Below are 247822 nucleotides of genomic sequence, written 5' to 3' on the forward strand. Positions count from 1 at the left end.
CAAAAGGGACTTGGGAATTAAGCGAGGACTGTGGCTCCTGGGACCTGGCATCTGATGGGAGGATCTTTGCCTTTGTCTCTCTTCTTCCTTTCTCAAGCTTCAGTCCCATTCCCACCCCTGACAAAGCTCAGATTGGCGTGTTGACAGTGAGGGAGGCACAGGGGTGCTTTTTACAGGTGCCCCCGTCAGGTCAAGGCCACTCCCTCATCTCCCTCTGAGGCTGGTGTGCTTTGACCATTCCCGTTAGCAGAGTTGGCCCTGCTTTGGAGAAAGGTATGGAAATGGGGGCAGAAACCCTTCCTCCAAAGCTGGGAAGCCTGCACGGGGTAGATGAAGAAAGCGGTTTCTGTATGGCACCCAATCCTTTTAGCCTGAAGTATGCCTTCCTCAGGGGCACAGGTCTCTGCCTAGGGCATGAGCTGTTTGGGGGAGGAGGCTGTTTGGAGACCTCAGGATGGCAAGGCCTTGTGTTGCCTGTGATCCATCATGTAGCACTCTTCACTGCGACACAGTGAGTCAGTTCTGTTTTGTCCCCATTTTACTGATAAGGAAAACCAAGGCCTAGTGCTAAACTGCCCACCCAAGGCTGAAGACTGAGGCGGCATCCAGTGTGGCGTCTGACTGCAGTTCTTGTGGGTCAGAAAGGCTCACCTCACCAACTCACTCCCCACGAAATGCGGTCAGTGCTTTCCTCTCGAAAATAAATGAGGCCCTGAGGGACAAGTGTCAGCTACGGCCTTAAATGCAGCATATGTGGTGATCTTGTGCAGCCACGGAGGGGTCCCAGGAGGGCAGCCCTGATGCCCACACCCAGGGTGAGCTCTGGCTCCACCAGAACCTGGGCCTGCTCTACCTGGTCAGTTGTGACAAACACCCTCACCATTACCAGTTCACATCACTCCGTCCTTCCCTGGTTTCTCTCCCATGAGACATCGGCCTGGCTCTCGGCAGAATTGCAGGCAGTGGCAGAAGGAAACAGGGCCGAGGGCAGGAAAGCCTTGGTTTGTCTCGCTGGAAGCTCAGCCACTTCTGTTTATAAGAGGCCATTGCCCTCATTCAGATGTCAGGGCGGTGGCAGTTTTGTAGTTACATTTAGAGAGCTGTGTGCCAAGGGCTAGGCGTGCTCATGCATCTGACTTCATCTGTGCAGCCAAGCACATCTGTTTAACCATGCCCGGGATGGTTGCTACACAGGTATACAGGCTACACAGCGGCTGTGGTGTGTGCGTGAGTGTGTCACAAGTAGGAAAGCTTCGTGTGGGGGGAAGGTTAGGCGAATGGGTCTGAGGTGACCCTCAGACCCCCCCCCCCGAACACCCTTCTGTACACCCCAGGCCTTTATGTCTCCACACGGTGGCACCTTCAGCTTGTCCCACTTAAAATGCCATCTTTCTCCACCCCTCCCCCATTCAGTCTCGTTCTTGGAACCCAACCCCAGGGCCCTCGTCCAGCAGCTCTCCCTGCCTCTCTGCTGCAACCTACCCCGGACCAGCTGCCCTCCACCCCCACCCCCGCCCACTACAGCTTCCACTTCCCCTATTAGAATTCAGACAGCTCCATCCGGCCCACTGTCCGAGGCCTGAGCACTTCTGTGCTGGGCTGTGAGTTTGGTTCTAAATCCTGGCCTGTAGATAGTGTCCAAAAGCTCTGACCTGATCCAAAACACAGAGAGAGAGAGAGAGAGAGAGAGAGAGAGAGAGAGAGAGAGAGAGAGAGAGAGAGAGAGAGAGAGAGAGAGAGAGAGAGAGAGAGAAGAGAGAGAGAAGAGAGAGAGAGAGAGAGAGAGAGAGTTTTTCCCTTCCCAAATACCCCCCTCCCTCCCCAAAGCGACCTCCCTCAGAATGTATTCCCTCCCAGGCTATGCTGCTCACTGTCCAGCAGGGGGCAGCAGTTCAGCTTAAACCATCAGTTCAAGCGCTAAAACTGGCAGTACAAGAGCAGGGGGCCACCTATTACACGCACAGCCAGTGCCCAAGAGGGAGGAAGTGGTTGACACAGAGCCAAAGGCAGCTGCCTGAACTCTAAGTAAGGAAGTGGGAACTTCCGGGGGGCTTGGGTAGCTGGTGCTGGGTAGGTAGTGGGACAGGGACAGGGAGACCTTCTGGGAGAGGTGTCCCAGGGATTACATCATGGCTTCTGTGATGCTAGACTGAACTGCAGCTCTGGGACCAGCCCCATCCCTGTAGCTCAAACAGCTAAGGCAGGACATAAAGATCAAAGGGAGCCAGACCCTGAGGGTCCTAAGCCAGGCCATTGTGGGGATAGGCTGGTCACTGTCCTTTGCAGGCCTTAAACTTTTTCCTCCACAGAGGTAAGTGATTTCCAGCTTGTACGTGAAATGTCAACACGAGGAGGGGCTAGATCAGTTCCATCGTAGAGCTGTTAGAGGGAAAGGTTCAAAGGCAGAGTTGACGCTTGAATCATAAGCTGTGCCGCTGGCAACAGCGCGGAACACCAGAGTGTGGATGTGCCAGGCTGGCAAGCAGCTGGCACACATGCGGCCCTGGGCCTCCCTTCAGATCCCTCTCTTTCCAATAGTCGTTGAGCCCCCAGCACCGCGCACTGCTCTACGCTCATGACGGACAGGGCGAGCAGGCAACAAGCCTCAGCTTCTAGCCAATGGGAAGAACAGACAGCCGCAGGCACACCCCCCAGGCCTGAGCCGGCTCCCCCCCACCCCCACCCCGGGCTCAGAGGAGCAGGGCCTTCTAAAGAGGTGACATTTCAACTGGGATCAGTCAACTGACCAAGCGGCCAGGGTGGAAGTCAGTGCCAGGCAAAGGCAGAGCCTGGCAGAGAGAGCTGGCTTGGAGCAGCTCAGGAGCCAGTGAGCAGGAGAGCAGGCGCGACGGAGAAGGGGGGGAGGCGCAGGTGGGGGGGTAGGTTTACCCACCTAATCTTGTCTGAGGTGGAGAATCTGTGTGTGTGTGCGCGCGCGTGCGTGTGCGCGTGTGCATGAAGGGCAGAGGACAAAGACCTAGGGTGTCATTTCTCAGGCCACCTACCTTGTTTTTGAGACTGAGCTTCTCATCCACCGACTCAGCGAGGAGGCCAGGCTGGCTGGGTGGCAAACCTGAGAGATCAACCCTGTCTTCACCTCCTCTGGGGCTGGGGTTGCACGCGCACGGCACACTCCCTCCCATTCTTTTGCTGGGTTTTTCTTTGTTTAACGTGGGTTTTGGGGATCAAGCCCGGGTCCTAACTGAGTGATCTCCATAGCCTGAGATTTTTTTTTTTTAATTTTATTTTTCCTATCCATTATGACGCTTGAGTGCCAAATTAGCCCTAGATGTTTTTAAAAAAAAAAACAAAAAACCCCTATGATGGCAAGCAAGAAGTAAGACACTGCGATATTCCATCCTGCAATTCCGAAGTCCGTGATTCTTCCCAACCCTGAGCTGCCTCTGCTTACATGACCTGAGGGTTCTCCTGCAGACAAATCGGGGGCCTGCCCGCCGGACGACAGACCCTGCACCCAGGTGACTCCGGATCAGTGCATGAACGACCGCCAGTGTCCCTCATCCTGGAAGTGCTGCTCCCGAGCCTGCTTCCGCCAGTGTGTCCCGAGGGTCTCCGGTAAGTGCCCACTTCACTGTACCGACCACCCAAGCCTCAAGCCCCAGGGCGTGCGGGCCCAAGTGAGACTCACCCAAGCCCCCGTATTGCAGTAAAGTTGGGCAGCTGCCCCGTGGATCAACTCCGCTGCCTCGGTCCTACGAAGCACATGTGTAACCAAGACTCGGACTGCTCAGGCAGGAAGCGGTGCTGTGCCAGCGCCTGCGGCCGGGACTGCCGAGACCCCAGCAAAGGTGCCATCCCTGCTCCCCCTCCAGCCCCCTCCCCCCTCGCTCTGGGATGTCCTTCCGGGTCAACCATCTCAGCAGGATACCTCCCTCAGAAGCAGGTCTTCCCAACACGTGGCCACAGCTGGAGACGTAGGATGCAAGGGCTCCCATCAGTGTGGCAGGAACACAGGGCTCAGAACGAGCTGCGCCACGGAGGCCACATCCCTGAGCCGCCCTGAACATCAGTTTGCCGTTCTGAAGGAGGCTGGGGAGTCACGATGATGATCTTAGCCATCATCGGCGTTAGACTGATGGGATGTTAAATGGAGGAATCAGGCCTAGAGCCCTGTTACAAAAGAGGGCGTAACCCTTTCTTTCCCTCTCTTTAGGCTAATTCCAGCTTAGGATCTGTGGCTCTGCACCCCAGGTGTGGTTCCCACCAGGAAGAGCTCATGATGGCGGCCAGGGATCCCGCCTCCCAGATCACCTCTCCGGAGACAGCTGCCCTGTTGTCACTACCCCTACAACTCCCGCCTTCTCAGGTCCCCACCTCAAAGGCACCCCAAAAGCACCCTGTCCCACTGCCGTGATGAGCTTCCATCCTAGCTCAAAATCATTTTTACATCTTTCCGTAATTGTTTCCTCCACTTAAAATGCCAAGTCGGGCAACCCCTTCTCTGCGGAGCCCTGAACCCACCTTCCAGCAACCCTCCCCCACAAAATGTATGTCCAGTGGAATTCTTTAAAATATCAGTCCATCCACACGTGCTGTTCCAGTCTTCCCTGCCCCTTGAGAATCACACCAGAAGCGTATAAAGTTGTGTAAAGTGCCCCTGTCCATCTAGCTACACGATGTTTTCATTTAAATGGCCCTCTTTTGGGTGAAACAATTCCTTTACAAAGGATGGTGCAGGGGAGGGGAAGTATGGCCTCACTAAGGTAAATCAGATCCAAAGGATCACCGGCCAGACGCCGAATGGAACTGTGAAGCCAACCGCAATGAAAACAGTAGCTCCATTAAGTTAATCCATGCTTCATTTAAATAACATCATTAGACTCTGGCTAGATAAGGCCACCTGCCAAGACAGAGCCTGTCTCTGTTTTAATAAATGGAGATTAACAAGGGTTAAAGAGATGTCAGAGAGGCAGCGCTCTGACTTCAGACAGCTCCCTGGCAGAGTCGGGAGGAAACAGAGAGCCTCTCACTCAGGGAGTCGATGCTGTTTCATGCTGTAGCCAAGTGCTTGCTAAGATCGCTGGGGATGCCGCACCCAGGGAAAGGTGGCCCAGCATTTTGGGGTGTCATGTATAGAGTAGGTCTGTCTCCATGGTTGAGCTGCATCTCACTTGTCTTTATTCCCCAGTGGGGGGGAGGGTTGCCTACCATCAGGGCCTAATTGGGATTTCTTGAGTGGAGTCAGCAAGGCTCCATCCATTCCTTAAACCCAAACAGCTGATTCCTGACTCTCCTTCGCTCTCTTGCTGTAGCCCCAGGCCAGTCCTTCGCCACCTCCTTTTGCAGTGTAGAAGATGGAAAGAGTCCCCCTTTTTGGCTGCCAAAGATCCTATCCCTAGATTCAAATGCCTGAACTGTTGACTCATAGTAACAGTTGCTAACAACAGGGATGCAAGGTGACACCCAGGAAGGAAGAAAGCTCTCTGGACTCAGGGACTCTCTGCGATCTTGGCTCTTTCTCGGCCTCCTTCTGGGCTTCAGTCTCTCAGCCCATCACATTAGCACAGAGAACACAGAGAATCCTAGTCTGTCCACCATGTCCTGTCTCTTCCAGATTCCCTAGGGGATAGTGTAATGTCCCACATGTGTAATGGTTAGTTTATAAATTGCCAGCTTGGCAGAATCTAGAGTTACTTGGGAGACAGGCTTCTAGACACCCCTATTGGAGATTATACTGATAGGCTAATTGATGTAGGGAAGACCCATCTTGAATGGGGGCGGGACCACCCTCCCCTAGGTATGGGATCCTGGTCTGGACAAAATGAAGCAAGTGGGCTGAGCATAGCCTGCACGCGTTCCTCAAGTGATGTAACAAGCTTCTTCAGGCTCCTGCTGCCTTGACTTCTGGGCCATGAAGGCCTGACTGTATCATGAACAGTGAGCTGAAATGAACCCTTTCTGTCTCCCATTGCTTTTGTCAGTGCGTTGTCAGTCATGGCAACAGAAAGAGACACTAAGACAGCACCCCAGTTAATCTGGAGCCCAGCTGGGAGCCTGTTGGGGTAGAACCAACAGCCATAAGGCAACATTCTTCCAGAGGCCTCCAGCCTCTGCCACAAGAAGAGCTCATTGGAAAGCCACTGTCTAAAGCTGTGCTGTCTCAGACAAGCCTCACACTCGGTGTGGGGTGGAGGGGCTATTTGTGGTAGGAGGTGTTGAAGGCCTACCAGATAGCTTTTGTTGTTCCTTGTTTCACATATGAAGAGAGCTCAGGTACGAAGAGGTTAATTTGGACAAAGTCAAAGGAGTTGTACATACTAGAGGTAGGATTCAACCCTGAACAGTTGGGACCCAATTCTTTATCGCCCTATTAAGCAGTTACAGTAGGTCTTTGAAAAGTCGGTCCTTCCAGCCTTAACAACAGTGTCCACAGATGGAAAAAAAAAAGAGAGAGAGACTCATGCTATCCAAAGAAGGCTGTGTGAACAGGCTGGATCAGACACTTTGGAAGCCATGGGTTTCGTTCTGGAGGGAGAAGAGGATGAACATTCTGAGGCTTGGTAAGGACACTCCCACATAAACCAATTAAAATTTGGAGGCCAGCAGTCCCACCCATGGCTCTTGAGGGCTTCCAAATTCTGAGTTAGGTCCCTGTAGTGACACGGGGTGCCAGATCACAGGCTGCAGCTTTTCTGACTACAGGGGGAATATCCACACAGCCCCTCTGCTCCGGTTCCTGACCCACTCACCATTCTTCGTGGAGACTATTGTCTATTCAAGTGTCTCCTCAGTTCTCAGCTGCCAAACCCCTGTTATAAAGGCCTGGGGCGGGGCTGGGGGTAGTGGGAGGATACTGGAGGCCACAGAGACCTAATTCACCCTGGAAGCCCAAGCCCTGAGATTTAGTAGGAGTGAGAAAGTGTGACGGTCATCACCCATTCTCCCCTCCTTCCTTTTCAGCAATAGCGTCTCCAGTTAGAAATATAGTCCGCACTGCTCAGCTAGCTATTGGAATGCTTATGACCCTCCACAAAGTTCCCAGGCCAACATAAAGGCGGAACCATGAAATGTTAGTTCAGCCACAACTGTATATTTGTGTATTTTAGTAACATTCTATAACAATTTAAAAAGGTAAATGACCTTAAACATTTTTTTTTCCTCTTGCTTTCCTTCCAGCTAGAGATGTCCAGGAGGCTCAAGACTGGCCAGTCAGAAGCAGGAATCAGTCCATCGGGCAGGCCTTCCTAGGAAGCCATTGTTTTTCCAACTAATGAGACAAGGTCAGCCTTTTGCTCCTCCCCCAGGAACCCTTCACACTTCCTGGAAGGCAGCTGCTACACCTGCAACCTGGAGACCTGTCGTGGGCCCCCCAGTAAGAATTCTGGTAGAAAGAGTCATTTGCTGGTTCCAACTTAGAAGTGTTCCCTCGGGGGCCGAGGAGAAGTACCCCAGAAAGAGAGGAGGCTCGTGAGAATGTGACAGAGGCAAGGCCCACAGGGAGCAAATGTAGCTCTCCCTTCACCTCTCCCCTTGCTAGCCACACAAGGCTTTGGCGGCCTGGGTGAAGGTTTAACAAACAGACTGTAGCTTTGTCCAGAGGGAAAACACCCCAGGAGCCAGTGTGCACAGAAGGCTAACAGAGCCTCAACCGTTCTATGATCCTATGCACAGAGAACCAGCAGCACCCCCTCCTGGGATGAAGGCTCCACCAGAGAATGGAGGAGGGAGTCAGAAGGAGCTGATCTTCAGCGCCTGCCGCTCAGGAGCAGCTGCAGCTGCTGCGTCCTACTGTAAAAGACAAGCTCTTCTCTAGTGAAGCCGCTTGGAATCCATTTCCGTTCCAGCAGCTAACTGAGCCTGAGACAGTAAAAGCAGGAAAAGTTATTTGTGGGGATGGCACAGCATGTGCTAACCCACTCTGAAATCCAGAAGGAAGATACTGTTCCCACTTTGCACATAAGGAAGAGAAACAACCAAGAAGAGACGCTTGGCCCAAGGTCACACAGGAATCCAGGGGCAAAGGCCTTATCTATTGCTGGGTAACGAATTGCCACTAATGAAGTGGGTTAATCAATGCACAGTTATTAGGTCATAGTTTCCTTGGGTTAAGAAACCCAGCACAGGTCCTGCATTTCCTGGGGCTACAGCCGCATGTCGGCCTGGAAGGGCATGTTATCTGAGCCTCAGCTAGAGAAGGCTCTGTTAGCAAGCGTTTGCTGGCGGCATTTCAGCTCCGTGAAGGCGCAGGAACCAAATACCCAGCTGCCAGTGGCCAGAGTCACCCTCACTTCCATAACCTTCCGGCCTGGTAACTTGCTTCAGGAAAGCCAACAGAAAATCCTAACTTTGCACAGTCTAATCACAGAAGGGATGGGTCATCATCACACTTTAAAAGCAAACCAGTAAGTCACACACCCAAACACACACACTCACGCATACACTCATACTAACACATATACATGCATGTATATTAACACACTCAAGTACACACGCTCACACATGCTAACACACACTCACAAACAGACATTAACACACAACATACATACACATATACACACATACACTAACAGCAGACACACAAACATGCTAATACACATTTGTACACACACACACACTCAAGCACACACGAATCAGTACAGTGTGTAGCTATGCCATTCACATACTCCTGATCTAAAGAAACAGTGGGATGACAAATTTGTAAGGTTGGGAGCTGCCAAAATTATGGTAATTTTTAACACATTTTGCAAAAAAACAAAACCAAAAACCCTAAAATAAAACATCACCAAAAAAAAAAAACAAAAAAAAAACTAGCATACTGCATTTTGAAGACTTAGCCCAAAAGTGAATATAGAAAATATCTCGCTAATACTTTCTTTATTGATATCATGTTAAAATTATATCTGAAATATATTAGATTAAATAAAATACATTTTTTTTTCAAAAAAATCATCTGTATCTTTTTTTAAAAGATGTTTGTTTAGTATACGGGTGCTTTGTCTTCCTGTTTATCTACACAACGGAAGAGGGCATCAGCTCCCATGGGACTATAGTTAGAGACAGTTGTGAGCTGCCATGTGGGTAATGGGAATTGAACCTAAGTTTCCTGGAAGAGCAGCCAGTGCTCCTAACTGCTGAGCCATCTCTCCAGCCCTCCCCTCCCTTTTGTAAGGCACTATCAGAAAGAAAAGAAGTTGAAATATGTATCTCAGCTGGCCTGGAACTTTCTATTCGACCAAGGATGACCCTGAACCTCTGATCCCCCCCAAACACACACACACACACACCTCCCTGACTGCTGTGATTATAGCTATAAACCACAGTGCCTGGTGTGCTTGCAGTACTGGGGTTCAGCCCGGGGGCTTCATGCCCAACAGGCAAGCAACGCCACTGAGCCTCACTCTCAGTTCATAACTTGTAAATGGCATAGGTGGGTCCCATCGTTTCCGTTGTGCACTTGGTGCTAACTTCAGCTACGTGACCCTGAGAGAGTCCTCCTTCTTCTCAGGCCTTACACATCCAGCTCAGGAACAGCACCTCAGCCACCCAACTCACGGGTTGAGACGGCAATGATTCGGGGCCTGTGTTGACCCAAGGGAGGGGCCTATTTGTGAGCATTGCTATGAGTGAAAACACACACAGCAGCCTTCCAAGAAATGCTGGGGCAGGGTGAGGGTTCTTTTAAGTTTTCAGCACTGTTGTCTTTGCCGGCAGGCAGTCCTCCTGAAAGGAAGTAATCAGGATTCTCCCACGGAGTGGGAGTTCTGAGCCTCCGGGACAGAAGGATGGGTTTCCGGCTTCACGACTCACTTGGAAAAAGAGAGTGCGCTAGAGCCTACTCAGGCACAGCCTGGGGTCTACAAGGGAATGAAGCACCCTCCCCCGCCTCCTAACTCAGACCGCCACAGTCCCGAGCCAGTACTTGGGCGGCACCTATAAAACCAGAAGCTGAAGACCTTATCGCTGCCAAGTTTGTGTCAAACGTGACTGGGCTAAGTCCTTTGAAACAGTGCCTGGCACGTATTAATCACTAAATTAAGCAAATTGTGGTCGCTGCCATTCCTGGGCCTGAGGTTAAAACCTTTCTCCAAAGGTGTCCCCATTCCCTAACCGTCCCATCCTTCCAGGCTCTGACTTTGAAAGATGCCCCCATCCATCCCAGGCAAGAATAGAAACCACCGCCTCCGGCCGCCCGCGGCCTCCCTCCCTCCCCCGGCAGCAATCGATGCGGCCTCAGCCGCGGGGGACGGGAACACAGGAAAGGAGGGGGCCTCGGGGCCTCCGCAGTAGTGAGGCGCAGCGGGGCAGAAAAGAGCTTGGGGGACAGGCGCGCTGGATCCTTGGAGGCCAGGACAGGTAAGCAGCCTCCCTCGGGGAGGGGCGTGGCTGGGGGAGGGGAATGGCCTGCGGATCCCTGGTGCTGGAGTCCCTTCTAGGAGACCTCCAAGGAGGGACAGCCTGACAGGGCTGGTCTCGCTTGCACAGTCTGTGAAATGGGATTCAGAAAACCTGGGTGGTGTTAGGATGAAACTGAGCGCGCTGGGTGTGAGGAGCTCCGGGAAGCGGCGGGCCACAGGGGTGCTCACAAAAAGTATCAAGAGTGCTGAACCAGTCCCCTGAGAGGCCCAAGGACAGTCTGAGTGATCCTGAATAAACCACCCAGTGTTTCTGACTGACTGGGAGTCTTAACAAGAAATGTTTGTGGAATTAATTATCCTAATTCATAGATCAGGGAAATGAGTGGCAGATGTGGGCAGGGAGGATGCTCCAAATGGAGCTTCTAATGGGCGAAAGAAGTGAACTGTATGTTTGGATGCCAAAGCCCGTGGAGGATGCGAGCACTCCTCAGTGATGGGCCAGGGACTGCACTACCACAAACACTGGGCCTGTTTAATCCTCAGAGTCTCTCCGGGGCAACTCCAGACTGTAGAGGGAATCAGCAGCTCAGAGAGGGCAACGGGTCCCCTCAGGTCGACAGCTAGCAGTGGCAGAATTTGAACTCAGAGCTGATAAAAAGAAAAGAATGAATGGGAGTTTGATGTTTACTGAGCACCCAGCATGTGCCAGGGACTTTGCACGTATTCTCATGACAGTTCATCCACAGTGCTGTGCTATTCCTTCTGGATAGGAGGGCTAATGTACCCAGAGCCAGCAGACTGGCCTGGGTTAGCACAGGAGCCAAGCTAAGGATAGAATCGCAAGCCACCTAGCGTCAGTGAAGGGCATCTGGGCTCATATGCCCTCCATCCGCATCCCCTGGAAGAAGGCATCACTGACCCTTCGGTACAGGAGGGATTGCACAGTTCTTGGGGCAGAAGTGAGCCCCCAGGGGTCAGGGGCCAGCGGGAAAATCTAGCATTTCTGGAGTATCCACCGAAGTCAGAAAGCTTCCATAAACCGTCTTAGCCCTCGGCTATCCCTGGAATGCATGCTCTTATCTGCATTGTGTATTCTGCAGGAAAGTAAGATCTGGAGAAGAAACAGTTTAGTCAAGGGACAGGACAGTTAAGGATAAAGTTACATTCTGCCTCGCCTGACTCCGGTAGACAAGGACCTGGGTGGATAATTCGACAAAGTGAGCCAGGAAAAGATACTGGGCCACACAACCACTTTAGCCCCGGTTCCAAGTGGATAGTCTGATCTCTGCTGGCAAGGTTAAGAGGAAATAAGTGACTGCTAAGACAATGCAGAGACAAGGTTTAAGGTCGGGTCTGAAGGACACCACAGGTGTTTCTCGCGTAAGTCTAGTCCAGTAGTTCTCGAACTGGACCTCGTGTCAGAGCCACCCCCCAGGCCTCTCAAAACAAACTGGCCAGGTGCGCTGGCGCCTGTCTAGAATCTCAACACTCAGGAGACTGGGTACAAGGATCAAAAGGCTGACGTCGGCCTCAGTGGGCTGCATGGTGAGAACCTGTCTCCAAATACACACACACATACATACATAACATACATACATACATACAAACATACATACAATATGAAAACATGGAGTGCAGCCTCCCACCTCAGAGGTCCTGAGTCGTCAAAATCAGGGCAGGCTAAGACTGCTGCATCTTTGGCCAAGTCCTGTGATGGGGATGCTCCTAGTCCTTGGAACACACTCTGGGAATCAGGAGTCTCAGCTGACTTTCTTAATAGTCCTAGATAGTACTCCTCAATCAATCCCATCTACGGACGAGGATCCTGAGGTTGAGAAGAGCCACCGCAGACATCTGGCTTCCTAAATCCAAGCTTGTCCTGGAAAAGGAGAGATGTCCTACCCTGGCCCCTAGCAGATGCCAGGCGACCCCACCATCCCATCGCTTCTATAGCCCTGCCAGGTAGGCCTCCCCATTTGCTGTGCCTGGAGGAAAGAAACTGGGAGTGGGGAGGATGACTTAGTCAGTCACCCCATCTGGGGGTCAAGGGTATTCAGACCCAGGCCTGACTTGAGTCCTCGGGGGTGGGGAGGGGCATTCGACATCTGGGCCCCTGCTCCATGCCTGGCGTTCCAGCACCCTGCGTGGTGGATGGCGCCTGGGATTTTAATCCACAGGCACACTGTAGCCATGGTGAGCGAGTCCCCGGGTCCGGGCTCCGGGGTGCCCTGGCGACCAAGAGACGAGGCCCTGCGCGTGAACGTGGGCGGAGTGCGGAGGCTGCTGAGCGCGCGCGCCCTCGCGCGCTTCCCGGGCACGCGGCTAGGCCGCCTCCAGGCGGCGGCGTCCGAGGAGCAGGCGCGGCGCCTGTGCGACGACTACGACGCGGCGGCGCGCGAGTTCTACTTCGATCGGCACCCGGGCTTCTTCCTGGGCCTGCTGCACTTCTACCGCACCGGCCACCTGCACGTGCTGGACGAGCTGTGCGTCTTCGCCTTCGGCCAGGAGGCCGACTACTGGGGCCTGGGCGAGAACGCGCTGGCCGCGTGCTGCCGCGCGCGCTACCTGGAGCGGCGTGTGGCGCGGCCCCGCGCCTGGGACGAGGACAGCGACGCGCCGAGCAGCGTGGACCCGTGTCCCGACGAGATCTCCGACGTGCAGCGGGAGCTGGCACGCTACGGCGCGGCCCGCTGTGGCCGCCTGCGTCGTCGTCTCTGGCTCACCATGGAGAACCCCGGCTACTCGCTGCCCAGCAAGCTCTTCAGCTGCGTGTCCATCGGCGTGGTGCTCGCCTCCATCGCGGCCATGTGCATCCACAGCCTGCCGGAGTACCAAGCCCGGGAGGCGGCAGCCGCGGTGGCGGCGGTGGCCGCGGGTCGCAGCGCCGAGGACGTGCGCGACGACCCTGTGCTGCGCCGCCTGGAGTACTTCTGCATCGCCTGGTTCAGCTTCGAGGTGTCCTCCCGCCTGCTGCTGGCTCCCAGCCCGCGCAACTTCTTCTGCCACCCGCTCAACCTCATCGACATTGTGTCCGTGCTGCCTTTCTATCTCACGCTGCTGGCGGGCGCGGCGCTCGGTGACCGGCGTGGAGCCAGCGGGGAGGAACTCGGCGACCTGGGCAAAGTGGTCCAAGTGTTCCGCCTCATGCGCATCTTCCGCGTGCTCAAGCTGGCGCGCCACTCCACGGGTCTGCGCTCGCTGGGCGCCACGCTCAAGGTAGGACGCGGTTGAGGCCGGGTTGGGGCAGAGGGAGGATGCAGAGCAGGATGCGTTAACTGAGGCATGTATAGCCTAGCCACATCCAGGTGCCCCGTGGGATGGACGCCACCCTCGAACCAGGCATAAGTCAGGAGGCCAAGATTCAGCTCAATGCAACCCCACAGCTCTTTAGAGAAGGCCTTGGAAGTCATGACTCGGTTAAGAGTCTTCTTCACTGATCCTCTTCCGAAGGATCCAGGTTCTGTTCCTAGCACCCAGGAGTCAGCTCACAACCACCTGAAACTTCAGTTCCAGGGAATCCGGTGCCCCCTTCTGGCTTCCGTGGGCACTGCACCCATGTGCACAAATACGCATGAGGCAAAACATCCCTTCGCATAAATAAAAACAAGTCTCAAAAAGAAAAAAGACGGGCTTAGTGCAGTGGTTCCCAACCTTCCTAACGCTGCGACCCTTCAGTACAGCTCCTCGTGTTGTGGTGACTCCAAACCATAAAATTATTTTCCTTGCTACTTCATAACTGTAATCTTCCTACTGTTCTGAGTCGTAAATATTGTGGGAAAAAGGCTTGTCAAAGGGATCACGACCCAAAGGGTTGAGAATCATTGATTTAGCACTAACTGTATTTCCCCAGGAGAATAAAGAAAAATGTGTACACACACACATACACACACGAATACAGAAAACAAAACGGAGTGAACCATAGCGCTGGAGAGATAGCTCAGTGGTTAAGAGCAGTGGTACTGCTTTTGCAGAGGACCCGAATTTGGTTTTCAGCACCCACATCAGGCTGCTAATGATCACTTCTGACTGCAGCTCCAGTGGACCCCAGCACCTCTGCAGGCACCCAGACACACATGCCTGCATATACAGGCACACAAAGTTACACATGCATGTAATTTTAAATAACTCTTTTAACAATTAAAGTGAACCACTATTGTCCACTCCCCCCCAAAAACAAACAAACAAACAAAAAAAAAAAAAAAACAGAAAGAAGGAAGAGAGGGAAGGGCTTTTTGACGTGTCTATCAAATATCACATAGAACACAGTTCCAAGCAATCGGCAGAGTGGGAATGTGCCATTCTTCTGGCATCATCGGAAGGCACAGGTAGTCACAGGTCGCCTCGGAGCAGCCTACAGCTAACACTTACTGGACACAGAATGAGTGTTCCTGCCAGTTTCACATCCATTATTGATTAGTCCTTAGGACAGCCTCCTCCGGAAGATGCTATAATTTATTTTCTTCCCGTAAATGAAGATCCCGGGGTGGCGAGGCTGAGTTTTATAAGCCTGGTTGCAGTGTATTGGCCATGGGCCCCGCCCAGGGGGTTGAAATTAGCATGGTTCAGGGAAGGAGGCAATGTGAGCGACTTGTGCCAGGGTCTGCTAAGGAAACAGAGTGAATGTCGGTAGAGGGGAGACAGAAGGAAGAGACAGCTGTGGGGTTGAGGTGCTGAAGGACATGAACTCTGGACCCTTTTTTTTCCTTTTCTTTGTTCCAAGGGCTTGGGGGAGCTTGTGAAGGACTTGTATTGTCACTGCTTCACAGATAGGGAAACTGAGGTTCTAGGAGGCAGCACTACAGGGACATATGTTATCCAGATCCCTTTAATTCAGAACCACCCTAGGGAAGAACCTCACGCTCCCCAAGCCTTGCTACTTGGCAAAGAATCAGAGCTTGGGGGCTCCTAGCTACAAGGAAGGAGAAGAATAGCCAGGGCTATCAGAGTCAAGACATGGCCGTGACATAGTCGGGGGGGGGGACCTGCTACTAAAGTGATGGCCCCCGCCATCAAAAGCCTCCCCAACACTCAGCAGCACGCCAGGAAGGCAGACTCTCTGGCTGTAACCCCAGACCTACTTGACTGGGTTTGGGCTTTTAAACCGAGCCCTACATAATTACCGTCTGAGAGATCCTGCTGCACAGGGGGCCCTCAGCATTGACATCATTTGAGGACAGGTGATTCTTCATCAGGGAGGGGAGTGTTTTATGTTCTGTAAGATGGTAAGCCTTATCCCTGGCCGGCATGCATGCCAGCCTGTTCCCACTGTGACAGCCAAATATGTCTCCAAGTATTTCCAAACCATCCCCGGTAGGCGGGGGGGGGGGGGGGGGGACAGAATTGCCTTGTTTAAGAGCCAGGGACCCATATACAAGTGTAGCCTTTAGATGGTTTAAGGAACTCATGTCCGCTCAGTTTCCTTGAGGGGCAGCCAGTATTTTTGCACTTGTCAGAAATATTACAGAGCAGTTCAAAGCATGAAAACCATTCCTTGTGTTATGACATATAAACTGTGGTCCTCTTGGTTCTGTGAGAGCATAAAAACCATCATGACCCGAATCACTGTGGCCAGGCCTGCACCATGTACACAGAAATCAGGCCTGTGATCAATTGCAGCAAGTCTTGTTGCTTACTGTATTTGGAAGAAAGTCGGGATCTTGGCACGATTTCTCGCATTCGATGTTGGACTTCCCTTTCTATTCTGTGAGCCTCCGTTTCTCCTGACACTAGGTTTGTAAGTCCAGGGAGCTCTGACGTGGGCTCATGCATTTTCTTTCAGCACAGCTACCGTGAGGTGGGCATCTTACTGCTGTACCTGGCCGTGGGCGTGTCAGTGTTCTCGGGCGTGGCCTACACGGCTGAAGAAGAAAACGTGGGCTTCGACACAATCCCCGCCTGCTGGTGGTGGGGCACCGTGAGCATGACCACAGTGGGCTATGGGGATGTGGTGCCGGAGACTGTGGCTGGCAAGCTGGCGGCCTCGGGCTGCATCCTCGGGGGCATCTTGGTGGTTGCGCTCCCCATCACCATCATCTTCAACAAGTTTTCCCACTTCTACCGGCGCCAGAAGGCCCTGGAGGCGGCGGTTCGGAGCAGCGGCCAGCGGGAGTTTGAGGACTTGCTGAGCAGTGTTGACGGGGTGTCCGACGTGTCTCTGGAAACGTCCCGAGAGACTTCTCAGGAGGGGCGCTCTACAGACCTGGAGACCCAGGCCCCCGGCGAGCCTGCTCAATCTCAGAGTTATTAAAACGTGGCATCCCCTCCCCCACGGCCTTGGATTGCGCTCACGTAGAGCAGAGCCCTCCCCTGCTTCCGCTCCGCATGGGAGTCATCCACCTGAGCAGTGTAGGGGCTAGCGATCTTTCTCGAAAACCCCAGGGCAGGATAGTACCGCCCTACCTTCCGGGAGCCCCGCAACAACCTCCCCGGAAGTAGGTGTGCACCAAGAGGAGGAAGAGGGCGGCCTCTGCACAAGCCTTTAGCCCTGTGCTGGCAGATAATTATCCCCATTTCACAGATGAGGGAAGTGAAGCTCACCCGAATGTCCCAGTGAAGAAGTCAGCTTTTAGCAAAGTCTGGGAAAGGAGCTGGGGGCTGAATCCTTGGACAATCTGTAGCATCAATAGCACAATCATCTTCCACACCCACTTCCCAGGACTGACTTACAGAGAAAACCTGAACAGACCCTTCTGGGACCTCGACCCAGCTCTATACCTGCTATGGGAGAGGCGGCCAACCCCTATTCCCAGAACTCGGTTCCAGCCAATCACTCACAACTTGTGACCCAGGGAAATTCCTGAGGAGGCTCTGCCTTACATAGCCAGCTCAGCTCTGAACTGTTGTCGGCGGCAGAGGGCTGCTTTGCGTGTTCCTGTCCTGTCTGGTTTTTCCCCAACTTAACACAAGCTAAACCTACCTGGGAAGAGGAACCTCAGTTGAGAAAACACCGCAGTCAGGTTGCCTGTAGGCAAGCTTGTGGGATGTTATCTTGGTTAATGATTAATATGGGCAGGCCCAGCCCACTATGGGCGGTACCAGCCCTGGGCAGGTGGTCTTGGGGTTTGTAAGAAAGCAAACTGAACAAGTCATGGGAGCAAGCCAGTAAGCTGTGTTCCTCCATGATCTCTGCTTCAGCTCCTGCCTCCAGGTTCTTGCCTTGCATTCCTGCCTTGGCATTCCTCAGTGGACTATGACCTGGGATACATAAGCCAAATAAACCCTTTCCTCTCCAGTTGCTTGTGGTCATGATCTTTATTATGGCAGTATAAACCTGCCTACCATGGCTCCCATCCCACCCTCAAAGGGCCCTGTCATACTTGATGGAGGCAAGTCTTTTATACCCTCCTGCCAAATCTGCTCTTTGGCTGAACAAGTTGGGAAGGGGTCCTGCCTTCCACACCCTCTTACATGCTGTGGCTAAGCATCCATTTCTATATCATTGGGGTCTCCTGGGGCCCTGTTTCATCACACTGGCTCATCCCTGGGGCAGGGTGGATATTTGGTGAATATTGTCCAGACTGAGCAATTGCTACAGCCTACTGGGAAGCAGGCCCTGGGACGAAAGAGGAAATAGACAGAGACCTTGCTCTTGAAAGGGTGTGAACAATACTGAGAAGGAAACCCACTGGGCAGTCTATTCCCAGCCCTTCTTGGTTTGGGGACCTTTAACAATGACTTCGTCATGGTTCTTCACTCTCCCATGTAACATCATTATTGGGAGAGTCCCAAGCTGAGGCTTCCCATGGGTCCTCAGACATGTTTTCTTTAGATGAATGGTAACTTTAAGTGCATTTTAGACATTCTTTCAATACCTTTGGAGGAAGAATGCACTCTCCAATTTCCCATAGCTTCTCTTCTGTCTCCTCCTCTCCTGCTCCACACTGACCCAACCCTGTCGGATTTGCCTTGACTGCTAGGTCTCTTACCTGTTTACCAGGTTCAGGAGATTGTCATGGTAGAGAACACAGATGGCCCTATACTAACAAGGGAACTAGTCAGGGACAGACCCAGATGTGATAGTGACAGTCACAATAGTTAACTAACTAGGTAGGAAGCCATGAGCTACCAAAATCTGTGGCCTGAAACCATCGGAGAATGCTTTCCTGAGTGACAGTCTAACCGGCTATAATAAGGATAAATAACAATTAGAAAAAAAGGGGAAGGGGGTTCCAAGGAAGAGTATTCCAAACAGAGCACACAACAGACGCTCAACACATGCATTCCCAGCCTCCAGGCTGCAGCCGAGACAGACGTTAAGCCAAAGAGCCTCTCGGGAGCTCACCATGCTCACCTCTCCTGCGTATTCACCTCCTAACATCTGTGTCCAGCTGTGCCCAGATGAGGGACAGACTGGAGGGCCTCCCACACCCTTCTTTGTCCTGGCTGAGCACACATCCAGACTCACTGATCCTCCAGACAAGACTGTGAACGTGTTATGGGGACAAATCAGGGAGAGCCGTCTGCCTGGAGTCTGCTGTAGGTTCTGTGCCGACCGAGCAGGAATGTATTGGCTCCCTCCCACGCCAGCGGGTTGGTAGACAGTGTTACACAGAGATCCCAAGCACCTGCCTCTGCTAGCCTACAGCTGACTGCCTGATTTGTTCTGAGTGCCGGGGGAAGGTGGGCAATCAATAAAATGGAGCGATTCACGATCCACATCCTCAGAGGCTTTGTCTGTGCAGTACCAGCCAGAACCATTTGCACGTGACAAGAATCCCGTTGGAATTAACATCGCTAGAAAGTATAACTCGCCAGGCTTTGAGGCACAGGCATAGAACCCTAGTGACTAGGGAGGCTGAGAAATATCTCAGGGTCTGGGCTCCAGAGTGAGTTCAAGGTCAGCCTGGGCAATTTAAGTGAGATCCTGTTTCAGAATAAAAAGGGCTGAGATTGTAGGTTAGTGAGAGGGCACTTGTCTAGCATACATGAGACCCTGTGTTCAGTTTCCAGCAACACAAAAAAGAAAACAAGTCAAATAATCAAATAATGAAAACTGTGAGTGACCACAAGTATAAGCCTTCATACTGGCTTAAGCAAAAGTGAATGAACAGGAAGGTATGTACATTTTCAGTGGTTCTGTAACAAATTATCACAAAGTTGGTGGCTTTAAACAAACAAACAAACAAACAAACAAAAAAAAAACACGTTCTTACTTAGCTCCCAAAGCCAAAAAGTCCAAACTGAAGGTGTTAGCAGGCTGTTTCTGGGACCTGCGGGAGGAGAGCACAAACCCCGCTCACAGCTCTTGGCCTTTGGCATTCCTCCCGTGCTGCCCCTGCCATAGCATCACATTTTCCACTGTGTATTACATTTCCCCAGACCTTTCTCCTGTAAAGATACTTGAGGTGGCATTTATGGCCCATGGGGGTGGTCCAAGATGATATCATCTCAAGATCCTTTGAACCATAATTCCAAGGAAGACCCACATACTGAGTAAGGTGACACTTACAGGTTCCAGAGATTTGTGTGAGGACGCTGGAGGCGACCATCCAAGAAGAATACATCAAATCCACCCAGTCGAAGGAAAAACTGACAAGGCCTGGGGCAACAGACCAATGAGGAGAGTTCTGGGGAGCCCAGCAACAGCCCAGAATCCTTTGTCTGGGGATATTGCCTTCCAAACATTCACCTCTAACAACCAACCGTCTGTGCCCGTGTGTGTGTGTGTGTGTGTGGAATGGGGTGTGTGTGTGTGGAATGGGGTGTATTGAGAAACCCAAGGTTGGAATGTAGTGGACACCTGTTATTTTTGTCCCCTCTTTAAGTAACAACACATGGCCGTGTCTTGGAATTATTCATTTTGTTCCGTCTGTTGTACTTATAAAGCCGGCACTCTGCCCTCCAGCACCACCAAGAAAAAAGCAGATGACTCAGCCAAACCCCTATCCTTCCTGGATCTGTAGGAAGATGATGCAGGAGAGTGGGTCTGCGGACGCTTCAATGGTTAAGAGCACTTGCTTCTATTCCAGAGGACCCAAATTCGGTTCCCAGCGCCCAATGTAGGCAGCTCACAAGTGCCTGTAACTCCAGCTCTGGGGAATCCAACACATACACACCTAGGCACAGTCACACCCAGGCACAGTCACACACCCTCGCTGGCACACACGCTCACACAGATATTCTTCCCATACACTCTTTCATATATGTTTCTACATAAGGAAACTGTCACACGTAACCCAAACACTGATCTCTCTCTAAAGGGAAGACACCCCAAAGCCATGTCCTGTTGGATGGATCCAGCTTGCAGGTTCACTCGCCCTTCTACTAGTGCCACTACAGTAAGAGCTGTTACCGGGCGCTCTGTGTACGAGACTGGAGGAGGGATGGAGATGAAAAGACAATGCGAGGAAGACATCACAGCTTCTTCCCGTTGCTGCAATGTGCAGTGGCTGCTGCTGGCACTGGGAATATGTTCTATTTGCCGTGTCATGGTCACCCTGCCTTTGGCTGGCACTTCAGATGGTTGAGATTCACTATTTGAGAGTGGCCTAACCCTTTATTCCTAGAGAATCTGAACCCTTAAAGTGCTGGGAACAAGAAGATGCCTCAGGGAAGTCCCAATGTTACACAAACTCCCTTATGCCTTTTCTCTGGGTAGCCGTAATGGAATTTCCCCTTGATGGCATAGCTGGTTACCCAGGACAGCACTGTAACTAACTCCCTTTACTCTTGTGTTCCTGGGAATATGTTCAGAAATACCCAAGTGACAGACTCGGTCTCCAATTCAGGGAACTCATTGCTGTATCCATTAGGGAAGCACTCTGATGATGGGCACCAAAGCCTTGAAGCTTGCAAAATTCAAGCCTTGAAGACAGGCGGCAGTGAATCTGCAAGTGGGCTGTGGTGCTCCATTGGAAGACAGACATACAATTTCCCAACTACAACCAGTGTACATCAAGGGTCCACTTGAGCCCTGCCCACTGAGCTCATGGCCACCACTTGGTGTTTGAGTCCTTGCCAAGCACCCTTGACTTTCTGTCTGGGTGGAGGACACAGTGCCCAGTATACAGTGGGGCACCTTTGGGCGCAAGGTTACTTGATATCCATATTTAGCCTGATGTTCATCCTCAGAGCCCAATAGCAGAAACTGACAACAGAGCCTTTGCATGAGGAGAGTATGTGCCTTTCACAAAGTGGGAGATAAATGCAGTGTGCATCCGTGAAATTCTACCATTTCCCTCTCTTTCTCGCCTCTCCCCTTCCCTCCCTTCCTCCCCTCTTTCTGGTGTTTGTGGAGGTAACACATGTGTGTGCATATGGAGACCAGAGGTTGATGTCATCTGTCTCCCTTGATTTCTTTCCACCTTGTATTCTGAGACAGGCCAGTACTTGTGACCTAGACATTCTTCCAAGCAAGGGTAAACATGCTCTGGGTTCAGTGGAGGCCATACTTGGTGGGATTCATGGGAAGAAAGTAAGTCCAGTCCAGCGTACTGTCTTCAGAAATCTGTTACTCCCTTCCTCTACAGGATGCCAAAGGATTTGGATTATGTAAGGCCCAATTCATGTGGGCTAGCATTTGGTCCAAGTTTCATTTGCCATCTCATCTAGTTGCTAGAGTGCAGCCAGCTCCTGGAGCAAGAACAGAGGAGGCCAAATCCCTGCTTCGAAATTCCACCCCCAAATCAGACCCGCCCCAAATTACATTTCCCCTCAGAATCAAACATCACACACACATCCTGCTGAGAGAGATGGAATATTCTCTAAAGATGCTCGGTTTACAGTCTTCAGCCCCATATCACAAGTCAGAGAGCCAGAGAAGTCTTTATGGCCATAGAGGGCAATCCCACACCTGAGTCCCTTTTCAGTTCAAATGTAAGCCAAGCCAGCTGTTACAGTTCAAATATGAAATGTCCCTGATAGGCTCTGAATGCCTAAGCCCCAGCTCTGGTGCTGTTTGGGGGAGATAATGGAAACTTTAAAAAGCAAGGCCTAGCTGAAATAAGTCACTAGGGGCCTTTAAAGGGCAGCCCCACTGCACAAGACCTGCCCAAGATCAAGCTAGTCAACATTCCAGTAGGCCCCACCCCTATTGGTTTAGATGGCAGCTAAGGGAGGAGGGCTCCATTTTCTTCAGGCCCCCTGGTAGGTTGACTGTGTTCCAGCGGATGGCCCCAAGCCTGTGCACTAATTGAATGCAATAGGTTATTTTAAAAAAAGAAAAAGACACAAAAATGGTAATGGGATTTGGTGAGGGCTCTGGGATGAATTAAAGAACAAGATCAAAATACATTGTACACATGTATCAAATTCTCAAAAGTTAAAAACATTATATAAGATTGTTTTCCAATTGAACATCAAAGGTTTCTTTGGTTTTGAACTTGACATCATTAGAACTGTACAATGTAGATTCCTTTGTGCCTGCTTTTTTGCTGTGGTGATGGTAAAATGTAAATGAAATTTGCCATTTTGGTCATTTTAAATATAAAGTTCAGGGGCAGAACATGGATTCATGCTGTGACATTACCATTTACCGCCTCTCCTCAGACCTCAGCCTGCTGAACTAAAACTCCTGCCCCTATTCCTCCCTCCCTCCAACATTCTACTTTGTCTATGACATATCTGACGACTCTAGGACCTTGAAATGAAAGGAGAACTATGTTCTTTTATGACTGGCTTGTTTCACTTACTGTCATGTCTGGGGCTTATCCACGTGGTAACATGCATGAGGGTACCTTTTCTTTTTAAGACTCAAGCAATGTCCATTATGAACATAAACCATATTTGTCCATTCATCCAACAACGGACATGTCTCACTTTATTCTGATGTCACAGAGATCAGCCAGGCTTTTGTGTATAGTGAGAGACTGAATGTACAGGCCGACAGTGGAGAGCCCTGACCCTCCACCCACCACAAACTACCCAGAAACCCTGCTCCATGCTTGTATACAGCCCAGGAAGCCAGCCTGCCACTGGCTAGACTTTGAAGGCAGCCAGCTTGCTGCTACCTCTAATGGCAGTGGAAGAAACTGAACCATAACTCTGTCACAACCAGCTGACAACACGTTAGGGCTTGATTAGTAACTGGGCCCCCTTAATTTCTGTCCATTTCCAATGAGGGACAATCGGCAGCTTGTCTAGAGCACCCCAGCCCAGGGCTTCCAATCAAGGCGGAAGCCTTCTGTGCATTTCCACTGCAGAGTGAGGTCCCCACTCCTCCTTGCTGCCTTTGAGCCTCTGCACAAGTCTTAAGAGTGACAGAGCAAGCTCTACACAACCTTCGCTTTTCTTTCTCATTTGGTCGATCTTGGCTTTCTCCACAATGGCTATCGATGATCCGTTTGCAGTGCTGTGTAGTACTGCACTACATGACTTGGGTAACTTATCAGTTGTCACTGGGTATCTGGATGGCTTCCTTTTACAAAATAAAGGACTGCCATCATAGTCCCATGAACATACCTGGCCTCTTCCCGTCTCAGACGCTAAGCAGAATTGTGCCAGATTAGTTCATGGATAGAGATCATCTGGGATACCAGTGTTCCAGGCTGACAACACAGCTACTCATGAGGCTGAGGGGAGATTGTTAATTCAAAGCCTGCCTGGGGAAAGCTTAGACAACTAGTGAGACCCTGTCTCAAAATTAAAAAAAGAAAGGCTAAGCTCAGTGGAGGAGTGTTCACCTAACATGCTCGAGACACTAGACTACATGAGACTCAACGCAGTTCCCAGCACTTCGATGCTTATAGCGCTATGCAGTTTGAGGAATTACCCGGAACTGCTGGGTCTCAGGTCAGCTCACCGGTATTCAGGAAACTGGCTGCTCCACATCCTCACCGACCTTCAGCAATTCCACTCCTGGTTTGAGCTGCTAAGGTGGGTGTGCAGCGCCAGCACACTTGCCTTGATACACTGGTGATTAAAGCTAAGTATTCTCTCGTAACGGTGCTACAAACACGAGTCTTCACATACTAGTCTCTTCATCAAAAATGGGAATCTCTCTCTCTCTCTCTCTCTCACACACACACACACACACACACACACACACGACACACAGGCTTCCACTTACCTGTGGTTCTACCCCAGCAGGTGCCCTCCCATCCCCCAGGGGCTTCACACAGCCCTCTCAGTGCTGCTCCCCATTTTGTTTTCCTTAGAGCCCATTACTCTCTTCTGAAAATATCATTTATTTACATTTTATATAGACTTACTATGGGCATGAGTTACAAATTAAAGCAACCAGTGTGCTGTCCTGTACTCATGACTCAGAACTCATGAGCACTGCTGCCTTCGAGAGCATGATTGTTCTGGAGGACAGACATCTCTTGGCAAAGCTCCAATGAGGAACTCCAATGAGTGCCTGCATGTCTACCCAATCCTCTCTTCTAAAACCAACAGTAAACACTCAGTGCTTTGTGCTCAGTTGCAATAAGATTTGGTTCACTCTTGGCTATTTATAGTGGGTTTTGTGTTTTGTTTTAAAGCATTTGGACATTATACAGGCCAACCAGTACACCTGTCCCTGCCTGAGACTCCGCCATGGCTTCTATTGCGTCATGCTTCTCCAAAACCACCCTTGTAGGGAGTTCTGTGGGCTGAGAGAGCAATGCAGACACCGGAAGGAAGCAAGCACTGAGTATCTAAAGGCTCTGTCTGCATTGTCTTGTCATATGCCAAGTGCTTAGCAGAAAATCGCAGCACTGTTCCTCTCTCTGGTCAGACTGAGAATCTGACAACAGGAGTTGTCTGTCAACCCCAGCAGGGGTCCAAACGAGATGCTTAGTATTTCGGGGAGTGAACACATTAGGCAATAAAAATGCCATCACTCCACTCCTAGAAAAGCAGAACAGAAGAGTGACAGCATTAAATATTACAGCACAACTCAACTTGCAAGATCTGCATTTGCTCTTCCACATGAATCTGTTCCCTCCCTGCTCCTGGCTGACCTTTTTATGACTAAGGGTCACTCCAGTTTGGTAATTCCTGGATTCGGATTCACCACCCAAGGGCAGGGTCCTACTACTTCATCTTGAATGCAGGCCCATGTCTGACCGGGCTCTGTGTGAGGATTCCAGAGTGGCCCTGCATCAGGCTCCGGCCCAGCCTGTCTTTCCACATGTTCATCCCTCCCTTCCTCTTCACCCTGTGCTGACCAGGCTGCTTCTTCCTTACTTCTCAAGTTTCCAGATGCTTCCCTGGTGTCACGACAGCACTGTCCCTCACTCTGCACACACAGTGGTGCTTTTGTGCTTAGCTAGCCCTCAGGCACTCTGTGAGGTGTCCAGTCCTGAGCCAGAAAGAAACCTATTACTGCTGTTTTACTCAACAGTTACATTGCTAACGGGCCTTCTAAACACGCAAACCCAAGGTTTAGTGCTGTGTCCGGCTTTCCTCAGAAAAGCTCTTTCCTACAGCTGGCAGTGGTTAATGCAGAAATCTATAACTGGCTCAAGTGTTGAGAGTGGAGGTGGAATGCTTGGCCCCATGTGGGACATAACAACCCCTCCAAAGCTCAGGGGACATCTCAGAAGAGAGGTGGGAAAGAACGAGAGAGGCAAGGCTGGGGAGATATGCAGTGAAACGTTACCTTCTGACGTGATGCAGTGTTGCATTCAGGAACTCACTGCAGCGGTGGTTATCTGCCCAAAACCTACACAAGAGTGGACCCATCAATGCTTCGTCATGGATAAGCAAGGGGACCTGAGGCCTCATTCCTTCTGGAGGGACTATTGGCAATTAATGCTCTGAGGAGGAGTGTTGCTTTCTTCAGTAGCGTAGCTGCAGTTAAGTCAGCCTTGCTCCACCACTAACTTTCCACTCAGGCAAGTGACTCTAATTAAACTCAGTAAGCCATGCACAAAAGTAGAAGGGGCACTCACTGAACAGAGGCGTATCTGTGGAAGAAGGAAAATGAGGGAGGGAAATTGGGGGGAGGGGTGTGAAAATGACTAAAATCCATTACGTAAATGCAGAAAACTGTCAAATGAAAAAACAACAACATAGGATCCATGGTAGTACAGTAAGCAGCTGGGACGCCGCAGAGTTCCTAAAAACTTGTTCTGTTCTGTGTTTCATAAAAACTTTTAATTGTAAACTGGGTACGGTGGCACATGCCTGTAATCCCAGCACTTGGGGAGGCAGGGACAGGCAGACTTCTGTGGGTTCAATGCCAGCCTGGTCTACAAAGCAAGTCTAGGACAGCCAAGACTACACAGAGAAACTCTGTCTTGAAAACCAAAACAAAAACCTTAGTTGCATTTGTGTGCATATACACATTTCTGTTAATATGTGTGTGTGTGTAAAATCTATGTTCATTCCAGTTCATTGCCAACAGCACTGCCAACCAGCTCTGTCGTAAGTGCCAATCAGCTGACCTCCCTCCCGGCTCTGGATCCTAGAATATACACTCAACAACACCAACATTCACAACACTGCATGGCACTGACATGTATGGAAAATCTCACGTTAAAAAAGGGATAGTCTGCAGTCTAAAGACCAGTTTATTTAAAACAAAGGTGACGGGTATTGGGGGAAGAATGAAGGAGAACAACTCTAACAGAAAAGCACACAGGAAGTACCTCGAGTTAAAAACAAATGGCAGTGGAAGAAGCTAGGTCTCAAACATACAAACAGCTGACCTCCATTATTTACACCCAAACCTTACAAAATAGCATTTCAAGTCAGCACTTAAGCCAGTGTTATTAGTTTTTGTTACAAAAGATTAAAGCTACAAACTTCACATTTTTAAATTGTACATCAGCAACAGCATTTAGGATTTTTTTTTCTCTCCAAGTTGGTCTGAGTGCAGGCTGGTGGAAGAGACTTAAAGAACATGGATTCCAAAGATGATGAAGGTAATCCTAACAAAAATACAAACACAGTGCTTACAAAGGGCGAGGAGTGTGGTTTGCGCAGGAACACTCTCCCCAAATAAAGAACTGTAATCTTTAGAGGCAGCAAGGTATGCTGGGAAAGACAGTGGAGGAAGAACCAGACCCTGCTACACTCTGCTCTCATGACTTTGAGAAACAGACCTTACCAGAGCCTCGGTTTCCTGGTCCTTAAAATGAAGAGCTACCCACATCTCTCAGAGCCACTAAGTTTGGGTAGAAAGGGGGCTGTTTGGGTTGCCCATTTCTTCTTGGAGTAAGCCTTGTTACTTTGTAATTTTCTGGGCATCTGTCCATTTCACTACCACCGGTGAATTTGTTAGCGTGAAGCTGTTCATAATATTCTGCTTAGTCTCTGACCGTCTGCACGGTCTATAGTGATGCCATCTCTCTCATTCCTGACATTAGACAGGGGTACTGAGTTTTAAATGGTAAAATAAACTCCTGGCATACAGGGTGCTACTGTACAGTGTCAAAGACTCAAGACTAAAGGCCCGAGGGTTCAGATTACTGCTCCTATCTCTCTACTTACCGAACAACCTTTCTCTCTCCCAGCCACTCAAATACCTTCCAATCAACTGAAGTTTAAGAAAAAATATACAGGAAAAAAAATTGAAAGGTGGTTTGAATGAATGAATAGGAGCACAACTACAATATTTTTAGAGAGTGTGAGGTTTTGTTTGTTGAAAGGAAAATTTAGGTGTGGGCCATGGCTTCTTGGAAGCAGAGAGCCCAATGTCCTCTGCAAGCCTGAGTCACAAATGTTCAAGCTCAAGGGAAGCAAGATACGATTCCTTGAAGTTGGTCCTCAAGGAAAGGATGGTTTGCTACCTTGCCTGTCACTGGATAACACATACATCTTTCCAGGAAATGGCGCTGCTCAGCTAGACTGCCAAGCACCTGACTGCCAGCTGTGTGGTACAGACATGCTTGCAACCCAAACAGACTCCAGATCTAGGATCATAGCTGCAGAATAGTCACAGGAGAAACTATTTTCCTGTTCTTGAATCTTGCCGTAGGCTTTCTCCATCTGGCTGAGCTCAGAGCACTTTTCTTCAAGAGAAAAGAGCTACAAGGCTGAGAGAGTAAGTAGCACAGCAAACGTAATGCATGCCAGATGCTCTGGGCTTTTAAAAGCTTACTTGACTGGGAGACTATTAATTCAGCTGGTTTTTAACAAAAGAAAAGAAAAGAGAGACAGACTTAGACTTAGTCTTCGCGAGAAGCCATGCTCACTTCACTCTAAGCAGTTAGGACTTTCCTGGTCCTGTGACAAAGTGATGCCATGGATCCAGATCCACAGTGTCGTGGGAAGGAATCTTTCAAATTCATTTTACCATATGAGAAATAACTTAATAAGCCCATGGGATTACTATGAAAGCTGCAGTGCACCTAGCTCAGTGTCTGCCATGTGCTACCCAGGGAATGCTAGCTGCCATTTATCATTCCAGCAAGGGCTCCGCAAACTATCCTCTGATTCTTTCTGCCACAGTGACTTTGCCAGCCAGGTCCTGCTGCCTCTTACATTTTTTTAAATGTAAAGAATATTCTTTGTTTTAACTGCAAAGAACAGAATCTGGTCACAAAAGGGAACATCCCCTGCCTTTTTATCGACTCTCAGGTTAGGGAGCAAAAGCAATTATGGAGTTGAATTTCAGTGTCCTCGGGTGCAATCCAATCATGGCTTGGATCAGAGGGAAGAAATTAGGGGAAAATACAAGGACAACTGTCTTTCCAGTTTCTTCTGACTGCAGTCTTGAGCCAAAGGTGTGGGAGAACTGCCTTCTGCAAAGCCCCCTGGCGTGCTTCAAACCTTCCACAAGTGCTTGTTTGTCTCTGGGAGACACTGCAAGAAGCCTACTGATAAGCTGAGACAGAATGACATGGTTCCTCTGAGAAGCCTTTCCATAGCAACTCAGGTACCAAAGGGGTGAGACAAGGCAAGAGCAGGGGGTCCCTGGGACAAACTTGATGAACACCAGTAGCTTCGTTCCCTCAGTGAAGAGGCTCTTGGTCCAGTGGCCCAGGAGAAAGGCCCTGAGTTCCAATCCCTACTTTTAGTCTAACTTGACTGGTGACATTGGCAATGTCACCTCTCCTTTAATTGCATAACACAAGATCAGACCCACTGACTGCTCACGTCCCTTCCAGCTCTGGCAATTCTTGGTCCAACTAAGCCTCCTGGGAGTGAGTGTTCTGGTGTTCATTTATCCTTGCCAGATCCTCCGTAATGAATGAAAAAAAAAAAAAAAAAAAACTAAAACAATCACATGTTTGAACGTGGCCACAAAAGCAATGCCCTTTGTGCTGCATGCAGGAAATGCAGAGCAGAATGCCACATGTGATTTTTCACAAGAACAGTGAGATTTTTCTGGACTGGATGGACGTGGCCCTGTTGGCTAGCTGGTTCTTCGTAGGCTGTCCTTTCACCAGATGTGTCTCCTCTTAAGGCACTGGGCAGTATCTGGATGTGACCACAGGCAGCGGGAAGGGCGTAGGCAGATGAAAGGCATTGAAACAGCAAAGGCTAGTTTGCAAGGAGGGTGCCAGGCTTCTCCTGGGACTCAAAGAACATTCTCGAGTTCTCCAGGCTTTTCCCTGGCATCGCCGACAGCTTCAGAGGCCAGTGATAAGGGCATGAGGCTCATCACTGTGGTGGCACAACCACCCCAAGACTAATTCTTCCACACACCCTGCCATGGCTGGGGCTGGCTCCCGGGGCTGAGTGGCCACCAGAGCTTCCCCGTGTCCTCTGCTCTCTGGCTGCAGAGTACCGTAAGATCACAGGAAAGAGGCAAAGTGTTGGAAATTGTACCTGTACAGAGACACCACCACACAGAGTGGGGATCTATTTATAATTTATATATATATGCATATTTATATATTTTAAAAAGTCTTCCAGAGAGGGTAACCAAAGACTATTACTAGGAGGAAAACAAAAAGAGAATGTAAAAAATTTCCCAGCTGTCACTCAACTAGGAGTCTCTGTTCCTGGGATCTAAAATTCTGAGTTAAAAGCGCCAATACAAACCCTTCAAGATACACCCTGCTGGTGTAAATACACACACCAGGTGACACGACTGTCAAGGTAGCCCTGCCCACTGGCGCACATTCCTGAGGTCACAAAGGTGCTGTGAAATGACAGAGCAGAAGTGCTGGCTAGCAGATGTGACACTAGCAACCCCAAAGCCACGAAAGGCCTGGGCTGGTGTCCTCAAAAGTTCTGTTGCCTCCTCTTCTTGGCTTCAATAGCATCCAGGATTGGCTGCCGCTTGGACCGGTACTTCTGCCGAATCTCTTCCATCTCCTGTTCCATCATAGGGTCAAGGGCCAAGAGCCTCTTCTGAAGGTCCTCCACAGTCCAACTCTTAAGCTAGAAGAGAAGTGAGGAGTAGAGTCACCACAATGTCTGAGCTGAGAAGCCCACAGAGCTGTTGAGGCCATGCATCCCTTAAAAACTGAAGAATGGTTTTAATGTGCCCTGAATGAGAAGTAAAGCACATATTTAGCATATACAGTAACTTCCTGTATGAAACTAATGGCCGCCTCCCAATTCCTGCCCAGTCCCTAAGAGGAGCAGAGACAGTATGCATATCTCTAGAACCCCAGAGGCCAGAGTTTAGGGCAGGGGAGCCACCTCCCTCCCTTACCCCTCAGGGTCACACACAGCCATACTAACCCCCACTAACATTCTCTAGAGTGAAGGTGAAGCTAAGCACTCTGTGTGGGTCATCTACACGTGACTCCTGAACACAAAGATAAAACCTTTGGCTGGAGAAACCCTGAAATTACCAATATCAAGTTTATAAACAGAGAGAAAAAGACGACATATAAGGATGATAGCAAGACCTGACATGGTGAGCTCTGGGGAGCAGACAGACTGACTCCTTTAATGAGAAAGGATACGAGTGTTCTTTTACTCCCAGGCTCTGGTGGACAAGTGAGGGAGGAGTGACTGGATAATTGGCCAACATCTCCCGGCTAGCACATGGCAGCATCAGAGTGCAACCCAGCACGATGGCCCCACAGCCCATGCTGAGCCAGCTCTGCAGAAAGGCAGCACAGCCTTCTGCAAAAACTCATGTTTCAAACAGGGCTCCTGAAATGCCAGGAGACTGGCAAGTTATGGTCGCAGGCTGGTGTGGTGGCACACAGCTATAACCCCAGCACTTGGGGTCACAGGCAGAAGACTACTGAAAGCTAGAGACCAGCCTGGTCCACACAGCCAGTTTCAGGCCAGCCAGGACTACATAACAGTACCTGTCTCAAAAGAAAGGAGGAAAAAGCAATTTACCAATCTCCTAAGTTGTTTGTACCTACAGAAGGAGAGCAGTGACAGTTTATGAGGAATACTGTAAGAGTTAAATGAAATCTGCTGCCCTAAGTGTGAAGTGTTGCAGATTTTACACAAGGACGGTCCTGGCTCGCAGACGGGTGAGTGAATGCCTGCATTATCCACACTGGGTGGTGAGAGTCCTTCTTTGCTCCTAAGAAGTACAGTGTTCCTAGAACTCAAAGGCTCGCCCAACTTGCACAAGGAGTCTGTTGTGCCACATTTATAAACCTATCATATCCTCCAGTCAGCCCTTTCCTGAGGCCTCCACAGGAATGCATTATAGAAGGTAGGTGAAGGGAGCCCCTTTCTGCCCACCTTCCTCAGGAGGTAGGCTGTAAATGAGTGCTACAATGGTCTTCCTAGAAATGGCTCAGTGTGACTTATCACCACAGGAATTTTCTTTGGCTGGTTTCAGGGAAGTTTTCCGAGAAGTGAGAAAAGCCTACCAGGTTAAGACGAAGCCACCTTTGTAATGGGAGAATGGAAAAAACTTGAAAGTATGGGGAAATGCTGGAAAGTTGAGCTGAAAAAAAAATATGTCTTTTTTTCCAGGCTGTGGTTTTATACCAACTTGGAGGTTGATGTTTTTGGCCCAGGGACCCCTGAAGACTGGTGTTTGCCTAGTCTTTAGTGTTTTCAATTCCTCCTCCAAGAGAAAACACCCCAAACCCAATACTGAATGTTGCTGGTAGCTAAGAACTTAATCCTTAGATCACTGTCTGTACTGGCTGTGTAACCCTGAAGAATAACTTCCCTTTTTAGCCTTAGTCTCCTCCGAAAATGCAGGTGGTCTAGGTCCTCCCGATGGGGCTCTAAAGGGCTTCAGAGGAGATCCCAGGTGCCACTGATGCCCAGATGCTACTCAGGTATTTCTTATACATCCTCAAAGTGGCAATAGTGACTCTACATCTGCCTTTCCACTTATCTGTTAGCAAGATTCTCACAGAATTGCTGCTTGATTTAAAGCTTCTTAGAGGTTCCTAGTTTCTAAGCAGCTTTTTGTCCTTGATTCTAACCTGGAGTAACAGATACTCTTGTTTTAACTCAGCCACCTACATGGTTGCCCTTAGTCCTCTGGGGTTTTTATGCCTGCCCCATTAGGACACAGCCAGCAGGGCTCAGCTGAGAATTTGATCACACCATCCAGATATGGATTTTTCTGACAAACAAGCTCAGACAATGGTTTTACGACGCCAGGTATAGCATTTCACCTTCCTGGTCCTTGGTGACATAAATAAACTTCAAATGGATATTTTGCAAGAAAATATCTGGTTCTGCAATTTTGCTATAACCAGCATCCAAAGAATCACATTTTCAAACCAGCAGTCCAGTAAGTGTGAATGGTTTTCACCAGACGGGAAGGCTGAACAAGAGCATCCTTCTGGGTTTGCACATGCCCTCTGTGCTGTGTCTCCCTCATATGCAGCCCAGAATCCACACCTGACCTCCAGAACAATGATCTAGATCTGACCTTACTAGCTATCTTAGTCCCAGTAGTCACCGGAGCCTGTGGTCTACACCAAAGAAGCTCTGGAGTACTACCCCACCTTCCTCCTCACATCAGGAAATGCACACCCTTCTCTCAGGCACTCAAACCCACCCTGCTTCTTCTTTTGCCTCCCCACCCTCCTGCCCACATTGGAGCTTCATCAGGCCCAAGGAGCTCATCTCTGGTATGCTGGTGTAATTCAAACCCCATCAGTGTTTTCTGTTTCTGCCCCAAGTCCAAGCCACCACCACAGCAAAAACACAACTAAAACCTGAGTAAATCAGATCTCACTGCCTTTAAACTTCTTTCCCCTAGGAAGGCCTCACCTCGAACTCAGCCCCACACATATAACTCTACCCTTTGTTTGGACTGTGGACAGTTCACTTGGGCGGCCTCAACTGTCCTATGTTTCTGCAGCTTCCGGGGCCTAGAACACACTTTTGTCTCCATAGCTTGTGCTCAGTTCATTCTTAGCCTTCAGATCTCCACTCAGACATCACAAAACTTTTCTGAGCAGATTATCCACCACTTTGTTTCTTTAAACATCACGGTTCAGTGAACTTGAAGAAGAGGGAAATATACATGACTAAATGATTAGATTAATTTTATAATGAATCTGTTACAGTACAAAGAACCTAAACCACACAGCCACTTCTATCAGGATAAAAAAGATATTTCTGTAAATTCCTGTATTTTCTGTTTCATTTCCTTGTTAAGTCCAGAGTAATTTAATTTCATGACTAGGCAAAGGCTGCCACATGTCTTCTCTCTTAGGTAAATACGACTGTTCATAAAAAAAGTACATCTTGTTATTTTTACTCATTCTACTTGCTTCTCTCTCTAAGTTCCAGGAGGGAATGAAATGGTCTCATCTTATTCACTCTGCTAAGCCTTAATGACTGAAGGGAAGAATACATGAATGATTCTTCATTTCTGTTGATGGCTTCCAAAGATGAAGTCATCAACCTTGTGATCCAGGAGCCTCTCAGCAGCACCACCAGCCAGTCTTTCACCACGAGACCCTTTGTGCAGGGGGTGGGGGCAAACCTCATGCAAACTGTAACATCCTCAAAGACAAACAGTTCAAAAAATATGTCTGAGCTTTCTGCTGATGAGAAGCAAGTCTCCAGTCCCAGGTTAGTTATGGGTGAAGGGTGTGCCTAATGTAGTTTTTTCCTTCAGGCAAAAAAAAACAGCTTCTACTATAACAATGTTCTTGGAGAAAACCAAATAATCAAAATATTAAGAAACAGAACCCTTCTGGACAAGAACTGACTCAATGGCCACCCACAGCTGCAGGCTCATTACTGAAGGTGAGAACAGCCCACACAATTAGACTCTTGTTCAAAAAGAGCTCTCATTTTAGGTGGAGAGCATAGAATTAGGCTTTTGATGAAGGGCATTTAGAACTTCCGAGGCCACCTGAAGGCTAATCGACGCATCAGTTCTGGGTTGATGGAAAAGACTGGGCAGACAGCGCCAGTATTCTGTGCGTGGCTCACTCACTCCAGTCTAGCAAACACCCAAACACCATCTCCTTTTCCCAGTCTGATGGTGTATGTTGTGTGTCCACGGATCTCTGAGCAAGTTAACTTTGACAACCTCAGGACAGGTGCTGTTTGTTTTAACAACTGGTCTCTAAAGTGTGTTTTTAGATTTGTTTTTAGCCAAAAGTTCAATTTTACCCCTTTTCAGCAAGATATGATGTTCCCTTATTACTGAACTCCACACTTATGCATGTAAAAATATGCTAATTACAGTAGTATTTGCCATGTGTTAAGCATTGTGTTTTATCTACACTGATTCATTTAACCTATCCTTAAATGGTATTGCTCTCCTTTTACAGAAGAGGTCAATATGGGTTAAGAGTGGGTAAGTAAGAAGCTGGAGGGATGGCTCAGTGGTTAAGAATGTGTACTGCTCTTTCAGAGGACCTGAGTTTAGTTCCCAGCACCTGTATCAGGTGATTCATAACCATCTGTAACACCAGTTCGAAAGGGATCAGACTCTTCTGGCCTCCAAGGACACCTCACTCACATGCTCATAGCCACATATATATACATGTATTTTTTAATTTAATCTTAAAAATTAAAAGAATGAATAAGTAACTTGCCCATGATGACATAAGTTACTGAAAGAAAGCAGACGAGTTCTGAAAATGAGGCAGTGAAAAGTGTGAAAACTCAGGAGTTATTAACTTAACTAACATTAAGTGTGTCAATGGCCCTCAAGTTCAAAATGCTGCTGCTAATGCTGTGTGTGACTTTAGGCAAGTCACTGCACCTCTCTTGAATTAGGTTCCTCATCAATAAAACTACGTTGGTCTTGCTGTCCTTCTCCATACAGGAACTAGGAAGTGCCTACTGTGTCGTGTGCTGAAGTGTAGTGAATAAATACAATCGGAGAGCTGAACATTTAAGTCCAATCAGCCCACTTTGCTACAGCTTTACTGGGTGAGGAACACTGTTGGCACGTTACCCAGCAGAGGAGGGACTATCAGGTAAGGATCTAACGTTAGTGCTGCTGAACTCAGTCCTCTGCAGCTCTACAGTAACGGGCATGTCATCCAGTGTGTGCCTCGGAGGATAACAGCATGTGTTCTACAAGAACACTGGATGTAAATATTGGCAAAGTATATACAGTAAAGCCTGGGACATGGCAAAAGAGTGCACAAGTAGGAGCTACTGCATCAAATTCATTGGGGGAAAGCGAGAAGTAGATAATACAAATAGTGTCTGCAACTGCCTCAAGATGAACTCAAAGTTCATCTTAACCTCACACAGAGGCATCTCTAGAAAACCATGATGGATCTAGCTCATTTCCTCTGGGTGAGGCCACAATGAAATCCTCAAATTCCAATATGAGGAGGAATACAGACTTATTTCCTCTCAAAATATCCTTAACAACTAATTACGATGCTCTGAGGAACACCATGTCACTGTGAATAAAGACTTTACAAGAATTACATAGACAGCATATCTCGGATCAACAAAGAAAGCTTCACCCTGCCTTCTCAGCAAACCCCACAGTGGGAAAGCAGGTATCCATAGCCAAGGCAGAGGGTTCACAGCCAAGACACAGTGTTCAAGGCTGCCTTAAGTTCTTTACTTCTAGGAACTCTCATCTGACAGCACACTGAGCACAGCATCAGGAGGTGTGCATTCCATACACACCATGCCGGAGCACTCCCACACAACTTGCTCCCTAAATGAAAGGTAAGAATTTTAATGAAAGATTTCCTCTATTCAAATAATAATCATGAAAACTCAAGGGCCCATCAGGTCCCTAGAAAATCTCCCTAATGCCATGTGTAGTGGCCTGTACTCACAATCCTAATCATTGATAGGCTAAGGCAAAAGAATCTAGAAGTGGAGGCCAGCCTGGGCCGCACAGAAAGACTATCTTAAGGCCAGGGGTGGGGTGAGTATGGCATACGAATTCACGAGGCAGAGGCAGGAAGACTGGGAGTGTGAGGTCAGCCTGATTTACACAATGAGACCTTATCTCAAAGAAAATATATAAATAGAATGACTAAAGAAATGCGGTTGACTTGGGGACTTCCCAAGTCTGTGCAAACACTGACCTCTGCGCCCCTATACTTCTGCTAACTCTGCCCTTTGCTCAGGGGATTGTCCACTCAGCATTCCAGCCCTGGCTCCAACTTCCCTTGTCCCCTAATACTGTTCTTTGCTTATTTGAGAACCATCTGAGAGTCGGTAGCCCTAATGTATTCCCAAGCCAGCAGGAAAGAGTTCTTAATAAAAATTTAATTAAGAAATCTATCCTTACACTTTAAATCTCTATGTAAAAACAACATTGATGAATCCTCTTGGGCACTAGGAAGACCCTGGGCTATACAGACGTTTTAAAAGTATATCATCAATAAATATATAAGCCTAAGAGGACAATATAGGTTCATTAAATAACATATCAATTATTCAAAATGGACCCATGCACTCTAAAATTAAAACAAAAGCTAGCTCATTTAGTGTCCTGATTATGATAAAACTGTAAGGAAAGATTCACTTGGAAGGGGGGTTTATTTCAGTGGTAAAAGACTTCTCAACCATTCCTAAGACCGTGGTTTGACTCCTGGCACTACAAAGAAGAGAAGAGCCACTCTGGTCCTGCTTGCTAACATTACTCTTTAAGAAAAAAAATCTATTTTAAGAGTAGCTCTAAATTGGTATACAAATTTCATATTAAAAAGGTCAAACTATAAGAGGTTTCTTTACAAGTCAATAGAAACACTAAGCCCCTTGAATAAGTGTGAATGCTGAAGGTGGAGGGTAAGAGCGGCGCAGGATGAGACATATGCTCCTGACATTTGAAAACACTAAAGGGAGACACTGAGACTAACGTCACTCTTGCAGCAATATTAATCTTTCAGAAGACAGGAAGACCTAAAACACCAGATGCACCAAGCTGCTGTTTTAACGCAGCTTAATAATTTAAGAAAAGAGTTGGCCAATCACATAAAAATCCCTGCATGCTGTGGCTCTGCGGACTTCCTTGGGCTGGAAATTTCCAAGAGAGTAGGAAGGTCAGACTTTCTTCTCTCTTCCTGTCAAATAAAGGAAAGCGCATCCTCTGCAAAGTTGGGATATTAACAGCACACAGCTGTGTGTGGCAGTGCCCGCCTATAGTCTTAAGTATTTGGGAAGCCGAGGCAGAAGGATTAAAGTTCAAGATCTAACTGGGCTACATAGTAAGGTGCACTCTCTCAAAAATTCAAAGCCACTATCAACACACAGACATTAATTTTTAAATTAATTAAAAAATATTCATTTTTAGTAAATGTGGCCTGAACAGCACCTCCAGACAAAAGAAAGATCCAACTTTACACATAAAACGTAAATTGCTTGCAGAAAACTAATAAAAAGGCAAATAAAATAGCTCACAATACAGCCTGTGATCCCAGCTACCCAGGAGACTATGGCAGGAGGATCACATCCAAATGGGCTACAGAGTGAGATTATCTTAAAATAAAAATAGAAAGCTGGGGTTGGGGGATAGGAGGTGGGGCATGCCTTTAGTCTCAGCACTTGGAAGGCAGAAGCAGGCAAAGCCCTGTGAGTTCAGAGGCCAAACTGATCTACAAAGTCTAGGACAGCCAAGGTTATAATGAGAAACCCTGTCTGGAAACACACACACACACACACACACACACACACACACAGAGGAATGCATACATGTGTGTGCGTGCATACACACAGGCAATATGCTGCAAAAGTAAAAAATGTCCAGGGTTAATTGTTCAATGGTAGAGCACTTGCCCAGCCAGAATGCACAAGGTCCTGGGTTCAATGTCTAGTACCACAAAAATAAATACATGCAAATGTAATAATAAAAAGTAAATAGAAACTAAGTATAGCACTACTTTCTAGAAAATCAACAGCCTGACAAGACCTCCTCCTCCTGAACACTCCTATACTTAACGAGGAATAAGAGAGTCCCAACCTAAAGGATTGGAATACACAGATATTAGAAATGATAAATTCTCTCTCGGGGCCAATGAGACGGTGCAGCAGATGAAGGGTACATTCTGTCAAGCCTGAAGACTTGAGTTTAATCTCTAGGACACAAAGGACAGAAGGAGAAAACTAGCCCCACAAGTTGTCCACACACATGCGTGGCATTCTCAGTTTTACAAGAGCCGTGTAATCTTAAGTAGGGATTTTCATCCTATATGTCGTGTTTCCGGAACACATCTTCTGAAAAAGATGTGTTCAATTTTTATTCTATAAAACATTAGCATATTTATACCTCAGATATTTTGAAGTAGTGGATCATTTTTCCTACAACTGCTTAATTGTGATTGAACATGGGTTAATTTATGCCAAGTAAAATGTTTCAAATATGTATACACTCATAAGAATACAAACATTCTTTGTAAAGTTCGAGTGTCCTGGCTTTTCTGTTCAGATGACTGGTCATCACACAATCCAGAAGTAAGTTCATCTAAAGTCAAAGCTACAAACACTTAGCTTCAGTTTCTGTGAACTCAAGGTCAGCCAGGGCTATACCGTGAGACCATCTCGGTTCTCCAGTGTAACACTTTCCTTACTATCTGCACCCCAAATCCTTGCTACCCCTGTAAGCACTTTACAGAAAGAAGTCACCTTTAAACTTGGAAGCCACAGTGACTAGGATGGCCACAGTGAGAGCACAGCACGTCTTGTGTCGCCGAGGAGGTCCCGCAGCAAGATGAAGTTCAGTACTCACATGATGCTTATGAGTCTGTGAACACAGCATTTGCCACCTGAAGCTCTACACTGCAATTTGCATATATTCCTTTCCTTTTGTGAATGGTCTGACTGCAGACAACACACACATGTAGCTTTTACTGCCTTTGACTTAGCACTTCTTCTAAAGAGGCCAGGGAATGTGTGTCAGTGAGCAGTTTCTTGCCTTTCAGATCCATACGTACCTTCTCCATGTGCTCTAGGACAGTCTTTTGTCCCAGGAAACACATCTTTCTCCTGTGTAACCTGTTCTGGGGTTTTTATCTCCTGAACTATTACAGGAAGAGTGTAAGTGAACATGTGTGATCTCATGAAAACTTTCCAACATGACAAACCCCAAACAAAAATTTAAGCCTGAAAACTGCCAGCATTATTTTAAATACAGAAGAGCTAGAATCTGAATTTATAGCCTAGGCTGGCTAGTTCTGTGTCAACTCAACACAAGCTGGAGTCATCTGTGAGATGGGAACCTCAACTGAGAAAATGCCTCCATAAGATCAGGCTGTAGGGCTTTTTAGAAGAGCTGGCCGAGTCAAGTAAGCCACACACAGAGGCCAAAGATAGGATTCTATTCATATACCTTAAAAAGGCAAACACAAACAAAAACCAGGCCATGAGGAACCTTCAGGGTGATTTAATTATGGTTATTTATAAAACTGTATATATCTGTCAACGCTCATAAAACTATGTAACAGGTATAAATTTTTTGTTATGTAAATTAAATCTCAATGAACCTGACTTTTCAAACTAAAACCTACATATCAAAACTTGCTGGTAAGGTAAGTTTTGTAGAGTAACAATGTAAGAAAAATTTACGGCCTTCCATGTATGCATTAAAAAGGAAAGTGTGACTCTACCATCTTCTATCTTACTTCTGCAGCTGCCAGGCCCGAGTGAAGAGCTTCACACAGGCTTGACAAGGGCTCTGTCATTGAGCTCAGAGTCCAAACTTGATGCCAATGCATTAAAGACTTAAGACAAAACCAAAATTTCACGGGGGCAAGACCCAGATTCACCTAGAATGAAATGAGATTAAGGACTAAAAACCTGACAACAGTGACAAAGCAGGATGAGCCAGACTTAAAGCCTCAGATGAGACTCACAAAGGCTTAAAGCAGAGATGACCACGGCGTTACATTACTAAGGGAGGGGTTTCCTCTATGAGCTGCAAACGTTACTACCCTAACTTCAGTGCTGTCGATACAGCTAACTACTTAACTGTGAGGAATCCAGAGCACCATATACCACAGTTCTTTGTCATGATGCTAATGCTGTTATCTCAGCAAATCAAAATGACTAGAGTAGACCTGCAGAAACACACACAGAAGAGAAACCAGCTAAAGAACAAACAGAAATCAACACTATTCTGACCAGGAGGCAAGATTCAAGGACCAAGCTATCTGGTGCTATTTATTTATTTATTTATTCATTATTTATTTGTTTGTTTGTTTGTTTGTTTGTTTTAGGGCAAGGTCTTACTATTTATTTATTTGTTTGTTTGTTTGTTTGTTTAAGACAAGGTCTTACTAGTTATCCCAGGCTGGCCTCTTACTTTCAGCACCCCTCCTTCCTCAGTGTCCCCAAATGCTAGGATTACAGCTGGGCAGCCAGCTCTGTACAGTAGAAAACTTAAAATGTGGCATCTTCCGGGCTTCTGCCCAATGATCCAACCTATCTTCCTGCCTCTGGAATTCCCAGAGGCTTCTAAGAGGTTATCAAGAAAGCATTGCATGATGCCTCTGCCAGAGCTCTAACAGGAGCCAGAATATGGGCCTTTAGGTCCCCTTACTCCTAAAAGGATGTCATTCCCAGACTGACAGGGTTGGAACTCAACTAACAACTGTGCTTCCTGTGACACCACAGGGAGACAGGGAAGTGGCCTCGAGAAGGGCCTTGTAGGGTCTATGGTGCCAAGACTTGTTTGCAGTTAGGATCCATTTCTGAAACAGTCTGGACTCAGATATCCAGCTGTCTGTGTATCTGAGATTAAAATGATCCTTTAACACCAGAGAATGTCAGGGCAGAAGAATGAACTTTAAAATAAAAGAAGCCAGGCAGCCACGGGTCAGGCAGTCTCAGATCCCAGCGGGACGAATGGAAACAGCATCAAGCTGGTAGCAGTGTTGTTGAGGAGTGGGGGGTGTTTAGTATATGTTTTGTTTCATTTTTGCTGTGCATTTTAAGTGACCCTTGGGATCACAAACCACAAGCATTTAAGTTCTGTTTCCAATGCCATCTCAGTAACTGTTATAAACGGAGCTCAGATCTGATATTGCAATCAGAGCAGAAGCAGGCAGCTGTGGGTTCTAAGACAAAGACGACATTCACTAGCTATGCAGCTTCTCAGAAAGCATATCTGTACAGCAGCTTTCTCTGGCGAGCCTGACACATGTCTTTTTCAGATTGCTATTTTTGACCAGGTTTATGAAAGTAAGAGCACAAGATCTCATTATATTCCACAATACAAATGAGTTCAGTCTCAACCTACTTCAAAACTGGCTCTATAGAAAAAGGAAAAAAAAAAAGGAAGAAGAAGAAGAAGAAGAAAAAAAAAAAAAAAAAAAAAACCTCAAGAGGTTGAGCAAAAACAGTATGCCCCGTCAGGAGTCATTTACAAGAGTCTTCTCACTAGAAACTGCTCTGCATGATCACCTCTAGCAAAGACCCAGTAACATGCAAACAGTATTTACCCTGGCTAGCCCCTGGGCACTCACTTGGCACTACCAGGCCAGAGACCTAAATACTACTCAGTCTCCATTCAGCTTTCTTCTAGCCCAGGAATGTGAGGAAAAGAAACATCACCTGAAAATGATTAACAAGTAAACAAACATGGGCAAACCAGAAAGCTGGTGGGAAGAGTTTGAAAGCACAGTCTCAATGGTTAACATCCTGGACACTTTACATATGTACCTGGGAGAGGAGGAGTCCCACCAGTAAAAGCAAGCACAAAGAGCCAAAACTTAAGCAGCTTCTTGTGGGCAAGAAGAATTCCTGGCTTAATAAATTGGAACGACTAACCAAAAAGCCCCAAATACAAAATGCCAAATAAAGGAGAGTGATTAAGTCAATCAAAATAATACAATGTGGTGGCTATTATATGACCATAAACAAGTATTTTAAGCCAGGAATGGTTGTAGCTGCCTATAATGACAACATAAGGGAAGTTGAGGCGGGAGGATCATGGATTTGAAATCAGACTACACTACACTGCTAGACTTTATCTTGAACTATATTTTTAAAAAGATAGTTCTAGGGGGCTGGACGGATGGCTCAAGAGTTAAGATCATGTACTGTTCTTCCGAGGACTGAGTTCAGTTCCAAGCGCCCACACCAGGTGGCTCACAGTTGTCTGGAACTCCAGTTCCAGGGAGAATCAACACCTCTAGCCTTTGCTGGCACCTGCATTCCTGTGCACACACCCATATACTTAATTAAAAACAACAGTTTGTTAAAAATAGCCCCATAAATATTTTTAATTATGCAATAAAACAGGTTATATTAGCTAAAAAAAATTAAAACTACATGCAGAAAGATTTCAGTTGTGTAAGATAATGAGCATAAAAAACTGGAAGGAAGCATTGCAAAATAAAAACTGTAATTGTTGCTGGGGGGTGATAAATAATAAAAGACATCTCTACATTTTTCTTCATTCTCTAAACTTTCTGAAATGAGGATAAAACATTCTCTTCATGGTTGGAATGGAGCCAGTATAACATCCTAGAAGATCACAGCAACACTAACAACCAAGCAAGAAAAGAACATTTATCAAATGCTTAATGCAGGCAGAAACACCTACATTTTTATACACATCACATCAACTGGTACTCACTTGTTCCATGAGAAAAGCATTACTTTAAAAAAAAGATGTGAGTGTGTGTGTGTGTGTGTGTGTGTGTGTGTGTTATTGCCAGAAGACAATAACAACAGATCTTGAACCAAGAGGCCAGAAGAGGGCAACAGATTCCCTGGAGTCATAGGAAGTTGTGAGCTGACTATGAAAGCTGGAAGTTCAGCTAAGTGTTCTTAATCACTAAGCCATCTTTCCAGCCCCAAGAAGTATGATTTTTATCCATGTTTAACATATAAGGATATTGAAGGGTTAGGCCAGTGGTGATGAAGATGGCTGCAAAGGCCAACAAAAAGACTGCAGTGGCTTTCACTGCTTCATGTACTGACCTTTGACCACACCGGCATTAGCTTACTTCCTTTGCTTAATGCCTTTTTGCCAAGCAAAATTGATTAATCCTGACCAAATGGCAACAAACTGAAAGAAAGAAAAGCAGCTCCTTGGCTTACAAAACTTACTTTGAATGGTGCTACAGCAGCTCAGGAGACTCTGGCTACAAAGAACAAACCTACAAAGGTCCTAGAGCAGTGGTTCCTAACCTTCTTAATGCTGTGACCCTTTAATACAGTTCCTCATGTTGTGTTGACCCCAACCATAAAGTTATTTAATTGCTATTTCATAACTGTAATTTTGCTACTTTTATGAATCATAGTGCAAATATCTTATATGCAGAATATCCGATATGTGATTCCCAAAGGGGTCAAAACCCAGAGGTTTGAGAGCCACTGTCCTAGATACGCAGGGAAGCGATCAGACTGGAACTAAACACACGAATCGAAGAAGAAACTGGGCCAGGTATCGCTGTGTTGGAATACATACCAGCACAACAAACTCAACCACAGCAAATGCCATGATACAAAAGAAAGCTAGAACTGACTGTCAGGGAAGACCCCTCGTATCTATTCATTGAAATGCCCAGAAAACAGACAGACATCTAAAGATACAGTCATTAGCACCAGGGCTTGGAGATTGCACTGAATGAGCACTCCAAACAGCCCCCAGCAAGAGGACACAGATCAAGGCTGTAAAGCTTAAGAGAAAATTCAAAGCTCTACACCCAAAGCCAAAGCATGACCTGCACAGCCAAGGAGCTGCTTTTCTTTCTTTCAGTTTGTTGCCATTTGGTCAGGATTAATCAATTTTGCTTGGCAAAAAGGCATCAAGACATAGAAGAAATGCTTTGTATTAAGTTCTGAAGAATCAGCCTGTTTGAGATGCATTAACGTGAACCAGTATGGTACTTCACAGTTCCTTTCTTGAGGCTTTTAAGAACAGGAATACTGAAACTCTGAGTCTCAAGTAGAAACTTTTTCTCTGTAGAAACAAGCCACTTTAGATGCAGACGCTGTCATAAGCTGAGTCCTTTAAATTAAGCACTCATTTTGAAAATCCTTGGCTGTCAGCAAAAGAAACTAAGAAAGATACAAAGCTGGGTAGCTATCATCCTCTTTATACCAAGATAAACTCCAGATTACATATTAGAAAAGAAAAAACTAAAACAAAGCAGTGGTTAATATTTTATAGTCTTAGAATATGCAAATTTTTCTAAATGAGATGACATTCTACAAACAGAAGGAAGTTAATAAATCAAAATACATAAATTTAAAATGTTTGAATAGTTAGATACTAAATAAAGCCTTTAAAACTACAAAGAGGGCTGGAGAGCTAGTTCAGCGGATAAAGCAGTTACTACACAGCATGAGGACCAGAGTGCAGGTTTATAGCAGTCAGCTGTAACTAAGCACTTGAAAGGCACAGACAAGGATCCCTGGGCAGGCTAACAAGCAAGACTAGCCAGAAATGGCAAGCTGTGAATTCAGTAAGAGATCCTCTCTCAACAGAAGAGTGAGCAATCAGGGAAGCAAACACCACTTTGTTAGCTCTGCCCACTCCCACATAAACACGAGTGAACACATATACGAGCACATTCTCTGTGTGTGTGTCTCTCTGCCTCTCTCTGTCTTTCTCTTTCTCTGTCGCTATCTCTCAGGAAAACCTGAGACAGTATCTTTATCACATATGCTACAGGGTTTATGTTGTTTATATTTTTATTTGATATACAAATCTTTAAGAAAAATGAGAATTGCAGAAAAAAAATCAGTAACAAATTAAGTGGCAATTCTCTCATAAAAATAACAAAGGAAAAAATAACAGACTATCACAATTTCTAATTTATACTCTGCCTAATAATTCTACCTGCAGGAGTTAATACTGAGTGCATGATATGCAAGGCGGTTCCTTTAAGCAATGTTTACTAATACCAAAGGCTCAGCGAACCCTGCAGAAGAGGGGAAGGAAGAATTATAGGAGCCAGAGGGGTCAAAGACAGACAACAGGAGAACAAGGCCCACAAAATCAAGCAGGGCTCACAGGAGCTCACAGAGGCTGAAGTGGCAACCACAGAGCTTCGTGGGTCTGTGCTAGGTTGTTAGCTTGAATTTTTGTGGGACTCCAACAGTGGGAGTGGAGGTGTATCTGACTCTTTTGCCTGCTCTCAGAACCTTTTACTCCTACTGGGTCGCCACATGCAGCCTTGGTATGAGGATTCGTACCTGCTGGGTTAGGCTCATACCCCTGGAGGCCTGCTCTTTTCTGAAAGTGAGTTTCTCCTGGCTCTCCCCAGTGGATCTGGGAGGGAAGCAGAGATGGGGAGGCCACTGGGAGGAGTGGAGCGAAGGGGAACTGTGGTCAGGACCTATTTTATGAGAGAATGAATTAAAAAAATACTAAAAATTTAGAAGCCACCCAATACTGGTTTTAACTTGGAGGTTCATGACATCATGGGTCACACAGACAGATCACAAAACATGTTTGCAGTGTCTGGCACAAGGTAGGCAGGTGTGGCAACCTTATAGGAATAAGTCCAACATGCAGTTATAGAGACACACAGGAGGTATGTTTGTGCTGTACCCAGGTTCACTTTAGCAATCCAAGTTACACTTATCCCACGTGCCATCGGCCAACTAGCTCTCCTTCCCCAGTCCCATACACTGAATATAGATGTGTCATCTAAAGCTCTGGGCCAAGGCCGCTGCCTGCTCTCTACCAGCTTTGGAGGATCTAGATGCAGAACACTCGTCTATCTATTCTACCATATCTGAGTGGTCACTGGAGCTCATCAACAGAGTATCACAGACCCTCAGGATGGGACCAGAATGCTAGAAGGGATGAATTGGGGAATAAGTAGGCCAGGCTATCCTGTTTGATTTTCCTTTTTCCTTAAAAACACAAAAACAAACAAACAAACAAACAAAAAAAACAAACAAACTTGAGCTTGAAGGAGAACAAGCGAAGCTGGGAAAGGACAAATTCCCATGTCTCACGTAGCTTCCACATAACTCAACATAAACTCACATATTCACCAAATATCATGAACAGAAGCACTACCTCATTTAACACCATTCATGGTTCCCCTGTTAAACATTCCTTCAGCAATAAACTTCTGGACGCTTGATTTTCTCATTAACTAGGTTGGTGTGGGGAAGGCTGCCACAGATTAATGTGACAGATTATGGATGGTATTTTTTTCTGCAAGATCTTAACTGATCCCAGAAACTATTTTAAATTCATCCTAGAATGGCTGTAGTTTGTGATTACAGCCTCAACATCTCTTCCAAAAGTGGAAAATCTCCACTGAATCTAGAATGGAACATCTCTCCACGATGTGTGAAAGCAGCCTTTGCTCACCCCTGCATCTGGGAAGAGCTTTTGGGAGGGGTAGGAAATTTCCTAACTGCACCCATTTTAAACACCACTCCCATAAGATATTTTAAACTCAAACTACATACAGCCATGTGTGAAGGCTATAAAATCCCAGAATAGTTTTGCCACAGTTTTTCTAAATAAAGAGCAAATGGGAGAGCGTGGTGAGTCTGTAAAGAGGACATGAGTCTGTTCTTTCTCAGTAATTGGCCACCTTGGGATCCCAGGCTGTGCAAAAGTTTAGACACAAACAGGGCAGCTCTGTGGCCCTTCCCCACTGTGCTGTACCCTGCCCTTTCTTACTGTGCCATCGGGATTAAAATGGCCACCAGGATTAAAACCTCTTTGAAAAATGTGTATCAATGTGAGAACCTTCCAGGTCAGAGAAAAACAGATTGCCGGTGTGTCAATCAGCATGACTGATACTTAAATCCTAGGAACATGAATGCCAGAACTCAGCTGTGTGGGGTATTAAATAAGTGCTTCAAAGCAAGGGCTACCAACAAAATGGGAAAGGAGTCTTAGAGCTTCCTTCTACCCTCCTTTTGGGGGGACAGCTTACCTAATTAAACCCTTTCCCCCTTTTGATGGTTCACTTTTCTTCCCTAGCTTAAGTGTTAAACTTGTACACAAACTTTACTAAATGTTCACTCTGCTAAGTACTTTAAAAGCATTTTTAAATTTAATATTTTCAATAATCCTGAGGCAAATGCATCCAGGACGTTCACTCCAAATTAAGCATCTACCACAGCTGTGGATGGACCTCATGAGAGAACCAAGCAGGTTCATCTGTTCTTGCTCAGTTACCCTGACTCTGGTGTTATTTTAATCCCCTGAGGGCCCAAAGCATCACAAGAAGAAACCTGTAAACCCTAAACATCTTCTACATGCCACCTCTAGCCCTTTTCGGACTCATACGGCTGCTGTGAAAAATACTAATAGTTGCATTTTATAGATGAGCAAAGACCAAGAGAATTTGTGAGAGCTCAAGGAACTTTTGAAACTAGAAAGGTAAGGGACCTGACAAGAACACAAAGATAGCTACTGTCAGACTTGATTCCTAACCCACTGCTCTCTTTATATGTAAGCCTCATATTAATAACAGAGTAGAATACCAAGCACTTTCTAAATGCTCAATATACTTTATCCAACTTCGATCCGGGAGATTCCCAACACTGCAGTTCTAATCAATGTGCTCTACCAAGGTTTGCCAAAAGAGAGAAAAAGAAAAACAAACAAAAACCTACATTCTACATCTGTCATATTTACACCCTACGTAACACGATCCTATAAACATAGGTGAAAATCTATCACAAAATGAAAATCTCCACTTAAATCTACAGTTCTTCAAGGAATGTATAAATGGGCTAAGATGACAGAATTGAGTAACACATTCTGAATACTTGTGTGATGCAGCTATTTGCCATATGTTGGGCACATCAGAGAAAGACAAGCACAGCACCGGAACTAAGCACAGGTTCAGGAGCAACATACATTTCCGAGGCAGAAACACATGTTATCCAAAGGATAATAACAGGCTCCACATGAAAGCTGAAAGCCTAAGCTTACCACTTACTTACCATGTGCTCTGTATGGCCCACATACATCACCTAGTGTTTCCAAGCCTTGCTACCAAATAAATAGGAATAAGATCTACCCTGAGAAAAGTGAGAGAAATGAATGGTACAAAATGAATGGGGGCCTGTACACAATATGCACTTGACTATTTTCATCCCAAACTCTACAACCTAGTCTTTTTTTTAATGTTTATTTTATTTTATGCGTATGGATATTTTATCTGCATGCTACATGTCTGCCTGCCAGAAGAGGGTGTCAAAGCCCATGGAACTGAAATTACAGATGTTTATGAGCCATCATGTGGTTGCTGGGAATTGAACCTGGGTCTTCTGTAAGAACAGCAAGCGCTCTGAACCCCTGAGCCACCTCTCCAGCCCCTACACCCTAGTCTTAAGGTGGAAAGCATCCCTGCAAAGAAAGCAGAAAACAAGACAGGAAAATAATCAACACATACACACTGTTAAAGATACTCAGTATCTGTCACTGATGTGGACCATGAGGGGAGGGGAAATTAGCAGAAATAAGAGATAAAACATGAAAGAAAAATTCAGGAGCACATTCCTGAATGAGATTAATAGGCACATTGTGACAGAGGTACCACCAGAAAAATCCATCAAAATCTTTGCTATAGCCATTAAGACTCCTTTACAATAGGCACCTTTGTTTTGACAGAGCGTACACTTGGTCAAAGCTAAAATGATGCCTAAAATAATAATGTCCTTTCAGTTAGCATGACATTTCCTAACAACACACTTATTGTAAAGCCCATGGTTACAAAGTAAATAATATAGAGTAACAAACGATTGCGTCAACTTGGGGAATCACTTACCTAGATGACCAACAAAATGAAAAGTCTGTCAGTCTTTGTATTCTGAATAAGTATGAAAGCCCACTCTGAGTCCAGGATAAATGTCCCTCTGCTGTCATCGCCCCTGGTTACGTCAGTTCCCATTACATATTAAAAATGACCTTTATTCCTGGCTCGTAACACAAACTAGGTACCGAGTATAGGCTCACAGCCTTGACTGTTTTCAGTAAAAGGAAGCATACAAGAGTTAAGAGAACCAGGAAAACACCTGGGACCTGACTCTGTCATGAAGAAAGAAAACTGGCTTGTTTATAAAAAGGCCTCTAGGCTTCCATTTCTCAAACTGTTAAAAAAATTATGTACCTATGTGCGTGTATAAATAACCTTATCTCACTCTCTCACAAAACATGTTATCAAATAAAAAAAATGCTGACTATACTTTAATTGCATCAGACTTTGTACTAAATGGTGGCAACATTACAATCACTGGGCATGCATTACCAATGCTTTGGCCTTCTGTTGTTCCTGGATTATCTCTCCTCATTCAAAGAGCTAATACTATTTTTTACAGAAATATGTGAAATAGAAATAAAATACTTAATATACAACTCAAACATAAGCAGCCTTAAAATTCTATGCTAACAGAATTTTACGGATCTTAAGGTAATTCTGGTTCACAAATCCAATCTATATTGCCTTTGATTCTTTCTCCAAACAAGAAGAAAAAAAAAATCAGGACAGGATGGGGGGGGGGGTTCATGCTTGACTTCTGCAAACCACAAATCTCAAGTTCAAAGGGGAGAGCCACTCACTAAGGCCCCAGCTAAGGCTCTCTAGCACCTGAGAGATCTCTGTTGTTTCTTCTCAAGAAATCTGGTCTGGATGGTGAGGTACTCGTTTTCAAGAAATGTTATTTCATACAAAGTCAAACTTCAAGACTGGTAAATTAATTTTGTCATGCACTATGCATAGCGGGCAGCCTCTGTCACAGACTGCACCAGCAGCCGGCACAGGAGAAGCAAAAGGGTGCCATCTACTGGCCAAAGTGTGCTGTCACAGGGAAGAACTTTGAGAAATATCCCTAAACATCAACAGTTCATGAAATGAGGGGAAAGTGGAAAAGAAAACAAATGGAATAAATATGTAAGAGAGATGAAAGGAAAGTTTGAGTGAGGAAAGGAAGAGGCAGGAGGAATGGGCAGAGACAATCTAAAAATGAGGCCCAAGACTTCTGATATTTCCCACTGGCAGAGTTTAAATTCCTTTGTTTTGTAAATGAGCCTGTTTGGATTCAAGTGCTCTTTGGGGATGTGTCTCTACTCTCATAAGGAAGTCAACAGCCAATCACTGAGGAAAAGATTTAAGTAACTACAGCTAACTCTATCGATAATGATTCAAGAAAAGAGAGAAACAGGGAACTGGCATTTACAAAGTGTTTGCCACAGTGCAGGCAAATCAGATGCACTGCCCGATTTACTCACAGCATCACAGGCTCTTCTTCCATTTTACAGACAAGAGAGAGGAAACTCATCACATAGTCAAACCAGAACCTGATACTAAAAGCCCAACTCTAGTGGGCTTGACCGTCTTGCTGCCATGTAACTGTGCTTTGGAACGTGAGACACACCGTCTTTGATGCAGAGGGCCAACTGCTATCTTATACAACCTCCCCTTCCTTCCTTCCTTCCTTCCTTCCTTCCTTCCTTCCTTCCTTCCTTCCTTCCTTCCTCATTCCTTCCTTTCTTTCTTTCTTTCTAACACTTTTCAGTCAAAACTCCCCAGACTTTGGCTGTGCAGAATCACCAACACTGCTGGCCGTGGCTTCTCTTAGATGTAATGAAATCATCGACCATCCGTGAGCTCTTTCCTCTTTGAATCCTCTCAAAGAGGATTTCCCCACTCTGCCAGCTGGAAATCTTAGTAACCAAACTGTAACTGAGCAGGTTACAAGCAAGGAAAAGTGTGTCCTCACCCCAGGGTTATCAGTGGAGTAAACTGCTGCCCCTGCAGGCAGTGCCCGGCTTCGAAGGTTTGGTTGGCAGTGGCGCATCAGGAGTTCTAAGCACAGTGACCACACTGGAACAGAGAAGCTGACATGCAGGGGACATCTTGAGATAGCACAACAAGTTCCACTCGACTTGACCCCCTTCTTCCAGAGGCCCTGGGCATACAAGCACATGAGGCAGAAGAGGAGCAGGCTCTAGTTCTCTATCTGTGGGGGTCTGGCCAGCCTTGAGCTCCATCCTCCTGATTCCATCCCTACTTGCAGAATTCTAGTAGACTCTGACTTTAGATAGAAGTGAAAAAGCTGTACTAAATCTCTCCTTTAGTCTTCTCAACATCTTATGTCCTGGGAACATGGACCTTTGAAGTAACTGAACAGTTAGGAGCCCACATGAGAAAAGAAATGGGATGTAAAGCTGCAAAGTTTGGATAAGGTATTTCTGACACACTGAAGGGAAAATATGAAAAAAAACTGTGTCTAGGTGAGTGAGATCACAATGCAGTTATGGCTGCAAGTCCAATAATAAAGAAATAATTAAAGCCAGATAAAAATTAAAAATGTTTTTTAGATCAATAGCTAATTAACACTTAATATATCTTCCAGCTTTGGAAACTTCTTGACAAATAATAAACAACACAATTTAGTTGTTTTTCTTTTTCTTTTCTGACTTCATGGGACATTAAAGTAACTGAACTAGATCTGGTCCTGGCTGTTAGGAGACTCAAACTCTGAAATGTCAGGCTCTGATGACAGCACTTAGGAATTCTAGGCCTCCAGGACCTCTTCACTTGTTGGCATCAAGGTGATTGATGTCTGGGGCAAGCTAATGATGTCTGGCCAGGAGACTGACTGCTCATTCTGCTGTGGCACATATGTTATGATTAAATTAATCTTATGGATTGGGTGCTTTATATAAACAGCAACAGGCTGGCAGAGGGGAATCCTCTGAGAAAATTTACTCCTTTCTGGAAAAACCAGAAACCTAAATAGGCAATTTATCATGCCACTCAAAACTGAAACACAATAAAAACCAAAGGCAAAAATTCTAATATGTATATATGTATATAATTCCTAGTTTATGACTAGGCTTATGTATTAACTTTTTGTTTGTTTGTTTTTCAGGACAGGGTTTATCTGTGTATCCCTGGCTGTCCTGGAACTCAGAGAGATCCAGCTGCCTCTGTCTCCTGAGTGCTGGGATTAAAAGTGTGCACCACCTCCACCTGTCGTATTAATTAACTTTAAAGCCACACCAGCAGCCCGAGCGAGAATGTGGCCACAGGAGGGGCTGTGCTAAGTGCAGGACATCCTCAACAGGACACCACGCATGAAGAAGAAAGAACTGGTTCACAGTTCTTCCTACAGAGTGATCACGTAAGTCAACAGAGGCAGAGAAAAGGATGTGGTCTCCATTACCACTACCACAGAATAAGAGAGAGAGAGAGTATGTTTGGCATGTGCCCTCAGCCCCATCTGTGAACATAACAAAAAGGGGAAGAAACAAGGTTGGAGGCCTATGGTAATGAGCTAACAGCTGAGCAACCTTTGTTTTATGGATTTCCACTCAGAACTGTAGGTCTATACAACCAAAGAGGAAATTAAAAAGTAAACTGTGAAAACAGAAAGCCATGTTAAACAAAGATCTGCCTGCTCACCAAGGATCAGCCACGTGGCAATCAGAGGACAAAGGCCGGCAGCCTGTGGGAGAGAGTGCTGGTGTTGCCACTCACTGTGGAAGGTTAAACAGATACTAGTACCAACTGGCGAAAGGAGTTACAGAGCTCGGGTAAGTAGAGCACTGAGTATGTAGCCTGTGCTTAGCGTGGGAAGGTGTAATAGACATAAACCTTTGTCTTGGTCACTGAAAAGGCCTAGGAAACGGTGCGACCTGACTGCAGTGAGCACACCTTTGTCAAGACTGGTCTCTACAGCCCTTCCTACTAAGAGAAACCAAGAATTTCATCAAGAACTGTCTGTCCCCAGGCTTAGCACATGTGTGGTGGCCAGAGGTTGATATTGTCCATTTTTGTTCTCCTCTTTAAATATTTTAACATTAATTTTTTTTTATTTTTTTCCCCAAACAATGACAATATCAATAGACATATTAATGTGGAAGTGGAAAATTTTTATGGGATCCTACCTCTAAACAAAGTACAAAGTCCACTAATGGCTACCAGGAGAAAGAATTAGCCTCTCCTGGGATGAGCCCCTTTATTGGATATTCTCTTTAATTTTTGAGTCAGGGTCTGTCTTTGAACCTGGAGCTCACCTATTAAGCAAGACTAGCTAAGCCCCAGATATGCTACTGTCCCTGCTTCCCCCAGCTCTGGGATCAGAGGTGTAGTCTGCACCACCCGACTTACACAGAAGCTGGGATCTGAGCCCAGGTCCTCATATTTTGCACAGCAAGCATGGTGCACCTGGCTCCCCAGCTCCCGTTCCATTCTTTATGTCTCTTTCACTTTTGCTAAGGATTAGGTGGCTGTGTGGACTTACTGCCCATTGTGTTTCACGAACTGCTTCGGTGTGTTTATGCCAGGGCCATGCTGCTGGTGTTGGTTTTAAGACAGGATATGTGGTCCAGGCTGTCCTCAAACTCACTGTGTAGCAGAGGATGGCCTTGAACTCTGAATCCTTTCCTTAGTCCTAAAATTATACAGTATTATCACCCCACCTTAAAAAATATATATATTGAAGGGCTGGAGAGATGGCTCATCGGTTAGGACTACTGGCTGCTTCTAGAGAACCGACATGGCAGCTCATAGCCATCTTTGTAACTCCAATTCCAGAGGAATTCAATACCTCCTTCTGGCCTCCATGGACACTAGGCATGCACATGGTGCAAGGGCAAATGTGCAAACACTCATACATAGAAAATAATAATAATAAAAAGAAAATTTTAAAGGTTAAATCTTTATAAAGTTTTAAAATCTCTTTATGATTTAAAATCCAAATTTTATGAAAGGTCTTTTGATTTTCAGTGCGAATTAATTTTTACAAAACATCTGCTGATACCAAGTCTGAATAAAGGTAACTGTTAGTATTTCTTTCAAGTGGAGATGGTGGCAGAGAGGACCATCACTCTTCCCACAACGATGACTACCACAGACACCTTCAGACTTCGGGCAGTCCACAGTTCTGTAAGCAAGGATCAGCAACTGTATGTGCTTTCCTCCAGTAAACCTCGGAATGAGACAGTGGCTCTTGGAAATACATCAAACCCAGTCCTTGAATTACCTTCAAATCAACCACAAATACAATTCAGCCAAACAGTTCAAGATGCAACTTCTTGTGGTTGGGTGTATTGCTCAGTGGCACGGTGTGTCTGCAGCATGCACAGGGTCCTCGGTTAATCCCCTGCGCAAACCCCCACCAAGAAAAACTTTTGCCTTTATTGTGTAGTAATTCAGATATAAGCCACACAATCTTCTTCCCTTTGCCTTTCCCTACCTTTTCCTTCCTTTAACTTTCCCTTTAAGAGAAAGGGCTTCATGTTGCCCAGGCTAGCCCTGGACTCCTGGACACAAGTGGTCATGTCACCATACGTGACAGAACTGCATTTTCCCCTTCCTCCCCTACCTTTTCCTCTTTCCTTGTCCATCTTCTCCTCTGTAGTATCCCATTCCCTGTGGGGACTTAAACCCAAGACCTCATATATACTAGGCAAGTGGTTGGCACTGAGCCACATTCCTGTCTTAGGCTCTCTAATGATCTTTTTATTAATCATTATGAATTTATAAGTTTCAGAATATTTTATGCATTTCAATTAAAATTGCAAACGTCCCAACACTGTAACTCAGTTCTTTTTAAATATGGCTTATTGGGGTATGGTTTATGTACATTGCAGTAGATCTCAAGAACTTCTTTGCTTTCTAGAATGGCAAAGTATTCCCTGTTCATTTAATTTTTTTTTCCTTTTGAGAACCATGTGCAGGCATGCCCCTCCACACATGCACATGAGCAAGTACACATGCACAAGCCACATGCCAAAAAAAAAAAAAATGAAACTAGATTAATTCAGACATTCATGTAAAGTCTAAAATGAGACAATGAAAATTCTTCAATATGTAGGAACAGCAAGGACTTCCTGGGATAGATTCTAAGACTTCAGGAAATCATCCCAAGATTGACAAAAAGTTTCTGCACATCAAAGGAAGCCAGCAGAGTGTGGAGACTCTACAGTGGGATCAAACCTTGGCCAGCTATATATCCAACAGAAGACTGCTATCCGGAATCTATAAACAACTCCAAGAATTAAAGGTCAAAGTTATAAATCATCTACTAACTAATTAACTAAACACACAGCTTTCAAAGGCAAAAATAAAATCAGGCGACGATCTGTCATTCCAGTCCCTGCAGCTGACCCTTCGTTCTTCTGGCCTCCTGGGACACCTGCACACAGGTGCTGCACAGAAACTCACACAGGCACACCCGCACACATAGTTTTTTTAAAGAAAGAAAACAAATTAATCAGTAATAAAAGCTGATGGGGGTTGGACAGAGAAGAATGGTTACATAACCCTGTGGGGCCTGCAGCTGGGAAGGGTGTAAACCGGTGCGGCCACTACAACCTCCACATGGACCGTCCACTAAAAACTAAAATCAAGCAGTGCTTGGTGGCACTCACCTGTAATCCCAGAACCTGGGAGGCTGAAGTAGGAGGATTGCTACAAGTCGGAGGCTAACCTGGGTTACAGAGGGAGACCTTGTCTCAAAAATACAGACGCAAGCAAGCAAACAAGCAAATTCTAAAAACTAAAGCCAGAACTATCATATGATCCACTTCTGGTATATCTAGGAGGCAAGTGAATTTATCACAGAAATACTTGTATATCAGTATTTACTGCTGCACTGCCATGTCAGCCCAGATAGATGTCCATCAACACAGGAACAGATACAGAAAATGCAGTGCATGGACACAAGAAGATTTTATTCTGCTATAAAGAAGAATGAAGGTAGGCCATTTGTGGAAAAATGGGTAGAACTGAAAGTTGTTACATCAAGCAAATAAGTCAGACTCTGAAAGACAAATACAGAAATGCAGGACATGAAAGTAAGAAAGGAATGAGAAGAGCAAGGGTATAACCAAGAGGAGATGGGATGAATGACATGAAAAAAAAAAAAAAGAGTGAGTACTACTTGGGGGAAGAAGAACAGCCAGGGTGGAAGGGAAGAAAAGGGAGCACAGCATGAGGGGGAAAAGAACCAAGCAGAATGGTACCTACATGAAAATCTCACAGTAGGATGGGCAAGATGGCTCATCTGGCTACCAAGCCTGGCAACTTGAGTTCCATACTAGAACACACATGGTGAAAGAGAAGAGACAACACCAATTATTTGTCCTCTTACTTCTATACAAGTGCTTACAATACATACATATATACATACATACATACATACATAAAAATGTAATTTTAAAAAAAAGAAAATGTCACAATAAAATGCATTTCTTTGTATACTAACCAAAAATTAATTTTTAAAGAAAAAAAACTTTAAAAAAAATTGCTAGCCATCTTTACATAATAGTAGGGAACAAAATAGCTATTTTGAAAAATGGCAAATAAAGGAGAAAGTCTAATAAAAATTTAAAATATAAATATTTTCTAAACCAGAAAACTAAGCCACAAGTGTCTACATCATTAACGAAATGCTTACTGCTAGAACTTCATAAGATAAACAGAGAAGTGGTCAGTTATCACAGTTTTGCATTCTTGAGTAAAATGGCACCGAGGCAACTGCCTTCAGTAGCTTTTACCAAAATAAAAGAGAGAAGACTACTGCTAAACCTCAGAGGAAGAACACAAATATACCATGAAATGTCTTTGCCAAAATGCTGAACCTGAGCCTACCCCAGCTTGAGAGCCCAATCAGCAGTCCCTCAAATATGGCCATGGAGCCCTCTCTTAGGTGTCTCTGTAAGATCAAACTGTCTCAGTCATAAGACCTTCTGTGGCTTTGCTGTGTTGGCACTTGGACTGGCAGCAGAAAGCGAGGACTGGAAGTAGAAGTGCTAACTTTATTATTAGACAAGAAGCAGCAACAAGCAAGCAGTTACTGTATTTTTCGTGGCTATAAACTACACTTGAAAAATAAAACACCTTAAAAAATTAAAATTTATTCCTTTAGGACGCTTTCAAATGAAGTAGTAAAAGTACTAATTTAATTACAGCCTTTTAAAGTGGTGTCCACCATCAGAAGGAGAAAACAGGGAACAAGTCAGGAGCCTGCCACAGAGAACCTCTGAAAGGCTCTACCCTGAAGGGTATCAAAGCAGATGCTAAGACTTATGGCCAACCTTTGGGCTGAGTGCAGGGAATCTTATAAAAGAAATGGGAAATAGTAAAACCTGGAAGGGACAGGAGCTCCACAGGAGAGCAACAGATCCAGGTCTTTTCTGAGACTGATACTCCAACCAAGGACCATGCATAGAGATAACCTAGAACCCCTGCACAGATGTAGCCCATGACAGTTCAGTGTCCAAGTGGGTTCCATAGTAATGGGAACAGGGACTGTCTGACAGGAACTGATTGGCCTACTCTTTGATCACCTCCCCCTAAGGGGGGAGCAGCCTTACTAGGCCACAGAGGAAGACAATGCAGCCACTCCTGATGAAACCTAATAGAATAGGATCAGAAGGAAGGAAAGGAAGACCTCCCCTATCAGTGGACTTGGGGAGGGGCTTGTGTGGAGAAGGGGGACAGGGAGGGAGGAAAGGATTAGGAGGGGAGGAGGGAGGCAGCTACAGGGCAGATACAAAGTGAATAAAGTATAATTAATAAAAATTTGAAAACCATAAAAAAATAAAAAATAAAAAAATAGTGTCCATGATTAATTTTTTAACTGAAATTGACTGCTGTATTAAGCATAGCAACTGCACAATCGAGATATGATCTCAACCAGCTGCTTTTTCTATTTCTGCAATGTGAACTGCACTTGAAAGAAACATTACCAAACTGGTTATGCAGACTTGAGTATCTAGCAGACATTTCCTTTAAAAATGAAAAAAGTAAGTCTAGCACTTAAAACAGCTGACAGACAGTGTTTGCCGCCAATGATAAAATTCCAACTTTCAAACAAAAATCAGAACTTGAGAAAAACTGATTGTGCTGTGGTGAGTTTGACAGCTTCCCCTACACAGACACTCTGTAGATGAGATTGGTTATAACGTCAAGGAACATAATCTTCTTGTGTTGTATAATGAAATGCCAACACTTTGGCAGCTCTCTGTAATGCACTGAGCCAATGTTTTCCAGATGACCAGGCCACGGTGTTACAAAACCATGAGCAAGTAAACCCTCATCCAAACACAGGCTCAACGCATTCCCATATGCAGTTCTGGAACCCGAGCAGCTCACGGATGGACTCAGATTCCACATCGCTAACCTTTAAGAAACCACCATTGTTGGGGCTGAAGAGCTAGCTCAGTAGAGAAGAGCATCTGTGGGTCTTTCGGAGGACCCAAATTCAAGTCCAAGCACCTAAGTCATGCAGCTCACAACCACCTGTAATTTCAGGTCTGAAAGATACAATGCCCCTCCCTGACCTCTGTACTGCAGCCACAACCACACAGCACACACACACACACACACACACACCTAAAAATAGGATCTTTTTCAAAAGGAAAAAACCCCGTATACAAGGTAGAAGAAAAATATCTGCAATTATCTGAACAAGCTATTACAATGCATCTCCCTTTTCCAATCATACATCTTTGTTTGGCAAGACATTCTTCACACAAAACCACACATGACAGACTGAATGCAAATTCTCACATAATAACCTAGATGTCTCCCTGTTGGGGTTGGTCTGGTGCTATGTATTCTAATGCTGATCACTAGCCCCCAGGATCTGGTTGCTATCCAGATGAGCACATTCTTACACATGGCAAGTAATGTTGTATAAACCTTGTTCCCCAATTTAAAGTTGGTTAATAAAATTAGCTAAGAGCCTGTAACTGGGCAGAAGAAAAGTAGGCGGGGCTTAGGTTTCCTGAGTTTAGGGTCAGATGGGGACCTTGAAGTTGGGAGGATGGGAGGAGAGAGAGGAAGCAGAAGAGATAGCAGGAGAAGCCAAGAGAAGGAAGCAGAATGAACCATGAGCACATGGGCATGAGGGGCTAAGCTGATGGAATATAGCAGCCCAGGCAGGAACAATTATGGCAAATAATTTGGAGTGTATAGCTGAGAAATAGAAAAATAGCTTGGGATTGATACCTGTCTAGTTATTTTGCCTTGAAGCGTTTATAATTCTACAAGGTCTCTGTCTCGATTATTTGGGAACTAACTGGAGTAGAGAAGCCCTCTAGAATCTAATATCCCTTCTATGACATCTCTTATTCATACAGATTTGAAAATATACTCATACTGTCCATTACATATTTTTGCTATAGAATGGAATATTATTTTTCACAAAAATATTTATATTAATGCATATTAGGTTCACTGCTATCTTAAATGAACCAATAAATCATTTTATTCTGCTTTAGAATAAGAAGAGATTCTTAAAATTGAGGATTTTTTTTGGGGGGGAACACTTCAACTTGCCTTGCTCATGCTATTATTAAGCAAGAGTGCTAAAACTGAGGTTGAATTCTATCTATTTTAGTTTTAATCTTGTCAAGTATCAACAGGTAAAACCCGCACACTATTTTGGGAGTGAAGTAGAAACCTAGTGTATGAAATAAGGGTGACCCTAGCAACAACTTCTAGCAATGGGGATACAGATCCTAAACCATCCTCTATAACCAGGCAAGGCCTCAAGTGGAAGGATTGGGACACCAACATAGGCACAAAACCTCTGACCTGCAGTTTGTCATGCCTACAGGATATGCTGGGATTTAGTATAATCATCATCAGAGAGACTGGAGAGACTTTAACCAGCCATTGATGGGAGCAGATGCTGAGTTCCACAGCCAAATAGTAGGTGGAGCTTGGGGAATCCTATGGAAGAGGGGAGGAAGGATTGCAGGAGCCAGAGGCATCAAGGACACCATAAGAATGCAGCCCACAGAACCAACTGACTGGACTCAAGTGGGCTCAGAGACATCAGGGGGCATGTATGAATCTGACCTAAGTCCTCTAAATATATGTTATGGATGTGTGGCTCCGTGTTCTCTTGGGAGTCCTAAAAGTGGGAGTAAGGGCTGTCCCTGAATCTTTTACCTGCCTTTGAGACCCTTTTTTTTCCCTACTGGGTTGCCTCATCCAGCCTTGGTGTGAGAATATGTGTCTGGCCTTATTGTAGCTTGTTATGTATTTGGTTGATGTCCCAGGAAGGCTTCTGAGAGGAGGTGAAGTGGGGCATTAATCCAGGTTAGATGGAAGAGGAAGGGGGGGGAGATCCTGGGAGAGGGGAAAGAGGAGAAACTGCATTCAGACCCACACAAATAAAAGCTCTTTGAGGATCCCAATAATTCAGAAAAATGCGAAGGGGTCCCTAGAGCTGCTGCTATACACTGAACTACCCACATATAAGAAACTTCGAATATACTAAAAGGATCACTTAGACATAATTGGAAATATTCAGAAATCTGACCAACTATAAGGAACAACCACTGGTATCACAAAGTGTGTGGGAAAGAGAGACTATGGAAGAAGTGATATAAGAGGCAGCAACTATAATGACCAATCATGGTTGTCAACCTGACTATATCTGGAATTAACTAAAACCCAGGCAGTGCACACACCTGTGAGAGATTTTCCTTGGTTAAGGTTGAAGACCCACGCTAAATCTGGGCCACACCTTCTGGTGGCAGCCCACATAAAGGACATGGAAGAAGGAAGCTTTTAGTTTTTGCTGTTGCCCTCACTCTGGCTGAAAAATTCATCTATCCTGCTACTGAGATGCCCTTCACTGGTATTACCTAATTTTTAAAACTCCAACACAGACTGAAAAACAGTTGTTCTCTAGTACTTCTCTGGGACTCCTGAAAATTCCAGTCTCATGGACTGAAAAACTACTGGATCCTTGGCTTTTCCATCAGGAGACAGCCATTTGTTGGACTACTCAGACCACTGCCTGTAAGCCACGCTAATTTAAAAACATAAGCGTGCATATATGTATTATATAATAATTATATATACTATATATAATCCAACCAAAAAAATACTGCTTTATATATAATAATATATATAAGCCAACCAAGGAAAATTCCTCACAGGTATGCCCAGCTGCCTGATTTTAATTAATTTCATATATGTGTATTTATGCATGTATGTATATATATATATACATGTATAAATCCATGTTCATTCTATTAAACTACTCCTTTAGAGAACCCTGATTAATACAGCAATCAACTACCACATAAGAATCTTGTTAGAGTTCTAAAACAAACTTTGAAAGATATGATTGGAGAAAACTAAACAGTAACAAGTACTTTATGACATCAAATAATTATTATTTTTAATTTTAAAGGTGTATTGAGTTACTATATTTAAAGAGGTCTTTAAATTTTTCTATATGAAGATATAAAATTCTTATATTTATACATACATGCATACACATATAAAAATTTATAAATAATACAATGCATACCCACCTATGATTTACTTGAAAACAAGCCAAGGGTAAGGGCTAGGGAGTGGAGACAGAGGGTTCAACAGCGTGAACTGGCTGCTGTAACTAGATCATGACAGCATTCACTAGATTTTATCTCACCAAGGAGACAGGCATGTTTAAGAAAATAAAATAATTTTTAAAATTCATATAAAGCAGATGAAAAATAAGCTCAAACACAATGCTTTAGAATATACTTTTGTCTCCATAAAATAGCAGGTAAAGGCTTAAATTGCAGATATTTGGGTTCCCAGAAAACATGACAATGTACCCTTGAAAGTATTAAGTATGGCTGCCCAAAGCATCCCTGTCTCAAAGTCAAACAATGGTAAATCTCACATCTCAGTCAGTGTCTAGTTTCTAAGGGGTATACATAGTTAAAAGTGAAATGTGAAACGTGTGAGCGACAATCCAGTAAAACCTCTTTATAAAATCCTAAAGAAATCTCAACTTACAATCAGGTTTGGAGCCCTAATAGTTAAGATAAAGTTTCAAAAACTCCTTGCTAACCTCTTGGGGAAAATTCAGGGCTAAAATTAATGCTGTCCTCCTACAAATAGACAACTTACTGGCTTATAGTTATCTAGGAAATCTGAACAATCAACATTCAGGTTCTGGTACTTTCATAAATTAATTCTCAACTAACAGCTGGTAGTCTTTAACACCCTAGAGGACCAATTATCACATCGCTTCAGAGAGGTATTAGCTTTGTGCTGCAGTAGGCTATTTTTAATTTCTCCAAAACAGCCAGGAAAATCCCTAGATATCCTGGGGGGGGCAGCACACCGGGCACTGACTGGCCTCACCTCAAGGTCTCCTTAAGGCCATTTTTCTATCTGCTCACACCCACACTCCAGTCATTTCTGTGGGTGGTCCACACTACCCTGATCCCCCACCTCAGCTCACACCTTTCCCTCCCCCGCTAGCTAGAAAAAGCCCATCCATCTTTCAAAACGCTCTTCCAGCCAGATGGTAAAGCATGTCTATAATCCCAGCATATATGTAGTCAAAACACTCATGCATATAGACTAAAAATAAACCTTTATTTTAAAAGAAAAAAAAAAAGGAAGGACCCTTCAAGTGAGACCTCTGGATGCCTTCCCTAGGTTCCTGCTCTCTCCTGAGCTGCCTGCCTGCCTGCCTGCCGTGATTCCTGCTTTTCTAAGAGAGGTTTGCCATGTAGGGACTCCACCTGGTGCAATTTCTCATGGATTATTATATTATGGTGTTTCTTATAGCAGTATTTTTTTTTCCTGTTTTCTTTGTTCTATTTTGTGCATAGTGCTGGGGACTGAAGCCAGAGCTTCCTGCAAGCTTGACAGGCTGAGGCTACACTGAGTACTCCAACACGAAGCCACAGCCCCAACCCTACAGCATGCTTTATAAACACTTTATGAAGACAATTTACTAGAAGGTGTAGAAAGAGGCCGTGCAGAGAGGATATTAAGATGGAACACTACATAAGCTTTTTATACTCAATCAAAGCCAAGTCCCTCCCACAAAATGACAGGTTTGTGAATTAATATTTTTCCCATTTCATTGACTTCTGCTCTTATTGTTACCCTATTTAATGTTTTAGCTGCAATACTGCTTTTTGTTGTTGTATTCTATATGTTCCTGTCAGGTCTAAAGGGTATTCTCTTCTCCCCTAAAAAAGAGCAGGCCCACTGACTAGGTCTAAAATAAAACCTAGGCCAAGCTCAACCTGGACCATAGGAGGTTTCTGGTGTTTACATAAGAGCCAACATTCCTCAGAAACCAGTGAGAGCAGTTTCCATCTGCCAAATGAGCCATTTCCCTTACCTCTGAAGGAAGGGACACAGGGCTCCATCGACATAGCCCTATGGTTGCCTATCAAAGCCCATGCTGGCTTCCAGAACCACTCAGTCCCTACTCAGAAGTACTTACACATTTCAAAATCCACACTAGCCTCCCCAGGCTCCCTCCTCCCAGATACCCATCTGTTCTCTTTATAAGAACAAAGTTTTCCCTGCCTCTGCTACACGCTCACAAACAGCCCTGACCACGTCCAGTCTTCTTTCTCCCTCTGCTCTCAACTCTTCCAGATCCCTCTGGATGTTTCTCTCTTATTGATAATGAAGATCTAAGACACACCATGAAATGGTCATGTTGGCAGTTTCTTTACTCTGCACCCCTTGCACACAGTTCTGAACCACAGCAATCCGAACTGTCTATGGGTCATTTCTCAACAGTTTAGTCCTTCTGTGCTGATGTTTACATTTTCAAGTATGACACTGTAGCCTGGCCACTTTCTTACTGTTAACTTCTAAACTTTTGAATTATAGACAAAATAATATTGCCTCATGCTGAATGAGGTGTCTCTTTCAGCACTTTAAAAGTTTTGTTGACTATTTTGTTTTTAAAGTTTAATATTTCTTTGAAAAGTTTTCCTTACGCTATGAATGTTGTGAGCTGTGTTAGTTTTGGTGCTGGGGCCCAAACCCAGTGTCTTGGCATATATTAACTATATACTCCACCATTGAGCTGTAGCTCCCCCCTGAAATGTCCAGAGTGAGAGTGTGTGCGCGCACTCTCCTGTACTCGTGTACACATGCATAAGGAGGCCTGCACACAACTTTGATTTGTATTCTTCAGGGACTGCCTCCTTTTTTTTCAGACTGGGTGCTCATTGGCCTGGGGCACAGCATGTAAGCTGCTGACTGGTTAGTAAGCCCCAGGGAACTGTCCATCTCTACCTCCCCAATGCCGGATTTAAAGCATATACAACAATCTCTAGATTTTTTTTTTTTTAATGTGGTCCCAGGGATGAGACTCAAGTCCTCAAGCACTTTGCTGACTGAGCTATGTCTCTAGCTCCTGAAGTGTCCATTTTTGGGAGAATGGTGTTAATGCCATTATTATATTTCTATTGCATATTAAAATTGGATAGTGAGATATTGATGGATTAACCATCCATCAATAGATACACATAGCAATGAAAAGTAGATTTCTTCCCATACAATGATCTTTGGTCTTGAACTGTTTCATCTTACTGCTGTTGTTTGTTGTCTGTTGTTCTGTTGTTTGTTGTCTTGCTATGCTGGCCAAGATGAACCCTTCCCCCTAGCCTCCCAAGTAGCAAGGCCTACAGGTCCACACTACCACACCTGATTCCTACCTTAGTTTTAGGGTTTACATGGTGTATCCTTTCCTGTTTCTCTATTTTAAGCTTTGTAGTGACTCTGTCTTAGATTTATCTTTTATATAACAGGCACTCTTAATGCAGCCACATTTACTATGATTACTGGTGTGTCTGTATTTCCTGTCTGTCACTCAGCTCTAGCCACTATGATTTCTCTCCTTCCTTATTCACCCCAGCTTTGTCTGTGAACTGCTCAGTCCATGAACAGCTTCCTTTCCTTCCAACGGCTTGGTCTTACTGTGTCTTTGCTGGATGTTCTGTCTATACAAGGCCTCTTCCATGTTTTCCCTTGACCATGCTATACAAAATTAGCCAGTTGTACCTTAACTGATTTTATTTATTGAATTTACTGGGTTTATGTTTGTTTCCCTCATTATGAACTCCATGAAAACACAGCTGTCTGTCTTGTGCATTCACTGTGGGCTGGCAATACTTTAAAACTGAAGTATTATGGGTTGGGTTTTTGTTTTTGAGGTTCATGAACCAAACTGGATTTAAATTTAAGGCATTTTATGGCATATGGAACAGCAGAGTAAGAATGTGTGAGTTCTCATAAAAGGAATATTTGTTTAAAAACTGTGATTTGTTTATAGAATATCAGTTTTAAAGACGACTGTATTTCTAAGCACTGTTTTTAAGTAATCACTACATCTTAAACAGTAAAGGGAATCATTGTAGGTTTTTTCAAGTTGGTAAATAAGGCAATTTAATTTTAAAAATGGGATAAGAATTCAATTTCAAAGGAAAATATGAAGGATTTTTTTTTTTTTTTAAGTATCAAATTCTGCCACTACTTATTAAATTATTTCCTGATTCCCATTTTGGGCAAAAAGTTCATTTCAAAAAAAAAAAAAAAAGCAACTGCCTTGACAGAAGCAAAAAGGGCATTTTTATATAATTTCCATAATTAAATACTGCTTGTCTGGACTCAGAAAGCCTCTCTCTGAGGCTGCTGAGGTAAACATATTATTCAGCCTCACAGTGCATCTCCTAAGCTTGCTAAGACTGTCCAGACAGTCTTCCTCAACACAGAGCGGCTCTGCTGCTTAGAGGTTTATGGACATACATTCTCCACGCTCCATCTGATTCTTGACATTTCCAATTAAAGTATGAGAGACTCAAAGGGGGGTTAAAATTTAAAAAAATCAAGCACTGTTGACAAAATGTTAGCACACTTATCTTTGAACTATGGTACCCAATTAAAAAAATAATGATTCACTGGAGTCTGAGAATCTTTTAGGTCAGACCTTCACGGCTTAGTGTAAGCAGAAGGGCAGGCTGAAACACCACTTGGTGCCGCCCTCAGAGACTCTAGCTCAGTATCTCCTGGTTGGCTGCTCGAATGAGGACCACGCTGTGTGCCACCTTTTAGACCACCACTCCAAATCCTTGCCTTAGGATTGTGGTTAAGGGCTATAATCCAAGGTGTCAGAGGCAGCTTTCCCACGATCTTTAGCAATATTTCAAGTACATCCTAATTCCATCTTGTTTCATTACTTAAATATGAAATGCCCTTCAAGAATTTTAAAGAACAAATTTTCAGGAGCCTGGAGAAAACAGCTTAGCAGTTAAGAGTGTGTGTGTGTGTGTATGTGTAACATGAGTTCATTTCCCAGCACCCACATCAGGTGGAGTTGGTATTTCCAACTCCAAGGCATCTGATGTCCTATTCTAGCCTCTGCAGACAATGTATTTATGAGCATATACTCTCACACAGCTCCACACATAAACAAGTCTTTTTTTAAATTGGAATTCTCAAGCGGCAAGATGGCTCAGCAGGTGAAGACACTTGCCACCAGGCCTATGTACTTGAATTGGATCCCAGGGAGCCTACATGATAGAAGGAAAGAACTCGTACCCTCAACTGTCCCGACCTGCAAATGCATACAGTGGCGTGTGTGTATCTTCAATGAATTCTCTTGGCATTCTGAAGGTAAGCACAGAAATTTCTATCAGGGCAGGTTGGCTCATGATATACAACTCCAAACTTGGATTTGGAGCAAAAGCCCTAGTCACAAGCATCTCTAAGTGTGAGATAGGTTGGACTGTTAATAGAAAACAGTGAAGCTGGCCAGATAAGTCAGGAACGGGAAAAGCCATGCTCAAACAGGGAGCTGCCACTGAGCCCAAATAACCAACATCCAGTAGTAACAAGGCGTGTGGCCAGATCTTCCAAGTTTCCAGATAAGCTGGAAATATAGCGTTTTATATAAAATCTCTCAAGTTTTAAACCCAGGCAATGGGTTTAAATTCTGTAATATTATCCAGGAGTCTCAGAGTGTGTGCAGGCCGGATGCTGCTCCAGCCTTTGGATTAAGAGAGTCTTGGGTGCAGGACAGATTAGACAGGGCTAACCTATTCACTTATGGGATCCAACTCCACTAGCCATCACCTTCTTCCAATAAAGTACTCTCTGGGGACCAGTGGAAGCCTCCCTGTAGGAAGAGCCTTCCCATCAAACCAAGCTCTCTGCCAATGACTCACTCGGCTTAAGAAAACCAGGGCAAAGATGAAGGAATTCTTCATACTCTACAACCACTGACCTAGGAATGCTGACAGCACCTGAAAGACTGGAATCTCAAGACTACTATTTCTATGGCGTCTGAAAATGAAAAAGCAGACAAACAGATTAAGTGCTATTATGTAATATATGGCAACAACCATGTGATCTTCTGGCTGAAATTCAGACAGACTTGCTTAAAGAACCACTAAACGAAGAAAATCAATCTTTACAAATCAATTGAAGACAACTCCACAGGCAACATGAAGGAGCAAGTGGCGCATCTCAAAGCTTGTGGGTTACTCTGCCTCACAACAGCAGACAGCGCTGTAAGAAGCAGTTACCATCAACCCAAAGACTGGGAAAGGCAATGGCCGCAGGCCTGCCCCTATTTGTGGCCTCCTTTGCAGAGTAAAAACACTGTAACCAAGTTCCTCCTGCTGCATGCTAAGAGAGGCACCAGAATACAAGTTTCAAAGTATAAAGTACATTAAGGCACCTCTAGCCAAGGGATTCCCATGTCACTCAAGAGGAAAAGCTAAAGTCTCTGACTTAGGATCTTTGCATCAGTCACTTTCAGTGCCTGAAAAGCTGTTCCTCTGGAGATTTACATGGTTCACATCCTCATTCTCTTACCTATGCTTTACTTTTCCTTCAATACCCAATTCTTGAAAGGTATACTCACATGCACATGCTACACATACACAAACACACGAATACAAACACATACACACCGCACACACACCACACATACACACACTACACACACCCTTGTGTCTCCTAACCCAGTTGCTTTGCATTTTCTACAATACCACCATCAGACATACTAAATGTTTCACTTATATTCTTCATAAAGAATGACATTTCCAAGAGCGATGGTTTTCACCTGCCTGTTTACTTCTACAGGCCTCTACAATAGTGTCAAGCACATGATAGTACTCAAAAACCACCATCTTGATAAATGGGTAAACAAACTCCCAATAAAGCAAATAAAGCTGGGCTTTGGCACAGGTCCAATGTCTAAGTTAACTCAGATAAGTCATTCTGGTCTTCAAAAAACCTTCATCCTTAGTTGTATAAAATTTTATGACAGCGCAGATGAAGTTATAAAAGGACAGCACCACGTCTGTATCAGTCAGCAGTTAATGGAAAGAAGGACCAGATATGTCCCTTAGAGCTCAAAGCCACTACCAAACTAAACTCTTTTATAAGGACTAACAGAATTATGATACAACTGAATTCTAAAGCACACTTTAGAATTTAAGAATGTAGCCAGGCAGTGGTAGTGCAGGCTATTAATCCCAGCACTCAGGAGGCAGAGGCAGGCAACTCTCTGTGACAAAAAGGAGGGAAACATCCAGTTTTACATAACGAGCTCTGAAAAGGTTTAGAACAATCTTCTCAGTCTAAAAAGAATAACTGATAAAAACAAGCCTAGTGCAACCCATAAAGAGAAGACTGCAATCCCAAATAAACTATGAAAGACGGATGCTTCTTTATTTGGTTATGAAATATTTCTTTTAATCATTTCAACCTAGACAAAACAGAAAATAGAAAGTGAATGGAGGATTTTTAAAGGGAAAAAAGTCAGATATCCTAGAATTTTTCAAATGTCAGTAAAAATGTCTCAAAATAGTGAGGCCCTTGGCCTTGGGGCTACTGCCATGGGCAGTTACAGGGCCTCGAACTTTATAAGCAAATGTGCAAGGCTCAGGCTGTCAACAAGTTGCCTAGACTGGATCTGTAAACTGCAAACCCTTTCCAGAAGACACAACCGTTCAGTTCAGCACTACTCACAAACTCATAGTCTCCATCCTGAGGTATTTTCCAATCTGAAGAATTTTTCAGAGAGCCAGATACATTCTTGCCAAAGCTGCTGATCTGGTTTTCCCTTTCTTTTTGTTCAAAGTATTCAAGGAAAGATGGTTTTGCAGGCTGCATGGTCTCATCTCTTCCTAAAAACCAAGAAAAGCAAAAGGTGAAAAAAGAAGACAGACACACGTGTTGTCAGGATACCCACAGAACTAGAGTCTCCAGGTCAAGTCTGATGTTGGATAAGGACCTCTTTATGAAAGACTCTAATAAAGTTAAAGAAAAGCACACAATTTCTCACTCAAAATACTTCTTATGGAAATAAAGGTTCCGAGGTACCCTGTAATATTTGTAAGCCATTTCCCAGAGTCCTTATGTCTAAACAGAAAGGGCTGGGTACTGCAATGATTCTGAGAAAACTTCAAGCAATAACTATATTATTATTGTTGTTGTTCTTTTTATTATTATTGGTTTCCTATATGTTCTTGAAATACTTAGACTGGAAATATTTCAGAAGGAAACAAAAATATCTGTTCCATTGTATTCATTAGTGTCTATAAGCATCACAGCCAACAGGGGATGATGCGGGAGGAGCCTGCTCCTTAGTAAGCTCACATTCTTGTCGAAAGAATATGCATGAAAAAAATACAAGTTAAGGACAATCCTTCAACTTGTGAAATATTGTGTAACATTCTTCTGCTACTGAGGAACAAAACCAAAGCCTTGAACATACCAGGAAAGTATCCTACCACTGAACTATACCCCTAGCCTTGTATAACTTTCTTTTCCATTTTCTTTTCACTCCTGTTTGTTTGTTTTTTGTTTGTTTGTTTGAGGTAAGTTCAAGGTCTCCCTTTGTAACCTTGGCTGGCCTGAAATTCACTATGAAGACTAGGCTGGGTCCAAACTTGGAGATCCTTCTGCCTCTGCCTTTCAAGAGCTGTTATTAAAGACTTGCAACCCCATGGCTGGCCCATAAATAACTTTTAAAATATTATTAACAAGTGATTTATATGGGGTACAATATCATATGCATATCATGAGCTGAACTGGGTAAAATCATATACACAGGAGAAAAATAGACCAAAATGTTAAATGAATCTCTCAGACATTTGTCATCTTTTTTATCATCAACCATTTCAACCAATGCCAAGTTTGTCCACTTCAGATATTAACAATGCTTACTATTCTTGCTTCTAAGACCTGCCAGTCACCCAAAAAGGGCATGATGTAGTGTTGTATGTGCTCTATGTAAAACACAAGGCACTTCTTAAATTTGCTTTGTGAGTTTTTAAGCTTCATTTTATTGCATACCGAAGTATTATGAAAACTACAATAAAACAAAACTTGTAAAACTGTAGCACTGGATTTGCTGAGGAGACAGGAAGCCATGTTCTATGCTCAGTCCCTTCCTTTGGGAATTCAAGGGGATAGACTGGCTCTGGAACAGCTGCACACTGACCCTTCACTTCATCCTACCACAAACAAGGAGAATCAGAAGACCTAGTGCCAACTAGCCTCAGGGCTGCTGAGCTAACACAGTCAGACCATGCTAACTGTTCAAAATACTTAAGTTCCCTGGGCATGTGAACAGAAAATCTACAAAGTCTAAACCATCACATAGCTGTTTGGGAAAAGATTACATTTGTTATGTATCTCACACCCCCAAACAAGGAATTTCCAAATGGATAAAAAAAAAAAAGCAAAAACAGATACTATAAACTCTAGAGGAAAACGTGAGAATGCACTTAAAGCCCAGCTATGGCAAAGGCTTTCAAATGGTGATGAAGGAAGAAGGAAGGAGGAGGAGGAGGAGGAGGGAGGGAGAGAGAGAGGCAGGGAGGGAGGGATGAAAGAAGGAAGGAAGGAAGGAAGGAAGGAAGGAAGGAAGGAAGACAAGCTACTTCATGTGTGTGAAGGAAGCAGCACAAATTTTAAAATTATTGAATAGTATAAGATACATGTTTTAAGACAAACTAAAAGGCAAATTATGGAAAGAAAATGTTTGCAACAAATACAGTAAAATGTTTTAAAGAACTTCTTTTCTAAAGAAAACTGTGAAGATACTTTGTGCATCTGGGAAGATAAATAATCAATATGCAAACAATTTTTTAAAATGAAAGGAGACTCCAAAAAGGGAATAGATAGTGGATTAAAAATAAGTAGCACACACTAAGCTACCAACCACTCCATACAAAGGTTAAAAAAAAAATTGCTTTGGTTCACTTAGAAGAATTTAAATTAAAGCCACATGTGGTACCATTTCTTAACACTTCAACTGGCAAAACTTCAAACCTAATAATGCACTCCTGGGTAAGGCATGGGGGTCACCGTGCCTGAACCAACTGCACAGCATGCAACCGCTGTCTTCAGACTGGCACTGAAGCGAGGAACCAGAAGCACACATGAACAGCCTGTATTGCTGAGTCTCAACTGGAGCTTTTAACATGGTTTTTTAAAAAGATCCTAAAAAAAAAAATAAGTAAATAAAATAAAAAAGATCCTGTCAAACTTTTTGATACAAGGACACCAAAGCCACATACCCTAAGACCAGTGAGCATCCCCAATGCAGACCTGAGTAAAATAAATAAATAAATAAATAAGATCTCTCTTAATGAAAAAAAAGGACTTAAGGGTAACAGTGAATTCCAGGTCTAAGAAAGAGCCTCCCTATTTTTAGGTAGGCAAATACTAAGCTGCACCCATGGACCAGTACATCACACGGCCCTCATCAGAGAAGCTTCTTGCTGCAGTAGACAGTGATTAGCACAGATTGGACAGTATAGACAGCAAGAGACTCTGGAGCTTTGGTGGAAATGGGATGTCTTTATCAGAACCTCTCCCCTCAAGGCTCAGCAGTCTATGAGAAGAGGAGGGAGATATGAATTAGAATTCAAAGCTTCCCCCCTCCCCACAAAATAACTATGGTTTAGGGTTAGACAATTTTTTAATCTAGTCATATATTCAGACATAGGCTGGGAGTGAAAGTCATACCTTTCTTAGGAATGTAACTACAGTAAACAATCAGTTAAAGTTTACATACATCAAATTACCAAAGAGGTAACGATGATTTCAGTTTGGGCAGGAGTTGTCTAGGGCTGTGGTGTGGGAACCAAATCCAGGGCCTGTGCGTGGCAGGAGCATCCTACCAACTGAGCTATATCTCTAGCCTCCAAAGATAACTTTGGAAATAGCACAATAGACTACTTCCTAGCCTGGGGTTTTATATTGTGTACATTTTACTACAACACTTTTTTAAAACTGAAAGAAACAGCCCCTCAACCAGAAGGTGGAATGATTTAAGCTTCTGGTTCTCACTACACATAGCCAGACTTTCAACGTCTTCTGCATTCCACTTCCGTGCTAATAGACCCCAGTGAGCCCCCGTAGTAAAACTGAATAGCCCGGCTGCTATTGCGCCAGCTGACCATAGACTTCAGCCAGCCAAGACCAAAGAGATATCCAAGTACAGACATTCGCTAACCTATAGAATCATGCTTTAAATAAAATAGCTGCTTTTTTAATCCACTAGATTTTTGAGTGCTTTGTTACAAAGCAAAAGCTAAATGATTTAACAATCATTTTCTCTCCTTCTCTAACCTGTTCACTTACACACTACCTTATGTCCACAAAAAGCATTTCCCTTAGACACCCAGATGCAAATTACTGAACATCTGGGTTTGAGGCTTTTACATGACTTTCATCTCAACTTCCTGACCACCACAAAAGGTAAAAACAGAGACTTGTGCATACTAGGCACCTGTGCAGTGCTGCACTTAGCACGATGAATTTTCACTAACTCGTCACAGAATCTTTTAAAAGGTATTATAAATCCTGTTTTATAGATGAGATATTAGCCTAAGATTTTATAGCTATGACAACAAAGACCAATGTGAATGTCAGCTGTCAGGTTTTAAGTCTGGTGAGCTGTACCTCATCCACTGAGTTCTCTAAAACCAAAATGAAGATTCTTGATATGTTAGCTCTGCCATTAAGTTCAGTGCAGAAAGAGTGAGCCAACGGAATTTTCCCAGGAACCTTATCTTTGACCCATTCTTTCAGTAACCTTGAACGAGATGATCAAGTGCTGGGCAGCAGCCTGTCAGAGTTGAAATGCATAAGTTGAATCACTCCAAGTGATGAAAGGCTGGCTGCCCTGTCTTCTGGCTCCCAGGACTTCAGCTGGTCAGGGGAAAGTCTGTTTCAACTCTTAACTAGAGTGTTTTTTCAGATGCAGCACAGGAAATGAACCAGCTGAATGATAATACAGGAAACCTGAAGCCAGGAGAACGGACTAGGCAAACCACATCTTGCTTTGATTCTTTTATCTGATGCAGGAAATAAATGTGCTCCTACAACGCGGTGGCCTACTTCTCTGTAAGACCCACTTATAAACTGAATGGATGATCTGTCTAAACCCACAAGCAAAGGAGGGAAATGAGGAGCTTGCTCCTGTTGCCTTGTCTCTATTTTTCTTGGGAAAAAAAAAATGTTACATGAAAACAGAAAGACATAATCCAAATGTTCACCAACTCATGAGCAGGTATGTGGTATATCTACATACTAGAAAATTATTCAGCAAAAGAACTTGAAGAACAGGCTGGGGGGAGATGGCTCAGTTGGTATAGTGCTTACCCCAAAAGTATTAGAGATGAGTTCAGATCCTCAGCACCCACATAAAAAGATGTATCCCAATGCTGGGGAAGAGGTAACAGGCAGATCCCTGGAGCTTACTAGCAGCCATTCTAGTCATGTCTACAAACTCAATAAATAAAATGGACTCCCAGGGTTAACCTTGGGCCTGCCCACACACACACACACACACACACACACACACACACACACACACACACACACACAGAGAGAGATACACACTGGAACATGGATAAACCTTGAAAGAATTATACAAAACAAAAAAATGCCAAACCCAAAGAGAAGCATCCTGTCTGTATCCATTTACATTAAATATCGATAACAGTCAAATCCATACAGACAGAAAGTAGATAAAAGGTCAGGAAGAGGTAGAGGAAGAATAAGAAGTAACTGACAATGGGAGGAGAGTTTCTTTGGTTTGGTTTTGTTTTCAGGCCAGGGTTTCTCTGAGTAGCCTTCACTATCCTAGATTTGATTCGTAGACCAAGTTGGCCTCGAACTCAAGAGATCCACCTGCCTCTGCCTCCCCGAATGCTGGAATTACAGATGTGTGCCACTGTGCCCAGCTGAGAGTTCCTTTGGAAGTGATCAAAATGCCTGAGATAATAGTCCTTACACTTGTAATACTTTGTCAATACACTAAAATCTATGAAATTGCATGCTTTAAAATGATAAACTTTATAAATTATACCCCAGTTTAAAATAATAATACTTTTAAAATTAAATACTGGTGGTGGTTGCACAACTCTGCAAACATACTAAAAGCCACTGTATACTCTACATGAGTAAACCCCATGGTTCATAAATTATCTCAATAACTCCCATCTTGAAATAAAGTGACAAAAGCCCTTCCTCTACGATGTGCTCTATTTCTGGGTTTCTGAAAACTATGAATTAATGCCAGAAACAGGCGTGCTAGAACGGAGAGAGCCCTTCCATCCCAAACCTTCACTTTGGAATTGTCACTAACTAACCACAGCTCAGCCTTGCCTTAGTTCCCACAAAAATTTGTTCTCATCTAAGTAGTAATTAATTCTCCTAAAGTAATTTTCTTCTGGGCTCAGTGCATAAATATTTGCAAGACAAAAACTATAGCAATACCGCAGTGCTTCCCTCTGCTTTAAAATAATGTGCTATTACATAAATGCATCAGAGAGGGTTTGATTTGTTTTTGAAATCTAACATTTATTTATATGTAGTTTCTGGTTTTCTTTTTGCTAAGGAGCATTTCTGGGTTTCAGATGTATCATTTACATAAAGTCATTATCCAAGTCTCTGTATCCATAAATTTTGGATGTTCTTGAAACCACTAAGAACTGAGAGTTTTAAGATACGCTGGAGCACAGAACACTTTCTTCCTGGTTAACAGGGTGACTGCATCTCTATGAACTGACTTGTTTTCCAGACAGCGGCTCACAAGCCATCTTAATACCACATATGGATTATAGGAGAGATCTAGCACTGGGGACAGCCATCTGAAAAGACACAACAGTTACCAATGAGTATGATCTATCCCTTGGTACTGCAAGAATCTCCTGAGACTTGGTCTCACCTTTCCTGGCCAGAGTGTCTTGGTAGTCCCCCTTAACAACAGTATCAAGTTCAAACTCCTTACTGGGCACTCAAAGTCGCTTTAAAAGCTGACCAATGCCCATACCTGCTTTAGCCAACTTCAGTATTCAATATACCCTCTTCATCTTTCTGGCTTTATATCTGCCTGGAGTATTCTTCCCTGACCGTTATTCTTAGAAATGTTTTTAACATCCTTCTCACAAATTCTTTAACCTTCTTCTATAGCTTACCTGGCCTTTCATATCAAGTGTTTTGTTATCTTCATATGCAGAGGGCCTCTCTCCTCAGCTAATCAAATCACTACCAAGTGTCATGATCTGAGGTATGTTCTATACATGCAAAAGGCTGAAAAAAACAGTGACAGCATGTACAGCACTAAATAGTGATAAGACACCACCTAAAAAAAAAAAAAAGACACCACCTGACATTTTTAACCTGTAAGTTCCTTGTCAAGAGTTAAGTGTTTCATTTGGTCTCTGTGCATGACACAGTTGTGACACAGGGTAAATATCTAGAAACTATCTCATGGGTTGCACTGGATAACTGTTTTTAACAAATCCTGAAATTGGTATTTCTTAGAGTAGACATACTTACAGAAAATCATCTACTCTTTCTTATAGACACACTTCAATATCAGAGTGGAACTCCATCTCTCTCTAACCAAGAGCCAGCTCAGAAGAGCCTGAGGTAGAGCAGAGCGCTAATGGATCAAGCTGACCTGTCTGCCTCTTATGCCCACAGCCAAAGCCTCACTTCTGGATCCACACCTTTTTTCTCACTGCTATTGCACCACTCTCCTCATTGGGAAAATGAAATTCCTCATGGCTATTCTTGGCTCTCCTCTGACTAATATAAGCATACCGGAGTACCTTATATTCCAAAAAATATATGCCTTGAGCCCATCACCCAGGTCACATGGCGATCTGGACCTTTCATATCCTAGTATGTGGTCTGGCTGGACTCTTTGGATAAATATTCAGCACCAAGCTCTGAGGTTTTGGCCTCAACCCCGGGAGCCAAAAAAAAAAAAAAAAATCAAGAATGTTAATGGTTTCCAAAGATAAAAGTGAGCCCAACATGTGGACACAATAAGACACACTGCACAAACAATTAGGAGTTAGTCTCCATTCTGGAAGGATGGCCTTGAGTTATTTGTGAAACTGTGAGAAAAATTTAAGTACCAAAGTCTGCTTTTCTATTGTAGTGCTCACCCAGGAGAAAACTTCTCATAAAACACAGTTCACCACGGAGATTACCTTTCAGGGATGGAAATAAAGGCAGTCAGTAATAAATCCCACGGTGTTAAGATAAGAGTTTGAAGCCTTATAAAAGAGGGCTCAAAGAGAGCCAAAGTCTGGCATTCTTTAAATCTGCCATCTTGTATATTGAGCTGTTTAACTGGTTCTCGAAATAGCTGTCATCTTATTGCCAGGGAATTTAACACTCTGTGAGTGTATGTGTGTGTGTGTGCGCTTGTCTTTCTCTCTGTCTGTCTCTGTGTCTCTCATTTCTCTCTAAATGACTGTATGAATAAATAAATATAATAAATGCTTATTATGACACTTTCATCTTTGAGCATTAAGACACTATTTTCTATGTAGCTCTTATTTTAGTTTGACAAAAAATACAAAAATTGAAGGTCAAAAGGGGAATAACCTCCCTAAGGAGATTCCATCTATGAGACCCAGAAATACACTCCAAGCCAAAGACTGACTCAAAAAAATTATTCCACTTTTTTTTTTCTTCTCTTGCCCTCCTGCAGAAATACAACTGCAAAAAACTTAAATGCTGTAACCTTTTCACTCTAGTATTTGTAACAACCCTCAGGCTACCCAGAACCTTCCTCTGGTATTAGTTCAGAGTGGCAGGTACATGGAAGCACTCAGTTCTGTCTGGTGAGTTTTAAAGCAACCAGAAACTGGACAATAAAACTATTGTTGTAGAAAGGAGTTTCAAAACACATGCAGTGCTTACATTCTAATTACCATACTTGACTATCATCTAAGTCAGAGACTGACAAAGATAGCATAAGGACAATGTTCTAACAACCTCCTTCCGGAAACTGCAGGTAGACAGAACTGGGCTGTGAGTCAAGAATTTCTCTCTTACCCAGCTCTGATGAATGTGTATCCAACAATGTAAAAATGAAATCTTTTCAACAAGGGCCTGGACTTTGGTTTTAAAAGAGGAAATCCAGCAACAACAGATGCCTTCAGTCACAGAGCTTCCTCAACTTATCTATGCCATTATGCTATAAAATTCTACCTCAAAGAGATTAGTGTGGCTACTGCTCTAGGAAGCAAATTAGAATGCTGGGAACTAAGCACAATTTATAAAAAAAAAAAAAAAAAAAAAAAAAATTCATCACACTCCCCTCAGTTCACAGGGTCTAACTAGAAAGGCCGGAGTCAAGGATGAGAACTTAGTAAGTACTATTTCACCTTCTACCTCCACTGAAAACAAGACTGGAAAGGGCACTGGCTATACATCTCGTGGACATGAGGTGAAAACAAGGCCACATCATCACAGCCACCAAGCACTGAGAGGGAGAACCAGTGCTGCCAAGCTGCAGCAAGTAGGTACCATTACTTCTCAGACCTACTGTGCTTAGTGCTGTCAATCCCTCACACAGGGAAGTACTGCCAAGCTGCACATCTGTGCCAACTCCCTTCTTCCATATGTCGCTGTTACTGCTGTTTACTTTTGTCTCTGAAAAATCAAGTATCAACAACTGGTGGAGAATGGGCAATTTAAAGGCAATCAACAAATTAAGCTGACTAGATATAAATTCCTGTACCAAACAACTAGAAAATACATATTCTTAGGTTGGCAAGATGACCCACAGGGTAAAGGTACCTGCTATACAAGCCCATGGAGCTGAGTTAAATTCTCAGAATTCACAAAAGTTGTCCTCTGACTTCTACACCATGGCTTCACGGTTCACACATGTAGAGTTTTAAAATATTTTCAAAAGGAAAAAAACAAAACCTTGCTAAATCACACAAAGACTATTTGACAAAAATTCACAACAAACATGCCAAGCCACAAACGTCTCAAAAAGTACCAAAGAGCTGTTGCCATGCAGGCATGTTCTATAACCACAATTCTCTAGCCCATCACCGGTTAAAAATTTCATGCACTTAGTTTTAAAAACAGCACTTCTGATAATTCACAGGCACAGTAGTACATGACTCTACCTAGAGAATTCAAAAAATAGAGGTGAGGAAATTTTAAATTTGAGGCCTGCCTGGGTACATAGCAACTTCCAGACTGGCAATGGATTCTTGGTGAACAAAATTCTGTTTCTAAAAAACAAAACAGCTCTCAGAGCTTGGCATGCAGCTACATGCAGGATGCTGGAGCAGTGCGCTGAGGTCCCTGGGTTCAAGGCGGCAGCAGACGGAGGAAGGGAACAAAGAGCACATGTTCCATGCATATAACGAAGTGATGCTAAGGGAAAAGCTACCAGCAATCAGACTGGTAAGCAAGAAAAATCAAACCACAAAATGGTAAGCAATGCTACACCAGTTCTGTTACAAGCACTCTAAAGCTGCAGGTAAAGATTCTTTCGTGTAAGGAGTTGTTATGATTCTGTTGCACAATCAGGCTCAGTATGAAGATATTAGAAGAAATTTCTCCAAGGGGACAACAGGACAAGAATAGGCACTACTATTCAAACTGTATTAGAGAGCCGCATGAACCAGAAAAAAGGTGTACAGATCAAAAAGGGGGAGACAAAGGTCATAATTCACAGACAAGGCCCTCTCAGAGGGTAACGAATAAAACAGTACACTGAAAAACATCAACACACTAACTAGAAAAGTAAAATAAAAGACTTGCAACCTCAGTGAAAAGACACTTGCTACAAGCCTCAGGTCGATGCTCTAAACCCTCATGGTGGGAAGAGAATGGTTGTCCTCTGACCTCCACATATGTGCAAGCTCTCTCTTTCTCTCTCTCTCTCTCTCTCTCACATACGCTCTCTCTAAACAAAAAAGATAACTTTTGAAAATATGGAAACAAATTTAATAACTTAATAAAAAATATTTTAAGGTGCTAGGGCTGGCACCAGGCAAGCACAAGAGCCTGAGTTAATCCCTGGAATGCACATACAACAGCCAGGCACTGTACAGGCATATAATGCCAGAGAGGCTACAGACTGTCTGGACTCACCAGAAAGTCAACCAGCCCAGTAGCCCAACCAGCCCAGCTGGCTGAATTCTAGGAACTAGTGAACTCTAGGAACTAGTCTTTAGAAACACGATGAAGCTCAGCAGTTACTGCTCCTTCAGAGAATTCATGTTTGGTTCCCAGCATCCACATCAGGTGACTCCCAAGCACCTTAACTGCAGCTCCAGGGATCCAAGTCACTGGCTTCCTGAGGCAGCTGCTCACAAGTGAACATACCCACACATATACATATAATTTTAAATACTAAAAATAAAATATTTTTAAAACAGAAAATCAAGTTGGACAGCTCCTGAAGAACACCACCCAAGGGTGACCAACTCTGATCTACACTTGAACACACATGTATATACACAAACACACACACAAACTACTAGGTATGTAAGTACATACCTGCAGTTGCAATACTCATAAAGCTGAAGCAAAAGGATCAAAAGCTGACACCAGCTTGAGCTATATAAAAAGGCCTCATCAAGACAGATATGGCAGGCAGCAGTGGCACACGCCTTTAATCCCAGCATGCAGGAGGTGAATCTCTGTGAGTTTGAAGCCAGCCTGGTCTACAGAGCAAGTTCCAGGACAGCCAGGGCTATAAAGAGAAACCCTGCCTTGAAAACTTGGGACCACCCCCCCAAAAAAAAGATAGATAAATAGACAGATATACACATACACAAGGATATAGAGCATGTCTGTAAATAAACTATAATTTTCTAGAGATATGATAGGTAAATCAAGTCACCATGTTTGTTGACAGAACTAAACTATGTATTCAAAGCAATCAAGTGAAATCAAAGTATAATGCAAAATTTAATACATTGATCCTGAAATTGATATGAGGTAACTGTCACAAAAATTTCAAATAGCAATCTGTATGGGAAAAAAAAAAAAAAAAGGAAGGAAGGAAGGAAACACAGAATCTATTTTAGACAAATGGCCATGAAAGAGACATGAAAAGGTGACTGGAATATATATATATATTCCATATATATATATTCCATATATATATATTTGACTGTGATGAGGAAATACGGTTTTCAAATGAAAAAATAGAGCAGGTAAGTATAGCTCACAGCATACACAGAAAGAAATTCATGACCTACATTAAAGAACATCTGTAAACGATAAAACTTTACCACTGTTTAAACATACACTACTTTTAAGATATCCAGGTATAAAGAAATTTCTTTTGTTTTTTCTTTTGGTTTTTTGAGACTGTTTCTCTGTGTAGCCCTCGCTGTCCTGGAACACACTCTGTAGAACAGGCTGGCCTCGAACTCAGAGATTCACCTGTCTCTGACTCCCCAGTGCTGAGATTAAAGGCATATGTCATCACTGCCCAGCAAAATTTCCTGAAGAACACACACACACACACACACACACACACACACACACACAAAGATATAATAATCTGATAATACGATAATCTATAATACGACAGAATAATCTGATGTCATGAAAACTACAGTTATTAAAAATGGCTGCAAAGTTAAGGGCACAAGTCATGAGCTAAGTAAAATAATTACAAAGTACAAACCATATGTCAAAAGTCAGTACCTAAAATATAAGGAAATTCTGCAACTCAGTAAAAGGCTATTCAGATTACCTTTTCTGCATAAATTAATCAAATTAAAATTATATATATAATTATATAAATATAATCAGATTAAAATGAGGTGCCATGCAGCTCAGCAGTGCACAGCTGGTATGTAGGAGGCCCAGAGTTCCAGTCCCTGCACTTCTAAAACCAAAATCAGAATATACCAAGCAACAAATGTTTATAAAACATCTTTAACACTTGTTTTTCTACATGGCATAACTTTTCTCCAAATCACTTCTGCACATGAGTTGTTTTGAAGTCCTATCCCATTATCTGGTTGGGACTGATGACATTTTAAAAGTTACATGTGGCACTGTGCTGAAGAACACCAAAATCAATTCCAACGAAAGTCTACTAGAAACTGGAGGAGAAAGACACTGAGGTGCTTCACCTCTGCCAACTTCTCCTAACTAAATGAAATAAAGGCCATGGCCTAGTGCTGCTGTGGTGACTCAAGATACACTTAAAGGTGAGGGTAGAGAGGGTAGAGAGATGGCTGAGCAGCTACCATCACTGATTGCTCTTCCTGAGGACTGAGGTCCAATTCTCAATACCTACATCTCACAGTAACTCCAGTTCCAAGAGATCCAATAGCCTCTTCTGGTCCCTGAAGGCACTAGGCGTGTGTGTGCAGACATACATGTGGGAAAAACACCCAAACACATAAAATAAAATGAAATATGCATATACATATATACTTAAAGGTAAATAAATAACAGTTTTGATCCAAAATAAATCCTGTCAAAGAACGGGTATCAGTGAACATGAATGGGAACGAAATTCAATTCATAGCCTATTACAGAGCTCCCTCTGCTGGCACAGAGGATGTACAACAAGCCCAATACTGACAATTCACACAGAAATTTAATTTTCATTCCTGACCAAGTGAAATTCTTTTAGGGCCCTCATTCAAAAAAATGACAGAAGAGTCTGCCCTGAACGTATTCTACAAACAACTAAATAGAATTACCAATATGTTTTTAGGCAAGTATAATTAGCTAACATCAACTCTCCTTCAGACTTCAGCTAAGGGCTAGGTCTGTACCTAATGTGTGTGTGTGTCATCTACAATACCACTTTTGGGAAAATTTTTTAATTATCTTCAATTATTTTCTTGGGCCTAGTTTTAGTAGTGGAATTTCTCAGGTCAAAGGTTTGACCTTTCCTTTTAGGATTTTTTAAAAATGCTCTGTATATAGCAAGAAGTTTGTTTATGAGTGACTACAGGTGTCTTCAAAGTCTAGAAAGGGTATTGGATCCCATGAAGCTGGAATAACAAGTGGGTGGTTATGACCACCTGATATGAGTGCTGGGAACAGAACTCAGGTCCTCGGTAAGAGGAGCAAATGTTCTTAACTGCAAGGTGATCTTCCCAGCCCCAAATATGAACTTTTAAATGCCTGATACACAATGCATTCCAGAAGTTTTATCAATTTATGAATCTACCAATTTAGCATTACCATTCCTTTACCATCTCAGAGAAAACTAATCTGAGCCCCAAAACAGACTATTCTGCCTTTGAAAACAAGAGGTTAGTGACTACCCTGCAAATCATGATCTGAAAGGTGAAGAATAGAGGAGACGCACGAAGACACTGCCCGCAAATGTCCCTCTCAGCCACAAGAAGCCACCCTGAGCTCAAGTCACCAGGCTCTTGGTGACGCTCTTGTGTGAAGTGCACCCTCTGCTGGAACCTCCACCGACCACTACCAGGCTTGCTGCCTTTCTATGAGGAGCCCCAGTACAAGTTAACAACCTTTTATGATACTCTGACAACACCCTCAGCTCACAGCAATACTAGAACTCATTCCCTTCACTGAACTTGATGGCATCTGGGATCAACTAAGAGATACAACTATGAGCCAGTCTGTGAGAGAAGTCTCTCCCTGATAGTGCATGGCACCATCTGACCATCAGCCCAGATACTAGAGCTGTCTGAGGCAAAAACATCTTGCTTGCCAGCCTGGTGCTGCTACAGCCACTATCACTGCCATCCCTCACTGGCCTTATACCCCAGTTTCTCAGTCTTTCAACATGAATTAAAAACTACTGACTCTGGGAATCTTCCAGGCCCTCAGGGCCAGATTGGGACTGCTGAGACATTCAGCTTTCTGGACTGAGGAGCTCTCAGGTTCTCAGCCTCTCCAGTCTGCAGCCAGCCACTGTTGGACTATCCAGACCCTACACCTAAGCCATTCCAGTAAGACCCCACTGCTTAGGTTTAAAGCCCCAGGTCTCCTTGATCATCTTTTTGTTCTTTCTCTTTAATTATGCGTATAGGCCAACTCACATAGGAGAGTACAAAGTGATAACTGAGGTGTACAAGTTCAGTTTAGCCTAAACTTTGCATCCATGTAAAGGCCTGGCTCTTCTTGGTCATCTTTTTCCCTTCCCTTCAACTCTCTAACCCCATGCTAGGGATCAAACCCAGGACTTCACTTGTGCTAGCCTACTGCTGAGCTATGTCCTCAGCCTCCACTTAAATATTTATGGCTCTTCTAATCCAGGGATCAGCAAACCAGTCCCTAGGCTAATCTAGCTTGCCGCCTACTTTGGGTAGTAAGGCTCACCTGGAACACAGCCATAGCCTGTTCATCTGCTGCTTTCACCTGCCTCTGTACCTGTGAAAGACTTGCCTCCAAGGCCTAAAGTATTTGCTCTCTGTTCCTTTATAAACGGAGAAAGTTTGCTGGCTAGTAGATCTGACTAGCATGCATGGGGCCCTGGGTTGGATTCCTATGGAGGGGGCACAGGTCCTTTATCTGTGCTTAATATTTATAGGCACCCCTCCGCAAAACACACCTAGCAACCTGTTAGCAATTTAGGAGCCGAATCTACCAGGGTACATGCACTCCCTACTCTGAACAATGGAATAGGCTTTTCCCTCCCTTTGCCAATCATCAAACTCAGACAAACACTCTGCAGTCACATTCTCCTTGTTCAAGCACAAGACAAGAAAGGCAGATCTGGCAGGAAATAGCTTTAGATTCATGCACAACCAGGCAGCAGTGTGTCCTCAAGTGAACTTTTAGGGAGGCGGGACTCCCCTATAAACCAGCTGCATTATAGAAAGAGAAATGCTCAGTAGGGTGATCATGTGAACTAATCTATCGATCAAAATAGCAGAACCACCCAAAGTACTTCCCCTGAAAACCAGTCCCGCCTTCCTCTAGACTCTCGGGCAGGAACTGTACCTTCCTGCGGCCTACTCTTCTCCTGCAGTGTATTCTGACCTGTGCTTTGTCTAAATAAAGTCGCCTTGCTACTCTTCAAACAATGGGAGCTTTTACACCATTCCTGAATACAATGAGAAAAAAAAAAAAACTGGAAACACAAGCCTACACTCTGACCACAGGCAACAGCTTGAGCCCAGAAGCTTGAGATAAGCCTGGGCAACACAGAAGACTATGTCTCGGAAGACAGGAGCATTGATTGGGTAGGGGTGGAGCTCACTGGCAGAGGCTTACCTAGCATGTGGGAGGCTCAGGGATCTAATCCCCAGGTAAGGAAAGTAAAAAAGGGGAGACAGGAAGAGTGAAGGGAGGAAAGGCGAGAGAGAAGAAAAGACACACAGCAGAGAAAAAGAGAGGGAAAGAAAAAAAGTTTTTTTTTCTGAAGACTTAAAAAACTTTTAAATCTGCTCAATAATCTTTGATCAGCTATCAATGTCCCTTGATTAAACAGACATTTAAGATAAGTTCAGAAGCTGGGCATGATGGCGCACACCTTTTTTTTTGGGAGAATGGGGGGTTCGAGACAGGGTTTCTCTGTGTAGCCCTGGCTGTACTGGACTTGCTTTGTAGACCAGACTGGCCTCAAACTCACAGAGATCCGGCTGCCTCTGCCTCCCAAGGCTACACTGAGAAACCCTGTCTTGAAAAAACAAACAAACAAGGGCTGGAGAGATGGCTTAGAGGTTAAGAGCACTGGCTGTTCTTCCAAAGGTCCCAAGTTCAATTCCCAGCAACCACATGGTGGCTCACAACCATCTATAATCAGATCTGGTGCTCATTGAGGCAGAATACTGTACAATAAATAAATAAGTAAATCTTTAAAAAAAAAAAAAAGGGAAAAAACAAACAAACAAACAAAATATATATACAGCATTTCAAATTTCATTACATTTTGAGATGCATTGTGTCACAATATATATGACCTCCTCCTGGAGTACCTTTCGATGACAACAGTCAGATGAGAGGATAGCCACTGGGGTTCACAAGCAAATTCCTTCCCACAGCCCAGTGCCAGCTTTCTTCGTCCCCAGCCTCCTCTTCCTCCTCACAGCCCTCCAACAAAACCTCCTACTGAGCAGCTCACTTCCTCTGAGGCACCCAAGACTAAGATAGCGCCGGCTATGAGAACCCATCTCCATATCAGTTAGTGTGTCTCCTCAGAGCCTCACTTTTCATGGTTCCTTCCTCTTCCTCATCCTCCGTGTTGATCACCATGGTGCCCAGCTGTGACGGCAATGTGTCACCATGCTCAATCATAGTACTGGCTCCATCGCTCATTGTACTGGCTACTCGGACAGTGCCCATCTCATCACCAGTGGCCCGAACCATTGTGCCAGAATCCATTTCATCCTCCTCCTGCAAGTAAACAGAATCTCAATCTGAAGCTAATTTAATCAAAAGGCTTTGAATTTTCTGAATTATTGCTACTCATCTTGGGACAAATAATATTCCTGGATTTGACACCTCTCCAAGTTGTATACACACCTTGGAAGCTGAAAAGCTCTTATTTAACTAGCTATGATCATAAAGTCACCCTGTGACAGCTACATATCTCATCTAAAGCAGCTTCCTCCTTCTCCCTTCTCATCTGACTTCTAGCACAGACCTAAGAAGCTGACACAAGTACCCTTAGAATCTCAAAATCCTGGGTGACTCCAGAATAAAGTATGAAAATTTTAGAAGACCTTGGGAGGACCAAGTCTCCAAACTTGGAGATGTGTGTCCATCTGTCCACCCCCCCCCCCCAATAAATAGATAAATTGGATCTTCAGGGGCAAAATAATACAATGTGTTTTAAGAAACAGTGAGCAATGAGCAAGCAGAGACCTAGCAACATAGTGTCCAGCAACACTGAATGAGTGAGATCCAGGACAAAGTGCTGTTAGAGTCTCAAGCTCCAGCCTGACACACCTATCTCACTTCTGTGGCATTCATGACCTAACAAGCATTTACTCCTGAATCCCACCACAATGCCTGCCACTCACTGAGTTTTCATCCTCTTCCTGGTCCACTTCCCTCTGCTGGGCTTCCTGGCGCTTCAGTTTCACATCCATGGCTTCGTTTATTAAGTCTCGCAATATTGATACTCCTTTGGCACTCTTGACAAATGGGTGCTTAAGTAAGAAAATAGAGAACAAGTTAAACCATCTTTTGCTTGTTTCCCAAAAGCGGGTTTCTCTGTGTAGTCCTGGCTGTCCTGGAACTTGCTCTGTAGACCAGGCTGGCCTCCAATGAGATCCTTCTACCTCTGCCTCCCAAGTGCTGGGATTAAAGGCATATACCACCATCCGGCCACAATTTTTACTTTAAAACAGTGCATGGCACACAGTAGAAATCTGGCAATCTTTGTCATATAAATCAGTGGATCTAATTTTTCTCTTCAAACCTGGGTAAACTAAGCCACACTCACTTCACAACTCTAAGGAGACAAATGACCAGTGGACCTGTGCCATTTCTCTCTCATCTAGAGCTTCTTTTGTCTTTATTTCATTGAGAGTCTGTCTCCCCTATATCAGTTCCAGCATCTTAATTCAGGTGCAGGCCTGAGGGCAGGCTTCTTTACCATCCAAGATATCTTATCTGGCACTTTTTATGTTTTCCGTCTTTGTGGAGCAACAAGAAGCCCTGGTAAGTTAACGTTATGTATAGAAGGTTACCTATACATCCAAACTTACTCTGACAGTACCCCATGTTTCCTCCTTGGAAGAATCTGTCCCTAATTGCCAACAGGGTATACGTCTCCAAACCTTTGCTAAGTACTCTAATGACTGGAAGGGTGCTTCAGCATCTGGTGGAAACCACAGAAGACCCTTCCACAAACCTGTCATCACTCACCCAGGCAGATTTGTTAATACACTCAGAAGAGCCAGGTTGTTAGCAGGATATCACGTCACCTTGTTCTCTGTGCTTGCAAAGTATTTAAGATCATCTCCTTCCACTCTTGCACGCACATCTGGCCTGTTATGACTTAACATCAGTCTTGAGCTATTACCACCCACTCGTTTTCCTGGTGGTAGCAATGTTTCTGAGGTTCTTACTGCTCTTAAAATCTAAACTCACATGCAATGCACTTCCTCATGTTACTGCTCCATTCTGCAAGTTAAGTATTTTATGTCCTTCCATCTCAATAGCTTTAAACCTCTCTTGTGGCACCGAATGTCTTATACCTCATTATTGTCCCCAAGCAAGTGACTTAGCAGTGCATGAATGGCTTGGAGAGCTGACTTATACCTGCAGGAGCTGTGTGGCTGTGGCTCTCTGCTCAGGGCTTTTTACCAGACACTGCTTCACAAAATCCATGAAGTTGTCCGACCATAACTCTGGCTTACGGAATGTGGGAGGAGGGTTTGTAGGAATCATGAATATTGCCTAGATTTAAAAAAATTAGGCAAAATGAAAATGACACTCCAATACAAACAACTACATTTGCTTGGTAAAACAATTTTTCACTTATACAAATACAGTGTGTCCACTGGAGCATATCAACCATAGAATCTGGTAACTGTTCTCCTTCCCTTTCCCTTGCTCACACGCAGTACTGTTCTAAACATTACACTGTCAAAAATAAAACCTTTCCTGTGTGTGTGTGTGTGTGTGTGTGTGTGTGAGAGAGAGAGAGAGAGAGAGAGATGCAAGCGTAGTATTGGACATGTCCGTGCGGGTGGGGGTACAAGTACATGTGTGTGCGTGTGTATGCATGCAATGGCAGCCAAGGATCAACATCAAGGGTCACTCGTGAGTGGGGCTGTAGCTTAGAGTTAGATAGTTGCCTCACAAAAATTAAACTCTAGGTTCAGTCCCCACTACTAACAAAACAAGAGTGTTATTTCTCAACAACCATCTTGTTTTTGAGTCTTGCTGGGACCTGGAGCTCAATGATTAGGTTAGGCTGGTCATCAAATCCCAAAACTCTATCTGATTTTCTCTGCCAGGGCTGGCATTATAAACATACATCATCACACCTAGCTTTTTCTGTAGGTGCTAGAGAATGAACTCAGATCCTCATGCTTGTAAGACAAACACTTAAGTGAACCATCTCTTCAGCCTCAAACAAGTTTGGGCCAAAGGGTAACCATACCACATTGGTTTCAACCTGGAAAGAGACCACCTATGAATATCTTTCCCCTCAAATCATCCCTCTGCAGAAAAGAAAAACTAAAATCAAGCTACTATAATAAAGTACATTTAAATTCTATATTAAAAGACCAAGGTTATTACTTATTTTATTAGGGCTGGAGAGACTGTTCAACAGTATCACATACTGCTTTTGCAGGGGACCTGAATTCCGTTCCCAGCATCCATGTCAGGCAGTTCACACCACTTGTAAATCTAGCTTCAAGAAATCTGACACCCTCTTTGGCCTCCAAAGTTAGCATACAATTAAAATAATAAATCTTTTTAAATGACTATTGACTGTTGAATTTTAAATGATGGAACCCCCCCCCACTTTATGAAAAATAAAACTCTTTAAACAGTTTAAATATTCTTTTGTTTGTTTTGTTTTTCAAGACAAGCTTTCTCTGTGTAGCCCTGGCTATCCTGGAACTTGCTCTGTACACCAGGCTAACGTCGAACTCAGAGACCTGCCTCTGCCCCCAAGTGCTGGGATTAAAGGCACACACCACTACTAGCTTTCTTAAACCGTATTCTTTAAATTTAAAAGTATAACCATGTAAATGCTCCACTCCCTGCCTCTTTAGTCTCACAAAAGAAAGAAAGGAATTTGTCTTTGGACATATGAGTACTTTTTAAAATAGCTCAAGTCTTTTTGAGAAAGAATGAATGAATTAAAGACAGAAAATAACTTGTCGGGGAGGCCTGGAAAAGGCTGTGGAGTCTCTGTGGAGTGGGGTCTTTCACCATTGCGTGTACTTGAAATGGGTAAAGTCTTAGGGTTTTAGCACTGAGACAGTCTGAGGGGAGGTGCAGCCTTTGAGTCTTAATGCCTAGGCAGCTGTAGGCTGCAGAACACAGTCACAAGACAGAGTCTGCGGACTCACAAACCAAAATACCTAGAGTTCAAGCATGAAAAAGATAATATATGAACCAAAATGGTGGTTAGTGATGTAAGTGCAGAAACACACTGAAGAAAACACTGTAACAAGTGGCATCTGACACTTGGGTCACCCAATGGGGAGTCACAGAGCATGATTAAATAGAAAGCCCATATGTTTATAAAGTTTAAAATGTGGTACCTGAGTTATTAAAAGATATATATAACAGGTAAGTCAACTTACACATTTCTATAGCCTACGCCCTTCAAGGAGACTATCAAGACATACACTCTAGAGCAGAGAATGAACTACATTCAAATTAATTATTGACTACATCTAACGCCAGGGGAAGAATTTAACCTACAGTAAGCATTTATTGCTATATAAATTAGTTCATTTCCTGTTTGGAATGCAACCATGGAAGTTGCCAAATAGCTTTCTCCTGGTAACCAGTAACTAACTACCCAACAGGCTTTCTGTCTCCTTACCCTCATTGGATGGATATCAGCATATGGAGGCTTTCCTTCAGCCATTTCTATGGCAGTTATTCCCAGAGACCAGATGTCTGCCACGCAGTTGTACCCAATTTCCTGAATAACTTCAGGAGCCATCCAAAATGGTGTTCCTATCACTGTATTCCTCTTTGCCATGGTATCCTAGATATGAGACATGAGACAAGTCACTAAAGAAAATCAAATGAATAAGAAATGTCAAGATTCTCAATCAATCATTAAAATTAAAAGATTTAAACCAATACTGATAAAATCATAGGAAATTAGCAAATTATCACTGGAACATGACGTAGTACAACCTCACAAGCGGGCACTATTTAGTAAACTTTTAAATATTCATACCTACCTATCCAAGTATCGTTCTAGAAATCTACCTTACACACAAGGACCTCAAAACATGCACACAGATTGCAAAATGTTTGTAGTAAGAGAAGACAGACCAACTAAAGTGACTAAGCCAGGTACCTTAATTCCAACTACTAGGGAGGGCCACTTGAACAATGGAGTTCAAGATCAGGTTGAAAAATACTGCGATACTCCATATCAATAAATATATTTTTAAATCACTTAACACTTGTAACTTAAGTTATATAATAATAATAAATAACTTTTTTAATTGACACACAAGTACCTAACATTTGTAACCTGAGTCCTCAGGGAGATGAGGTAAAAAGATCACTGAGCGAATTCAAGGCAACCTGTACACAGTAAGTTCTAGAATGGCCAGGGCCCTAGAATGAAACCTAGTCTCAAAAACATAAATAAGTAAAGCCAGCCATGGTATCACAAGCCTTTAGAGGTAGCACCCAAGAAGCAGAAGGAAATGGATCTTTGTACATGCTTTCTAAGGCCATCCTGGTCTACATAGCAAATTCCAGGACAGCCAGAGCTACCTAATGACACTCTATCTCAAAAAGAAAAATAAGTACGTATTACAAAAGATATTTATATAGTGAAAGACAACATTAAAATTTTTTTAAAGAGGGGTTGGAGAGATAGTTCAGAGATTAAGAGCACTGGCTACTCTTCCAGAAGTCATGAGTTCAATTCCCAGCAACCACATGGTGGCTCACAACCACCTATGATGAGATCTGGTGCCCTCTTCTGGCCTGCAGGTATACATGCAAAACACAACATTGTATAAATGATAAATAAATAAATCTTTAAAAAAAATTTTCTAAAGAAGCAAGCATGCTGAACACTCACATATAACCCACGCACATGAAAGACAAAAGCCAAAGGATCTTAAGTTTGAACTAGCCAGGACTATACAGCAAGCCCTTATTTCAAAAGGAAATAGGTATGAAAAATATGTAAGTTACTGAAACACCAAACAAAACAAAACAAAACAAAAAAGTTTACACAATAATGGAAACAGCTTTACTTCTGTAAAAACAAAAAAAGACCACGACGATGTGACAACCAGTAAATAGAACCGCCCCGGTGTAGCAGAAAAGCAGCCTACAGTGAAAAGCAGCACTATTAACAGCAGTCACATGTCGAAGGCAGCATCTCTTATTTGTTTTCTGTTTCAGCCTTATGTGACACTCATGTGCAATTAGAAAAATCATTTTAAAGCTTAGATATTAGAAAACAGCAGCAAGTTTTCCCTGTAGTGTAAAAAAGGGTATGTGGTACTTACAGCACACGACACTAACAAGCATGTGCACACTTTACCAGAATGGCATGGTCCCACTGAGAGCCTTGCTACAACTGATATACCTTATGGAGAGGACTTTCAATCACAGCAAAGATGCAAAAGAACCTCTGTTCCTATTCCCTATTCCCGCACTCCTTAAGTGCCTGTGACTTAGGTGACACCAGTCGGGAGCAACAACTGGTATCACCTAAGTGACACTTCTGAACTAATCTCGCACTGCCTGGCATATATAAAAAGCCAACAAAGGAAACAACTTGGGCTTAATCATGTCCTTGCCTCTGAAACCTCAAACTTTCTGGGATGTTTTCAAATGGCGATCCCCAAAGTTGTTTTTACTGGAGGACTTAAACCAGAAATAGATACTTACATAACAAAAAAATGTTTTGAAGATAAGTGACCAGTGTATCCTAAACTCCAGTTAGACCTACATTAGAGTGTTACTAAGTACAACAGAGCAACAGAGAAGTGAAGTGCAGAAAGAAACTGTGCCACATACAGCTATATATGCACACAATCAAAAGCCAGTCAGCTCCATATGGCACACAGACAACTTGAAATGCTTTCACAAACTAGCACGCAAGGGACAGAATATTCCCACACTACAAAGCACTGGCTAAGTGTAGTAGCACACACCTTTAAACCCAGCATTTGAAGGTAGAGGCAGGAAAATCTCTTTGACTTCAAGGCCAACCTGGTCTATATCAAAGATCTAGACCAGACAGTACTACGTAATGATAATGTCTCCAAAAAAGAAAAAAAACTAAATCTATAAAAGTCTAAAGTTAAATTCTACCTTATACTTTCACCAAATTAAGTTCAAAGAAGTTAATCCCCAAATATAAAAAGACAAAACCCCGAAGAATTCTGCAAGTATAGATGAACTGTTATATGATGCTGGAACAGAACACCAAAGACAAAAATCCAACGGGGGATGTATGTGTGTGTGCATGTGTGTGTGCGTGTGGAGAGAGAGTCACTAAGGGGCAAAGAGATGCTCAGTGATTAAGAGCACCTCCCTGGCCTTCTAGAGGATCCAAATTTCTCTCCATGTGGAATGTCTCAGCTACGTATGTAACTCCAGCTCCAGGAGATCCCAAGCCCTCTTCCAGCCTCCACAGGCACCTGCACTTACACACACAAATAATCTTTAAAATAGAAATTTGAGACTTCTGTGGGTTTTTCTTGTTTTGTTTTGTTTTTGTTTTTTGAGACAGGGTTTCTCTGTGTAACTCCGGCAGACCCAGAACATACTCTGTAGACAAGTTTAGCCTTGAACTCAGAGATCTGCCTGCCTCTGCCTCTGCCTCTCGAATGCACGGGACTAAAGGTGCACACCACCACCACCCGGCAAGACATCTGTGATTGTAAGCCCATCTCAAAATAGAAGACAACTAGCAGAGATGACTGTTTCAACCATGGAAGACGGGTAAAAATTTAACAGTGTCTAAGTTCTGGGTTCACCCTTCTAACATACTTATCTCTCTCTCTCTCTCTCTCTCTCTCTCTCTCTCTCTGTGTGTGTGTGTGTGTGTGTGTGTGTGTGTGTATCTGAGTGTGTGTGTATCTGAGTGTGCCCAACTCAGATACACCCTCTGGAGACAGAAGCAGAAAGACTGACACAATTTTAAGACCAGGCCAACCTCAGGAGGGAAGGAATCCCAGAGTGATGAAGCATGTACTTGGGAGGCAGAGGCAGGGGTCTATGAGTTTCACAGGCCACACAGAGATACACAGTAAGACCATGATAATTAAATAAATAGGCATTATTCTAAGGACAAAAATCAAAGAAATGCTAAAACAAACCTTAAGCATCCTGATATTAACCACAGAAGGACCTTGTGGCAGTGGGAACTTAGAAACCAATGTTACTGAACACCCACTATGTAAGAGGGGAAGGAGCTGCATCAGAAAGTGAGCATGAGAGCTAATCCTGTGCTGCTATACAGCAGGAGGCTGAGACAGAGGGATGGAGCCTAATACCAGCCTGAGCTACAGAAGACTGTCTCCAAAACAAAAAAAGAAACTAATTACAGATTCCTGTTAAAGATTACAGACTGAACAAATACTTTTTTTTTTCATTTCTTCCCCAAACTGTCTAAAAATGCAAAGCAAACCACAGAATTCTGTAAGCTGGGAAAAAGATGGCTGAACGGTAACTAACCGAACAGGCAATCAAATGGACATGTGAGTCGGTCACTGGGAAAACTGAAAAACACCCTAATTCCAACACAAACCCTTCCAAACCACTTAGAAACCGCTGGCTGTAAGTGAATGGTACAAGTGGACCTCAGAACAGCAATGCTGGCTGGAGAGATTCTGAAGAAGGATTCAGAAAGCCAGTCATTGGCACAGGCATTAAATCACAGCATTCAGTACACTGAAGCAAGGGGACCAAGAGTTCCAAGACGGCTAAAACTATCCTGCAAAACCTTCTCACAAAAATAAGTGAACGTATATACAGAAAGGACTAGAGGCTGGCTTGGTCATTAAGAGCACTTCTTACTCTGTCAGAGGACCTGAGTTTGTTTCCCAGCACCCCCATCAGGCAGCTCGCAAATGGCTGTGACTACAACCCATGTGGCTCCTCTGACTGCCCCAAGGGCACCTACACTCGCGCACATGCCCACACAGACACACAAACATACACATAAACAAAAGTAATAAAGATAAGCTGGCTATCATGGTACACACCTTTAGTCCTTGCTCTTGGGAGGCAGAGGCAGGCAAATGTCTCTGAGTCCGAGGTCAGCCTGGTCTATATAGCAAGCTCCAGGCCAGCCTTGCTACATGGTGAGACCCTCTCTCAAAGAATTTTTAAAAAATAATAATAAAATATTTTTTTTAAAAATAAACTGTATAAAATGAAGCTGCTCCCATAGGAAGCACTGGGGGGAGCACTGTGAGGCAAGAACAATGTTAGCATTTCTGTGCTCAGTCACCATCACCACCACATCCCGGAGGGCAGCCAGCAGGACTGCAGCCTTTGGTAGGACAGCCACAGGAGACCCTGACTTAACAGCGCTGGAAGCCCAGCCAGTTCATTATAAGCTATGGTCATACTTTGAGTCAAAAAACAAACAACCAACAAAAATCTTTTTGTTTTTCGTTTCTTTAGCAAAACAATACATGTTCACTGCAAATGTTTGAGTGGTTTTGGGTGGGGGGGCTGCCATAGGAATCCTCAGGTGCCTGAGGAGCTGAGCTCTAACCCAGTGAAAGCTAGGCTTGACAGCCCATCTGTAAGCCCTATGTACCTACTAGAAGATGGGAGGTGGAACACAAGAGAACTTCTGGGATATGCACCACAAACAACAAAACAACCCCGTCTCAAGCAACATGGAAGGCAAGGACTGAAGCCTGGGTTATTCTCTGAAGCCCAAATGCTTGCCTTACCATAGGATGCAGGCATCCACACTGTAGTCTCTCTCCTCCTCTCTCTCTTGTGCACTCTCTCACACAGACTTTTTAAAAATGAAAACTAACAATAAACAAGCTCAGTGACAATGTAGGCCACAATATATAAAAATCAACTATACTCCCATACATTAACAATGAATAATTTGAAAACAAAGAGTGTTCCAGTTAAAACAGTATCAAAAAGAACAAACTACTGAAGAATAAACTAACCAAATTAATGCAAAATATGTAAATACATACTATACAAATTATATAATACTGATGAACAATCAAAGACCTAAGGCAAATGCAAAAACATCTTGGGTCTATGGAACAGATGACCTAATAGTAAGATGGTAATGTTTTCTTTTTTTTTTTTAAGATGTATTTGTTTATTATTTATACAGTGTTGCCTGCTTATATGCCTGCAGGCCAGAAGATAGCACCAGATCTCATTCTAGATAGTTGTGAGCCACCAAGTGGTTGCTGGAAACTGAACTCAGGACTTTTGGAAGAACAGCCAGTGCTCTTAACCTCTGAGCCATCTCTCCAGCCCTAAGATGGCAATATTTTCAAGACTGGCTCACAACTCAATACAGCGTTCCAAAATCCCAATGATCTCTTTTGCAAAACTAACCTACTAATCTGAAATTCAGGAGAAACACAAGATCCCCAAAGAGAAAAACAATCTTGAAAGAGGACAAAGTTGAAGGTCTCCCATTTAACCAAAGCTGTAAAGTCAAGACAGTAGTGAATCGAATCGACATAATGACCTACCCACAGGCCAACAGAATACAACCAAGGTCCCAGAAATAAGCCCATACTTGACTTTCATCAAGTACCAATACATAATTAAACAGAAGAAAAACTAAAAGCTTATCAACAAATGGTTAAAGTAAGTTGTCAATGATCAATTATAAATACACAAAAGAACCTATCTGGATACCTACCCTCATGGCATGAAAATTAACTCAGACCTCAAAGCAAATGTTAGAGCTAAAACCACTAAACACATAACAGATCTTACACAAGGTCACAATTTCTCAGCTACATATAACACCAGAAGCACAAGCAGCAAAAGAAATAGAAACTGAACATCACCTAAAGTTAAAAGGTTAGTTACGACAGGCACACACCTTTAATCCCAGTACTTGGGAGACAGAGGCAGGCAGAACTCTATCAAAGCCAGCCTGGCCTACATAGAGAGTTCTAGACCAGCCAGAGCTACATAGTGAAACCTTAACTCAAAAAAAAAAGGGCTGGAGAGAGCCCTGAGCCTAAGAGCACTGACTTTTAAAAAAAGAGTATTCTTTTTTTTTTTTCTTCATACATATTTTTTTTTTCAATGCAGTTTATTCAGGAACCTTGAACAATCCTCGGACCCTGGGGAAAGCCAGCCCACAGCTTAAATAGCCTCTGGGTAGCCAACCCAGGCATGCCACGTGGGCAATGCAGATAGGTCCACATACATGGAAGCAAGCCAGATCCTCAGCCTTAGCCAAATGTGGAATTGTTCGTGACAGAGAGCACTCGCAAAGAGGATGGACATCAGAAGAAGAAGAAAACAGGAAACAACCTAGGAACCTACCACAGAGGGCCTCTGGAAGCCTCTGCCCTTCAGACTATCAAAGCAGATGCTGAGCCTGATGGGCAACTGTTGGGCAGAGTGAATGGAAAGAGTATTCTTAAAAAAAAAAATGGTAGGCTCTTTGACCTCCCCACCCCCCAAGGGAGGAGCGGTCCTGCTAGGCCACAGAGGAGGACTTTACAGCCAGTCCTGAAGATACCTGATAAAACAGTCAGAGGAAAGAGGAGGAGGTCCTCCCCAATCAGTGGACTTGGAAAGGGGCAGGGAGGAGATGAGGGAGGGAGGGTGGGATTGGGAGGGAATGGGGGAGCAAGATACAGCTGAGATACAAAGCTAATAAACTGTAACTAATAATAAAAAAATTAAATTTAATTTAAAAAATAACCATAAAAAACATTTTTTTTCCTCCTGTTTTGAACAGTTCTTTTCCTCACTGGCAAGCACTAATGAGAGAAATCAAGAGCCAGCCCTGAAGCAAACAAGAGTGCTTCTAGTACAACAGCTGGGCTGCCGGATGGGAGGCTCTGCCTTGCTGAAGGACAGCAGCCTGGTTTAATCTGTCCTCCTTTTATGTATCAGATATGCCAGACCTGAACTCATACTCATTTATGTTACTTTTCATTTTTATAGTAGTTAAACCACAGAATCTGAAGCCCAGAAAAGTCTAAAACTCCTATTAGCCCTATGATAAATCCTACAGATTTCTAACACAATTAAACCAAGTATTACATTAAAAAAAAAAAAAAAAAAAAGAGGGGGCTGGGATGATGCCTCTGTCAGTAAGCATTTGCCATGTAAGCCTGAAAACCTGAGTCCAGCTCTCCAGCACCACAGCCTGTAATCTCTAACTGTAGACACAGACACAGATTTCTAGAGCCCACTGGCCAGCCTATCTGAATCAGTGGCCTCCATATCACTGATGGACATGTCTCAGAAAGTAAGGCAGAGAACAAATGCAACAATCAATATGGACTCGGGCTTCCACAGAACGCATATATGCACATGTGCCAACAGGCATACACATAAACGCACACATGCACACACACACACACATACACACACACACACACACACAAATGAATAAATAAACTCACTTAATAGAATTGCCTTCCCAGGACACAGCCTAAAGTATTGATTCAAGTCACCATTTGTACTTACTGTAAGTTGACCTGCGACTCCAAAATCTGCAAGCTTTGCATGGCCTTCTGTGTTTAGCAAAATATTTCCTGCCTTGATATCCCGGTGTATTTTTCTCATAAAATGAAGGTATTCTAGTCCCTTAAGAGTTGATTGCAATATTGTAGCTATTTCATCTTCTGTTAACTGAAAAACAAAAAAATGGTAAGGTATCAACACTGTTTACATTACATATCAGAAAAAGGAAAGTTACATCCAAACTCATGCACAGCTGTTTCTAGCATGCTGTTTTCCTGGCTGTTCCTTGCAAGCTCCAGTCCCTTGGGCTTTCTCACCTGCCTGTTCTCTCTACCTCTAAGGCTCTCCATCCGTACATCTGTATACCGCTTGGCTTTCTTCACTGTCTGCCCAAATGTCACTCATCAGAACAGCAGAGGCCTCCCTTCTCCTCACCTGGGTCTTTCTCTGTTCTTGTATCTTACCTTGTCAGCACAGTAACAGTAACTATGTGGTCTTCCTTATTACAAATATACATGCCCCCCAAAAAAGTCTCTAATTGTTTATTCTTGTAGCCCTGCATCAAATGGGAACTGAACTAGCTCTAGAATGGTAGTGCTGGAGGCTGACACGGGCTTCTGGCCATCAGACTCAAATTCTAAACAAACCCATCAAACTCTCACACAGCTCCTGGTGTGACAAACAACTCACATTCAGGAGGAAGCTGTAGATATGAAGGACCCAGGATTAGAGGACCCAGCCTCTCTTATACTTTCATTCTAAGACCTAAATTTGCATAATGAGAACTAATAAAGAGAGAAAGCATCAAACCAAGAACAAAAAATGAAACTCGATGGAAACAGTTTAATGTGTAGAAATGTACAAAAGGAGGTAGCACATTATCAGCAGCACTGACAATCAAAAGAAGAAACACATCTGCAAGTGAACTGGAACAGCAACTACCCAGAGATCAGAATTGGGAATTTAAAGTATCTCACAGGTAGTCAAATCTTAATCCAATTAATCATGACTTTTTAGGTTTTAAATACAGCCAGCATCCTGGATTTAATTATAGGGTGATTTTCTGCTTAAAGTAGGAGTTTTTCCCTCGTGTGGGCCCCTTTTTAGTTTCTCAGCATCTTCCCTTCCTCACCCCCACGCAGAGACTGTTTATAAAGCAGCAGAAGCTAAGACCCAGGTCAGAGAGAGCAGACAGTGTCTGTCATTCTCAGCCTGGACAACCTCACTATAATACCCTCATTCTACCATGACATTTTTTTTTGTTTTTTGAGACTGGACCTATCATGATAAGTATTTAAAGTTTTTATATCTTTCTGTGGTCATATTTCTTCAAATTTAAATAATACTTCTACTCCTCTGTGGCTAGCAGTAGTCACACTAAGTAGTTTTTATATAACACATAACAAGATAATAAATAATTGTCATGTAGACTAATAAACAAGTATTAAGTTATCAGAAATCGCCATCAGAGTTAATTCTGGACTACTGAGATGCAGGAACAACTCAGTGCTGCAAGCAAAGCCCCGGGGCTTTAATTTTAAATCAACAAATCAATCAAGGTTTTGGGCTTCTCTTTATTTCATTTTCTGAGATTATTTTTATATCATCTCCCCTTTCCCTTTCCTCCTCCAAAGCCTCTCAAGTTCCCCCCTTGCTCTCTTTCAAATTCATGGCTTCTCTTTTTATTAACTGTTGTTGCATTCATATGTTTATGTATATATATATATACATTACACACACACACATATATACACATTTTTAATACATAAATATAACCTTCATCTGCATAATGTTATTTGTACACATGATTTCAGGGTTGACCATTTGGTACTGGAAACATATTATCAGAATGCTATTCTTGGCTAAAAAAAAAAAAAATCACTTTCTAATCAAGAAAACATAAACTCTCAAAATAAGAAAAAGAAAATGATATAAAACAAGATTTATAACTGGGTTTCAAAACAGCCCTACCTTATATAATATTTCATGGTTTACAGTATATTTTTGTACCCTTAAGTTAATTCTTATAACATTGCACACACCTAATATGGGGATGCTCACTTCTATTCTTAAAACCAAAATTTTTCCATTTCGACAGCCTACACAGAAACTAGAATTGGTTTTCAAATCGCATGCCAGATGACTCACTTACTTCTTAGAACCTAACATGCCCCCTCTGTATCTGGACTAAAACTCGCCTACATCATCATGACCTACAAGATCCAACATCATAAAGCCTGTCCACCTGTCTAACCTGACCTCCTGAGGACCCCTTCTCTAATCCCTTCTGTCCCAGTGGCTGTTACCACCTTCCTTCCCATCATCTGGGGTGGTATGAATAGGTATGGACCCCATAGACTCGTGTGTTTGAATGGCTGGCCCATAGAGAATGGCACTATTAAGAAGTGTGACCTTGTTGGAGGAAGTTATGTCACTGTGGAAGTGGCCTTGAGGTCATATATGCTCAAGCTCCTCCTGGTATGACACACAGTCTCCTTCTGCTGCCTGTGAATCAAGATGTAGAATTCTCAGCTTCTCCAGCACCACGTTTGCCTGCACTCTGCCATGTTTCCCCACCATGACAATCATGCACTAAACCTCTGAACTGTAAGCCAGCCCCAGTTAAACCTTTTCCTTTCTAAGAGTTGCGTTAGCCATGTTTCACAGAAATAAAACTCCAAGACAGAAGTTTGTACCAGGAGTGGGATATTCTGCGATAGGCCTGACCGTGCTTTTGTTTGAAGAATGTAGTTTGGGACTCCGGATTAGGAAAGCAGTGGGATGCTTTAAGTGGGGCTTAATGGGCCGACCTAGTAGAAACATGGAAGACAGTGGTGCTGAGGGTGATTTGAATTGTTGGGGCCTGGTTCAAGAGGCTTCAGAGGGAAAGAATGTTAGTATATGGCCTAGAGACTATTCTTGTGATACTTTTGCTAAGAATGTGGCTGCTTTATACCCTTGTCTCACTGAGGCTAAGTGAGGAGTTTTGGATTAATTGCATTGGCAAATGAAATCTCAAAGCAGTCTAGTATAGATTGTTGTGTGGTTACTACTGTTCACATTTATTAAAAAAAAAAAAAAAAAACACATTAAGAAAAAAAAAGCAAGCTAAGCAAGGAAACATACAAAATGTATGGTTCACGGAGAAAAGGGACACCAGAAATTGAATGGTGCTAAACTCTATGTTCAAGGAGATTAAAAATATTTTAAATAGAATAAAAAAGTGGTGACCTCAGGGCAAGATCCCACTCAAATAAGCTTCCATCCTGTGAAAAGGAATTAAAAGACAGGTTAGATCCAGGCATGGGGGTACATGCCTTTAACCCCAGAACTCAGAAGTCAGTGGCATGCAGCTCTCTGAGTTCAAGGTCAGCCTGGTCTACACAGCAATTTCCAGGACATCCATGCTTAGGCAGTGAAGGTAACTAATCACTGCAAACACGAAGTTGGTAAAGATATAATTAAACAAGGGGCCAATGTTCCAGCTCCAGCAAGCAGCAGAACTTGGCAGCTTTGGCCACATGGTTCGGCTTTAGAGTCAAGAATAGAAGAAAGGGGTTAGGGAATCTCCCTCACAACTAAGGAAAGTCGCTGAGGCCAGGTGTGTGGCAAGGGTGTCCCTACATGGAGGCCAAGAAAGGCCACTGTGTGCAGCTGAGAAGGTGAAGCCTGCATTGCCTTGGAGACCTCAAGATGTTGGAGATGCCAGAGCCACGGGACACCTGCTGAGGAGAGCTGCTGACAGAGAGTGGAACCAGCCCAAGAGAGAGAGTGTGCTGCAGTCAACAAAGCTGAAAGAAGCTGGAGATCTGAAGAGCATTTTGACATCAGACATGGAGATGCAGAGTCTAGAGTTTGCCCTGCTGGTTTTCTATCATTCTTTGGTTCAGTATTTCCTCACTGTGCTCCCATTCCTGTTTTGGAATGGTACTGTATTTTCTGGGCCATGACACGTTCAGTATGTGATCCACTTTTTTATTTTGATTTTATAGGGGATTACAGTTAAGAGATTGTATGAATCTGAGAAGAAACATTGAACTTTTAAACATTGTTGAGATGGTGAAAAACTATGGAGACTTTTGAAGTTGAACTAAATGCATTTTCCATTATGTTATGGCTACAATCATTATGGGGGCCAGAAAGGAGAATGTGGTGGTTTGAACAGGCATGTCCCCAGCCCCATACTCATGTGTAGGAATGCTTACTCCATAGGGAGAGGCCTTGCTAGAGTAGGTATGGTCTTGTTGGAGGAAGTGCATCACTATGGGGGCGGAGCTTTGAGGTCTCATATGCTCAAGCAATGCTCAGTGTGACACACAGGCTCCTTCTGCTGCCTGTGGATCAAGATGCAGAACTCTTGGCTCCTCCATCATCATGTCTGCCAGCACACTGCCATGCTCTCCACCAAGCAAGCCCCAAATTAAATGTTTTCCTTTATAGGAGGCTGCTGTAGTCACAGTGTCTCCTCATAGCAATGGAACACTGACTATGACAACAACCTCACTAACTTTTTCCAGAGCCCTTCTCATTACCTGGCATTTCCTTCCTAGTTGCCACCTGTCTTCTTTTTGCTTTCCTACTAGAAGATATGCTGCTGTAAGCTCACAATGCACCATAAGCTGTGGTCTTTTTTACTTACTACTAGACCCCTAATGCCCGCCGCACTATTCTGCAAATGAAAACTAGAACCCATGACTCTTAGGTGGGATCCCACAATCTCAGGCATGACAAACAGTCTTTTACAATAGGCGTATTCCCTGTTCAACAGCAAGTAAAAGAAGCCACTCTGGACATGCTGGGTAGGAGGACAAATTCAAATCCAAAAGTAAACATTTAAAACTCATTCTAGAAGCCAGGCTCCTATAATCCCAGCACTCAGGGAGGCAGAGGCAGGCAGATCTCTGTGAGTTCAAGGCCAGCCTGGTCTACAAAGTAAGTCCAGGACAGCCAAGGTTACACAGAGAAATTCTTGTCTTGAAAAACCAAAAGAACAAACCTCATTCTAGAGGCTGGATAGATGACTCAGCAATTAAGAGAGCATTCTGCCCTTGGAAGAAGACCTAGGCTTGATTCCCACCACCAGCACTGTCCAGCTCATCACTGTCTGTAACTCCAGCTGCAGCGTAAGTGAGACCTGGCCTCTACTGGCACCTGCACTCACATACACAAACTCAAGGAGCCAGACATGCTAGGTAGAATGACACAGGATGAGCATGAGTTCAAGGCCAGCCTGGACTACACTGTCAGTTCCAGGTAACTTACTCTTCAACATAAAATCCTGTCTCAAAAAATGAAAATTCATCCCCAAACCATGATTTTATAATTGTTTCACATAATAAGAAATAAACAAAAATCACTGAAATGAGTCAATATCAAATTGTCACATTTAGGAGGGAACAGAGCAAGGTGGCAAAGCCCTGTGATCCCAGCACTTGGGCTGGGACAGAAGGATGAAGTAAAAGACCATACTGAGATTCTAACTTGGTTTGAGATGGGAGGAAGGTGAGTAAGAAACAGCAAAGACCCAAGGAAAATAAAAAGTTTGACAGTCATTCCTTCACCTTCAGAAGAAGCACACAAATAAAAGGCGAGAGGAAAAAATGACAACAATGCCGTCCCAGTAGCACCCTTCTAGGAGGTAAACTTACCGTCTTGTTTCGGAGCCGAATGATATCAGATACAGAACCAGCTCCACAGTACTCCATAACAATCCACAGGTCTGTGTTCTTAAAGTAGCTGCCATAATATTTGACTACATGAGGGCTGCAGAGAGAAACAATACAAATCACTAGAATATTCTTCAAATATTTTCATTCATTCTGTTCAGTGCATGGGAAGTAATTTCTCATTTCAAAAAACGAATTATTTCTAGTTAGGACTAACAAGAGCAATATCCTGATAAAAACATGAAATGGGATAGCTTTTCCTAAGAATAGACAGATTCAAAACAAGGGAACAGTATTTCTAAGTGTATAGTTTATCCTCAGAGAAAAAAGAAAAAAAAATCTCAAATTTTCAGAAAATTATGTATAAACACAGAATGGTGATAGAAGAGAAATGAGACCCCTGACTGACAAGTATGAGGGAGCCCATAGGGCGCACCCATATACTAAACACCACAAGTCCATGGGACACGTGAGAGGACTACTTAATAAAAGGCACTAATAGATCCTGGGACTGGAGATGTGGGTGAGCTGTTAAGAGCACTTGATGATCCAGGTTCAGAGAACCCCCATGGTGGTTCACCACTATAGTCACTCCAGATCAGATGCCCATTTCTGTCCTCAGGCACCAGGCATGCAAACGGTACACACACATACATGTAGGCAGATACCCACATAAAATAAATTTTAAATTAAAAAACAAAACAAACAAACAAAATAACATCAGAGAGGGCAGTGAGCTATAAAGCAGTAAAGGAAGCACAGTTAAACTCCCAATGAGACATGGAAAGATAGATACATATCACAATTGGAAGTAACAAAATCATCATTACATAGTACAAAGAAAGACTATTTAACATCAAATCTGGAACCTTGGGTCTTAAATTTGAAGAGACACACCAAGTGAAAATATCTGAGAAGGCAAGTGTCTCAGTAAAATGAACAATCTGTCTCAACAACCTGTAGCATTAATAGCTAGGCTGCACAGCAACCAAGATGCTAAAACTACCCCAGCTTCCTTGACTTTTGATTTCAAATGCCCCTTCATCCTTGGGACATATGCCAAAAAAACACAACACATAAAGTAAGTATTAGTGAAAGCCTACAGTTCACAACCCCATGGATGTGCTCTTTCCTCTACTCCTGAGGTCATTTACTTTACTGTCTAAACACACTGTTGGGATATGTTCTATGCTGTCTGTACTGTTAACTAGATTCCTTGTACTATCCATGCCTGGCCTATGAACTCCCAAAAAATTGGAGGGAAACTACTGATACTTCAGCCGCTTACCCTAAACCCTTCCCTTACTCAAAATAAAGTAACATAAAAATAAAACAAAGACGCAAACCAACAAAACTCCAGGACACAAAGATTCTGCCCTGTCGCCTTTTTTGTTGTTGTTTTCTTTTGTTTTAGAGAGAGGGTTTCTCTGGGTAGACTCAGCTGTCCTAGAACTCACTCTGTAGACTAGGCTGGCCTCCAACTCATGGCGATCTGCCTGCCTCTGCCTCCTGGGTGCTGGGATTAAAGGGGGCTTTTTTTTTTTTTAAATAAGATTTAACACAGGGGAGAATCTTTAAAATATCGCTTTTTAGCCCATGATGCTCTTGCAGAGGACCCAGGTTCAGATCCCAATATCCACATGGCAGTTCACAACTGTCTATAACTCCAATTCTAGGGGATTTGATGCCATTTTCTGGCCTCCACAGTTTTCAGGAACACATGTGGTCCCCATACATACATGAAGGTACACATATCAAAAGGAAACAAACAAATCTTTAGTTAGAATTATTTCCAGATTCTGCCTACATATAGCCCAATTTGCGAATTAAAGAGAGTTGAGTAAGTGAATCATATCGAGGGGAAAAAAACTATATTCTGGGGTTAGGGGGGTCACAGAATGGACACAGACACACAGGTTTTTTTATAGTAGACAATAACCACAAAGAACAACAGAAGATAAGCAGCAGCTGTACTTCAAAGTTGGGGGGGACTTAGGTCCCTGCAAAATAATAAGATTCATTGCCCCACACAGTCTACTGCTGAAGCCTGGTGGCCAGGAAGTTAAGAAACTGATGGTCTCAGAACAACAGATGAAGTCTCCAGTGCAAAACTTCTTCACCATCACTCTCAACTCCCTGCACCTTGTCTCTCACATCTACACAGTGCTGGGGCATGCCTCTCCACCAACCAACTCATGTTGTCATGGAACTTCTCAGCAGATCACGTGCTCTTCTGTGGTTGACTTTGGGGCCAACTTCCTGCTTAGAGCTTCACAAATCTTAGTTCCTCAAAAATAAAACACTTAAGTACTCTTGACTCGAATCATATTTAAGATCAAAAAAGAAAGTTAACACCTAAGTAAACATTCTCTTTTTACAGACCAATCTGATATTTTATTCTGGAGCTAAAAGGTATTTAAATTATCTTAGCTATCTGTGTAATAGGAAGTAAGACAGAGCATTATCAAAAAGGAAAGAAAAAGAGAGAGAGAGAGAGAAAGAAAGAAAGAAAGAAAGAAAAAAGAAAGAAGGAAGGAAAGAAGGAAAGAAAGAAGGCCATTACCACCTTCTGCCTCTTCTTCATAGTCTTTAAAAGGTCTGATTGATGAAGCAGAAAAACGCAAAAACGGAAATTTAATTATCTTCAGAAACACACAAGCTTTCTCCTATTTTTCAGAAAAGAACAAGCATAGTGATTCCACTATGACCTCACCCTTATGCAAGCATCTCAGCAAACCAATCTGTAGGAGTCAAACTATATGATCACAGCACATACAGAAGCTCAAAGGATGCCACATGCTTTACCTGTCACACTGCTGCATTATAGAGATTTCTTTGATTATCTCCTGCAGGTCTGATTCCACGGGCACTTGCTTGATAGCAACAATCTGGCCGGTCTCTTTATGAATAGCCTTGTACACACTACCATAAGACCTGCAGGTGGGGGAAGGAGACTGGTTAAAGCCAGAGCACCAGGACAGACCAGATACAGCACAATCAACCCACAGGTCAACTTTCTATCCCAAGTGTCCAATGCTTAGATGCTTAGTTTCAGCCACAAAACTAAGATGACTTAAGTAGCTGGGGCGGGGGGGAAGATGACACCCTAAAATCTCACATAAGAACCAGGGTGTAGCTCGGTGGGAAAGCTCTTACATAGCATGAGTTTAATCCCTAGCACCCAAACAGTCATCACATCTACATGACGATTATCAAATGCCTCTAACAGCTTCCATGCACCGTCCCTGATGTCTCCTACAAACTGTACATGTTTTTTGAAAATATGTTTTTAAAAAGATGAAGTGATTATTTTATAAGTAAAAATTAAAAGTTTAGAGAGGTCACATGATTTATCCAAGGTCACATAAATGATGAGCTTATGATTTGCTTATGATATGAACCCCATGTACTCAGAATGCAATGCTTGTTTTCTCTCCACATCAACACCATGTTTTTCTATAGCCACTCTAGCACCAGCCTCTGTCCTCGGTCCTCTCCTATGTTGCAAGGCTTAAAATAGAGAAACTCATTAAAACCTGAGTCTCTTTCGTGACAGTATCAGAAACAGTGATACTGTTTTGAACAGTGCATACTCAAATCTTTTTGCCTTTTGTTTCATCTTCCCTCAAAACCTTCTTATCAGAACCAAGGTTCTATGTTCATTCAACTAAAAGAACATTAGATTCAGAATCTAAAGGAAGACTGCATCCCACCACCAGTACACAGTTATAAATATGAGTCAGCTCCCTTATGCCTCAACTACCTTATTCACAAAATGACCAAAAGAAAAAAGCTACCTTACAAGATGGTTATGTTGATCAATGAGATACACCAAAATCTTACATATATTTTTTTCATTATCATCCTGAGCAGCTCTCATTGGAGTAATAGAAAATCATCTTTTAAATTTCCCAAACACGCCAGGTGGTGGTAGTGCAAATCCCAACACTTGGAAGGCAGAGGCAGGCAGATCTCTGTGTGATCAAGACCAGCCTGTACTACAGAGGGTGATCCACAAAGCCAGGGCTACATGAAGAAACCTTGTCTCAAAAACATGAAAAACCAAAAAGAACAAACAAACTTCCCAAACACACATAGTATGTTTCTACATACTATGTTAGTGAAAAAAAAAAAAAAAAATCAAAATAAAAGATGTGGCCTAAGATGTCAAAATAAAAAGGCATCCTCACTGCCAAAAAGGGATGATCTTAATGTCAAAATAGACTTTGAAAACTGAAAGAAAGAGAGAGAAAGGGAGAAAAACCTATGAATACAAAACACATAAAAGGGTCTATATGAATCCCTTATACTTAAAAGGAGATAAAGATGCTCAAAAGGAGCTTCAAGCTGGGCAGTGGCGGCTAACTCCTTTAATCCCAGCACCCGGGAGGCAGAGGCAGGCAGATCTCTGAGTTCAAGGACAGCCTGGTCTACAAAGTGAGTTCCAGGACAGCCAAAGCTACACAGCGAAACCCTGTCTCAAAACAAAAACAAAAAGGAGCTTCAAATAGTTTTTATCACAGAAAAACAACTGCTGAACATGTGTGGAAGACCCAGCCATCACCCTTTCTTCCTTGCTAAAATAACCCTCAATTAGGACAGCAGTGTGTTGGCCCCTAGGGAAACCGTAATCAACCCTGCCAGTCATGGTACTCCATCTGGCTTTCCTGTGACTGAACCAGCAGCAAGAATCTAACAGGGTATTGAAGAAGATACTGAGACTCATAGCCAAACTTTGGGCAGAGTGCCGGAATCCATGTGGAAGAAGAGGGGGATAGAAAGTAAGGTTCTCCACAAGGAGAACAACAGAGTCAAAATACCTGGGCCCAGGGGGCCTGCAGGGACCAATACTACAACCAAGGACCATGCATGGAGAGGACCTAGACCCCCTGTTCAAAGAAGTCCATTGGCTGCTCAGTTTCCAAGTGTGTTCTTTAGTAAGGGGTACAGGGGCTGTCTCTGACATGAACTCAGTGGCAGGATTTTTGATCACCTCCCCCTATGGGGTACAGACTTGCCAGGCCACAGAAGATAATGATGTAGCCAACGTTGATAAGACCTAATAAGCTAGGGTCAGACAGAAGAGGAGGAGGTCCTCCCCTATGAGGGGACTAGGGAAAGGGCATAGGGGGAGAAGAAGGTGGGTGGGGGAGACTGGAAGGAGAGGAGGGAAGGGGCTGTAGCAGGAATACAAAGTGAATAAATTGTAATAAATAAATATATATATATATATATATATATTTTTTTTTTTTTTAAAGAAAAGAATCTAACCTAGATCTGGCCAGTGTGTGGCTAGAATTCTTAAGATTTTCTTCCCAGGTAAGACAAGTAAACAAGGTGGCCATTTTTACTTGTCACTTTCCTCCCTCTTTGGTTACTGTCAAGAGGAATGACACTGGAAACTAATATAACCATTGTGTAACCCTAAGGACTGCCCAGATCAACCCTATCAAGTCAGCTATCCACCGCTGGACGATTTATTAGTGTGTCACCACAAGCCTTCTAGTGAGCCACTGTTAGCAGGTATTCTGTTACTGCCACCCGAAGACCTTTCTGAAATACTAGACCCCGTATGTGCAAAACCATCTTCATGTACGCTGCATGCTGGAGTGAGTTTTGCTGGGTGCAAAATTCTTCTTTCCTCAGTACTAGTACTGCAGTTTCCCTACCCCTGCCGCTTCTGGAGGACTGCTTTCTTAAAGTCACATTCTTCACAGCTAAGCCCTCTGTGGCTTTTCATGTTTTAACATGCTACAATTTTACTATAAATAAGAGTTGACTTACCAAATAAGCTACGCCTTTGCCCTATGATTAAATATTTAATAATTTTTATTCAGTATTCTTATGCATTAGAAATGAAAATGTACACCTTCTAAGTGGACTTGTTCTACAATCGTGACCAAAACAATATCCCTAACCCCCTATGCTATGCTGATAGCAAAGAAACTCCAATAGATCAAAGGAACAAAGATTCGTGATCCCACATATCACACTGATCATAATCTGACGGAGTTAGGCTTTGGTAATCAGGTCCATTGTTACAGTTTAAAGTAAAATGTTCCTAATGGGCTCATATGATTGAACAGCTGGTCCCCAGAAGATGTTGTTTTGTGAGATTATGGATCTTTTGTAAGGTAGGCCAAATTGGAGGAAGTGAGTTGGTGAGGGGTGGGCCTTGACGTTTATACTCCACCATGGAATTTCCTCTATCTAGGCCCCCAGCTGCCTTAAACTCCTACTGCTACAGCTGCAAGCTGTTTCTGCCACCTCGCTTTTTCCATTTTGGACTACATGCTCTCCAACTGTGAGACAATTTCTTCCGTTCTTCAGTTGTTTCCATTAGATATTCCATCAAAGCAATAAAAATGGGCAATAATCCAGATACACACAAGTCCTACAAGGCTCGATTCCCTACAATTGTTTGGAGGATTCAATGAGACTTAACTTTCAGAGGATGCACATAATGAAGTGGCTATTTCATGTAACCATCAAGGTATAGATGAATGCAGAAAAAGGGAAATAAACAGCATCTGAGCCAATCCAAACAGGGGAATGTAGCTCAGTGACAGAGCACTTGCCTGAAGTGCATGAGACTCTAATACTGCTAAAAAAAAAAAAAAAAAAAAAAACGGAAAAACAAATGAGCCAATGTGTAAAACTTGAAGTCAGAAGCAAAAGGATGCTAGGCTCCATTCTAAGCACTCCCAGTGCCATCCAGTCATCTTGGTTCAAGCTGTGATTCTGCCCCGCCAAAGATCCATGCGATTTCTTCAAAGCAGCATGACCACAGCTCCAGAACCCAACTTGGCTCTTCGGCACATGCTCACTTTAGAAAGAAGCCATAAGTCCCTGGGAAGCCATTACTCATTCCCTGAAGAAACATCTGATGATGCTGTGGTATAAGGTGTACAGAAAGATCTTCTCCCTTCAGGATCCTGCTGGTTCCATGAAACCTGCACAGGTTCATGGAACCTGTGGATTTGCGTCAGGATGACAAAAATCCAAGTGTCTATGATGTCGTTTAAAAGTTCAATGAGATGATAGCATGAGAAAGGACCTTTAGCAGGAAATTCCCAAGTTCTTTGCTGAAGACATCCATATCTAAACACAAATTTAAAAAAAAAAAATCGGTTAGTTTTTTTTCTCCTCAAATTTTATTTCTGACATTTTCTGCCTAGAATTACGGTATTTCCTAAATCAAGCACGCCAAGCATAGTTCCTGCTGAGAACACCTAACCATACTTTAAGATTCAGCTCTGACTTGACATAAGGTCTGAAAAGTGTTTCAGCTGAAACTCAAAAGTAATAGATGTGCTACACTAAGCATTCAGTATGTGACAGCCACTGTGCCTCGTACTTCACCTCTATGTCATGCAAAACTTCCATGACACCTTGTAGCAGATACTGTTATTACCCCCACTTTATAGGTGAGGATTGTGAGGCTCCAAAATACACGCTCAACTGCTATCACTAATGAACAGGGTACTAGGACTTTTAACCTGGGTCTCTGTAACTTCAGTGTGTGTGTTCTTACTACTCTAACATGCTTTTATTAAAGATGAAAAAAACCCAGTTAGTTACATAACAATTATGTCCACAAATTTCTATCATATTCCAAAAATACATGGGGCATGGACTAACTGCATTCAGGAGAATAGCAAAAAGGCCAAGCTACAGCTACAGGCAAAAGATACAGGGTGACCATCGCCACATCATACCTTTACTAATGCCACTCAACTGGCAGTCTTCCATCACCTTCGGCTTGTCTTGGGACATCACAAATCGTGTTCTTTTCCTTCCTTCAGCTGCTTGATTGTTCTGATGGATCCCAAAGAGTACTTTTCCAACTAACAGAAAGTTGAATACTAATGTTTTTAACAAGGAGGTAATCCATGAAAATCTAGTCCATGTAATACAGAATTGCATTTGTTATTTTTACAGATCTATGTTAAACATAAATAATACTAAACTCTCGAAACAGTCAGGGAAGGGGGAGGTTTTGTTCTGGCAGAACATTTGCCTAGCATGCATATAACCCTGGGTTGAATCCCCGGCACCACAGAAAAGGGAAAAAAAAAAAAAAGCATACAGTAAGTCAGTCAGTCATTAGGCAGGGGTATTCTCGAAGGATTAAAACTTCACATACAAAAAATACTTGTTTACATATCAACTATCTCTTAATCGTATGAAGTTATTACCTAGTCAAAAGTTAAACACTGACAGAATCTCTAGCATTTTAATGCACTGACCATTACGGAAGAAAGAATGAATACTGAGTTAAATTGAAAGGATATGTACACATACAAGGAACTCTGATGTAATGCCCAACTTTATCAATCAAAGTCAATCACAGCCCATCACCTATTACTGAGTGTCACTGCAGCAGCATTTCTAAACCTTCACCAGAAATCAGTATTTTAAGGATACTAGTTCACAACTAGGATCCCGGAACTCCTAAGACTATATAAACAGTTCTCAGTTTATTTACTCTTTTTACAAAGCTGCAACAAAGATGTGGAATTCCATAGTTTTTACTCATTGTTCATTACATACTAGTTAGAAATCCTGATCAGCATATTCAATTGCCTAAACCAAACTTTTTTGGGGGGGGAGGTTATTTAGGTGGGTGTGGGGGATGGGAGAGGATCTCACTATGCAGCTGGTCTGGAACTTGCTATATAGGACAGATCTGCTTCGAAATCACAACGATCCACCTGCTTCTACCTCCTAAATGTTGGAATTAAAGGTGTGTGCGCCACCATCCTAGCTGACTTTTTAAAACATTAATGCATTATAACTTAATGAGTGTTTCCTGTTAACTACATAAAATCATCACATCACAGATTCTACAAGAGAAAACAATAGATGCCTTAACATTAGAAAGACTGGAAATCACCAAATCTGTTTAGTGACAAGGGTGAACAATGAAAAGGCATCACAAACAGTAAATGCTCCAATATGCTGACATGTGGCGTTCTTTCTTTTGTACAGGCTTGAGTTTCACATCCTTCAGCTACTAGGCTAGAAGAAATACTGGGACATACCGGTCTACATATATTTTATCTATACTCACCCTTCTCCAAGCTTCTCTAAGACATCAAACACTTCTTCTGGCTGCTTAGTTAAACTATCTTCATCCAACTTTTTCAGCTGCCTGTGAATGAAGAAATATAAACAAAAACATGTTTTACCTGCAACTTAAAGATAAAGCACATTGTATTTTACAATTACTGGTGTAGGACTTGCTCTACAAAGTCTAATTTTGCTACTTAGTAACTAACAGTTAAGCCAAACTACAACTTTTTTTTAAATTAGGCTCTCACTATTATAACCCAGATTGTCATCAAACTCACCACCCTTCCTATCTCCACCTCTCCCATGCTAGGATTGTAGGGGTACACCACCACCCCTAGCTCTTTTAAAGGACACTAAGAGACAGCTCTGTGGGAGAAATTATACTTTTGCTGGGTCACCCAATGAGCACAATCTTGACCATAAGGTAAAGAGCTACCAAGAATCAAATTTCAGTTCAACATATGAATGAATTTTCTGATGAGGGAAGCTGCTATACAATGATCTAAACTACCTTGCCTTAAGAGGACTAATTTTTCTATGGTTGGAAAAGTTATGGAAAATAAAGTATCATATGACTGAAATGCTGTAACATAGAGTCAAACATTAGGTAAGTTAATGCTATGAATTTAAATGGCATAGCTATCTCTTCAAAAAAGATATTTAATGTAAGGTTGCACATTTAAGCCTGAATTGGACTAGCTGACCTTTTCCCTCTAGTGGAAAAAATTTGGTCATCTGGTCTACCCAATTAAGTTTTACAGGTAACACAGAAACAGGAAGTGGAAAGCAAACATTTATACCGAAGCAAAAGTACAAACTAATCTGACAGCAGGGAATTTAAACAATCGCACTAAGATCCTCCCCGCCATAATCAGTCATGTAAATTTTACAAGTGCCAAAAACCAAATGGGCCACTCACTACTTCTATACAGCTTAAACTTTGCAACAATGCTGGACAACCATAATAAACTGGAGAGGTTATAAAGCAACATTTCAAATTTAAAACTCTGAGACCTTTAATAAAACATATTAACAGACTTAAAAGAATTTGCTGTGAAGACAGTGTGTGTGTGTGTGTGAGAGAGAGAGAGAGAGAGAGAGAGAGAGTGTGTGTGTGTGTTCTACACAATGGTTTCCTGAAACTACAAAAGACAACAAAGAAAAGACAGCTCAGGAAATGGTGAAATATGGAAGCAGTCATACTATAAATTTCTTGTGCAGAAAAAGACTTGAACTATTTGAACAATACCAATTTTTAAAAGAAATGACTTCAAATACAAATTTTTAAATGAGAATATGAAGTTAAAAATAAAAAAGCCTGACCGCATGAAGTACAACTACCATCAAGTTCTGACCTCAAAAGGGCGATCCTGCAGAATTTTACACAGAAATGGAGAACCACAGAAAGCTAATGCCTTGACTTGAAGATCAACAAACATGGACTACACTGACATTTGAACATTCAAAAGATCCTAAAATTGAAATCCCAATGACTTCATAAAAACTCCCAGCTTCAAAACAAAGGGGCTGAAATGAAACTCCTCTTAAACTTCAGAAGTGATATTTCTACAAACTCAGAAATCAAAACCAACAGTTCCTATGCCGGGGTTTTTTTGGCAAAACCCCCAACCATAGCTGTATAAACAATGGGACAATACCTCATTCATCAAAAATAAACTCTTATAAACAGCTTATATAAAGGAAGATCTGATTCTCTTTCAAGTGTTGACTTATAATTTAACAAAAGCAAAAGTCACTATTTCAAAGACCACAAAATAACAAAGGAAACTACCAGGGCCCTAAGAGACAGTTGCAAGACTTGATAACACTCAGAAGGACAAACTTTAAGCAACTACTTACACGCCTCTTTTTAAACAACCTACATGGGAGTTTTAAAAACACTTTAAACTTTAGTATCTCTGATGCCAAAAAAAAAAAAAAGAGATGGTCAGAAAAATATTTGCTAAATAGATCAACCAATGTACAAGTGGCAATTACATAACCTTGAATAGCAATCTCTGTGTTCTCTGTTATCAAAGTAGAATTTCTTTATTTCTTCTTTTTTGAGACAGGGTTTCTCTCTGTAGCACTGCCTGTCCTGAAACTAGGTTGCCTTCAAGCTCAGAGTTTCATCTGCTTCTGCCTTCCAGAATGCTGGGATTGAAAGCATGCACCACCACACTTACTCATCATTGTTAAAATGGTCATCATTGTTAAAATCATGTCTAAAATGCTAACTAGTAAATTATCAACAAATAAGATTTCTATGAAACATCTCCTCAGTGACTGGGTCTTCAAGGACAAGGGCTATTACCCAAATGGTCTGACTTTGGTGAACTGTGGTGATAAGTTCACTCAGCAGTGACACCCCATGCCAATTTTTACATGCTCACAATGAAGAGGCCTGACCAATACAATTACACATACCAAATGTTGGTGATGTTTGTCTCCTAAGTCAGCCGACATTAAGAATGGCCAGCATCTCAGGAATGCACCCTAAGCCTTCCACTACACCATTACCCAACTGCAACTTACATTTTAAAATCACTAACTCTTGCAAGACACCGACCCATCATTAGCCACTGAGTCACACACAAATATCAAGCTCATGAATACAAAGAGCCATTTCCTGTACTGACTGTTGGGGCTCACACCACCTGAACCTCTCAAAAAGACACCTGTATCTCTCCAAATACAAGAAATGTTATAAAGTGGTCGCTCATGTCTGGCTAATTCTCAATCATCTATTCCATTTCAGAACTCTCAATGTATGTATGCATAGTTGTCTCTCCCACAGGATTTTACAGATTACAACAAACGTAAAAGATAAACATTTTAATAAAAAAGTTGTCAAGTCCAATGGCTCCTGCCTGTAATCACAACACTCAGGAGGCTGAGGCAGGAAGACTGTAGTGAGTTGGAGACCAGCCTCAACTACTGTGTGAGACCCTTCTTAAAACAAACAAAAAAGGTAACTAAATTAACTGTGCCCCTCCTTCATGCGAATATTAAGATTCTAACTTAGAGAATCTCAGAATGTGAGATTGTATCTGGAGAGAGTTAACTTTGAAAGCAGATGAGGACATAGACAAGAATGAAGGCTGGGGAAAAGATGGCCATTTGTAAGCCAAAGACACCAGATTTCAAACTTCCAGCCTCCAGAACAGCAAATAATTAATTAACTTATGTTGCTTAAACCTCCATATGTGGTGCTTATTATGGTATTCCAAACCAGTTAATTCTGATGATAATTAAATATCGCAATCCACTAGTTACAATGAACAAGAGAGCACCAATCATTCAAGGATTCAGTCCTTCAATCTTCTCTTGCACTTTATTACAGTTCTTAATATCCAAAAGATGTAAGAATAAGCAAGGTGTGGTGATAGTCCCAACAATGAGGAGGCAGAGGCAGGTGGATCTCTGTGAGTCCAAGAATAGCCTGGTCTACAGAGCTATTCTGTTCCAGAACAGCCAGGACTGTTATACAGAGAAACCCTGTCTCTAAAACCAAACAAACAAAAAAACTCACCCCTGCCCACAATCACGGAACACAACGGTAAAAAACAAAACTCACATTCCCAATTCTCATTTTAATTAAATGAACGTTTTGGGTAAAGGAACCAAAGAGAAAGAACAAATGTAGTGGTTACTGACTGCAAACATACAGCAACTATCTGCTAAGATACACATACACAGAGACCCAATGTAGAAGGTAACTTCCAGAGTGACATCAGAGTAAAAAAGCCAAGAGCAAGGGTTTTGAACTACATCACCAGACATTAACATTACAAATCTGCCTCTTTCTAACCGTGGAGCAGCTAACAAATTACCTGCCTCTCTGTGCCCTGGCTTTATATCATCTGTAAAACAGGGATACGAGGATATCCACCTTACATGACAGTTATGAAGGTCAGTAAGTCACCATCTCAAAGTACCATTTTTACAAGTTCAAAAGTGGTCAAACACCAGCACTTTCATATGGCTGAACAGGCTGGATGCAAAGCCATTAGAACAGTGCCTGACACACAGTAAGCGTTCTCTGGGTGTAATTAATAATTATTGCTGTTATAGTCTCAGTACGCCACACTAAGTGAATCAAGACCCCATCTCAACAAGCCATTACTTTTATTCCATGTTTGTGTACTTCCAACACCCCAGCCCTCCCCCCCCCCAAGACTGCTGCCCAGGCTTTCAAGCAGCTCCCTTCACCTCTCTGTTGCTGGGCACTCCCTTACTCTGCACACTTCCTATTTTAGTGCTTTCTGCTGCAGGAAGTCAAATGTCTTCTTTGTGAAACCGAAGTTTTTAGCTGCATCTGAGAAAAGTATGACTCCCTCAGGCTCTACGTTCTTCTTTTCTCCAGGTGAGGGGGAGTGGTGCAACACAACCAGTCCAGGAGCTCGGGCTTCCTAGAGTCAGTCACCTTTCCGACTGACCCAAAACCATTCCAGATTCTTCTAGAATCTGGAGCTGATAGCATCGGAACAGAATTTGAAAAGAACAGAGTCTGGCTGGACCTACTATGTCTAGACTCTATTTATCAGACCTCAGTTTACCCATGCTCGGGTATTTTCTTTCCTTAGCCAAGTCCCAACTTTGGGTTTTGGAATGGCTGAGGAGGATATGAAGACAATTAGGCAGACACTCAGAACGTCAGTAATAAAAGCCATTACCATCACCGCTGTCACATCATCCTCATCTCCACATGGGAATGACACCCGGAACGCCCTTGGAAACTCTATCCTCCACGACCCCCTCTCCATTACTGGACCCACGGAACATCGGTACTTCCAAAAGTAAAGCAGTTAGGAACAATGACTTCGGACAGGACCACTAGGGCACAAAACTCCCACTTCACCTCTTACTAGCTATGGGACCTCCAACCAGTTTTTCTAATGACTTCTGCCTCAGAAGCAAAGCAACAGACCTTTTCCCACTGCACGGTCTGTGGTACTCAGGACCTCTCAGTAAGTCCTCCCTTCTCGGACCCCACGCGGGTTCGCTCTCACCCGGCCTCAGCCCCTACGTCCTCGAGTCCCTTCTTGGGGCGCCTTCCTGGGCCTTGGCAGGTGTCTCCCTAACTTGTCCGCCCAGAGAGTGCTCCCTCTAACCAAAACCACTTCAGTCCCGGCCAGGGGATGCTACCTCATTCGGCAGGTGCTTTTGCAGCCGGGTCGCCAGCCTCGCGGGTCCCTCTGCGCCCGGGGCTTGCACACGGGTGTCTCCCCTCAGCAAGTTCGCGCCTTCCCTCCCCACCCAACTCTCCTCCGCTCAGCCTACGGCCTCTCACCTGCGCGGCGGGTTCCTCAGCTGAACGGTCTCCATGGCGCTGCCGGCAGCCGCCTAGACTGCCTCAAAGCTCCATCCTCCCGGAGCCCGCCCCGCAAACCCTCCCACACTTCCGCTTTCCGCCCCTACCGGAAGCAGGAGGGGGCCGGGCTGAGCGGCGTGTGTCACGTGGTTCCGTGGCGCGCGGATACTGAAGCCGGAGACCGAAGAGGCGCCTCTCGGGCAGCCTCTAGTGGCTCCAATGTTAGCGAGACCCTTTCCTTGATTTGCCTTGAGCCTGTCTGAGGGCTCCCCAGTTTCTCAGGTAGTGAGCAAAGCACGGTCTTGATAAGAGTTGAGCTCTTGTTGGGGCTAAAGAGAAAAGCCCCAAGCACTCTTGTAAAACTGGGACTGCAGGGTGTGGTGGCGCACGCCTGTGATCCCAGCATTCTAGGAGGCAGAGGCAGGCAGACCTCTGCGTTCGAGGCCAGCCTGGTCCACACGAAGCGAGGCCAAGACAGCTGAGGTTACCCAGAGAAACCCTGTCTCAAAAAACAAACCAAAAAAATCCAAACTGAAATGTCTGCTCCGTGATTGCTGAGGTTTTATTGTACCTGAGACCAGCCAGACATCTGGAGAGCCCAGAGTATAGAGAAAAAGCAGACTGGCCACAGCCAGGGCTATTTCTTTGGGGGCGGGGCGGACAGGAAATAGCAGAGAGAGAAAAGCGGGGTGAGAAGTCAAAGACCTTGCCGTTATTCGCAGAACTGCAGCGGAGGGGAGTGAGCTAGCTGTAATCTGGAAGAGCCTGGGAGCTAGCACAGTAGAGGGGAGAAGATGCTTGTCACCTGCACCCCAAAGAGCCTTCAGGTTACCTTGGACTTTGATACGTGGTCACAGCTATGTGTCAATAAACAGCCCCAAGTCTACTTTGTCAGAGACAAGGAAAGGCAACTGAGCGGCTCCTTTCGGTAGAGGGAAACTCCAGGTTCTGGGAGGAATACACTAACCTATCCAACAGCAATCCTTTCATCTTACCCTCTAAACATTCAGCCCAAGCCTGCTTTAGGGATAGGGGAATTGGGAGTTCCCTTTGGACCTGGCATACTTCAAAAAAAGGACAGACCCACTGGCTTGGTCTAAAATGAATGTCTAGGCTCAGCTCATGCCGGATTATAGGATTGTTTGCAAATAGATCAAATCTCACAGATTTTCTTCACTGCGCCCTCCCAGTTCTTTTTGTTATTTTGGGGGTCTAGGGGGCATTTTTTTTTTTTACTTTGGGTTGTTTGTTCGTTTGTAGGGATTTGCTTGAGACAGCATCTCACTATATATCCCAAGCTGGCCTGGAACTTCCTATGTAGACCAGATTGGCCTCAAATTTAGAGACCGGCCTGCCTCTGCCTTCCAAATGCTGGGGTTAAGGAACTGCACCATCACTCCTAGCTTCAATGGAAGATCTTAATTCATCTGTATTTGTGGTTCTCCTCTTGCCTGGGGGCTCTCTCCCACCAGCCCACAAAGTCAGAAGGGGCACAGAATGAGAAGCGTGCCTGGAATGGCTGGTGCTCCCTGTACAGGGATCTCTCATCCCGGAACCACTTCAGAGAGTTAGTTACAACTTTAATTCCAGAGAACAACAAAGGCCATATACCCCTTGAGTGGGTGGGGGCTCCAAGAATAGGTGTACATAATTGGTTGGAACTAGGCAGTTCAAGGATGCTTGATTTGCATTTTACAGCACTCTCCTATCATATGAATGGAAACATAGTACCTAATTATCATTTGGTGTGAGGAGAGGCAAGCTAGGAGGGAGTTGTGTCAAAGGCTGTGTATCAAATGTGGTTAGGGCGTCTGTGTCTAAAGACACTCTTCAGATGAAGTCAGGCAGAGACCAAAAGGCCCTGCTGAGGGGAGAAAGTCCTATACCTTAACACCAAGCTCAGAATGGCTATCCAGACTGGGAGGACTGCATCCTCAAACAGCATGGTCCTTCCAACACATATTCACTCATTAAATTTTATGGTCCACAAGATGACAGGTACTTTCCAGCTCTCTGGAATCCTATTCCCTACATCTCAGTTTTCAGCTCAGTTATTATCCTCAGAGGCTTTCCTTGGCCTGCTCATGTCATGTTTAACAGCTTCCACGTGGTAATTTTCTATAACATCATTGTGTCTTCTTGGTTTTGTTTTAAAACAAGCTCATTTATACTGGCCTCGGCTTCCCAAGCGATAGGATTGTAGACCTGAGGCACCAAACCCTTTGGATTTTGCTTCTCTTTTTTCTTTCTTTCTCTCTCTCTCTCTCTCTCTCTCTCTCTCTCTCTCTCTCTCTCTCTCTCTCTCTCTCTTTTTTAGGCGCATTGTATTCTTTTGTGTGTATGGTCTTTTTCATCATTCTCACTCTATATAGACCAGGATGCCTTAGCCTTCCATAGGTTTGCATCACCCCGCTCTTGGCTTCGTTATGGCATTAATCTCTTGACGAAAAGTGAGTCTTCTTTTGGTCGTGAATGAATTCCTTCCCAGGCTCAACGGACTACGAGCTCCACGAGGGATAACGATCCGCCTCCTTCGGTGATTCAGACAGTATGGCCTCGGCGATCTCGAAGAACCGTTGAGCGCCACCTTCTGCAAGCTGGACCACAAGTTCCAGACTGAGCACGCGCAGAAGGTCTCGTTTCTCAAAGGCCCCGCCTCCGACCCTCTTAGTCCCGCCCCTCTCCAGCCCCGCCCCTGGAGAACAATGAGCGCGGAGACCTGAGGGCTCGAGCCCACGGTTCCGCCCGCCCCTAGCCGCCTAGCCCCACCCCGTCTGACCCCGCCCCTCGAGACCAGTCAGCGGCGGGCTTTAAAGGCACGCAGCCCTAGATTCCGGGCGGAAGCTGTTGCGCACTGCTCGGTCGGGAGCGGGATTCCTTCTGTTTACCGGCCCTCTCGGGGATGGCCCCGAAAGTCTCGGACTCTGTGGAACAGCTCCGCGCCGCCGGCAATCAGAACTTCCGCAATGGCCAGTACGGCGAGGCTTCGGCGCTGTACGAGCGCGCACTGCGGCTGCTGCAGGCGCGAGGTAGGAACCCGCCCCACGCATCCCTCCGGGCCTGCGTCCTCCACCCGCATCCCCGCACCGGCCCTTACGTTGGCCTAGCTTTCGGGGTTTTCCCTTTCCCCGCGTCCCACCGCCGCACCAGGCCCTCCCGGGGCTTGATCCTGCGCCTCCTCCCGTCCCTGGCCGCCTAGCCGGGACCCCGTCGAGCCCCCCCCCTCCCCGAGGCCAATGGGCTGCGGGCCTTAAGGGCACACAGCCACCGCTTCCGCCCGGAAGCTGTTGCGCACTACTCAGCGGGGAACGGAGGTGGTCCCTGTTTGCCGGCCTCCCGGGATGGCCCCCAAACTCCCAGACTCTGTGGAAGAGCTCCGCGCTGCCGGCAACCAGAGTTTCCGCAACGGCCAGTACGCCGAGGCCTCGGCGCTGTACGAGCGCGCGCTGCGACTGCTGCAGGCGCGAGGTAGGAACCCGCCCCTCGTTTCCCCTCTGGGCCTGCAGACGTCCTGCACCTGCATTGGCGTCCCGGGCCTCATGTTGACCCGGTCTTCTGGGTCTTTCTTTTCCCGAGGCCAACCGACGCACCAGCCCCTCCCACCACGCTCCTGCATTTTCTCCACTTCAGCATCCTACGAGAAACTTGGCTTTTCTGCCTGCTTTTTAACTGCCCTGTTGGCTTGTATCTTAAGTTGCTCGGGCCTTCTTCTGACCCTTGAGGATCTAGCGCAGCCTTCCTCCCCACATGTATTCATCTTACAGTTCAGTTGAGCACTTCTTGTATATTAACTGAACGTGTCGAGATGGGGTCGTTTCAAGGCTCAGCTTCCTGGGGGCAGTGTCTTTTGACTGAATATCTCTGAGATTAGAATTTTTTTAAGACAAGGTAAATGTAATAAGAGTTGGATCCTTTAGAAAGGAAAGATAGACGGCGTCTCAAGAGATATTTGAGATGTCCATGAGAAGCTCGGCATATAATGCCTTAGGCACTGACCATCTCAGATGTAGAGAATTATCAGAAAGGATACAGATAGACTAAGTAGCATGAGCTATTAATGAGAATATTTAAGACATGAAGTAGACAAAACTGTGTTGTGTCGGTGTCTTATCCCCTAATGGGAAGAGTTTTAAACACAGGAAGAACATATTATCAATGCTCCTAGCCTTTGCCCAAAAGTCCAGACGCTTTGACTTGGAACATCCTTTTGTTTTGTTTTGTTTTGTTTTGTTTTGTTTTGCAACAGGGTGTAGCCTCTCTGTAGCCTTGACTGTCCTGGGCTCGCTTTATAGACGAGGCTGGCCTCGAAGTCACAGAGATTCATACCCCTGTCTGCTTCCCCAAGTGCTGAGATTACAAGTTTGTGCCATGGTGCCCAGCTCACACTTTCTTGACTAGCATTTGTTGAGTATTTTTCTGTGTGCCAGATGTTATCTTCATACACTTATAGATGAGGAATGCCAAAGAAATAATTGCCTTACTAGGATTACACAGTGAAGGTATCACACCCAAAATTTGTATATAGTGTTTTCTGATTTCTTGAGTCCGTTTTTATTTTACCTTCATTTTTATTTGTAATCATGTGGGGGGGTGATTACATGTGCACCCCCCTGGAGCAGGAGTTACTGGTGTTAGTTGTGAGCTGCCTGGTGTGGTGGTGGAAACTAGACTCTGATCCTCTTTAAGATCATCAGTACATGCTTTGAACCCACCCCAAGTCCAAATTTTTAATCATCAGCAAAGCTTCTTCATAAATCCTCAGAATCCCTCCTTCTTGTTCATAGTTTTTATAGCTTCAGGCTGCATGCATCCGGCACACATTTTTTTTTCTTTCTCTCTCTCTCTCTCTGGAAACCCTCTTTAGAAGCTCCTCACATAGTGAAGTTGCTAAGGACGCTGAAGTTCCCCTCTTCCCTGAACAAACATAAACACCGCTAACCTAGAAAGGCTGTGTTTTTTTATGAGTTGCCTTAGACTAGTTACCCTGGTGTTTAAATTTAACAGATTTTATTTCTCTTTCTACTACTGATTTTTTTACCTGATTATGTGGGTGACTCTTGACTTCTCAGACCAGTTTTCTTGGCCTTAAGAGGAGCAAGGGAAGCCTTGTAGCACGTCTGAGAAGCGAGACCTTCCAATGTAGATGCACACGAGTGCCCAGGAGAGTTGAGTGCGTAGCCTGGGACCACCGCCTGGGTTAAGGTTCTGAGAGCGCCTCCATCACACCCCTTCTGCGTGCTCTGTGCTTTGGTGACATGATCTGGATTACTGGTTCTGAGTGTTTGTACTTAATGCGTTATGGCAAGGATGTAATTTAACTTTACTTTCTGGTCCAAGAACAGAAGGAAAGGGGTATAAATTTATTATGTTTATTATTGTCGGTATTGAATGAAAGATATCAAGTGTTAACATGGTATCATGCTTCCTGAAGCAAGTTGCAAAAGGATAGGTAGTGTGTGCCACTTTAGTGGTGCTGTACCTTATCTATTAATGATGTGTACTAAAATGGATACTGCTTGAGAATTCACACACCACCTTGGGGATTGTGCTGTCCTCCAGGGAAAGGGAGCACAGGGACACGGATGAAGATAGATGGAGCTTTAGCCATTTCAAAAAGAAAATTGAGGCCAGACTGATCTGTGTAGTGGCTGAGGCCAGTTAGGGCTTCATAGTGAGACATTGCTCCAGAATAAAGGAATGAATGAGTGAGGGTGTGGAGGTGACCCCTGTTATCCTAGTACTCAGACTGGGGCAGGAAGGTTGTTGGAGGGTCAAGGCTATCCTTCTTCGCATACATAGTAACATGGAAATCCAGATGCCTCTGCCTCAGGAGTACTGAGATTAAGGGCATACACCACCATACTCACAATTTGTTTTAAGTTGTTTTTTTGTTTGTTTGTTTGGTTGGTTGGTTTTTGTTTTGTTTTTAAGTGAAATGAAGAGACTGTGTGATGGCATGAGTCCTGTAGCTCCGGTACTTTGGGGGACTGAGGCAGGAGAATTGCTAGTTCAAGGCCAACCTGAAATAGGTCGTGAGAACTGACCAGAAGTTGGAGGTAGGAAAAACTTTTTGCTAGTGGGGTGGATTCTGAATATCATAGGTTAGTGTCCAAATCAAAATTTTCAGTAAGACCTTTGGACTATATACCTAGGAGTTAGTTGATCAACACTAAAAAACTGTTGTCTTATTGTCTGTGTTTTGCTGTTTGGTGGTTTATGACCCTTGGTAGTGAGTGAAATGTAGTTGAAAATATCTTTAAAAGTGAAAACCAGGTAAAGAAAAAAGAAGAAGGAAGTACAAATTGGAGAGTGGGAGTGAATCCAAGAGAGGTTAGGCAAGGGGTAGGGGCTCGAACAATCAGAATACATTTAATGGGATTCGGAAAGAATGAAAATATTTTTAAAGTGAGTATTACGAGTCTACTGAGGTCCTAGGACTCACGTGGCAGAAGGAGAAATGGACTCCCTCAGGTTTTCCCCTGACTTCCATATGCATGCCTTCCACACAAAAAATAAATTTTAAGAAACGAAAATGATTCCAGTCACAGTGATAGGTTTGAGCTTCTGTGACTGAGGGTAAGCATTGACTTTAGAGAAATGACCAGTAATTGTCCCAGGAGATATGTAGTTCACATTTCCTGACTGAGCTGCCCTCAGTCCCGGCAGACCCACTGTTGTTGCCACTTCTCTGGTAAAGTCTTTCTGACTTAGCTAACTGCTCTCTAGCTTGCATTTCCCTCCAGCTTTGGGTTGCTCCTGCTTTCAGGCATTTATTTTTGCCTTTTCCTTGGTTTTTTGTTTTTGTTTTTCTCCTTTTATCTGGTACCAGTTCAGTGGTGCTTGGTAGTAAATAAATAAGTAAACAAGGATGGGTGCTCAGTCCCCTGTGAATGGCAGAAATCTCGATTTCCCCACTGTCGTGATGAGAATGGTCAATGTGCTGTATCCTACCTGATAATAAGCCTAGTTAGGCTGCATACTCTCTGCTGCCTTTTCCCAAAGCCTAGAAAGTTCCAAGTGTGAGGTGCATCCCTATGCCCTCTGACATCTGTTTCCTAACTCCTGATCTTCTTGCTCTCCCTGCCTCCCTCCGGGCAGGTTCTGCAGACCCCGAAGAAGAAAGTGTTCTGTACTCCAACCGTGCAGCATGCTACCTGAAGGATGGGAACTGCACAGACTGCATCAAAGACTGCACTTCGTAAGTGGCCGGGGAGGCTCTGGGTGCCTACAGGTCTCCAGAGAGCAACCCAGGTGTCTTCTGAAAGAACCCCACCATTTCTCTCTGACAGATGTTAGAAAGTGTCACTAACTATCATCAGGCCACTTAGAATGGCAGGCTCTACTGGAACCTTGTCAGTTTGGGCTCACTGCTTCTGAGAATGGTGTGGAATGGGGTAGACTTTAAAGCCTCTGTGACACTTGGCACATGAGGTGGGACATAGTCACAGTAAGTGACTCGCTCATTTGTTCTCCTGGGATGATGGTATGAGAGCTAAGAGGAAAGAAGAGGTGATAGAAGTTAAGAGATTGTCTCAAGAGGCAAAAAAGAGGCACACTCTGGATCCCAGCGTTCAGCAGGCAGTTCTTCGTGCAGTCACGGCTACCCTGTTCCAAAAAAGGGGTGGGGGACAGAGTAAAAGGAATGAACAACAGTCTGTCAGTCACCAGTTGTGCAGGACATCTAACAGTATCCTGGCTCATCGTTCCGAGTAGCTTTGGTCATCATAGCTAAACCGGCATACATTGGCTAGCTGGTTCCTCTGGCTGATCCTAGATCTGATGCTGTATACATGTATGGGAGGAACAGGGAGAGAGGCATGCTCATGGAGCCTGTGCTGGTTTTCTTTCTCTCTTTCACAGAATATTCACCCTGACGGTAAGTTTACCTTCCTTCACAGAGCAGAACTGAGTTGCCGAAGACTGGCATAATAAAGTGATTTGCCTGGGGTTCTATGGCTAGTGGTAGTGTGGGTAGAATACAAATTGAACCCCAGGCTTGCTCATCACTTCTACTAGACCATGGTGTGGAAACATGGCCACATGAAAACTGTGAGGCCCCTGTTCTATATTTGGGTAGGGGTAGAGGGTGTAAAAATTGGCACACGTGCATACATTTTATTAGTGGTCTTCTGCCTTCTTTACCTTCTTAATTCAGTTTAAGTTGAGAATTCTCTACCTATTATAGAGATAATGTCTTTCTCCAGAAATTAACTCCGCTATGCTGTCTGCTGCAGATGGTTGAGTGAATCACTGCACTGTCAGGAAGGCCTATTGGCCCAGCAGACAGATGACATTTTTGCCTCCTGTTCTAGAGCGCTGGCCTTGGTTCCCTTCAGCATCAAGCCCTTGCTGCGAAGAGCATCTGCGTATGAAGCCCTGGAAAAGTACACCCTGGCCTATGTCGACTATAAGACTGTGTTGCAGATCGATAACAGTGTAGCATCAGCCCTGGAAGGCATCAACAGGTGAGTCCAGTGCACTTCCACTTCTCTGAGGAACCAGTACTCTTGATTGGCTTCGGCCCATTGCTTTGCTTTGGTTGTTTTCTGAGCCATGGTCCCTTTGACTGTTTAAAAGTGTGTGTGTGTGTGTGTGTGTGTGTGTGTACACATACATGTGGAGGCCATGGGTTGATGTTGGGTGTCTTCCTTTATCACTCCAAACCTCATTTTTTGACAGTCTCTCATTGAACAGAAAGCACATCAACTTGGCTACACTTATTGGCCAGCAACCTTCAGAGACCCTCTTATCTATATCTCCAGGGTTATTAATTTGAGAAAGTCTTATTTGTTTGTTAGTTGGTTTTCAAATAGAGTCTCATTGTGTATTCCTGGCTGTCCTGAAACTCACTATGTAGACCAGTTTGGCCACAGAGACTTGGAAAGCCTTTTTTTGTTGTTTTTTGTTTTGTTTTGGTTTTTTTCCTAATATAACATTTTATTGATTCCCTGGGAATTTTACATCATGCGACCAGATTACACTCACTTTCCAGTCCGTCCATGTCTAACCCTCCAACTCCTGTGACCTTCCCCCGACCCCAAAAACAAAAAAGGTAAAAGTACAAATGGGGGAAATAACCCAAGTCCAATCTGTGTTATCTTTTACTCCCTGGAGCATTGTCAAATCCTGAAATAGAACTGAGTCCTTTCCCTCCCACATTTCTGCCAGAAACCATCAGCTGTGGAGAGCTGCACTTCAGCGTCCTTATCACGCTTTTTTTAAGAGTTCTCTTTGCTTGGCTTCCTGTCTAGACTGTTACATTTGAGGGGGAGGGGAGGCTGAGGGAGGGCGGGAAGACTTGTCATAGAAAGCTTCCATGTCCTAGCTTGGGTTTTGTTTGTTTTTTGTTTTTTATGAGTGTTTTGTCTATGTGTGTCCTCTGGTTGGTCAAAGAAACGTGTAGGATGCCCTGGAACTGGGATTACAGGTGGTTATGAGCCATCATGTAGGTGCTGGGAACTGAACCCATGTCCTCAGGAAGAATAACAAGCATTCTTACTTAGACCCTGAGCATCTCTCCAGCCCCAGCACTTGAAAATAGCCATCATAGCAGGCAGGCAGGCAGCTCTGTCTGGGGTAGAAGGAAGGATCCTTTGAGAAACTTTAGGGAATAGGGTTGAGATTTGGAATCGCTGGGCCAAACAGGAAAGCCACCCCAAAGCCTAGTGAAAGGCTATGGATTTGTTGTAGTTTCAGTCTATATAGTTTTTATTCTTGTAACGTAGGAACATGGCTATAAGAGCTCTGTTCACTCATATAGTATATACTTGCAATGTCTTGAAGCCAGGTGATATGCCAGGTCCTGGAAATCAATTAACAGCGTGGACATAAGGGCAGAGAACACTATTTTAAGTTGAAAATTAAATAAGCAGGAGTTAGCTAGATCTATAGAGGAGGAATGGAAAATTGAAGAAATTGTATACATAGAGGAAGGATATGTATATGTGCCTAAGGATGAGGAGCAAAGAACCTTGTTTGCTCGTTTGTTTTTACAGTGCCTGGGGAATCAAACCTAGGGCCTTGTACGTGCTAGGCACACTACTACTGAGCTACAAGCCAGCCCAAGGATCAGGAGTGGGTGTGACACAAAATGAAAATGGAGAGGAGGGGGAGGACCAGAGCTCAGGCCATATTAGCCTGCAAATGGGAACCACTAAGGTTTTAAGACTGAATGGGCTATGATTGACACATAAGATCTGAACAGCGTGCAAATGACAAGTGTTTGCTTTGGACTAGTTTCATTAAGAAAAAAAAATTTTTTTTTAATGGGATCCCTTCTTGGGGTATGTGTGCAAAGTTTATCCATAAAATTCACATAGGGCAACCATGCTAAGGGAAAGTGTCCCATGGTATTGGTTCTGAGAAAGTTGATGGGTAGCAGACTCCCATTCCTCTGTTAAAGCATGTGGGAAATACAAATGGTGGGGTTGGGGGTTATGCCCTAAAAGAAGAATGGCTTGACCTAGCCAGACACCTGCAATCCATCCTTTCCTTCCAGAATAACCAGAGCTCTCATGGACTCACTTGGGCCTGAGTGGCGCCTGAAGCTGCCCCCTATCCCTGTGGTGCCAGTTTCAGCCCAGAAGAGATGGAATTCCTTGCCTTCGGAAAACCATACAGAGACACCTAAAAGCAAATCCAAAGAAACTACAAAGAGCAGAGGTGAGCCATGACTCAGTCTAAGAAGTTTAGAGTGGTCTTCTAAAAGATGGCCTCATTTAGCTATTAGGTAATAAATGAAGTGAAAACATAAAACAGTCTCCACTTTTTAGAGTGTCTCTTTGACTCTACAGCGATGTCAATGTAAGGCTTAAGTGCTACAGGGGATAGGATAGGAACCTCCCGGCCGGGCACATGGGTACAAGTGCTGGCTATCATTCTTTAGCAGTGCTTGGAGCATGCTGCTTAGGAGGTTTTTGATTGCAAGAACAGAAACTTCCTACATGGCAAAATAATAAAGGAAATGTATTGGCTCATAGTTAGTTATGTGTCATGCCAAAAACCCATCCCACTCTTACCCACCCTTTGACTTACTGTTTAAGTGAAAAGGTATTTCCCCCCATATACTCAGCTTACATTTTCCCGGGGTTCCTGGTATAGTTTGTTGTGGCTCCTATGACCAGATGAGGCTTTGTAACTAGGACCATCCACCCATCCCAATAACTGGAAAGTGATGCCTCCCTGAGAAGAAGTGTCCTGGGTGACGGGAGAAGGCTGAGTAAGAGCGAAAAGCAGAGCTGGAGAGGGTGGGCTGGGAAGCTCTTACTAATGTTCCCGGCTGGCAAGCCTGAGTCGCGGCAGAGCTAGGGCTAGCGTTCTTATTACTACGTCAGCCTTAGATAGTGGAAGACATGGCTTAGTACTCCTGTCAGGAGGGTGCCTATGTAGCCATGTGGGAGCCTAGCTACTGTTTCCACTCTTCCTTAGCAGGAAATTGTGCTCATAATAACTAGAATGCCTCCGGGTACCTGGATTTTATTTTATCCTTTGCAGTCACTGAGCCTTGTGGTAATTGGTTCTGCTAAGCAGTGAGATAGAGGAGAAAGCACTTGACCCTTAGGGAGCTCCTCATCTAGTGAAACTGAATCAGGAAGACGGTGTTTTAAGATACATGGAGGAAAAGCAAGTGCCGTGGAATTGCTAGTGTTTGGGGAGCTTAAACTGAGTCAAGAGAAGGCTCACACAGGGGCAGGTGATAAAAGTGATCTTGAGCTGGACCTTAAAGGTGAGGTCATTAGGGAGGATGGTTGGAGGCAGAGGCCATGGAAGGAGCTGGAGAAGGGACGCGCATGGGTGAACGTGGCTTCCAGGAGAGGCACTGCAGAGTGTGCGTACATGCAGCGGCTGGACTGCTTCTAGGGCCTCGGGCTCCTGTGCGCAGTACAGGATGTTGTATAATAGCAGAACAAAACTAGAAGTCACCCAGGTCACCACGAACAGATCCTTCCTGGAATTTTGGAAGTGAAAACGTATCAAATACAGGTATCAGCACACACAAACCTCAGGAGTAAAATGTTGAAGGGGAAAGCAACTAAGCCATAAAAGACCAGACCACCAGACTAAGTACTTCTTTATCTGAGGCTCCATGACAAGGGCTGGTAGATGTTCTTGTATCCATAGATGTAGTTTATATTGATACGGACAGTGAGCTTAAGGGAGGGGGAAACACGAGTCAGAAATAATAGCTTCTTTCAAAAGTGGATGGGCTAGGGAGGGTCCTAAGAAAGGGATGGGTTGGCGTGCTGATTTTATTCCCATGCCTTTACCCTGGTCATAAATATTGTGTTTTACTGTGATAGTTTTAAACATTAAACAATGGTACTGTGGGACCATGTCTGGGACAGTTGGAGCCAGAGTGAAGGACCTTAAAACACTACAGTGTGCAGCCTGTGTTGAGCGTTGTTCTCTGTCCTCTCCCTGTAAGGGCTGAAGCAGAGCTACATGTAGCTGGTAAAAGTGGACACTCACAGGCTCAGAGCAAACCAGAACAAGCCCTCTTCAGCCCTATTCTGAAATCGAGAAACCGCAGCCTTTCTCCACTAGATGCCTCTCCGCATTAAGCTTGTAGGCTGTTCTCCACTTTTTCCTGCATTATCCTCAGATTTGATCCTGACTTAGCCCTTTGCTCTGGGGAGGAAACTGAGGTACTGAAGTTAAATGACCTTAAATAGGTCATGCAGAACATTCTAGCTATCCAGTGGCAGTACCACAAGGAAACCTGGCTTTTTATCATGTATGTAATATGCATGTGTGTGTTTATAAGTTTCTGTACTCTTCTAATGAAAACCTTTAATTGACTAGAAGCCATTAATTAGGAGACTCAGTAATCAGGAGGAGTGCTCCAAAGCCAGGCAGGCAGTCCCTGACTTGCAAGGGATGATGCTGAAGAGATCTCACTGATCTCATTTGAGCACTTGATCCATGGTTTTTTTTTGTTTTTTTTTTTTTCCTCTTCTAAATTTGTGTCTAGTGCCTACTGCTGGGGATATGGAGAGAGCCAAAGTTCTGAAGGAAGAAGGCAATGAGCTTGTAAAGAAGGGCAACCATAAGAAAGCTATTGAGAAGTACAGTGAAAGCCTCTTGTTTAGTAGCCTGGAATCTGCCACATACAGCAACAGGTATCTTCTGCGCAGCTGCTGGCCCCGGGAATTTCACAACACTTGATTCTGTACAGGCTTTTCTGAAGACTGGGATGTAGCTCAGTGGGAGGATACTTGTCTACCACGGGCTCAAAGGGTTGGGATATAGCTCAGAGGGTACTGGGCTTACTTACCACAGACTTCTGATTATGGATAGGTTTGAGTCCTTTTCAGGTAGACCTGTGCATTCCCACCTACCTTAGGACTGGGAACAGGTGTTGATAGTGGCAGCTCTTACAGGGGTAGACCCTTCCAGAAAGAAATGCTGAACAGTAGTCTACAGTGTCCTAGCCCTCATCCCAGAATTTTCAGCTTACAGTATCAACACAACCTTCCTGTCCAGCGGACCATCCTGTGGCTGCTTTAACTCATCTGTTTCTGACAGTTCTGGCCTTGAGCCCAGGCGGTGGAGTAACTATTGCCTGGCTAGAACAGGAGGGATGAGTGCAGACCTAGCAGGAACTGCTGTTGGGAAGCACTAAGAATGAAGACACGGGAGCCATGGCATCATCCTTGTGGGAACCCCCTGCCCTGTTCTGATGCTCAGAAGTGTAGGTGACAGAGAGCAGGTATTACCAGCTTTTAAAGGTGAGAAAACCAAGGTGCTGTTTAAGCTCAGACCAACTACTAAGTGGTAGTAGTAGACCTGGAATCTGGCTCCCATGAGATTGGTTAGTTTATTGTCAGAAGCTTAGTACAGTCAACAAGATTTATTATCTTGCTGATTTATTATTTATAAATCACATTTATTATGGCTACCCGCTTGTGTTTAGTTAGAACGTCTTTAATCAGGAGGCTGGAGAGATGGCTGAGAAGTACAGAGCATTTGCTACTCGTGCTGAGGCCCCAGGTTCACTGCCAGCGCTATATTAAGAAGTTCATTGTCCTTAAAAACTGTTACGATGAAATGTGTCGGGGCAGTGAGAAGACTTAGCATGAAGGTGCTTGCCACCCAAGTCAGCTCGTGTTTCTTCAGAGAACCACGGGAGCCGTGTTCCCAGGAGCTCATATAAGGAATTCAGTTTGGTTTTGCTTCGTAAGAGTTGAACTTTTAGTTTTAAATTTTGGATAGAACTTGTGGTTTTCTCAAGCTGCTTGGACCAGGCCTGCGGCTTATTTGCTCTGTGTATGGACCATCAGCCCCCTCCTTTCTCTAAGCTCCTCACCTTGATGCCAGTAGACACCCATTATTTAAATATTGTTATCTGGGCCACAGTTTTAGTTTCCCTCCTGCTCGTTTTACTTCCCTTACTACTCATTTAAAATATGGGCTTTCCCCTGGGTGGGATGGGGCGGGGGCGGGGGGGGGGGTCATGTACAGTGCTGGGCCTCATACTGAGGGCCTTGTGCACACTAGGCAGACACTCTGCTACTGACCTATATATGCCCAGCCTGAGTTAATTGTCTTGTGTCTGTATTTAAGCTGCGATGATGATTCCAGAGTTTGCCAGAAAAAAATTAAAACAAGCAGTTAGTTTATAATAAAGTATGGGGAGAAAAGATACCATTCAGTAAGTAATACTGGCCTCTGTATTTAAAAAAAAAAAAAGCCTTAGAGCACAATTTCAAATTTAAAAACCAAAGCAAATGCAGGACATATGAGCTGATTCCCATACAATATGGAAGGAAAACCCCACAGAAGTTATGGATAAATTGTATAACTTTGTTTCTATAATATTAAAACCCCTTACAAAAGATATTCACCTTTTTATGTTTATAGCCGCTAACACAAGATCTTGGGTGTGACCCAGCAGGAACAGGGGTGGGAGGAAGCCAACTAAAAGTTAGCTACCATTTTCTTCCATCCTAACAGAAATTAAAATTTGAGAACCAGGTTTGCTACAATTATAGGAACAGAAACTCTTGGTAACTTTGTCAGAGTGCCTGGCAATAATAGTAAGAATTTGAACTGTTGGTATCTCTTGATCCATCAGTCTTTTCCCTGGGGGAGTTCAAAGTATGAGAAGCTGTAAGTACATTGACCACCGCCCATCTGCACACCATCTGAATTCTTCAGTGGTCCATGATGCTGCGGACCATACCCAGCACTTAGCACAGGCCTCCATCCCCAGCCCAGTCTATCTTACTGTTGATGTGTTCTAAACTAGTTGCTTACATCTTTACACACAACCCCTGAAATGTCAGCATGCTTAATGTTAGTGTTTAATATTCATGCATTTGCTTTTTTCTTAAGAGGGGTACGTTCTCATGTGCTGAAGGAGGGTTTTGGGAAACTTTGTATAAAGAACTTGCTGCAGGGTGGTGAGTGCGATGTGAGGCTGTGGGTTTCTGCAGACCGCCACTTTCAACTCCAGCTCTGCCCCACACTAGTCGTAGCACCAAGGGCAAGACCATTGACTCCTGAGCCAGCTGAGAAAGCTTCTCATAGCCTTTGCATCTGCAGAAAAGGCTACGAGCTGGAAAATGGCTCATCAGTTAAGAGCACCAGCTGCTCCAGGGGACCTGGTTTCAATTCTCAGCATCCACAGGCTCACATCCACCTGTATGTAACTCCAGCTCTAGAGGATCCAACTCCAGGCCTGCACAGGCACCAGTCACATGTGGCAGGGCTAAAACGGAGAGGATTGTAGGTAGAAAGCAACAGCACAAAAGAGGTGTTCAGCAAGTCAAATCGTTCCCCAGCTGCCTCAAGTTTGCTTGAGGGGATTCACAAGTGACTGAATTTCTGCAATGGTCTTTCTGCATTAGAGCCCTCTGCCATCTGGTCCTGAAACAATACAAAGAGGCAGTAAAGGACTGCACAGAAGCCCTCAAGCTGGATGGGAAGAATGTGAAGGCATTTTACAGGCGAGCTCAAGCCTACAAGGCACTCAAGGTAAAGGCTTCCCCGCCCAGAGACCCAACCATAGCTACAGAGAGTTGTGCCAGTGCTGGCTCTTGGTGTGTCAAGTGAAGCAGCACTTGCTGTGTTTCTTCTCCCCAGCCCTGGGATTGCTCCAGTCTGGGGTTTGGAAGCATTGTTCTGTCTCAGCAGCTGTCCTCACTCTGGCTGATTCTCACCACCTTCCTCTCGATCCCCTCCCCAACTCTCCTTTTCTCTTTCATAGGACTATAAATCCAGCCTCTCGGATATTAGCAGCCTCCTACAGATTGAACCCAGGAATGGCCCTGCACAGAAGTTACGGCAGGAAGTTAACCAGAATATGAACTAAAACCCCAGAGGGCAACAGGAACCCTCCACCTGACCTTCCCAGAAAAGCTAGGGGCTTCCCCTGCATCTGCCCCCAATACCCAGCATGCCCCAAGGGAGTGCAAAAGCAACCCCACTTTGACTCCTTGGAGAGGTAGCAGCCTTTCACCTGAGAAGCTTCGCTTGTTCAAATTAAGTCCACTACAGACAAGCACAGGACCTTTTTTTTTTTTTTTTTTTTAAAGAACCTTCCCCCACTAGAGTGTGAAGCTACAGCCCTGGCCTCATCCACTTGCTTCAGCCTGGCCCTTGTCAACAAAGTACTTGGCAGAAGTGCCGCAGACTGCGTGCCCTGTGGCTTTCCCAGATGCCATGCCTCTGCAGTTAATCTGAGCTGGGAGAATAGTGCTGACAGGCTAACGTGCTGGCTTACCTACACCCAAAGCAGCTTGTTGAGCTGGTTCTCCAAGGCTGCCATCTCCCCAAGGGCACAGCTGCTATCTGCATCCTGTCCTTGGCACAGTGTCCTGTGTTGAGCCCCAGTGCCTTTAGTCCAGGCCCTTTGTGGGAAGGCAGAGCCTGACCCTTGGAGGCTCTGTGCTGTTGCCTTCTGTATGGAGCTACCTACACTGTTCAAAGAGTCCATATTCCTCCTGGGATGGGGAGAGAGGCCTCCTTGAGATTAGTATCCCTCCAGCCTGAGCAAGAACTTATCTTTCCCCCCCAACAGCAGGCCCTCAGGCTTCTTTGTTTTTCTTTTGTTAATTTGTTGAAGTTAGTTGATCTGATTTTATTGAGCTGTGTGTTGCTGTTGCATTAAAAGGTTTTCTTCTATATAATCGGCTATTGTACATTCATTTATGCCTTCTCGGGCCTGCACTTGGAACTCGGTAGTATTAATAATTGACCAGCACAAATCAGAAAACAAAGGCAAGCTGGATCTTAAACATACTTTTTGTACTACTAAATTTCAACCCTGTAAACAAAATGTTAATTTTAATTATTATATTTCCTGGATATATAGAATGGCCTGTGGAAAAAAACAGCCGTTGGTTCCTGGACATTCATCTATTTATTGAACAGATTTTTTGAACAGCCTAGGCATCAAGGGAGATGGCTGGTCCCTGCTGTGAGGCGTGACCCTGTGAGAAGACAAGTTAAAACAACTAAATACAAAGTTGCAGCTGGCTTAGGCATCTGAAGGAGCTGTCCAGCAGTCCGCTGTCTTGCCTGCCCATGAAAAGATTTCCACAGTAGAAGGGTAAAAGGCCCCTGGAAAGAAGAGCTTGAACTGAGTTCAGAAGAGAAAGCTAAGAACTGGGGATTTAGCTCAGTGGTAGAGCATTTGCCTAGCCTGCATGAGGCTCTGGGTTCAAGCTCCTGCACTAAAAAAATAGACGGAAAAGCTGCCTACTGTGGAAGTCAGCATAGAGGTCCCTCAAAAGGTACCATAGTGAGTTCTGGGGCTACAGTTGGTCATAGTAGTGCACACGTTTAAACTCTGCCTGAGGCAGAGACAGGCAGACCTCTGTGAGTTCAAGGCCTGCCTGATCTACAAAGAGCCCAGAACAGCCAGGGCTACACAGAGAAACTATGCCTATCGATTATCACAACATATGTAGCCAATGGAATCTCAAGGAAGCATGTGACAGACGCCTGCATGTTTATCATGGCAGCATTCACAGAAGAATTCCGTAAATAACCATCGACCAATGGGTAGAATGTGCACATAGAGTGAAAATAGAAAGGTGTGTTTGTATTAGAAGCACGTGTGTGCTGCAGGACAACTTTGTGGAGTTGTCTCCTTCCACCTTTACATGAGTTCCAGGTATCAAACTCAGGTCACCAGGTTTCCACAGCGAGCAACATCACCTGGAAAATCATCTCTGGCTCATACAGTAGAGTATTACTCAGGCATAAAGAATGAAATTCCTTTCAGGAAAATGGAGCTGGAGAGCATGTTAAGTTAAAATAAGCCAAACTCACAAAGACTAACAGTGCATGTTTTCTTATATGTGGACTAAATCAGTGTGTGTGTGTGTGTGTGTGTGTGTGTGTGTGTGTGTGTGATGTTAAAGTAAATATTTGGGAAGAGAAGGGGCCTGAGGCAGCAGAGCATAACAAAGGGTAAATTAGCAGAATGCATGCTGTGCATAATGTGATGAGACATTTTGTATGCTAAATATATGCTGACAATGAGAAAAATACTCTAAAGGTAATGTTAATAGGTGGGAGCTTGGACGAGCAGAACGTGTGCTCCCTAGCTGGGAGTGCTCACTAAGGCAGGACGAATGAAATACCTGTTCACATTTGCAAAGATCTCAGCAACCCTGGATGAGGCTGCAAGCTACATGTTTTCACCTTAATGAAGCAGTGAAGTAGCAGACTTAATGAGAGACGTCAGATTTTCCTTCTGATTGCTTGGAGGAAAAAAGCACCAATCCAGTGAAGCCATGGAGGGACTGCTGCCAGAGTCCAGCTGAGCTCAGACGAGGATGGTGATGGAGGGTTTACAGAGTAGAAACAATTGAGAGTAGGGGGAGAGAATGATAGATTGACTGCACATGGAAGATGAGAGGAAGGAAAGTGACTGAGTGGGGAGACCTTGGCTTCGGAATAGAGTGAGGGCGGAAGACTTTCCTGAGAACGCTCAAGACAAAACCAGAGAGGCAGGCCTCTAAGCTTGGCATTTGTTTTGAGTTGGACTTGTTACTGATGGTCCCAGGGTAAATAGGGTGTAAGGTCTGTGGTCCAGGAGCTTCTAAAAGTGAAGAAGAAGAGCTGAAGAAAAAGGAAAACCAGAGTCCTCAAGTAAGTACAATTGAAAATGGACTGTAAATAAGATGTGGAGGAGCAGAACATGGAAAGAAAAGAATGAAGATCAGGCCTGGAGAAAGGCCCACATTGAGCATCTTGAGGGAATGGGATGAAGCTGCTTGGGGAGCAGGAGCAGTGGATTGTAGGTATGGAGAGGTTTGTTTTGTATTTTTTTTTTTTAATTTGGTTTTGGTTTTGGTTCTTTTTGAGACAGGGTTTCTCTGTGTAGCCTTGGCTGTCCTGGACTCTCTTTGTAGACCAGGCTGGCCTTGAACTCATAGAGATCTGCCTGCCTCTGCCTCCCTGAGTACTGGGATTAAAATACTCACTGGGGGAAAGCAATGTGAGGCAGAATGGCTGTTGTATTTGTTCCAAAGAACTTATGAATGACAGTACCAGTGTGCTGGTGTATCTCCCCCACTGCTCTTTGGTCCCATGGATATGGGGAAGGCAAGGAGCTGAGGTCTGTGTCCCTGAAGAACCTTGGGAGCTCCCTATTTAGGGAGGGAAATCCTTCCCAGGGAAGGTACTCCAGTATATTTCTACAGAGTTCTGTACTGCATTACACATGTGGTCAGCTGCGACACACATGCAGTTGCTGGCTTCTAAGGGGTCACTTGGCATGCAGGCCACCTTGAGTTTTAGTCCATTTGCTCAGTCCATCGCATGATGGTACCCAATTAACCATCTGCTGTTATGATCAGTTTGTAGTTTGGAGCTGTTACATGCCTAAGCTCAAGTCCCGGTAGGTTCTCTGTTACATGCGCACTTTCTGTGTACTTTAGCCCTTGTTTGGGCTTCTGGTTATGTTCCTTACTAAATCCTGCTTTAGTAAAATCTTTTTTTTCTACCCTACCCTCCCTCAGGCCCAAGGAAGCCTCATAGGTGGCAAAACAGATTTTGCAGCATTTTTTAATATATAAAGCAAAAAGATCGGCAGTGGACTGTGTGTCCTGCCGTCATTACGCATCCAAAGCTCAAGAACAGAGAGACCAATCAGTAAATAAGTTAAGAGTTCACACAGCCTTAGAACCAAGTGCAGAAATGCTGTAATCAGCCGTGAAGGGAGTGAAGGTTCCATTTTCAATGGAGGGAGGTAAAAAAAAAAAAAAAATCCCGAAGTATGGACCCAGTCTTCAGTTAAGAAGGTGGACTAACCCACAGCAAGACCAGGCCTTCAGACAGGCAGAACAAAGCCAGGCAGTAAACGCTGAGGCCTGGCAGGGAAGCTGGCATGAGAACACTCCAGCCATTGCGCATCCTCCTATGACTCCATGATGCTTCAGACAAAGCCATGAAGACATCGCAGTGAGTTTTTGAATGTCGGCCTCTGGTGGGTTCTAGACAGTCTCAGGTGGGCAGCTTAGCTGCTGGGCCGTGGGCCCTCCCGCCCCCAGGCACCCACTGTGCTGAGTTCCTTTAGCCTTCTGCTGACTCCATCTCCTTGTGTGCCTGCAGTACCGCTACCGCCTCTTCTATCTACGGGACACAGAACAGACGCTTAGTGCAATACGGCCCAGTACGGCCCCAGAAGAGCCATGACCTCGCATGGGGCCCTCATATCCTGCCGCTCACAAGATCCCAGCCCCACTGCCACCTTCTCAAAACAGAGGCGACACTGCTGGACGTGACTCCGTCCTGTCAGAACACATGTTCTGAAGCTTTACACGGAGCTCATCTGTGGTGGGACTGAACTTAGGAACCTTCAACTCAAATCGAGCAGACCGAGGGCAGCTGCTCTACCTTATCCAGGATGGCCCTGATTGTGCTGTGCTGCCACCCAGTGTCCACCTGCCTTGGCATGGAGGGACTCTGGGGACTCCAGCAATAACAGAAGCTCCAGGTTGTCCATCTCCAGCAGCATGCCCGTGATCTTGCCAGTCAGTGGGGCGCAGGCATTGTGGATGAGGGAGTAGAGGCGCTCCCCTGTGTAGAACAACCTGATAGCTTACACACACACCTGTCTCAGAAGCCCAGAAGCCCAGGAGTGGTATGGAGGGAAGCAGTGAGGGTGTCGGGAAACTTGTCCTAGAACAAGGCTCGGTCATTTAACCTTACTGAAAACTTCTCTTTCCAACTCTGTAAAGTGGGCATAGCAACCTTACCCTCGAGGACAATCTGAAGGGTCAGGTTGAACATTGTATGTGAAGGGATCTGCAGCAAAGTCAATTGAGTTTCAAGACTCCATTTTTTTTTTTTGTTCTGTGAGAAGTGGTTCTGACTGGACATACTGCTCAACGTGAGACATTGGGGTGTGGGAGGCAAACACAGCATAAATGTACCTTCCACCATTGGGTGCTTCCAGCAGCGCAACCTAGTTTTGGTGTCTGGCTCTCTTGACAACGTGTGAGAGAGCACTCCAGGATGGGGGTCGCTGAGTGGGAGTAGAAAGGTCTTCCCATAAAGAAGTGACGGTATTTACAGACAACAGCCAGTTGAACCTACATTAGGCATGTGTGATTTTCTTCTGTACTGAGGAGGAGCATGAAGTGGCAAAACCTAGTAAGTAAGTTAAGGTAACAATGGAGTAGTGGCAACGGGGGACTTCAGTGAAGGGCTCTGAGATCTGTATGGTCATGAAGCTGAGAATGTGCCAACCTGAGACAAGTTGCTCATTCATGCCAACATTAGTAGCATCTGCATATACGTGAGCATGTGTGCATGCATGCGTGCATGCATGTATGTATGCAGGGATCCCAGAGGAAGACATCAGATGTCCTGCTCTATCATTTTTCACCTTATTCCTTGCAGACAGTGTCTCTCACCGACCCTGAAGCTGGCTGTTCAGCTGGGCTGGTTGGCCAACAAGTTCCTGCCTTCTCGCCATCTCAGTCCCCCAACTCTGGAGTTAAGGTACACAGAGCCATGACTAGCTTTTATGTGGGCGCTCACAGGAAGCACTCTTACCTACTGAACCATCTCCTCAGTCCCCGCTACTGCTGTCTTTTCTTGGAGCCTGTCAGAAGTTCTGGGCTGTAGAGGGACTGCACTTGGAGCTCAGAGTCCAGACGGAACCACCTGCATTTTCCCAGCAACAAGTATTCCCCACCTCCCTCACTAGGTACCAGGAGACAGATGATATTTGGCCAGCGCATCCCCATGTTAAAAGAGGTGTGAAGATATGTAATGACCACCCTGGACCATTTTCCAGTAGAAACCCAAGGGCATCTCCTACTCTGCTTCTTGGCCCTCATCCCACATCTAGGTTTCTCCCACCTAAAGTCAGAATGAGAAAGCGAGCCGGAGAAAACCCTGGGAGCATCAGCCCACTAGCATTTTTAAAACAAAAGGACAAAGGCTTAGTTAGAAAGAGGCAGCTACCTAGTATCACAGTGATGAAACTAGACCTTGTTCCCAAGTCTGTTCTCTCTCAAGGTATTCCCGGCAGGCTAGCCAGCTCTCAGGCCTCCTACATGCCCCAGTGTAGGACAGCCAGCCACTCACCAATCATCTGTTTTTGCTCATGCAGGGGCACGGCAGCCAACATGGACACAGTCAGAGGCTGGTGGCCAGGGACATACACAGCCGACTCCTGGACCTGCACATGGTGCCAGGAACACATTCCTTAACCACATGGATGGGAAAGGCCTCACACACTTACCCCATTGGGTGAACACAAGTATCCAGGAAAGGGTCTGGAAGGGAAGCGAGGTCTACACAGTCAGGAAGGGCAGAGAGTTCCTAACAAGGGCATGGACTGGAAGACAAGAGCATGCTCAAACAGAGAAGCTGTGAACCGATAAAGGCCCTTCAAAAAGCACTGTCACACGAAAGCTACACTTTTCCAATCACTTTGTATCCGACAAAGCACTGTTTTCAGCAAGCTTTATGGACACAGCAGCAGCAAACATACATCTTAATAGTGTGTGTGTGTGTGTGTGTGTTTGTGTGTGTGCGCGCGCTTGATTCTCCTTGTATTCTTGATCCGCCTCCCAAGTGCTGGCATAACAGGTGTGTACCTTCACAGCCCTCTTACATCTTGCTAACTTTATTCTTTTGCTAAAGTTACTCTGTCCTATTGCTAAAGTACTTGCTGAAAGTACTGTTGCTGTTTATAGACTACTGTTCATTTTGAAAGAAATCATTTAAACAAGTCATACTGACATCCTAGACATGTTTCAATAATGCTGAATTTGAAATCTTTGTAGGGGTAGGAGATACATAACCTTTTTTTAATTATAATGAACATTTTTCATCCTATTTTTGAAGTTTAATCTCATTCCTTCAGTGCTCAGCATGTTCCTAGAATTCCTTCTCCTAATACTCAACTGAAACTTCAAATCCATTTGATAATAACCTAGACAAAAAGTTTATAACCAGTACATGAAATGTGCCTGTGGTCCTCTTTTCCCTCTGTTAGTAGGAATGACCTTGACTGACTTCATGTATTAGTAAATGAAATTTTAGAAGTCAAGAAAAGCAAGGACCAGAGGGAAGACACTTTAGCCAAAGTTATGAGCCAGTTTACCCAGAGTCCACAGTGAGCAGGCAGCCTTACCCCATGGACACTGTGTACAGCAGAGGATCTTCTATGTGGCATGAGCGGCTGGCCTGGAATAGAGCATCCATCCCCACCTGGCCCTGAAATCTGGGTACCAATGTTGGCTGGAAAAAAAAAAAAAAAAAAGCAGGTTTCAAAAGGCCATTTAGAAAAAATATATAGCAAGTTTTGGTGAAGAAGCAAAGAAATTGGGACATTTGTGTACTATTAACAGGAATGTCAGCGATGCATCAACTATAGAAATACAATATGAGCATTCCTCAAAAAAAATTAAACAAAAAGTCAACACATCCAGCAATCTCAGTTCTGGATATGTACTCAAAAGAATTGAAAGCAAGGTCCTGGGGAGATCTTTGCAAACCTGTGTTCATAGAAGCACTATTCATGTACAAGAACCCACAGGTGAAAGCCATCTGTGTATTCATCAACATGTGAATGCAGAACAAAAATACACAAAATCTACATGTGTGGGAAACTTCGACATGCTAGAACATCACTGAATGCCAAGGACACTGTGCTAAGTGAAGGCTAGTCACAAAGCGCTGACAGTCTGAATCCACTAACGTGAAATAACCACACTCAGATTCATAGGGACGACTGCTTTTCAGCAGTCTTGGCTAAGATCAAGTGCAAAGTCAAAGAGACAAAAAAAAAAAAAAATGCAATGGTGGTTTTCCCATTCCCCACCCCCATCCCACCAAGAGCCAGAAAGGAAAAAATGAAAAATTATGCCTAATTGGAAGTTTTGTTTTACAGGACAGAAAGTTTTCAAGACGATGGTGGCAGTCTCTGAGGTTCATCCTCAGTACTGTGAATGTGTCCTAAATGCCAATAAACTGGAGGCTTCAAAATAGTAAAGCTCCCGCTGCTCTTGCAGAGCACCAGCGTTCAAGTCTCAGCACCCACATGGCAATGCACAACCGTCTGTAACTCTAGTTCCAGAGCATCCAATACCCTCTTCTCATCTCCATTGGCACTGTATGCATATGGTGCACATACATGCATGGAGGCAAACATTCATGCATACAAGATAAAAATAAACAAACCTTTAAAAATAGTGAAGCGGAAAAAGTTTATGTTCTGCATATTTTACCACAGTTGAAAAATACAACAATGGAGCCAGGCATGGTGGTGCACACCTTTAATCCCAGCACTGTGGGAGGCAGAGGCAGAGGCAGAGGCAGGAAGATCTCTGTGAGTTTGAAGTCAGCCTGGTCTATAAAGTGAGTCCAGGACAGCCAAGGCTACACAGAGAAATCCTGCCTCGAAAAACCAAGAGAGAGAGAGAAGAAAAAAATACAATGAGCTTGAAACCTGCAACAACACAAGACCAAGGACTTTATCTGACTCATTTTTGCAGAATGCCCAAGGACCTCCCAGCACTGAACACAGGGCCAGCAGAGAGCTGTGAGGACACTGGCTGACAGACAGGCTTGTCTTGAAGCCACAGCAGCTTCAACACTTGCAGAGATTCAGCTCTTTCCATTGTAAACTCACCAGTCCTCACAACAAAATGGGCATGCTATTTTTATCCCTATTTTAAAGATCAAGTGAGCAGAGCTAGCCATCAGCAATGGTCACAAAGTGACACCCAAGGGCTGGATGCCAAGCTAACATTTATGTTACAGACAGTTTCCAAAACTGGCCTGGCTCGCCAAGAAAGCAAGGCCACTATGGAGCCTGGCCTAAACTCCCTTCCACTGCCAAACCTAGTGTTAAGACTTGGCCTCACTCTGTGACATCCTTCCATTCCGAATCCTGGTCTTACACTCACCCACTTTCTGCATGTGAGGCACCTGGCCAGCGGCCTGCCTGGCTCCGCTGAGGTGGATACAGGAGTGTTGAGTCGTGCTTAGAGGCTGGACCACTGGGGCAGCTGGGGGGCAGGTAGCTTATAGCACAGAGGAAAAAAACAGAGAGGTTTTGGGTGATAATCAAAGTAACACACTGTGCCGTGAAGTTCCCAGAGCTGAGGAACCAGAAATTCACGGTAGAGTCAATTTACCTAGACCAAGAACTCTAGAGAGGGCATGTAGAAGTCTGCATTGATGAGACCGGCTCATGTCTCCCCAGGGCACTGAAATGCCCAAGTGTCCTGATCATTCACTTTAGTCGCAAAAGAACAGAGTATAAGCTTGGCCCTGAGAAAGCCCAGGGCTTGACAGAAATTTAGCCAAAAGAGTTTCTCTCCCAACTCCCTCCCCACCCCCCCCACCCCACTACTCTGCAAGACTTTTCAGCCTCAAATCAGAGTAGCCTTTGGAGATAACTGATAATGGCCATACTGTGTGTTTCTGTCAGGGTTGCCACAGTGCTTGCTGCTCCATGAACATTTCATTTGGTCCCAAGTTGGGGAGGGGGAACTGAGGCTCCGTGAAGGAGGGTAACCAATTCTGCAAAATGCAAAGCCAGGCTGGATGCCATAGTTGCACACTGTCTCTTCCCTTGAGGGCCACACCCCGAAGCCTAGCTGAAGGTGCAAGGGCTGGGTCACTTACATGAAGGTCCGTGTGGCTGAGCCGTCCACCTGGGGTCAGGTTGCATTGGAGCTATAGAGCCAGAGCCATAGTACATAGCCTGTGCTGTAGGCTGTGGGAGAAGAGCACCGAGGTGAGGGAGGAGATTTGCATCGTCTCAGGGACGCCACTGCAAGAACCACACTACAGGAGACATCTCAGGCCTCCATGAAGGTTCCATCAGGGCGTCTTTTATCCCTAAACCCCTCAGAGCAAGATCTCAGAGTTATTTCAGCCATTGTTCCTTCCTCTAGCCCGGTGACCTAGATAAAGTATGTCACTCCAATTTGTACCAGCTCAAGCGATCACTAAAGAAAGGGTGCTACCGAGCCAGCAGTTTTTTTGATCACACACATCTTTCTGAATTCTATGAGGTCACTCCCCCAGCCATGCTCCTCAGAACACGAACAGCCAGGGGCGGTGTGCCATCTGAGTGGGGAAAATGCTACCGGCACTATGGCTGTTTAGGACAGCTGAAGCATTCTGACATAACTGGGGAAGATAAAGGACACAATACAGAAATTCAATACTTAATGCAAGACCCCCAAACTCATTTACCCGGAGTCTTCAGGAATCTCACACAGACTGGAAGAGGAGATAGCATGCTGTGCCCTCTTTAAAGATGGGGCCAGTGAGGCTTTAAGGGGTTGGAGCAGCATCGCCCAAGATGTTTTCAACAGAATGTCTATTTGTCTGTGAAGTTCTGTCATCCTCCCCCCTCCCCCCAGGGAGTGGTAGGCACAGTGTCACCTGGGGTACAGCAGGTAGTAAGTAGCTGGTGGGCTGCTGGAAAGAGCTCAAGACAGGGCAAGAGAGGCGCTGCCTATACTGGTTGGTCAAGATGGCCTTCCGCTCCTCTTTGCGCTGCGCCAGGGCCACATACAGTGGCTTAGTACCCACGATGCGTCCGTTCATCTCTGTCACAGCCTTTGTTGCCTCTTCTGGAGAGGAAAAGCACACGAAGCCAAAGCCTTTGCTGTGGCTACTTTCTGTCATCACCTAAAAGCAAGACAAGAAGGGTTGCTGGGCACAGGGGAGCAAGACTCCTGTGGTATACACTTCTCCCCCAGGACCACCTCTGTCACCCAGCAGGCCCTGTGACATACTGTGATAAAGGGACGAACCATGCACCCCTCATTTACTGAGGCCTACTGTGTGCCACACACTTCATGAGCCTTTGAGGCTCATATGCAGCCTCCTGTTGAGGGAGGCCCCTGGCTTCCACTTTACAGGAGAAAATGGGTGACTCGAGAGTGTCTTGTCCAGAGCCACCTACCTGGTGGCTGGTTCAAGCACAACCAGGATTCAAGACAGTCTGGTGATTTCTACTCTTCTTCAAGGCATGAGATCAGATGCTTCAGAATTTTGCAACAGATTTTCTCAGCTGCCCTCTTAACCTTAGACTTCCAGAAAAGCTTACAGAGCAGTCCAGAGAGCACAGCGTGGTGGTACACACCTGTAACTCAGCACTGGGGGTCTGAGGCAAGAGGAGCACTGAGTCCAAAGCCAGCCTGTGACACAGTGAAAGCTAACCTAGTTACATTGTGAGACCTTGTCTCCCACCCAACAGCTCCCCCATAAAAAAAGAAAAGAAAAACAGAAATAGCTTTGTGTCTCAGACCAGGGGTCCCTCACTAGTGCTGTTGACTATGCTACGGCTGGATCTCGTCAACTACAGTGCTGCTGCCCCAATGCAAGGCTTTGCTCTGATTGCAGCTTTTAAACTAATCATCCTCATCTTTCCCCGGATTAGATGCATGATTCGTTCCTAACACTTTTCTGGCTTGAAGCACAAGAACCCTTTTTTAAAAAAATATAATAATAATTTATTTATTTTGTATACAATATTCTGACGGCATGTACACCTGCAGGCCAGAAGAGGGCACCAGATCTCACTATACATGGTTGTGAGCCACCATATGGTTGCTGGGAATTGAACTCAGAACCTCTGGAAGAGCAGCCAGTGCTCTTAACCTCTCTCCGAGCCGTCCCTCCAGCCCCACTAGATCCCTTTTAAACCACCACTCCAGTGGAGCTCACGCTGTAACACAGTGACCCTCAAACACAGCCACACCTCAAGGTTGTAGACCTGAAGGGAGGGACAGTTATAGAGTTGTGCAAAAGTGTCTTTACTTTCTTCAGTTGCAGAGATAGGCAACAAAAAGTAAACCGAGCAGGATCAGTCAGGCCTGTGACTTGCCCAGGAAACCAAATATTTTAATGTCATACTAATGCTGATCTCAAGGTGCTATGCATTCTCACTGCTGTTGTGGTAGATCTTAGCATCACTAACAGCACAGCACATAGGGCTGCTGCTTTAGGATTTTGACAGAGTTCAATACAGCTGGCTTCCTGATAGTCCTATTGATTTATTTTTTTTGCATTTTAAAAGTATTCTTTGAAGAGGTCCACAAGCTCACAGCTGTCATTGTGTGTGTTATGTGCACACTGAAGGACATTGGACACCCCATCCTGTCACTTTCCATCTCATTCACCTGAGACAGAATTTCACTGTTCCTGAAGTGAGGCTGGCAGCCAGCAAGGCCCTGCCATCTTCCTGTCTCGACCCAACATAGCACTGGGGTTACAGGCTCACACATAAGCAGATTTTCACACAGATGCTGGGAATTTGAACCCAGGTCTTCATACTTATAGAGCAAGCACTCTTACCCACTGACTCATCTCTCCAACCCAGGAATCAGAAGTCTTGATGCAAAAAAAAATTGTTAAGAACTTCCATTAACAGAAAGTTTTTGTTATTGTTGTTTTGATTTTGTTTTTGTTTCCTTGGTACAGGCTCTCTCTGTGTTTCACTGTCCTGGAACTCACTCTGTAGACCAGGCTGGCCTTGAACTCATAGAGATCCACCTGCCTCTGCCTCCTGAGTGCTGTGATTAAAGGCGTGCGCCACCCCTGCCTGGAGGTGGTGGTGTGCACCTTTAATTCCAGCACTCAGGAGGCAGAAGCAGGTGAATTTCTGAGTTTGAGGCCAGCCTGATCTACAGAGTGAGTTCCAGGACAGCCATGGCTACACAGAGAGAGCCTGTATCAGAAAAACAAAATAAATAAATAAAAATAAAAGGGAACAATAATATTATTAAAGCTAACACTTAAGTGGAATTTACTATGAACTTGGCAGCTGCTTATTTATAATAGGCAATGTATACACCTTCATTCACTGAAGTATTTTCCTTTTTATTTATTCTTCTCTCGTTGACTTATATTTTATCACATTTTTATAAAATAGAAAATATACATAATTAGATAAATCTTCATCATATAACTCTCCTGCCCCTGTTCCCTGTTTCCTCATAGTCAAATCAAAATCTATGTCCACATCCTCAAAGAAGCCCCCTACTGTCCCACTGAGCTCCTGTCTCCAGCACTGCCTCCCATTCTCCATGCGTGTGAGCATGTGCTCATGTGTGGACACGTGTTCATGTGTGTGCAGGTTAACATGCATGTGTCTACAGAGGAAAACCATGAGTGTCATTCCTCAGGCGGCATCCACCTTGTTTTGTGACAGGGTCTCAAGTAGGAGAGACTGACTGGCCAGCAAGCTCCAGGAATCTGCTCATCTGGGTTCACAGTACCCAGCAACACACCATCACACAGCACTGCACGTGGCACCACCACACACGGCACACAGCACTGCACTGTGTTCTCAGGATCGAACTCAGGTCCTCATGCTAGCAAGGCGAGCGCTTCCCCAACGCAGCTCTCCTCAGTGCAGCCCTCCCATCTCAAATTAGTGAAGCATCTGACCGTATTACCAGATCAAAAAGTCCTCAGAGGCACGGGCTTCGTCTTACTTAGTTGTATATGGCGTGAAATGAGCCCATCATCTGGGCTGCCTTTATAAAGCCAAATGTCCCTGGGACTGCAGAGATGGCTCAGCAGGTAAAGGCACTTGCTGCCAAGACTGCTGACTTGAGTTAGGTCCCTTGGTACCACATATGGAGGCAGAGACCTGACTCTCACAGGTTGACCTCTGAACTCTGGCCTTGTGTATATATACACACACATAACAAAATGTATTAAAACTTTAATTTTAAAAAAATGTTCAGGTCAGGCTCTCAGAATTCTACATGCAGCCTGTTTGACCTGGATGAGAAGCCGGGTTGAGAACCACCCAGTCCATGCCCTAACTTCATCCTGTGAGTGAGACATGGACTCTAAGCCCCCATCACAGTCACGGGACTGCTGAGTGGAATGGCTATTTGTCACATTTTAGGTACCTCACAAGACTGGACACACAGCTAGTACTCAACAAATGGGGAAGAAAGCGTGAAGAGTGATGAGTGGCAGCCCAGCTGTCTCGTTTTGCAGATGAGTAAACTGAGGCCCAGACATAGGATACATTTCTGGAATCTGGCATATAGTAAGTATCCATGGATGTTTGTTGACTAAAGCAATCTTACAGGGCACCAAGCCCAGCTCTATGGCTATATTATATGTTTATTTTCTTCCCATCCAATCCAGACAATGGATCTCTGTTGGAGGTTGGTCGGATGCGTGTTACTGACCCTTAAGAGCTGGTTACAGGGGGCTAGAGAGATGGCTCAGAGGATAAGAGCACTGATTGCTCTTTCCAAAAGTCCTGAGTTCAATTCCCAGCAACCACATGGTGGCTCACAACCATCTAAACATGAAATCTGGTTCCCTCTTCTGGCATGCAGGTGTACATGCTAACACACATTGCATAAGTAATAAATAAATAAATAAATAAATATTAAAAAAAAAAAAGAGCTGGTTACATCTATCTTTGCTTTGTGAACCTGCCTGAGACATATCCAATTGATTGATTGATTGATTAAACAACCTATACCTGGGCAGGGCAGAATGTGGTAGGTGTGGCTAAGCTTTGGAGGACAGAGAGGATCACGGGAAACGGAGGGACAGGAAGAGAGGATGAAAAAGGACACCACATGAGCAGAGAAGAAGGACTCCAATGATGGCGTGAAAAGGCCTAGATGAAGAACACAAGCAAGTACCATGGGATTATGGATGGAAGGTAGTCCAGATAGGAAGGATTAAGATGGGTGGCATTGGATGGGGGCTGGGAGATGGATGGTAAGAGTATTGAGACAGTGTAAAGAAAATATCTGCCCGGCCTAAGGTAAATAAGGCAATTATAAATCTAACAGGTGCCTGTGTCTTGTTATTTGTGATAGCGGATTAAATAATACTGCTGTGATAACCTTAGGGCTAATAGTAAATCTTACATAGCCCAACATCCATTTTTTATTTACTACAACAGATCTCTAAAGGTCTGATTCGTGTTAGCCAGAAACAGAAAGAGGAACCCAGCCCAAAGGCCGTGGAAGCCAAGAAAGGCTGGGGTGAGGCTGGGGTGAGGCAGGGGTTGGGGAAGCTGGGGATGTGCAGGAGTGAGAAACTGGGGGTTGTATGTGGATGAGAGGCGAGGGGTGGTAGGGGGGCATGAAGGGAGGGAGTCCTCTTGGAGCGCTACAACGCTCACCTTAGCACTGGTGATCACTCCGTAGGCGGAGAAGACTTCCCTCAGCCTCTCATCGTTAATGGAGTCATCCAGGTTCTTCACATAAAGGTTCACACCCTGAAAAGGGGGGATACTGTTCAGTGCCCCTTCCCGTCAGGCCCCAGACTGCCTGAGGTGGTGGGTCAGTGGCTGGCACGGCCACAAGGGACAGGCAGAGCCCAGCCTCATGCAGTTACTCGGGCTGCCTGTCCCCTGGTGCTACAGGTCTCACAACTGTTCCCACACCCCTGCACAGATCGTGGCCTCTCTTCTTACACATGGGAACCATGGAAGGAGGTCTCAGACTGACAGCCGGCAGAGGCTCTCCGGATGGCTGGGTAGAACAGCTGTAGGCAGAATTCCTGACAGGCCAATTCTGCTTCAATCACAGAGTTAGGATAGCTGCCAACTCACCATCTAGCAGCTTGACATATTATCATCCCTCTAAGGCCTTTTATACATCCAACCTAAGAAACGTTAATTCCCATCTTAGAGAAACCGCAGCACAACCTCTTGTGCCGGTTCTCTGTGGTGGGGCTTGCACTGCCCACCACGGGATGTTTGCCAGCATCCCCTGCTTCCCAATGTGACACCTGAAAGTTCCAGACATTCTCTCTGCACTCACTGAGAACCATTACATATGGACACATGTACATGCGAGTATGTGTACATTTGGTATACATGCACATAGATCATGTCCATTCTCCAAAAAATCTAAAACATTTTTATTCAAAAAATTATAGTTCATCTCCAAGAAGTTATGTTGTGCTGGCCTACACTGTTTTTTTTTTTTCTTTTGGGTTTGGTTTTTTAAGACAGGGTTTCTCTTATATAGCCCTGGCTGCTCTGGTCTTGCTTTGTAGACCAGGATGGCCTTCAACTCACAGAGATCCACTTGCCTCTTGCCTCCTGAGTGCTGGGGTTAAAGCCTTATGCCACCATGCCTGGCTCCACTAATTTTTTTTTCCATCAATTACACTTTATTCATTCCCCCCATAAGCCCCTCCCTCCTCCCCTCCCAATCCCACCCTCCCTCCTCCCTCTGCTTGCATGCCACTCCCCAAGTCCACTAATAGGGGAGGTTCTCTTCTCCTTTCTGATCTTAGTCTGTCAGTTCACATCAAAAGTGGCTGCATTGTCCTCTACTATGGCCTGGTAAGGCTGCTCCCCCCCAGAGGGAGGTGATCAAAGAGCAGGCCAATCAGATTATGTCAGAGGCAGTCCCTCTTCACATTACTATGTGACCCAATTGGACTCTGAACTGCCCTGGGCTACATCTGTGCAGGGGTTCTGGGTTATCTCCATGAATAGTCCTTGGTTGGAGTATGAGTCTCTGGGAAGTTCCCTGTGTTCAAATTTTCTTGTTCTGTTGCTCTCCTTGTGGAGGCCCTGTCCTCTCCAGCTCTTACTATTTCCCAGTAAATAAATAAAGATTTATTTATTTTGTATATATGAACACTGTTTTCATGCACAGCAGAAGAGGGAATCAGATTCCATTACAGATGGTTGAAAGCCACCATGTAGTTGCTGGGAATTGAACTCAGGTCCTTTGGAAGAACAGCTAGTGCTTTTAACCACTGAGCCATCTCTCCAGCCCTGGCTCCACTAATTTTTAATGAACCTAAATTTTAGTTAGTTAACTTGTAGTTTGTGATGGCTCATGACAGTAATGCCAGCACTCTGGAAAGAGAGACAGGAGAATCATAGCCAACCTGGTCTTTATGGTGAGTTTCAGGTGAACCAGAACATAGTGAGACTCTGTCTCAAAAATGATGACAAAGGGATGGAGAGATGACTCAGCAGTTAAGAGCATGGTGCTGCTCTTGAAGAGGACCCAGGTTCAGTTTCTAGAGCCTGCATGGTTGCTGACAATCATCTATAACACGGTTCCACTGGTGCCCTCTTCTGACTGTCACACATAGCAGGCATGCACAGAGATCTACACACATTCAGGCAAACACTCACAAACATAAAATAGATAAATCTTGAAAACAACAGCTAACTCGCTGTAATTTTGTGTGTGTGCACATGCAGAGGCCAGAGGTTGACCTTGGGTGTCTTCCTCAATCACTCCTTGTTTGCAAGACCAGGTCTTTTTCTGACAGTTGAAGATCAACACTTAGGCTAAGCTGATAAGTCAGCAAGCCCTAGGGATAGACCTGTCTCTTCCAGGGTTTGTATTAAGCTGTGTGCTGCCCTAGCCAGCTTTTACGTGAGTACTGGGGGAAGGGGGCAACCTCAAGCTCTCACGTTTGTACAGCTTTGCTGAGTGAGCAACAACTTACTGTAATGACTAAATGAAATTTCAACTTCTGGATGTAACATATTTGGGCTAGTTATTCGAGGGTGACTTCCAAAGGTATTTGGAAATAGGCGGGGCATTCTTGGTGTTTATTATTGGAGGATGCACTGGGTATTAGACACATGAAGGATTATTCTGACTAACGTTGACAGCATTCCAACCAGCCCTTCGGTCCAGGTAAATATCACTTCATCCTCTGTCACAAGCCAGGCAGGGAAGACTACCCCAGGACTTGTTTGATTCCTGCCCTGAGTCATGTTTCTAGAAGTAGGGTGGCTATAGGAAGGACACATTCAGAGTGTCCCCACCCCTAGGCACAGCCTTCAGGCAGCCCAGCCTGCATGAGGCCGGGACTCACCTGGTAGTGGTTTTGCCTCTTCTGCTTCATCTGCTCAAACCTGCGCTTCAGCTCACTCTGCCGCTCTGCCCGCTTCTGGGCCCGACCCACATACAGCTGCTGCCCGCTCACCTCCTTGCCGTTCATGTGGTCCACAGCCTGGAAAGGAGGAGGAAGAGGAGGAGTGAGCATGGTGAACCATACGGACATGGCCTGGTCCCCAATCCTGCCTCCTGGCCCAGAGGAAGCCACCTACCACTAGGCTGGCCTTCCTCCCTGGAATAATTAATCCCAGGGAAAGGCCTCCTCGTACAGGACAACCACTTTTTAAAGATATGGCACAAAACTCTGTGGTAAACTGTGGATTTAAAATTTTTTGATTAAGGTTTTATTAAAAACAAAAACGGAATAAAAACCTATGTGGCGACTACATGGCTGTAAATCCTTGCATTCAGGAGAGGACAAGGCTAGCTTGGTGTACTCTCTGACAAGGCCAGCTGGGGCTACAAGCTGAGACTCTGTTGCAAACGAAAAGAAAAGAAAAACAAAACCCAAACATAAACCTCAAAAAAAATTAATGCTAAGTTTTCCATATTTAAATTTTAAATAACCTTTTAAAGTATGCATAGGTATTTATATCTGGGTGCGGGTGTAAGTACTTGTGCCCAGAGAGACCGGAAAACATCAGATCCCTGAGAGCTGGAGTTACAGGGGTTGTGAGCTTCCTAATGTGGGTGCTGGGAACTCAGCTTGGATCTTCTGCAGGAACAGTCTATGCTCTTAACTGCTGAGCCACCTCTCTAACACTACACAGAAAGAAGCCAGTCAGTAAGAGATGCGTACCAGCCAGCTCCGTCCAGGTAACATTCTGGAAAAGGCAGAACTATGAGGCCAGCAAAAAGCTCATTGGGGGGGTGGGGGGCAGGAGGCTGAACTATTGGAAAGGATGGGCTGAGCACAGGTTTTAGAGGGGTAAAAATACCCTATCACATACGATAATGGTGGCTGCATGCACTTCTATATTTGTCCAAACCCAGAGAGCGAACAACACCAAGAATGAAACTTACTGTACACTGGAGACCCTGAGTTGATGATGGTTTGTGTGTCAAAGCAGAATCATCAGTGTGAGGACTGTGCCACTCTGGTGGGGGGTGGGGGAAGCTACGCACTTAAGAGTCTATGGACTATCTATGCCATCTCCTCAGTTTTGCTGTGAACTTTACACTGCTCTAGGAAGTCTGTTATAAAATAAGCTAGATTTATATCCTATTGCCACCGCACAGGGTTACACTGAACAAAAAAACAAACATCATTCTTCTAAATGGACATGAATGCCTAATCACGTTCCTTCATGCTATAGTTTACAATACAATTCTTTTTGCTAACCACCAGGGCTTTCATAAAGACTTTTAGAAACATTTGCCCTTCAATCCTGATTTTTTTTCTTTTTTCATTCCTCCTTTCTTCTTTTTTAAAATTTCTTTTATTTTTTTTTAAGACAGGGTTTCTCTGTGTAGCCTTGGCTGTCCTAGAACTCACTTTGTAAAGCAGGCTGGCCTCTAACTCAAAGAGCTCCACCTGCCTCTGTCCCCCAAGTGCTGGGATTAAAAGCATGGGCCATCACCGCCATCTTTCTTTTCTTTTTAAAAGTCTTTAAAACATTTTTTAAAGTTATTTCATCATTGTATGTGTGTAACCGTTTGCATTCGTGTCAGTGTTTGCATTTGCATCTGTGTATGATGTGTGCCTGGTACCCATGGAGGCTGAAAGAAGGTGTCAGATTCCCTGGACGGTTGAGAGCTGCCATGTGAGACCTTGGAGTGGAGCCTAGCTAGGTCCTCTGGAAGAGCAGCCAGTGCTCTTAACCATCTGTCAGCTTCCTCCACCTTTTACCTTACAACACATTTAAAAATTTTGATGTATGTGTAAGGGGTGAGTATGCCACCTGTGGGTCAGGTGTCCAAGAGGGCCAGAAGAGGGCCAGAAGAGGGCCAGAAGAGGGCAGCGGGTCCCTGGAGCAGGAAAAGAGTCAGTTGTGAGCCACGTGATGCGGGTGCTCAGAACTGAACGTGGTGGCCTCTAGAAGGGCAGTGAGTGTTCTTAACTGCTGAGCTATCTCTCCAGCCCCAAGAATTCCCTTCGCTTTCCTGGCCTAACCCTGTTAGATGGCGTAAGAGCCTGCAGTTTCTGCCAGAATACTGTAACTCACTTGGAGAACTGAAAGCAGGGGAAGTCAGACCCAAGTGCACACTGCCTCAGTGTTTGGGATTTTTTTTTTTTTTTTTTACTGGTGTGGGGAGAAATGTTTGAGAGAGAACTCGCTTCCTAAGAGGTCAGTTATTAGTAAATGTTTACACACAGCGAGGACTTTAGCTTCCCTGCCTAAATGTTCAGCTCTTTGAACTTCTAGGCTTAGAAGCCAACAAGGAAAGAAAGTCTTTGGTCCTTGCATCCTGGGCTAGGAGGAGTGTGCTTTCTTGCCCTCTGCTTGCAGACACACTCCTGATCTTCTGGCTTCCCAGGCTTTGGACCTCTTTACTGGATCAGGGCCATGGAGGCACCTACCTTCTGGGCTTCCTCATGCTTCTCAAAGTTGACGAAGCCGAAGCCTCGGGACTGGCCATTGTTGTCTCTCATCACCTTCACACTCTGCATCTTTCCTAGGAAGGATCAAAATGGCTTAGCAGGGAGCTGGGGGAAGGGCCAGAACGTTCCCTTCCTTCTCATGTAAGTCCCCAGGGAAGCCCTCCTCCCACCAGACCTGGACACCAAAGATAGGCAATAGAGCTCCCCCTCCTCCTTTGGGGAACACGCTCACCAAACTGAGAGAAGAGATCCTGAAGGCCCTGCTCGTCCATGTCCACATGCAGGTTCTTTACATAGATGTTGGTGAACCCTAGGGTCCGAGCCCCCAGCTCTGCCTCCCGCTTCTGTCGAGACTTGAAGTGGCCTACGAAGCTGTGGACACACAACAGAGTAGAAACCACCAGGTTCATCCTCCCTTCATTCCAGCCTGGGCCCACCCGGCAAGCCTGGGTCGCTTCGACCAATTGCTAGTCTTCAGCTTCCTGTCTGTTGGTGGGAACCCTCGCGGGGTCACACTCCATGAACTGCCTGTGTCCAAAGCCCAGTTGTTTTCAACGGGCAAAATGCTATAAAGCTCAGCCCTTGTGTGAGGTTACAAGGACTTTATTCGAGCAACAAGTTCACACAGAATAAATGTTCTGGAATAGGTAGCCAAGAACATGGGAAAGAACAGGATGAATCTGGACTCAGACACGAGCCTGGATCCTCATTGCAGTTGCTTAGCTGTGGGATCCTACTTGAGTTACTGAACCTCTCTGAGCCTCGGGGGTTCATTCCCATAAATCTGGTGTCCAATTTGCACTGTGGGGTTTTGTTTATCCACTTAACAGTATGGAGAGTACCAGAGAAGCAAGGTGAGCTCATCAGACATGGTCATTGCCAAGGTCACTGGTGGTGACGGGGAGACAGACTGACATCATTTAAATATATTTATTATATAATCTGGAGTTTCTGGGCTGGAGATACAGCTCAGTGGTAGGGTGTTTGCCTAGCATGTATGCGCCCCTAGTTCAATTCCAAATGAGCCAAAAAGAAAGAAAAAAAATCTGGAATTTTCAAGTTCACATAAACACATCTAAGAATCATTTTTTTTTTGAGAGAGAGAGAGAAAGACAGACACACAGAGAGAAAGACTATGAGAATCTTGCTATGTTGTACAGGATTTCCCGAAACTCCTGAACTCAAGTAATCCTTCTGCCTTAGCCTCCCAAGGAGCTGGAACCATAGGCACACACTAGTGCCCTTGGCTGAAAAGAATCCTTGATTGAGAAACAAATGCCAGGCGAAACACAGGCATGTGAAAGGCAGGTGGCATATGGAGCAGATGACACCAGGAGATGAACACCAAGCTTCGGCAGTCGACACATAGAAGTGTTTGCTAATAACATCTGCAAATCCAGGAGATCTCAGAAGAAAGCCATGAGGTCGGTACACAGGACCCTCTCCAGAGAAATAGCATCCAACAGCTCAGTGCCTCTGGAAACTCAAAGTTCACACGTGTAATTTTAGTACTTGGGAGGTGGAGGCAGGAGGATGTGGAGTTCAAGATCATCCCCAGCTACATAGTAGGAGACCTGTCTCTAAATGAAAAAGAAAAAAATATTAAAAAATTGCCTTCTCTCCATAGCACTGGCCATGTGGCTGAGCCATCATAAAGGCAAATTTCCAAATGTGGAAAGGAACACACCGGGGCAGGTTCTCTCCAGATCTGCAGCACAATTTTCCCATCTGTGAAGTGGGGAGATGCCAAACTTGGGCAGGCAAAGCATGGACCTGCTTTTACGTCTGCCGGATCCCACAGGATAGCAGTACACGTGACCGAAGAGAGAAACTGCAGCGGTACAGATCAAAAGATAGATGAAATCATCAAACTCATCAAGGATTTGCCTATTAGCTGTTTCCACTAGAAAGCTCATCCCTTGCTCAAAATAGTCTGTAGACACCCATCAACTCCAATTTTACACAAGAGTCACTGAGAAGTTGAGCAATTCCCTGAGGTTACACTCCAAGAAAGATCTCTGCCGCAGCACCTGGTGCGTATTAGACAGTCGCAGAAGCAACATTTCTGATTCCACAGTTCTGTCCCCTCAGCGTCCACCCTCCCCCAGGCCCGGGAACTCACACTTTTCGGTCATTCAGCAACATCCCATTCATGGTGTTGATGGCCTTCTGGGCAGCTTCGTGGGTCTCAAAATGCACAAAGCCAAACCCTCGTGATCCATGTTCATTATATACTACCTGGGTCACAGGGAGGAAGGACAGAGAGACCACCCAACGAGGACTTCAGGGAGAAAAGGACACGAGGGTAATAACAGTACATAAATGTTCTTTGCTAAGTGTAAAAGACAATTATGCAGAGGCTGGGGTAGAGCTCAGCGATGAGGGTGGAGCTCAGCCATAGGGTGGAGCTCAGTGATGGGGTGGAGCTAAGTCAAGGGGGTAGAGCTCAGTGATGGGGTGGAGCTCAGTGATGGATGAGCTCAGTGATGGCCTCTGCTAGAACTTGGGTTTCATATGGGGAGCAGAGAGACTGAGGAAGGGGGGCACTGAGATATAACCTCACAACAGTTTTGAACTGGGAAATGGAAGTTTATAAAGACCAATTCACTTGCTCAAGGTGACAGTCTAAGGAAAAGTAGACTTGGGATTTCAACCCCCACTGCTTGACCCCTGATTCTGATAGCAAATTGAAGATACTGTGACACTGTAAATGTCCCAGGGGAGGCTAATTAGAGAAACTGTAGGACAGTTGCCCTGGTCTACAAGAGAATGCAGTAGCCGATGAGGCTTAAGTTATTTGAACTATATAAAGGGTAGGTAGAAATCAAGCCCGTTTGGATTAAAATGGGATCTACAGATAGGACATTTTGAAACACACACAAACACACCTGTTTTAGTGGGCTTTTGTTTGGGGGGATTTTTGAGACAAGATCTTGCTCTATACCCAGACTGGCTTCAGATTTGAACTTTTTCTACCTGAATTTCACAAGTGCTAGGATTACACGTGTTTGCAGATGCCGACCTCATAAAACCATTGACAATGATTATTCCTGGGGACCAGAGCTTGGTTTTTTAGTTTCTTCTCTTCTAGACTGTTTGAGTTTTACCAATCCATATGTTATCCTAACAACAAACCCACTTCAATTTTGTAACAGAACATTCTGTGCCTGCTCTGTAATGTGTCCGACTCAAGCTGAAAGGGCAGAAATGGAGAACACAAAATACCTCAGTTCTCAGCCCTTGGTGAACTTGAATTAAGGCTTTGACCCCATTTCTAAGGTGACCATGACCCCAGTTATTACAGACCCTCTGAGTGGCTCAGCTCAGCACTGTCCACCACTCCATTCCCATGCCAATTGCCGGGATGCTCTTCCTAAAACTGTAATTGTGGCTAGGTCACTTTAACCTCCAATGGCTTCAGCTATGTCAGTCAACCTGGCATGTTGAGGCTCTTCTGATGAACCTGCCCAACAAACCCTGCATCTAAAGCCTTGCTCGTGGTGTTGGGGGTGGGGGAGTTTGCTCTGTGGCTCAGAGCACTTGCGGCTCTTGCAGAGGAGCTGGATTTAATTCCCTATTGAGGAGCTCCCAACTGCATGTACCTCCAGTTCCAGGGGACCTGGCGCCCTCTTCTGGCCTCCAGGGATACTGCCTGCACACAGCGCACATAGAGACAAGCACACACACACAAACATAAATAAATGCAATTCTCAATCTCACACCCATTACACACTCCTCTACCTCGCCACACCCAGGGTCTTTTCACTTTTAGTTCAAGGTTAGCCCTTTCAGACTCAGCCATGTTGAGTGTCCTCTTCACCAAACCTGAGTCCACCACCAGCTAAAGATATATACTTATCTTGTTACACAGTCCAGGAGAACCTTTCCAGCTAATTCTTAACTTCTGAGACCCAGTGGGAAACTTAGGATAAATGAAAGCTCCAAGGTCAACCATTCAGTAGCAACTTCATAATTATTGCACAGTCATTTAGATGCTTCACGTCCCAGAGCCTTTCCATAGCCTTTCCATATAACTCGGTCCATCTTCCCACAGTCTATGAAGAAAGTTCTACCACAGCATCTTTTAGAGGCACCCAAAGAAGGTGTAGGGTAATGAACCTCCGTGATGATGGTACGCAGTTAGAAAACGAAAGCATTTGAACTCGGGACATCTGGCCTCTGGAGTCCTCTTTCTGGTGCAGTATGTCATGTTGCCTTGCTGCTACACAGCAGGCTTTACACTTACAGTGCCTTGACTGAGCTCATGTGTTCTTCCCAAATGCCACAGAAATCTTTCCTGATTGGCCTCATGGCTCCCTCCTTTCTGGGCCCCTGACTCCAAGAGAACCCCAGTCCTCTCCCTGAGCCCAATTTCCAGTTATTCACATGAGTCCTACCAACTCCAGCCAAGCTCTCCGCAGCGGAGGTAGGGGCCACACGGTAAGCCTTGTTCCTAACCACGCCCACAGCAGGGCTTCCTTAGGCCCACAAGGACTTGCCTGTGTTCCACAAAGCTTGCTATCCGGTCTTCTGAGGCCCGGAGGACTCAAGGCCTGAAGAAGTTAGAAAGACATACTTCCCCCTGCTTGGTCTGCTTCAGTTGACCTGACAGACATACTGGTTCAGTGACTCTAAAGCTGGGCACAGTGGTGCACAGCAGCAATCCCAGACTCCAGGAAACTGAGGCAGTTGCACTGCTTTGAGTTTGAGTAGAGGAAATGCATAGTAGCCATAGTAACTCAAGGCCAGCCAGCACTATGTAAGACCTTGTCTCAAAAACAAAACAAACCCCAAAAACTAAAAACACAAAACAAAACAAAAAACAAGGGTCTAGAGAGATGGCTCAGTGGTTAAGAGCACTGTCTGTTCTTCCAGAGGTCCTGAGTTCAATTCCCAGCAACCACATGATGGCAGCTAACAACCACATATACTGGTATCTTATGCCCTGTTCTAGCATGTAGGTATACATGCAGACAGATCACTCATGTACATAAAACAAATAAATAAATATTTAAAAACAAAATCCCCCCCCATGCAAAATCAAACCCAAAGCTTTTAATGTAAACCCTCCACACATCTGTTACATTGAACTGCAGACAAGGTTTTACAGCTCCAAACCTCTGTGGCTTCAAGCAAAACTCAGGAATCCTACTGGTGACACCTTAAGGGGGGTTGGGAGGAATCCAGAGGGGCTACAGAGGCAGACAACCAAGAATGCAGAAAGACAATCTACTGAGAGTATGTAAGAACTTATCCCAAAGATAAGCTTCTTCCTCCCGTTGGTCTGCAAAACAAGGGGTAGCCCTGCTTCTCTTAGGACAGACTGACCCTCTGGGGTCAGCTGCTCCTTGGGGTGCCAGAGACAGGCTCTATGCATAGGGAAGGTGGGGAGGTCCCTGCTGAAAGCTGAGGAACTGTAGCTGGCTCATTACCAGTGCTCAGGTCAGTACCATGACCAAACGGAGAGGTCATGGTACCTCTGCCTTTGCCCCTCTAGAGACAGCATCAGCATCCAGATCAGCCATCCAGGGCACAACACCAGGCTTTAGCCCTCTGTTCAGCACACACTGATCTGCAGTTAGTCCTCTAGTCCTGCACATCCTCCTATAGAAGGTTGGAGAACTCAACCATAACCCTTCTCAAACCATAATAATCCATTCAGTACTTATTGTGTGTCACGATGGGAGAAAATGCAATGTGCCGATGGATAAACCTAATGCAGAAAACCTAACACGAAGACTCAGAGGCACAGCCTTGACTAAGAATAATATCACCCCTCTGATGGACTTTATATTGTAGTATAAGAAATATCTTAAAAACAAGATGTGGTGGGGGCTGGGCATGACGCTCAGGGGTAGAGTGGGTACCAGCATCAAGGGAAACACAAGGCAAGATGTGTCTACTGATTGCTCCTGTGGTTCCCAATTAGGAGCTTTGTTGTAATCGCACACTTAATTCTGTTCTGTTGTTTTTGCGGTCGGCCAACCCCCTCACTGGAATGTGGATTGGCCTATGACTGGAATAGGAGTAAAGGGGTCCCGATTCGCAGCTAAAGTTTCAGGTAGCCTGGTGAACTTCTCTGTCTTCTGAGTCCTGCTGCAGCTGTGAGGAAGACCTGGGCTAGCCTGCAGGAGCATGGAGGATCATGAAGAGGAAATCCCAGACGTTCTGAGTGACAGCTGGCCAGGTCCACACGGGTCTCCTGAGAGTTCACACCAGGCTCATGTAGCATGTGAGGGAACCCAGCCAGGGCCAGAAATGCTGTCCAACTGAGCTCAACCCAAATCACCTATTCAGAATTTTAAATTGTCAACAGTCGTGTTGACAGCCATGAGCTAGGGCGATGACACCATGGGCTGGCTATTGGAAGCAGAGGTGACCTCTAATGGGTCTAGGAAGATGAAACCATAACTAGCTACTGACCAAGTGCCTGCTGGACCCAAACCCTGTGAGGTGAGGTGCTGGATGGTATCCCTCCACCACAAAAGTGTCCGACACAGACTGACTCTCCGAGAGGGGCACACCCACCTTAGATGAGAGGATGCTCCCGAAGGTAGAGAAGGTGTCATAGAGGGCCTTATTGTCAATGGAGTTCTCCAGGTTTTTGATAAAGATGTTGCCTATACCAGACCTTCGAAGCCCTGGGTCTCGATGGGACCACATGATGCGGATGGGCTGCCCTTTGACCATCTCAAAGTTCATCGTGTCCAGGGCCCGTTCTGCTGAAGAGGAGGCAAGGAGAGAAAGGGGCAAGTCAGGTGACATTTGTGATGCTGAATCTTCAACTGTTTACCAGGAGTGGGGGAAGGGAAAGCCATAGTCTAAGTCTCGCTTGAGCTCTGAGCCTGGGAGACTCGGGCAGACTAAGCTCAGGGAATTGCTATACATGGTGCTGTTCGCATATGGCAGCAAGTCCAGCACCCAGCAAGCAGCATGAAACCTCGGTGTAAGGATGGCCCCACCTGTAAAGTGAGGAGATGCTGCTGCCGCCTTCCCTCCCACACCTGAGACAGTGCCACTGGCTGCTGCGCTGTCAGGCAGGCTGCAGAGCAAAGCATGTAATGACTGATACTTGGGTTTTATAGGGAATAGCTATTTGGCAAATGCCAGTGTGTCCAGAGCCAGTGGTCTCTGCCCGCTATCCTTCTAATTTGACAGCCCATTCCTTGAAGATAATGCGCTGCCTGCTTCAGAAGCCCAGAAGAGGTGACTGGAACGCAGTGGCGCAAACCACAGAGGTTGGCACTTTTTGTCCAGTCTTAACAGACCCAGTCAAGGAGCAAAACTCTCCAAAAGTTCAGATCTCCCATCTCTCCCATCTATAGACTGAGCCCTGATGGTCAGGCCCTGTTTCAGTCAGGAGCCTTGCAAAGAGGCATAGGCAGAAGTGAGGTGTGACGGAGGGAGAGAACATCCTGGATTCAGGAAACCACCCAACTCACCCAGGAGGCCTGAACTACTTCATTTTGAGACAGGATCTCAATTTGTAGCCCAGGATGGCCTCAAATTCATGTTCCTGCCATGGCTTCCCCAAAAGCTGGGGGAGGCCAGTTCTTGGTTCCATTTCTGGAGTGGCTCAGATGGTGTCACTTAAGAGAACACCTAGAGCCCCGAACAGTATTTCACACTCTGGCTCCCCATTCTCCGTGCTACAGAGAATAGCACGGCCTCATCAAGGGTGATCCTGCCTAGTGGCACAGCTCCAGCAAAACCACGGCTCTTAACCTCCATCCTCCATTCCCAGCAGAAGACCAGGCGTGCTCAGCTGACAGTTAGCAATCAGTCCTTTCACCCCGACAGTGGGCCGCAAAGCCTACAGGAGGCAGCTTTTTGGGAATCAGAAAGGTAAGGCACCTGGTGTTCCCCTCTCTCCACCTGCAAGGCTTTGGGCAGCTTCCTTTCAGCTGCTCTCAATCTCTTACATAACCACTCTTGAAGGGAGGCAGAACCCCAGTTTTCCTTCCACACAGGCAACTGAGCTCAGAGCGGTTGAGCCACTTGCCCAGTGTCACATGAGGCTGGGTTACTAATGTGGGTCTGCTTAACCCCAAAGCCACTCAGCAACCAGCAGCATCCCTGTCTCTGGGCCTCATTTTCCCTAACTGTGATATGGAAGTTGGGAACACAGGCTGACTGATCTTCCCTGGCTGCGATCTGTAATACAAAATACCCACAATTAGTTACAGGCCCATTTCCACCTACAAGATAGAAAATCACTCTTACTGAGCTAATAGAAGTTCATCTGAAATAAAACTTTCCAGGGTGGCAGTTATCAAAAGGGAACTATTTTGTGAAAAAGCAAGGTTTTACTCTTCTCTGAGGCTCACCATCAGCAGGCTGCTGGAAGTTGATGTAGGCATAACCCAGAGACCGCCGGGTGGAGATGTCCCGACACACGCGGATGGACAGAATAGTGCCGATGGGAGAGAACATCTCATAGAGCATAGCTTCGGTCACGTCGGGGTGCAGATCACCAACATAAAGTGAGGACAGTGAGCAGCCTTGGCCGCCGGTGTCCATGATGTGCAAGGGTACCCAGAAGAGAGTCAGCAAGCAGCCCCACCCGGCACCCGGCCTCAGCAGGGCCAGCCAGTAGTCCTGCCTGCCGGTGCCAGCCCCTTACCTTTATCAGGCCTGTAAGCCAATCCCAGCTCCCAGCCCCACCCACCTGGGAGTCCTCAGGCTGGGAAAGGCACAGGTGGCCAGCATCTCCCACCTTCCATAGGAGGAAGGCTGCAGGCTAGTGAGGTCTGGGCAGGGCTGCCAAAGTGAATGGTAGATGGAGTCATTTAGAAAGAGGCAAAGTGCAAGTTCGAACATCGGGTCACTCACATTCTCTCTGTATGAAATGGGGATGACTCCCTCTTGGGAGCGATTAAAGATGGCTTTTTGTGATTTCAGTACAAACCAGAGAATTCTTATTGAAACATCCCGTTTCAAGTTGTTTAAAGAGTTTTGAGTCTGGGAAGTTGGCTCAATGGGTAAAGGGCCTCCATGCAAGCAGGAGGACCCAGGATCGGATCCCCAACACTCATATAAAAGCTATGTATGAAGAAATGGAGACACGTGGATTCCTGGGCTTGCTGGCCCGTCAGTGTAGCCCAAACAGCCAGACTCAATCGCAGTATAAGACTGTCTCAAAAACAGCCTCCATACCTGTACACACAGAGATGTGCACACACTAGCAGGTGCACACAAACAATTTTATCTTGCCTCCAGAAAAAATCCTTCTCTTAGAACAGCCCAGTCCAATCTCCCCTTCAGCCCTGAGGGGACAAACCAAACAGCATTGGGATAGGGGACTGAAGATTGCGTGTGACATTTTGGGGCCTGTGGGCTGTTCCATAAGAAACCATTAGGGCCTATGCTTCTGTATTATATAATTATTTGTGCATATTTTATATATCGATTGTATTAATAAAGGTATGCCATTATATACATAATATATATTTAACTTAAATGAATGATGTATTCCCAAATCTGCTCTTTACTGTGGCCATCCAGCTCCCACCAGTTTTTCCCCTGTCCCATTGGGTCTTCTAGGGTCAAGTCTCTGAGGACAGCTGAAGGACAAGCCTCTTGGCTACTCTTCCCCTCTCCTCTCTCTAGCCATTTGGCATCTGTGTTCACTGCATTGCGGTGGGCACCATCCCTGGCTGGTGAACTTACTTGGTTGTACGCAGACATCTATAGGTATGGGTGGCATCCCTCTGGTACCTTGTCCAGTTTGATTGTCCCTTCTGTTATTAGGGGTTCAGTGAACACTGAGCCTCTCTCCTAGCAGCCATCAACCGTACCTGGCGCCTCAGCTAGCAGTGAAGGGCCTCATGGCTGGTCCCCATTTATGCTACATGTTGAGTGCCTTGACCTTGTGCCGGTGATCACTTGTCAGGGATCACACGTGTCTTGCCTAACCATTAAAGTCTTTTTTATCTTCAATGTAATTTTATTTTTAACAATTTATTTTATGTGCATTAGTGTGAAGGTGTCAGATCCCCTGAAATTGGGGTTAAACAGACAGTTGTGAGCTGCCATATGGAACCTGGGAATTGAACCCCAGTCCTTTGGAAGAGCATAAAGTGCTCTTAACCACTGAGCCATCTCTCCAGCCCCCCAACCATTAAATCCTTAGGAATTCCTCAGCTGGATATCACACTGTGTGGTCTAATTTCCCATTCTTTCTTTTAGTTTATATATATATATATATATATATATATATATATATATATATATATATATAATTTATACCGTGTTCTACCTGCATGTGTGCTCACACGCCAGAAGAGGGCACCAGATCGAATTGTAGATGGTTGTGAGCCACCATGTGGTTGCTGGGAATTGAACTCAGGACCTCTGGAAGAACAGCCAGTGCCCTTAACCTCTGAGCCATCTCTCCAGCCCTCCTTTAGGTTTTCGAGGTGTGTTTCTCCATCTCTAAAATGCTCTGAGGCTAGCAACATATCATCCATCTAGTGAAACCATCTTACAGAGGGCAGACAGTATATCACAAGATCCTGGACTACCATCATATGACTAAACACTGGGTTTGGTTTCTTCTCATCCTCACAAGAAGAAAGCCAAAAATGGAAAAGAAAAACAAAAACAAAAACAAAAACAAAACAAAAAAAACAACAAAAAACAACCCCAAAACGCTGCCTGTAGCAGGGAGTGCTGTTTCTAAAGCAAGGCCCTCCTCAGATAAAGGAAGCACGGGCATCTTATACCTATACAATGCTGTTTCTTCCTAAGCACGTGCAGGTGAAGGATACTCCTTAAAACAGTCAATTTAAGATGCTGAAACACGCTTTAAGATTGAAGTGATGGACTGGAATGCCTCTAGGCGGGCGCAGCCTGCACTATGAAGTTTTCACGGAACACAAACGTTTTGAAGTTACATGAATGCAGGATTATGTACCTGTTTATTGGCTAACATTTCACAATGGGGCTATGGCGGAAACCTTGAGGAAGCACTCCAAAGATTGTTCCTGCTCAATAAGATGTGCTCTGGGGATCCAGTAGCTAAAGGAATAGTGATGCAAGTGTTGGCACGGGGAAATATCGCCATTTGTACTGATTGTTTCAGAAGACCAATGCTGGGTACAGCATGGATGAGGGTGGCATTACTCTTATTTAGCTCTATAATTCAGCCATTCTCCGCGAGATGTTTGGCTCTTTTTGTTGTAACAACCATTTATTTATTGTTAATTTACTCATTCTGTGTGTCTGCCCAACCATGCCATGTATATGCATGCACTTAGGGGTCAAAGAGCATGTGGGTCTTGTAGCTCACTCAGGTTTTCAGGCCTGGCAGCAAGAGCCCCCACCAGCTGAGTCACCCTGAAGGCTCAACGCAGCTTCTGATTATTCTTGCCCTCTCCCTCCCTCTCTCCTCTATGTACTCCTGGCTGTCCTGGAGCTCACTATGTAGACCAGGATAGTCCTGAATTTACAGAGATCTGCCTTCCTTTCCCTCCCAAGGGCTAGAATTAAAGGTGTGTGCCTTCGTACCTAGTGTCCATCAGGCTTCTTTACTGGCCACATGGGGTTGGGGCCAGGTGAATAACCAATCCTTGACATTTCTTCACGGTATCTGTAATTTCGTCATACACCCCTGGGCAGCCTAGATTGTCATTTATTGTCCCATAGGAGAGGCGGGGGGGATGGGCGGGTGACACCTACACAACTTTACAGCCCTCACCTCCCCCAACCAGGCACGCCTACTTTACACTCCTATCCAGTAGAAACTGTGGTAGGCAGGGTGTGCCCCAAGCAATACATCTACCATCTGGGGAGATAATGAGCCAGCCATAGGGCAAATCTAGCACCTGCACCGCTTCTAATCCACCCACCGCTCCTCACTGTCCTCAGCATCTTTGAGGGTTGCCAAGAAGGTACACTTAGCTCCACTACCCACCACACACAGCCTGTGTTTTGCATATTAACAGAGGGCAGATAGTTCATGGGGTTGAGTCCCTGAGCATGTTCCTCACTTTAATGTTGCATGTGACCCTTCACACGGTTCATGTTATGGTGACCCCCAACCATGAAATTATTTCGTTGCTACTTCGTAACTGCTAATTTTGCTGTCATACACTGTGAATAACTCAGTCTCCTGTCACTCCAGCTCAATACAAATACTTCATTTGCCTTTAAGCAACCACCAAAGCAATCCTTTGGTTTCTCTCTTCCCAGTCCCTCCCAGGTGCCTTAGCACTCTCTAACCCTATGTACGTGCTTTCTCATTCAGACTTGCCAGTCTCTCCTGTCTGGGGAAGGTCATGTCCCCTTTCTAGTACCAGCAAACCCACTAAAGGCCCACACCAGTCCTGAGGTCACTGCTAAGTTGGCTTTCAACAGTCTTAGTTAGGTGGTGAACTGCACACCAACCAATCATTTCCTTCTTGCCCAGTTCTCAGTAATTCCCCCCCCCGTTTCATTTTATTACAATTTATTCACTTTTTCCTCAATAATGTGTACTGGTGTGAGGGTGTTAGATCCTCTAGAACTGGAGTCACGGTTGTGAGCTACCAGGTGGAATTGAACCTGGGTCCTCTGGAAGAACAGCCATCGCTGAGCCATCTCTCCAGCCCCTCAAGCAATGTTGGCTTTTTTGTTGTTATGTTTTGCCTGTATGTATGTCTGTGGATTATGTGCATGTGTGATCCCTGTGGAGGCCAGAAGAGGGTATTGGGTCCCCTGGACCTTGAGTTACAGGTAGCTATGATCTGGGAATTGAACCTGGGTCCTCTGGATGAGCAGACAGTACCCCCTCATACACGAGCCATCTATCTCTCCAGCCCCAATGCCTGACCTTTTCATTGCCTTCCAGTTTCTAATAAACTTGATAACTGTGTCCCTAATAGTTTGTATGAGCAGACAGTCCAAAAGGAAATGATTTCCTGTTGTCGCCACCTTTATCTCAAGGAAGGGAGGGATGAGTAATCTCCATTTTCATCATACCTACACACTGATTTCCACCCCAACTCCCCCATGCCCATAGCCTCGTAAGACAAGTCATTAAGATCTTTCTTTCAATCTTTTTGCAGGGGGAGAGGGTATGTGCATGGGTACACACATGCCAGGGTGCCTGTGTGCTCAGAGGACATCTTCCCTTTTCTCCTTCCACCATGTGGATCCTGGGGATCAAACTCGGGTCCTCAGGCTTGGCAGCTGGCACATACTTTGTTTTTAACCATGGAGCCATCTCAAGTTGTTCAGAGACAGACTATTCCAATCATTATTTTCCTGTCAAGGCCATCATTAAAGGCCTCCTGCATGGTTAGTCATGGACCTTTCCTCCATACTACCAACTCTTCCCATGGGCTCCATTATCTTTGGATCCTAGGAAGAACTCAATTTGTACATATTACATCAGTTGTGTGTAACAATGCTTCCCCTTTCCCACTTAACACACAGAAGCAAACAGTAGGTAACATCTATTCTTTCCACTGTAATTCCTCCTTTATCAAGGCAAATTCTGGCTGACACTGCAGCCTTAGCTGCATTTCTTATTACCTGCAGCATGGGCCATGCAAGTGCTGCGACTGCCTGCTTGCAACCCTGACCCACAAATGCTTTCAGGGACTGTAACATACTTCCTTATTTATCAGCAGCTTGGATATCACTTAACTGGAAGACCCTATTAAAGAGATTCTTCATGATCCCCTGACTCAGGGGACATTAACTGCTCCTCCCAGATTCACCTTTGGTTTTGCTGCATGGAGCGTCATAGGGATTTTTTTTCTTGGGGAGATATACAGACACATCTATTCACTCCAGATAGGGAAGATACTAAGAGACTAAAAGGATTCCATCCAAGTCCAGTTTGGCAAACCAGTTAGTTTTATTTGGGGTACTAAGAAGAGGAGCGTGGACGGCTCAAAGGCAGCTCCATCACTGTCAGGTCCCCTGCACCACTTAAAGGCAGCTATGCCACCAGCAGTGTTGCCAACTGTGCCCGTCGCATACAAAGTGCTTATGTAATCTTCTGAAATACACCCTGATCCCTCCAAAATAAAAAACGGGCCCATTCTGCTGAGGGCTTGTAAGGTAATCAATCACAGCCGCTCTGGTTCAAGGCTGCAATGATCACATCCAACCTGACGGAGGCAGCCATGTAGTTCACCTTTACTGATGGTTCTAAAGGTGAAGTAAAACTATTTACTTTTAAAAGAAAAAGCCCAAAATAGATGTGATCAGAACAGTCCCAAGAGTGACAGGAATGGTGGTGACACATCAATCCACAGGCAACTAACTGACAAAATGTTTTATTTCACTTTTGAGTTTTTACATTTTCCTGATTACTCCGGGTAAGGTGAAACTAGAATGTTTAAAAGACATACACGAATCTAGTACATTGGTAACTGGGGATTTTCTTTTTCTTTTTGCTATACTATTTTCACAACCACAGGTGTGCTTGCTAGGCAAATATAACCACCACAGAAGCAAACATTAGGCAGAATACTGGTAAGGAAAAAACAAAGCAAAGAGCTATCAGATATACAGACAGGCTTGATTCCACACTCACTACTGCGTTGTCAAGCGCCAAGTATTAACTGCACATTTTTTGTTCAGCTAGAAAGAAGAGATTTTTTTTTTGTGATTTTTTTGTTTTTGGTTTTAAATCAGTGCATGAATTCTTTTATTTTTGCAGATGGACAAACAGATGAACTCTACAGCTACATGGAATGTGAAGGCAGAGGGTGATACTGTGAGACTGACAGGTCTGGCAGTTCTTGGTTCTCTCTATTGTAGTGTCCATGCAACTTCCCTGTGTTATAGGGTGTGTTCAGGCATGTCTGAGAACTAAGCTGGATGAGCACAGAGAGGATCTGGTGACAGGTACTAACAAGCATTATCAGGGCCTGGTTGCAGTAGGGAAAAATCATGGATACTTCAAAACACTTTCTTTTTTTTTTTTTTTTTTTTTAAGATTCCAATCATAGTATAAAGAACAACTGTGCTGAGAACTGGAGGAAGACAGGGTGATGGTGCTGGAAGGCCTTTTTTCTCAACACCTTTAAGCAAGGCTTGCTAACCATGTGTTTAATGCCTCGCCCCTGTCCATACATTATTAACAAATAAAGGCTCCCAAAAGAAAACCACCCAAGAAAGCAGAAAGCTGTAAATTTACAGAGGAGAAAACCAAAGTCAACAGTCAGAAAAACCGGGTGGAAAGAATGTTAAGTTTCAAAGTTTCCACCCTCCAAGCTAGGAAAACCTCAAGACTGACTGCTCCTCAGGCTAGAGGCTGCCATCAAGAACATTATTCTTAGAGAATTACCCAGAAAACTGGTACCGCCATTCATTAAGATACACTGCTGTCTTTTTCATCTCCTTTAGCTAGGAAGTAACAACCTGTTTTCACAAGTTGCTAATCAGAAACACACTGCTGAAGTAAAGGGGTTTAGTCACGCATGAGCATGGGACCTTTTTTTTGTGGTGTCACAGCTCAATTATGAGCCAAAGAATTTTACTTTCAGGTTTTAGTTTCCTCAGAAGATATTTGTGGTCATGAACTTTTGAGTGGCAACAGCCCAAAATGAGCAGATGTCAATAAGCCCTCAACCACAGGCAGAGTCACTGTGAGCTGCCAAACTTGGGATGTCGATGGTAGGCATCCCCTGAGTCCCAGCATCACAATGGAGCCTCTAGAACTTTCTGTACAACTTTACAACAGGACTTCATCTTCAGGGACTGTTTTGATATCAGAGCAAACTTTCTGAAAACTTACACATAATTCAGGTCTATTTTTCCTACCAGTAAGAGTTCTGCTAAGTTACAAAACCCCATAATCACAGTGTTCAGTTTGTAAAATTTAAACACACAGTAATCCTTGTCAATGTTGATCAAAATCAAGACTTCAAAATGCCGTGGCATTTAAGGGACCAGTCTGAATTTTAGATACAAATACCAGCTGTTTATCCCAGGGACCATTTTTGCTAGGCTTAGGCTGTGAAAAATCGAAAGTCAACATTCGATTTTTTTGTTTTTGTTTATCGCACAAAGGGATATAATGTGGAGGATACAGAGTGACACCAAACAGATCACAAAGCACGATAGACATTAGTTCTCTCCCTCTCCAGCATCTCCTTCATCCCCCTGGTTTTCTGACGTCCACAGCTGCAAGAGAAAAAGAAACAAAAAGCTGTAATAAAAAATTAAGATCACTAAAAATTTTCTTCAAGAGGTGGCCCAGTACATTTTACCTCATTCAACTACTCAAATTTTTTCCACTTATTTTACATGTACGGGTGTTGTCTGTGTGCCTACTGCCCTAGGAAGTCATAAGAGGGCACCACATCCCCTAGTTACAGATGGCTGTGAGCTATCATGTGAGTGCTGGGAACCTAGGTCCTCTGGAAGAACAAGCTTCTGAGTACCATTGAGCCATGTTTCCAGGCCCCTATCTCACCTCTTCAGAATGCCCTTTTACCACGGACAATGGAGACTGCAGAGGCGTAAGGTTCAGCAGTAAGATACAGGTAACTTAACAGTGTAAAACCATACGTAAGAACAAACAAATCCCCTTAAATCTCGGGCGTTACACACTCTGCAAAGGTACTTACGGTGAGATTGTCCCTGAGCAGCTGCATGATCAGGGTGCTGTCTTTGTAAGACTCTTCATTCAGCGTATCCAATTCAGCAATTGCTTCATCAAATGCCTAAAACAAAGAGCTTTTAGCACAGATCTGGATGTTCTCTGTGTCAGTGCTACCTTCCCTGTTGTTAAGAGGATGGGACCTGCTTTGCTCTCACTGTCTGCCAGCTGTGTCAAATGTATGATATGTATAAAGTACCAACCAGCAAAGATAAACCCCTAAGAAACAGTGTTCCTGGGAACCTCAGCACATTTAGTCTATAAATTCACTGAAGTTTTTAGTTATCAAACTAGTTTCTATTTTTGTTTAAACTAAAAGGGTTTGGACACAAAGATCAAAGGGGAGAACAGCAAAGCTCACCCCATTAACCTTAAGTTCAAGTTGTAAAATTCACTCCAGGCACCCTTTCCAAATTAAAGTTTCAAACAACAGGATGCACAGGAAAGAAAGCTCCTCAAAGAACACAGGAAGTAATAGAGCATAAACAAAATGTGGGCTCCTGCTGGGTGATGGTGGCACAACCCTTTAATCCCAGTATTTGGGAGGCAGAGGCAGGTGGAGTTCTCTGAGTTCGAGGCCAGCTGCCTGATCTCCAGAATGAATTCTAAGACAATCAGAACTTAAGAGAGAGAAACCCTGTCTAAAAACCCAAAACAAAAAAAGTGGGCTCATTTCTTTCATTGAGCCATATCTTGGCACAAAGATGACAATGTCCAATGTCCAAAGCTTGATGAGAACTACTACACTTTTACCTGGAAGATTCTACCTATGACCCCAACAATAATCAAACAAAGCAAAACAAAAGACAGCATATACTCAGATGAAAATACCAAGTAACAGATCTGTATTTATTTCCTAAAATCTTACCCCCAAGAAAACATTTCAAAGCACAAGACATCGAGGACTGCTCGTAACAAAAGGAAGTTCTGGGAACTACTAGCAGAAGAGCCTTTCCTCACCGTTTTGGCCAGGCTGCAAGCCTTTTCAGGAGAGTTCAGAATCTCGTAGTAAAAGACTGAGAAATTCAGTGCCAGGCCAAGTCGAATCGGGTGTGTAGGCTGCATTTCTTTCTTGCTAATTTCAAATGCTTCTTGGTAAGCCTGTTGGGAGTTTGACACAGTGGCTGGAAGGAAGATGAAAATGTTAGCTTCTTGCACAGGTTCCATCACACATGGGATCCATTATCAAGCACTTTAGTAAAGGAGGATAAAGCAAATGAGCCATCAAAACAAAGGTCAGTGTCTTCACTGTTCAACGTAAACATTTGCTAAATGTCTATGTTAAGAACTATACTAAATGCTTTGGAAGAAAACAGACAATTATAATGAAGTCCGCTAAAGCAGCCAAGAAGTTTAGACACAGCCTTTCATAAAAATGAATGTGGATAATCTAGTGAAAAAAATAACGGGGTTTAAGATCAGCATAAACAAATTTGAATTTTCAACTTAACTCACTTGGTATGTGGCCTGGAGCAAGAAAAAAAACATCCATATATGAACTCTGGTTTCTTTTATTGGAAAATGAGAGACTCCCACCTAAATTTAAAGTGCTAAGAGGATAATGCAACCCCGATTATTTGGCACACAGTGAACACTGAATAAAGCAGCTACAATCACATCACAGTAAGCTACATGTTAAAGGAAATACATCCCTATGGTGGCTTCACACAGTGGCCTCCCTCATCTGTGCCTGCAACTAGACAGATAACTTACACGGAAAATTAACAGAACAGTTTTACACTATACTGTAATGTTAAGTTTGTACTCTAGAAAACACTACGTTATTTTTGCACAAGGAGTGCCATACTAGAATAGACACCAAGTAACCAATATGGCAACTTGGTGAGCAAACAGGTGACTAGCACATACAGGGTTACTTGGAGCAAAATTTATAATCACTTATGTTTGGAATTTTCCATTTAGATTTCAGACTACATTTACAGTAGCTAAAACTGAGTAAAGCAAAATCATGGCCAAGGTGAACCACTGTATTTTGCAATTTTACCTGTAAAAAGAGAACTATCAATTCCCAGACAAGCATTTGCTAAATATATTACATACACTTTTTTAAAAAAATAATTTATTTTATGTGTATCAGTGTGAAGGTGTCAGATACCTTGGAACTGAAGTTACAGACAGTTGTGAGCTGCCATGTAGGTACTGGAAATTGAACCCCAGTCCTTTGGAAGAGTAGACAGTGCTCTTAACCACTGAGCCATCTCTCCAGCCCCCATTCCAAACTTCTAATACCATTCTTGTTTATCTATTAAAGAGGTTTGTTAAGCCCATGACCCCATGCATAACAATGCTGTGGCCTCTAACACTGTCATTATTGTGATCTTAGTGTCTATAGTAAAACAAAGTAAAAATGGATTTCATTATGGAGCATTAGCCCTCCCACTAACTAAGTATATGTATTTTAAATGTCACTTACTTTGTTTATTATCTCCAGATGCAACCTCAGAAAGATACCTAAAATAGTCTCCTTTCATTTTCAAGTAGAACACCTTGCTTTCCGGTTGTGTAGCATTGGGAATGAGATATTTGTCCAACAGTTCCTAAAAAGTGATTCACATTAAGAATTTTGAATTGCTTGTGAGATGTTAAAATTACATTTGAGATTTAAGATATGCGCTACCACTACTGATTTTTCTGAAAACTAACAATAAACCCCAACCAAACAAAAACCCCAACCAACCAATCAACCAAAATCCCCCAAAACCCCACACAACCAACCAAAACAAAAAAACCAAAAAGGCAACCAATTTTCATCCAAGCTGCTAAACTGCATTTAGCCAAGTCCTAAGAGCAGATGCCTGCACTCATACTCTTCAGTTACAAGTCACTCTGACCACCATAAGGGTTTCTTATAATGCAGCCACTACAGTGGAATGTGATGTACAAAAAGATGGCACAGAACTACTCTGCTGACCCCAATCTAAATGGAAAAGACTATCAACAAAAGAATCTCCCTGTAATAGTAAAATAAGAGGCTAAGTGTGGGTGCATGCATACAAACACACGGGGAAAGCCTCAAGGACTATTTTCACAGTGTTTCTCTGCATGATAACGTTAGAAGTGACTTTTACTTCATAACTCTTCTGCCCATCTCTTAAAAAGAAAATTAAACCCCCATTTAAGCTTGTATTATTTCTGTAATTGTGAATGTGTGGGGATCTTTCCATTCTGGGAAGAAAAAAAGCAGCAACAGAACAAAACAGCCAAAGAACTAAGTTTAAAATTAATCTGACCTGGGAAGAAAACCTTCTTCTGATGCTTACTGTGTGTTTCCACATGACCCTGGAGAGACTGCCTTAGGCCCCCAAGCCTCATATTCCTTGGCTGTACAATGGGGAGGGGAACCAGCATGGCCACCGTCTAAGGCAGTTATAAGGACAGCGAGGTAACGTACATCTAGTGCTTAACACGTTGCTTGGTACGTAGTAAGCACTCAGTCTAGAACTATTATTAATAACAAATTCCTTTAAACAATTATGCTTACAACAAAAGTAGTTCTGAAGGAGTCCAAGCTTCGTATACAGAGCAATATTTTCGAAGAGTTGTTTTAGAATGTGGCATCCTGAAAAACTGGTTAACAGGCAGTAAGTACCATGCTCTTCTTCACATTCTTTCAGATGCTCTTAAAAGCTGGTCTACATTTCAGGAGTTATGGAACTCTCTTGCCTTTGGAATGCATGCCATACTCCATCTGAATATCAGATGTACCTAACATTCAGGAATTAGTGCACCATTAACAAACCCCCAAACAACCAATAGGCAACACGTTTAGCCATGAAACTCTTATCTTACACCAAGAATCTAATAAAAAGAGAGAGAGGCTCAAAGCAAAGCTCAACTATTAAGGATTTCATTAATCAGAATCAGAGTATGCAAGAGGCAGTAGTTGTTTTTAAGTGTTGTGCAGACAGAGAGGGGTTTAACTCCTGTGGGTTAGGGGTGAGAAGCGCTGCCTGATAGCCAACAAGCTTTACACTGGTTTTCAGAAAATGTCAAGGGAAGTGCTTTGGACAGACAGACAGTAGGATAAAGCAGTCCTCAGAGTTACTTTTTACCTGATTTCACCTAGAAATGATATGAGGGAAAGAATATAATCATGAAGTATTCTAGGATAGGCACCCATCCCACCCAACCCCAACGCAGCTAGAAGGACCTACCACCCAACTAAAGTGTAGTAAGCACAGAAGAAGCCCCACCTCACCTTTGATTTGGCTTTGGGCTGTACACTGCACTTTACAGACGTGCCTAACCTTCAACATCAGATTTCTACATTGTGTGAGAGCATGACCAAGGAGAGGCTGGAAGGCCTTACATCTCTTCCTTTCCAGAGATGAATCACTACTGAGATTACTACAACAGTCTACTAGTGACTGCACCTTTCTAAATATCTTCATCTTGCCTCAATTTCTAAAGAAAAATGGAGGAATGTTGATGAAATGTTCCTGTTTGTTGCAGGTCTTTTTAAGAAAAGGAAAGTACCCCAGAAAAGATGAACTGATCAAGAAAGAGTGACAAAAACCACATCACATGCTTTAGAATATGTTACAGATGGCTCTCAGCTTCTGAGTACAGTGGAGCACCTCCACTCCCTCCTAAGCTGTCTGAGCGTTTGCATCTGGACGTTTGTTATGCCTAGAGATGATGTCTAAAGCACAAGGGCCATCCTCACCAGTACGTCATTGCAGATGTCCTGCAGCTCAGCCTCTATCTTCTCACGGTACTCTTTGCCCATCTGCTGTTTCTTCTCATTCCTCTCTGTTTTCTGTTCGATGCTGGAGATCACACGCCATGAAGAACGGCGGGCACCTACCACATTCTTGTAGGCAACAGAGAGGAGATTTCTCTCTTCATTGGAGAGTTCATGTCCCTGTTCTGTAACGGCCTTCATGGCTGCAGCCATATCATCATAGCGCTCAGCTTGCTCAGCAAGTTTGGCTTTCTGTACCAGCTCACTTTTGTCCATGGTCATTCTCTAGAACAACAGCAAGAACACAGAGAAAGCAAATGTCAGGCAAATGTCCAACAGTCTCAGAAGCATAGCTCCAAATGCCATCAAGAATATGGACTGCGTACTGGGTACCAGCATCAGGACTGGGCCAAGGCCTTTGAATCATTTTGGTTGTTACCAATAATCCTACATGGTAGGCATATTCCCAATAACCCTTCCACCTTCTTAGAAAACATGAAGGTTAAGAGAAAGGAAATGATGAACCCAGAATACCACAGCAAGTAGAACACAGTAGAGTCAAGGCCTTTAAGCTTGCCTGTTTCTTCTAGATCTTGTTTATTATACTATCCTGTCCTTCTCCCCCACCCCCCAAATTACAGAAACTGCTTTAAAAATACTTTTAAAACATTTACTTATGTGTGCGTGTTACATGGGAGAGTACCCGCATGGACATGTGTGGGGAAGAGAGGACAACTGCAGGAGCTGGTCCTCTCTCCTTGTACCATGTAGGTTCCAGGAATGAACTTGGGTCATCAAGTTTGGCAGCAATCTTCCTTTCCTGCTAAGCCATCTTGACAGACCCCAATGACTTGGTTTTTGAAGCTTATGCTATATACACGTTCTTTAGCTTTTTACTTTTAGAGGTGACCTTGGTTTGAGGTTGGAGAGACACGCAGAGGTTTTGAGTACCTCCTGCTAGTCCAAATGACCTGCATTTGATTCCCAACACCTACACAGCAGTTCATAACTGTCTGTAACCCTGGTTCCAGGAGATCTGACCACCTCCACCCCACTTCTGGGCTCTGCAGGCTTTAGGTATGCATGTAGTACACAGACATACATGCAGATATAATACTCATACATATAAATCTTTTTTTTTAAAGCAATCTTAGCTCAACACCCTACCAATACAGAAGACCCTTCTCACTGTCCATTTCCCAGCACCACAGCAGCTATATAAGTCAAACAAGCAAGTATTTCAGCTGGACGAAATGTCAGTAGCAAAGACAGTTCTCCAAGACAAAACAGAGAAAACCCTAGGTGAAGGTCCCCAGACCTTCTTTAATAGCAGTCACCTAAAACTGTGTGTTCTTTATACGCAGCTCTCAGATGGTGACCTTCTATTAATCCAAGCTGCACTGGACACACACACACACACACACACACACACACACCACCTACCCACTCTACTTCCATTGGATACAATGCCCTCTTTTGGCCTCTGTGAGCAATAGGCATATCCATGTGGTGTGTATACATAAATGCAGGCATGTATACATACACACATGCCTATACACATAAAAATAAAGAAATCCAAAATAACCATTTCAAGGTTCTTTGACAGTGTTACAGAGTTCTTAGAGATAAACCATCATGTTACCTTAGACTAAATTATGTTTTAAAAAGAAAACTGGTATTCAATTATACATATACAAAGAAACAAGAAAAAATTAACTAAAGGTCCTGATGCCTACTAATTATGTAACTCAAAACTTATATAACCTGGAACTTGGAGCAGCTAGGCCAATTTCAACAGGAAATGGGTTACACAACATCTAGTAGTTAGGCGGAAGGCACAGACAAGGGAAAAATGAAACCGTTTCCCTTTCTCCACCTACAGTAACACCTACCTGCACTTCAGGTCATTACCTCTAGCTACCTCACATCTCTGCTATCAGACCCATCATCTGAAATTCCCAATAGAGACACTCCTTGATTAAAACGTCACAGTCTCTTGCCAGGGACTGTGCAGACAGTGTAAGAGCAGCAACAGACAGCAAAGCCCTCTTCTTACAGCACATGCTTCTGCCAAACAGCTGTCTTCAGACAAGTCTGCTTTTCTGTCTTGACTCACCAGGCAATAGATCTCCTTCTCATGACCCCTACACTGGCCTTTTCACGAAGCTGCAAGTTACTAGCCACATGTGCCTATTCACTAGAAAATGCACCTAGAAAGTGCCACCTTTTTGAAATTTAAATAAAACGCTCACTTCACCTGTCTTTTGGTTGTAGCACCTTTCCTTTTACAGCTGGCTTGAACTCAGGGCCAGACGTTAGCATTAGGCAACAACTTCAGACTTTGTCTTCTTTTTTTTAAGTTTGTAATGAATCAACCAACTTTTAAAAATTACATTTGGTTGATATTCTGTATCTAATATGAAAATATTTTTGGAAAGACTTCCGTCTATGTACGCCCCCAAGTTCCTTCCCACACCATAAGCTCCTTTGGAGAGAATCTCCTAGTATCCTGTACATAACTGGTATAAGCAAACAGCTACTAAATAAACTGAAACGACCCCTCCCCCCCAATTTGGCAGTATTCTCTCCTCCCTCAAATACAATAATCCAAAACTCGTGTTTCTAAAAACATGCTTCCTCACTTGTCGGATTTACTACTGCTTTAGCTACACCTTTGCCTTTACTCAATAATCTCAAGGCCTCTCCTCTGGGCTGGCTTGCTTTTAAAGTCCTTCAGAATGTGGCCTGTGATGTTTTCTGTTCGAATGAACAGGTACCTTTTTTCAGGTACACATTCCCACATGCCCTGTTCACACCTTGCTCAAACATGCAAGTCTCTTCATCTAGAATGCTCTCCTGGATATTTTACTTCTTGCCTATGAACACTCTAGTCCCGTCTAGGGCCATCAACCCATGCTGATCTTCTCTACAGGACTCTCGATACACATCGACCTGTCCTATGGTAGGTGGGAAAAGCTTTACCACTTAGTTTCCCACACGTTATTCTCACAGGAAGGATTTACATGTAATGCCCAAACTGCTCAAATAAGTAGCTGTTAAAGTTTTTGAACATGCATGACTGGGAGAACGAAAGGCAACAGAACCATGTGTCAAAGTACAATCTGCCACTACACATAAAAGGGTCCTGTTGATCCCAAGTTTATGAATGCAGACAACTGCATCTCCCTTGGCAGAGTTGCTGTGAACACCAGGAACAGGGCATTAAAGAACAACAGATATAAAATCTTTCTTAAAAATAGATACTGCGCAAACAAATCTGAAGATCATTAAGTGGCTATATATCATTGTTTTAACCCAAAGTGTGAGCTTTTTCTAAACCTTTTTTAAATATACAATTTCAAAAATGTTAACTCAGTGGAGGAACACTTGTTTTGTATGTGGAAGGCCTTGGGTTCAATCCCCAGTATCAAAAACAACAAACAAAAAACCAGGAAGGAGAAGTGACTCTAGATTGATTTCTGCATAGGAAGTAGCTATATGTTAACATGAGACTCATTCTCTCAGTGAGCTCAAAATGAACATACATGTTAACTGTGGCATTTTAGCAGTTGCCAATCAGATTCTTCTGGAGTTAGTATGCAGTTTATCAGGAGGGCACACACTTCTGAAACTGTGAATGAGAGTCCCATCAAGAAAATTTTTGCTAACCAGCCTTTATTTGCTTTCTACCACCAGGGCAGATGAACTCTTCAGAGGCTAGAGTCTACCCCAGCAGCAAGCCAGTAGGAAGGGCCAACATGTTTGAGAACAAGAGTTCTCATGTGTACCCGCATAGTAATGATGGGTGTCAATCTAAGCCACTGGAAGCAGCAAGTTACAGAACGGGGAGGCATTTGCTAATAAATGCAACAAATGCTTAGTGAAATACTGGAAACAATTCAAATATCTAACAGTAGAGAGCTGGTTAGTAAAGAGTGCTGAGGAGTACTCTAAAGGGTAGGTTTACTTCTACACATACAGAGTGTAAGAGCACACCTATAGAGAGTGTGAGAACACAGCCTGTGAGAAGCACTAGAGGAAGACTATTTTGTCTTATAATAAAAAAAGGCTACCAGAAGTGGTGGTGGTAAAGCAGATGGCTTAGTGCACTTCCTGCTCTTTGAGAGGATGCATACCCAGTGGCTCTCAACCTCTTTGAACTCCAGCTGTAGGGGATTAATTAGACACTGTCTTCTAACCTCTGTAGGCAAGCCCCCAGCTCTAGAATTTTCTCTGAGGAAGAAGCAGTCCTAGGGAATCCACCAGAGACTTGGCACACTGGGTAAGTGCTGTATCGCTGAGCTACATTTGCAGCCTGTGTTGGTGTTTTGAGACATGCTCTCTCACCATGTAATGCCAGGACAGCCTGGAATTCTATATTCTCCTGCCCATCTCCCCAGTGCTGAGAACACAATGTTAAAATTAAAAACAAGAAACAAGAACGGCGACTAGAAATGAAAAGCTAACTCAACCAAACAATGCTTTAAGAGTCCATGTGAGCCACTCCTCTAGTTAATGCTTTGTGTAAGGGACATTTTCTAGTTAGAGGTCAGTCAAAATTTGGGAAGTCATTTCAGGGTGGCCAAGCAAACAGAAGATCACTACCACTCATCTATATATTGTTTTAAGTTATTTCAAAGAAAAAAAAGGTTGAAAATAATAACTTTGGCTTTTAGAAGTATTAACTATATTTAGCACTTTTGATTGTAAGAATAGCCTTGAGTGTAATAGCTTTCTAAAAATTTGAAGTAAGGATTCTACTATCTACTACATGTTATAGAAAACATGGCACTCTTTCCAGGAAAGCCTTACATAGAACCAATAGAGAACTATAAAACGAAATTAAGTGATACCCCCACATAATAACCTGTTAAAAGTAGGCTTTAACAGCAGTCATGTAAGATAACACACCAAATCCTAAGACAATGCTCAGAGTAAAGGTTCAGGGCAAGTAATTCTGACATTTAAGGTACTTCACAAGTGAAATGCTTACAGTCCAACGTTGAAACAACTGCAGAAATGACCAGTATGTCCAAGAATTCTTTGGATTATTCACTTGGAAGAACTGAAAACAACTACCAGCGGTGTGCTCCCACACTCAAGCTAAAACTATGACCAAAACACAAGGTAGCACATATTTAAAGCTACACCAAGTCTCCTTGGAAGAGCAACCAACCACACTTAGAAGGAAGAGGTTAAAGGGATATGATTTCAGGGACTGGAGGGAGGGCTCAGTGGTTAAAAGCAAATACTGCTCCTACAAGGACCCAGAGTCTGATGTCCAGAACCCATTTCTGGAGTTCACAACTGCCTGTTAGTCCAACTCCAGGGCATCTGATAACTACTGAAACACACACACAAACATAAAATCTTTAAAAAAAAAAGCTAGCTTTTAGCTCCTTTCATGAGATGGTAGGAGAGAAATAAGGAGCCAGAGTGGTAGCAAAATAAACATAGACTCAGAAGTGTGAATGGGTGGGAGCTGACCACAGTCACTGATGCACCATTCCAGCTAGAACATCCCCAGCACCATAAAGCAGATCACAGCTGAAGGAAAAGTATGCCAAGATACCTACCTTCAGTGCAAGCCAGTAGGACCAGTTGGTTGGTGGGTGTTAATCCTGAACAAGTGCAGCACTCCTGCCTCTCAAAGAAAACTACTCACTGAAAAACACCTACTCTAAAAATGTCCGGGTGCCATTCCACACACAAAATGCAGTCTTGTAAAACTTTAATTTCATTCAATTCTGTGCACATTCTTTGCTAGAAACAGAAACAGTATATCTTAAATACTATGGACTCTATGTCCAGCAAACACTAAATTGTGAAGAGAAACCAAAATCTTTTCCTTCTTGTTTAGCAGTTGTGGAATTCTGCTGTTTGTTTTGAGAGGGTCTCATAGGCAGGCTGGCCTCAAACTGCCTATGAAGCTGAGGATGACCGTGAACTGAACTGTGATCCTCCTGCCTCCTATTCCTGAGTGCTGGGATTTCAGGCATGCCCAGCCCATCTGTCACATCAGCTTTCAAGTATCACTATGCCCAGTGAACCAACATCTAACTTAAAACCACTGGTGCTAAGGGATATGGCCAAGGTGTGAATAAATAACAGGGCCACAGTAAGCGGCCGCTGGCTCGAAGTGACCAATCCAAAGACATGCCAGTTCTGACTCCTAAAGACTGACCGACCCTGGGGTAGATCATGACGAAGCCACTCCGCCCAGCTGACCTTACTGCAGAGACCTGCACCTCCATTCTCACTGCTGTGGTAGTTACCAAATACCGGGAAATGATCAGACCATCTACTGAGCATGTATACATAAAATAAATTTTACTCTGCTATAAAGAAAACAAAACTACAAATTTCACAAGAAAATGGAGGAAAGTGGAAAATGTTCTACTAAGTGAGGTAATCCAGGCACAGATCTTAGCTTTGAAGTTTTGGATTTGTATGCTTAAGTGTCTACAGAGGTCAGAAAGCTTAGAAAGGGCCCATTAGAGTGGGAGGGGAAGAGACCTTAAGGGAAGAAAGGATAATATAAAAATAAAGAAGGACTACTGAGAAATGGGGGAGGGAACTGCAAACTGAATAAATCTTTTCCTCTTCTAAATTGCTTTTGTCACATATATTTTATCACAGCATCACCAACCAAGCACTTTGGGATTAGAGTTGCGGTCCCAATCCAAAGGATCCAGGAATTCATGTCAGGGGACTGTCAACCTGGCCAAAGCCCACTGCTACAGAGGCTCTAGGCCCCAGGGGAAAGCTACTACTATTGTTTTATTAACACACATGCTGTCAAACCACCTTCTAAATTTCTATGCTTATACCAATACATTCATCTCAACTTTGGTCAGAGGCTTCTTTTGTAGTGGGCAGTGGTTAATGCAGGCTCACAACCGGTCACGGTGCTGAAAGTGACTACTGCCTGATTAGGAACTCCATCCCAAGCTCAGCAAACACTGCAGATGACCTATGGAATGTGTAAGCCAGAGGATGAGAGGTGCTGTGGAACGCCGTCTTCTACACATGATGTGGTTGCCGCTGTTGCACTCATGACTTAGCTGTGGCTACCTGCACAAAATGCTAACATTTAGCATGGGGGAAGGGCAAATAAGGCCCCACCCCTAACTGAGGAGTTATTGGCAGCAGATAGCTGTTGGAGTAGGGGGCTCCATTTTGCTTCAGGGGTGTAGCCACTGGTTAAGTCATCAGTAAACAAAACATCCATGGGGAGGGGATCTCCTTATAAGGAACTGTAGTGTGATACTAGTAGAACTTTGTACTGTGCTCAAGCAGTTGACTTACACATAATGAGAACTCAGATACTCTTTAGACTATGGCAGCCATTTATAAATTTTAACTGTTTAAAGATACATACCCCACCTCCATTAAACTAGACTTGAAAGCACATGGAGGCAAACACGGTGATAATTCAAATTGCTGCTTCAAGTATTAAAGGCCTATTTTATGTTCCAATACCTATGCTCTTAGGGTTATCTGTGGGAATCAGTGACAATAAACAATATTGCGTGTTGCAGTGTAAATCATGTATGGCCATATTAACCTAACACACAATCATTCAAAAGGAGCACATCTCATTAATGATGACCTATGTTTACTGTAAGCATTCAAATCAACAGCACCAACAATGTATTTCACAAAGCTAACAATGGTCAATGAGTAAGAAACCCATAATATGCACCTCATTCTTTTAAACCTACCTTGTTCTCTTTACAAAGTTGAAAAAGAACAGCAAGTATTAATTACATATGCACATCTCTAAAATATGACTCTCAGAGTTTACTGTAAACATCTTTATTGGGACTAACAGTGGGCAGTAAGCTTAAGTTAGGAATCCATACTCTATACTTTGGACACCCAAAAATGTAATTTTTGGTGAATTTCAAGATATTTGATCACTGATACATTTTAAAAAAGTGAACAAGCCGTTATTTCCTATGTAGACAGACACAGATAGGCCACATTGAGCCTACAAAACAAAACAAAACAACTGTATGTATAGTCTATCTTAGACTACTCTTTTTGGAGTAGCTGATGATCTCACTCTGTGTTGGCTAGAAACTCACTATGCAACATAGCCTGGCCTCAAACTCTTGGCAATTCTGCCTCAGCCTCTTGAATGCTGGGGTTATAAGGAGTGAGCCCCCATACCCAGCTGGACTTTTCAAACACTACCTCAGTTCAAATCAGGAAACACACACACAGCATTTGGCTTTCTGATTACTATTTTTTTCAGTTACCAATCATACTTAAAAGATTCAAACTGAATTCCAACAAGTCCCTAAAATATTTTCAAGCCATATCCTTCATGTAAAAATATCAGGTACAGCCAGCGGTGGTGCCACAGACCTGTAATCCCAGCACTGGGGAGGCAGAAGCAGCAGGCTATGAGTTTGAGGCCAGCCTGGTCTACAAACTGAGGCCAGGCCAGCCAAGGCTACACAGGAAAAAAACAAAACAAAACAACAACAACAACAAAAAAAACCTGTCTCGAAAAAGAAAAACAAAAACCAGGTACCCAGAACAGCTAAAAGGTGAAGTGACAACACTACAATTTATGGCCTGCTGAAATGAGCAAAGCACTTAGAAAGTGGCATCAATTCATATAATATTAGTTACCTACGAGCTAGGTGGTGCCACCTCCTTTTATATGCATGAAGAATAACTTAGGACTGCACAGCTAGCTATCCACGGCAAAGCCGGATCTACCTCAATACTGTGTGTGTGGAGACCACAGATGAACTTCTGAGTGTCATTCCTCAGGAGCTTTCCTGGGGGGAGGAGTTGTTTTGTTTTTTTTGAGACAGATCTCTCACAGAGCCCACCCACAGTGCTCCAGGCATTCTGTCTCCACATCCCCAGGACTAGGACTGTATGTGCCCACCACATCTGGCGTTTTCACGTGGGTGCTAGGATGAACAAGTCCTTATGCTTGCACAGCAGTAAGCATTTTACCTACCAAGCTATCTCCCAAGCCACAATATTGATTAAAAAGTCCATAGTTATTTATTTTGGGCGACATGAAGTCAGAAGACAACTGAGGGACTTGTTCTCTCCTTCACCACGTGGGTAACAGGGATTGAACCTAGGATATCAGGTTTGGTGACAAGCACCTTTAACAACTAAGCCATTTCACTAGCCCCTCAACATTAATTCTAAAATTAATATTCTTTTCTCAATGTAGCAATCTTTTAAAAATCAGCCATGATTCCCAATACTTAAACTACTGTTAAATATTTTGAAGAATCATGTAAGGTTATTACAGTAGTTATAGTACACTCTAAAAACTCATCAAATTATCAAACAAACTTTAATATAAGGATCTCCCCATGAGGACAAACAGTGACAAACCAGGCTCATATCTACTTTAATTTGGCTTTTCAGCTATTTCTCAAGGTCATTCAGAAATAACTCTTCTAGTTGAGTCTTTTAAGGAAAACTATGAAATAAACAACCAGAACAGGAAAACTTACATAATCAAGAACTGGACAGAACTTGAGGAAAAAGATTACCTACAATCTGGCAGAATAGCTTGGTTTTTTGTGAGTTTATTGCTCACTTTCATCTCATTACTAAGTATTAGAAACATGTAATTGCCTCTCAAAAGCACACTCTAAGTTGCTTTTAGCAGACATATCAGAGAATAGAAAAGTACTTCAAATCCATCTCTTCCTTTAACATTCTCCTTAGGAAAATCCCCCCAAAGTCCAGCTCCAACTGTTTCTCGTTATAAAATGCTGATCTACTAGAAGCCTATGATAGATAGATCTAAAGTTAAAAAGTTATTATGTAACTATATTGTCCTGGCCCCTAACGAGTATGAATGTCACCTCCTTAGGTAAATGTATAAACCAAGAAATTTTTTTTTTTAAGTCAGAGTCTCACGATGGAGTACTGCCTGAAACACTAGCCTGAAACTCAGAAGAATCCGTCTGCCTCTGCCTCCTAAGTGCTGGGATTAGAGGTGTGCACAGTCATGCCCAGCCAACCAAGGATTCTTTTAAACATCAGCTTACAAAAAAATTATAGTTCTTGGAATCGCTCATTTATACAACTGTGTTTGCCTGATGTCAGTGACAGAGCAGGGAGCACAATTCTTGCAGGATGCAGTAACTCAGAAGCTTCTCTCTACTTAGGGAGGGAGAGAGCCCCTTCTTTTCCCTTTTCCCATACAAAATTAAAAACCTAAAATACTGCAAAGCAGTATGGTAAGCAACAATAAATGATGGTCACGCTACAATCTAGTAAGCAAGAACTTAGGATGGTTTTTTGCAGAGTATGTGATAGATTTTTTTTCTCCCTCGCATAAATCAAGTACTAGAAAAACTGGACTTTCAGCAGCTCTCATCTGACATATGCCAGCAATATCACCCTGCAAACGAACAGCAATGCACACATCTTTAAGACACGTTAACAGGGTGCATGTACAAAAAGGCAACATTGTCATGCCATACACGTTATCCTACCACAAGTCAAACCGTCATTACTTAGAGTCAAATGACCAGAGTGTGGCTCCTGATTTTAGCATTTAATTCTGTGTTATGTAGATATGTATCTTTGGAAAAATTCTAATTTCTGCACCTCAGTTTCCTCATCTATACAATGAGACTAACAGTACTTACCTTTCATTGGCCGAAAACTGAATTAATGCTTGAAGTGATTACAAGGAAGCTTGACACGTAAAGAGCTACAAGTGGTGACTAGTATGATCATAAACTACTTACTTGGCGAGACCTCAGTAGCTGATGACTAAGTCACAAAGGGTAGATTCTGTAGGTTTCTACCCTATAGGCACATATGCTATACCTAATCTAAATGTGGGCTCATGTACACGTGCAGTCAAAAACAAGATAAAGGCTGCTCGATGGCTACTAAAGCTACAGTTACATAGGAGGTGCAAATTCTGTTGTCCTATGCACTCTACCCTGACTATACATAGCATCGGGCTATATTTCTCAGTGGGCTAGAAGAAAAGACTATTTACACCACAAAAAAATCATGTCTGAACAGACAGGCTAAACATCACACAGTATATATTTAAACATCACTGGGGTACATCCATTCATGTGCAGTTCAGTTTTTGCTTTTTAATAACTATTTGTATTAAAAAACTATTTGTTTAATTCGGTCAGCCACACATCAAAAGCTGTATTACTAGCCCAGCATGGAGGTACACCCCTGTAATCTCAGCACCCAAGAGGCAGAGAGGAGGAGACTGAGGCAGTGAGTCTGAGACTAGGCTGGGCTACACAGCAAAAAGATGTAGAAGAGGGAACACCATTATCATTTATACAGTCCAGATGAGAAAAACTGAATTTTCCATATATAAAGTTATATATAATGTACCATTTTTCATAGCAAATGGGAAAAATAAGATTATATCTTAGTAAAAAGGAAGTAAAGTCAAGGATTAAAATACAACAAAACCAAAGGCTGTACTGAGTCTCAGACATCTATGGCGTCAGGGAGGCTAAGAACCAGAGATGAATTAACCCCTGAAGATCACAGCTAGAAAACAATACAGGGAAGAACTGAATCAAATTTACCTAACTTCAGTGCTGTTTCTGGATCCACAGCCAAATGGGAGAAAATGCACTTTTTACAGCAGCCCAAACCTCTGGAGACTCTGCCTAGGGAACGAGCATCAAGGGAATGTGCTCGGCCTGGTTTCACGCAGACTGCCTCCTTGATCCATACAGCTCCAAGTCTAAAATGGCTTCAACATAACACAAGCACTGCATGATGGGAAATGGAAGATAACAGGGTAGGAGCCATACTCCAGGGGATGACAGGCCATAAATACTTGCCACAGATGAAAGAGGATATTCAATCTGAAAGTAGGTGTGTGGCTTAGGCCAAATCACCTCATTTCTTATAAAGACTTCATCTGTAAGATGGGCGAATGGTTCCTTATACTGTTTGAAGGCAGAGGCTAAGAAAATAATTTAGCTGTTGGTACCAGCATTCCATTTCTAAGGTTATGCTTAAAATTCTAACTTGGGTGGAGAAGAAAAAACCCCAACATTCATCAGCCATATGCTGCTTAAAAAGACTTGGACAACCCAAAGAAATGGGGTGTGCTGGAAACAGTCAGGAAGAAATCTACTAGGCACCAAGTAATATTTGTATAAATTCCTAGCAGCTAAATGTAAAATGCTGAGTAACCACGTATTCAGTCCGACACACTGTATGTATGTGTGGTTTCACAGGAACACCCGAGAGACTGTGAGAAATGTAATTTTCATATTCTCTTAAGTGGCGTACCTTTCTGCACTGGCTCCTGTGATTTTACAGATTCATAACACCTTGCCAGATTCCACCTCCCACATCAGTCAAGTAAAATCAAGAATCGAATGCTATCTGGTCTCACCAGAGAGATGTACTGAAGGCAAGGACAAGAGACAAGCATTTTAACAGAGAGGTTGGCAAATTCTCAACAACGCTGCCACCTTTGGAATCCTCAATCCACGCAAGTTCTCCATTTTCAATAAACCCAGATGAGCTCATCTTGCAAAGAAAAGGGTCCACATCTCTCGCCTACTCCTTCCCCACCAACAGTAAGAACTAGACAGTTTTCAGTGAAAAAAAAAAAAATGAAAAAACATAAAAAACCCAAAATTCACAAAAAGCGTACGGATGATTTTGGGAGGCAGACATACGAGATTCAGGCAGCAAATGACGACTAATATCATGAGAAAAGACTCAATTCTCAGCCTGCTCTCCCCCTCCCCCCATTGGGAATCCAGTTCGAATCAAGAAAAGGTTCAGACAAATCCTTTTCTTGATTCAAACCTCAACCCTGCTGTCAGGGAATCTCGGGTCCAGCCGGGTTTCCCACACCAGCGATGATGAAACAGCTTTACTGCAAAGTGGGAGAGGGATTCGCCCCAGCTGTCGCCAAGGTTAAACCCTTACTCATCCAGGGGAGTGCGGCAGGGGCGTCGCGGCACCGGCACTCGCCCGCCTTCGACTGCATTTCAAATTTTGAAAGCCACAAAGAATGAGCGAGGATGACAGGCTCACGGGGATGGCTCCGGGCCCGGGGGGAGCAGGCTAGGGCGGCGCCGAGCAGAGGAGGTGCCGTGGGGAGTCCACGGCCCAGGCGTTCCCAGCCGCGCAGGCCCGGCCGCACCCCGTGCAGCGCGCCGAGGGAGAAGCCCGGGCTTCCCGCGGAGGCGCAGGCCAGGCCGGAAGCGGGGAGGGGCGGCGGCAAGACGGGCCGCAGTCGCTGCCCGAGAAGGGGCTTCGCGCTGGGGCCCCTGGGAGCCGCACCGCACTCACCGTGGAGGACTGTGGGGAGCAAAGGCGCTTCCGGGGAGCTCGGAGGGAGGCGACTGCGTCCTTCCCAAGCGCACTCCTCAGGCGGTGGCGGCGGCAGCGGTGACCGTAGCTGCAGAGGCGGTGGCGGAGGCTGCTCCCCGGCTCCGGAATCGGCGGCGGCGGCGGCGGCGGTGGTGGCGGCAGCTGCACTTCCGCTCCGGCCACCACTTCCGCTCTACCCCAAGTCCCGCCCCGCCCCGAGTCGACTCCTCATTGGGTGATTGAGGCACGGGGTTGCCCCGTCCTCCCGAAAAGGGCGGTGATAGCCAAGGAGGAGGGGAAGTCACGGAGGGCCAAGAGGGAGCGGTCGTGGGAGGGTGCAGGGCCTGGGTGGGAGCGAGGTGGGGGCGGACGCAGAAAGGAAGTGGGGTGGGGTAGCAGGAAGAGGAGGAAGGAGAAAGGGCGGAGCTGAGATGACCGCCCCAGGACTAGGATGTCTGAGAACAGGGCGGGCCCCAGGAGGGAGGGTTCGGAATCTTAGACTGATCTTGGTCCAGTCTGAGGTTATCTGTTCCCACCCAACCCTGAAAATAATCCTCACGGGGTCGGAGGCCCTAGCAGTCCTACTAGATGTGCGCTAAAGGAATGCTGTAACTAAAGGAACAGAAATGGCTCAGCCTTATATTTTCAGTTGATTCACCTTGCAATCCTAAACGGCACTTACTGTTCCATTCCTACACCTAGGAAGCTACATGAAGTGTCAGGAACAGAACATCCCCAATTAAAAACAGCAAAAACAAAACAAAACAACTGTGTACATTAGATTTTTCATTGAGAGTCCCTAGTCCCCAAGTATTAGTCAAAGGAAAATCCACAAAGACAGAGCTCTGAAATCTCCAGACATTTCTCACTGTTACCTCAATTTTATTAATACTCCACTCAAGCCTGTGGACTTTTAAACCTAACCCTTCAAAATACGTCTACCACTGCTCCTTCATTTTCCACAAATTCTGTGTGACAGTTTTCTAAATGCTGGAGAATAACAAGAGACAAGACTGGCAGACGGTTGGTCTGCTGTCTTGAAGCTTACAATCTCTGGAACAAATAGGCCTTTGTCATTTTCTCCTTTACTCTTACGTCGCTTAATGATAGACTTCTAATTCACCACGTGTCTCTCGGCTATGCCCCCACCAAGTACCAAGTACCAAGTTATCTTTTTTTCAATGTCATTCGAAAATGTGTCCAGTTCTTGTTTAAATCCTTTGGTGATGGCTCAGACCTTATAGTTCCCCATAGACCTTATAGTATTGTTGATTGTTTGTTTTGTTTTGTTGTTTCTAATGCAGAATCCAGTCTTCACACTTGTGGGGCAAGTGTTTTAACCACTGAGCCACCTCTCTAGCACCATTTCGCCCTTTTTGTCTCTTGTAGCTCAGGTTGGCCTCCATCTTAAGTGTGACCTGGAACTTCTGATACTCCTGTCTCCAGATCCTGAGCGTTGGGGCTATAGGTGTGTGCCATGATACAAATTTATAGGGTTCTGCATATCAAAACAAGACATCGTGCATGCTAGGTAAGGGCCCTACTGGCTGAGGTGTACCAACAGTCCGGTTGCCAACTTAAAAAAAGAATCAGATTTCTATGGACAGAAAACTGCATCTCTGCCTTGTCTGGCAATGCTGTACATTTCTGTATGGCAGCTGAGACCACAGAGTGGCTGTTTGCTTTAGATTGGGTAGGTATGCACAAACTTTCCAGGTTATAAGGGTCCTCTCCAAGCCTGTAGGCCCTTTTCATTTATATCATCTGTTGTGCAGACGTTTGTTCTTCAGACTCAGACGGCATCACATGTCCTGAACCAAATACAACAACTTTTAACTTGAACGAGATTAAGAGTGTGTTGTGTAATGTTAAAACAAAAACAAAAACAAAAACAGACATGGATTTTAATCAAAACCACCGCTTTCTTAATACCACAAGTACCCCACGGCATTTGTCTTTGGTAGACCAAAGACCAGTTGCTAATCCAGAGTCTGTTCAGACTGCAGTAGCTTTACTATGACAGGACTGTCTTCTGCCCCCATCTAGAAAGTGGCCTAATGGGTTAGAGGCTCACAATGATTACCCCACAAGTTGCATCATCAGTACATGGAGTGAACAGAAATGGTCTTTGTCAGGCCTCCCCTGGTGCCGGCTAACGGCTTGCATGGATTAAGTGCTTTCGCCATCTCTGCATTCTAGGCCAGGGGTCAGCAAGCCACAATGATCAACTGACAGATTCAAAGGTGAAATGTCGTATGTGTTCCAGTTTGCTTCTCTGTTGCTGAGAAATAAAAGACGAGCTTGGGGAGGCACGGGTTGATTGGTATTACACTTCCACGTTGTAGACCATCACTGAAGAAAGCCAAGGTGGGAACCTGGAGGGAGGAATTTAAGTAGCCGCCATGCAGGAGTACTGCTCTTTTTGGCTTCCCTTCCGTGGCTTGTTTATCGATGGACCACCTGCCGAGGAGTGGCACTGCCCACAGCAGGCTGCGCCCTCCCACATCAATCATTGATGGAGAAAACGCCCTCCAGACTTGCCCGCAGGGTAAGCTGATGCAGGTGATCCCTCAGGTGAGGTTCCCACTTCCTAGGTGACTCTAGTGTGTGTCAGGTTGACAGAAACTAAGCTGCACGTGTGGAGCAGGACTAACCAAATGGGCCAGTGATTGTGGGAATGTGGGGGAGGGACACATATCTGGTCTTGGGAGTGAAGAGAGACTGGAAAGACTGACTGAACAGAACAAACGTAATTCCAGTATCTCCCTATTCCTTACCCACATTCCCCTTGTTGACAGTATGTTACATTTCTGCGATACATTTGTTGCATTTGATGAGCAGTGCTAATACATTATCTTTAACTGTCACCTAGAGTTTCTTGTTGGATTGCAGTCTTCGTATTTTAAATTCCCATAGATCTTGACAAGCATGATGGATAATGAATGTATCCACCACTATCTTCCAAGAGTTTTACTGCCCCAAGAATCCCCTGTGCTTCATTCATTCATCCCTTATGTCCATACCCCCAACCTTTGGCAAGTACTGACATTTTACACTCTTTATAGTTTTGCCTTTTCTAGGGAGAGTTGGATCATGCAGTAGGTCGCATTTACTTTCTTCTATTTTTGAACTGTTTTTGTAGATCAGACTGACCTTGAACTCACAGAGATTTGCCTGCCTCTGCCCCCCCAAGTGCTGGGATTAAAGGGAGCATTTTCTGTTTGGCATCTTTCATGTGGTTTGAAGTTTGAAGTTTCTTCGTGTCTTTTTGTAGCTTGACAGCTCATTTCTTTTTATCATTGAACAATATTCCATTATCTGAATATTCCACAGATAATTTATCAGATAACCTATTCTTTTTTTTTTAAGACAATTTCTCTCACCCTATACCCCAGGGTGGCTTTGAACTCATACCTGTTCCCTTGCCTCAGTCTTCCAAATGCCGAGATTACAGACACGAAACATCACACCTAGCTCCTAGCTCCTTCTGCCCTCCATGAAGATATGTGAATGTTGAGATCTTAGATACATGTGACTATCACCTTATTTGGAAAAAGCTCTTTGTACATCTGACCAAATTAAGATGAGTTCATTAGAGTAGATCCTAATTCAGGGCAGATCTCTGTAAAAAGGAACGTGTCACATGGAGACAGAAGCACACAGAGGACACTATGTGATAAGACAGGCACGGAGCAGAATGTCATAGCTACAAGCCAAGGAGCACCGAGGAGCACCAAGGAGCACCAGCAACACTAGAAACTAAACGGAGGCCTCAGAAGAATCTGCCCAGACTCTGAGAGAGATTATGGCCCCATAGCTACCTTATTTCAGACTTCTAGACTGAAGTCGTTGAGGCGTGAGACAATACATGTCTGTGTTTCAAAGCCATCTAGTTGATAGCACTTGGTTGCAGAGCCCTGGGAGCTAATAGAAGCTCTGAGGAAGCTCTTGATCCAGCCCTGGACAATTATGACTGACACGACTGTGGACGCTTAAATGCAGATTTTTTTGTGTGGACATCAGTTCTCATTTCATATACATTAAAATGCAGGAGCAAGACTGTTAGAATGTATATTAAAACTATATCTAATGTGTATGTGCGTGCACAAGTGCATGTGCGTGCATGAAGGAATGCATTCAGGCTTCAGGTTGACATTGGGTGTCTTCCTTTATTTGAACTAAAAATATATTTTTAAATTTTATGTGTACAGGTGTTTGATCTGCACTTGTATTTATGCATCATGCATGCGCCTGGTGCCCTCTGAGGCTAGAGGAGGCTGTTAGATTCCTTGGGACTGGAATTACAGACAGCTCTGAGCCACCATGTGGGTGCTAGGAATTAAACCTGGGTCCGCTGGAAAAGCAGCCAGTGCTCTTAACTGCCATCTCTCCAGCCCTTGCATATCTTTTTCAACATCCTTCATCTTGTTTTATTTTATTTATGGTCTCTCACTGAAGCTGCCCTTCACTGATTCATCTCATCTGGCTGACCAGGGGTTCCAGGGATCCTCCTAGTTCTACTTTCACAGTCCTAGGATTAAAGATGAGTACTGCTGTGCCTGGATTATCACATGGATGCTAGGGATCTGAACTCAGGCCATCATGCTTGTACTACAGATAGTTTACAGATGGAGCTATCTCACTAGCCCCCAAATCATGTCTGACTTTTAAAGGAACTATCAAAATGACTGTCCACTTTTTTTTAATTATTATTACACCGGCAATGAAGAGCGCTGCTCCCTGAGCATACCTATATCTTGTATATTAGGCTTTAGTTTCTGTTGATTTGTTTTCTAGATTTTAACCATTGGAATTGGTATGCATTGGTATCTCATTATTTGTTTTAATTTACAGTTCCCCAGTGACACATTTTTTTTAAAGATTTATTTATTATGTATACACAAGATCTCTTTATGCAACAGATCTTATAGATGGTTGTGAGCCACCGTGTGGTTGCTGGGAATCGAACTCAGGAACTTTGGAAGAACATCCAGTGCTCTTAACCTCTGAGCCATCTCTCCAGCCCCCGACACATTTTCATAGACTTATTTATTGTCTGTATATCTTTAGTGAAGTGTCCATTTCCTCGTCTTCCCTTTTAAAAAAAAAGGATTGCTTTATTTTTATTCCATACGCATTTGCCTGCACGTATGTATGTATGCCACATGTGTGCCTCGTGCCCATGCAGGTCGGACGAGGCCCTCAGATCCCTGAGAACCGTTGTAGATGCTTATCCACCACGTGGGTCCTGGGAACCAAACCAGGTCCTTGGTAAGAGCAGCAGTGCTCTCAGCTGCTGAGCCATCTCTCTGTCTTTCCCCTGCTTTTTGGTTTATTTCACTTCATTATGTTTTTGCCCATCTAAATTTGTTCTCTTGTTGTTGGAGATGAGGACTTCTTTGCATATTCCGCAGTCCTGCCCTTTATCAGATGTGCGCTGCAGGTTGCTGGAACATCCCAGAGCAGGATTCTTTTTTTTTTTTTTTTTAGTTTAATGAAATAAAACTTACCTTTCTTTTTTCCTCCATGGAGCATATTTTTGGTATCTATAAATTTGGTAAACACAAGGTGTTTTTGTTTTTTTTTTTAAATCACGTAGCTTTATATTTTACATTTAGATCTGTGATCCACTGAGGGTTAAATTTCCACGGGGATCTACTAAGGATCCACTTTGGTTGCAGTTTTTGTTGAGCTAAAGTTGTGCATAGCCCAGTCTGGTCTCTCAAGTGTGGCAGTGTGGCAGAGAATGGCCTTGAGCTCCTGGTCCTCCTGCCTCTCCCCTAACGGGGGAGTCAAGGCACATGCTGCCACACCCAGCAAAGGGCAATTTATCTGTGAAAGAAATACAGGGGTTCTGTCTAGATGTGTGTGTGTGTGTGTGTGTTTACATGTATACTGGCTTGTGCAGTTGTGTATAGAGGCCAGAGGTCTGTGTTGGGCATTCCCTCTATCTCTATTTGTCTTTTAGTTTAGTTTTTGAGACAGGCGACCTAGCCAACCAGTGGGCCTCAGGGGTTAGCCATCTCCCTTGGACACACCTAGCTTTGGGGTTATGTGTAGCCTACTCTTTCCACTAGAACCCTTAGAATACTCCTCCCAGCACTATTAAAGTCTTCGTTTGGCAATGCCATCTTTGCCATGTCTGAGAATGGTTCTGATTCTCTGTTTCTGTCTTGCACACCCATGTGCAGTCTAATTGCGCGTGCGCGTGCGCGTGCACACACACACACACACACACACAGAGAGAGAGAGAGAGAGAGAGAGAGAGAGAGAGAGAGAAGGAGAGAGACAGGGAGAGAGAGCACTTAAGCGCAGGGCCTCACACATACTAAGCAAATATTCTACCATTGAGCTATAGCTCCAGACCTTGCTTTGCCCTTCAGGTTTTTCTCTTCTTGCTTTAAGCATGCCTTATAATTTTTCAGTAGTCAGACATGATGTACTGTGTAATAGAAACTGAGGAAAATAGGCCTGTGGAGATTTTATATCTGTCTGCCTGGAGTTAGGCTGTGTTTACCGTAACTGTGTAAAAGGTTTCAATCTCCTCTTTAATTTGGCTTCCTTGTCTAAGTTTCCCCAGAAACTCCTTTGAATGAAAGCTTGCAGCTTTCTTAGTTGTAATTCCCTGTTTTTATACTGCCGACATGTTGATGCTACAGTAAAGGTCTGGTCATGGGAAACTTAGATAATCTTATAATTAAGTCTCTTTTGTGTGGTGTGAGGGTATGTATTTCAGTAGGCCAGAGTCTGTAGAGTGTAACCTTTAAGATTATATTTTAGCCTTTTCCCTTTCTCTTTTGTGAGACAGGAAACTAAAGGAGGCTGAAGATGTCTAATTGGCTTTCTTGGGTAGCTAAGGCTCTGATAAAAGTAGTTTCCTTTGAAGAGAGGACTCTACCACAGAGAACATGGTGATCTAAAAAGGAAGAAAAAAATTCATTTTTCCTCTTGCCTGGAACTTTAACGGTGAAATGGGCTGGGGCCAGTTTTATACACAGAACTACTCTCTCCCTCTCTTTCTCTCTTTCTCTCTCTCTCTCTGTGTGGAGTTCTCCAGGAATGAGAAGTCCATGCCCAGCCTCTAGTGATTCCCCACTACTCTGTAAACATGTTACTGTGCCCAACTGAGGCTTCTCCGCTGAGCTGTGTTTCTGTGCGCTTTCTGGCCTCTCAGCACAGGACTTTTCCCCACGACCCTCGCTCTCTAAGGGCTCTGAGAAGAGCTGCCGCCTCTCAGTTTGCTCCTGCGTCTCTCCTGATGATGGAACTATTCCTTTTGAGCTTGGTGCACAATTTGAGCAGATATTGGAAGTCATTCTAGTGAATTCCTCAGTCTTGAGGAGAATAGGAAAAAAAAAAAAAAAAGCACAACGCTTTGTCTAAAGCTAAATGTTAGCTTTTATAAAAGTTAGTAGACACCCAACTCATCACTGGCCTGGAAGTTCCTTGAGAGCAGAAATGGCCCCCACATCTGGGCCCATGCTCGGTACAGAGGTTGCTGCGCCTTCCCCCAAAGGAATAAAATCAGGAACAGCAGCTCCTGTCCCACCATGAAACAAATAGCCGTAATGATCAGACCTAGACATTCCAAGGCCATCCCCTACCTCCTGAGGAATATGATCTGATGACATCCTAAGAGTTTGGGAAAAGGCGGCAACTGAGGCCACTCCAGGGGTAGCCAAAGAGCCGTGGCCATTTTGCCGGGTGCCTTCCATTCTGCAGGTGGTATCCACAGACTCCACGCCTCCTCACGCGGTAGTTTGGCTGGTGGGTCAAAACCGTTGTCTTTACCTGTGTACTACAGACAGGGAGCAACTCAGCTTTATAATAGTGTCATTACATTACTGTCTCTAATAGAGTCTACGCTTTGTGTAGCTTCCTGTTTTTACGATTTTATTAATAAAGCTAACATTGTTTTAATTTTATTAATTTTTGTTTGTTTGTTTGTTTCGAGACAGAATTTCTCTCTGTAGCCCTGACTATCCTGAAACTCATTTTGTAACCCAGGCTGGTCTCGAATTCAGGGATCCACCTGCCTCTGCCTCCTGCGTGCTGGGATTAAAGGTGTGCACCACCACACTTAGCTTATTTTATTTTTTAAAAAGGATTTATTCATTTTTACTTTGTGCATAAGAGGGTTTGCTTGCATGTATGTCTGTGTACCACACATGTGCCTGGTGCCTTTGGAGGTCAGAGAGTTACAGATGGTTGTACAATGTCATGTGGGTTTTGAGAATCAAATCCAGACCCTCTAGGAGCAGCCAGTGCTTTTAACTGCTCAGTCATCTCTCCAGCCTCCTGCTTTTTTATTTTAAATAATATATGTGTATTTACATATGATATAAGTGTAGTATATTATATGCTTATATAATATATAATTTAAATATAACAGAATACTTATCACATATAATATGTACATATACATAAGTGTGTATATACACATTTATATTTGTTAGTGCCTGTGTTGACTAGTTTTATGTCAGTTTGACACAAATTAGGGTCATTGGGAAGAGGGAACCTCAGTTGAGAAAATGCCCCCTTCCACAGACTGGCCTTTGGGGAATTCTTTAGGACATTTTCTTGATTGATGACTGATGTGGGAGGGCCCAGCTCACTGTGGGTGATGCTATGCTGGGCTGGTGGCCCTGGGTTCTATAAGAAGGCAGACTGAGCAAGCCATGGGGAGCAAGCCAGTAAATGGCACTCCTATGGCCTCTGCTTCAGCTTCTCCCTCCAGGCTGAGTTCCTGCCCTCACTTCCCTTGGTGATGGACTGTGAGCTGGAACTGTAAGATGAAGTAAACCCTTTCCTCTCCAACCTGCTTTTGGTCGTGGTATTTATCACAACAATAGAAGCCTCATGATGCAGTTCAGGCTGGTTTGCAACCTATCAGGTAGAAATGTAATACGTTCTATTTTTATCAAAGCTACACATACTTTTTGAAAGCTAGTGTGACTGGAGGCAATCTTCCACTGATCTTCCTTTGATAACTTCTCAGGAGCAATGATGTGCAGCTCACGTGGCTGTTCGTTCTGCTATTTTGCCTCCTTATTTCCAGATACTGCGAACATTTTCTAAGGCTTCAACTTTGGATAATTTTAATTGACTTCTGGTATACCCGCTCTCTAAAGCACTCTACACACCGACAACTGCACCATTCTTCCAGCTTGTATCTGTATTATAGAACTTAGGGTCCCCCACCCTGGGTTAACAATTTGCCTTTTATAGTTTTTTTTTTTTAAGATTTATTTTTGTTGTAGGATTATGGTGCATGTATGTCTATGTGCCATGTGTACGCAGGGGCCAGAAAGGTCAGAAGAGAGACAAGATTCCCCTGAAACTAGAATTATAGACAGTTGTTAGCAGATAAGTGAACGCTGGGAATTGAACCTGGATCCTCTATAAGGACAGACCTTGCTCTTAACCACCAAGCCATCTCTCCAACCCCTTATCAATTTGCTTTAAAAATAATTTTTTATTTAAACATTTTTATTACATTTATTTATGTGCGGTGTGTATGTGGGGGCATCACAGGACAACTTGCCGGGATTGGCTTTCCTTCTGCCCTGTCATCAGGCTGGGCAGAGGGCATTTCTGCCTGCAGAGCCATCTCACTACTCTGAGTTATTGATGCTAACCACGTGGTTAATAGGCCATAAACAAACAAACAGCAGCAACAAAGCAACAGCAGTAAACCAAACTGACCATCCACCCTTTTTGAAAATCAATTATTAAATGTGTTTCCCAGGCAAGGTCTCTAGTTCAGGCTGGCTTGGGATTCACTTCACAGCCAAGAATGGTCTGGTTATGATCCTCCTGCTGCTGCCCGCTGAATGCTGGGATTACAAGTACCACCATGTCTGATTTCTGCTGAGCTGGGAATCCGACCCGAAGTTTGTGCTACCAACTGAGCTACAACCTCAGCCACCAAAAAAAAAAAAAAAAAAAAAAAATTCCACTGAACTATTTTTATATCTGATATATATTTACACATATATGTATTAGCATTCTGATTTACGATGTATATTTTTGAAAGTCTCTAGTACCCTTATGTTGCTTCTCTAAGCAGTTACCTTCTGCTGTTTATTCCAAAGCTATGCATTTTGTCTGCAAGCTCACGGCTCACATGCTTTTAACAATTTCTATTGAGTAGTTTTTGTTAAATAAATGCTCAATATTTTTTCCCATATACCCAAATACTATTCCACCAATTCTTCCAGCTTAAAACAAAACAAAAACAAAAACCATGGAACAAATCTCCCAGGTAAATACCTTTTTTTGCACCTCTTCACATACCTCCTTCTAAAATAATTATGCCATCATTTTAGTCAAGTCCATATTCCATATTTACTTTTTTTTTGTGACTGAAAACAAGCCAACAAAGCCTTTCCTACCTGTATTTCTTTCTTTTTTAAAAGTAATGTTTAAAAGATTTTATTTATTTATGTACAACTATCTCTCTGCATGTGCCTCTGCAGGCCAGAACAGGGCATCAGTTCCCACTATAGATGGTTGTGTTTGCTGGGAATTGAACTCAGGACCTCTGGAGGTGCAGATAGTGCTCTTTTCCACTTAGCCATCTTTCCATCACCCCCCAGCTATATTTCATTGGTAGTCTTCTCTTCGTTGCATACATTTTTGTTGTCCTAAAGAGAAGCAAAGCTTTTGTTTCTTTGCTCAGTTTTCTATATTCTCATCATTAGTCAGTCCCTGCTGTGTTAGTTTCCTGTGATGGCCACTGTGAACCTTCAGCTTGACAGACTCTAGAATGACCTGGGAAATGAGCCTCTGGGCATGCCTGTGCTGTTTCTCCATGAATTAGTTGAGGTGTGAAGACCTGTGGGTGGCACCATTCCCTGGCTGCCGTCCTGGGCTGTGCACATGGAGAGGGGAAATGAGCTTCAATGTGGTCTCTTCTTCCTGGTTGTAATGTCAGTTGCTTCAAGCTTCTGTTCACTTCCCTACCGAGACAAACTGTGCCTTGAACCGTGAGTCAGAACGAACCCTTTCTCCCTTAAGTTGCATTTGTCAGAATATTTTATCATAAACACAGAAAAGGAAACTAAGACACTTCTTACTGCTGCTTCAACAGTTACTTACAAATTTTGTTCCTGCTGTGAAACACCTATTTCTCTGACTCTCTTTACACCTTCCCTCTTCTTATCTTTTTTTTTTTTTTTGACAGTGTTGGGAATTGAATATTAGGTCTTGTGCATGCTAGACAAGTGCTGTATCACTGAATGACACATTTGTTTCTTATCTCACGGTTCAGCAGGTGAGAACCAGTCCAGTGTGAGTCCATTGGTTCTCCTTCTCCCTCCCCGCCCCCTTTTTGAGGCTCATACAGTAAAAGGGTGTTAGCTGAGGGACAATCTCTACTGACTGAGATCTTAGATTTGGATCCATTTCCAGGGTCAGGAGATTGTGGCTGGACTTCTAACTAATTCCTGTAGCCACTTCCTTCCTGGCTCCTTGCTCCTGAAGGTTGTCTGCATTCCTTTGTACCTGCGCCTCCCCACCCCCTACCCCACCCATTGTCGAAAGGCGGGCCAGGGATCTTTGCCCTTTTCACTTTACATCATCTCCCTGCCTCCTTCTTCTGCCAACTCTCTTGTTTCAGATTAGAAGATTCTCATCTTTTAAGGCAGTCCTATGGGTAGACGGCTCTTCTGGTCTTGTTTCATCTGTTCAGTTAACCTAGGGTGGCCTTCCCAACTTTAAGGCCTGTCTCTCAATAACATGTGCAAAGACCCTTTGTCACATGGCATGGTATGGTAGATTGCTGTATGGGACGTTGGCATCTTTTGGGGGCATTTTTATACTGTATATTTATTCAACAAATAGTTATTAAACTCTCCTCTACCACCTCCCTCTTCTTTTCTCCTTTTTTTCTTAAGTATAGAACATTGACAATAAGGGCCCTGCACAAGAACTCTGTGGAGGAACTTTCTCCCCAGGCTACTTTTACTTTTTAATTGAGACAAGGCCTCACTAGACTTCTTAGGCCTGCCTGATCTAATGTAGCTAACTTTAACTGCTGATCTTCCAGCTCCTCACACCCCTGTCAGTGCTGGAATGACAGAAGGGTACTGGCACATTTGCTTTTGGTTTTCTTGAGTCGAAGTCTTGCTATGCAGCTCAGGCTGCCCTGAAACTCACTCTGTAAACAAGACTGGCCTTCAGCATGGAGTCCTGTGCCTCTCAAATGCTGGGGTTACAAGTGTGGGCCACCACACCCAGCTGTGATGACATTATTCTTAGGTTTCTCAATCGTCAGTATTGCTGTGGCAAAATCTGATGCCTTTCTGATTCTTTTAAAGGTGTTTTTACGTTTGTGTGTTGGGGATTGGTCTTATACTCTGTGCATTCAGATGCTGATTTCTGTGCTCTGAGATCAGATTGTGGTCCAGACATGGGCATTGTCATGATTGTTGAAGAATTTCCTGCATCAATGTTGTATTAAAGAAAGTGTTCTTCAACTATCTCTGATTGGTTAATAAAAAGCTAGACATCCAGTGATTGGGCAGAGGAGATAAGAAAGTTGTGTGTATGAGTCAGAACCAAAGGTGTGTGTGTACATGTGTGTGTGTGTGTGTGTGTGTGTTAGAATCAATAGTTTCTGTGTGCACACATGTGGCCCAGTGTGTGCATGTGCTCATGCATGTGTGTAGGAACGTATGTGGAGGTCAGAGGACAGTCTTGGGTGTTGGTCCTCAGCTTTCACCTTGCCTGAGTAAGTCGGTGTCTTTTGTTTCACATCATGTAAGCCAGGCTATTGGGTCTGTGAACATCAAGAAAGTTTTTCTCTGCCTCCTATCTTGCTGTGGGAATATTGGGATTACAGACATGAGCTACCACATTTGGCTTCCCATGAGTTCTGGAGATTTGATATCAGGTCCTCACACAGCCATCCCCTCAACCTGAACTGAGGGTCTTACATATAGAGCTGCCACTGGGCCAAGGGCCTGACCTGCTTCCTTTTGGCCCACATGCTTCATTGCTCTTTGTTCTTCATTAAAACAAACAAACAAACAAACAAAAAACCCACAAACAACTATGATAATTCTAAGTAAACACCAAACAATTAGAGACTAATAGAACAAAACTATACATTTCTGTTGTTTAGTTTTATTTTTCTGGCAAGCAAGCAGTATTTTATAGCAATTTTCACACATTGTACAGTCCTGACAGATGAGAACTTAAGAAGCAGGCAACCATTTATCCCACTGAGAAAGAGAAGGGAACAAGCAGTGATTTTTACACTGGCTAGGTTTCGTTTCCCCAATTAGCTCATAAATGGCCCAATTAGAGTCTGGTTTTGTCTGAGAGTCTCTTACAGGTGGAACTGCAGACCTCTGGCTGCACCACCCCAGGCGGTGTGCACTGCCAGCTGCTCCTCAGTGAGAAAATCCACCCAGGTACCTCTGCGATTGCTGTGCGTGTGTGAAATCAGGTTTGGCCACCTCCTTTCTTTGTCTCTCTAGTTTTCATAATTTCACTTCCCGGGGCACAAACTCTTCAGACGTTTGGCCCCATGAGATAGTTTTCTAATTTCAAATTTTCTTTCCCACCTAGTTTGTGTGTTTTTGTCTTTGGGTCTACCTTCTGGATGCTCTTTTCCAACCTCGCCTCAGCCACATTGTGTTCAAGGCACGGAAATGGAAACTGCCCTCGGTATTCGAAGCAGAAAAGGCTTGCATACAGGGAATCAGGTCTTGTGGACTCAGGGCAAGAGCTGTGGTCTAAGGGAATTCTTGAGTCACCATAGCCGTGACTGAGAGGTCAAGGCTGCTTCTGCTTCTTCTGAGACTGTTACCGTGAGTGCCCAACACACGTGGAGATGGAGACAGGCAGTGGAACAAAGAGCTCAGTGAGGTCTGATTTTGTTCGGGAGAGAAGCTAAAATTCCAAGGTAGCCTGTGACATGACAATTTACATGTGCTCTTTTAAATCAATCCTCTCTGTTCAGGGAAGTCTACAAGAGGGATCAGAGACAGAGTTTTATAGCTCTTACTAACACTGCTAGGCAAGGGGATGCAGTGCCGAAAAGACCAGCATTCTCCTAGATTGCCTGAAGTGAATTGATCATGAAAATGAGGCCACTGGAAAGGCAGACGTTGTGAATGTAAAAATAAATACATAAGCAAAACTAAAAGATTCTGGGTGTTGAAGAGCCAGCTCAAGAGTTGAAAGCACCTGCTGCTCTTCCAAGGACTATATTAGATTCCCAGTGCCCGTGTTGGGTGGAAATGGAAACTGCTGCTCCTGTAACTGCCTGTAACTCCAGCTCCAGGGGTTCTAGTGCCCCCTTCTGGTCTCCATGTACACCTTCGCTTACATGCATCCCCCCACTTACACATAATTGAAAATGCATGAAAAAAACATTCTAATCCCATCCATGTTTCAATCTCACGATAGCTAAAACAGAAATAAGTTTCCCAGTGTGCCTAGGCTCTGTGGATTTCCACCTGCAGAGAGGCTTCCTCCGTTCTAGAAGCTTCACGTAGAGCCCTCTGCCGCCAGTCTCCACCTTCAGAGCACCAGCTGGGCAGAAAGAACCTCTAGTTTACAGAGTGTTTATGTGTATTTTAAGAATGATAATATATTTTTTTAGCACTTCATTCTAAGTAAGAAAACACCTGCCATATTCTTTTTGAGTGATGTATTTTTATTATATGGTGACGCATGAATGTATTTTCAGTGTAAGAAAGTGAAAAATAAACATAAAAGTCCCCCATGATCACCGCCACCCCCACCCCCCCAGAAGTAACTGCAGATCAGATGTATGGCAGCACCTATTCACCAGGGTAGGTTGAGACTGGACTGAAAAGCAAACCTCTCCAAGACCTTAGTGTTTCATCTTAAGACAGATTTGTATCTCTGTGTGTCGGGGGAGGGTGCGCATGCATTTGGGGACACGTGCACGCAGACATGGGTGCCTTCCTTGATGGCTTTCCACTTTATTCCTGGAGGCTGGACCTCTCACTTCAAGCCAGAGCTAGTTGACTTGGCTACTCTGGCTAGCTAATGATCCCCAGGGCTCCCCTGACACTTCCTCCGGAGGGCAGGGGTAACAGGCAGTTGCCACACCAACAGAGCACTTATGCGGATGCTGAGATCAGCACTGCAGCCATCATACTTGTACAGGGAATGTGTTGGCCACTCAGCACTCTCCCCGGCCTATTAACATTGTATTCCTCTCAAAGTTTTTGTGAGTTAACTTCAGATGTATTTCTGGATACAGGATGAAGAAACAGCTGGTACCTGCTGGTTTCAGGGCAGAGGGAAAAGGAAGAATGCTGAGACCTCTGAAAGCTTCTGCTTTAAGTCTCCCCTGTTACCGTCACTTTGGCCAAAGCAAATGCCATGGCCACGCCTTTGATGGGGCGTGGGTGCGCCGTCCTTCTTAGTGGAGAAGTGGAGAAAAGTTTACTATATTTGTGTGTGTGCGTGTGTGTGGAACACAGGAAACTATGTAATTTATTATGGGTCTGGTCTTTCTTCATACAATAACATGTTCCAGTCCTTCTGCGTTATACAAATAGATCCAGCTCCACTCTAAATCAGCTGCATAGTACGCCGTGCAATGTGAATATAGTTACTTTATAAATGAGGTTTGCTCAGCTATTTCTCTACTTGAGGGCATTTAAGCAATTTCGGATCTTTGACTCTTGTAAACAAGGGTGTTGCAAACGGTTTTCCACTTGCCCTTTGTGCAGAAATCTGCTGATGATTGAGTCTGATGTGTGTAAGGAGATGTGGGATTGTTGATGGACGGTAGCCACTGGCTCTGGGCCCACTTATCTCCAAGTCAAATGTAGTCTTCTCATTAGGAGAACTTTGAAGGTACTGCGAGAGGGTCCTGGTGAGAGTGGGCCCATTATCACCCCCCCCAAAAGCTTTGGGAACAAGGAGAGAGTAGAATCCAGTCAAAAGGGCCACGTGGGCAGAGAGATGAAACCATTCCAATGTGGCCCCACAGGGAAGGAGCTTTGGGAACGTATGTCTTGGGTTGTCCTTTTCCCTCCGTCGCCTACTGGGCTGACCTCAACCAGATGGCAGCAGAGTGTGTTGATGTAGTCCACGCAAGCCTGCCTCACGGGACACAGAGGAACACGAGGAAGACAGGGAGGGAATGCAGAGAAGCAGCCAGGAGGTCTTCACCGCATGCTCTCACCCAGCCTCCAGACAAAGGGTTCAATCGTCTGCCAGCATCATAGGTGAAAAACAGAACTTTGTTGAAAATTCCCTTGTCAGGCTACGGAGGAAGAGGATGCAGGCAGTCCTAAGGAGATTTGATAGGCTGGGGTCAGATGGTAGGGGAGAAGGGCTCCCCCTTTCTGAGGACTAGGGGAGAGGAAGAGGGTAGAAGAGGGAGAGAGGTTGGGAGGGAGAAGACAAGAGAGGGGCTACAATTGGGATGAAAATGAATAAATTATTAAAAAATTTAAATAAAAAGGAAAATTCAGTTGGCATTGTTCTACCCGTTATAATGTTGCATTTTCCTGTTGTTATGCAATCATTGCCCTCTCACACTTATTAGCAGTTTCCTGCTTTATTGACAGATTATACAGCTCTGATTTCTGGACAGACACTCGGTCACCTTAGTTTAAAAATGAGTTGTTCTGTGATGACTAGATGGATGGAAGTCCTGCAGATTTGATATCTCACGGTATCACTTGCATTTTACTTTTGTTTTGTCAGAGAAAGGCTTAAAACATTGAAATAGCAATCCACTTGTTCAAATGTAAAATGCATTCTTTTATTTGCTCTTTGAGAATTTCCTACATGTATTTAGTGTATTTTGATCATATTCACCCTCAACTCTTCACTTCTCTCTTTTTCAAAAACTCCATGGTTTTTATTTTGTGGTTTTTAAAGTAACCCACTGAATCTAATCAGTGCTTCCCATTGGCACATGCGTACAGGACCACCCTTGAGGGATGGTCAACTTCCCAGGGGCCACACCCTGGAGAAAACTGGCTCCTTTTCCTCCAGCAGCCATGAAGTGCCAATGGCTTCTCAGCTAGGAGTTGGGAATCTCATGAGTCCCTCTCCCATGCCTGCTGAAATACTGATTGGCTTGTTCTTCTACAGGTTTTGTACAGGTTTTTCACACAACCACAGCTGTGTGAAATAATTTAATCAATGTTTTTCTTTATAGTTGATTTTTTTTTTTTACCTTGCCTCATGTTTAAGGAAGGCCTTCCTATTTACAGTGTCGATATATTCTCTCATTTTTTTCTAGCACTGTTAGGGCTTTGCTCAAATGTTTTGTATTTACTTTTGGAACTGGTGTAAGGTACAATCGAATTACTCTTCTTCCTTCAAATAGCTATCTAGTTGTCACAGCAGCATTTATTGACTGGTCCATTGTTTCCCCTACAGAAATATCAGGAAACAGATACTAAAGCCCATTAATGCATTCTGGGTTCTGGTTTCATGGAGGCATTTGTAAATTTCCATACTGATTTAATTACTGAAAGTATTTTGTGAGCTGTGATACCTGGCAAGGTTTTGATGTTCTTTTTTTTCCAAAGTTGCTTTTTGCTCAGGCCCTGAACATTTACTGTTTCACACAGGTTTTGAATCAGATCTCCATGTAGTCTAAAAGATATTGGAAGATTTCTCTGAATTGTGTTGTGTGTATAGATTCACTTTGAGGAAATCAATGTTCTTTTGATATTATGTCTTTTCATACCCAGAAAGGTAATGTGCATAGAGCATCTAGTGAGGTCTCACAGTAAAGACTTATGGTTTTGTAGGTAAAGGTCCAGCGCATTTTTATGTTCCCAGGTATTTCACAATTTTGTGGCCATTTAAAACAGTATATTTTGTTCCATGATTTAAAACCATTTTTAAAAATTTGTCTTGAGATAGTCTTGCTGTGTATCCCTGACTGTACTGGCATTAGTTATGTAGCCCAGGCTAACCTTAAGCTTGTGGCAATCCTCCTGCTCAGCCTCTCATGATGAGTTTGCAGGTGTGTACCACATACCCATCCTAAAAATTTGGTTGTTGTGTACATGATGGTTTACAACGAATGTCAACAGCATCCAGAATCATCTCGGACACGAATCTCCGGCATGTCTGTGAGGGATCTCTTGAGTAGGTTAATCGAGGCAAAGATCGTCCCTAAATGTGGATGCCTTCGTTGCGTGGAGGGAGGTCCTGGACTATGTAAAAAAGAGAAAGATATCTGAGCCATCAGCATTTACTGCCCTCTGCTCCCCGACTGGACGAAGAATGCAGTTGATCAACTGCCCCAAGCGTTTGTGGTTAGAACGTCCCTGCCATGATGGACATACCCTGGAACTTGAGCCCAAGTAAACCTGTCAGGCATTTTATACCACCAATGAATAAAATAATTAATATAGTATATTTGCTCAAACTCCTAAAATCTCTTTGTTTGGTGGTGATTGGTATGAGTTTCAATGTTTTTCTTGCATGCTCATTTGCCTCTCCCTCTTTCTCTCATGAGAGGATACAGTAAGAATGTGGCTGTCTAGAAGCCAGGAAGAGTCCTCACTAGAATCTGGCCATACCAGCATCCTGACTTTTGGCATCCAGCCTCCAGGACTGTGAGAAAATAAACTTGTCATGTTTAAACCCTCAAATATTTTAAATCTTTTAGTGATAGTTTAAACTTTTGCTTTCTATATTTTGTATTTTACTTCTGATAGAATTAAATTTTTTTTTCCAGACTCCTTTGGAGCTAAGGTATGCAGTCTGCTACTCATCTGTTTTCTTCATTCAAAACATAACTAGAGAAATGAGCAATGTCAAGAAGCAGTAATTTGTGAAGAGTTATATTTTTCTGGCAATCATGGTAATGGAGAGTATTTGTTTGGGCAGAAATTCCATCATTCAGTCCTAACATTATCTGAGTCAGGAGTGAATGATCCAAGTGATGTTTTTTCTGAGGACTGTATTCAGAGCTGGTGCTGGCCAGGGTTGCTTTTTCTACTAATAGCAACAGCAGCAGAAGAGAGCCCTCTTCTTTTCTACATAATATAAGGGCTATGAATTATTATCCCCTGGATGCTGTATACAGTTAGGTTCATCTGTGAGTGAGATATAGCTATGGGTAACATTCACATGTTAGAAGTTGGAGGCAGGAGGTTCAGAGTTGATTTGATGGCTTATTCCATGAAATCTGAGATTTCAGCTCCGTTAATTCATGCTGCCTCATTCCGGGTAAGCCTCCCTTTCTTCGGTCTTCCCATGGTTGAAGTGGTTACTTCAGCTCCTGCCGTTATGTCTGTACCCAAGATGCGAAGAAAGGCAAAAGGTGGAAGTGTTGGCTGCAGTCAGTCCTGATGCTTCTCTAGGAAGGTTCTAGAGCTTGCTATGTGATTATTTGATTTGCACCCTGTTGGACAAAACTCAGTTTCATAGCTCCTATGTGACATTTGAAGGATTTGGGAGATATCCCATGTACTCTTGGGGTGGACCACATTCAGAGGTACAAGAGAGAGAACATCAACATTAGTCGATGTTCAGGACTGTACAGATGCACTTCTCTGCCAGTTAGTCTGGCTTTCCAGGAGAAAAAAATCTTTGCCTCTGTTCCCATGATGGCTGTTTCTACCCTCTGGGAGGCTCTTCTCCCAGCATCCTCAGAGCTGAATGTGATAAAAATTTCACAGGTTTTATAGCCTCATTTATTTATCATTATGCTTTAATTTTTTATCCATATGAATGTTTTGCCTGCATGTATGTATGTGCCCTACAAGCATGTCTGCTGCCCACAGAGGTCAGGAGAGAGTATCAGATACCTTGGAACTAGAGTTATGGTTGGTATGAGTGCTAGGAATCGAACCCAGGTCCTCTGCAAGACCAACAAGTATTCAAAATGGCTGAGTCAACTCTCAGCCCCCTGGCCCCATTTCTTGGTGGTTTAGGGACTCTAGATTTCTCAATACTTTGTAAAAGAGAAAGAGAGAGCTTTCTTAGGGGAGACTTTGTAGTACCTGCCGCCAATGGAAAGTGCTTGGTTGGGTGCTCAGTCTTAAATGGGACATTGGCATCCCAAGGCTCAAGCAACATGTAAGTCGGGGCAGAAAGAATGAAAGAGTGGGAGGACGAGGGGAGTGCTGGGAGATGTTGCCTCCTGGACGTGACAGGACTCTTGTGTTCACCCACCCGTGAACACCTGCACAAGACCTGCAGAAGATGGGAACTCAAGGCTTGGCTATCTAAAGCTGTACTAATTGTAGTATCTGCCTTTTGCAGTTGCTTTGAGGGTGAACAATGCACACGTGTTTAACTCACTGTCTAGCGTGTATCAGGTGCTACGAACAAACAATAACGTGCTTACTTTGATAAAAACGACATGCTTGATAAAATGGATGATATTGGCAGAAGTGTCAAGAGATCCAGAGAAGAGGAGATGGGGTGATTTTGTTGCATTTTGTTATTTTCCTTTTCACTTATTGGCCTGCTCCTCCAACCTGCAGCAGAAATGTTATACTAGCTTATGTCCAGCAGGTGGCGCCTGCGCATAAGGCCACAGTCCCTGCTCTTTCACGGGAGTGCATTGTGGCATTTCATTCTACCTCTTTAACCGTCCATCAGATGCAGATTATCCCGTCATTCATTCCTCCATCCCTCAACAAATGCTTACCTACCATTGACTGCAGCCGAGGAGCAGCTTTAAATTCCATCTAAAGGTTCATGTTGACTGTAGAACAAACAGCCCCTTAATAAGGCAAGTTCCAGCCATTATTGTGGTTCTGGGGTAATGTCAACCCATACTGCAGGTTGCTTTAATAAAAGTGAAGTTTATATGGGAGAAACTGAGTTAGAGAGCAAATGATTCCTCTGCAGGAACCACTAAGGGTTATCCCGGTGACTATCTGCAGCTTTTCCCAAGGGCCATTGATCTGAGACTTATTAAAATTGCCAAGCAGGAGAAAAAAGAAAACCCATAAAAGGAAGGAGAGGAGGAGCTAGAGAGATAAGTGAAAAGAGGGGTGAGGGGACCCGTATTTCTGGAGATCCAGAGGTGAGTTTGCAGATCCTTGACCTGTACAGACAGGCCAGCAAGCCCACCTGGATGCCGGGGGGGGGGGGGGAGGCTGCATGGGGGCAGCGGAATGCCTATCCTCACCTGTCTAACACGGACCCAAAACTGTGGCAGATGAGCTTGCCTTAAGGTCCCCTGAGCAGTGAGCAGTTTGGAGGTATCACAGAGGGCACTGGGGATGGGGTTGTAGCTGGTTTGGTGGAGTTCTTGCTTAGCATGCATGGTGCTCAGGTTTAGTCCCATCTAAACCAGGCGTGGTGCATTCATGACTACAGTCCCAGCACTGGGGAGGAGGCAGGAGCATTAGAAGTTCAAGGTCTTGCTTTCTATATAGTGAATTTTAAGCTAGCCCTGCCAACATGAAATCCTATTGGTGGGGAGAGAGAGAGAGAGTTCTTGTACACCTGAGATATTCTCAGATCTTATGATACCCACTGTTAGTGTCCTTTAAAGTGAATAAGACAATGAATTGGGCATAGTGTCACATACCTGTAACTCAGCACTGGGGAGGCTGAAGTAGGAAGGTCATGAGTTCAAGTCCAGTCTGGCCCTGTCTCCAAAAAAAAAAAAAAATACAATTAATAACTATGTGTTGGGCTGGAGAGATGGCTCAGAGGTTAAGAGCACATGTACTGGCTGTTCCTCCAGTGGTCCTGAGTTCAATTCCCAGCACCCACATGGTAGCTTACTAACCATTGTTAACTCCAGTTCCAGGGGATCCAATGCCCTGTTCTGGCCTCTGTGGGAACTAGACATACACAGACAGACAAGAGTGGCACCCATATTTACACTGGCCCCAAGCAAACAGGTAACCCTCAGCTCCACAGGTTAACCCATCAGACTGCCACCGAATACCACGAACACGGCCTCACTGCTCCCACCATACCCGCTAGAGCACATCCTCCTTCTTCAGGTTTCAAATCCAAGACCGAGGTAGATGCAGCTGGTTGGCAGAGCCTGTTGCATGTGCACGCTCTGGCAGCCGGGGCTCCTTGGACACTGAGCATACAGTAATTTCTGTCACGCTCAGTGGTAACTGGACTCTGGGTCTTAAGGAATCTAGTGACGCTGACATTGCTCTTCAGTGCAGCAAGCAGGCAGAGAAGCCAGGGAGTGAAGAGCATCGATTTTGCTGGACCATCTCGGTAACATTGTTACAATCCTGGCATTTAGGTTTTCCCCTCTGCAAAATGGAATTAGTATTACTTTCTTTCCTAAAACCTAACCGGGAAGACTAAAGAAAGAAACACCTGCAGGACTCCTGGGGTCGTGTTGGTCCCTTGAGTTTTCAGTTAACACAAACCCAGACCCTTCAGCCATTGGGAAGCCCCTCTTCATCCTGTTGGCTTTCCTACTTTGCTCTGCCAGCGTGACCACTGCCGGGGTGGGTGGTGCCTCGTGACCGAGAAATGAGAGGCACAGTTCCCAGTAACTGCCTATCACTATATCAACACCATCACGGGTCAATGGTTCTTCATGATGCTCTCTGACAGAACTGCTGAGAGGTAGGTTTGTAAGACGTGCCTGAAATGGCATCTAGGGAGAGGGTCACATTATTTGGGGGCCACCAGGGGGTGTGAGACACCAAAGATAGCAGGGCACTGTGGGTTGGAAGTAGGTCCACAGGCAGCCCAGTGATTCTGCCACCTTCAGTTTTGGGTCTGAATACAGAGCGGCAGCTAGGTAGGCCCTTACCACGAAGACACATGCTCGGTCTTGCAAGTATCTGTTGGGTGGGTAAGACTGTTGAAAGGAGAGGAAAGAATCCAGAAAGGGCTCTTGGAACAGCGGTGAGTTGCCTGCCTTCTGCTGCAGGCTGCCGGAGCTGCAGACACCAAGACCCGTCCCAAGGTTGCCTTCCAGGGCCATCCTTCCCCAAGGGATGCGGAGCCTAGGCAGCAGGATTTAGTCTGGTGATGTGAAATCTGAGACTTGAGGGAGTGAGAGAGAAAATGGGTAAAGGAGATTAGCTTTCTGCTCTAACCCAGTAAAAGACACCACGAGTGCCGAAAGCAGGAGTGCTGACACACAGCCTTTGACGTGAGGCTCTCTTGCCAGGGAGACAGTGGGGTGTGATGGGGACTGTGAACAAATGGAGAAGGTACAGTCTTTTCGAAGAGGACACTCCCCTGAGAGCAGATAAGAGAGTCCATGTCGCTTGGTTTTCAAATTTGTCTAGAAAAGCCAGAAATTGGCGTTTTTATGTAAAAGTTCCTGGTTTTACTTTTGGGCAATGAATATATGTATGTATGTATGTATATATGGATGTATGTCTGTGTATATATATATATATATATAATCACATAGGCAAAGAAGAAAAAAAATGCATTTAAAAAAAAATGAATTCCTGACATAAGGCAGAAGAGGCCCAGAATGTGACCTCCAGTCTTCCTGGGACCAACAGATGGTTCTAAAGGGCAATGCTGACACAGTTCATTAAATGCAATTTAGGAAGAAGTGATGTGATGTGCCAGAGAACAAGAGGCATCCTAGAGAAGGCCACAAAGCTAGGTTCAGAGAGGCCAGTCAGAGGGGACAGCCCAAGGGAGGGGGCTGACAGAGCTCAGATGAAAATGGAGGAGGAGGAGATGGGGTTGCAGGGGGCCAGGACATACAGAGCGCGGCCTTGAGTACCTGGCTGCCTGCTCAACCATCTCCCAATATCCCTGTTAGTAACTTCCGCTGGTGTTGACCGTTTCCTGCAATGAGAAGGCCTTTCAGCTACCAAGTTTGGCAACACCCCCTCCCTTTTTCTCCTCCCTGGTTCTTTCTCCTTCACCCCACCCCTATATTTGTCCCATTTCTCTCCCAGGAGCATTAAATAAAACACATACTCTTGACCTTTAGCGGAACACCTTGCGCTTGGCAGCACAAAGAGAAGCAATTTTCACAGGAGGGAATGTCTCCCCCCATGGCTCCCTTTTCCCTGTGCCCTGAGCCAAACACAACAGATGACTCAGAGATGGCAGGAGCAGCCAGCAGGGCCTGGGTTAGGAGTCAAGCGTCCAGTCCAGGCCTAGCCCAGCAGTCTGATTCCTCCTGTGGCCAGGCGTAAGCGCAGGCCACACAGGCTCAGCTGTCACATAAGCAGAAGGTTGGGTGAGCTCCAAGTACCTCAGGTCACTGCTGTCCATCGTGACTCAGGACCCAGATCTCTCCGGCCAGCACTTGTCACGTGTCAGTCATGGTGCTGGGCTCCCGACACGCACAGTTCTAGATAATGCTGAAGTATTGTTTCTTTTTCCTGCTTCTGTGACAAAATGCCCGTCAAAAGCCACTCAACGAAGGAAGAAGGGTTTATTTTGTCTCACAGTTCAAGGTACGGTCTGTTGGTCGGTCAAGAGGAAGAAGGGAGCATGTTCCCGTCGTATCCAGTCAGGGAGTAGAGATGAATGCTGGTCTTCCACTCACTTCCCCACTTCTTCTCTCTCAGGACTCCAGCACAGGGGTGTTGCTGCCACCCCACCCCCACATTCAGGTGGGTTGTCTCACTTCTGTTAAGCCCCTCTATCAATGCTCCCACAGATACGCTGGGGAGCTTGTCTCCTATGTGATTCTAAATCCCATCAAACTGACAGTCAAGATTCAACCCCAGGAGCTCACCCCTTGTTGATTTGAGAAATACACGTATCACTTGATCATAACGTTCCAACCTTGGCTCTAAGACCCCCTGTCCGTCTCATGGTGCAATATATACTTAGGACATCTCCAAAAAGTGTCCACAGCCTCTAACAGTCCCAATAATGTTCAGATGTCCAAAGTCTCTCCTGAGACTGAAGGCAATCTGTGAGCCTCAAGTACATAAAACAAAACAAAACAAAACAAAACAAAAACAAAACAAAACAAAACAAAACAAAAAAAAAAACCACAAGCCGAACACTTCCAACATATGATGGTGCCGAGAAGACACTCCATTCTAAGAGGCAGAAACAGGAAGCTAGCAAGGACGGTCAGATGAATCAAGATCAAAATACAGCAGGGCCAGCACCAGACCCTCAGCTCTTGTGGGCTCTGGGTGGCGTCCTCAGGACTCAAGTGGACTTGGTTTGAATGAGAACTGGACAGTGTGGTGGTTTGAATGATTCTACCCAGCAGGTAGAACTCTTCAACAAGGGCTGTGAAGTGTGGCCTTGTTGGAGGAAGCGTGTCACTGAGGATGGGCTTTCAGGAGCCCATGCCATTGTCATTAGCTCTTCCTGCCTTATGGTTGTGGCTCAAGATGTGAGCTCTGAGCTACGGCTCCAGCACCGTGCCTGCCCACCAGCTGCCATGCTCCCTGCTGTGGTAGCCATGTACTGTAACTCTCTGAAACTGGGAGCCCCCCCACAAACACTTTGCTTTATCAGTTGCCGTGGTCACGGCGTCTTATTACAGAGATGATAAGACCTACAGCCCTGCCCCGTGGTTCCACTCCCCATAGCATATGGAGCCTCTCTACTGAATTCACTCCTCTCTGCGCCCATAGCTTTCCTCAGTGGACATCCTACGGTCCTTTCAGCAACAACCTCCTGGAAAACCCACAGCCACTTAGCCTTCACCTTCACAGCTTCATGCAATGGTCTTCCGGGAACCTCGAGCAGGGGAGACGACCCTGCTATACATTGCCTAGCCTCAGCAACTTTCTGGGACCTTGGTGCAAGCCTCTGTGACTGCATGGTCAGTGTATTCTACATGCCTACAAAATGCCACACAGACGATGCAAGTTCTTTCAGCTCCGAATGGAACTTGGTCCACTTCTATTGCCACTGTAGTCACCTCTGGGCACTGTCCAGGTTTAACCTGGGAAAACACATCCCACGGCATTGTTTGCAAGCAAGGAGTCCCTTCCACGGTGCTCTCAAGCCAGTCTCTCTCTCTTCCCAAATGAACTTGCATTTTTACATGTTGGAAACTTTGGTGGGTGGATTCTAGCCCTCAGAATATTTTCCTGTTGTCCTAGTGCAGCGCTCACGGGTTCTCTTTAAATGATGCAAATGAACCTCTTTAATAGTCACAGTTGGTTTCTGTATGTCTGCCTTGTCAGCAACTTTAAATTTAAATTTGCTTAAGTTTCTATCTTGGCCAAATTTCTCTCTCTCTCTCTCTCATACACACACACACACACACACACACACACACACACACACACATACATTTCTACTCTTTCTCACTGTAGATCTGACTAAGAACAATAAGCAATAACCATAGATTGGATGTTACTCTCTCCTGGAATTTCCTCTGCCAAATAAATTTGTACATTACTTTTGAATCCAATTTCTCTCAGATTTTCAGGACAGAGGCACAATGCAGCCAAATTCTTTTCTAGAATATAACACAAATGGCCTCTAGTTCAATTTTGACAAAGGGTCCTTGTCCAAAAGTAGGCCCTCCACTGCCCTCATTTCTCTCAGCATTCTGGTCTTCTAAACTCCAACCAAAATGCTGCCTTAAGCCCTGCTTAGGGCATTCAAGTGCTTCTCTAGCTTGCAGGTTCAAACTCATACATTTCCTCCACAAAACAGTTCCGAAGGCCTGCAAAACCTGACCCAGTTTATCAGCAACAACCCCACTCCTGATACCAAGTTTCTACATTAGTTACCTTCGTTATTGCTGTGACAATTACCAGAAAAATCAATGCAGGAGTTTATTTTGGCTCACAGCTTGAGGATATGGTTAACCACGGTGGGGAAGGTGCGGCAGCAGAAGTGTGAGGTGACTGGTCACGTTGCATCCACAATCGGGAAGTAGAGAGATAAATGCTGAAGCTTGATTGCTTCTTCCCTTTTATTTAGCTGAAGTCTGAAGCTCATAGAATGGTGTTGTTTATGTCCATGGTGGGTCTTTCCACTCTAGCTAAATCTCTCTGGAAGCATTTGTGATTCCAGGCATGTTCAGAGGTTTGTCTCCTAAGTGAGACTAAATATTGTCAAGTCAGCCATCAAGGTTAGCCATGGGTCCATGCTGTATAGGGAAGAAGAAACCAGGGAAGTAAAGCAGTAACACTTACCTACTATGGCAAGGCTTAAAGATGTGACCTCAAAGATGGTATTATTTGAAACAAATGGATATAAATATCAGAAGCTTGGCTGCAGTCCCAGTTTGGGGGGAGGCTGAAACAAGAGAAGGCAGAATTCAAGGCCAGTTGGACAACTTAATGAAAATCTGTCTCAAGATGTGAAAAAAAAAAAAAAAAGTAGCTGCAGTGGCACAAGCCTGTAATCCCATCATTTGGGAAGGCAGAGGCAGAGGGCAGAGGGCAGAGGGCAGAGGGCAGAGGCAGAGGGCAGAGGGCAGAGGGCAGAGGGCAGAGGGCAGAGGCAGAGGGCAGAGGGCAGAGGGCAGAGGGCAGAGGCAGGCGGATCTCTGTGAGTTTGAGGCCAGCCTGGTCTACAAAGCGAGTCCAGGACAGCCAAGGCTACACAGAGTAACCCTGTCTCACCCCCTCAAAAGATTTTTAAAAAGTAAACAGTAGGTTGAGGATATAGATCGTGGCAGAGCACTTGCTTACTCTGCACAAGGCTGTAGGTTCAATCCCTAGGTCCCCATGCCCGTAAACATACACAATAACTCATTAAATGCACAGGAGAGTTTCAAGTGAAAACAGTGGGAAGTTCCCTAGCTCCAGCCCCACCCCTCAGGGACGTCCTGGTAATCATTTTGATATTCTCCTCCACTACAAGCCACAGCATTGTGGTCTGAGAGTCTTGTGGGCCCTGCCTCATCCCCAATTCCTCTGTTGAAATCCTAGGGCTAAGTTATAGTGTTGAGGGTGGGAAACTCTGGGAGGTGATGAGGCTGTCAAGGTGGGGATGTTGTAAATGGAACTGGTCTCTTATGAAAGAGGACCACTAGGAATCATCATTCCATCGTGTGGCACTATCCGTGTTCATGAGACACTGGACCTTCTGTTTGATTTTGAATTTCCTGGTCTATAAAGCTGTGAAAATAAAAGCCTGATGTTCATGAGCCATGCGGCTTATGATCATTTGTTACGGCAGCCTGAAGGGACAGAAGTGAGGCTCTGGGCAGTATGTTCTGAGGACACCCTAAACCTCCCTTATCCTCTCAGCTCTCTCGCATCTGACCATTTGATGTTTACGTACTTATTTGTGGTTCTGTTTCTTCTCATACATTTGGTAAATGTAAACCTTGTTTTTTCTCTCTCTCTCTCTCTCTTTGCACTAAATCTATTCTGTTGTGGGTTTGTGTCAGGCTTTGTTTAGTCATTAATCCCTGGTGGACACTTGGGCTGTTTCTATGCCTGGTCATTGTGACCAATGCTGTCAGGATGTAGAGGTAAAGATTTTTTTTTTTTCAAAAAACTCTGTTTTTGTTTCTTTTTTAAATTGTATTTTATTGCTGGAAACCAAACTCTGGGGAAATGCTCTCTCTACCCCTGCGCTAATTCCCCAACCACTAAGCTCCGTTCTATCAATTCCAGAATTATATCTTTAGTATTTGTGTGTATTGGTGCCCATGGAGCTGGAATTATAGGTAATTGTGAGCCATCCTCTGTGGGTGGAAATTGAACTTGGGTCATCTGTACCAGTGGTAAGAGCTCTTAACTGCCCTTATTTCTATTTTTCTTTCTTTTTTTTAACCTTCTCTAATATCTTTATTATTATTTTTGGTGTGTGTGTTGTATGTAAGCATATGTGCTTGTGTGTGTGTTGTGTGTGGTGGGCGCATGTGTGCACATGTGCAAATATGGGTGAATGGTGTGGAGGGCAGAGGCTGATCTAGGTGAATTCCTTGCTCGCTCTCCACCTTATTTTTTGAGACAGGGTCTCTCACTGAACCTGGATCTCAACAATCCTGCTGAACTCGCTGACCGGGGCACTTACAGGAGTTACCTCTCTTCATCCCCCCTCCAGTGCTGGGGTCACAGATATGGGTGCTGAGAATCTGAGCTCATGTCTTCATGCTTTCCCGGCAAGCCCCTTTTCAGCCACCTCCCCGCCCGCTTTTTTGGTGGGTGGGGTTTCTAGAGAGGGTTTCTGTGTGTAGCCATGGCTGTGCTGGACTCACTCTGTAGACCAGGCTGGCCTCTAACTCAGGAAGATCCACCTGCCTCTGCCTCCCGAGTGTTCTACCATGCCAGCTTTCCCACCTACTTTTTGTTTTCAACGGTCCTTATCCATTTGAGGTGATGTCTCACTGTGGTTTTTGTTTCATTTACATGATGATCAGCTTCATTTCTTAAAAGTAAAAAAACAGCTCATATAAAGGACAGCGCCAAATCTTCTAAGTACAGGTGAGGCACTATGCAAGCGTATCCACGTGAAACGGCTAACAGATGAAGGTCTAGGACATTCCCAGTACACCAGAGGTTTCTCTCACGCTCCCTTCTAGTCTGTAGCCCTCACAGGTAACCACTCTTCAGGGGCATGTGGCTTTTTGCCTCACTTGGCTATTTTCCAACCTTTGGACAGTGTCCTCTTAGGACCGCAGAAACGTTAGCATTTTGTATAGCCTTCTCATCTTTATCGCGGAGAGGGCGATTGCAGCAGTGAAAATTCTCCCAAGTGTCGACATTCTCCTGGTCGCTTCCCCTCTCTTTATGAGTCTCCTTATCAAGTCCGCTGGCAGCATACACTTTTGAGACCAGGATGCCGCATAGCATGAGAGCTGCTGTCGTCTCTCAGAGGTGAAAGTACATAAGTGGAGCTCCTGGGACTCCGGTGGAAAATTGGAATGTCAATGTGTTTGCTGATAATGAGAAATAAAATTGTTGAGCAGACAGAAATCGTCTCCTGAGCTTAAAGGCAGAACCAAGGGAAAAGCCAGATGACACTCGGGAGGTAGCTGATGGGCACAGCTACTCCACAGGTTCAGGCGAGAGCTGGTGCCCACAGGGAGAAGAATGCATCCTCAACCATAGAGCCCAAGGTGGGTGAGAAAGAGGTCCTGAATAGACAATCAGGCTTCTGGGTTCAGAGAAAAAAGGCCTTGCATATGTTAACCTCTACCTTCTCTCTGAACACAGTAAAATAACAGCCGCAGATCTTGAAAAAGGCAATTTGCTAAGACAGGGGTCAACCAACGATGACCCGTGGCCTAAATCTAGCTTGCTGCTAATTCATCTGCAGTCCAGAGGGTGGGGATAGTTTTACATTCTCGAACAGCTGCAGAAAAGCAATGGAAAGGGTAAGTCATATTTCGCATCTGTTGTCACGTGATGGATTTGCTTTTTTAAAGATTTTTTATAACTATGTTTCAATATGCAAAAACTTCTCTGCTTGCTGTGGACCTTGGCCAATAAAGCCATTGTCCGTTGAGAATATCATGAGTCAAAAATCCACGAAAGATGCTTAAGCTGCAGAAAAACCACAGCTTAGCTGCAAGGTCCACGAGAGGATCAGAAGTTTCCTCTGGAGATCTCCTGGCTGCCTGGGAGTTGCAGCTCACTTGCCTGCCCCTGTAGAAAGGGAGGGAGAGAGGGAGGAAAAGAGGGAGAAGGGGAGGGAGGGAGAGAGGGAGAGGAGAGGAGAGGAGAGAGAGAGAGAGAGAATATCATAGCACTTCACCATCAGGGAAAGAATCAAAATCCAAAGTGTAGTTGCTGCTGAGTGCTTATTTTTTCACCATCATTAAAAAAAATAATAAAACCCTTTGGGGACCATCTACAAATGATTTTGTTTATATCAATGTGTGAAACCTTATTTTAAAATATAACAAAAAGGTGCTGGTAGGCTTCACCAGACTCTTAGGGGTGTGTGGCACAAGAAGGGTGGGAAAACAAAAAAACAAAACAAAACTGTGAGCCTTTACAATGGGTAAGGGGGCTTGTCACCAAGCCTGATGGCCTGTGTTCAATCTCCTGGACCCGCATGGTGGAAGGAAAGAAAGAACCAACTCTTGTAAGCTGTTCTCTGACATTTATCTGTATTCTGTGGCATGCTCATACATTCGCCCCATATAAGCAAAGAGACAAGTAAACAAATGCAATAATAAATATTTTTTGGTTTTTCTTTCCTTTCTTTGTTGTTGTTTGTTTTTTGAGACAGGGTTTCTCTGTTTATCCCTGGCTGTCCTGGCACTCACTCTAGACCAGGTTGGCCTTGAACTCAGAAATCTGCCTGCCTCTGCCTCCGGAGTGCTGGGATTAAAAGTTTGCACCACCATCAACCAGCAGTAATGTAGCTTTTAAAGGGTTTTCAAAACCATCCTACCCTTGGATGGGGAGTGCAGCGGATGATCAAGAAACATGCTTCGTGGCCTATTCTAAGCATCTTAATTCTACAGTGCAGCTGGCATTATTTTAATAACCTTCATTAACATTTTGAAACGCCTTTCTTGGTTTCCATAGGGTATTTAGAGGGAGGAAAGATGAACAGATATACTCCATAAGCCTCCTTGGCCCCCAAACTCAACTTTCTTTTGTCAAAATAATATGTACACAATCACACACCAGTTAGAGAAATGCGAATGGAGAGCAGTCACCCACAACTCATTGCTGATGCGGTGAGCTTCATTCTAGGCAGCACCCTGTGCTTACATAAATAAATACACTCGTGTACGTATATAACCATATACACAGACAAATATATGCATAGGGTTACATGTCGGCTTTTTTTTTTTAATAGCGAGTGAGTGTGTGTGTGTGTGTGTGTGTGTGTGTGTGTGTGTGTGTTTTGGGGAGGAGGGGGCGGAACAATTGACTAATTTCACTAAGCCCGAAGACAGAAATTCACCACTAGGTGTCTCCATAGAGCCCACATGTACAGCCATCTTGATGGCTAAGAGCTAGTCACACTAAAGGTGATACCGTGGTACAGAAACTGGAGGGAACGGAGAAGATTCAAATGGAAGGTCAAAAAAGCAGGACTCCGCGGGGTCAGAGGGCATGGCCAGTGGCCCAGTGAACCGTGTGCTATCGCCGTAGCAGAGACCACACGCAGATCCTTCCCACATCCTTAGCACGAGCTTGCTCTCCTCAGTTGATCTACAGAACCTATCTTTGGAAAAAAATGTCACACGTACTTGCAAGACTTTTGATGTAGTCCTGTCTTAAGCTCCTCCTTTTAGACAAGGTCTCGTACAGCTCTAGCTGGCCTGGAACTCACTATGTAGATGAGGCTGGCCTTTCTTTACAGAGACCTGCCGGCCTCTGCCTCGATAGTGCTGGGATTAGAGGGGTACACCATTATCCCTGATCCTCAATGTTGGCTTTCAAACTTTGGTGAGCACTGGGAATCCGTGTCTCACAGCTCTGGCTGAGGACATGAGGAACTGGGAATCTGAGTACAGGCATACTGAAAACTGGGAAAACATTAAGGTCTGGGCTCCTACTCCAGGCCGCAGGAACCGGAATGTTCACGCGTAGGCCCTGGGCACGGGCAGCAGCATTTTGAGCAAACTTCCTTTTCTGTTCTGATGACCAGGCAAATCTAGAGACCACAGAGAGTCCCCATACTGTCCAAACTTCATGAAAGCCTTTTTAAAAAACAGAAACACGGAGGTTCCACACCCACAGTGTAGGTTAATGACATTTGCTCTTTTTGCTCATCAGCGAGGCTGTTGGTCCTGGGTTAGGGCACTGTGATTTGGGACGGCAAAAAGTTTACCTTGCCTTGTAAGCCTATCATCCACCTCATAGATATTAATAAAGCTTCCTTACAATGCACAGTGCAGAGCTGCCTGGGCTGCTCACTACCTCTCTCTTTTGATGTTTGCTTTGTGAAATAAACTGCTTCTCAAACTATCTGTCTTTTGACTGAATTCTTTCCTGCACACACACACACACACACACACACACACACACACACACACACACACACACTCACACACATGCTCACACGCTCACACATGCACACACGGCCAGCACAGGCCATTTTCCTTTTGCTCATGTTTCTGCCAGGAAGTGGGGCAGCCATCTTGTGATGGTGAAGATGAGAGGATCCCCATTCCTAAGGTCTGAGGAGAGCAGAACAAGAAGAAACTGTCCTACAGGATTTCTTTGAGCCTGCCCTGGCTGTCTTGGGAGTCAAGAAGGGGAAAACCACTATTTGGTCAGATTTCTGTTACATGCCACTCAATGCGATCCTGACTGATACTTTACCCAAGAAATGCCTCTCTTCCAACCTATAGCCCTGGCATGTGGCGCTAAAGAAGTACCCGTGGTGACCCAAAAATAGACACGAGGAAAGAGCTGTTGGCTGATCCTGAGCTTGCTGAGCTGTCACCTGTCCCAGCTGGGTTTTGTGCAAGAGTGCAGTAGTTAGCACCCTCAAGAGCACCAAGCAGAGTGCAGGAGACCTCACCTGCGTGTTCCCAGGGAAGCTCAAAGAGAGCGCACACTGTCTCTCCAATCCTGCTTAGTGGGCAAGACCGCATGTCTGGGGTCCTCGTGTAGAAACAACAAGCAGTTCCTGGAAGGCTCAAGTCTGAAGAAGGGGCTAGAGGGCAGATGCGCTGGCAAAGCCTGGCTCAGGTAAATGGGGGTCTCCATCCTCTGTCTTTCCACAAGGCAGGTGCTAAGAGAGAGGAGTGACAAGACCTGCTTGGGGTCCACATCGGAGCTTGGAGAGTGCATGGTTCGGACAGCCTAGGTCCTGGGTTCTGAGCAATGGGAGCAGAGTCCATGTAACCAGGGGAAATAGGGCCTTTTTGAAGAGTTGCAGGCAAAGCTGGGCTCGCCAGGAACCTGGTTCTGAGAAGTCTAGGGGATGGTGACAGTGTCTAACGGTGTAGGCTCAGGGAAGGAAGGCAGGATGCCCAGCTGGCACATTCTAGATGGCATTGTGGAGGGTGTTTTCTGAAAGCAACTAATTATTCTAGTACCAGAAGAATGGAGGGAGGAGGTGTGGTGACAAAACAAGCAAACAGACAGACGGACAGACAGACAGGCAGGCTGTCCACTGCCCGGTGTGGGACTGTTGACATGTGGGGCTTTTGGAATGAGGCTGGGCTCATTACACTCTTAGCTCTGACCTTTGCCCTCCGTCCTTGATCAGATTCATTAAGCCTCCGTTTCCCCATGAGGAATGGGTCATATTTAAAACCTATTAGCCTGTAACTCTGGGAGGGCGGGGATTTTTTCACCCTCCCTCCATTTGTGGTGTCTAGCTTTCCACTGATACACTGATGCTGCTCCGTGTACGTTGGTTGCATGAACAAATGAATCTTCTACGTGCCGCAGGCTAGCTCCTGGGCTGTCTTAGTGTGGTGGGTTCTTGGCATGGCAGTGAACATGGCTCCTGCCTGGCTGCCTCACCTTGGGAAGGAGAAGGGAAGGGAGCAGAGACCCTGGCACACACCAGGAGAGATACAGCGGCCCACACTGTGACCTGCTGACCCACAGGTACAGTCCATGGCTCCCATTCTCCCAAGCAAATCGTTGCAGCTAGATCCATAGTTTGGTGTCCTGTGTGGGTAGATGCGTGCCAGAAACCACAGGGCTTCCTGCACAATGATGGCGTGTTAAACTCCGCTCCCAGGCTTGACGTGTTAGAGAGACTGAAGTCACCACGCCCCTTTAGTTCTCTGTGAACCATGACACATAGTAGCAAATAGAATAAATGACAGCCCTGGGAATGTGCTCATTGTTTTTTTTTTTTTATTTTAAAAAAAAAATACACACAGCAGGTCTGCACAGGCAGGATGACTGCATTTCCATTCTCTCCATCATGTTTTTATCCTCGTGTCTTGACAAGATGAAATGTTAAGTCGTTCCGTTGCCCAGGGCCACCGAAGAAACACAAAGCGCGAGAGAAAGAGACAAACCTTGAAGAAACAGGGACGTGGGCACCTGTGACCTTTACTCCCACCAGCACTCAGCCATAGTCATCTTCACTCTCATCAGCACCACCCCCACAGCGCCACACACTCTCTTCGCCGCCCCGCCCCCAACAGCAGCACATCTCTGTCACTTTTTCCATGGAAATGATCGTCAGAGTGGTGGCCACCAGACGATGACTCACACTGAGGCCTTGGCCATATGGCCTTCCCCACATAGCCTGCCCAGTCCCTTGCTTCTGTCACACTCAGAGGTCCCGGCTAGCCCCTTTTGAGAGTTCCCTCCAGCTAATGGAACTTTCTCATGGCTCCCATCACCAAAGGCAGCCTGTTCCTTGACTGAGTAGGACAGAGCGGTCCTCCACTACCCCCATCCCCACCCCCATTGCTTTCTTGTCTCATGCTCACACAACCCCCAACCCTGTGAAGGTTAGTGGACATGCATCCTTTGTGGGATTGGGGCTCAGCTAACCAGCCTTTCTTTCTTTCTTTCTTTCTTCCTTCCTTCCTTCCTTCCTTCCTTCCTTCCTTCCTTCCTTCCTTCCTTTTCGTTGCAGGATATTTGATCACACTGCGAGCCTCGATATTGTGTTATTTACTGACAAAGCCTGTTTTTACTTGTGGTGTGCCTAAGCCTTCGCACACACCTTTGATCCAAGAGCATTTTGCTTGAATATTGAAAACAGGATTAAATAAAGTCGAGCATGGGTCAAGAGGTGGAGCAAGCAACCAGTTGACCGGAAGTGAACATAGGATTATGAAGAAAAAAAACATAGAGAGTAAGAGGAAGTCAGGAGGATAGATAGAGAGACACACGGGAAGTAGAAGGGAGTGACAGTGAGTTTGGGAGGTTGTTTGAGACAGTGTGGGAGAGGGGGCATGCTTTTGAGTCCGCTGAAGAGGAAGGTCAGATGGGTGCCCTCTCTGCCTCTCTGAGGTAGCAGGCTTTTACCCTAGCACCTGGCTCCCAAGTCTTTAGTGGTAAAATTGAAGGATTGAGATTTTGTTATAAACAGCAGCTTTTCTCATCCCTGTACTGGTTTATATTTATTACCAACTCGACAGGACCTAGATTCACCCAGGAGACGAAACTGCACACATCTATGAGGGAATTTTTAGATGAAGGTAACTGAGGTGGGCAAACCCGTCCTGAATGCAGGTGGCATCAACCTTAGGGCTGGGGGCCCAGCCTGAACAAAGATGAGTGGAGCACCAGCGTTCACTCCACTAGCCCTGTCTCCTGCCTGAGGACGAAGTGTGACCAGCTGCCGCCTCAGGCTCCTGCAGCCACGCTTTTCCTGTCACAATGGACTGAACCCTGACAAACCCACCCTCCCTTAACTGACTTCTGTTGGGTAATTTGTCACAGCAATGAGAAAAGAAACTATCACGTTTATCGAGAAATCACTGAAGAAATCACCATATGAGGCGCCGTCTCTGATAAATAGCTACCAACATACACCTGGACGCACAGACTATGCAAAAATTGTAGCCCTTGACCACACCTATGAGAGAGGCTGAGAGGGGGCCCAGCCCTGCAGAGACTTCTCTGGAAGCTTCCAGTGGTATATGAATCATGTGGGGAAAAGTGGCCTCAGCCAACAGATGTCTCATGGATTTGGGAAACAAGTAAATTGTGGGCATATGGCAAAGAAGGTTGAATATTAATTATGGCTCCCATACAGTGAATGCTCATCTACATTGGGCCACGCTGTTGCACTCACCTTGACTCCCACTTACATCTCTCTTGCTGTGATCCTACCATCCTCATTTATCAGAACAAGCTCAAAGAGTGGAAGACTTTCCTCCAAGGCCATCTAGTTGGACCGAGCTCCAATCCCTGGTGGTTTTTACCCCAGAACCTTGTGTTTATGCCAGGGATCTGGGGCCTCAGACAGGAGAAGACCATAGGAGTGGTGACACTCTAGGAGAGGAGAAACTGGAGTGAGCAGGAAGTGTCCATCAGGATATGTCGGTTTTGAGGTGCAGAAACCAAACTTGAAGTAGCTTTAATGAGTAAGGCTATTTCTTTAGCTAAAAGCCATCCCTACAGAGGCAAAATGCAATCAGGAGTTTGGGCTAAGGGGAAGGAGGAACCTGGAAGCCAAGTAGTATCTATCTCTGTGTCTCTCTCTCCTCCCATCTATTTTTTCTTTATTTACCTATTATTATTAATGCATGTGTAGGATGTGTTTGTGAGCACAGGTGCATGTGTGTTATAGCACACGACTCCAGCACACCTGACTGACTTCTGCAGTGGAATCAGCTATAAGCTAGGAGGTATCGGTCCCCACCCTCACCCAGAGAGATAAGCTAAAAGGAATATAATGTGCTATTAAAAATATCTCCAGAAGGTCCTAAGTCTTCACTCTGCCAGCAGTCATGTAACTCTCCAAGTCATCTCCACCTCACCCTGGCCAGTCTCCAGACAATTAAACATTGATGTCGAAGCTATACTTATCTTCCCTCCCCTCTAGCCAAGCCCCGGACATCAATTCCCTATCTCAAATAAAAACTTGAACCCCCGCCTTGGTGGAATTCTCCAGACATACTCTTTTCACAGACTCATGGTAAGCAGTATGGGAAAGTTTAGAGAACAGAAATGTGGCCAGTGAAGAGCCTGACAGGTACGATACATCCCCCATGTGTCACGTGATAAGGTGAGCCTGTGGCTCCCATGGAGTCTCATTCTCGGCACCTGACATGCCAAAATTAGAAACATTCTAGAAAGGATCCAACCGATACTCTTCCAAGGTGTCAAGGCCTGAAACCCAAGTTAATTGAGAAGCTCATAGGAGGAGAACAGGGAGATGGGACATTTACATACAGGATGGCATTCTAATTAAGGAACTGGGAGAGAAAAAAATACATCACTGGAAAAAATTAGAAAATCTGAATTAAATATGTAGAGTGGTTAATAATAGACATCCAATCACCAAATCCATCTTTTAAGTTTTACAAATGTACTGTGCTTATGTAAGATGGTAACGTCAGAGAAAGTGGAATAAAGGGCCAGTGGGAAGTTTGGGCCCAGTTTCCTTAACTTTTCTGAAACTCTACATTTGTCTGATAATTCAGAGCTTAAAGGCAAAATCAAACAAAATGTCTGACCCTGGGAGATGGCTCAACACACGAGCACGAGGACCCGAGTCTGGGTCCCCAGCACCTGTGTCAAGAAGCCTGGTGTCAGGCTGGAGAGATGGCTCAGCGGTTAAAGAGCACTGGCTGCTCTTCCAGAGGACTTTCCAGTTTGATTCCCAGCATCCACATGGCAGCCCACAACCACCTATAACACCAGTTCCAGGGGGATCTGGTATCATTTTCTGGCCTCCATGGGCACTAGGCACATAGATGGAGCAGAGATAAAAGCAAGCAAAATACCCATGCACTAAAAGATAGATAGATCGATAGATAGATAGATAGGGATAGAACAAGATAGATAGGGATAGAAAGATTAGATAGATAGATAGATAGATAGATAGATAGGGATAGAAAGAGATAGATAGGGATAGAAAGAGATAGATAGGGATAGAACAAGATAGATAGGGATAGATAGATAGATAGATAGATAGATAGATAGATAGATAGATAGATAGATGGATGGATGGATGGATGGATGGATGGATGGATGGATAGATAGATAGATAGATAGATAGATAGATAGACAGAATAGATAGTCTTTTACATCTTTAACCGTACCTTGGGGGTTTGGGGTGGGATTTTTTTTTGGGGGGGGAACATAATCTGAGGGTGTGAGAGAATGTGTGTGGGTGGAGACAGGCAGATCTTTGGAATGAATAATCAGGTTCTGGGTTCAATGAGAGTTACCCAAACCTGGCCTCTACGAGCATGAACCCACACCCTTCACAAAGAGCTCTCAGCTCTTTGAACATATTTTTGGAATATATTAACAGGTTGCAGCTGACATTCCTTTGGCTATAGATCTTCTGCCCTCTCCTCTTTCTCTCTTTCTCTTAGTTATGGAGATTGAACCTGGAGCCTCGTAAATCCTAAACCATACATTCTGTTTTAGGTGGTGACTACCTGTAATAAAACATTGGTACTGGTTTATCTTTTTTCATTTGTCCCCAAACTTCCTATTTTGTATTACCTAATCTTTTTACATTGTTGAATGAGTCAGTTAAAGATTGCTTTTAGCCGTGGGTTATAGAAAACCCAAGTACCCAGAGACATAAATAAACAGCTAACAAAGAGGGAGTTAGGCAACCATGATGTCTTAGTCAGTGTTACTATTGCTGTGATAAAACACTATGACCACAAGCAAGTTGGGGAGGAAAGGGTTTATTTGGGTTACACTTCTACAAAGTAGTCTATCACTGAAGGAATCCAGGAGAGGAACTCAAGCAGGCCTGGAACCTGGAGGCTGGAGCTGATGGAGAGGCCATGGAGGGGTGCTGCTTACCGGCTTGTTCATCATGGTTTGTTCAGCTTCCTTTCTTATTGAACCTAAGACCCCCTGCAAAAAGATGGCACCACCCACAGTGGGCTGGGCCCTTCCCCATCAATTATTAATTAAGAAAATGCCCTACAGCCAGATCCTATGAGTTGTTCCTACTCCAATCCTTTAACTGACCTTCAATCAGACCAGTGGCCTGAGAGGAAAATAGAGGCAGGACTGGCGGCCTGAGAGGGAGAGGGAGCCTGAAGTGGAGGGGGTGATGAGACCTCAGGCAGTGGGTGAGCAGGGGAGAGCATACCCTTGGGAAGCAGGCTTCACTGAGCAGTGTGTGTGTGTGTGGGGGGGCAAACGCTATTTAAACCTTTGGGGAGTGGGTAGAGGCTTTGGTCCAGGGCTAAGATGCTGGGACTGCCTTATTTGCATGAAGAGAAATTACAGGTTCTTCCTGGACATGACCTTATAAGGAGAGAGGAAATTTAACCTGTAACATGGCTGCCAGGATACATGACCACCTCAAGGGTGGCAGAGATGGGGGTCAAAAGGCTATGTGCCCCAGGACATGCAAACCCTGAGCAGGGGAGGGAGTGGTCCTCGTTCCTATTGCTCTCAAGTAGAGATTTCTGGATTTGGGCTTGACTTAACCCAACTCCAGCTCTGGACCAGCTCCTCTTGGTTCCACAGTACCCTGGTCCCACACCTATGCAAGCATTTTTTTTTTCAATTGAGGTTCGCTTCCTTTCAGATGTCTTTAGCTCATGTCAAGTTGACATGAAAGTAGCCAGCACACACAGTCACTGTTTGTATCCCTCAAGGATAACAGGTTGGGTTCTTTCTCAGTTCTCCTGTGATATTCCCAGTGATTGCAAAACCAACATTCTAACACCAGCCATCGTGCTCTTGCTTTTCTCAGTGAGAATGAGAAAACTATTATATCAGGAAAGGAAAGTTTCCCTCAAATTCCTAGTCTAGGTCTCACTGACCTTGACAGTTATATGCTGCCTCTAGCTGCAGCAGAGGCTGGGGCATGCATTTTTCTTCCAAATTAGACACATTTGGTCATGCTAAAATTGATATTACTTGAGAAGATGAGTAGGGAATGGGCCCAGGTTTGTTTCCTAGTGCCCACATGGTGGCTCACCACCACCCATAACTCCTTCCAGGGTACCTGATTCCATGTTCTGGCTTATGTGGGCTCCTGCATGCACATGGTACACATATGCTCATTCAGGAACATTCATATACACATATCTTAAACATATTTTAAGAGGCTATAAAGAACTGTTATACCTCATAGTTGTAATTCCTCATTTTACATTTAATCCTATTTAATATTTACCAGTAATCTTAGACACCAAAACTTTGTGGTGTGTGTGTATGTGTGTGTGTGTGTGTGTGTGTGAGAGAGAGAGAGAGAGAGAGAGACAGAGACAGAGACAGAGACAGAGAGACAGAGAGAGAAAGGTGTGCATGCTTGCATGTTAAACACCAGGATCGAGGTAATTGCTGATAATAACTCCCTTCGTCTCTCTCTGGTTTATTCACTGTCATGGGATCAGACTCTTAAGGAAAAGAAAGAATCAAGGTGACTCAAGCCTGGCTGCCTCATCCAGGCAGAAACTGTCCCTTTAAAAGAGAGAGAGGAGCAGAGATGGCTCACTTCCTCGAGAAGCTTTCTGATTGACAGCCAAGGGCTCCCGGGAGGCCTGATGTCACCACCAGTGAGCTCCAAGCCCTCCAACCAGCAGCTGGCCAGGATGCTTCTACGCAGCACCTGCACAGCGGGACTTAAATGTCGGAGAGATCTGTGTTAAGGGCGCTGCTTTATGTCCGTCCCAGGATCCCCAGGGCCTCTCCTGCAGCCTTCCCTCTCAAGCCAGCCAGAGCTGACCTTCTCTCCCCTTTTCTCTAGCCTTGGACCCTGGCATTTAGCTCACACAGTGCTGAAGACCTTGAACAGACTCTTCCAGGGTTTCAGTATTAACTGGTTCTCCAGTGCATAACTCCCCAACCCCACCCTAATTCTCATGAACCCAACACTATCCTAATTATCAGAACAACGGAGCCCACTGTAAAGCAAAATGGAAATACCGACCAGTATATGGAAGATAATGTAACTTATATCGGGCTTTGGAATCATCATGGCTGACACTGTTCTGTGCTTTGCTTCCAGGCTATTTCTATACCCTTTATGCACTTCTTTTAGGGAGATATAAATTATGTAAACCTATATAAAGCACACCTAACTATACAACTGGGTTAATTTGTACTGTGTAGACACCCATGTGACAACAACCCAGCTGGAGACTGGTTACATTCAAGCACCCAGTGGCTTTCTGGCTCGCATCCTGCCTCTCCCGACCTTGACACCCATGGATTGGGCATTCCAATTTTTGAACTTCCTAAAAATGACATGGGGGCATTTATAAGATGAGAACAGGGGCTGGGGAGCTGGCTCAGCAGTTAGGAGCACTTGCTGCTCTTCTGGGGGACCTTAATTCAGTTCCTAGAAACCCACATCACATGGCTCACGATTGTTTATAACTCCAGCTGTGGGCAGGCCAACGGCATCCACACTTACATGCACATGTCTACATACAGAAACACACACATCTACACATAATTAAAAAGTGAGAGTGAGGTTGGGGCTGGGACTGGAGGAGGACCCAGAACTCTCTCTCTGCAGTGACCCCTCCACCACCTCCTAAAAAAAAATCAAGCTGTGTGTGGTAGTGTGTGCTTGTAGTGTGCAGGGGAGGGATCCCTGGGGCTGGATGTGCAGCCAGCCAACCTAGCCTAACTGTTGAGTCTGAGGCCAAGGAGAGACCCTGTCTCAAAATAAGGAGGATGGTGTTCCGGAGGAGGGGCTTCACTCAGTGTTGTTTCCTGGCATGCACAGACATCCATCCATTCATACCTGGGCAACACACACACACACACACACACACACACACACATTGAAATAAGTTGCAGGTGTCTTACATTATTATTATTATTTTTTTTTTACCTAGTAAGTCAGGGATATTTTTACATGTCAGTTATTCCTTCAAGGCATTTTATTCTGCAGTGGTGAGACTTGAACCCAGGGTCTCACACACTGCAGGAAAACGCCCCACTACTGAGCCACCTCATTAGTTTCAAATCTTACTTTTCAAAACCCTGCATTTTAGTCATACATTTCTACACCATTTCTCCAACCACCCCTGCTTCTTTCCTGCCCATCATATTTATTTCTCGTTGGCTGTTATTTTAAAAAAGACGGTGCACGAACATCTTTCTAGTTCAGCGTTCCAGAAAGCAGGACAAGAACTTGATCTAGAGCATGGAGTTTCCAGTTAGGGATTAAAGAGACCAGGGTTCAAGTCCCCAGCTGGTCTGGGCCAGCTACTTGAACTTAGCCATTTACACCACTGAAGTCTCAGTTCCCCCATTTATTTCATCACAGTCTCAGTTTCCACACATAGACACAGACCTGACAGCACTTGTCACATCGTTTGGTGCTCTAAGGGCTGAAGGAGTTAAGAGCAAAGTGCTGGCATATCGCCTGGTGGGGAGTGAACACTCTGTAAATGTTAAGCCGCTATTATTCATCTTTGTATTCACTTCTAATTATTTCCTTAGGAAAATTTCCTAGAAGTAGGATTGTTGGATCAAAAAGAGTGCTTGTCTTCAGGATTTTTTTTTTAATAGTCTGCCAAATTGCCCTCCAGAAAAGCTGTGCCAATTCATAGAACTACCAGCTGCGCTTGGAAGTGCCCTTTACCACTTTCTCAACAGTGAATATCTAGGAAGAAAGAAATGAGGGAGGGGGCGAAATCCAACCTTGTATAATCAGAGGGAAGACATTCCCTTACTGTGGTCTTGTTTCCCCTGCAGCCACACATTCCCCCGTTTCATTCTGCCATTTGTTTCTCCTCGTGTGGACGTCCACTGATTAAATCTCCTCCCACTTTTCATCCTTGTGGGATGTGGCCTAATGTTTCACCAACTGGACCACTACCCGATTAGAGCAGCCTGTTCTCTCAGGCACGCCCTGCTGTTCCTGAGATGAGGGCTGACTTTGGTATCAAGCTTCTACATGATTTCCTGGGGCCTCTAGCTTTGGACTTTCTTACCAAGGCTGTCTGATTATTCCACACCAGCCCCAGCCAGCCCTTGCTGTCCTAAGATAGGCTGGTGCTCAGAGACACTGATAAGCCGGTGACTCATTTTGCTCATTTGTTTGTTTCGTCCTGTTTAGAAGACAGTCCGTGTGGTGCACGAGAAACAACCAAGAAGGAAGAAGTCTTGGGGTGACACTTAGCATTCTTTCCTAAGAGCCATTCAGCTCTGGCTCCCAGCTCACACTTCTGCTCAATGAAGCCTGTCCTGTGGTTCTGCACACATGCCTTCCTTAGGTTGCAGTTCAACATCATCGCCTTCTACAGTGTTTAAAAGTTTTATCTTCAAATGTGTGCAGTGATGACCTTGGAAAGAATTCAGGTCGATATGATTTACTGGATCTCATTTTATTTCTCAAGTTATTTTCCGGTGGCAGAGACGCTTGACACCTGCCATAGTTTGGCATTCTTGGCAATTGCCCTCTGGCTAGAGCTTTTCCGGTTCTGCCTTGATGGTATTGAGTCCACGTTTCTGAGATATTTGGCATCCTTGCTAGACCAAGAGGTGATCAGAGCCTAAGCGTCTTTACAACTTAGCACCTTCACAAGAAGACATATCACTTATTTATTTGGGGAGAAAAAAAAAACATTCTTAGAAAAGAAGCATAGATAGCCAGGTGGTGGTGGCACATGCCTTTAATCCTGGCACTTGGGAAGCAGAGGCAGGTAGAGTGCTGAGTTCAAGGCTAGCCTGATTTACAGGGTGAGTTCTGGGACAGCCAAGGCTACACAGAGAAACCCTGTCTGAAAAAGCCAGAAGAGGAGGAGGAGGAGAACGAAGAGAAGGAGAAGAAGGAGGAGGAAGAGAAAGAAGAGAAGGATGAGGAGGAAACAAAAGGAATCATCTGGAAAATTATTAAGCACCAGACGAAACATTAAATAAGACAACAGAACTGAATAGATGGACAACGATCAAGCCTGTAGATGTGAGCACTGGAGTGATGGAGCTGAGGTTTGAAAGGGTCTCTAACATTAGGAGGAAGGGATTCTACAAACTAATTCTAAACTCTCCTTGGAAGATAGGGTTCCACGAAATCGGGCATGTCGCTCAGTGATAGAGCACAAACTGGGGGTGGTGGTATATGCTTACAATCTTGGAGAGGTAGAGGCAGGAGGATCTCAAGTTTAGGCTATAAAGGGAAGTCCTGGATTTAACTCCCAGGGCTGGAGCACGGGTTTGCATGGATGGTAGCTAAGACAGCTGTTCTTAAAATAAAATAAAATAAAATAAAATAAAATAAAATAAAATAAAATAAAATAAAAGAGCAAAGGTGAAAACTCTCACTCTGCCAGATATTTAGAACACTGACATTCTTTAATGTTCTTGGAGCATCTGCCATAAGGGTCTACCAATGGGGCAGAAGGACTGCACACAGCAACAGACCTAGGTGTGAGTGTGTGACCATACAAGGAGACAATGGCATGGGTGTGGAAGCCAGCGCAGAACTTTCAGGGTCTGGTTCTTTCCTTTTGCCGTGTGGCCCTGGGGACTGAACAAAGGTTGTCAGACTTGACAGCAAGCACTTTTACCCAGTGAGCCATCTCACTGGCCTGGGAAAAGATTTTTTTTTGCAAGATATTTTCAACAATAACTCGAGGATTAAAATCCATAGGATGTAAGAGACTCAGCCAGAAGGCATCAAGAAAAAAAAAATCTGGGGCTGGAGAGATGACTCGGAGGTTAAGAATACTGCTTTTTCAGAGGTCCTGAGTTCGATTCCCAGCAATCACATCGTGACCCACTATGTGATCTATACTGGGATCCGAGGCCCTCTTCTGGCATGCAGGAGTACGTGCAGATAGAGCACTCACATACACAAAATAAATAAATAAATCTTTAAAAAAAAAAAGAAAGAAAAAAATCTGACAAAACCTAATTTATAAAAACACAAAACTTGGGACTGCAGAGATGGCCCAGAGGTTAAGAGCGCTGGCTGTTCTTCCAAAGGTCCTGAGTTCAATTCCCAGCAACCACACGGTGGCTCACGGCCATCTATACTGTGATCTGGTGCCCTCTTCTGGTGTGCAGGTGTACATGCAGGCAGAACACTGTACATATACTGTATAAATAATAAATAAATAAATATTAAAAAAAACCAGGAAACTTATTCCCCAGAAACTTGAAGAATGGATAAATACATAAAGAGAAGAATCAGAGAAAGGAAATGAAAACAGAAATGATCTATTACCCAATACTCATCAGATTGAAATAAAGGAAAAAAGACAGATGTGACAGTGGTGCCTGAGATGTGGAGAGATGAGATTCTAATGTCTTATAAGGGAGTGTATCTGATGAACTACCTTAGTCAGTAAAACCAGACCAATTTTCATCCGTGTCTTCTCTCATTGTTGACACAACCTGTTACTATATCGTGAAATAACTAGTGTTTTCACAATTAATGCTAAGTTGAACTAAACACCGTGAGACGCATTACAAGGCTCTTCTTGTAACGTAATAAGGATGATTATCTTATGAAAAATTTACCTGTATGTGTGGAGGGAGCCCTAACAATTCCATTTCTGTACAGAAACTGAGGCAAAATTAAAGATAAAGATATATGAATAGTTCCAGGACTTCCAGGGTTGTGTAGAGAGACTCTGTCTTAAACAAACAAAGAAGCGAAGATACAGGTATGGAGAGGCTCAACATACCATTGATTGTGACAGCAGAGTGCTGGCAACATACTATGGCAGTCTGAAAATAGCATCCAGTAGTGAAGAAAAAGTTAAACAGCTGTTAAAGTGAATACACTGGAGTTATATAAGTTAACATAGATCTCAAAAATGGTGTTGATTGAACAAAAGGCAGCACAATAAAATATATAGTGCAATAGCATATGTGGTGTTAAAATAAAAAGGAAAACATGCCTTTACAGGAGGCGCCAGATGGGTTAGCTGGTACAGCGGTTGCTCTGCCAACGTGAGGACCTGAGTTCAGTCCCCTTCACCCACATAGAGACAGCCCCATGTGACGGGGTGTGCCTGTAATCCTGGCACTGGGGTGGCAGAGACAGGCTCATCCTGGGGTTCGCTGGCGAGCCGTCTCTAGCTGAAACAGCTAGCCCCAAGTGAGGTGAGAGACCCAGCCTCAAAAGTGAGGTGGAGAGCTGGCAAGACAGCTCAGTGGGTAAGAGCACTTGCCAGCAAGCCTGATGATCCAAGCTTGAGTTCTGGGACCTGCACAGTGGAGGGAGAGAGCCGATTCCCACAGCTTGTCCTCTGGTCCCCACATGTGCTCTGGCACACACTCGCCTGCGCTCACACAAACACATCACACACAGTAGATAAGCAAATGTAAAACTTTCAGAAATTAAAAAGTAAGGTGGACAGTGATTGAGGCAGCCACTCCACACGGACCTCAGGTCTCCACATGTACATAGTGCCACCTCCATGCACACACACACACACACACACACACACACACACACACACCCCTTTTAAAGCAATGTTGTATGTCATTTGTGGATACACCTATGTAAAAAACGGTTTTAGATCGGATTGTCTAAATTCATGCCTCTAATAGATCAAGAGTGCATGGGTGTCTCTTAGTTGTGGGGAATGAAAAGTAGCCAGTCATGGGGTTACTGATGATAGACAAAAAAAAAAAAAAAAAAAAAAAAAAAAAAAAAATCACAAAGAAAACTGCTAGATTTTGATAGTGAGTGTGAGGAATAATGTCGTCCGCTCCGGGAGAGAGGGAAGGTTGCTTCACGTTCTGAGAGGAGCTGCGTCATTTGTTATGAGAAGCCTTCAGTTCACGTGTAGCGTCGGCCCTGCAGCTGCTCTGCTGGGGCATGCAGCACGTTATTGTAGAGAGTCCTTTAAAAAAGAATGTCACCAGGAGGGCAGAAGACTGGAAATAACCTAAGTATCCAACAGTAACCAGTTAGCTAAATGGCATGGAATTATTCGATAATTTAAAACAGTGACAGGGAGGTGCACCTGCTGTGGGAAAAGGTGGACGGTGGGGAAAAAAGGACAAGATGTAGTTCCAGAGACCCCAGTAGGATGCTGTCACCAACTGTGTCCTTGGATGATTAATGGACAAAAGAGAAAGAGAAGGTGGGTGACGCCAGTGGAGAAGATGTGACATTTCCCGCAGTGTTTTCTGGGTAATGTGATGAAAATAACTCTCTATTTTGCCCAACTCAGCCATTCTCTTCGTCGAATCACATGGGCCGAGAAGGCAGCAGGGAGGGTACCAGCAGCAATGTTCAATCCATCATCATCTTTGTTGTCTATGCTCCTGCCTCTCTGGGTCCTTCTTCACTCTGTGTGTCCCAGACAAGGCTCCTTCAGTCTCAGTGGGATTTCTCCTCAGCACCCAGCAGGGACTGTATTAGCCAGAGCAGGCGACAGGTGCTACCAAGGGGGTGATGAGAGTAACCGGGGCGGGGCCAGCTGGGAGGGGAGAAAGGGTATTACAGAGGGAGAGGAGAAATAAACAACTCTAACATGTGTGAAAAAGCCACAGGGAAACAGTTTATAAACTTACAAGTATACAATACACATATGTGTGTACATTTATATGAACACACACACACACACACACACACACACACACACACACACACATAAATAATGGGGTTCTGCCACATGGTATGATGGCGCTTTTCCTAACAGCCACACACAACCTAACAAAACCGCAGTGCCAAGCATGAAAATCTCTCCTCAAGTTGTCAGTTAGAGGAGTGTTGGGATTCTCCCAAAGCAATATGGCAGTTTCCTTTGCTCTTGGTTGCCTTCTAGAACTTGAAGGTACGACCCTATTGCTGAAGACACCACGCACGTCAGACGCAAGATCGGAGGGATTACGCTGGAACTGACCTGGGGGCCTCTTTCCTGAGGAGTGGTTCTCATAGTTTTGGAAAGTGCTTTGCAAGCTGCAAAGGCAGAGCAGCAGCCGGCCATCCTACCCAGCCCTCCCCGTGCCACAGTGTAACTTGCGGAGGCAGTCACAGACCTGAAAGGAGACCAAATAAGACTTAATAATTTGTCAGAGCTGGGGGACCTCCGACGACCATCTTCCTCATTCCCTTCTTACACGTAGTGAGGTTAAGGTTCGGAAAGAATGGTTTCATCGGGGTCAGCCACAGCCTCATAAGGTATCTTTCTTTTGGTTTGGAGGAGTCTTTAAAGGGCAGGTTCAGAAAGTTGCTTTAGGACGGTTGTAAAAAGTTCTGGACCCTGGAAAGAAGGGCTGACCTCCTCCGTCCATCCGGGGCCTCCCCTGGCTGAGCAGAAGTTACGGCTTGGGAAATAGCAGATGGAAGGGCTATGCCTCACAGTCTACTTTCTCACCCCCAGAAGAGAAGCGAGAGGCGAAGTTTCCCTCCGTTTCCGTGATGCCAGGGTGCCTGCTGCACGTGGGATGCCTCACTTTATGTAACTGAAGTCTCAGCCATTACAAGACAGCTACCGTGTACCTTGGCCCGTGTGCCTTAGTCGTGCAGCCATCATTGACAGTGACACCTTGGTGCATGTGCATGCGTGTGTGGTCGTGAGCTGTCCAACACAGGTGCTGGCAACCAAACTCCGATCCTCTGGAAGAGCAAGCAGTACCTGCTCTTAGCTGGACCAGCTCTCGAGCCCCACAGAAACATACGTGCGTGTCATCTTCATGCACATGGGCAAGCATGTCTGTAGGATGCAGGAAGAGTCCCTGGAAGAGTGCTGTGCTAAACGGTGACTTGCTCAAGTGAGTGGTGTGCAGATTGAAGCATTTTGATAGATGTTAACGAGCTAGTCTTCAAAGTTTATTGGGTGACTTTTGACATCACTGCTCTTTGTTATACTGTAATTTTTTTCTGAGTACTCAGCACTAAATGGGACATCTCTTTTACTCCCTCCAAAGCTAGGGAACACCGTGGAAGAGAAGGCAGAAAGGATGTAAGGGCCTGAGGATGAATGGAGTGCCAACTGTATATGGCATGGCATTTGCACCCATGAACTTGCAGCAGCAGTGGCTTGCTGCATAAGGCCTGAGCAAGACTGAGCCCATCAACTGTCTATCACAGAAGGTGGAGGGGCCATTAGGCTCCACGCCTTCCTGGGGGGCAGTTAGTGGTTGCTGGGAATAACTTTCTTCAATGATGTAGCCATTGGTAACTTGCCCATGCCCCAGTAACAGCCATCCCGTGCTCAGGCAAACAACCTTAATTACCCACAGAGGACCACAAAACAATAGCAACAGATGTGAGAGTGGGAGGGGCTCATCGGGAAGAAGGTTAGCTCCCCAGGAGCAGCAGAGGGATGACAGAGGGCAACGGGGATGAAATGCCCCAAATGCATGTATAAAATTATATATAAAAAAATAAGTGGTTTAAAAAAGAAAACTGCGTTGTCTTCCTCTGTGGCCTGGTAAGGCTGTTCTCCAGATGATCAAAGAGCAGGCCACTGAGTTCATGTCAGAGACAGTCCCTGTTCACCCTATTAAGGAACCCACTTGGAGGTTGAGCTGCCAAGGGCTACAACTGTGTTCTAGGTTATCTCCATGCATGGTCCTTGTTTGGAGCATCAGTCTCAGAAAAGACCCCTGTGCCCAGATTTTTTGGTTATGTTGCTCTCCTTGTGGATGAGGGAGGGGCTACAGCTAGGATACAAAGTGAATAAATTGTAACAAAAAAAAGAGAAATACACTAAAAAAATTAAAAAAGTAAAAGAAAGAAAGAAAGAAAACAACACCTCACTTTAAAAAAAAAAATGAACACAGACATTTCACCAACTGCAATGATAATCAACTTTTTGCCAAGGTCTTTCTTTCAATTCCCAGGGAAGCAAGAATATTTAAAGATTTTCCTTTACGCTTGAGAATTTCATACATCTATTCAAAGAAATATGATTCCCCCATCTCACAAACTCACAGTGGTGAGGGTTATCTCACTGACCTGTGTGAGACCAAGCCAGCCAAAACTCTGCACAGACTAAATGGAAGATATCCAGGCCCACCTCTAACTGAAGAGGTTTTTTTTGTTTTTGTTTTTGTTTTTTGTTTGTTTTTTTTTGGGGGGGTGGGTATCTTAGGATCTCACTATGTCTCCCAGGCTGGTTTCAAACTCACACTTTTACTGCCTCAGCCTCTGAGTGCTAGGATAACAGGTGTGCACCACCACACCTGGTTGCAAAGGCCTTTCAATATTGTTTTGTAAGAGCTATTTCTATATTAAGAGAATTCGTCTTTTAAAGCCACCTCATGTGGTGATTACTTCATTACTCTTCCTTATTTTTTTTTCCCAACCCCACATTTCCATATTTCCCTATGACTTTTCCCAGGTTGCGAAGTTTCTTTCCCAAACTTTCTTATTAGTCTCAAAACGTTTATATTTACAATCCCAGTTAGCCCTGGCACCATGCCATGAGGTCCATGTGTGTATTATTCATGTGAGGAAACTAAGATCCAAATGGGACGTGACTTAGACTAAAGTCACGCAGGCACATACCAAAGGACCAAATCCACCCCTCTCTGGGCCTAAGCCTTTCCCTCTACTTTGTGAACCTGTATGGTATACTTTTGAGAGTATGTGCGTGCATGTGAGTGTATGTTTGAGCACACGTGTGTGTTTGCACGCGAGTACGTCAGTGTGTGTTGAAGATAGCCTGGGCACAGTTGCCATCCTTTTGGGGAGGGCTGTCCCAAGCGGAGCTGTGTTTTGTGCACCAGAACCACCACGTCTTCAGTGAAGCCTGATTCCAATCCCTTCATCAAATAACCAATGATGAGTCCAGCATTGGATCCAAAGAGGATCTGTGTCCTGGCTTGTGGCGTCTCACGGATACCTCCCCGGAGGAGAGCAGAGACTGGAAATGTTAGGAAGGAAGCAGCCCGATGCGGTGGACTGAGTCCTCAGCGGGATGGATCTGGCTTTGTTGCTCCTCTGCCTGAGCCTCTAAATGACTCTAAATGGCCCTTGCCAGCCCGAGGCATTGGAGCGTCCTCTCAGCTGCCGCGTGATCGCACAGCTCTCAGTGTGTTTGAAAGTGCAGGTGCTCCCGCAATCTCCACAAGGAAGTGGCTATCCAAGGTCACACAGAGGGCGGTGGGCCTGGTCAACTTATAGATGAGAGGTGGCATCTGGTGAACTGCTGAGGAAGCGCTGAAACGTTGAAACCACAGCGATGTGGTAAAAATAGTTAATGCAGGGGCCGGGGCTCAGTGGGTAAGCAGGAGGATCTGAGTTCTGACCCCCAGTACCCATGTTAAACATCTGGATACAGCAGCATGGCTGTAGCCCCAGCACTGGGGGCATGGAGGATGGAGACAGGTAGAGCTTCGAAGCTCATTTACTAGCCATCCTAGTCAAATAGAGGAGCTTCAAGTTCAGGGAGAGACCTTGTCTCAAAAAAATAAGGTGGAGAGTGACCCAAGAAGACATCAGCCTCTGGCCTCCGAGTGTACACAGAACCACAGGAACATACACAAACACCACACACACCCAAACCATAAACACAGTGATATCTCATATGTATTACAGGGATATCTCATATGTATTGTCCCGTACCCCAGCCTTATCAAGTAGCTCTGCCTTTATCACCCTCATTTTATTTTATTTTATTTTATTTTATTTTATTTTATTTTATTTTATTTTAATACGTACAAGTGTTTTGCTTGCACATAGGTCTGTATATTATACATGTGCCTGGTGCCCTTGGAGGTCAGAAGAGCCTATCAGATCCCTTGGAACTGAAGTTAAGGAAGATTGTAAGCCACTCAGTGGGTTTGGGAATTGAACTAGGTCCTCTGGAAAAGCAGCCAGTGCTCTTAACTGCAGAGAAATCTCTCTAGCCCCATCAGCCCCATTTTACAGATGAGAAAACGGAGGCACTGAGTTTAGTAATTTACCTAAGAGATAACTACACAGTAAGTAGTTGTCAGTGTGGTTGGATAGGTCAAAAAATAACAGATAAGTAGTTAGGATTTGAGCTTATAAAAAGTTATAAATATTTGTATTTTAAACATCTTTAAGTTATATCTTATACATTTTGAAGGTGGATAATTACTCAAGAAAATGAAAGTGTTCCTTCTCTGGCTATTAGTCTCCATGGTCAAGGTCACACACAGCAACATTCACATATAGTCTAAGATATACTTACATCAACCAGGATGTAAAGAGAGACAAGAACAGAAATCTTACACTGTACATAAATATAGCAAACCCAGCCCAGTTACACCCACACAGACACTGATACACTTAGAGACAGGCAGACATTGAAAAGGACATGCCATCAGTAGGAGACACTCAAGGAGACACACACAGAACCACATAAAAACCAGTATTCATGGAAATGTGCTTTCAGATTCTCTCTCTCTCTCCCCTCCCCCCACTCTCCTCCCACAAACACTACATACAAATGCCAGGGTGTACATTGCATTTAAAATCATACGGGACACACTTAGTACAAGGGTATATATCTTGCAAGGTCATACTCAGAGACAAGGTCATTGCTGCACAGAGGAGGACATAGGTCTGCACACGAAAGCAGAGATCACACACACACACACACACACACACACACACACACACACACACACCTACCCCAGCAGGCAGCACACAGTCACAGTCAAAAATCTGTTTGTTTGTTTGTTTTCTTGCTGACCTAGCTGCACACAGACCCACTTTGGGCTTAGCTGCATTCCAGCCCCTGTTATGTTCTCTAGGCTAAAGCCATGGGTTTTGTACATCGTGCAGAATGTAAGGGCTTCTTCCCTCAGCTTAGGGCAAAGGGGTGTGAAGAAGAGGAGCTCCGCCCAGACGTCCCTTTATCTTTGGACAGTCAGAAAATCAGCCACAGCTCCATCCCTTACCTAAGTTAACACACCCCCTATTCCTGTTCATGCACTCTCTTAGCCTGGGCCTTTTTTTTTTTTTTCCTTCCATGCAAGTCTCAACCACGTCCTTCCATGTGCCCTCAAGTCCACAGGTCCCTGTGTCCCTCCATGTCACCTGTCAGAGGGACCGTCTTTCTTAGCTGTCGGCCCTTGTTGAGAAAGCAGAAAGCAATTGATGGCATTATGGTTCAAACCAACACCTAGCTGCTAAGAAGAGGGGAAGGTACTCCTTCTGCATTCATTCCAAGTCATCCTTCCTCAGAGCAGCCCTGGGATGATTTCTAAATGGGGGAGGGCTGGAGAGATGCTCAGTGGTTAAGAGCACTTGCTGCTCTGCCAGAGGCCCTGGGTTCAGCTCCCAGCGCGCTGATGGCAGCTGGCACCCGTCTGTAACTCCAGTTAAATGCCCTCTCCTAACCTCTGTGGGAACCAGGCATGCAAAGGGTGCATGGACATATACATGCAAGCAAAACACCCCATGCACATAAAAACTTTAAGTCTGAGGCCGCTATTTTACTTATTGCTACAACATTGGGGTCTTAACAGGGCCAGGCCCCTAGTAGATAAACCCCCAGTTTGACTGTCACTTCCCCAGGACAGACTTCCCTCAACCCTTGGCAAAGTCATGGTCTGCCCACCCACAACCCCCATCCATAACACTATAAAACAGAGGCATGCTGCATGCCCTTCATCGCTGCTGTAACTAAATTTGTCACAAACTATTACATAATGTCAGTAATCGCTGGCGTACTATAAACCCCACAAAGGCAGAGGCCGGGCTTGTTCCATTCACCCCTGTATCCTGAGCTCTTGATACGGACTCATGTCATAGGCACTCAGAAATTCCATTCAGTGACTGCTTGGTAAATGTCATGCATACTCTACCCATCTGATCTCTGGTGTGCGTTTGTGTGCGCGCGCGTGTGGGCAGGCTCCTGTATGTGTGTGCTAGTGTGTGCATATGTGTAGGCCAGAGGTTGACCTTGGGTGTCTTCTCCAGTCATTCTCCACCTTAGTTTCTGAGATGGGCTCTGCCACCACACCTGGAGCTCTCTGATCTGGCTAGACCGACTGGCCAGTGAGCCCCAGGACAGTCCAGTCTCCACCCGTCTCGTACTGAGATTACAGGCACATGTCTGGGGATCTGAACCCAGACTCCTTATCTTTCTTGTTTTGTTTTGTTTGTTTTTGCAAGACAGGGTTTCACGGTGTAGCCTTGGCTGTCCTGGACACAGAATCACATAGGCTCACAGAGATATGCCTGCCTCTGCTTCTCGGAGTGCTGGGATTACAGGCGTGTGCCACTTATCTCTTTCTTAATGGAGAATCCTGAAAGGTCTTATCTAAGACCACACATCCAACAGGCCTTCTTCAGCTCCACCTGCCTGAGGCATTCTGCATTTCATCGGTCCTAAACCGGAAGCTTGTCTCTGGTTTCCCATATTGCCTTTCTCCCAGATCCACACTCACTAGTCCCCACTCACCCACAATCTCAAGCCTCCCTTCACTCTCAAACTTGTTTTTCAAACTTTACTCACATTTGGGTCCAAGTGGCTGGCCATGAACTTTCTCATGATGACACTACATATTTAGAAGGGATCAAATATTTAGGCTTATAAGCCCAAACACCATTCTTGGAATATTAGCCATGAGCTAATCCTGAAAGGAGAAATTGCATCGAAGGCTGATTAGACTTTCTTTTCTTAAAAAAAAAAAAAAAAAAAAAAGAGTGAGTATAGTGGCACAGAACTTTAATCCACTCGAGAGGCAGAGGGAGGTAGAGATCTATGAGTTCAAGGCCAGCCTGGTCTACAGAGTGAGTCCCAGAGCAGCCATGGTTACATAGTAAGTCCCTACCTCAAAAAAATGCAAAAGAACAACAACAACAAATGGAGCCGTTTGTGCGCGTAGGGGGAGGGGAGTGTGAACCTTGAACTTGTTCAAGGAGAGGGGCTCTTTCCTTCCACTGTGTGGGTTTCAGGGATTGATTGTCAGGGATTGATTGTCAGGTTTGGTGGCGGTCCCATTTATGCCTCTGCTCCATATCACTAGCCCCCAGCCTGCCTTGCTTCCTCTCCAGCCAGCTTCATCTGCGCTCCCCTCCAGGAGCCACCCCCACTCCAGGCTCTTGTCAGTCATACAGGTGACCCGGATCATGATAGGACCAGCACAAGTTAAGACAAGAGGTCTCCGTCTTTCAATAGCTCCACCCACAAGTGCTGCACAACGCTTTCTGAGCCTTAGTTTCCCTCTCCCAAACAGAGCCAGTTCATGGTATTTCGGGTTCCTCTTGCTGTGTGTGTTTGGCTCTGACCGGTTGGAGCCGTGTGGACCTTAGGGTATAGACTCAACCCTGTGGAGCACCCATGCTGTCTCTGAAGCGTTTCGGGGTGCCAGGCTGAGGGACTCATTTGATGGTGAGACCCACGTTGTGAGGCACCATCTCTGTTTTACAACTGAGGAAACCGAGGCCCGGTTAATTTACTTGCTCTAAGTCGCTGTTCCAATGTCACATAATATCTGATCTCTAGACAGACATATGTTCCCAAAGGGCTAGCGGGGCAGCAAATCCTCAGCATCTTTCTTGGTTGCCAGCAGGTGTCAGCTGTGGCTATATCAAGGGTTCACCCAGGACGGACCCCGCATGGCTCACTCACATGGCCTGGCAAGGCTGGCTGATACCTACCAGCTCCATGAGGCTTTCTTAAGGCCTCTCCAGCATAGAGTCTTCACATAGCGAGGCATGTTGGGCAGAGGCTGCCGTCTCCCAGCGTGTGGAGCCCGAGCAAACCAGGAAGCTGCAGGACCTTTCTGATCCACCTTCAGGACTTTCGTGTTCAGCATCCCCGTGTTCTATGGTTACAGCATAGTCGCGGAGCTTCACCTGGATTTAAGCGGAGGGGCTCAGGCAAACACTACCCGCACGCTTTTAAGAACAGCACCATGGTCCTACTGATCAGGGAGGAGGTGGCATTTGGTTCTCCAAAGGTCAGCTCAGGGTCTGCACGCTTAATCTTTTCGTAGAGCCTGCTCTCAATAGTTAGGCTTGGACATCCTTCTTGGGTCTCAGAGATGTCTTCCCTGGCTCCAGGCCAAGTTCCATGACCTCCCACGTCACCTTCACATATGCTTCCCTCAATGAACTTGCCCCCGTGTTAGGAGCAAACTTTGGAGCTGGGATGTCACAGGCTCCAATCTCATCCCTTCCTTCTGACTTTGTGAGCATCAAGCCCATCCTTTGTGAAATGGTGGAGAGGGGTGTTAAAGACACCTTTCTCATAAGTTTGTAGGAGGGTTCATTCATCCAATCCACAGTCAAATGAGATTTTTTTTGGGGGGGGCCAGGTACCCTACTAGGCTCTGGGGGCAAGTAGAGTGAAAAGGAACAAATAAACAAGAAAAACTCCATCCCCCACATACGTGGGATGGTTCAGATGGTGGTTAGAGCTACACAGATAATAAAGGGTTAGAGAGAATTTGTCATCCCAGGGAGATGGCCACGCAGGGAGACTTTCCTGCAGAAGCGATATCTGAGTGAACACCCCGGGAAGCAAGCCCTGTGGCTTTCTGGAGAGGAAAGAGAAATTCCACTGGAACCGAAGCCAAGAGAGCCACAGGGATGTATGGGAGGCGAGGACAGAGGTGGCAGAGCGCAGAGTTAGGACCTTGTGGAATCTGGACTCAGACTCTGAATGAGATGAGAACTGTGACAGTTTGGGGCAGAGAAGTGGTCAGCTTGTGAATATGTTTTGGGTGTAGAGGACAGGAGTCACTGATGGAGACACACACACACACACACAGAACTCTCAGATGTGTCTGAATGAGTGGAGAGAGGGAGGCTCCCGTTTGTTGAGATGGAGTGGCTGTATGCAGAACATTCTCACTTTTACGTTGCTCTCAGAATCAAGAGTGTGGCTCCTGGAAAGGGGAAGAGGTACCAGAAGTGCCCCCTTTGTGCCATGTACTCAGTGAGGTGACAGGATTGGGAGGACGGTCCGGGGACTCCCACCCTTGCATAATTCCCTTTGATTGTGTGTGGAACTAGGACAAGACATCACTGCCATGGTCAAGTTACAAGATGACATAAAGGACAAAGGAGGGCTATCCTTTGGGGGACAGCCCAGTGGGGAGCTGGAGAGAGCAAAAGGTGAGAAGGACATGGCATCCCCTTGGTGGCTTTGAAAATGGAGAACCATTGTGCAAGGGTCAGAGGACCATTTACAGATGTTCAGCTGTGCAGACAGAGACTTAGTCCTACAGCCACAAGGAGCTGCATCCTGCTGGCACCTGAATGACCATGGAATCAGATTCTCCTCAGAATCAGAGCAGGCAGTAACAGCCACACCTGGCTAATTCTTCGAAAGGCTTTAAGAACCCAGCTTAGATTGCCCAGACTTCCAATCTAGATAAATTGGGTGTTAATAAAGATCTGTTGCTTTTAAGCTGCTTGGTTGGCTATGAAGCAACAGAAACCAAACACAACCCTCCAAAATGGAGGGTTCCTGTTGTCATTGCACGAGTGAGGAAACAGGTCAGCAGGACAGAGGGGCCCTAGGACACTTGGAAGGAAGGGACCTAGCTGTTGGTTTTTGCTGAGGCCATCTCAGATGGCTGTTTCAAGGGAGGGGCAGGGGCAACTGGAAAGGGGAGCTGCTTCTGCCGGTAGAGTGAGCCTTGGGAGGGCAGCAGGGGGTTGCAAGTGAGCTTGTCTGTCTATACCCGGGCTCTGGGTGTCTGAACTTGTGGGTGTGATTGGGGGGACCATGGTCATCAGGATTTGTCTGAGAGCGTGTGCCTGCAGCATGAGCCCACAGCAATGTCTCAGGATCTTGAGTTTGAGGGTGTCTGAGCATCAGAATGACTCCATCCCCATGGATGACTCAGTCTGCATGGCTGTGTCTGTAGGTATGACTGTTCTGAGGGTGACTTAGTTTTTGACACACAGGTCACCACAGGAGGAGGGGTGCTAAGTGTACGAAGTGGTCTGGACCTATGTTCTGTGTGCGAGAGAGACTTCCGGGGTGTCTGCCAGCAAGCGTGGGTGCATGAGAAGGTGTGTGTGTGTGTCTAAACTGTGGGGTTTGTGGGATCTGAGGGTCCCGCTATGCGAGAGGACACATCCCGCCTGTTGCTCCCTGTGACTCTGCAGGTCTGTGTGTACCCTCTGAGGTTGCCGGCTGGTGTGTCTGCCACTATCTCTCTAGGAGGTCTCTGTGTGCCTATAGATTGTCTCTTCAGGTGTCTATGAAGGTGTGTTTGCCCAGGTGTCCCTCTGTCCCCGAGATCTCTCTTGGCCAGTGAATAAACCCTTGTGAGTGCTTGTGTTTCTGGCAGGTTTCTTGGATTTCTTGGACTGTGTCCCTCTGGACGCATCAGGGTTTCTGGGTATCTGGGTGAGGCCTGCTTGG

At 44.6% G+C, this 247822-nt stretch overlaps 6 protein-coding genes and 1 long non-coding RNA gene across 10 annotated transcripts in view; 4 read left to right on the forward strand and 3 right to left on the reverse strand.

Annotated features, from left to right (window-relative positions):
* LOC110548245 (WAP four-disulfide core domain protein 5) overlaps positions 1-4623 on the forward strand; it is a 5322-nt gene extending 699 nt beyond the window's left edge. Inside the window, exons 2-4 of the mRNA XM_021636339.2 lie at positions 3436-3576; positions 3669-3809; positions 4175-4623. Coding sequence (XP_021492014.1) covers positions 3436-3576; positions 3669-3809; positions 4175-4179 — 287 coding nt within the window. The 3' untranslated portion in view covers positions 4180-4623. The remainder of the gene's footprint in view (positions 1-3435; positions 3577-3668; positions 3810-4174) is intronic.
* A 5055-nt stretch (positions 4624-9678) lies between these two features.
* Positions 9679-17617, forward strand: Kcns1 (potassium voltage-gated channel modifier subfamily S member 1). The gene is made up of 4 exons (XM_021636316.2): positions 9679-10314; positions 12097-12278; positions 12494-13532; positions 16096-17617. Exons 3-4 carry the CDS (start codon positions 12507-12509, stop codon positions 16561-16563), a joined length of 1494 nt encoding a protein of 497 aa, XP_021491991.1. The 5' UTR covers positions 9679-10314; positions 12097-12278; positions 12494-12506; the 3' UTR covers positions 16564-17617.
* A 9117-nt stretch (positions 17618-26734) lies between these two features.
* Positions 26735-117889, reverse strand: Stk4 (serine/threonine kinase 4). Of its 2 annotated transcripts, XM_060382863.1 has the most exons (12): positions 117767-117889; positions 112472-112552; positions 106204-106332; positions 103381-103495; positions 97736-97900; positions 89910-90077; positions 87659-87796; positions 86413-86541; positions 85597-85783; positions 69170-69327; positions 56378-56447; positions 30394-30515 (listed from the first exon to the last, which is right to left on the reverse strand). In XM_060382863.1, exons 1-12 carry the CDS (start codon positions 117799-117801, stop codon positions 30511-30513), a joined length of 1380 nt encoding a protein of 459 aa, XP_060238846.1. In that variant the 5' UTR covers positions 117802-117889; the 3' UTR covers positions 30394-30510. The 2 variants fall into 2 exon arrangements, with proteins under 2 accessions (XP_021491981.1, XP_060238846.1); XM_021636306.2 differs by lacking the exon at positions 56378-56447 and having other exon boundaries at positions 26735-30515.
* LOC132653745 (uncharacterized) lies at positions 35323-55259 on the forward strand. The gene is made up of 4 exons (XR_009591593.1): positions 35323-35467; positions 52275-52526; positions 52721-52938; positions 54207-55259. It is a non-coding gene; the product is annotated as an uncharacterized LOC132653745 (long non-coding RNA).
* Positions 117890-120572: 2683 nt separating the features above from the next.
* On the forward strand, positions 120573-134916 carry Tomm34 (translocase of outer mitochondrial membrane 34). Of its 2 annotated transcripts, none has more exons than XM_021636309.2 (7): positions 120573-120816; positions 124886-124985; positions 126100-126252; positions 128286-128449; positions 130758-130905; positions 133636-133762; positions 133995-134916. In XM_021636309.2, exons 1-7 carry the CDS (start codon positions 120690-120692, stop codon positions 134097-134099), a joined length of 924 nt encoding a protein of 307 aa, XP_021491984.1. In that variant the 5' UTR covers positions 120573-120689; the 3' UTR covers positions 134100-134916. The 2 variants fall into 2 exon arrangements, with proteins under 2 accessions (XP_021491984.1, XP_021491983.1); XM_021636308.2 differs by lacking the exon at positions 120573-120816 and adding an exon at positions 120828-121255.
* A 2977-nt stretch (positions 134917-137893) lies between these two features.
* On the reverse strand, positions 137894-163226 carry Pabpc1l (poly(A) binding protein cytoplasmic 1 like). Its single transcript, XM_060382864.1, has 13 exons — positions 162964-163226; positions 161165-161358; positions 156759-156874; positions 154869-155008; positions 154616-154710; positions 152072-152209; positions 149394-149489; positions 144662-144910; positions 143894-143984; positions 143170-143286; positions 141393-141499; positions 140339-140432; positions 137894-138820 (listed from the first exon to the last, which is right to left on the reverse strand). The coding sequence occupies exons 1-13, from the start codon at positions 163154-163156 to the stop codon at positions 138639-138641; spliced, it is 1812 nt and encodes a 603-aa protein (XP_060238847.1). The 5' UTR covers positions 163157-163226; the 3' UTR covers positions 137894-138638.
* Positions 163227-168887: 5661 nt separating this feature from the next.
* On the reverse strand, positions 168888-189455 carry Ywhab (tyrosine 3-monooxygenase/tryptophan 5-monooxygenase activation protein beta). Of its 2 annotated transcripts, none has more exons than XM_021636298.2 (6): positions 189247-189455; positions 175924-176226; positions 173671-173794; positions 172197-172360; positions 171205-171300; positions 168888-170758 (listed from the first exon to the last, which is right to left on the reverse strand). In XM_021636298.2, exons 2-6 carry the CDS (start codon positions 176221-176223, stop codon positions 170702-170704), a joined length of 741 nt encoding a protein of 246 aa, XP_021491973.1. In that variant the 5' UTR covers positions 176224-176226; positions 189247-189455; the 3' UTR covers positions 168888-170701. The 2 variants fall into 2 exon arrangements, with proteins under 2 accessions (XP_021491973.1, XP_060238849.1); XM_060382866.1 differs by lacking the exon at positions 189247-189455 and adding an exon at positions 188881-189123.
* Between the last annotated feature and the right edge of the window lie 58367 nt (positions 189456-247822).

This window comes from Meriones unguiculatus, chromosome 4 (assembly GCF_030254825.1).
Source record: "Meriones unguiculatus strain TT.TT164.6M chromosome 4, Bangor_MerUng_6.1, whole genome shotgun sequence".
Lineage (NCBI taxonomy): Eukaryota > Metazoa > Chordata > Mammalia > Rodentia > Muridae > Meriones > Meriones unguiculatus.

Bases quoted from the DNA above. Each gene is read 5' to 3' on its own strand.
- Kcns1 (XM_021636316.2), top strand. From the start codon at position 12,507: ATGGTGAGCGAGTCCCCGGGTCCGGGCTCCGGGGTGCCCTGGCGACCA. The intron at 13,533-16,095 runs GTAGGACGCGGT...ATTTTCTTTCAG, and splicing joins CGCTGGGCGCCACGCTCAAG to CACAGCTACCGTGAGGTGGG.
- Pabpc1l (XM_060382864.1), bottom strand. From the start codon at position 163,156: ATGGACACCGGCGGCCAAGGCTGCTCACTGTCCTCACTTTATGTTGGT. The intron at 161,359-162,963 runs GTGAGCCTCAGA...CCTCCTCTTCAG, and splicing joins CTTCCAGCAGCCTGCTGATG to CAGAACGGGCCCTGGACACG. The intron at 143,985-144,661 runs GTGACACTGTGC...CTTCTCCCACAG, and splicing joins TACTACCTGCTGTACCCCAG to CCTACAGCACAGGCTATGTA.
- Tomm34 (XM_021636309.2), top strand. From the start codon at position 120,690: ATGGCCCCGAAAGTCTCGGACTCTGTGGAACAGCTCCGCGCCGCCGGC. The intron at 124,986-126,099 runs GTAAGTGGCCGG...CTCCTGTTCTAG, and splicing joins TGCATCAAAGACTGCACTTC to AGCGCTGGCCTTGGTTCCCT. The intron at 133,763-133,994 runs GTAAAGGCTTCC...TCTCTTTCATAG, and splicing joins AAGCCTACAAGGCACTCAAG to GACTATAAATCCAGCCTCTC.
- Stk4 (XM_021636306.2), bottom strand. From the start codon at position 117,801: ATGGAGACCGTTCAGCTGAGGAACCCGCCGCGCAG. The intron at 97,901-103,380 runs GTAAGTTTACCT...TTTGTTTTTCAG, and splicing joins TTCGGCTCCGAAACAAGACG to TTAACAGAAGATGAAATAGC. The intron at 90,078-97,735 runs GTAAGTACAAAT...TCTCATATCTAG, and splicing joins GAGTCGCAGGTCAACTTACA to GATACCATGGCAAAGAGGAA.
- Ywhab (XM_021636298.2), bottom strand. From the start codon at position 176,223: ATGACCATGGACAAAAGTGAGCTGGTACAGAAAGCCAAACTTGCTGAG. The intron at 173,795-175,923 runs GTGAGGATGGCC...ATCACTTTTTAG, and splicing joins ACATCTGCAATGACGTACTG to GAACTGTTGGACAAATATCT. The intron at 171,301-172,196 runs GTGAGGAAAGGC...TCTTTGTTTTAG, and splicing joins CTTGCAGCCTGGCCAAAACG to GCATTTGATGAAGCAATTGC.